This window comes from Emys orbicularis, chromosome 3, assembly GCF_028017835.1.
Source record: "Emys orbicularis isolate rEmyOrb1 chromosome 3, rEmyOrb1.hap1, whole genome shotgun sequence".
Classification (NCBI taxonomy): Eukaryota; Metazoa; Chordata; order Testudines; family Emydidae; genus Emys; species Emys orbicularis.
The window spans coordinates 42945865-43165278 of NC_088685.1; the positions used below are offsets into that span (position 1 = coordinate 42945865).

The window sequence follows — 219414 nt, forward strand, 5'->3', positions numbered from 1 at the left end:
TCCTGGAGGGGCAGGGGGTCTCCGTGCGCTGCCCCCACCCCAAGTGCCGACTCCGCAGGTCCCATTGGCCAGGAACTGTGGCAATGGGAGCTGTGGCGGCGGTGCCTGCGGGTAGGGGCAGCGGTGCACGGAGACCCCCCGCACCCTCCCCCTCGCCTAGAAGCCATTGCCAGAGTGATGTATTGGTCACTTTTGGATGCTGCCTGAAGTAAGCACTGCCCTCCTCACCTCCTCCTGCACCCCAGCCCAGAGCCCGCACCCAAACTCCTTCCCAGAACCTGCACTCCCTCCCGCACCCAAACTCCCTTCCAGAGCCTGAACCCCCTCCCACATCCCAACCTCCTGCCCCAGCCCACACCCCACACCCCAACCTCCTGCCCCAGCCCACACCCTGCACCCCCTCCTGCACCCCAAACTCCTGCTTCAGCCTGGTGGGTGTGAGTGAGGGATGTGGAATAGTGTGAGGGGGGTGGGGCCTCAGAGAAGGGGCAGGATGGGGGTGTGGTTTTGGGCGGGGAAAGGGGCAGAGCAAGGGTGTTTAGGTTTGTGCAATTAGGCAGTTGGCAATCCTATGCCTGGGAGACAGCGGGGGGTGGGGTTCAACAGGAACACAGGAGAGACAAACTTTGTTCTCAGTTCCAGTGCCTTGGCCTCAGCAACAATGATGAGGAAAGTCCAGCTTTGTCACTGTATCTCTGGGCTGGAGGGAGCATGCTCCGTCACTCTGTGGAGATGGCGCATGTGCAGTCTGGTTAGCACTAAGAGCATGTACAAACTAGAGTTTTTTCAGAGGCTTGTAACTTGGCCAAATTGGGGTGGATTTTCACGGGAACATAAAAAAACCACATTCCTGACACAATGGCCAATTTTCAAGTCCCTGCTCGACTTGGGGATGCTAGAGCTTTTTGAAGAAAAAGTCACCAGAATTTTGTAGCATTGGCAAAACAACATATTTTTTTCCTGGCCTTGTTTTTGGAAATGGTTGACCTGTTTTGGCTGAAGAAATAAAAAAACAAAACCAGTCTGAGTGCTGTTTGTATATCAAAAGCAATGTGTGGGAGGTACACTTGCCTAGAACTGCAATTAGCTATGGGCGTGGGGGAGAGACAACATTGATCAAAATTTTGCTTTGTTACTTCACTGAAACTACTTCCCATGTGGCTGAGAGCAACATTTCCCCAATGCTGCTTGATTGATGCCTTCTCTTTCAAGGCCCCGTTCCATTTTCTTGTGCCCCTCACTGCCGCTGCACACCTATATAAGAACTAGACAGAATCTGACCCTTAATAGTAATGGTCTGAGAAAGTCAGTAAACACTTTCTCTGCTCTCTCTCTCAGAAGAGGGCCAATGAAGTCATCTCTGGCATAGTCCCCTGGCTAAGTAACATGCAGGGGATCATGATTCCTGCTGGTTTCCTTTGATTCAGCTTGGTGAATTGGCAAACATCACAATTTTTGACATCTATTATGGTGGCTAAATGCATTCCTGGTCAGTAACCATATTACTGTAGTTGGTTATTCAACTTTTCATTATACCCATAAGTAGATGATCATGAAAATATTTAAGGAGATTGATTTGAAGGAAACTTGGCACACAGCATTTCAAATATTTGAACAATCCAAAAGGTTTTCATGAAAAAGAAACAGAAATATATTGGGCCAAAGGCAGACTGGAATAAGCATCTGCAGCTCCCAGGGCTGAATCTAGGCTAGATTCAGCAATGTAGAACAAAAGCTGCGTAAGTAGAACTGTCCCCCACCAAGGATGAATTTTTCATGACCATTTGCACACAAATATTTTTTCTGTCAGAAAATTTGAATTTGGAAAATTTCTGCAAGCACTAAATGTAAGCTAGTTATATATTGGGTGTAAGTGACAAAGAAAACTTATGCTGATTTGGAATTCAGTGGGTGTGCAAAACAAGTATAAGCTACACACCTGAGAGGTAAAAAAAGGTTGGGTGTGTAAGAAGAAGATTGATGAGCACAACTTATTCATTTTGCACTCCCACTGTATTCCAAATAGGTCCCAGTTATGCTTCTTTGTCTTGTACATCCATTTACACCCATTGTCTAATCAATTTACACCTGAGGGATATCACTACACCACCATTTTGTTCATCATTGTTCTCACCCTGTGGTAGGCAATCTACAGTGTATCATCCACTTTTGGCAATGTGGTCTCACTGACTGGGTTCCAGTTGATTTATATCTAAGGGTACGTCTTCACTACCCGCTGGATCGGTGGGTAGTAATCGATCCCCGAACGTGCTCCCCATCGACTCCAGAACTCCACCAGAGCGAGAGGCGGAAGCGGAGTCGACGGGTGAGCTGCAGCCGTCGATCCCGCACTGTGAGGATGCGAGGTAAGTCGATCTAAGATATGTCGACTTCAACTATGCTATTCTCGTAGCTGAAGTTGTGTACTTAGATCGATTCCTCCCCCCCCCCCCCTCAGTGTAGACCAGCCATCAGTGTATGTGACTTACTATTGTAGAGCACAAAGGCACCAGCTGGAATTGGGCCCCATTGTACTAGGGTCTGTGCAACTATATAGGGCATGGTCCCTGCCTTGCAAAGCTTATTATCTATTTTCAAAAAAAGGCTGTAACAAGTAAAGGAAAGGAGCAATAGGAGGAAAATGGGTAGGGAGGATGAGGGTGACAGTAATAAGATCAACAAAGTGATCTTTGAATAGGTCAACAAAGTGCACAAACTTCTTAGTGCTGAATCATTTTAAAGTCTTATAAAATTACTAGGGCTATCGATTAATCACAGTTAACTCACGCGATCAACTAAAAAAAATTAATCGCGATAAAAAAATGTATTGCGATTAATCACCATTTTAATCGCATTGTTAAACAATAGAATACCAATTGAAATTTATTAAATATTTTTGGATGTTTTTCTACATTTTCAAATATATTGATTTCAGTTATAGCACAGAATACAAAGTTTACACTGCTCACTTTATATTATTATTTTTATTACAAATATTTGCACTGTAAAAAAGAAACAAAAGAAATAGTATTTTTCAGTTCACCTAATACAAGTACTGTAGTGCAATTTCTTTATCGTGAAAGTGCAACTTACAAATGTAGATTTTGTTGTTGTTACATAAATGCACTCAAAAACAAACCAATGCAAAACTTTAGAGCCTGCAAGTCCACTCAATCCTACTTCTCGTTCAGCCAATCGCTAAGACAAACAAGTTTGTTTACATGTACGGGAGATAATGCTGCCCACTTCTTATTTACAATGTCACCAGAAAGTGAGAACAGGCGTTCATATGGGACTTTTGTAGCTGGCATTGCAAGGTATTTATGTGCTAGATATGCTAAACACCCGTATGCCCCTTCATGCTTCGGCCACCATTCCAGAGGACATGCTTCCATGCTGATGACGCTCATTAAAAAAATAATGCGTTAATTAAACTTGTGACTGAACTCCTTGGGGGAGAATTGTATGTCTCTGGCTCTATTTTACCAGCATTCTGCCATATGTTTCATGTCATAGTAGTCTCAGATGATGACTCAGCACATGTTCATTTTAAGAATACTTTGCTGCAGATTTGACAAAACGCAAAGAAGGTACCAATGTGAGATTTCTAAAGATAGCTACAGCACTCGACCCAAGGTTTAAGAATCTGAAGAGCCTTCCAAAATCTTTTCAGGATGGGGTGTGGAGCATGCTTTTAGAAGTCGTAAAAGAACAACATTCTGATGCAGAAACTACAGAACCGGAACCACCAAAAACGAAAATCAACCTTCTGCTTGTGGCATCTGACTCAGATGATAAAAATGAACATGGGTCGGTCTGCACTGCTTTGGATTGTTATTGAGCAGAACTCGTCATCAGCATGCATGCATGTCCTCTGGAATGGTGATTGAAGCATGAAGGGACATATGAATCTTTAGTGCATCTGCCATTTAAATATCTTGCGATGCTGGCTAGAACAGTGCCATGCGAACACCTGTTCTCACTTTCAGGTGACATTGTGAACAAGAAGCAGGCAGCATTATCTCCTGCAAATGCAAACAAACTTGTTTGCCTGAGCAATTGGCTGAACAAAAAATAGGACCGAGTGAACTTGTAGGCGCTAAAATTTTACAGTTTTATTTTTGAATGCAGTTATTTTTTCTACATAATTCTACATTTGTAAGTTCAACTTCCATGATAAAGAGATTGCACTACAGTACTTGTATCAGGTGAATTGAAAAAATCATTCCTTTTGGTTTTTACAATGCAAATATTTACAATAAAAATAAATATAAAGTGAGCGCTGTACACTTTGTATTCTGTGTCATAACTGAAATCAATATATTTGAAAATGTAGAAAACATCCAAAAAGATTTAAGTAAATGGTATTCTATTATTGTTTAACAGTGCGTTAATCACAATTAATTTTTTTAATCTCTTGACAGCCCTAAAAATTACCATCAAACAATCTCCTAGGAAAACATCACCACCTGTGCTCCCTGAACTTTTCTCTCTGTCCTCTAACAAGAAAAAGGAATCCTGAGTTCACTTTACATATCCTGTTTATATTTGTTGTATGTAGTTTAAGAAAATTCAGAATTACTGAATGGGCATGGTACCAACTGGCAGCACCCTCAAAAGGAGACCGCTAAAGTTCATGTTAAATTTAACTACTCACAACCAAGTCTCAATAAATATACTGTGTTTATTTCTGAGGCCTGTTCTGGAGAAAGTAACTTCATTAAATAATATATTGCACAAAACTGCTCATAATTATAAATAATTATAATATAGTCATAACTAATGTGTGTGTCATGTTAATTATAAGAAAATATAACATTCCTTCATTTATCTTGTAATTTTTATGTTCATACATGTACATAACATATAAAGGGACACCAAAGGGACAAAGGTCAAATTTGGAACGACATGTTTGGAAACAAAATATGCTATTGCACCAGACAAATAGAAATGTCTTCATAATATTTTCAGACTTCACATGGAAATAGTTTTTGAACAAATAAACATTCCCTAGCTGTGTTTTTAAGTGTAGAATTGTGAATTCTATCAGAAAGTTAAACTGATTAGTCTATTCTTGTTGCTCAGGCTGAGGAAAAATATATGAAATACACATAAAATTAGTTCCCCACCCCCCAAACTTTTAATAAGCTAAGGTGTTGTTTGTCACATAGGGAAGGAAATTTTATACTGATGCCATATTAACTATGAGCATTTCAAAATCATGAATCAGGCCCTAAATCATCATGAAATTAGTTTAAGAATCACTACATTTAAAATAAAATATTTTGGGTCTTTTTATTTGCCTTGTGGTTATTTAGCTTCTGGGATCCCATTTTCAAGCTCTTCTCTGCAACCACAAGAGCTAAAAATCTACTTTCTTTAAAAGAAAGCTGAGAGTCTCACCTCTTCACAAGCTCTCAGGAGCTGGGGCTTTCTGAAATGCACTGGGTATTGCAAGAGAATTGACAGTACTGTAGGGCCAGATTTGGTTCAGGATTGAATCTGGTTTCTGCCTTCATAAACCCTTGCACTGCATCCTAGTGGCAGAAATAAATTATATGCCTGTTTGTTTGTTTGTGTGTAGGGGATTATTGCAGCAGAAAAAGTTGGCATAACTGGCATGGTAAGAGGGGCCAGGATGGCTGCGGGATTTGCTGAGTCAGTACATTCCCCCAGTGGAAGAGTGTCTTTGGAGCATCGGTTCTAACAAAAAATCCCAAGAGAGAGCAGCAGCAGTACAACTGCCTGCCGTTCCTTGGTGTAGATCTTCCACTAGGGAGCAGAGGGCCAGGGATAATTTCCCTTCATAGATTTCACTTTAGCACTTTCTTTAACGTGATGGTGTCGCTTCAATACACGGCATTAAAATGAAATAGGCTTCAGGTTCAAAGTCTGGACCTGGAGATGAACTCTTCCAAAGTTTGGGAGTGTCTTGTGGCTGGAGATTTAGTGATCTATCATAGGCACACAGGCTACAACATTTGTATCTGAACTTCCTTTAAGTTTGAGACTATTCAGAACCAGGGCTTGGGTTTATCTGTAACTGATCTATTTGTAAACAGGTACATTGGTAACTTCTAGATTGCCTGAATGAAGTTTAAGCAATATCAGTCAGAACAATCCCACTGATAAAATTATAAAATAATTAAATGGACAGGATTATGGAAAGAGTGGCACTGCCCTACTTGGGCAAATTCTTCCTACTTAATAAACAGAAATCTATATCTAAAGTTTGAAGAAAACAAATTGCTTTGCTAAAGATTATGAGAACTAATTTTGCGTCTTGTTATTGCATGTTAGGAAAAGAAAGGATCAGTGTATGAGGGAATATCCTCGGGCCTGAGTCTTCCTTTCCTTTTACTATTATGTTTTACAGTAGCATCTAGAGACCTTCACCAAGATAAGGACCCTGTTGTGTTCCAAAGAGCTTACAAACTATAGCCAAGAGACACACAAGAACTACTATTACCTTCATTTTGCAGATGAGGAACTATGACAAAATGAGTTTAAGTGACTTGCTCAAGGTCACACCAGAAGTTTGTGGCAGAGCCTGAAAATAAACCTAGATATCCTGAGTCCCAGTCTAGTGCCTAAGACTATTCTTTTTCTCTGGATGGGGTAAACTGGTGTAAGTTAGAGGGTTCTCTCACTCTTTTTCTGGTATATGCAGTGTTATAGCCATGTCAGTCTCAGGATATTAGAGAGACAAAGTGGGTGAGGTAATATCTTTTATTGGGCCAACTTCTGTTTGTGAGAGAGAAAAGCTTTCAGGCTTACACAGAGCTCTACTTCAGGTCTGTGTAAGCTCGAAAGCTTGTCTCTCTCACCCCAGAAGTTGGTCCTTCTCCGTCTATTTGATGACGACTTCTGGGTAATGGCCTTTGCTTAGCTCACAAGCACAGAGCCACAATTTTTTTTCTTAAATAGTTTTAATCAAATTGAAACAATTATAAGAATACTTATTTTCAAAACCATATAAAGGTCAGGTGTGCTTTCTGTATAAATATAATTATGGGTTTCTATGTTGTGCTATAATATGGGTTTTTATGTTTCATCAAGTGAAACAATGTGCCCTCAGGATTAAAAGACTCAACAGAGTAACATTTTTATTACTTATTAGATTCAAGGGATCATTGGATGTTAAGGTTTAAAGCTATTCATGTTCATACAGAAGAAAGGAAGGAACATGGCAGTGCTATAAGATAGAATCTAGTTTTAAAATTTCCTGAAGGAGAATCACTGGTCCACAGAGTTAGTGTTTCTAAAATGTGTGTAATATGATAAGGAGTGTTCTCTCTTTATTTCCCTGCTTAACTCCTCATGCCATCACTGGACTGGTGTGGGTGGAAGAGCTTCCACGGTCAGTGCTCTTCAGGTTCTGTGCAGAGGTCATTTCAGAAGTGTGGTATGGAGCAATCAATATATTTAAAAAGCAGGAACTGGGGTAAAAATTGTGGTAGGCACTTTTCAAAAGTCCAAAGTAAGTTAGAAGCAGAAATCCCATTGAAAGTCAATGAGACTTATTCTTCTAACTCACTAAGGCTTGGTCTACACTTACCCCCCAAGTCGAAGTAAGGTACGCAAATTCAGCTACGTGAATAACGTAGCTGAATTCGACATACCTTACTTCGAACTTACCGCGGTTCAGACGCGGTCCACACGCGGCAGGCAGGCTCCCCCGTCGACTCCGCGGTACTCCTCTCGTCTAGCTGGAGTACCGCAGTCGACGGCGAGCACTTCCTGGTTCGATTTATCGCGTCCACACCAGACGCGATAAATCGAACCCGGAACTTCGATCCCCAGCCGCCGAACTAGCGTGGCAGTGTAGACATACCCTAAGGCTCTTTTGAACAGTCTCCTCTGATTGGGTCATAATATTTACTTATATCACTTTCAGTCCCTCACCCTATTGCTCCTTCCACTTCACAATGTCTCAGATAAATTTTCTGGAGATGGCAATTCTTGTCAGTGATACTGGGCTACATTCACAGACAAAGGAGGTACGTGGCTGTAAAACTGGTGTGATGGAATAGTGCATTAAACCTATTGTTTCCAGATGAATAAATCTAATCTTCTCTGTTTTCTGCCTTCTTTTTTCTGCTTCTCTTTTCCTCTTCTATTCAGTGGGCCAGATTTTCCACTGCCTGGCTCCATGTGTCACCATTTACCCTTGGGTAAAGTAGGTGTATAGTGCTACCAAATCAGAATTCTCTACTTATCAGAGGGAAAGGGGGGACAATAGTACCATGGCCCTGAGCTCAGGCCCTCTCAAAACGTCTGTAACCTCTGTGTAAATAAAGAAATGGGAGGGGTAAGGTCCCAACGCCCATGATATTCCAAGGCCCCAAAGTTCTCTTCGTGGGCCTGATCCACTCACACTTCTGCTAGTGTTTCACACCACCTTGTTCAGGTGTAAACAAGATGCAAGACAGAGGAGAATCAGAATGAGATCATCAGGACCAGCTGTTAGATGCAGCAGGCGGTTCGATGGAGATCGGCAGGACTGGCAGCAATGCATATTAAGAGCTGTGGTGTGGCCAGTGGGTTATCAGCTGCACTTATCCACTGACATGGCACCTTCATACACACACAAAAAAGTTTACTCAGACTTTGCACAGGAGTTGAGATTTGAGTTTTCCAATAACAAGTAAAGCACCTGAAAAAATTGAAAGCCATTTTCCCCCTCCCATGATCTGATAACTCAAAAATGGTCACCTAGGCCTAATCCAAAGCCCACTGAAGTCAGTGAAAGCCTTTCTATTGCCCTCAATAGGCACTGTATCAGCCTCATAGAATTTTATCAATTTGGGGGGTGGGGGGGGAGAATCACATTTGGTCAAATACAAATATGTAAAGGTTCAGCCCCAAAGGTAACTTTATACAATATATAAACACATGAAGAAAATGGCTTGAAATTAAGTGTCCTGTTGCCTCAACCATAAGATATGATAGTAAGCAGGCAACTTATACATTTTTGTTCCTTTAAAAAAATGAGTCACCTTTTCCCCTCTAGAGAAGGACTGTGTGAAAGGTCTTGTTATTGTTGTACAATCATAAAATATGCTGTCTCAGCCTGAAGAAACTGAAGCTCTGGCAAGAATGTTTATAACCATGACAATCTAAACAGTTAAGAGCTGTGAATTGTGTGGGTTTTATCATAAGGATACCGAGCATGTCCTAGCTAGTGAAGATGGTGATAAAATCATCACAACTCAGGAGATTTAATAAACCCTGCGGGAGTTTGCTTTTACCTCATATTACCTCAAGAAAAAAATGGTAAATTTTACTTCTCTTACACACTTAATATGTTGTTGAAAAATATGTACTTTAAAAATATATTATGGAATGTATTCTCCAGTTGCTGTGGAAAAGCCAGGGGGAGGGGGTGTGTGGGAACAGAGCAGAAAATCCACTCGTTGTTACCTCCATCTCATAGGGGTTTCTGGCAGTTTTCTCCTCAAGAGGCATGGGGGTTGGGATGGGGTGTTGTGCCAGGCACAGAGTGGGAAGGGGTAAGGTGTGTCTCAACCCTTTGTGTTCTGATGACCCACAAAAAAGGAGATTGGTGGAAGCAGGTACCACTGCTTGAGCAGGCTTCCTCTTTCTGCTGCTGTGTCCACCATTGCCCTGGCACAATAGCTCCAGTAGGAGCTGAGGCTGCCATTGACTAAGTTCTCTGAACTCAGGCAGTAAGAGCAACAGTGGGGGCTTTACTGTGGCAGAATTAAATCCTAATGGGGTATCCATGATGCTGTTGTCACACAAGTATAGTGACACAGACAGCAGCTGGATCCCAGTTCCTGCCACATAAACCCTGCTGAGACCGGTCTCTGCCAAGAAGATAGAAGGGCCTATGCGGGGAACACCTTCTCCTTCTGCACTTCATCCCTCCCAGTTTTTCATGGACAGAGTCAAGGAGCTCACCCTGTCTGGTTGGTCACAGGAGAGGTAATTACATTGATTCAGTTGTTACTTTTACAAAGGTCAGGGTTTAGCAAAGTGGAGTGCTGTTGACCTACAGGTTTGCTGACAGAATAGAGAGCATTTCACCCTAGGTCACTTGCTCAAAGCCAGCTCAGGCTGGTACTGAGCATAACTCAATACCATCTGATAGATATTTGATGGCCCATGTGAAGAGAGTTTCTGCTATTGTCATACTGGCACTAACTGGTGCTGTTATTGGCAGTTTCAGCAGAGAAACCAAAGTTTGAGTGGGCAGATCTAAAATTAACATGGCACACATTAAATGGATTAAAAACTGAATAACTGATAGGTCTTAAAATGTAAATAGGGAACCATTATTGAGTGGGTGCGTTTTCAGTGGACTCTATATGCTATTTAAGATTTTATCAATGACCTACAAGAAAACATAAAGTCGTCACTGATAAAGTTTGCAAACGACACAATTGGCGGGAGTGGTAAATAATGAAGAGAACAGGCCATTGATACAGAGCGATCTGGATCACTTGGTAAACTGGATGCAGGCAAACAATATGTGTTTTAATATGGCTAAATGTAAATATATATACCCAGAAACAAAGAACATAGGCCATACTTACAGGATGGACACTCTATTCTGGGAAGCAATGACTTTGAAAAAGATTTTGGGGTATGTGATGGATAATTAGCTTAAACATGAGCTCTCGCTGTGATGCTGTGGCCAAAAGAGCTAATGTGATCTGGGAGGCATAAAGAGGGGAGTCTTGAGTAGGAGTAGAGAGGTTGTTTTATCTCTGTAGAATCTAGCCAGTGATGTGACCGCTGCTGGAATACTATGTCCAGTTCTGGTATCCATAATTCAAGAAAGATGTTGATAAATTGGAGAGATTTCAGAGAAAAGCCACAAGAATGATTAAAGGATTGGAAAACATACCTTCGCATGATAGACTCAATGAGCTCAATCTATTTAGCTTAACAAAGAGAAGGTTAAGGGGTGACTTGATCACTGTTTATAGGTATCTACATAGATTGAACATCTCATAATTAAATATTTGTTCCCTATCAGAGAACGGTATAGCACAATATGATGCTAGTTGTGGAAGCTGAAGCTAGACAAATTCAGACTGGAAATAAGGCATACTTTTTTTTAGCAGTTTTGAGTAATTAATCATTGGAACAATTTTCCAAGGGTCATGGTGGATTTTTCCATCACTAACCATTTTAAAAATAAGATTGGATGTTTTTCTAAAAGCTATGCTCTAGGAATTATTTTGGGGGAGTTCTATGGCCTGTGTTATACAGGAGGTCAGATGATCACAACGATCCCTTCTGGCCTAGGACTTTGTGAATCTATAAGGAAAGTCTGCAGAAGAGAAGAATGAGGGGGGATTTGATAGCTGCTTTCAACTACCTGAAAGGGGGTTCCAAAGAGTATGGATCTAGACTGTTCTCAGTGGTACCTGATGACAGAACAAGGAGTAATGGTCTCAAGTTGCAGCGGGGGAGGTTTAGGTTGGATATTAGGAAAAACTTTTTCACTAGGAGGGTGGTGAAGCACTTTAATGGGTTACCTAGGGAGGTGGTGGAATCTCCTTCCTTGGAGGTTTTTAAGATCAGGCTTGACAAAGCCCTGGCTGGGATGATTTAGTTGGGAATTGGTCCTGCTTTGAGCATGGGGTTGGACTAGATGACCTCCTGAGGTCCCTTCCAACCCTGTTATTCTGTGATTCTATGAAAGAAGGGGCTTAAGTCACAAAGTTTAGATTTGGATCTGGATTCAGATCTGAACTTTTCCAAAGTTTTCAGAGGAAGCCGTTGAAGTTTATTCATAACAAGTATTCTGGTTCTGGCTGGTCTCTATTAAAAATAGAAACACGTTGTATTATATATGTGTTTACTTGGCATGGTTTACATTAAAAAGATTACTACAAACTTCATGGTCTTAGAAATATATCAAGGAGCACTGTTTTGTCCTAGAGAGCCTAAAATTCTAGGACCTAATTGTGCAACCCTCATGCACAACAGTGAGCACTTATCCCATTAAATCATTAATAAAAAATGGTTCCTCTCTGCTCAGTTCTAGAAAATGAATTAAAAGGCTGTGGTACCAATGATGAAGAGGAGGAAGAAGGGGAACAATTTGATTTCGATAGTGGCGATGAAATACCAGAAGCAGACAGACAAGCACTTGTGCCACCTGCTTCAGACTCTGGGATTAATGCAGAACATGAAGACACTAACTCCACAGGTAAGCCTTTATATGGCTAGTAGGCCAGGGGAGTACTGCTCAAGTAAGGATCAAGCCCCATGTTCCTCAGATGCTTTTCATGCTGATAGAATTGCTGTAGTTCACAAAAATATTTCTATAGACAGAATGTGAAAGTGATTTAATTTATCCCAAATACTTTAGTTCCTTGTGGACTTAACAAGGAGAAAGGGTAGTTATTGTCCCTGACTGGATTCTTATTCCCCTGCTGCACTTAACCTAGGAACTGGTTTCCTCATCCCTGTCTTGTGCAGGCATCTGCTGTGATGGTAGGGTCTTTGTGACAATGATTATCTGTGGATATCTCTAGGGAAGCTTCATAGGGTGTGTCTACACAGTCCGTGGAAGTGAGCCTCCCAATGGGGCTCATACTAGCACTCTAAAAATAGCTGTGCAGACAGTGCTTTGAAGTTGTGGCTCACACTCTGAAGGCTAGAGAGTGGTGTGGGCGTCAGAGCCTGAGCCACTTCAAGGCGCTGTTTACACGACTGTTTTCAGAGCACTAGCGTGAGCCCCATAGCCCAGGTCTAATGACCGGGGCTGTGAAGACGTAACTGTAGTGGCAACTTGGCAGCTGGGGGGCATGCTTCACTCAGCTTGGGCAACCTGGTTGGTGGCATTGAGTGGATGTGCTCTTAAAAATAAATGGAGCATATTTTTGTGCCATACATGAAAACAAACCTTCTTTCTTTGACTATTAGGAGCTGTGGACCTGTGTGTCTGTTAAGAGCATTCACCATGTCCATCCACTCTTAGACATGATCTAACCACCTAGGAGGTGGGAGAACCAGGATCCCATCCTCCCTGCTCCAATCACTCTTTCATTATTTGTCCAAAGTGGAACATCTTCAACAGGAGAGATTGAGGGAGCCCTGCATCAGACTGTCCCATCGCCCCATGGCTAGGGTACTCACCCGAGAGGTGGCAGAGCTCTGTTCAAATCTGTTCTCCTTGTCAGGTGGAGGGGGGATTTGAACCAGGAGTCTCCCCCCATCCCAGGTGAGTACCCTAACCACTGGGCTAAAAGGTACAAGGGACATCCCCGCCCAATTTGTGTCAGTTTGCCATCTATAAATTGGGGATAATAGCATTGTCACAACTCACGGAGTGCTGTGAGAATAAATACTTTAAAGATTCTGAGGTGCTCGGATACTACAGTGGCAGAAGCCATATAAATACTAGAGTTACTATTTAGTGCAATATAAATTTCAGCTTGGAAAAGAGAAGACTAAGGGGGGATATGATAGAGGTCTATAAAATCATAACTGGTGTGGAGAAAGTAAATAAGGAGGTGTTATTTACTCCTTCTCATAACGCAAGAACTTGGGATCACCAAATGAAATTAATAGGCAACAGGTTTAAACAAAAGGAAGTATTTTTTCACACAATGCACTGTCAACCTGTGGAACTCCTTGCCAGAGGATGTTTTGAAGGCCAAGACTATACAGGGTTCAAAAAAGAACTGGATAAATTCATGAAGGATAGGTCCATGAATGGCTATTAGCCAGGATGGGCAGGGATGGTGCCACTAGCCTCTGTTTGCCAGAAGCTGGGAATGGGTAACAGGGGATGGATTAATTGATGATTACCTCTGGAGCACCTGGCATTGACCACTGTCTGGGCTAGATGGACCTGTGGTCTGAACCAGTATGGCTGTTCTTACGTTCTTATGATGTAAACGAAAGCTTATGCTTCTTTTATTTGTCAAGGGGATGACAACATAGGTAGAACTGAGAAAATACAAACAACAGAATCCCGTGCAGATGGCGCTCCAACAAAAGTAAACCCGTATTCAGTCATAAATATTTCACCAATCCAAGAAAAGGATCATTCCTCATCACCAGAACCCAATCCTCAAGATGAAAATGCAAGCCCTAACTTGTCTGGTGTATATTCTGTTCCGGTGCCCTGTGGCTATGCTGTACCATCCAATTTACCACTGATGCTGCCGGCATATTCCAGTCCTGTCATAATACGCAGTGTTTCTGTGGATGAAGAAGGTACAATATCTCTTGAATTTACTTTCTCTCAGGTAGCGACCTAGTTTAATTTCAGTGAACCATATTGCCCTCTCAGTTTTTATGTAGCACTCTTCCTTGAAATCTGTGGGGAACTCTGTAACAATTGAAAATCATCTCCATCACAGAGTACACAGCTGAACTTCGCTCCCAGTCATCTGAGAAGGATTTTTGTTTATTAAAGAGAAAGAAAATCCATGAAGGACTCTGTATTATTAGGAATGGGCCATTTAAGAAAAAACTATTCAAGTGGGATTAGTGCACTTTGAGAGATGCGAGCAAACACACATTTTTTTTTTAAAACAAAAAAACCCTTCTACATAGTTTTTTAAACCAGAGGTTCTCAACTATTAGTCAGTGGAGCAAGGACATGAAATTGGTCTCCCAGGTGAATGCCCTTACCACCAGAGTCATTCTTACTTTCTCTCTGTCAAGTATTTGATACAAAGTGGAATAGTTTCACCTGGAGAGATTGAGACAGACCCATAAAAGATTATTTGATAGGCTAGAGCAAAACGGGAGACCAAAGTTGACATCTCTTCTCCATCTCAGGTAAAGGGGGGGAACTGAACCCTGATCTGCCTCATCCCAGGAGACTGCCCTTACCACTGGACTAAAAGCCATTTTGTGCATTTATGAAGTGTCCAGATTTTAAAAAAGCAGTTCATTTTGGGTTGAATGAAACATTTTGTTTTACTTGAAACAAATTTGTTAATTATTTTTCAATTCACCCACATTTTCCTGAATTTTCAGACTTGGTTTGACCTGAACCAATTTTTTTAAAGATTTTTTTTTGGAACTGCTAGCAAACTGAAAAACCAGTCATTCTTCCAGCTCTGGGTTCTGTTAACAACTCTGCCACTGACTTGCTGTGCCCCTGTGCCTTAGTATCCCCATTGCCAAAATGAATATAATAACACCAAGAAGCTTAATTATTTTTGAGAGGTCTTCATAAACCGCATTGAGATCTGTAGATAAAGGGCATTGTATAAGAGCAGATGATGATTAATAGTAGCAGTACTATTAATTATTTAAGTTAGAAGCTAACATTTGAACTAAAAAAATGTTTTAGTCCTAGCATTCTAGTAACTGCTGTCTTCTACTCTTTTTAGTGGGTATGCAGTCAGTAACTGAAGATGGCAATAGTAATTCCTTGAGCTCAGAGGATCCCCCAAATAGGTAATTGGCAGCATTTATTTATCTCCAAATCCTTAATTCATGAGATGGTTTGTTGGTTACTTTTATATTTTTAGTTTTATTTTTTCTTGCCTGACATTCTCATTGCTGGGTTTTTAACAACTTCAGCTTTCATTGTGCTTTGTGGTGCCAGATCAACTCTGTTTGTGTACTAGCATCAGCACTGGGTGAACTCTTGCATATAAAACCATTACAAGTGGCCCTTTGACATCTGTGAAAGAGAGAGGTTTAATTTTCTGCCTTACAGGGAGACTGCAAACACAAAGAATTTCTTTGGAAAATGAAGAATACGTGATTTATTTATTTAAGCTAATATTGTCAACAATGCGTTGCTAAAGTTAAATTCTTAATTCCATATTAAGTCACTTAGATCTTAAAAACAAAAACATAAAACTTACATATTAAGTCTGAACTAGCCAACAGTTTTCTAGTGCCTTTTAATTTCAGAATGCGAGGAAAAAGATGAGTAGAACTTAGCTACTTATTGACATGGTTTAAAACGAACGTTGCAAGATTTTTAATTCATTTATTTTGTGGGGTTTTTTCAAGTGAAGATAACCAGGTCAGTAAAGAAGAAGATGCTCTAGCCAAATGGGTTGCAGATCCTGCAAACACATCATGGATGGAAAGTAAGTGTCAATCAGTCACAGCAGTGTCACTGTGTCAGTAGGTGACTCAATGTCATCATCAGTCACAGCTTTATGCCTGGGAACATCTGCATTGTCTTTTCCTGCATTTTTCAAACATGTTCCAGAGCTAAATAACAACAGTTAAAAAACACGCTTCTCCATTTTTAGTATAAGGGCCAAATTCTGTTCACAATAAGTGTTTGTTGAAGTAAGTGAAGTCATGTACCAGTAACTGGGGGGATAATTTGGCCCCATCTGATGGATGTATATTGAGGAAGAAATTTGCTTATGACCTAATGATTCCATTAAGTCCTTGGTAGAGTCACTTGAGGCTGAAACTGGCATTATGCAAACAGGTCTATTTGCCACATCTGGCAATTGGATTCATCATGGAGAGGTTGGGAGTGAAGAACTCTGGGCAGGCTAAGTGAATCCCTCTAAATCCTAATGTGGGAAACTGGCTCTTAGCTTGTTGAATGAGTCTGTGTCTCAGGGCAGGAAATTGAAAGAGGCTCTGTAGCTTAAAGAGGCATTCTCCCTGCCTGAGCTGTTATATAGCTCAGCCAGGACAAAGAGATGGTGCCCACTGGTCTGGAAATGTCCCCCACATGGAAATTGGGAGGAGTGGGGAATTACTTCATCACTCCAACTTGTTTCTTAGTTTACCAACATAATCATTAAATTACTTCCAGACAGAGTCTGGGTCTTGAACAGTTATATCAGGGATTCTTGACAATGACACCAGCGCCTGCAGTTTAGCACTCATGACAACCTTACAGTAACAATCCAATTGGCTTGCACAAAGGAGGAGAAAACATTTGGCCGATTAAACAGATTTCAGTCTCAAGCTCCCGAAAGGTTATAAATGATGAGGAAAAAATTGTTTAAAAAATTGTGATAAATACCATGGATAGTGTGTGTGTGCTAGACAGATCTAAAGTCACGCTAAAGGATGATTTTGTGTGGCCTGAGGATGGAGAGACTCTGTCCCAGGAAACCAAGAATCTCTTGATTTTCAGGGCCTGGTGTCCTGCCCAGACTGTTTAATGAAAGACAGTGTTTTGCCCTGATTTTTTTAAACCTTGTAGCCTGGCCCCCTGAAGAAGCCATGGGCCAGCTGAGTCAGTGAAATTCACGGCAGGTTGGGGGAGCACATACATGCCAGGTCTGTCACGTTTGCCACCCTGCTGTGGATGAAGATTGTCAGTGAGCACCCCTCCCGCCAGCCTTCCCCTCAGATGGAGTCAGATTCCAGGCAGTTCTGTAAGTGGTGAGCCTATTGGCGGCCCAGCTGTACACAATTATGTCCGGCAGCTTCTGAGCCAGCTGGATTGTGTCAGGGGGTGGGGTGGGGTTGGAACTAAAAAGAGTAAGAAGGAAGATGTAGGACTGAGCATGAATGAGACAGACAAAGAACTGAATACCGGTGGCACGCGGGGGAGAACATTGTAGTGTGGTGAATGTCAGGGAGAAGTGAAGAAACGGAAGAAATAAAAGCTTAAAAAATAGAGAAAGATGAGTGTGGGCTGCCTTTTCCTTCCTCTCCACTCCCCTTGTCCCACCCCAGACCCCAGCACAATAGACTGTTTTTTCACCTTGTAAAGTCGGATCACCTTATCATCCTAGCTGCAGGGTTGGGTCTGGTGCAGGGATTTGGAATGAGAGTGCTGGGAGAGAGCAAGAAAGGAATCACAGGATATACAGGAGAGCCCCCTGAGTGCACTTTGCAGCTTAACTGAAATTCCTGCCAGACGTGGTGATGGCCACATGAGCCATCACTGTTATGGTTAATAATATCAATAATAATATTATTATTATACTTTATTTATGTTATTTGATTGAATAGAAGTACTGGCAAAATACTGATATTTCTATGTAAACAGAAAATAGGGTATGTCTCTATTATACACATATTTGCTGATAAGACCCAAAATCTTTGTTGGTCTGAGTCAAATCTAAAAAGCTTTTCCCACTGTTTTTCCTTTTTGTTATTAGACCCAGATGAAGTAATTTATGACGATGTGCCAAAAGAAGATTCAGACACTGAACCAGGTTTGAGTTTATGCGGTAACTTTGATGATGATGATTTAATACACTCACAGGTTTTATTTAAATGCACACATACAAATTCCCCTGGATCATATTATAGTTTTATCAGACAGACATATAGGTGTAAGTTTCATACCCCAAACTGCATGTAAATGCCATTCACATTGTGTCACAAATCATCAAGTCCTACGAAGTTCCAAATTAAGGACTACTCCTGTCAAAATTTGCCTCCAAAAGCCTCTTCTGTTACACTGTTCAAAGGCCTGATTCATAGATTCCAAAGTCAGAAGGGACCATTTTGAACATTCAGATCTCTGCCACAGTCACAGTCTCGCCCTTTGGGTATTGTTAATTATTAAAAAACATCTAGAATTATACAGAGAACTGACCTAAAAAAGTATTTTCAAAACCACAAGACTTGGGGATCTTCTTGGGTGAACATCACTGAGCATGCTGAGGTAGAATAGCACCTGATATCTAAATGTAGTGGAGCTTTCTGATGTCTAAAGCTCTAGCTGCTGACTTCCTAGCAAGTCAGTCCACTCAAGGGTGAAGTTAGCCAGCAGCCAAGTCTCAAACAAAATCTGCTCTTTGACCAGGGCCGGCTCCAGGCACCAGCCTGGCAAGCAGGTGCTTGGGGCGGCCGCTCCGGAGAGGGGTGGCACGTCCAGGTATTCGGCGGCAATTCGGCAGACGGTCCCTCCCGCTGGGAGCAAAGGACCTCCTGCCGAATTGCCGCCGCAGATCGCGACCGCGGCTTTTTTTTTTTTTTTTTTGGCTGCTTGGAGTGGCCAAAACCCTGGAGCCGGCCCTGTCTTTGACCAACTGTAACATAACAAATCAGGAGGAGAACTCATGCCAATGAGCAGCTTGCACCCAGTCCACTACTCTACTACTACAGCTTACTGTACATCAGTCAAGGAAGACGTTCAAAGAGGCTGCAACCCACCTATGTATACCTCTGTAGAAACGTTTTATTCTAACTCCAAACTAACCTAACTCCTTTACTGGATGGAGGGACAAGAGTAGACTTTGATGAAATCCTGGCAACATTGGTTTTCACCTTGCAAATTGTGAGTAGTGGAATGCTGGGTGCAGTGTTGTTTAAAGATATTAGATAATGTGATCTGCAAAATCACACCTTTCTCAGGTGCCTTCCTCCTGGGAAACATCCATTTGGACTACATCCCCCATCATACACCAAGACCAGGGATTCCCATGGTGCACAATGGTGGTTCCAAGAGAGAGGAGACCAAGATGTAGTTCAGTCTCTGAGCCCAACCTATAGAAGAGAATGAGGCATGAGGCATCTGAACTACAATTAAATCTGAATCAAAATCTTTGGTTTTAAATCAAAAGTTTTCAGCTGAAAATTTTCAGCTTTCTATTTTTAGCTGAAAAGTCTAAACTTTCCATGGGGAAAAAAACTATATTTTGTGACCACCTGAACTGATAATTTTGCAATTAAGATCTAAGGATTTGTTTGTTTTTAAATTGAGAACAGGTTGGGAATACATATTTATCCTATTGGATGAATTAATTTCTTGAATTTATAAGGAATTTTTAAAGTAATCACACCATGTTTAATGATGAATAGTATTAGGAACTTAGAATGTGTGCTGTTTGTAGTAATGTTTGTACCTTTATAATCCTCAATCTATATGCGTTTTAACAGGAAGACACTGTCCCTGTCTCGTGAATTTCCCAAATCTGAGGCTCCCATTCTGCAATTCAGGCAGATCCATTGCATTCACTGGAGTTTAGCTTGGGGGCAGGGTCTACCAGCACTGCTGTCATTGCGGAATTGGGGCCTATGGCTCCCTCTCATAAGTGCTCTATTGTGCAGATCTCCCCTTGGAGTCAGTGGAAGTTTCACACACAGATTGTTTACAGGACTGGGCCCCAAATCAGAGCTATTTAACTATATATGATCCACAAATTTTAGAGTTCACTTTCATTACAATGATTTTTTTGTTAAATTCTCTGTTTTGCTGGAATGCCACTGAATGGTGCCATGCAAGAAGTGTGTGTTTAAGAACCGAATCTATATTTATGGAAAAAACCCAGCTAGATTCAAAAGTTGAGTTTCAGCATTTCCAGGAGTTCACTTTTTGTTAATACCAAATGCTTTAAGTAATATTAATTAATATTACAAAACTGTTACTTGTCAAATTTTAGTTTTTGAATTTAATAAGTATTGGGCCATTCATATGTGCAAAAAGTCAATTTTTTTTCTCTGAAACAATTTGTCATTTACATATAACCTAAATCTTGTCTCTTTTTTGTAGACTGTTGCATAAATCAAACATTATCTCCAAAGTGCTGGTCAGGTGTGCTGAGATTTACTGCAGAGCAGTTTTTAATACTAAATTATAATCTCCCAGAAAATAGAAATTTATAATACAAGTGCCTACATACCTTAATTGTAATGGTACAGATAATGCCATTTATAACTATGAAAGCAAATACCTGCTTTCTCATGATTATTTGGCAGTAAAATCTTTCCATTTCATTTAGAATCAATGTGTTATGGGTGATGCCTATGCCAGCTAAAACATCAGTCACAGTAAAGATGGAAAGTAGGAGACAGAAATTAATAAAGCAATTAAAAGCGTTTCCCCAAACAATGAAGTCATTTTTAATAACTGATTCAATAAGTAATTGTGCAAACTGTTTTTCATTAATTTTTAGCTGACAGCACTTGAAGTGGCTGCTGATATGAAGCCACTTGGTCAGTGATCGGAAAAAGCTTAATGTTTTGAGCTCTTAATCTAGTTTATACATAAGGTAATGCTCCTTTCTAATTTGAGATGATGCATTCATGACTGCTGAGTATGAATGTAGTTGGGAGGATGAAAATGGGTTATGGAGCATAGTTCTTGCTATACATAGGTCTAATCCATTTTACTTAAAGTGGTAACTTTTTTATTTGTTCCTAGCCAAAATATGTCATCTGTTGTGTGTATTGATCATGAAAAGGTTCCTAAAGTGAGGTGGTATATGTGGTAGCAAGATACATCAAGGGGAGTTTACATATAGAGGGTCAATTCCTGCTCACCATATGCATGGGAGTAATTATGTTGACATCCCACTGAACTTGTGTGTACAATGAGCAGCATTTGCACAAAGATCTACTGTATATAAAATAAAACATATAGAAGCAAATTCTGCCTTAGCACCAGCAAACCAGCACAATAAAGAATAACACATATTTTGGACACCCCTCTTTGAAGAGGCCATCCTCCTAGGGAGCGTGGTGTGGGCACCAGAGCGTTAGCCATACATGCTACTGTGGTGCACCAAAGAGATATCTGCCTGGAAGCTTGAATGCTGAGAAAAGGCTTCCTACTGCTATCTATGCAGTGTAGCAAAGGGCAGACTATAGCCCAGGGATTGGCAACCTTTGGCACGTGGCCTGCCAGGGTAAGCACCCTGGAGGGCTGGGCTGGTTTGTTTACCTGCCGCGTCCGCAGGTTCGGCTGATCGCAGCTCCCACTGGCCACGGTTTGCTGTTCCAGGACAATGGGGGCTGCGGGAAGTGGCGCGGGCCAAGGGATGTGCTGGCCGCCGCTTCCTGCAGCCCCCATTGACCGGGGATGGCAAACCACAGCCAGTAGGAGACGCGATCTGCCGAACCTGCGGACGCGGCAGGTAAACAAACCGGCCCGGCCCGCCAGGGTGCTTACCCTGTCGGGCTGCGGGCCAAAGGTTGCCAATCCCTGCTGTAGACCATAGGGAACAGGCACTTTGGAATTAAAACACATCGAAACTTCTTTGATGCTTAAGTAAAATATTGTATTTTCTTTTGTGTTTTGGTATTAACGCATGCAGAGGAAATGATTTATGATGATGTTGAAAATGGAGATGAAGGTGGAAACAGCTCCCTAGAATACGGATGGAGTTCAAGTGAGTTTGAAAGCTATGAAGAACAAAGTGACTCAGAGTGCAAAGATGGAATTCCCAGCTCCTTTTTGCGAGGCAACCACAAAAGACATGTATGTAACCCACAGCAGTCTTTTTCCTTATTCGGTTTTTCTAATTACCCTGATTGCTCAACATTTACCTTGCCCAGTTGTCCCCATACCCTCTCATGAACCCAACTGCCAAGTACAAAGAGCATCTTTGCAAATGAGCTCTGAACCAGTAAGAGAATGAGGACTGAAGGCAAAACATAAAAGGAAAAAACTGGTGAAAACATAAAGGGAGACAGATCTGCACATAGGCTATGAAAATGGGTTGTTTGTTTCCCATGAGCTGTTCGTGACCTTTTCCACTTCTGCAGCTACTGACATAGTGTAAGTGGCAAATGAGTATAGGAAGTAGTGTGAAGAGTAGAACTGGGTGACCGTCATGGATTTTGAGGCTGTGCAATCCGCATGAATGGGTTTGCAGAATTCACAAAACTAGTCAGTTTGCAAACATTTCTCTGCCCCCTTTGATTTTAACCCTTTATTTTATTGCTCAACTGTGATTCAGCTTTGAAAAAATTATTATTGTAGCTGAAGGGAAGCCTATGCTATGTATTGGGGGATAGAAAGACTCAGTCTCCCTGGTGAGGGTGGATGGTCTGTATACAAGCTGTATAGTGCCTGATTTTCTGGTCTAGTACCTTTGTTCTCCATTGCTCCTGGAGGCAACTATGGACTGGTTCAGTACCTAGAGTACATTAAACTCAGGCTGCTCTAGTTCTTCCAGTTCTACTAGTTTCTGCTAATGATCCTCTAGGCGTCATTTCAGAACTGGGATTTGTTAGGGTGCATGATGCTCCAGCCATCTATGCCAAGGTGGTCAGGACTAGGTATTGCAGATCCAGCTGTTGCAGCAGATTTGCAGAGGAACACAAAAATGGGGAAGGTATCAAGGGCTGAGATGTAGCCTATACACTGAATCTGTATTTGAATTACAAGTTATATCTCTCCTGTCCTCTGTTGTTGTTGTTTTTTTGTTTTGGTCTTTCTTCCTACTCTATCTCCAGGTTTTTTTGCCTTTTATTTAAATAGTTACATTTTCTCTCTGCCCTTACACTGCTCATTTTCTGGCATTTCCTCTTACAGGTATTGCAAACCCAATAATGTAGCAATTTCAAACACAAAATGTTCAAGTGGGTACAAAGTTGGGGGGGGGGGGGGGGAGGAAATTCACCGTGGAGAGAAGACTAAACAGAGAAAATGTTGTTATACAAATTTGATATAAGACCCTATATGGAATAGAATAGAACAGAATTCCACAAGATCCACATTTTGATTTCACAGATTTCTTAACTCACTGCTCTTCATATCCCTGCTCCATCCATTGCCCTATATCCCATCCATGCAGAATCAGGATCAGGAACTAGGGTGGGGAGGAGGAATGACTGAAGAACTGTATCTGCTTAAAAGAGACTAGTTAAGCACTGTTGTTTTCCCCCCTGGCTGAAACAAGCTTAAGCTACTGTACCTGATGCTTGCTGGGATAATTCTGGACCTGACTGAAGAAAGATCTGATTCTCATTCTGAATACATTAGGCAGCAGTTGAGAAATGCTCTGCACATAGTGTGCCTGAAGTGGCAGGATATTTTGTTTCTTCGCTCTTGTTACCTGTGGCGTATTGGTGGGGCTCCAGTGGAACACACTTTTAACCTTGTTTTTTTGTTGTTGTTTTTTTTTGGTGGGGCGGCATGTTTGCAAAATGAAATGCCCTCTTGTTGGTAGATCAAATTCTGCTCTCATTTACATGGGTGTAAGGCAAGAGTGGTACCAACGGTGTTAATTACACCTTGACCTATAAGGGTGTAACTGAGGGCAGAATTTGGCCCTTTGTTTTCAACCTGGTGGACATCTCGTTTCATATTACCTCAATTTGTTGTCAAAAAATGCTACTGATGTCAAAATGCAAAGTTTTATACTGGATATTTTCAGTGAATATTTTTCTTTGTACTTTCACCTGAGGTTCTCAGAGTGCTTCACAAACATTGATTAATAAGTCATACAACAGCCCTTGGCAGGTATTGTCCCTTTAATACAAATTCATGCACAGAGTGATTATATGACTTGCCCAAGGCCTGCAGTGAATCTGGAATAAAGCTGTGAATAGTTCACAGAATTCCTGATTCCCACTCCTGTGCTCTAACTAGTAGATTATACATCTTTCCGTACTGGATTATGCTTAACCAACTCACCAGTGCGATGAACCTCCAATTTCAAAAATATTTGGAAGTTCTGCAGATACTTTGGCCTATTTTGACAGTTTTTCATTCAGTTCACCATTCTTGAGGCTCTTCAGAAATATAGAAGCTAGGATTCATACTTGGCACAATGGAGTGGTGTTCTAGGATAATGCTAATATATTATAATAGCAAGAGATGCACAGTATAACTTTAAATTTAGATGAGTTTAGCACAACTGCTATTCTTTTGGATTGAGGGAAGCTTCCTCTTCCTTCATCATGTTGTCAAAGCACTTGCCAGTGGATCATGAAGGCCTCAGTCTAAGCCTCAGTGGGTATACTCTACATGGGGATAAAAGACCCATGGCATGGCTGTGGCTGGCCCAGGTCAGGGTCACAGAGCTTGGGCTCCACCCTGAGCCTGAATGTCTACACAGGAATTTTTCAGCCACGGAGCCTGAGACCTGCGAGTCCGAGTCAACTGACCCAGGCCAGCCATGAGTTTTCATCCCTGTGTAGACATACTCAGTAAGTGCAGCAATGTGTAGAACACACAAACAAAAAATCCAGCTCCCCTAATTGGTTACATTCTCTCTATTGACAGGACACCGATAGGCAGACAGAATCGCATGCATGATACTTCGCATGTACTTCAGTGTTAAGTTTGCACTACAGCCTTTTTGAAAAGTTTGTATTTTTTTATACACTGTAGCTTTCTCATGACCTAACCCGTTTAAAGGAGCACTATGAGAAAAAGATGAAAGATTTGATGGCAAACACTGTGGGAGCAGTAGAGATTCAGCAACTAAAGCAAAAACATGAGCTGAAGGTAGTGTAGTTAATTTTTGTAACAAGCTACGTGTTAAAATGATTGTTCTTCAAATGCAGACAATGTTATCTTTTCTTTGTTAAACAGCAAGTTGAATATCAAAAATGGAACAGTAACTTATTTAAAATTATTACTAAATGTACTGGATATTGTACAGTTTGTCTTACAAGAACATTGTCAAGGATTTCTATAGTGTTTACTGTCTGGCTGTAGTACTTTTACAAGATCAACTACAACATAGTCTTTCCTTAATGATTGAGGCCCCGATCCTGCTACCTGATCCATGTGTGCAGATCCCTTCTGCCCTTGTGGAGTCTTGTTAAAGTCCATGGGAACTATGTGGGCAGAGGGGTTGTCCCACATGGATCAGATTGCATGATTGGGGACCGTCATGCTTTGTACAGAATGGAACTGAAATGAAGAAGGTTGTTTTTCAATAAGAACTGCTCGTCTACTGAAAGTGCCTTGTCACGGCAAGATACTTTTGTTTATGCCCTGTTTATAATTGACAGTGTCAGCACAATTGTGGGAGTAGTGTTCATTTTTGCTGTGGCTGCAGTCAGGAAAGGGAGAGCAGTTTTTTGAATGGAGATTTACTAGAAAAATTGCATCTCTGGCTAATAATAATTATAACACTTTTTTCACGTGTGCCTAAAATAAAATAATGTAGACCCTGATGGGCTATAATTTAAACATCCTTGCAATACAGTTCTTATTTAAGAATGTAATTAATTATAAATGGAACCAGTGTTCAGATCAGTTTCAGTTTGGGATAGGGTTAGTAGTTTGCATTTGAGGTTGAACTTGGTCCAGGTTTCTGCTTCATGGCAGTGACATTTTGTGATCTATTCTCAGTACATATCTGCCCAGCTGAACCCTTGAATGGTGGAAATCTAGTGGTTCTTGTAAAATTTCCACCATCTTGGATTGCATCCAAAGCAGATTCAGAAAACAGGTCTCATCCAGGTGTAGATGTTATCCAAAAAAAATCAGAGGACAGGAGAGACCAGTGTTCAGATTTGAAGTCCCACCTCAATTAATATATTTTAAAATACCTATAAATATTCATAACACCTGGAGTAGTTTTTTTCATAAGATTATAGTCATTTGACCATAGGTTAGATTTTGGGCCTAAACTACTTGACAATGTTCTTTTAAAAGGTGACATCTTTTAAGACGATTGATGCTACAATAGGTTGAATTCTACTCCTATTATTCACTGAACATGTAGAATATGTTTTTTGCTGTCTTGCAGATGCAAAAGCTGATGAGGGCTGCCAGGGAAGGTACCAAAGATGGCTACGAAAAGACTAAAGCAGCTGTGAAGAAAGGTCGGTCATTCATCAGAACCAAATCCTTTATTACCCACGGTAGGTGTGGATTATTCAAGTTTCTCTATAAAGTTCACTTAGATAATTAAGTTAATTGTCTTAGCATGTTATTTATTACCAGGAGTATCCTGGACCCGTGAGAGCAGAGTTACATTGATAAAACCTGACTCAGCCAGAGTTACATTGATAAAGCATGTCTCAGTCACAATCGGGGCTCTGATAGATCTGTGGTTGTGGAATCTCCAAGAGTTTTAAGATTTTGAAGGCAACCCTGAGGACTTTGGAAATTCACTAGAAACCTGAGTCAGCCATATTATCCTTCAGTCAGCCTTCCACCGCCATGTAAGTGTGCTCCTTTACAATAAGCAGTGTCATAGACTCTGCCTAGTCCAAAGCTCATATGCAGTATGGCAAATGGGACCATGGGAAATGTCAGGGGATAAATGTCCCCCATTGCCTTCCTTCAAATAAACCCCTTGAACGTCAGCCAGCTGCTGAAGAAATCTAAAGAGTCTGCATCCTAAGTATGCTTTCCTGGTTTAGCCCCTCAGTGGAGTGACAGTGATTACTATTAACCAATGAACATTTGCCAAGTGACACTGTATACTTACCACCACGATTTCCTATCCTAAGCATAAAGGGAAACTGTTGTATCTCCATGCCATGGTGTGGAGTATCATTGTGTCAGCCCAGGAAAGAGGAGTCTAAGGACTGCAAGCTGAGTGCTGCCACCTACCATCCTTCAAGAAATGGCAATTGATAGGAAAGGAAGGAGCTTTCGCAGGACACTGCTGATCTGAATAACCCCTGTCCTTGATAACAACAGATACACAGCCCTCCCCACCATCAGCAGCAGAGCACCACAATAGTTTTTAGCCTGGGAAAGTGTCAGGGAGTACAAAGTTCCTTCTCATCCCGAATAAATGCAGGGAGCTAGTCTGTCTCGCCACTCAAAATGCCTGGCAAGGGGATTATTTCAGCCATAAGGCTGTAAGGACTGACACACAGTGCGTATCCCTGGGGTGGACTCAAACTGGTTCCTGAACACAGGAGTTTGAGTACTGGAGAATGGAAGGGGTTTTTACACAACTTTCCTGCTCATAAATTTATCCTCATTCATTAGTGTGGCACAGATGGATTTGGATTTTGACCTTCACCATCAAGTCAGCCAGTCATTGTTTAGTCTGCCATGGAGCTAACATATCTAGTTATTTAGGGGCTATGTAGCACAGAAGAAGGGCATGTACATTTCTGGCTGGATTGAGCTCTCAGCCAGTTTCCTAGTTCATGGGAAACTGGTTTGTTTTACAGACTCTTTCTGAAGAAACACATAGACTTTGCAAGCTAGCAGAACTCCTTTCTTAATTAGCTTTTTTCTAAACCATATCTGCTCATGCTCTTTGCTTCCTAAAGCATTACTTCCCTCATGTCTGTGTGTATTACCAATCACTGTACTGAGTGTTTTCTACATAAAATCAATAGCAATTGTTAAGTCCCTAGTGGACTACATGGAATCTCTGCCTCTCTTCCGTTTCTCTGCTAGAGAAATGTTTGTTTTGGTTGGTTGATTTGCTTGTTTATTACAGGTTTATGTATTTTATTTTTTTGGGTGGGGGGTTAGTTGGGAGTGTCAGTGTGTGAGTGTCATTCTTGCTATGGTGGAAAGTATTTCTTAAGAGAAAGATTTTGCAGCATTTCTTAAAGACGGTCAGATTATGGATCACGTAATCTCCTGTGGAAGTTTGTTCAACAGATGCATCCCTTTGAGCAAGACTGCTTTGTCCCCTGCTGTCATATACTTCATTCTGGGCAGGAAAGAACAAATGGAAGTAAAGCAAAAGACACAGAGGCTGCCATCTGCACTGAGGATGCTGGGGAACTCTCCCACCCTTGCTATACCATTGATGCACCCTTATCATGGTGAAAACATCAGCAGTTATTCTCTGCATAGCTCCCACTGTTTCTGGCACTGAAGGAACTACACCGGTGCTAGAGTAATGATGGCAGAGTTCATTAACATGCTTGGTGTAGACAAGACTGTGGATACCCCAGTATGATGACTGTGCATGGACAATGTGTTTCTGGTTTTCCTACCCAAAGAGAGATAAAAATTGACTTTCTGCTGTATTTCATTATATGTAGATAATAAAGCATCCTGTCTGGAAGAAGAGGAACTAAATTTATTTATTGATGTTGACTGTATGCATACAGAAGCAATTATGACTCCTATGCCTGAAGGATTATCACAGCAACAGGTAGTACTTTGTGTGTGTTTAAATATTATGGAAACGCACAGTAAATGTCTTATAGGATAGGGCATTTGCATGGACAAAAATCTGATTTGTGGTGGGGTAATTGTGCATGTAAATTAAATAGACAATGCTGCATTCATTGTAGCTTGCATGGTTGTTCACCTGGTTTAGAAAATCATGCCCTAAATCCCTTATCCAAGGTCGCACAGGAAATCTGTAGCAGAGCTTGGACTAGAACCAAGGTTTACTGGATTCTAGCCCTTAACCACAAGATCATCCTTTTTCCCGACTTGGCTGCCATTGCCTGTCTGTTATTCTATACTTCAGTCTAGGTTGAGGTAGGTGAAGAACAGAAATCAAATTGACAAGAAAAATCTCCCTTTCGTCCAGAGGGGAAGTTACTAATTTGTATTTAAGAGAATTGGTTTAAATCTAATAATTACTTAAGTTTACTTGAAACTAAATCAGAGTATACAACGTTTGCAAAATGAAACTGTCCTGAGTTTTTATTGGTCAGAATTACCACCTTTGACAAATACACCGTGGGATTTCTAGAAGAAAATGTTGCAGTTGTTAAACATTAAAGGCACTAGAAGCATTTTTAGAGTATAATTATACTCCACCCTCTTCAGAACCCCATTTTCAGGAGACAAGCATTTTGGATGTTTCAGTTCCTGTAACAGGGGCACTTGAAGCAGAGCACAATCTAGAAAGTAGTGACAGAAGATAAGCCTAATATACTGTAAGAAAATTAATGGGCCAATAATATATTCATTCTTCAGATGAACAGTGAAGTACCAGATTGAAAACAACTTCAGTAATGCAAGAAGTAAAGTCTCTTTTACATTGACTTCTCTTTATTCTTAGGCTTTTGGAATCTGATCTCCTGCCTTCTTCCTTACCCCCTTCAGTTCTATACAGTTCCACTTCTGAGTCACATTTCTCTTGGATCCATATCCACACCTTAGGATAGATTGGGAGGTTGAACATAGAGATGGTGTGAATTTAAGTAGCTCCATGGAAATTGGTAGGCATGCATGCAATTGCACTAGACATAAGCTTAGCCAGGGATGCAGAATGATGTCCATGATCTTGCTTTAACATTAAAACTTAAAGTTGAATGTGACATAACTTTGGGTGAAATACAGCAGCAGTCCTTAAACATGTCTATTGGCTTGAGAGATGTTACCATTGCTCCTGGTTCTCCCTTTAAAGTGTAGAAAATATCTCTCAATCCTCGTGAATCTTAAAAAATGTCTTCTGGTTATAATTATTGTTGTTTGAGTAATGTTAAATATTATATAGCCACATGTAATACTAAGTATTATCGATTAAGTATATTTGATGTAATTGGATGACAGCATAACATTTGTTCACCTTTCTTACCTGCAGCAGCTAAAGGAGGGTTTCTGCTATATAGTGGGAAGGTGTCAAAGACAATCCCTATGTACTTGGGATCTGGGTTCAGTGCTCGAGAGACCCCCCCAGTTTGTCCCCAGGTAGTGCACAACTTATTGCTGAAGACCAGCCTTTTGTTAGTTCAAGGTGCAGAGCTCAGGTTGAATCTGGCAAAGGAGATTCATACTGGGATGCAGACTGAGCTGACAGAGAAAATTTGGTGAATGGCTTGAAGAACATGGAAGCAGACAGATAGAAGCAGACAACTATATGATACATGAAGTGATGAGAAATTGACAAGTAGGGAATCCACTGGGCCCCCTCTGTGAGGAGAGGAGAATTAAAACTCCCACTATTCTAGGGACTGCACACTGGTGGACAATGTATAGGGCAGTACTGACATCCAATATAAAGGAAGCCATTCTCTTTCTGACATTCTCCCCTTTTTGACGAGAAGATGAGAAAAGTGTTGGTGCCTGGAGATTATGGTTAGTACGAGTATTGGAAGAAAGTGTGATCCAACAATGACATGATGAATGAACTTTAGGTCCCAGTCTGTGCAAACCTGAAATGACGAGAGGACATATTGTCCTCAAGGGAGTGAATAGTCTCTTAATCAAAAAGAGAAATATTTTGGGAAAAACACTAGAAGCATCTTTTAGTGATGGGGAGCTAGGGCTGGTGTTGTTTGTTGTTTTTTAATGGCTATGGATAAGAATATTAAATTATTTGTGTATTGAGCATAAAAATCCATATGCTTCCCACACACATGCACATTGGTATCATGGTGTTTCTTTTTGAATGAAAAATAAAGTATTGTGTGTGCACTTGGCAATACAGTAAGTATATAGTGTACAATTTGGTCTTTTAGACCAGGGGTTCTCAAACTGGGGGTCGGGACCCCTCCAGGGGTCGTGAGGTTACGATATGGGGGGTCATGAGCTGTCAGCCTCGACACCAATTCCCGCTTTGCCTCCAGCATTTATAATGGTGTTAAATATATTAAAAAGTGTTTTTAATTTATAAAGGTCGCACTCAGAGGCTTGCTATGTGAAAGGGGTCACCAGTACAAAAGTTTGAGAATCACTGTTTTAGACTTTTGTTTATGAATATGCTGCTGTCAACCACAAGGTGGCATAACAGTTTTTGTTTAAATCCAGGTCTTGTTTGAATTCCTCTTTATATACTGTGTCATACTGTGAGCCTGGAAATGTTGGATCATTGAATCAATCATTTTAGTTCTGCAATCATAATCTCTGTTACAAGTTTTATATGTTTAGGAATAAAAAATGCTGGGACATAATTTATTATTTTTCCCACCCATCCATACCAGCAAAAATATGGGTGTAGCAGACTTATAATATTACACCAAGTATATAACAGACCCTTTGTTAGTGTCTCCTGGATATCTATCTGTGTTAGGCATTAATAAGATGTCTATCACAATGATATGTAAGCACTGATATTGTGCATTATATTTTATGTACCGCTGGGTCTGATACATGTCAGAAAATTATTATAGAGGTAAAGTCACAAAACCCAACATGTTTTGGAGAAAAATTCAATGGAAATTAGTCATAGAATCATAGGACTGGAAGGGATCTCGAGAGGTCATCTAGTCCAGTCCCCTGCACTCATGGCAGGACTAAGTATTAATATATATCTATCTATATATATATCATGGAACCTATTACAATCCTGTTACGCTGTATGAGAATAAACAAGAATGTTTTTCCTCATGTAAAGTAACACAGTCAAGGTAATGGGAACAAAGCACTGACCCTGCACCAATACTTTTTCACTGTTATTGTTTATAAGTCCTTATCTTCAGGAGTCTGTCATTGGATTTTTTCCCTCCAAATCAGTGTTAATATGTTATGAAGATGTAAAACAACAAAAACATAACACTTGAAGCCTGATTTTGAAAACTGCCAACTATGTTGCATCTGTATATCAAATAGCTAAGGTTCTATCACCATCTGTGCCCACAGCTAATTGTACCCCAAAAATTGTGGGTGGGAAATAAGAGGGCATATTTTAAAAGTGAACCTTTAAAATGAGACAGTCAGAAAAGAAAACACATATGACTACTGCTATTATAGTATTTCATGCACAATTTAAAACATAATTAGAGTAATAATAAGTTTCATGAATTTCTGAAGAGATATGACATTTATTTTATTATAGTTCCAATGTCAGGAATACTTTAGCTTGACATATAATACAAGGGTTGATTTGTCAATGTAAGAACTTTATGGTTAACGTTTAATATGAGTCTGTGATTTTGCCTAATACTCTTAACTCTGTTTCTATTTTAGAAATAGGGACAACTGGACCAACTGTTTTTTTCCCCCCTGTAAGTTAGTTATTTCAGACTAGTAAACAAAAAAGAAGAATTTAGTAAACAAACTCCACAGTGTCTGTACATCTCTGTCAGTAATAATCATTATTTTCAACAAGTCCCAGAAATGAAGGAAGTATCAACTACTTTAAGTTTGAGAGTTTAACTTTTATCACTTTGAACAGGTTGTGAGAAGATATATTCTGGGCTCTGTGGTTGACAGTGAGAAGAATTATGTGGATGCTCTCAAAAGAATTCTGGAGGTATCTAAATATTGTTTGCTTTTTACTGTTTGGAAAGGAACGAAATCCTCAAAGAATTATTCATGAACTGTACTGTGAATCATATGCATAATGTTAGGGGGGCATCAGATCAAATGTGTTTTCTTTTGACTATAAGGCAGGATTTGGCCTAGGTTTTACTTTTTGATGTTAAACTCTAATTTTTTTTCAGGTTGTTTGAATGAATCTGTTTTCTTTATTCAGCAATATGAGAAGCCTCTCTCAGAAATGGAACCAAAGCTACTGAGTGAAAGAAAACTCAAAATGGTCTTTTATCGTATTAAGGAGATTCTTCAGTGCCATTCAATGTTTCAGATAGCACTGGCCAGCCGTGTCTCTGAATGGGATTCTGTTGAAATGATTGGAGATGTCTTTGTTGCTTCAGTAAGTAAATACATGTGAGAAAAGGCATGAAAAATGTCTATTTTGTTTTTAAATGGTTGATCTGGTGTCTGCTGTAATAGCACATGTACCTATTAGGACAACTACATTGACACCAACACACGTCTTCTGTTTGATTGGCTGCAAGTGAAAGAGCTTTGGCCAATATTTTCAAATGTGTGTGCCTCATGTTAGCCACCTAAATCCGCAAAGGATGGGCGTGGATATGCAGGAAAGTAGCTACCCCAATCCTCAGCCCAACAAGGGACTGAACCAACCTCTGGATTAACGTAGTGGTCTTAGAGACCACTCCACCAATTGGAGTTCAGCGCATGTTAGCGCCACTCCTCTTGCCTCCACTTCCCCTAGACATCCCCTCCTTTGCATAGGAGGGGTAAATGCAGCAATGCATAGTGCTCTAAAGCATCCACGTACATCAGAGGAAGCTTTTCTGGGCAGCTGTCCCTCCTCTTTGTATTGCTAGAATCTGGTCCCATATATTTAATGTGGCTGAGCTGAAGTGGCTACTAGAACCATACGTTTTACAATTCATAAATTTTGCAAACTTACAACTTTAACTCTGCATTCGATACATTTGCATGTTGTAGCTTATCAGGAGTTAACTGGTTAGTTCCAACTATGGGCTCAATAGAAGTTGAAGGTATTTAGCAACTCCTATGCGGAGCATTCAGCTCCTCACAGCACCAGGCATTTAGACATCAAAAATAAAAATGAGCCTGTCTTCAGCTGGATTTCCTGTTGATGACTGAGGTTTGTCTTGTCTGCATTTCAGTTTTCTAAATCCATGGTTCTAGATGCATACAGTGAGTATGTAAATAACTTCAGTACAGCAGTGGGGATTCTCAAGAAAACATGTGCCACGAAGCCTGCCTTTCTAGATTTTTTAAAGGTGAGTTCATTTAAGCTTGAAAGAAAGCTGAAGAAAATGATGTAGCACAAGATGAGTTAGGGAAAAAATTTGGCCCCATGGTGTGTAAATTTAAAGAGAACAAAGTTCACCCACAATTCTAGTGTAGCAGGAGGATGACATGATTTTAGCTCCAAGGGGTATTTTGCCATGCACCTCAGTTTTATTGACATTCAGAATGACTGTTGGGATTCTTTCACGTGGGTTAAACATTAGCTAAGTCACAAGCTGAGGCCTCATCTTTCGACAAAGTTTATGCGTTAGCTACATTATATATAAAAGTCTTAAATTAAAACTCACTCTGAACCTTTCTGGGCATGGTAAAAAATACACAGAGCTAGTAGCTCTCAATCTCCTCATTCACTTCAGTGGGATGTTTGCCTGAGTGAGGACTGCAGATTTGGGACCATAATCTTCAATTCTGGTCAGGCAAAAGTGAAGATTTTAGAGGGCCAAAGCTAGGGGGCACATGAGTGGTTGCAGGTCAGTACTGTAATGATGGGCACCATTATTTGCATTTTGAGCTGTGCAACATTATTTGCATTTTTAAATGTTGATATAATACTTTCCAGAAGCTGGGAATGGGCAACAGGGGGTGGATCACTTGATGATTACCTGTTCTGTTCATTCCCTCTGGGGCACCTGGCATTGGCCGCTATCGGAAGACAGGATACTGGGCTAGATGGACCATTGGACCATACTGACCCAGTATGGCCATTCTTATGATTCTTCCCCACTCCACCCCGCCCTGGTTTTGGACCAAATACACACTGTTCAAAATATTTCCGCATTTTGAAAAAAATGAGAAAAATCTTTAAAAATCATGAAATTTTACTCCTGTTTGTCAACCAGCTGTAATAAGAACCTCCCTAGAAGATTCCAAAGTTCTCCCCTGAGCATGCAGAGAACTAACAAAATGACAAATCTGTTTTTTCCTCCTTTCCCTGGGTGTCCTTTGATGTTGTATAAAGATAACTATGGACTTCGCTTTGTGTTTACATAGCTTTGAGATTGAGAGTTTTCCCTAGACTTTCTTTTTTAAAATACCAAAACGGATGAATAAATATAGATAGTACTGCATCAGCTGGTAGGGTTTTACCCCAGATCCCATGACAGAGAACAGCCATAATAGAAAATAAGGCCACGATCCAACAAAGCAGTTACTTTTACGGTTAAATTTAAGACATGGAACAAGTCAATGGGAACACTTGCATGCTTAAAGTTAAGCTCATGCTTAAATCCATTGTCTAGACAAGTAGAAATGTGCTCAGTTCACACAGAATTTAGTTTCCCATTTCAGCTACTTTTGTACTGTTGGGATTTGTCTCTTCCCTTGTTTTTAAGGAGGAAGTTTTCTTTCTTTTCACTTGCCATTATGACAAATTAAATGGTAAGATTTTTCACAGAGACCTAACTAATATTTCTAAATGAATTTGTGAAATCTTAGTTCTATTCCTGGTACAAAGAAAGTTATTGATATAAAGAAATCCTGGCAAATATTTTAATTTTCTGAAAGACAATAATAGAACTCTACTAACATGAGCAAATGCAGTGACTTTCTCATTTCAGCAATGCCAGGAGTCGAGCCCTGATCGAATTACACTCTATGGTTTAATGATGAAACCCATACAACGCTTTCCACAGTTCATTCTTCTGCTTCAGGTAAACAATACTTACCAGTGAGGCTTAGCTGATAAATGCTTCTTTTGTATTCTCTTAGTACTCACCCTCTTGGGGGATTCTGTGGGATCTATGTTATACTGTAGCAATATATTGAAATGGGAGCCGTTTTTGAGTCTTGGGATCAAACAAGTGAAAAATTAAGTATGCAGTAACGAGAGCTGTGAGGTTCACTGAGTTTTTGTTTGTTTCACATCCGCTCGAAACAATTTTTTTTTTTAATTTTTCAGCGAGCCAAAAGAGTTTAAAAAAAAAATTACCTTGGGTCAAATAAAACATCATCTTCAACCCAAAATGAAACATTTCAGTTTGTTTTTTGAGAGGGTTTTTTTTACCTTCTGAAATTGTTAAGATAAAATTGAGATTAAAAATAAAAACAAAATGTCATTTCAAATCAAAAAGTCAAAATGTTTTGTTTTGAAAATGTCAGAATGAAACTTTTTAGCTTTTTTGGAATCTTTTGTTTTTGTTTTTTCTTCGGCCAAAACAATTTGGCAAAATTGCACACACTCACCAACTGTTTGGGCCAATCCAAATCTTTATTTTTTGGCAAAAAAAATAAATAAAAAGCTTTGTCTGAAAATTTTCATCCAGCTCTAGTAATCTTTTAGTTTGAGTGCCAGGATCTACTGTGGGAAAAAGTTACTAGAGCTTGGTACTTTACCTTTGCATGTCAATAAATATTTCTTTAGGTATCCCTGATTCAAAAACAGTTGTGCCATGTATTTGTGTACAGCTGTTGTCGTTTTAAAGGGAAAAATACACTACATTCAGGTAAGGGCCAATTGTTCTGTGCGGAGTTTGGACACTAGTGGTTCTTCTCTTTAGGAGTCTTTAGGATGTCTGTACAGTGATCAGACATCCTTTTTAAAACAAAAAATGGTTTATTTTGCTGTAGGAACAAAGCATTTAGACAAAAAGGATTTTAAAATAACAGTCTACGTGCATGTCTATTTCACCCAAAGGCTTACCATCCTCTGATGGAACCCTACACAGGCATAACTTCTTCACACCCCCAGCAGTTGCCTCTATCCCTGCTTGTATCCCCTGAACATCTCCACCCTCTTTGAGAAAATATTCCTTCTTAAACTGCTATAGTTCTTTTAATCTTTTGGCTCCCAGGCCTTTTCCTATCCTGGCACTGTCTCTTAAGAAGCCTCAAGTGTTTGCGGGGAAGTGGTTTATCTTGAACCTTTCCATTTTCTTCCTGTTTGTTTTTCCTTACAGCCCCCTAGTAATCTTAACTAATATATTTGTACAGTGGACATCCCAATAACTGACTCAACATATAGTATTATTAAATTATTACAGAGCAGCTCCAATTCCATCCCACTAGCCATGATCAGTTGATTAATTTCTTCTAGGTGTCATGGAGGAAGACTGGTTTGAGGATGGTAGGCCATGTGTAAGTGTGGAATGAAGACTAGAGATGGTTGAGGGAAGGAGTTCACAAGTGGGCAGACAGGCTAGCATCATTGATGCAGCGGAGGAGATGGGGCAATCTGATAAGAAATAATAGTGGGTACATAGGAATGTCTGAGAATTGTCGGCAAAGGGAAACATGCTGTCCAAATGGTTTCAGTGTCTGCCTCAAATATGGAAATGTTTGGAAATTATTTCAAGATCCATGGAGCAGGCACTTTCTTCCACTGTATTTCATACAGCATTAAGCTCATTGTTCTCATTTAGTAAATAATAATAATGATAATGATGAGAGAGAGTTTCAGTATGACTTTACATTAAATTAAAGGTTGGGAAAGTTTTTCAGGCTTATTGGATACAGGTATCTATGTATTATAATGCATGTTGATTTTCAGACTGTTTCTTTAATGTCATTTGTATCTTTCATATTTTTCTTCAATTTGGAATCCCATCTCCTTACCTACTTACTGGAAAATAAGCTTCACAGGCCAACATCTCTTTGAAGAGCAATTAGAATATTCAGCCAACTAAGGATCCAATGTGCTGATGATTCCAAAGTGCTCTATTATTTGCATCAGAAGTCATTAATAGCATTGGGGTTATCCTTGAGTAGTCTTCAGTTTCAGAGCAATGCAATAACTTTAGACAGAAGTTTACAACACTATGTCCCATCTTTAACTTATGCCTCAGAAATCATATCTGTACTCCTTTTTTTAGGATATGTTGAAAAATACTACTAAAGGACATCCTGACAGGCTGCCACTGCAGATGGCTCTTACAGAGCTCGAAACATTGGCAGAGAAATTAAATGAAAGGAAAAGAGATGCAGATCAGCGCTGTGAAATAAAGCAGATCGCAAAAGCCATGAATGAACGTTATCTGAACAAGGTTGGGACAGAATATAATTTATACTGTGGAAGCTCATACATTGCTAATTTCTTATTACCTTCTCCTGAGCAGCTAGTGGAGTGGCTACCTAATCTGCACCCCTTTGTGTGATGGTTCTATTTAAAGCATAGGCGGATTTGGGGGATAGAATGGCTGGAAAATGTAAGGCACCTCTATGATAATATAGGTCTACTGTCCAAAACCACAATGTGCTGTGGGTGCAGGGTTGTGTCCAGTGCTGCAGCCTAGCGGAGGTACTTAGCAGCCCAATGGTGTTCCATGATCTGGTAAAGGGAGAATGCTAACTCCTTATCCCACCTCATACCTTCACATAGATCCTCTGCACAAAGACATCCTAATTTGTCTTCATGGCAGGATCCAGGATTTAGCCCTATAGGCAGTGTAAAGTATTTAATGGTCCATTTTTTCCCTTTAATATTTCAACCCAACAAAGCAGTCCCAGATGCGCTGACTGATGTATCTAATAGTTTCTTGTTTTGCCTGTATTATTCAATTATTTGGATAGTAAAATAGAAATATCCTCACGAGAATGGTGAGATACATTTAAAAGGAATTGAGACAGGAACAACCTTCTTGTCTTACTGTGCAGCATAAATGCCTCTGTTCTTTCTGGGAGATGAGGCATCACATACTTGAATTACTGCTCCTTTATGATTTATTCTCTTTAATACATCTATATAGGATGGTGAGCGCCTAGACCTATTCTGAGAAAAAAGTGCTGACTGCACCTCATATTTTTCTCAAGTGGTGTAGAAAGTCCTCTCGGTTATCTGGAGGGGAAGTAGTCAACCAAAGAATAGGCATTTCTAGGCCTTTTGCATCATTAAGATCAATATTTCAAAAGAAAAAAAGTGGTGAATTTATCAGAGTATTGGGATAAGCCTGGATGTGCTTTATTTACCTGTGTAGCCAAAAGGTTAAAAATTGTGTACTGTACTGACAGCATTGGCAGGGCTGCATCTGGAACACTGGTTTCAGTTCCCAGATGCTCTGGAGGTAGAGGATTGACCTAGGTCTTTTAACCTTTCCTCCTAATTATATATCCTGTACACTGCATGGTAGCTTGTCTAAACAGCAACATGATGATCATTGACATGTAGTTAAAGGAGTAAAACATAGAGACAAATTTTACCTAATAGGCACTGGCTCGTGCTTTGGGGACAGGGGAGAGCGGGGCAGTGTTCCCAATGGGAGTTCCAGGTGACCTTGTGCTATCAGACGTGGTAGCTTTGTGGCATGCAGTGGGAGCCTGTATACTGCCTTATGTGGTTTTCTCAACTGCCAGTCAGCTCTGTAGACCAGTGCATGCAGAGGGAGTAGCCATGACTCTGCCTCCTCCTGCTCCTTCTTGCCCCTTTGGAGTAGTTGACACCTCAGAGCATGTGTGAATTGACTGGAAGGGAGTAGAGAGAAAGGAATTGTAGAAGTCTATGGGCCCAATTCCTATTTTATGCCAGAGGGGTCCTTAAATCCACCTATAAACACTTTTAATACAGTATAGAATAGGGTATCCCATTATATTTGCCTCTGTTTTTGCAGTGGATGTTGGCTATGTCATGTGTATACATTAATATGTTGATCGTTTTAAAACTCCAGTTACTCAGCAGTGGAAACCGATACCTAATACGGACTGATGATATGATAGAAACAGTTTACAACGAGAAAGGAGAAATTGTCAAAACCAAAGAACGACGACTCTTCATGCTGAACGATGTATTGATGTGTGCAACAGTGAGTGCACGGTAAGGCTCACTTCATGCTGTTTGAATGGATCACTTGGAAACATTAACCAGAATGGATTCTTAATGGAAACGTTAACCATAGATACTAGTTTCTGTAAATTTCGATAATGTGCCAATAGCTTTGTTGTTCTTCTCTCCTGATTGTATTTTAAAGAACTAAGATAAACCACTAGAAAAAGGTACAAACAGAAAATTACAGATAGACAGAAGCAATTTGTCCAGTTTCCAGATATTGGTAAGAGTTGGCCTGTAGTGGAGATTAGGTGGCACAGTTGCTTAGTGCACTAACTCCTCACCTCTGAAGACCTGAGTGTTGGCCTGGACTTGGGTAATGGGTGAAAGTGAGTTTATAGGAGCTCAGTCTGGTGTTGATTCTTTGTGTGCACATGCACACACACAAAACTGTAATTTGGTCGAGTTTACTGTTTAAAAATAAAAAAGCTGGGGTGAAATCCTGGAACCATCGCAGTCAATAGCAAAGCTCCCATTAACATCAGTTGTGCCAGGCTTCCACCCCTGAAGCCTAAAACTGAAGGATTAAGACTGAGGTGCTTAGAAAAAGGTATCTTTTGCATAGTGCTTTCTGTCCTATTGCTGGTATAACTGGTGCTATTAGTCTGTTACTTTCATGTGTGCCAAGATCACACACATTTTAATATGTTGGTTGTATTGTAATTTTTTTTCCTTTGTGTATGGGTGCATGCTGACAGAGAACATATAGACAGACCACTAAGTTCTTTCTTTCTTTCTTTCTTTCTTTCTTTCTTTCTTTCTTTCTTTCTTTCTTTCTTTCTTTCTTTCTTTCTTTCTTTCTTAACAAACTAACTAACTAACTAAACTAAAACTAGCAACTTTTCTCAGCCCAATGTGATGTCTTCAGTACACTACTGAAATGTGAATACCTTAAGGTATTCCTTACCTATTTTGTGTAATCTTACTAGTGCTAAGTCTCAAACGATATCAGCAAGTGAAAAGTGACTTTTAATAACACTTTGCTCTTCAGATGTTCACAAGCTGTTTTCCTATTAACCAGGAATTGTGATTCTTCTCCTTTCCCTTTTATTCAGTCCTTCAGTCACACCTGGGTATTTTCTTGTGATTCACTGAGAGAAAATTGCTTTCTTTTGCCTATTTTAGTCCTTCCTGTGACACCTTGTCCTGGATTCTGTGTAATTGTTCCTAAAGTGGCAGAATGCAACCTGTTTTCTTTTCTCATGTGAAAAGTCCATGATTTTGCTGAGTCTCTGGGTTTGCTATTAAGGTGACTGTTACAGTAATCAGACTCAATGCTCCTCTTCCTGTGGGCCTGACCATTACTTAGCACCCTGCTTAGGGGAGCTGTCTAATTTGGTATACGTGTGCCATGGGGATTTGTTAACACAGAAAAAGATGTCTCATTAAAATGTACAGGGTTATTTTTTCTCTAGCAGTTCAGAATTGAACTAGCTCTCTCAAGTTCTCCACCCACACCTTTTCCATAATAATGGATTTATAAAGGCTTTACTCACGTCAACAATAGGGCTTTCCACCTCTGACCACTGTGCATTCCACTTAGAGATGGGCCCAGCTGCAAGCTGTGCATCCAGATCAGGATCCATACTATTCTGTAGCTTTGAGGTGTCCAGATCTGGGGCTTCTTCATAGACTTTAAATCCATAAAGGATCATTATAATACTTGCTCATTTCTTGTAGGGTTAGCAAAGGAACAACATGGCTGATAGTGACCGCTCTCTGTCCCTCTAGCCAATCCCCTCCCATCCATGAAGCCTGATTTCTTGGCGCATCTGCTGATGGGATTCAGCAGGAAAGAGGAGACAAAGATAAATCTCCTTTCTCACAAACACACCCTGCCCATATTTGCTGGGTTTTCTTCCCTCCGTTTATGGAGGCCGAAATGACAGTCCGGCCCATAATTTGGAAAATACGTTATCCTTTTTTTTTTAAGTGACTTGTGGGTCACCCATGATTGCAAGGGGAATCCATATATGGTGGAACCCATTGATAGGGAAGTATTAATTTATTCCAGAGAATATCTTCACGCTAAGCAGAATTGCAGTTTGCACATTCCGATACTTTTAAACAATCTGGGCTTTTGTTTTACTTCACTATGAAGCAGTTTTGCTATCAACAGGCTTCAGTGTATTTATGCATCATAAATGTGAAAACCTTATGTTAAATATATATTAGGGTAGTACTGAATATTTAAAAATGCCAAGCAATGCAAATTAGACATTTGGTTTGGGATTTCATGCCTATGGAATATAGTAGATTTGATAAAGGTGATCACAGATTATAGTTAAAATATTAGAGGAGAGTGACATTTTTAGTTGACATCCTATGGAAAATAAAGGTTTGGTAAAATAAAACATCAGTGAGAACTGGTGGAGCATTGTCAAGGTAAGTGGAAAATTGTAGATACAACAACTGTAGATTTTAAGATGCGTTCTGAACTGCCTAAGTACATATGAAAATTAATTATGCCATGACTTATCTCTGCTCTTTACCCTGCTTCTGACCCATGTAACACACATGTAGAGTGCAGGTGTTTTCATTTTGTGCTTTGCTTTACGTATCTGGTTGTGACTGGCATATTCTGTTTGGAATGGTTAATCATTTACATGAGAGTTCTCTGCATTATGAACAACAGCAAGTCATTTACATGTTACTTTTTCTTCCATCTTCAGAGGAAAGAAAAACCTAAAAGACATAGTATTATGCCACACAAGTGGGGTTGCCAGGCATCCGGTTTTCTACCGGAACGTCTGGTCGAAAAGGGACCCTGGCAGCTCCAGTCGGCACTGCCAACTGGGCTGTTAAAAGTCCGGTCGTCAGTGCAGTGGAGGCCTAGGGCTAAGGCAGGCTTCGTGCTCCTCCCGGAAGTGACTGCCAGGTCCCTGCAGCCCCTGGGCACTGGGGCGGCCAGGGACTGGGAGGCTCCGCGTGCTGCCCCCACCCTGAGTACTGGCTTTTCACCTCCCATTGGCCGGGAACTGTGACCAATGGGAGCTGCAGGGGGTGGTGCCTGCAGGTGCGAAGGCAGCGCGCACCATGTAGAGCTGCCTGGCCGCCCATGCGCCTAGAGGCTGCAGAGATCTGGCGGCCACTTCCTCGGAGCCGCGATAAGCACTGCCGGACCCCCATGCCCCAACCTGCTGGCCCAGCCTCTAGCCCCCTCTCAGACCCCAAACCCCTCAACTCCGGCCCCACCCCCAGTGGGAACCCTCACCCCCAGCCGGAGCTCTCACCCCCCTGCAACCCTGCCCCAGCCCGGAACCCCCTCCTGCACCCTAAATCCCTCTTCCCCAGCTCCACCCCAGAGCCTGTACCCCCAGCCCAGAGCCCATACTCCCTCTCGGACTCCAACCCCATGCCCCAGCCCGGTGAAAGTGAATGAGGGTGGGGAAGAGTGAGCGATGGGGGAGGGGGAAATGGAGTGAGCGGGGGCGGGGCCTCAGAGAAGGGGCGGGGCAGGGATGTTCAGTTTGTGTGATTAGAAAGTTGGAAACCCCCTACACATGAGAGCTGAGGTCAGATGAGAATCTAATACTGTTTGACCAGTGGGAGCATGGCATTCTCACTAGAGGTTAAGTTCACCCATCAAAGTACAAGTCTTCTGAGCTTGAGGGCATGATAGGTAATCCCTTGGGTAATATACTTTAAATAGTTTGTGAGCCCTCTAGTGACCCTCTCTGTCATCTGTGTTCCAAGTGCCCTCAGAGGCTTGCCTGAGCAGCAGTGTGTCTATGTAGCTAGGCCTTGCATGGTATATATAGTTAGTAAACATGGTTACCTGGACCCCACTATGCCCAGTGCAGTTTCTTTATATTATGTTTGTTGTATAAAGAGCAAAAGACACAGCAATGCTGGTCAATGTCATGTGTGTGATCTTTTTAAAATAGTATTGCACGTGTTACAGAGACCTATGCAGATTTTCCAAATCAAAATAGTAAATAAAATGACTACTAGCATGAAAGACCTACAGGTGCTCAAAAACTCAATAATTTATGCATCTTCCAGCTCTTCGTATGAAAGCAGTGGCATCATGGCAACTGGCCTAAGGTATTTATTAAAATGGAGTGTGCCACTTGGACAAGTGGAAGTAATAGAATATGGCAGCAGCGAAGGCCAAGGAGAGAACTGCAGATTCCCACCTCAGCACTCAGCCGAGAATGTCATCGTTAATGTTAAGCCAAGTAAGTGACAGGCACCATTATTGATGGATTTTACATTCTGATTAAGGCCCTGGTTCAGATTTAGATGGGTGATTGAAAGCAAAAAGGAAAGCGTTCTCTGTATGTTTATTCTTGCATTATGTACAATAGTTTTTTAAAAATTCTGAAAATGCATAAAGTTCTAACCAGTTTTGACTTACTATGTGACTCACCTTTATTTATGCCACTCGGTAGTGACAATGATTGGGAAATGCAAGACACCAAACTTTACTGTGTTGATTACTTGTGGGTCCTGTCCTGGGTTGATTACTTATGGGTCCCAGCCCTGAGCTTTGCAACCACAGCGCTGTAAAAAGATCATGGCTGGTGGTGGGGAAGATTCCTCCAGAGGTGATCGTGAAACATTTCTGGCAGGTTTCTTCACAACTAAGTGGCAGTCAGGAGACACCATGTATCCCAAAGAAGTCCCCCTGACCAACACCTCCAAAATAGAGCTTGTTTGGTGAGAGCTTGCCATAGCATTTGGCAGTGGGAGATGAAGAGGTGACATCCCCTCCAGAGATCCTTCCCACAAGGGGAAAACTTTCTGTTTATTCTGGAAAAGGACAGGCTCCCCTCCACAACCCTCCCTGTTCCCCCTTGCCCCCATTACTGCTAGAGCCACACAGATGTTCAGGGCCGCCCAGAGGATTCAGGGGGCCTGGGGCAAAGCAATTTCGGGGGCCCCTTCCATAAAAAAAAGTTGCAATACTATAGTAACATGTATTTGGAAATGTAAAAAATAACCAATGAAATACATGCAAAAATTAATTTTTAATAATTTGAAAATACACGAAATACATTATTTAAAAACATTAAATGCTTTAATGGTATGTATACATTTGCAATTACATAATGGGCTGTTGCTGGGTGATGGTGATGGTTGGTGCCAATGGGCTGTCGCTGCCTGGGGGTGGTGCTGCTGTTGCCCAGGGCTGGGTGGGGAGCTGGGCTCTGGGTTGGGGGGTGCCCGGCTCGGAGCTGAGGGTCTGGGCTGTGGGGGGATGGGGTCAGGGGGTGCCCGGCTCAGAGGGGCTGGGCTTGGAGCTAGGGGTCAGGGCTGTGGGGGGGATGCGGTCGGGGGGGGGTGTCCGGCTCAGAGGGGCTGGGCTCGGAAGTAGGGGTTAGGGCTGTGGGGGGATGGGGTCAGGGGGGTGCCCGGCTCAGAGGGGCTGGGCTCGGAGCTAGGGGTCAGGGCTGTGGGGGGGATCGGGTCAGGGGGGTGTCTGGCTCAGAGGGGCTGGGCTTGGAGCTAGGGGTCAGGGCTGTGGGGGGAATGGGGTCAGAGGGGTGTCCAGCTCCGAGGGGCTGGGCTCGGAGCTGGGGGTCAGGGCTGTGGTGGGATGGGGTCGGGGGGTGCCCGGCTCAGAGGGGCTGGGCTCGGAGCTGAGGGTCAGGGCTGTGGGGGGGATGGAGTCAGGAGGGTGCCCGGCTCAGAGGGGCTGGGCTCGGAGCTGGGGGTCAGGGCTGTGGGGGGGATGGGGTGTCTGGCTCAGAGGGGCTTACCATGCTGCTTACCCCCGCCTCCCCTCTCCCGGAGCCTCAGCGCGCCGCATCCAGGAGCGGCCCTGGACAGTGCTGCAGCGGTGTGGTGGCTCCAGTGGGGCCTGAGCTCCCGCCACTTGGCCGCAGCTCGCAGCCCCGCCCCCTTACCAGGCGGCTCGGAGCGGCGGGAGCTCAGGCCCCGCCTGAACCACGCCGCTACAGCGCTGTCCAGGGCCACTCCTAGACACGGCACGCTGAGGCTCCGGGAGAGGGGGGAAGGGGAAGGCGGAGGCAGGGGGGAGCCTCCGACATTCTCGTGGGGGCCCCTGCGGGGCCCGGGGCCTGGGGCAAATTGCCCCACTCGCCCCCCCTCCAGGCGGCCCTGCAGATGTTATTGTAGGTTTAAGTGTGCACTAACTACTGCATTCTCCATAACCCTAGCAGGAGTGAGAGGGCTGGGGATATACATTGGCCTGCTTGGAGGGGCTTATTTACATGAGTTCCCTGTCTCCCTACCCATTCAAGCAGCCCAGAAATCCTATCTACTGAGCAGGTGCGGATCCCTTCGTCTGTTAGGAACAGAGGAACTGCCATGCCAGATACAACCATTAGTCCATATAGTCTGGTAGCCTGTTGCTGACAGTTGCCAGTGCCAGGTTTTACTGTAGTGGGCATTAATGGGATAACCTGCCTATAGGGGAATCTTCTTCCTTAAAGAAGTGATCTCATGCCCTGAAGTTTAAAAGTTTATTTCCCTTATACACTGTTTAATATACATCCTATTTACATGCTGTGCCAACTGTCCCTAGGATTGGTCAGCCTGATGCACAACATGTAAACGGGTTTCAATCGTTAGTCTTTCTGTATGCGATGAATGATTTTTTTTATCCTGTGTTTTGCTTGGATGCATTTATTTTAAGCTCATCTCTTTTTTGCATTCTAAACCCTTGCTGTTAGCTGGCAGTACTCCCTTCTGAGTTATTCAAGAGCTGTGGTTTAAAGCAGTTTCAGTAGCGAATCAATGCAGTATGTCACGCTGTACTTATTTAATGTCACTCTCTTGGCTTTTGCTTCATGCCATTCACCACATTCACCTGAAAAGAAATATTGTACCTCAGAGCTGTTTGGGATCTATCTTAAATATATAGCACCTTCCTGATCACCAAGGGTAGCAGAGTTCTCTTGCCCCTCCCTCCTAAGTGATTGGGTAAAATTTTCAAATGTGCCTAAGTTACTTAAGAGCCAATGGGACTAAGGCCCAATCCTCAAAGGTATTTTTAGTGGAGTTAAGACCTAAGAGCCTGTGTCACTTTTGAAAATATTGCTCTCTGTGTTACACATAGGGTTGTCAACATTCTAATTGCACAAAACTGAACACCGTGGCCCCACCCTCTGCCCCGCCCCTTCCCCAGACCCCATCTCTGCCCCGCCACCCCGGGTACCTTTTCGACCGGGTGTTCCGATCGAAAACTGGACACCTGGCAACCCTATTTACACCAGCAGGCTCAGGGTCTGTTCTCCTTTGCTGATAATAAGCCTCAGGCTTAGCTTAGCTGGGCATTGATTAAGTAAGTGGCTAAGTTCTGTTCATTTTGTTACCCCATTCTCTCACCCACTGTCCAAAACAGGATAACATTACACAAAAGAGTATGGGAGGTGGCGTAGCTAGAGGAAGGAGATAAAAGAGAAAAGACAGACCAGAAGGATAGTAGATATGCAAAGGAATATATGAGTCTTCAACAGTAGTCATACCCTTCCTTCCCAATTGATGAGCACCCCCCATTAAGCTAATCAAACATAATCAGAAACTATGAAAGAAAAGTGAATGCAACCCCAAAGTCTACGGCATGCCTGTTTATGCACTACCAACCACTCTGAATACAGGCTTATATTGGATTGGACTGAATCTTGCTTAAACCCTGAGGAACTCCCTTCCTATTTCTTGCTAAAGATTAAAGGAACCCAGAAAATATGATCTTGCTACATAGAAAGAAAACTAGCAAAGTTCTTAACATTCATGTGGGTATCATTGCACATATACTGCAGTAGCTATGCAGTTTACTTATGTCACCTCTGTACTTTCAAAATGCTTCAAAGAGATGCTCCGGTGGGGCGCCAAATGCATTTAATAAACTCTGAGAGAAAAAAATTCTTATTCAGACAGTTTGGGGTCCTATGGGTGAAATCCTGGCCCCACTGAAGACAACTGGGAGTTTTGTCATTGACTTCAGTGGAACCATGATTTCACCTCATATTTCCAGTTTCTAAAACTACTAGCAATTAGAGAGAGAAGGAGAGAGACAGAAATTGTGATTAGATTTAAGTGCATTAAGTGCTTGAGGATTAGCTTTGCCTTGTCTTGGAGGACTGAGAAAAGGAGACTTGTAGGTGCAGCCTTGGCAGTGAAGTATTTAGACTCCATAAGACTAATACTCTCATGTTACTGCCTGTCTCAGCAAGGATTTTTGATGAGTTCCAACTGTATCCTTACAAGGATTGTAGGTAATTACATCAGTTTTACCATGGCATTCTTCACCCCCACAAAACCTTTTGTATAAGGGGGCAACTGTCACATCGTATCCCGTTATTATTGGCCTAATTTGTATAGCTCTGTACTCTATTCTCTTTGGGTCATTTTTGTTAATCACTACAGTGAGTCAATGGGATTCTTGTAATGCACTCAGGTTCATAAAAATGCTGGCTAAAATGTCGTTTGTATTTTAAGATTATTGCTTGATCCATCATGACAAAAGACGGAGATAAAAGAGGCAAACATCATCTTGGCCATTGCAGAGAATTGAATAGCCTGCATTTAAATTCATCCTATAAATTATATTGCACTGGTGGAGGGAGTTTGAAAGGTTTTATGAATACATTCAAATCAAGGGCCTGCATTAACTACCATTGTTAGTCTGAAACAAGAGCTGTGTGAACACTTTTTGCACTCGGCAAATTTATGACATTTGTTCTCAAATTTTAATAGTAGCAAAAAGCAGTATTTGAAGTACAAATCTGCTTTTTTCCTTCGCTAGGCACGAAAAATGTGTGTAGTTTGAGCAAAAAGGGAGAGAATTCTTCCCTTAGGACGGAGCTCCTTGCTATGCTGTGGCTTCTGGATTGCATGTTTAGTTGCCTTAGTTTGAGCCCTATTTTCCTGAGTAGCTCTCATTGTTGCGAATGTGGGGAAATATTAGGTCCCCATTGTTTTGCAGAATCCTTCATGCAGGAATCTGCCTGATATGAACTTAGTGCAATATACTATGATTTCCAGCAGCCGCAGCCACTTCCTACATCCTCCAACTATATTTAAAGCAAAATATTTTATGTTTGCAGTTTGAAAATAAATAGGGCTTGATTCTGATGTCATTTACACTGGTGCAAATCAGAAGTAATTCCATTTATCTCATTGGAATTACTCTTGATTTACAATGATGTAACAGATCAGAACCCACACCTGCAGAGTTTCAAATGAAAACATTTATCTTAACTCTGTATGCTAACAGCTGTGTTTCCCCATTGAGTCCTTCCAAGCTAATGTGTTACAGAAGGTTTTCCTACTGAACTGTCTGCAGAATGAGTCTGGATAAGGTTCTTTCTTTAAAACCCCAACTACAAGATCATATAGGCCATCACCTAGTATCTTCATTTCCTTATCCAGTAAACTGTCAGTCCATAAATGAACTGTTCACAATGCTGAAGAAGCTACATTCAGGTGCATGTCTTTGTGCTTGCCGTTTCTAACACAAATATGTAGCAATGTGTCTATGTGTGTATTATTTTTTAAAAATATAAACCAAAACACTCCACTGCACACACTTCTCCTGGAGAGAGGATGAGAGAACAGACGCATGCTAAATGTCGGACACATGCTAAATGACACGTGCTAAATTACTCATTGCACTGCTGAAAGGAGCTCGGATCCTATGGGGGATGAGTGCAGTATAAGAACCTATATAGAATAGAATATTCAGACATGAAAGTGGGAACGTTTTCAGAGTAATCCTGCTTCTTTATTAGCATGAAAAGCAATTTGGATACTCTCCTTCTTCTTGATTTATTGTGTGCCAGAAAAATTATGGTGTTGTTTAACAGGAAGCTTAAAAAAATCATGGATGAGTTATCAGAGAAAGCTTTTGTGTGATATATATGTATTTGATTCATCCCCATAATATTTGCAAGATGTGAGTGTTATGGGTTGTCACCCCTTGGGTGCAATCTGGGGGCTGTGGGAACCGTGGGGCCCCTCTCCAACACACAGCTGGGTTGGCGACATAGCCAGCCTCATCCAGGCCCTGTTATCATCCAACACAACAGCAGGTGGCGCCACTCACCTAAACTGGGCTACCCACATGCAAACAGCAGACCGCAGCCAGTTTCCCAGCTCCCTAGGCACGCACCCCCCGCTGGAGTATAAACCCAAAATTACATAGTCTTGCACTGCACAGGGATCTTAGATAGATTTTAAGTGATGGAAAACAGATCAAAGCAGATTACCTAGTAAAATAAACAAAACCACAAACTAAGCCAAAGGGTAGGTCTACACTTACTTCCTGGTCCGGCGGTAAGCAGTCGATCTTCTGGGATCGATTTATCGCGTCTTGTCTAGACGTGATAAATCGATCCCGGATCGATCCCGGAAGTGCTCGCCGTTGACGCCGGTACTCCAGCTCGGCGAGAGGAGTACGCGGCATCGACGGGGGAGCCTGCCTGCCGCGTCTGGACCCGCGGTAAGTTCGAACTAAGGTACTTCGATTTCAGCTACGTTATTAACGTAGCTGAAGTTGCGTACCTTAGTTCGAAGTGGGGGGTTAGTGTGGACCAGGCCTAAGACACTAGAAAGATAGGTTATGAGCAAATTCTCTCCCTGACTGATGATACAAGCAGGCTTGCAGATTCTTAAGGGACCAGCTGCGCTTGCTTTGTAGCTTGGGATCCCCTCCCCCATTCCAAGTCTTTTTCTTTCGGAGCTTCTCTCAGGTGTTGAGTTGTAATGGAGTGAAGAATAACAGATGATGCCACTCCCTGCCTTATATAGCCTTTCCATATAGCGGGAACCCTTTGTTGCAAACTCAGTTCCCAGACCAGTTTGTGGAAAAATACGGGTACCCAAAATGGAGTCCAGAGTCATGTGGGCTGATCACATGCCCTTGCAGAGTCACAGCCGCCATTAACCATAGGATGTCTGGAGTGTTCTCAGCAAGGTTCACCAGGTGGGGGATAAGCTTTTCCTAAGGCCTATTGTTTTCCGTAATGGCTCATTACCCTGAACGGGCCCTTTACAAGCAGCTATTTAGATTGGCAGCATCTTGCCTAGTGGGCGTCACCCAGATGTGACTCCATGTGAAATACAGATCCATAGTCAATATTCATAACTTCGGATACAAAAATACATGTATACAAATAGGATAATCATATTCAGCAAATCATAACTTTTCCAATGACACCTTACATGACCTGTCTTATTCAAAATGCATCATAATTACCCCATAATCATATCATCATAATATCACTATGAAGAATAGGGGGTTCAGTGTCACAGTGGGCATTATTATAACGTTAGACTTTATATCAAAGGTGAGAAGCAAATGCCATGATTTTGGACCCAGAGAGAACTAGGCAAGGGAAATAAATAATATGGAGAGATCTTAGACTAGGAAATCGCTGAAAATCTCACTAGGCCAGATACTCTTGGCAATGTATCTTTCCCATTCAGTAGGGCCAAATAGTGAACCCTTTTCTCCCACTGGTGAGTAGTTAGGAACAGGACTCACATGGACTTCGGTGAGACTATTCCTGTACATAACTGTTCACTTGTAGGAGTAAAGGATTCGCCATCTCTCCCTAAGTGATTTATCTTCCAGGCAACGTGGTCTGGGGAATGAGCATGAGGTTCAAGAAGTCCTGAATTTTAATATTGGCTGTCACTGACTTGCTTGCGTGACCTTGGGAAGGTTGCGACACTTCTCTGTCTCAGTTTCCCAATCTCTCAAATGCGGATTCTAATACTAATCTGCTTCCCTCACAGCCATGCTGTGAGGATGAGTTGCTTTGAATGTTTTAAGGGCTGCCTACATACTATTTATTTTTTGAATTATTATTCTTTGTTTTAGTATTTTAAGTGTTGTTATACGCTAAACAACTCTCATGCTCTGAATTTCTTTCATATGCTCACTCCTCTTCCTCTTGGATGATCTTTTTGAGTGAATGGATTTGTTTGTGGGTTATTTTCTGCCTTGTTGGTATGCTCCTCTTTCTTGGCTTTTTGAAGAGTTGATCGCACATTTAGGGCCCAGTGGAATGTCGTTTGATTTTAATTTAATAAAAGGGATGCAAGTTAGGTCCAATTCACTCAAAGAAAAGTGTACAGTAAGTTAGAGCAAAAAAAATGCCACCCTGCACTCCCATCATAAACAAGGGGACGGGTCAGAATATGGTGGATATGACTTACTGATTTTTGGTGTTCTCTTGTTGGAGAATGGTTGTCTTTTTCCAAAATAAATAAAATGAATGTCCTGGGCTAAATCCCTTGTATTCACCAAATCCAGACTATTCCCCTCCAAAAGCAATTTAACAAAGGGAGCAAGCTGCTTTAACTTACACATTCTTCCCTTTGCATGTAGAAGCACAAATAATAATGTCAGTGTAGAATCATTGCTCTTTAGGGGGACTTTATGGGCAAGTGTCAAATTTTATGTGGCTGCAGTTTACTTGACCTTTAGCAATTGGGATTCCAAATTGGCATATTGCTTGCTTTTGTGGTGATGGATCTGCTGTGTCACATTTCTACATGGTGCTGCAGAGAGAGAGGCTATTTGGGAGCTTGTTACAGCTTCTCGGGATAGATCTGTGCCAGCCCCAGTGTAAGTTAAAGCAACCTGGGGCAAGAATACCTAGAAGGACTGACTCTAAAGCAAGAAAAGGGGAAGGGATCCAGTGAGTCATAAGGCCTCTTTTGAGTGGGAAGCATGGGGCTGGCAGCTATGGCTTGGTTTGCTGTTGCTGGCCACAATGATCATTAATGATATACAGTATATACTATCACCCAGGCAACAGCACAATTTATTTTTGGCCACGTGGCTAAAAATTAACTAAGATTTAGAAAGAGGGAGGGAGAGATGTCCATCTCTCCTGTGTGTTCCCATACAATGCTGAGTATGTTGTTAGTGCTCAAGAAATAATAATACAATGAGAGAAAGATTCAATATATTGTGTATTATTGGTGGAAGTTTGGTGCTATTTTACTTTCATAGATTCACCTATGGTGGTGAGGACCATGGTTTAACCCCAGTTAAGTTATATATTTTCTCCCTTCATGAGCAAATTTTTGAGGATACATTCATATTCCACCCCCACCTGTTTGTGGTTTAGATCTCTGTGGTTTGTATTTGTTGTTATGTTGAATAACAAGAGCATGTCAAAATGCAGACATGATTCCCTCTACTGAGTTTCCTTCTGCTTTCTGCAGTCAGTTTATGTATGTCTCCAAAGGTTACCATGGAAACAAATGTGGGCGTGAGTTTGACTGGATATACTGGATACTTGTGTTTCTGTTAGTGTCTTGGAGAATATAAAACCCTTGCAGCATTTTCATCGGACGTGACAAGAAGGTTCCTTTCAAAAGCAGAAATAATACTACTCTGAGAGCTGTAGTAGAAATGGCTGATTTTGAACAGTGAGTCTAGAAGGGGAAAAAAATAAAAATGAAAAGATCTGAGCGCCTGTCTTGTCAGCTCCTGAAAGCAGGACATCTGCAATAGAGTGTCCAGCAAAAATGAGGCAAGATGTAAAAAATTGTTTCATATCCCTGGTTAGTGACAAATTTGTAAATTAGTGATGTGGTCTAAATTACTTTCAGTTAAAAGGGAAGGCGCTCCTGGGTCATTCTGCTTTCAGTTCCTCCTCCTTTCCTGAAGAAGGAACAAGGAGCAGCTGAACTACTGAAACAGCAGCTCTTTTCCTTCCTCCTAAGGAAACAGTGTCCTCTGGGTTTTGCTTTGTTCATTGCCACAATTCCAGCTGTTTTGCTCCAGGCCCTACTCAGTGTGTGGCAATACAAACCGGTGCCCACCATTATGGACTGCAATATTGGTGAATTTTGGTCCTAAATTTTCCAGTGTAGATTGAAACTCCCAGTCCTTTACTCTCCCCAATGCACTACTTTCCTTCCTTCGTCTTGGCAGAATGCAGCTTCTCTCTCTGAGAAATGTTTCTAGCATTCCAGATTAAGTGGACTGTTTTATATTCCTTAAACTTCATTCCCAATGCATGAGCTACTTCTCACTTCCTTTTAAAAACCTCTACGTTTCTTTGCTGCTATTACATAATCTCACACACTAGGGACCCAGTGCTGCAAACACTTACTACCTTGCACAGCGTTTGCAGCTGCAAGAAATCCTATTGCTTGTAATGGGGCTGCTCACATGAGTAATGTTACTCGCCTGAGCAAGTGATTTCTGGGTTGGGTGATAATTTTGTATTCACTATCTCCAGTGTTAAGATCTGTCACATCAGGTGCATGCTGAGGCAGCTCTCCAATGTTCACATTTATATTACATGAAAATGAAGGAGTCGCACTGACAGGGGGGTGAAGGTTGATCCAGCGGTCAGGGCATTGGTCTGGGACTTGGGTGGCTCTGGTTCAGTTTCCTAGCTCTGCTACAAACTTCTTGTGGTACCATAGACAAGGCTCTGTGCCTCTTGATAATAGTACTTCCATACCTCATAGGTGTTGTGAGGATATATACATTAAAGATTGTGAGATGCTTGGGGCCATATCAGTACCTTAGATGAAAAGGGTGTCCTGTATGTTAGGAGTTTATTTTCTTGTAGAAGTTAGAGTGGGTAATGCAACTAAATTTTCATGAGAAGGCTCCTCAAGTTGTAGGGTGAGTATTCCTCCTGCCCCAGTTGTTAAAGGGGTTCACCCAACCTCTGCTCAAGAGAGTCACCATTTGGGGGCACTATATGCTTCTGGAATCCCAGGTTTTGTTGGTGGCCAAAAGCACCTAGTATCATTAGCTTCTCTTACTGTGTTTGCATCCTTTTTCTTTCCAAGCCAGCCCTATCTAGACTGGATCCTTCACTGTACTCTATTTGGAGTTGTACTTGAAGACCACTCCAAAGCTGCAGCTTGTGTAGAATATGGCTGCCAAACTGCTTAGCCAGAAAGATGTATTACACATTTTCTAAAATCAGCACTGACTTCCTGAGTTCGCTTGAGTCCAATTCTAGATGTTGATTCTAAACCACATTAAGGTGACCAGATGTCAAAACTGAAATATCGGGACGGGGGGGGGCGGAGCAAAAAAAAAACAAAAAAAAAAACGCCGGAGCGCCCCCCCACCCCCGCCCCTGCTGATGCAATCCCGCGGGATTCGTTCCCAGCAGGCCCCAGCCCCCCCGTCCCGCTCGGGTCCCGCAGGGAACGAACCAGGCTGCCGCTGCCTCCGCCCCAGGGCCGCCCGTGGGATTGCACCAGCTGGGCAGCCAGCCCAGACGCGACTGGCCAGGGGCTGGGTGCAGCGTGCATGCTGGGTCGCCGCAGCAGGCCCGGGCTCGGGGGGTTCGCACCCTGGGCGCCAGAGCCGCAGCCGCCGAGTGCCACGTGCTTGGTCAGCAGCCGCTTCCTCCCGCCGCGGCAGTGGGAGCTGCAGCAGCGGCTGCTCCCGAATCCCACTGGCCACTGACTAGGTGGGGAGAACAGCTGCCGCCTGGCCCCGCGGGCTGCCTCCCTGCTCCTTCTCCAGGTACCGCCCCGCCTGAGTCCTGCCTGCGCTCGGGGCCAGGCCGGACTCACACTCAGCCCGGCCCCGTGCTCTCCTGCGTCTCCCGGGCCTCCCTCCAGCACTTGCGGAGGGAGGAGGAATGGCGTGCTTGGGGAAGCGGCGGGGATTTGGGGAGGGATCCAATGGGGGAAGGAGGGGATGGAGTCGGGGCGGGGGGGGGGCGCGAGCCCCTCCGGGCTCTGCCTGTGCGCGGGAGCCTTTGCTTGTTTGTCCAGTGTCCCGACCTAACATTGGTTGGGACGCGGGACAAACAAGCAAATATCGGGACAGTCCCGATAAAATCGGGATGTCTGGTCACCCTAAACCACATGCACCTATATGGCATGGCTTTGAGTTTTATGGAATTAAAGTGAGTAGAATTTGAATCACAATGGCCCAAATTCATCCCCCGTTTAAATTTACTGAGATCATTAATTTGGCACAATGTGTTAAAGCACAAAGGGCCTTCTATATGATAAGGTAGAAAGTCTAGTTCTATGGCATGAACTTAAAACTGACACCGCATGAGATCGTTTTATAGAGATTTTCTTCTATTTCAGGGTCCTTATGTAGATTGGATCTATATCAGTGGTTCTCAAACTTTTGTACTGGTGACCCCTTTCACATAGCAAGCCTCTGAGTGCAACCCCCCCTTATAAATTAAAAACACTTTTTTATATATTTAACACCATTATAAATGATGGCTGCAAAGCGGGGTTTGGGGTGGAGGCTGACAGCTCGTGACCCCCCATGTAATAAACTTGTCACCCCCTGAGGGGTCTTGACCCCCAGTTTGAGAACCCCCGATCTATATTAACATTTTAGAAGCTTATTTAGATTCTACTTCATAAGTAAACTTTAGGTTTGGGATTGAAAGGGGCTAGTTGTGTAATGTTGTTATAAAATTCCACTTAGCTGGTAAAATGTTGTCTTTAAAACACACAAGTTACAGAGGTATCCATGGGAACAGTAACACTGTGTGTGACTAAACTGAAAGATACACATACAATGACTATTGTTGTGATGGTGCAGATGTAAAGCACTTTGCTTATGTAAGAGAATGTTCAGGAACTTTTTAGTGCAGTGCCTAAAAATAAAAAACTCATTTGCTTTGTCCCTGGCTTTAACATTAATAATGAATTTTCAGAGCCAGGGAATTAGAGACACACAGCTGACTTCAAATGATGCTTTTCCCTATCTGTTTTTGGTGTATTTTAATAGTAGAAAGTGAATGGGGGTGGCTCTTTATGGAATGAGGGGAGGGTGGAAATTTGTTGTTGGCTTTTTAGGTGATTGTCTGTTGTGTTGTTGTATAGCTCATTCCCTTTATAAGTGAAGAACACTCAATACTTGACAATGGGTGCCAGCGTCAGTTTCCAAATGTATAACAACATCCATGCCCATATTACATATTAATTCCTTTCCCTAATCCTAATTATCAGTAGTGGACATAGCTGGCATATTTGAAATCATCATATAAAAGTCTTGTCCTTTTTAGCCATTCTCTTCCAGGTAAATAATTCTACCAGACTTTTACTTTCTTGTGGAGGAGTACCTTTCTTTAATATATGAGGTCTCCCGAATTCCATGCAGCTGCTATATTTATCCTCATGTGTCTTGCTCTCCAAAGTGGAACACTTATAGAAGCATAATCTAGTGCCCAGATATCATGAAGAGGTGTCTGAGGTCCAAAGCCTTGGGGGTTTACCATAACAGTTTCAAGTTTTTCCTTCGTTAATTCCCATCCATTCAGTGCAGTGAACAGACACCTGTCTCTCGCGGCGTAATACTGACTCTTCAGCAAGATCCTAGTTCTACCCAAACATCCTTAAGTGGAGCTGAGGATCTCTAGGCCCCTCTGCCTCCTGCTTAAATCTACCAGTCATTAAAAAAATAACACCAAAAAACCACATTATCTGTGAAAATTGTCACAGGCCATTTTTCATTTAAAAAAAAAAGTTTAGAATGAAAAGTATGAAACATCTGCAATTGTATTCAAGTAGTATGAGCATATTATTGCTGCATCATTCCTGAGATAGATTTTCTTAGCCCAAACTTGAGATCTGAGCATCCCTTAACTAAGTCTAAATCCAGATCTGAATTTGCAGAGCTCCAATGTCTGTCATGAGTTGAACCATAATCCTGGATCCAGAACACCTTTGGAACTTGGTGGGTTGAAATCTGGATTCAAATTTTGTGGCAAGTACTCATCTGTGGATTCACTCACATTCCTTTGGAGTGCAGGAATAGGTATCAGTTCAAATTTAGTATTGTTTTTCCAAAGACAGGAATTTTGTCTATACATCAGAACCCTTTAAAAATACAATTTCTCCCCAGACCTCAGCTGATCTTCTGTGTTCCAAATCAAATTTAAATCTTCCTCACCCTCATAGTGTTGGATTTTTGTAAGTTTCAATATGCTGCAAGCAGATGGCTCAGTGGGAGGAAGCAATAATACGTACACTTGCCCTCACAATCCAAACCACAGCTGGCATGTCAAATTTTTGGCCTGACCGCCTTCGCAGTATCATTTAAAGCTAGCATCACCTTCAAGCTTACAATTGACTTTGTGTTGTATTGCAATAAAATGCTGTAATTGTAGTCAGGAAAATATTCCATCTTAGTTTTGTCTATTGTTTTTAACAGATGAATATTTATCATCAAATCCAGTTTCAGATTGGATTTTTACGGTCTGATTTTGAAGAAACAGTGAGTGCTCTTCACCTCTCTCAAAAAAAAGCCATTTAATATTTATTATAAAATTGAGCTTTTCTTAAGCATTATTTTTCCTTCTTGTGTTTTTACTTCATGTCAGTACATCTGTTTCCAAGGAATTTATATCAATGCCGTATGCTTATGTACTGATTGCATGAAAACAAAAGTAATTAATGTAATCATACTCAAGGAGCAGCTTGTCAGAAATAGTTATTTTGCAATATAAGAGATAACCAGGAATATTTCTACTAACAATCTTTGGTACTAATGTCTGATGTGATACACAAATATTTGTATAAACTCCCCCTCCATTCAGAGAATGCTGAATGTAGCTTTTAGAAATGTGTAAAATGATATGCAGATGGAATTTGATTCCTCTTGATTTTTTTCAAATAAAAATAATAATACATACATTGAACTTTCCTTAAAGTAGCATAAATCTATCAGAAATTACGAAGGGCCAGATTGTGAACCATCCCACTCACATTAGAAGTCAATCGACTATTTATGCAAGTAATTGCTCACTAATGTAAATAAGGATTAGTTCTTCTTAAAGAATCGGGGGGCGGGGGGAGGTGATCTTCTCAGAGCTGTATTATCCAGAAGTCTTGCAATGCCCCAGGATGTAGCATACAGAATTTACTGCACAGTCGCTGCGGGGAGCAGCAAAAAGGGGAGCCAGACAGAGGGGTCCCCAGGGAGCAGCTGGCCTGTCAGTGCACATTAATGTCGCTGCTGCTGTGCTGGCCATCACAGGGAAGGAGCTGCGGCTGATTGCTGTGCTCAGTGGAGGAAACCCTGTGCTGCCTGGTGTCTCAGTATGGTGGGGAGACAAGACATGTTGTGGGGCAGAAGCTGCAGAGTTGTGTGATTGGGAAAGGGTTGCAGTGTCAGGGCCGGCCCTAGACCAAATGGTGCCCCAGGCGAGGAGGATCTTTGGTGCCTCTCCCCCTCCATTTGTTAAACTTTTGAATACCTTATTTTTTATTGCATTAGTAGCCCATTTCACGACTTTTATGCATGATTTGCATGCATGGTTTATTCCTGTCGTATAAGACGATAAATTTGTATGCTAGGATCTGTAAATCTGTATTTATTCATGCCATATATAAGCAAATAAAAAAATTATTTCCTCTAAGCTTATAGAAACATTTTAATTTTAAGAATAACTGAAAGGTACTAACATGAAGAAATTGAACTGTGCACCTATATTGGGTGGGCCAGTATAAATAGTGTTACAGTAGGTGACAGCTTTAGAATGTTTACCCTAGTCCTTTAGTTCAAAAGGTGTCTTTTCTCGCCTTTACCCTCATGAACTGAATCACAGCGTCAGAGAGATCCAAAGACTGGCCAATGGCATTTTCAAGCGATAAAATAGCAAGTGATGCCATCGTCGATGGAAGATATGTTTTAATGAGCCAGAGATTCAAAAAGCTGCGCTCACCACTCGTGACTTGACTGGCAGCTTGAGCAGAATCCTCAAAGTTATAAACACGTTAGGAAAAGTGTCCTTCAGCTCTGCATCACGAATGAATTGGAGAACTTGGAGTGGAGAGTGCTTCCTGTGTTGCAGGATGGGACACATGTTGTCCAATTTGACATAGAGGTTTTTATCATTGACGTCTGAACATTCCCCATGTGTCAGCGTCTGTGAAGGTCCATACAAATATTCAAGAGTGTTTTCCTGTCCACTGGCAGCTTACTAAGGGAGTGATGGGTGGAATAGCCCAATCCCTCAGTATTTTTTCCACCAGTGAGACCTAATATCTGACATACCAATTTTGGCTCATTAAGTTCTTGCTCCACATACATCTCCTGTTTTTAACAAGCATTTTTGCAACACAATCCTGGAATTATATCAACTTGGCCTTTTTGTTTAGACTGATTCAGTTATTCTGTCTCTCTTTCATACCTTTTCCCATCACCATTAGTTATTACAGGTTATTATGACTAAGGCTAGGTTTTAGTCACGGGTATTTTTAGTAAAAGTCATGGACGGGTCATGGGCAGTAAACAAATATTCACGGCCTGTGACCTGTCCATGACTCGTACTATATATTCCTCACTAAATCTTGGGGAGGGGGTGGCTCAGGGTGCCGGGGGTTCTCAGGAGGGGGCAGTCTGGGGGAGGGGCCATGGGTGCTGCGGGGGCTGGGATCCGTGCTGGTGCGGGGGGGAGGGGCAGGTGGCAGCGGGTGGCCCGGGGTTGTTGGCGTTTGGTGGGGCTGGCAGGCTGCCTACCCAGCTCCGCGCCTCCCCGGAAACACCAACATCCCTCAGCTCCTATGCAGAGGTGTTGCCACGCAGCTCTGCGCGCTGCCTCCTCCCTGAGTGCTGGCTCTGCAGCTCCCATTGGCCAGGAACCGTGGCCAGTGGGTGCTACGGGGGTGGTGCCTGCAGGCGGAGGCAGCGCATAGAGCCCCCTAGCCGTGCCTCCCCGTGGGAGACGAGGGATGTTGCTGCTTCTGGGGAGCCCCCTGAGGTACATATGAACTTTTACATACTTTTTGCAGTTAAGATCACAATTTGGGCAAACGGTATAATCCCCAGTTTGAGGAGACATACACATGCTAGCTCTGATCGAGCTAGTGTGCTAAAAAATAGAGTATAGCAGTGGCAGTGTGAGTGGAGGGAGGGGCTACCCATCCTGAGTATATACCCAGTGTCTCTGATGAGCACATAATCATGCAAATAGCCCCTGCTGCTGGGGCTACACTCTATTTTTAGTACTGTAATTAGATGAGAGCAAGTATGAGTGTGTCTCCTCGAGCAGGGAATCACACCTCTAGCTCCAAGTGTAGACATACCCTTAGGGTCAAATCCTGGCCCTGTTGAAGTCAATGGCAAAACTGCCATTAACTTCAATGGGGCCAAGTCGTCACCCTTAATCTGTAGGCAGAGTACAGAGCACTAGGCCAACTTGCCGCTGTAGTCCATAGATTGGAGTACTGGATACAGTCTGCCGCATCCTTTCTCCCCATGCACATCATTGTCCAGAAGAGCCAGGCTGTTTGCAGATCCTTGCCTCTTCTGCGCTCATTGGATACATCTACCCTTTGAGCTGACGGTGTAAATTCCAGCTCAAGGAGATGTACCCACATTAGCTCTGATTGAGCTATTGTGCTAAAAACAGAAGTGTAGCCACAGCAGTGCGAGTGGCGGGAGGGGCTAGCTGCCCCATGTATGATCTTGTCTGAGACCATAGATATGTACTCAGGGTGGCTAGTCCCTCCTGCTGTTCATGCCGCCCTGGCTACACTCTATTTTTAGCATGCTGGCTCGATCCAAGCTAGAGCAGTTATGTCTCCCCAAGCTGGAATTTACATCTCCAGCTTGAAATGTAGACATACCCATTTAGGCCTTGCCTTCAATGGGAAAATAAAGTTGTGCTGGAGAGCACATTAACTACCAAGCGTTAATTAACATGCTGTTAGCCACCTCTTAGTACATAGTATAGGCAAAGCCATTCCTATTTCAAAACTTCTTACCTTGTAGTGGTTAACCCTGTGGGGGATCAAATTCAGAGATAACGTAAATGTTCATGTAAATTACAACCCACTATTTGGGAATAAGATTTTGTTTTGAGGCAGAGGGCAGAGATTGTAACAGGTAAAGCACCTCCTTTGTACTCCCATCGGCATGTAATTTACACCTGCTTACACTGCTTTATGTTCCCGTACACAATATATGCCTACTAAGGACCCATCCAAAGCCAGTACTCCCATTGACTACCAATCTGGCCCTTAATGAAAACTTACACTATCGTTTTCATTTCCTCTGAATGTGGCCCTAGGTGCTTAGGAATAGCAGAAGATGAACAAATATTCTTAAGCTATTATTAGTTTTCCTTACTTATAGCATTTGCGTCTCACTCATACCATTTGCCTATTAGCTTTTTCTTTTTTGTTGTAAAACTTTTGGTCTTTAATGAATGAGCATAAAATGGCTTTCATTTAATTGTTCTGCATTGTGGACTCTCAAACCCCGAGTTAATTGATTTGTTTTGATACTTTTATTACATCCGTTTATTTTGAAGTATTATTAAAAGCCTATAAAACATGCATGATATCGAGAAAATAGACTGAGATGACAATTATTGAGTCAAAATCAAGATCTCTGTCCTTATCTTCAAGGTATTCAATGGTCTGGGGCTAGGATATCTGTAAGATGATCTAAAGCTCCAGGAAGAGGACCTCTGGTCAACAGCTGTGCTCCTCAGGCACAATGGAGCCGTCCACTGCAAGGGTAAAGCTGGTCTGTGTAGGAGACAGAGCTTTATTGGGTGGAGAAAACTCCTGCAGAATCAAAAAAAGCCTCAAACCTCACCCCTTCCCATACCATGTATATGGGGCTGTTCTCTGAGCTTGCCTTCAGTCATAAAATAAAACACATAGTGCTGTAGACATTTAAAAATCAAATAAATAATAAAATGAACAACCCTCACAGAAGAGACTGAACGAAAACCACATTTGGCATATGCTAGTCACATCCCTTAATTGCACTTCTGGAAGGTGTCCATTAGCTACAGTGGTTAGGGTGATATAAGAATATGAATAGGATAGAATAGGATAAAATTATCATGAGGAGAAGAGGCATAGTCCTTTGCAACTCATCAGTTATCTCCTCCCTCATGAAGTTGCAGTAAATGGCATCAGATTTACAAGTGATATAGCTCTGCACACGACAAGAGAAACTGCACAAACTTAGCTTTTATATTTAAAATTTAAATGTTTGCAATTGAATAGCTATACTTATAAGTACTAGCACCAGTGGATTATGGCTACTAGATGTCAACTAATGTATTAACTATACTAAATGTAATTAGGAATATATTGGAAACAAATCTGGTATAGTTAATAAACTAGCTGCTGTAGTGTTTTTTTAAATTACATTTTAAAGTTTTTTATTAAGATATTTACATATATTAGGTGTTTTTAAATGAAGACAAATTATCTTACAAAATATTCGCATATATTATCTATTAACTTGTAAATTATCTTTGTCTGCAACTGCCTCATCAATGATGGGTCAGTGGGCCTAATCTACAGGAAGGTGTCCCTTTTAGCACAAAATTATGTTTTGACTCATTATATAATAAATATACAAACCATGGAGATGGCAGGCCGCTAGTTTGTTTCCTACTAGAGATAGGTGAACCTAAGTGGTTAGGTTTGCATTTGGATTTGAAACTCCCAGAAGTCTGAAGAAATTTGGATCTGGTTTAACCTACTATGTAGATCCAGCTATGAAGTTTAGACTGTATCCAGGTGCAGAATTGAGCTTCAGCAAATTTCATGGGTGTTTGGTTTATGTCCATACCTAGTTAACGGTCAGAGGAGGTTGCAAATACACATGAATGTTTGGGAAATGGAAAAAGTCAAAAATAAGCCAGGTAAGTAAATGTGATCCATCACAAATTCCTTGGCTAAATTACTGACTACCTGGGAGCAGGCTAAAATTCATTTTACACCCTTAGTCTTTGCATTGTAAGCACTGTAGGGGTAGAGGTTGTCTCATTTTGTGCCTTGTACAGTGTTCAGCACATTCTCACTGTTTGGGGTTAGAGTTTGCCAGTCTGTTATTCACATTGCATAATACTTTACTTTGTGAGTAGCCCCAATGAAATCAACAACTGTATAGGAATAAGAATGGCAAACTCTGGCCCTTAATAAAAAATGATGACTGTTACGGACATTGATTAGCCAAAATGTAAGAGAATAGAAAGACAAAAGAAGGGGATGGGGAAAGAACTGTTTAGGAATTTCAAATGCTGCTTTTTCTGGAAGCAGAGTTAGTGGGAGTTGAAATGCACTAATTCAGTTATTTCTCATGTACGAAGCAAATTGTAAAAAGATAACATCAGATATAAATCTTCCTCTTCTCAGTTTCTACTTGGGAATTAATTGTTTGCATTTTATGTAATAAATTAAACTTTCACTTTCTTTCTTACACGCTGAGTTGAATGTGAGGTTAAGAAAGACTACATTGTACTTATCATTAACATGCAGCACAGGAAAAGAACACTGGATGAAAGTTACATCCGTTCTGTAGTTGTATAAATCAAGGTAAACTCAACAGTTCCCTATCTGATGCTCAAAGGCATTTCACAAAAATCTTCTCTAATAAATTAGTTCATGTTACCAGAAAATCATTAAGCAAAAAAATCATTTGAAATGTTTTGGGACTATATAGTGCCTTAGCCTAACACTGAGTTTTCCATCAGTCAAGTGGTGGAATTCATCTTAAAAACTGATTGCACAATAAAGTCTATAGTGATCTACTTGGGGCTTGGTATTTATTTTGGTATTTTTTACCCCTTGGCAATTTTACCACATGTGTGGAGTGGACATTGTGTGCTGCGCGTTGGAGTGCCTAAGTCCCCCTTGTGAATCCCATCCTCGGTGTCTCTGCACATCAGGACACTTGTCTATTTTTTGTGTATGAGAAGGAGCAAGGCTAGCCCTGATTAGCCTGGCCTGTATACAGAATTAAATACCAGCAGCTTGTAGGTTAATATTTCTCACCTTCACCTTTCAGTGATGCTTTCCTTTGGCTGCAGAATTGGATATTTTGTTGTATATAACACATATTTTTATGTATTTCAGACAAACTTTATATGGGACCAGGACAACTGTACCATGATTTGCAGAATCTTTTACATGATTTGAATGTAGTCAGTCAAATTAGTCAACTGATAGGCAGTCTTAAAGGAAACTATCAGGTAACAACCAAAGCCTGACTTATTTTCAAAATACACTTCCAGTACTAAAGCTGTAGAATCAATCAGTCCTTTCTGCGAGCTCTGTACGGCATTCTTTAGTTCTCCCTGGAGAGCGTATAATCATTTTTAAACTCCAGTAATTGATTTACTGTTAAATGTTTAGAGTTATAAATAGATTACAGCTTGCTTTCTAATCTTGTTTTTCTCTGTTGTTTTTATGTGTGGGTGGGTAAAAAAGTGTCTGCATTTGCCCAGTAGCTGCTAAGCTAATATGGGTACAGAATTACATTTCAATTCCTAAGAAAAATGCTTTCTTAGGATTGGGCCATGTAGTGGTGGGAAGATTATTTTACATTGCTGCTTTATCATATCTGGCTAAGGATCCTAACACCCACCCCAAATACCTAGTCCCAGTCTTTTTGTGATGGTACAGTAGTTAAAATTGGTGAATACTACAAATGAATACTCATGAATAATTTTTTTATATTTTTACACTAATTTGCTTAAGCTGTGTTCACACCACATTTGTGTTCTTTTCACCATATATTCCATCAAACAATTGTACTATTGCTAACCCTAAGGGTATGTCTTCACTACTGTCCGGATCGGCGGGCAGCGATCGATCCGATGGGGATTGATTTATCGCATCTAGTCTAGACACAATAAATCGATCCCCGAGCGCTCTCCCATCGACTCCTGTACTCCAGCTCCGCGAGAGGCTCAGGCAGAGTCGACAGGGGAGCGGCAGCAGTCGACTCACCGTAGTGAAGACACCGTGGTAAGTAGATCTAAGTACGTCGACTTCAGCTACTTTATTCACATAGCTGAAGTTGTGTAACTTAGATCGATCCCCACCCTTAGTGTAGACCAGGGCTGAATGTTCCAAAATCATGAGTCAGGCCCCCAAAATCATGAGATTGGCTTAAAAATCATTAAATTTTACAAATAGGGTTTTTTAGTTCACCTTCTGGTTTTTGAGCCTTTAGGATGTATTTGGGGCACATTTTCAAGCTTTTTTTTGCAACCATGGGGGCTAGAAACTTAATTTTTTGGTAAATGAAAGCTGAGATTCTTACATAATCTCTTGTCTCCAGGATCGGAGCATTAAGTAAAACATAAAATATTGCAAGAGTTGTGATAACATTGCAGGTGTTAGCAACACTGCAAATGTACTGTTAGGAATTTTCACTGAAACAATGACAGGTTTCAGAGTAGCAGCCGTGTTAGTCTGTATCCGCAAAAAGAACAGGAGTACTTGTGGCACCTTAGAGACTAACAAATTTATTAGAGCATAAGCTTTCGTGGGCTACAGCCCACTTCTTCGGATGCATAATATATGTTTCACTCTATATGCATCCGAAGAAGTGGGCTGTAGCCCACGAAAGCTTATGCTCTAATAAATTTGTTAGTCTCTAAGGTGCCACAAGTACTCCTGTTCTTTTCACTGAAACAATGATTTTTAAGTGAATATTGCAAAATATTTACAGAAAGCGAATTTCAGGTGCATTATTGTGAATATTCAGACTGGAAACTAGGCAGGAGCATACAATACCATGCCACTTACATAGCCAGTCAAAGAAGCACCAATTTTGAATATTAAATACTTGCAGGTGGTAATGGGTTAACTGTTCATATTTATTTGAAGAATAAGGCCTCTCTCTCTTTGTGATAGAAACTTTATATAAATTTCTTAGCTATTTGAAATTAACCTACTTCAGCGTATGGACCGTTCACCATCATTATTGCTTTGAGTGTATCAGATATACTCCTGCAAGGTGATGGATCACCTGAATTACATGGGATTGTCTCTGCTACCTGACTAGATAACTCCCAACCCCACAGAAAACTTTCAGGATGGTTAAACAAGTACGTCTGGTTTGAATATTTGAGCAAATGTGGTATTTACACAAGGATTTGAACTCTTTCTTTTTCTACAAAAAGTTTACAAAACAAAAATTGGCTCCTATAAATGTTCAGTGAAAGGTAATTAAAGGGTCCTGAATATGGCTGAAGCAAATTTATACTTTTTATTCCATTAGATGTTTGTGAATATGTTCTGCTATATTCACCCAGCTGTACTTGCAATAAACTGTTTGAAAGTCCATCATCAGATGAAACATGTTGACATAAACATTTGTCAAATAATTTTGAATGGCATTAACAAATCTGTGTAAATTATTCATGTGCAATGTGTGCATAGAAAAAAGATTAATGTGTCCATTAATAAATTGTTCATTGTGAATATTTCACCCATGTCTAGTGGCAGAGTTAGCTTAAAGGAGAATGTGTTAGTATTGTACGTGGACACCTTTTCTTTTAATCTTGCAGAACTTGAACCAGTCAGTGGCCCATGACTGGACATCAGGTTTACAAAAACTTGTATTGAAAAAAGAAGATGAAATCAGAGCTGCAGATCGCTGCAGAATTCAGCTGCAGCTTCCAGGGAAGCAGGACAAGTCAGTAGAAATTGTAAATCTAAAACTTTCTAAGTGTGTGTATGCATGAGAAAGGAATAAGAGCTCATCATGTTCCTCAGCATTCCTAGCCCTGGGCATTCCTAGCCCTGTGTCCTGTACTTGTTAGAACAAGAAGTTTCATTTCATTTTTAGAGAGTTTATTGAAAAGTGATTATTATTTCTTTAATGTTTCACAGGTCTGGGCGACCAACTTTCTTTACTGCAGTGTTCAATACATTTACTCCTGCTATCAAGCAGTCTTGGATCACCAATTTACAAATGGCAAAGCTTGCTCTTGGTAAGACTTAGTTGCCTTAAGCTAACTGAAACACTGTATCAAGTTGAGAGAATGTTAACTCTTTCTCTAGATAGTTTTTAGGTTACAATATAACGTGTGTTCGAAGATCAATTTATTTATGGAAAGACTTCCTCTAGATGTTGGAAATCAAGTTACAGTATATAGTAATAAGTGTATATCACTAAAGGTTAAAGATGCTTTTAAAAAGAGAGGGGAAGTTCATAACTTAGAACTGTAATTAGCACAGCATGCTAACAAAGTTTAAGATAATTTTTACCAGTTTGAGATGCTAACTAGTCTGTGTCACAGTGAATGACAACACAACCATGTGCAGAGAGATTGGAAGAGTCATTCCAATCTAAAACTATGTTTTCAGACCAGTTCTCAAAACATTTTCAAAATATTCCTTTCGGGGTGGAATTTCTCATTATTAGTTTTATCCCAAGAAATAAATTGTATTTGGGAAGTTACAACAAAATTGGCGGAACAGTTTTTTTAGTTTTCTAAGCATGAAGAAAACCTTGCAAATAAACTCATAGAAATGTAGGGCTGGAAGGGACCTCAGGATGTCATGTAATCCATCCTCCCCATGCTGAGGCAGGATTATATATATATATATTATGTTCTTTTAAAATAACAGGCACCTGTGCACGTGAACAACTCAAAATTAGATTTGTTTTTAGACATCAAACTTGCGACGTATCTAATCCTCAATGAAGGCAAATGTTTTTTGACATTCCTGAAATAATTAGATTCCCAAGTGTCCTTTTATAAATAATTTAAAAGGCTATGCTAGCATGCACTCTACTACATTGTTGTAACTGTTTTCCATACACTGGCCTACATTTTCAAAAATGTCTAGTGATTTTGGATGCCTGACTTTTGAGGCGCCTTTGGACAGCCTGATTTGCAGAGAACAGGTGCACAGCAGTTCCTGAATGTAAGGAACTTTTGAGTTTTCTCAAAGTAGGCACTCAGAAATTGAGCTATCTAAAATGACTAATTATTTGAAAATGTTTGGATCACTGATTGTAACTCACCAGAGCTATCTCAAGCATAGGTAGGCTTGGCAGAATTAGATTTTTATTTTTTTATCATTTCAATGGAGAATATCAATGTTTATTTTTAAGCATTTTTTATCAATTTAAATTTTCACAGTTGTGTAAATTTATAGGTTTTAAGCATTTTCTTCTATTATTATTGATTTAAATGTTCAGAGTTGTGGGAAATTATGGGGTCAGACAATCGGGAGTGTCAGATAATAGTTTAATGACAGTAGACATTGAGATTCAGAAAGTTAAAGCTTTATAACCATTAAAAAATTTGTCAACATCACATGCAAAATATACAAAGTTAAAAGACTTAAATTGAACTCGAATAAGTTCTCCAGCAACATTTTTCTTACTTTGCCAATCTGTAATTTTGATTATTTTCCATGAAATATTTGTGGTCGATTTGCATGTGTATGGTGAAATTGATGTTTACTGACATTTACCAATAAACATCTAATCCTTCCAAGCCTAAGGCTAAAATAATCATAGAATCATAGGACTGGAAGGGACCTCGACAGGTCATCTAGTCCAGTCCCCTGCACTCATGGCAGGACTAAGTATTGTCTAGATCAGTGGTCACCAACCAGTCGATTGCGATCGACTGGTCAATCCTAAAAAATCTCCCAGTTGATCGCGATCTCCAGTGGCGCAGCGGGGCTGACACTAAAGCAGACTCCCTGCCTACCCCAGCCCCACACTGCTCCCGGAAGCAGCCAGCGCAGCCCCGGGGGCGGAGGGGCAGGGGTCTCCCGCTGTGCGCTGCTCCTGCCTGCAAGCACCACCCCCGCAGCTCCATTGGCTGGGTGAGCTGCGGGGGAGGTGCTTGCAGAGAGGGGCAGTGCGCGGAGCCACGTGCCCCCCTTCCCCCCACAGGCCGCAGGGGCACGTTGGCCCCTTCCTGGAGCAGTGTGGGGCCGGGGTTGGCAGGGAACCTTCCTTAGCCTCGCTGCGCCTGCCGCCGACCGGGAGCCACTGGAGGGAAGTGCTGGCCAGCGGGAGGCCACACCCCAACCCCCAGCCTTGAGCCCCCTCCCAGAGCCAGCACTCTGTACCCCTTCCTGCACCCCAACACTCAGCCCTGACCCCCCTCCCCGAGCCAGCACCATGTACCCTCTCCTGCACCCCAACACTCTGCCCCAACCCGGAGCCCCGTCCTGCATCCAAACTCCCTCCTAAAGCTTGCACCCCTCCCCCCCTCCTGAACCCCTCACCCTCTGCCGCAGGTTTAGCCCAGAGCCCCCTCCCCCCTCCCACACTGCGACCCCCTCGGCACAAGCCCAGAGCCTGCACCCCATCCCGAACCCCAACCCCCTGCCCCAGCCCAGTGAAAGTGAGTGAGGGTGGGGGAGAGCGAGCAACGGAGAGAGAGAGGGATGGAGTGAGTGGGGCGGGGCCTTGGGGAAGGGGTGGGGTAGATCCTGGGTTGCCCTTAGATTCAAAAAAGTGATCTTGGGTGTAAAAAGGTTGGAGACCACTGATCTAGACCATTCCTGACAGGTGTTTATCTAACCTGCTCTTAAAAATTGCCAATGATGGAGATTCCACAACCTCTCTAGGCAATTTATTCCAGTGCTTAACCACCCTGACAGGAAGTTTTTCCTAATGTCCAACCAAAACCTCCTTTGCTTCAATTTAAGCCCATTGCTTCTTGTCCTTTCCTCAGAGGTTAAGAAGAACAGTTCTTTCCCCTCCTCCTTGTAACAACCTTTTATGTACTTGAAAACTGTTAGCATGTCCCCTCTCTTTTCTTCTCTTTTCCAGACTAAACAAACCCAATTTTTTTCAATCTGCCCTCATAGGTCATGTTTCTAGACTTTTAATCATTTTTGTTGCTCTTCTCTGGACTTTCTCCAGTTTGTCCACATCTTTCCTGAAATGTGGCACCCAGAACTGGACACAGTAATCCAGTTGAGGCCTAATCAGTGCGGAGTAGAGCGGAAGTATTACTTCTCATATCTTGCTTACAACACTCCTGCTAATACATCCCAGAAAGATGTTTGCTTTTTTTGTAACAGTGTTACACTGTTGACTCATATTTAGCTTGTGGTCCACTATGACTCCCAGATGATCCCTTTCTGAAGTACTCCTTCCTAGACAGTCATTTCCAATTTTGTATGTGTGCAACTGATTGTTCCTTCCTAAATGGAGTACTTTGCATTTGTCTTTATTCAATTTCACCCTATTTACTTCAGACCATTTCTCCAGCTTGTCCAGATCATTTTGCATTTGAATGGAATGAAATGAAAGAGTGGTAGATAGCTCATTCCAGATTTAAATATTAGTGTGTTATTTTACATCTGTCACATACCCCCCCAAAATACAGATGTAATAACAAATATTATTCTTTCATAAACTGGGGCTGTTTGGGATTAAAAGATTGGTAGAATAGTTTGTTTTATCTGTATTTTTAGCAACTATTAAGTGAAAGCACTGTGGAGTATTTTTACTTTTTGCCATTACAGCAGAGGAGAACCTCCTGGGGTGGTTCTGTGTAGAAGACGATGGGAATCAGATCAAAAAAGAGAAGCATCCTCTCCTTGTTAGACACATGCCAGTAACGGTGGCCAAACAACAGGAATTTAAGGTGAATAGTGTTGGTATCTTAAGTAATACGTGTGAGCTCATGGTATAACATACAATCACATCTTAGGAATACATTTGTTTGGTTTGATTCAGGCTTGCTTCTGCAAGCTTGTGCTAATGTATCCCAGGGTACGTGGTTCTTATGTGAAAATGCAGTTTTACTTTAAAAAGTGATCTAAAAATGGTACTTGTGCTTAATGGACCTTTCCTGAAGTCTGTTCAATCTCATATCTGTTGCTGACTTTAGTGACAAAAATAAACTGAGCACATTTGATTTATAAATAATTGAGATATTAAACATGAACCACCCCATGATGTCATATTTACAGTGTTCCTTTTCAGAGCAGAACCACAATTTATAGTAACCAAAATCCACAGTAAAACCTCCAGTCTCCCATAAAACCATATAGGTTTGGGTCCCATAAAACAGTGTACTCTAGCTATATTGAATAATTTTTGACTCGGAGCCTACTGAATGTTAATCAAATTTAATTTTAAAATGTAAATTGAGACCTAGCTGCTGGGATCATGTGATTACAATAGAATCTCAACCTACTTAAAATAAATAGGAAAGTCTCTAGCCCTCATAGTTGCAAAGAAAAGCTTGGAAGTGTAACTTAGTGTAACACTTGCAGTGACATCTGCCTGAGTCTGCAGAGAGCCTGAAACAATAGGTCTGAGACGTGTCAATTTCTCTATGCATCTCAAAGCGGGAGTTAACTCTAAGACTCACTACTCTAGGGGGCACTACCCATGCCACCATTGACAGGAGGAGAGTGTAGAACTCCCAAGGAGGGAGCCCTCCTACCACCAGCCCTACTGTTCCAAAGAGGAGGGGGCCCTGCTGTCACTCCTGAGAATAGCATGGGGAGGCCTGGCCACTTCTTGGTAGAGCCACCTTGCTACTAACTTGTCTCTCTGCAGTGGGAAGGGCTCTCTCTGGCCCTGATCTTACAATCTTGCCAAATTGGGGGCTAAAGGGCCACTATTTTAATTATGGAAAACTTCGTCAGGTTTGACCAAGTCATGAATAAAGACACAAAGCAGCCCAAGAAATGTCTAAACCTCAAATTCTGTCTCTTTCACCAACAATGGATGTGGCCATCACAGCAACTAGAATACACTTTACTGGGGTTTGCAATTTCAGCAAGTGTCAGCGAGCAATGCGCTGAACTGGATTTGGAGAGCTCTTGTTTTCCTTGATCTCTCAGTGGCCGCCTTCTACTCTTTTAATGGGCCGCCATGCAAACAGATGTTGGTTTGATGGAGAAAGCAGATAATAAAGCTTGCCTTTGAGAAAACTATGCATAAATCCTGACGTGGACACCTAGAATAGGTGACCTTATTTTCAAAAGTGCTGAGCACTCAGCAATAACTATTGACTTCAGGGGGGGTTGCTGGGTGCTCTGCAGTTTTTAAAATCAACTTTTTTTACGTATGTACTTAAGGTAGGATTTTTAGGAGGCTAATTTATGCACCCATTTTTAAAGTCTTTTCCTTACTGAGTAGATAGTGCTGTATATGAATAAATTTTAAAATAGCCTTATTTCTTAGTTTTTAAATTCTCCAATTTTATCTTGATTTTTTTCCTGTAACATTGCAACAGCAATAGCAAACTCCACAACTTTTTCTTTATTAGAGAGAAGAGCATTAGTGAACATTTCAGATGGAGACTATCTACCTAAAAGTATAATTCCTTATTTAATGCCTTCAGAAAATACATTTTTCCTTAATTGAATATGATGTGATGTGTGTAAATGTTAGTTTGTATTAATTAAACACATTTTAAAATGTATATCTAAACTTTAAAGAGCAGTTCCAGTGCTGTTAAACTGAGGATGTAAATCCATTACTCCTCATAAGGGTCCCAATTCTGCAAAGCATTTAGTGTGGTGCTTAAGTGCTTTGCTGAATTAGGATGAATTTAAATGTATGCTTAAAATGCTTAGTTGACATGGGGCCTTAAGAAAGGACAGATGTATCTGCTTCATTGTAAATATGAATCATTTTTCATTCTTTCTTTCAAGATTGAATGTGCTACTTATAATCCTGACCCTTACCTCTGTAGCGAAACTGAGTCAGATTCCTGTTCCATGGAGCATGGTTTTCTGTGGGTAAGTTAAGTCTTCAAACATCAAGTGAGGGGTGGTTTGTTTTGTTTTTTTCAATCTTTCTTACTTATTTTTCTGTAAGAATCCACAATACATGGATTTGATGTGCATGCACATTCTGAATAGCTAAATACTACAAATGAAATCCAGTAGTTTTGTCCCCATAATCTTGTCTGTGTGAAAGAGAGAGAGAGAGCATCCACACGTACAAATTATTTGGTGGCATGGTTTGTTAGAAATTCCCAAGAACTCAGCATAGCCACAAGTGAGCCATGCAGCTGATCTCAAATGAGTTGCAATAAAACCACATATGAGACCACAACATACCATCATCCATTCAATAATTTAGAAAGGTTTTAAAGAGTTTTTAAACATTCCATTGGGACTATTTTTTATATCCTCTAAATGTAAAACTATGCTGGCATAATATTATGAAGCCAATTATAAAGACATTCCTACAAGCCAAAAAGTATAACTAATGGATTTTTTAAAACCTCTACCAATTTTAACAGTTTTTCCGTACATAATCATAGAATCATAGAATATCAGGGTTGGAAGGGACCTCAGGAGGTCATCTAGTCCAACCCCCTGCTCAAAGCAGAACCAACCCCAACTAAATCATCCCAGCTAGGGCTTTGTCAAGCCTGACCTTAAAAACCTCTAAGGAAGGAGATTCCACCACCTCCCTAGGTAACCCATTCCAGTGCTTCACCACTCTCCTAGTGAAGAAGTTTTTCCTAATATCCAACCTAAACCTCCCCCACTGCAACTTGAGACCATTACTCCTTATCCTGTCATCTGGTACCACTGAGAACAGTCTAGATCCATCCTCTTTGGAACCCCCTTTCAGGTAGTCGAAAGCAGCTATCAAATCCCCCCTCATTCTTCTCTTCTGCAGACTAAACAATCCCAGTTCCCTCAGCCTCTCCTCATAAGTCATGTGCTCCAGCCCCCTAATCATTTTTGTTGCCCTCCTCTGAACTCCCTCCAATTTTTCCACATCCTTGTTGTAGTGTGGGGCCCAAAACTGGACACAGTACTCCAGATGAGGCCTCACCAATGTTGAATAGAGGGGAATGATCACATCCCTCGATCTGCTGGCAATGCCCCTACTTATACAGCCCAAAATGCCATTAGCGTTCTTGGCAACAAGGGCACACTGTTGACTTCTCGTCCACTGTAACCCCTAGGTCCTTTTCTGCAGAACTGCTGCCTAGCCATTCGGTCCCTAGTCTGTAGCAGTGCATGGACTCTGTACTTGTCCTTGTTGAACCTCATCAGATTTCTTTTGGCCCAATCCCCTAATTTGTCTAGGTCCCTCTGTATCCTATCCCTACCTTGCAGCATATCTACCACTCCTCCGAGTTTAGTGTCATCTGCAAACTTGCTGAGGGTGCAGTCCATGCCATCCTCCAGATCATTAATGAAGATATTGAACAAAACTGGCCCCAGAAACGACCCTTGGGGCACTCCGCTTGATACCGGCTGCCAACTAGAGATGGAGCCATTGATCACTACCTGTTGAGCCCGACAATCTAGCCAGCTTTCTATCCACCTTATAGTCCATTCATCCAGCCCATACTTCTTTAACTTGCTGGAAAGAATACTGTGGGAGACCGTATCAAAAGCTTTGCTAAAGTCAAGGAATAACACATCCACTGCTTTCCGCTCATCCACAGAGCCAGTTATCTGGACATGTTGTCACTTTTTTAGAGGCTGATATTTTGGCAACTTCCAGTAGTAGAAGCAAAAGGTGGAAATACTATTTTCAAAGGTCTGATTTGAGATGATCTGTGTAACTCACTCATGGCTTTGCTAATTATGAATACAGTCATCACAAACTTATGCCAATAAAATCTTTATACCACACCGGAATGTTCTCTTCTTCTCTTATAAATATTTAAAGTATTCCTATGTACACATTTCTTTCTTTTCCCTAAAGTGGAAGTTCTCCCAGCCTTCCCACCTCCCTAATGCACACTGGTATGAAGTGCAGGGCTGGCAATGTTTGGTCTTTGTGCAGTGAGATATTTAGGGTCCAATACCTCCTGAACCGACAGGGATAGAAATGGATGGTTAATACCATGGGGAGCTGGTAATCCTCTCCATTGGGGTACAGTACTTGTTTCAGGCCCTCAAATTACAGAAAATAATGAGCCTTAAACTTCCAGCTCTAGGGTTTATAGTGAAGCTTTCTAAAACTTATTAGTTACAGAAGCATTATATCACACTAATGTTATGTGTTATATTTGTATTACATTGCTTTATGTATACACACAAGTCTTAAAAGGGTACACAATAACCTTCCTTTAGAAACAGAAAGGTCAGTACTGTGTATACAAGTGTGCTGGGAAAACCAATTTCATGTTCTTTTGCTATATTTTAAACTATATTATGGTTAGTGTTTAATGATTTTCTTGTAACTTTTTTGTGTGCTAACTTAACACATGAAAGCTCCTTTAAGTGCTTAGAAGCTGAGAAGCTGTCTTTAATTAGTTTGCCATGTGTTTATCATGGTTAACTGTGATCTTGCCATGGAAGGATGTTAATCTTTTCCTTTCTCGTCACTCTCTAATTCAGATCGGCAGTTGCACTAATCAAATGGGCCAAATTGCAATTGTTTCATTTCAAAACTCCAGTCCCAAGGTTATCGAGTGCTTCAATGTGGAATCCCGCATTCTCTGCATGGTCTACATTCCAGAGGAAGAGAAACAGAAAGAGTTAAATGTGGCTCCAGAGTCTGAAAATATGGCTACGAAAACCTTACAAGTGCCTACTGTCTGCCTGGGCATGGAGGAAGGAAGGTGATCGTCAATTTCAACATATTGCATATAATTTACTTATTTGTTTGTTTATTACTCTGCAATAAAAGATTATCCAGCCAATGCTACGTGCACCTTAGAAAATCATATTAAAATGACACCTATACTAAACAGACCCATCAGTTGTCCCAAGATCCTATCACATAACCCAGTAACAACATACATGTAATAAAAATTAACCTCCACACACAAAATGTTTAAACTTATCATACATGGGATAAAAACCATAGAGACTAACAAATACCTCTGAAGAAAAAGGATTAATTCCTTTAAATAATGTAATCTCTGTAGGATATAAGTACAGATTTTTGAGGATATTACATCATTCCATCATTTTAATAATCAGCGGGGGTTGAAAATGAGGAAGTGCTGTTAGCAACACGAAAAGCAAGTAATTATTTACCTTTTATAATGCTGCATTTGCAGGATTTGCTAGAAATTTTTCATGCTAATAAGATAAAACATGTTGATGTTGTTTATCATGTATGAACTGAGTCTTCATTAGGTCATCTCTGTACAGTAGTGGCAAACAGAAATAGGTTTATGTGAAGTTGTTGGTATGGTAAGCAAAGGATGGTGGATGTAACTATTGAGAACATAAGTATGAGGATTTGTGTGCTCTTCCTGCCAGTGTAAATAAGTGACTACTCTTTCTATAAAAATAATGCTGTATATTTTCTAAATTTAAAGCAATAAAGCATAATCAGACTAGTTCTCTGCATGTGTAAACTGCTGTTCATGCCAGACCTACCTATTTACCTATCATTTCTGGCATACACATCATGTTAGTGTATAGGTACCATGACAAAGAATTTAAAAGTAAATTGATTTCTGGTACTGAACTATTTTCTTCTTTCCTCTGTCAGGTAGGGCTGGATCCAAAGCTCATTGAAGTCAATGGAAAGACTTCACTGGGCTTTGAATCAGGCCCTGGAGAGGTACAACTCTGGGTCTGTAAGAGGACAGTATCTTGTTAGAAGGAAGGTCTCTCCAGCTGAGGTGAAGTCTCCCTAATGCAAGGAATTTATTGTTTGGGCATAAAATAATAATGAAAATGACTAGATGAACTACATTTTTTAGTGTAATAAAGTACCTTTATTTTTCTCCAGTACTTTTATTACCGTAAAGCCTGTTGTGACCTTAATGAACTGAACAAGACATATTTACATTTTTCTCACGTATTTTTTTTTTGGTAGCATTTCTATTTACAAGAGTCATCAAGGCTCCAAGAAAGTCCGACTTCAGCACTTCTTCACCCCAGAAAAATCAACGGTCATGAGCCTAACGTCTCTGTCGCAGTACTTGTTTGCTGGTCTGGTTAATGGGAACATTGCAATCTACACAAAAGCAGAAGGTAGAGTAATAACATCCTGAGGAACTCCTGTGTCAATATATTTTGGCAGAAGCAGATTTCCACTGGTCTATTTTTCCTTTCCTGAACAGCTTCTGAATTGAAGTTATTACAGTTTGATGCAAACATTTACTTTTGAAATGTTTTCTTTATAGACGTATGGCTTTTGTTCTTTCCAAAGGATGGTGTGTGCTTGGCTGTTAGTCCTGATTTATTATTGTTATATCAGTATTGTTATTATGCACATTATGTTCTCCGTCAGAGTCCCCACTCAGGATCAGGTCCCAGTTGTACTAGCTACTGTAAAACACATATAAAGACAGTTCCCTGCCTAGAGAGCTTACTATAGGTGATAACAATCAAGATACTGTATTTAACACAGTACAGATGCTAATGTCAATCTAGTTCCCAATATCTGAGAAGGGAAATGGTTTCTCTATGCTAGCTCTTTTAGCAAATCCAAATTGAAATGGTGACTAAACTGTGCAGGTGGATGGATAGTTCCTCTCTAGATACATTGCTCATGCATCTCACAAAGAGGCCTCCCTTTCCTATTGCTATCACTTGAGAAGGTTTTAAGGTATGGTTTAATTTGGACAATGGGGAATCCAAAACAAGAGGTGCAAAGGATGCTTTTTTCCCACCAACTACCATGTTCAGCCCAGTGGCCCCCTCCTTGTCTCCCTCACTGAGCTCTCTTTTGGACTTTGCTCCAGGGAGAGCTGCATTAGACCACAGGCCCTTTTAAGAATATTCCCCCAACTGAATGTCAGGCCTGCTCTACGTTACACAGTTAGGTCAGCTTAACTACATTGCTCAGGGCTGTGAAAAATGTCATGCCCTGTGCAACGTTATGAAGCTGACCCTAAGCCCTGGTGTAGACCCTGATAGGTCAATGGAAGAATTCTTCTGTCGACCTAGCAAGTGCCTCTCAGAGAGGTGGATTTACCACAGCAACAGAAGAACATCTTCCACTGTGGTGCTGTAGCTTTTCTACTGCAGGCTTACCCACAGACAGGGAAGAACCTGTCCCTGATGGAGCAATGTTGTGGCCTTGATCATGCTCAGGTGCATCCCACAACATCATTCTGATGGTCCCAATTGCTATATATGGCTGTAGGGCTGGGGACAAGTTGTGAATTGACAGTCTCCCCAGAATGTGCAGGGTTTGAGCAGTGATTTAAAACTAGAGTTGTCCTCACACAGCTTCTTCCAGGAAGGATGCACTCCACCAAAGAAGGGAGTAGAACCCATTTGTAGGCAAGAAGAGATGCAGGGATTCTCTGGGATCCACATCTGCAGAGGCAATTAAGGGAAGGACAATGCCCTTAGTCAGAGACCAGTACTGTACAGTATAAAGAACTTATCTAACAATGATTGTGTTCAAGTTACCTGAACCTTTGACATGGAAAATCTACATGCAGCCATTTCTGACTCATCTTGCAGTGCCTTCTCCTACAGCTTGCCTCACGTCTGTTATTACAGCTCTTCACGCCTAATAAAAATGTTACCAGTCATTTGTTTCCATATTAGCATCAATTTTCCATATAGTTTGCTGCTGTGGTCATGTGTAAGACACAGTGTGCTTATCCAGACACAGTCAGCCCTGAAGGAGTGTTGTTATGAAGCACTGACCTATTTTACCAGACAGACGATTCTGAGCTGTGGAACGAGAGACACGGAGAATGTGGCCTAATAAGTATTTCACGTAATTTATCAGCACAGAATCAAAATGTCACCTTTAGTTCTACACTATGTTTCATTTTCCAGTCACATACATCAGTTCAGTGTGCTAATAATTTGATGTATACAGATTAAGAGAGAAGAGGGCAAGACTGAAAAGTGAAGTATTGGATATTTTCTAGATAAAAGCAGCTTGCTACACTGTAAGACATTCTTACCTGCATGCCTGTATTGAGAGAAAGGCAAATGCTAATCCCAGTGCACATTTTAAGTACCGTAATTGGGCAGTGCGCTGGGGAGTTCCATGGGGTAAGGAAGGAAAAATCTTTCTTCCAGGCTGCATAGCCACTTCGCAGCTGCTTTTGCAGGTTCAATCCTTGTTCCTTCCCACAAAAAACAGAATGGGCAGTGGATGTGTGTAGTCACATATCCACCAGGTCTGCCTCATTCTATTTCCAGCCCCAAAATGAGTCTCACCTGTCCCACTGCTTTCATCTGGTACAGCTTCAAATTGGCCAGTGTGTACAGATGCCCATTTGCATTCCTGCAATCCTGCTCCCCCATTCTTTGCACCTATAGGACTTTTACCCATTGCACTGCAGCCAGAGCACACTATGGCTGTAGGAAGGGGGGCAGGATTTGTCCCAAATTGTTCCTTTAAAGGGAAATTTAAAAGGCATGTTTAGCAAACTGAGGGAATGTGTATGAGGCGGAGGAGGAGGACTGGGGAATTTTCACAGCCAAACTCCCTCACTTGCATATTTCTGTATGGACAACAATGTTTTATGTAACTAGACAACCATTTGTCAAATTGTTTTTACTTCCCCATTGTAAATCAACTAAACAGCAGTAAGTAATAAAGGTAAAGGAACATGGTCTTCTTGAAATCTAATCAATTTCAAAAAGTGAGCTATAAGTAATTTGAGGTACTACCTGTGCCTCAAACTTCTTCTAGTTTATTTTCCTCATGTTCTGTGAAACAGCCACACAGACAAAAGGATATTGTCCTAACAGTCCAGTCCTATTTTACACATGTGAGTAGTGTTACTGGGGAAAAAATGAATCTGCCCATAACAAAGCACTATTATTATAGGCAGTGTGGGTAGCACTGCTTGTTATTAAGGTTGCCTGACACTTCCCATTATAAGACCCTGTTTTCAGTTGCTTATAACTTTGCCAAACTTTAGCTGTTCGGGCTGAAATTTTACATGCTGGGTATCTGACTGAGGCTGATTATTATTTATCTATTTATTTTCTGCCAAAACAGTTCAGACATTACTGAGAACAAGGTTAAGGAAAAATACATCATTTTGCCCAGGCTAAAAATATCTGTGACTCTTTCTTGAAAAGCTTTAGCTCCTCCATACTTTGGAGCAGAGACTTTAAATATGGCCAGAGGGTGGCATTTATGACAGGGATGTGCCTTTTGCCATCCTCGTGAAAATCCACCAAAATTTGACCAAGTTATAAGCCTTTGAAAAATCACAGCTTGCACATGCTTAGTAGAGATTTGGTAGAGCTTATCGGTTCAGTTCCCTTAAGATTCCATTCATGCCTGGGGCTGAGCAGGACTTTCCATCCAATAGCAATTCCCGGCTTCTCTGGGCCATACTAGGTCCAAGTAAAGGCAGTGGAACTGAGAGCAGGAAGCCTGTCTCTCTTGCTCTTTCAATGACCCCGACCCTGCTGGGCCCAGGCAGGCTAGAGGAGGAAGCTACCTGTTAGAATGTAGGTAGCAGCTAGCAGCTAGCAGCGAGCAGCGGTCGGCAAACAGGGCGGCTAACAGGGGAGTTTAAGTGGGAGTGAGTCTCATTGGAGGAGAAGGTACCTGTACTTGCGTCTGTCTTTGTGGTGCTTGTGTGTGTAGAGGCCTGTAGGGGCAGTGTGCTGAGCCCCGAGCCCTGATTAGGGGGCGGAGCCTGGCTGATTAGGGGACCTATAAAAGAGGCCTCCCAGCCAGGCAGCGAGCAGCTAGCAGCGAGCAGCGGTCGGCAAACAGGGGAGTTTAAGTGGGAGTTTACAGGGGGAGGTGGAAGGGGAGGCAGGAGGGCGCGGCAGTCGGTGTGCTTTGTTCCCTCAGAGGCTGCAGGCAGAGACCATAGCGGCCATGAGCCAAGCAGCAGGGGACACAATGCAGATGAAAGCATGTAGCAGCTGCGGTATGTATATAGTCCTAGCAGGTGCAACGGATCAGAGGTATGTTTGTATGAAATGCCGCCTACTTGCTCTGTTAGAAGAAAAGGTTCGGGGGTTGGAGATGCAGGTAGAGACCCTGGTAGAGTTTAGAAGGGGGTTTGAACAGCTAATGGAGCAAAGGCAAGGGGTAATTGAAGGGGAATGCTCGGGGGTGCAGGTGGAAGCGGGGGCTATGGTCTGTGAGGGGGGAACGTCAGGAGGACAACAAGAGCAGTGGAAGCATGTGACCGTGAGAAGCAGGCCAAGGAAAAGGAGGGCTAGTGAGGGGGAAATAGAACTCAGGAACAGGTTTGGGTGTTTGGCTAACGAGGAGGGGACGCAGCAGCTGGTAACTGATGGTGGGAGGCAGAGGAAGAAAAGAAGGGCAGCTAGTCCAATAGACAGGGGGGAGGAGTTGATGGAGACAGCACCAATACTCGGCCCCGGGAGGATACAGGGTGGCAACAGGGGGACTATAAGGGTAAATGGAGACAGACAGGACTTACGGCCGCAGGGAACAGGGGATAGACTGGTAGATTGCGCTGCCCCTAGGCAAAGGCAGGTGTATGTGATTGGGGACTCCTTACTGAGGAGGTTAGACAGGCCTGTGACCAGGGCGGACCCGGAAAACAGAAGGGTGTGCTGTCTGCCGGGCGCTAAGATACGGGATGTGGACCTGCGGTTGAAAAGGATCCTAAAGGGAGCGGGTAAGAACCCCTTGATCGTCCTTCACGTAGGAACGAATGACACGGCTAGGTTCTCGCTAGAGAGAATCAAGGGAGATTATGCGAGGCTGGGGAGGACGCTTAAGGAAGTTGAGGCTCAGATTATCTTCAGTGGGATTCTGCCTGTTCCTAGAGAAGGACAGCAAAGGGCAGACAGAATTGTGAGGATAAATAGCTGGCTGAGGGAGTGGTGCTATAAGGAGGGCTTTGGGATGTATGGCCACTGGGAGGCTTTCGGGGACAGACAGCTGTTCTCGCGGGATGGACTTCACCTGAGTAGGGAAGGAAATAGACTTCTGGGAGGGAGGCTGGCTCATCTCATCAAAAGGGCTTTAAACTAGGAACTTGGGGGAGACGGTTGGGAGATGTCCAGTTAATCTCCACGCCAGATTCCAACACTGAAAATGAGGGCAAAGAGATAAGCGCAAATATAGATAGGGGTAGGGAATTGGACACTAGAAGGAGGGGGCGGATGGACATTAGGGGGTCCGTACCAAAATGCATAACTAAGGAGAAAAAGGACAGACAGCATACGGTAAGATGTTTATACACCAATGCGAGAAGCCTAGGTAACAAAATGGAGGAACTGGAGCTCCTGGTCCAAGAAATGAAACCTGATATCATAGGAATAACCGAAACATGGTGGAACGGTAGTCATGACTGGAGCACAGGTATCGAAGGGTATGTGCTGTTTAGGAATGACCGGAAAAAAGGTAAAGGTGGGGGTGTGGCACTGTATGTGAATAATGAACTAAAATGTAAAGAAATAATAACTGATGGAATGGATAAGACAGAGTCTGTCTGGGCAATGATTACACTGGGTAAAAGAACTACTAGAGCCTCCCCTGAGATACTGCTTGGGGTGTGCTATAGACCGCCGGGATCTAGCCTGGATGCGGACAGAGAACTATTTAATGTTTTTAAGGAAGTAAAAACTAATAAGAGCTGTGTGATCATGGGGGACTTTAACTTCCCAGACATAGATTGGGGAACAAATGCTAGCAACAATAATAGGGCTCAGATGTTCCTAGACGTGCTAGCAGATGAATTCCTTCAGCAAGCAGTAGCTGAACCGACAAGGGGGGATGCCATTTTAGATTTGGTGCTGGTGAGTAGTGAGGACCTAGTTGAGGAAATGATAGTAGGGGACAACCTTGGCTCGAGTGACCATGAGCTAATTCGGTTTAAACTAAATGGAAGGATTAACAGAAATAAAACTGTGACTATGGTCTACGATTTCAAAAAGGCCAACTTTAATAAATTAAGGCAACTACTTAGGGAAATAGATTGGGCTAACATACTTAGAGAGCTAAAGGCAGATGAGGCCTGGGATTATTTCAAGCTGAAGTTGCACACGCTGTCCGAGGCCTGTATCCCGAGAAAGGGGAAACGGTTAGTGGGCAGGAGAATTAGACCTAGCTGGATGAGCGGGCGTCTCAAAGGGGCGATTAAGAAAAAACAGAAAGCGTACAAAGAATGGAAGAGGGGGCTGATCGGTAAGGAAACCTACCTTATTGAGGTCAGAGCATGTAGGGATGCGGTGAGAAAGGCCAAAAGCCGTGTAGAGTTGGACCTCGCGAGGGGAATTAAATCCAATAGTAAGAGGTTTTATAGCCATATAAATAGGAAGAAAACAAAGAAAGAGGAAGTGGGACCGCTGAAGCATGTAAATGGAGTGGAGATTAAGGATACTCTAGGCATGGCACAATATCTAAATGAATATTTTGCGTCGGTATTTAATAAGGCTAATGAAGGGCTTAGGAATAGAGGGAGCGGGATAGAGGGGAATAAAGGAGGGGCGATTGACATTACAGTATCAGAGGTGGAAACCAAACTTGACCAGCTAAATGGGACTAAATCAGGGGGACCAGATGATCTCCATCCTAGAATATTGAAGGAGCTGGCGCGAGAAATTGCAAGCCCCTTGGCGATAATTTTTAATAAATCTGTAAACTCGGGGGTGGTACCGATGGACTGGAAAATAGCTAATGTGGTTCCTATTTTTAAGAAGGGGGAAAAAAGTGACCCGGGTAACTACAGACCTGTTAGTTTAACTTCTGTAGTATGCAAGGTCTTGGAAAAAATTTTGAAGGAAAAAGTAGTTAAGGACCTTGAGGTGAATGGCAATTGGGACAAATTACAACATGGGTTTACGAAAGGCAGATCGTGCCAAACCAACTTGATCTCCTTCTTTGAGAAAGTAACAGACCTTCTAGATAAAGGAAATGCGGTGGATCTAATTTACCTTGATTTTAGTAAAGCGTTTGATACTGTCCCGCACGAGGAATTATTGGTTAAATTGGAAAAGATGGGGATCGATATTAAATTCCAGAGGTGGATAGAAAACTGGTTAAAGGGGAGACTGCAGCGGGTAGTACTGAAAGGGGAACTGTCGGGTTGGACGGAGGTCACCAGTGGGGTTCCTCAAGGTTCGGTTTTGGGTCCGATTTTATTCAATCTATTCGTTACTGACCTCGGAACCGAATGTAGGAGTGGGCTGATAAAGTTTGCGGATGACACGAAGTTGGGAGGTATTGCCAATTCGGAGAAGGATAGGGATATTCTGCAGGGAGACTTGGATGACCTTGTAAATTGGAGTAAAAATAATAGGATGAGATTTAATAGTGAGAAGTGTAAGGTGATGCATTTAGGGATGACTAATAAGAATTTTAGTTATAAGTTAGGGACGCATAGGTTGGAAGTGACGGAGGAGGAGAAGGACCTCGGAGTCCTGGTTGATCGTAGGATGACTATGAGTCGGCAATGCGACGTGGCTGTGAAAAAAGCTAATGCTATTTTGGGATGCGTTAGGCGAGGTATTTCTAGTAGGGACAGGGAGGTGCTGCTTCCGTTATACAAGGCGCTGGTGAGACCTCATTTGGAGTACTGTGTGCAGTTCTGGTCTCCTATGTTTAAAAAGGATGAACTGAAACTGGAACGGGTACAGAGAAGGGCCACTAGGATGATCCGAGGAATGGAAAACCTTTCCTATGAAAGGAGACTCGAGGAGCTCGGTTTGTTTAGCCTAACCAAAAGAAGGCTGAGGGGGGATATGATTGCTCTCTTTAAATATATCAAAGGGATTAATACCAAGGAGGGAGAGGAATTATTTCAGCTGAGTAGTAATGTGGACACGAGAACGAATGGATATAAACTGGCCGTGGGGAAGTTTAGGCTTGAAATTAGAAGAAGGTTTCTAACCGTCAGAGGGGTGAAATTTTGGAACAGCCTTCCGAGGGAAACGGTGGGGGCGAAAGACCTTTCTGGCTTCAAGATTAGGCTTGATAAGTTTATGGAGGGAATGGTTTGAAGGGATTATGTGATTTTAGTCAATTAGTCATTAACGTGCCATCGCGGGTAAAATGAGGGTCCGGCTGTAGACTCTTGCCTGTATGCTCGGGGTACTGCTGATCGCCATATTTGGGGTCGGGAAGGAATTTTCCTCCAGGGTAGATTGGCAGAGGCCCTGGAGGTTTTTCGCCTTCCTCCGCAGCATAGGGCAGGAGTCGCAGGCTGGAAGATTCTGTTGTGGGTGGGTCAGCTTTTGTGGCCTGCATCATGCGGGAGGTCAGACTAGATGACCATATTGGTCCCTTCTGACCTTAAAGTCTATGAGTCTATGAGTCTATGAGTCTAATGTATTTGGGGGAGCCTGGTGGAACAGGAAAAGGATATGGGATTGGAGGCTGGAGGAGGAGGAAAGCGGCGACTGGGAGTTAGGGAGAGATTGGGACTAGCTGGGACTGGGACATGGATCCAGGGAGAGAAATGGGGTTGTAGGGACTGAAAGCCAATGGGTGGAGGAAGGAGACTGAGATCGGATAAGGAGCCTGGGGAGTGGAGATTGGGATTAGCTAGGCAAAGCAACTAAGACTGGGAACCATGGGGTGGGGGGGAGGGAAGACAGATCTGAAGAAGAGCCAGGGTATAGGGGTGAGAACTGGGACTCTCTGGGCACAGAGGTTTGGACAAGGAGTGTGAGGGTGGCGGACAAGAAACCTGGGGAATAAGAGAGAGACCCAGTGGGAACAGGGACTGTATGGGATTAACTGGAGATTTGGGGAGGGGAAAGACAGATCGGACAAGAAGTCAGGAGGGGGGAATTGGAAATGGCTGGGCAAGGGGACTGGGAATGGTGTGGGGGGAAAAGAGGAAACATTTTTCCTCTTTCAGTTGTCATAATTCTACACGTTCATGGTAATAGTAGGTAGTAAAACTATTACAGTGTCTTGATTTTCAAGTTGACAATGTTACTTTGAGTTATTTCGGATATTTGAGATAAATGCACCAGGCACTTAGCAAAGTTTTGCACTTTGCTTTGAAATTCATGCTTACTTGCTTCTCTTTTCTAGTTTTTCTTTTCCTCATTGAATGAAAGGTCAAAATTGTTAATCTCATTTGTATTATTACTTTGTGTATTGGCTTTGTATCATTATTTTTGTTGCAATTGAAAGGACACTGTAAAGTAGCATAGCACCAACCTATGTGTCTTATGACATCTAATGACATGTGCCAGTCAACCATTATCACTTTTTTTTTTTGATAGAATTACAAAATGAGAATTAGTGGATGGAGAAAAAGTGGTAAATGAAATATATTTTTTTATTTTAATAAAGCATTTGGTACAATGTCTCAGTCTTACAATCAGAACTAATCTAAATCCACTTGTGTATAAAAATTCTCAAGTGGATAGGAAAGGGACTGAAGGACCATAAACAAAAATTATAATAAATGGCCAAGTAGGAAGTTGAAGGGAAGGGTGGAATTTGTAGTGGGTTACTGCTGAGATCTGTATTAGGTCAAGTCTTTGACCCCATTCCTGCTGTATGATTTAAACTAATAGGACTCCACAGGATGCAAATGCAAAGGTCACTCATGCAGATCCAGCTGCAGACCTGAGGCCTTGTCCGGGAGGAGTAAAGAACCCATTAAAGAAACAGTGATGATCCTAAACTAAGAGACGCTATAAACACCAGTATAAAAAAATCATACAAAGGAAAGTAGAAGCATGGCCAGAAGATACTATTAAGATCCAACTTGGGGAGGAAAAAAAACAAAAACACCTAATACATTTGTGAGATAATTATGCAAAACACAGATATTCATGGGATGCAGGCAGAAGAAACTTGGAAAGTAGAGATATGGGAGTGGTTGAACAGCCACGCAGATGTGTTAGCTATGAGATATGGTAGCAGAAAAAGGTCAGTGCTCATTTGGCTTGCATTCCCAGAGGCATAGTGTCTCAGGACAGGAAAGTAACACTCAATTTTTATACAATTTAGGTATGTTGCACCTGGAATATTGTGTTCAGTTTCAGGCACTTCATTGCCAGAAAAACATTGACTTAGTGTATGGAATTCAGAGAACAATAGCAGCAATCATCTGGAGACTAGAAATATTAACTTACGTGTAAATAGCGAAAGAGCTTAGCTAAGTAACCACTAAGTAAAACCATGATAACAATCTGCAAACATTTGCAGGGGATTAACACCAAGGAGGATGAGGTATTATCTTGCAGAGTTAAAGGGGAATATAAGAATAATGGGATGAAATTAGGAATGGGACCATTTAAATTCATAACAAACTTCCTGACAGTGAGACCTCTCAGTCTGTGGAATAGTCTCCTAATGGAAGCGATGGGAGCCCCCTTTGTTTATGAAATTTAAACCTGGACTGAACAAAATACTATCAACTATACAAGGGTGATGGACTAGCGGTGGTACTGAAAAAGATAAATACTATTATCCCGGTGTTGGGAGTATGTCCTTTCCCTACAGGAAATACCTTGAATACTGCAAATATTGAGTTAGTTACCTAATCTTATTTACCTACCTAATGCAGGTACTTTCGGTGCCACCTATGTGGAATTAGATAAAGTCTATGACTTTTTATATTAGACTGGAATCCTGCCATTTGATCTGCAATATTGGTTCATATCTGGAAAACATTGTTTACTGTGCTCACATGTGCAGCAGAGGGTTTTCCTCGGCATATGAAGATGCACTCTGTATTCAGAGGAAGGCAGGGATGAGCCCTAAAATAGTTATCCCCAGATGATGGGAAATGTGCTATTATTTGCAAACATCATTTTGCTTTTAAATCCTTTGTCCTATCATCAAGAAATTAAATAAATCACTAGCCACTGTTCATATACCACGTGATATAAAAATGTTTGTGCTCCACTGCACAAATAAACTAACAAACTCTATTCCCAGAGTTGTGCTGGCAGCATTATTGAAATCATCAATGGTGCTGCTGAGTAAGACAGGAAGTTACCAAACAAAAAGATGCATGTTAAGTTCAGCTCAGTTGATGGCACCAGGAGTGGGATGGTGGAATGAATGCAAGCTGTACAAGGACATTTTGACAGGGAAAGTAATTTTTTAAATCATGTTGCATCATACCAAAAACAGAGAATAAAACTAAACTATACAATAGTACAGTTTGCCTCCAGACTATTACATGGGGGGGGGGGGGGGGAAATGTCCCCCCACCCCAAGAATGCTGTTCTGGTCCCTGCTTTTCCATCCCCACCCATCCACTGGGACCCATGTCTCCCTCCGCTGGGAATTTCTCTTCTCTTACCCATGCAATGCATGAATTGGTGATGCCAGGAATTGAGTTCTCAGTGGACTCTGCTGTACAAAAGTAGATTCCCTGTTCACCGGGTCACAGCCCCATTTGGCTCAGCTGCCCCTCCATCAGAACAGAGGGGCGGCTGGGCCAAATTTGAGTGGTGTTATAACCCCATGCGCCAGGTTGCAACCAGCCTTTTGCTCCACCTACCTGATTTACAGGTGCAATTAGGTAGTTAAAGGTGAAGTACTACCACTTGTATCCTCAGTTTATTGCAGCATAAAACTTCAAAAATAATTATTTGTAGGTGCAAATGTAACACTGATAGACCCCGATCATCGGCAGGCGGGATTGAACCTGGGCCCTCTGGAGCTAAATGCATGAGCCTCTACTGCATGAGCTAAAAGTCACATGGCTGTTAGCTGAGGCTATAGAGCAGACTCCTTAATATCTCTCTCTCTAAGTGGTCTCAGTGCCACTAGATGGGACAGAACACCACACCTAGGAGGTGTGTGGATTACACAGAATTAGAGAATGATATTGAAAATCAAGCACATTGCACAAACACATTATAGCATGAAGAACATTGAGGTCCCAATCCGGCATTTTGTGCATACCCAAAATCTCACTGAAATGCTGAGTTTTGGATTTTCACAGAATGTAGACATGGGCCCATTGTGCTATCAGTACCAATAGAAAATGACTTTTGGAAAGTAATTTTTGATCCACATAAATGAAGAGTCTCTGAAGAGAGCGACTACTAAAACCAAAATCTGTTACATCAAGTTGGATTAAAGTTTTTTAAACTTTTTAAAACAAAATTAGTATCTGCAATAGATATCAGCTGGTGATCTTCCTTGCTATTTTAATGCATATATGACATATTACATGTAGTGACTATATATGAGATTTGATCAAAATTAACTATAGAAGGACTTAATTCTGCAATCCCTTATTCACGAGTAGTTGTATTGAAGTCATCATGAGCACTACGGGCATAATCCAGACACTTACTGAAATCAAAGAGAGTCTTTTCATGCCCTTCAGTGAATGAAGTAAGTGGAAAAGACATCCACTGTCTTCAGTTTATATTGAATAAAGCCTTAAATGCCTAACTTTTAAAAATAAATGATGACCCTGAAAGAAATGAGGTAAAAATACGTTGGGAATCATTATACATTTCAGTTATGTTTTACACCAAATTCAGACATGCAGGAAATAAACAGACTATTGCATTTATGTCTGAGAAGAAAGGGTGTTGAATCAATGAGCAAGATAGTCTCTAGTTGAATTTAATATGTGATTCATTTCTGAAAAGTTGACTGTATTTAAAAAAAACAGCTTCTTACTCAGCAGATCTACTCATGGTGCAAATTCAAAGTCTGTGTACTTTAACGGACATAGTAAGACTATGCCATTTTTTACTACTCTTACCCCTGAAGAAGCAAAATAGCTCAGGGACAGAGAACTGGATTCTGTTTTGACTTGCACATAGTCAATGTAAATAGTAAACGGAATTCCAAGTGTAGGGCACTTGTGCACCTTTGTTATCTTCAAATTATGACCTCAATTATACAATTATGCAATCTCCACCGCAGCAGTTAATTTGAGGACAATGTGGTTGAAGTGAGGAAGGCACATAGCCCTAAGTTTTGTTATTACTGGTGGTGATGCCTGAGTCAGAGAGAACACAGATTAGTTTTACCTCACAGGTAGAGTTTGCAGGGCTATTAATTGGAAACACTCTTCTCACTTGCAGACTGAATTCATTTGATATGGAAATCGTTGTGACACAATGAATACGGAACTCAGTGTCTTTTATACGAAGATACTTTTCAGATTAGAACCACATTCTAAGCATGTGTCAAGAACAGTTATATAGTTGCAGATATCAGAGGCAATACAGCACGGGTCAGCACCATTTGGCACGCGGCTCACCAGGGTAAGCACCCTGGCGGGCCAGGCCAGTTTATTTACCTGCTGACGTGGCAGGTTCAGCCGATCACAGCCCCCACTCGCCACGGTTCGCCATCCCGGGCCAATGGGGGCGGCGGGAAGCCGCGGCCAGCACATCCCTCGCCCGCGCCGCTTCTCGCCGCCCCCATTGGCCCGGGACGGCGAGTGGGGGCCGCGATCGGCCGAACCTGCCGCATCAGCAGGTAAATAAACTGGCCCGGCCCGCCAGGGTGCTTACCCTGGCGAGCCGCGTGCCAAACGTTGCCGACCCCTGCAATACAGTTTATGAGTACCACAATTTTGTTTGGGTCCTGATTCAGCAAAGCACTTATGCATGTGTTTACCATTATTACTATTATTGTATTACAGTGGTGTCCAGGAATCCCAGACAAGGATTAGGGCCCCATTGTTCTAAACACTATATAGGCAGGTAGCAAAGAGAGAATCACTGCCCCAACGATCATATAATCTATATAAGAGTTTATGTAAGTATATTCTTAAATTGAGCACATGCTTATGTGTTTTGTTGATGTCAGTAAGTAGGCAATGTTACCGGAGCTCACACAGGCCACAGATAGATATGCAAGTAAGGTGACATTTTCTCAGTGTAACCACACAGATATTAGAAACAAATACATTTTATATATCTTATTAATAAGACAAGGAACATAAAAGACAATAAGAAGAGGTTCTATAAATACATATGAGCAAGAGAAAGATGAAAGAAAGTGAAGGGTCACTACGTGGTGGGGAAGGAGAGCTAGCAATGGACAACACCAAGAAGGCTGAGGTGTTTAATGCCTATTTTGCTTCAGATTTCACTAAAAGACCACTTCTAACACAATTAATATGAACAACGGGGGAAAGAACACAAGCCAGAATAGGGAAAGATCACGTTAAAGAATATTTAAATAAGTTAGATGTATTCAAATTGGCAGAAGCTGATGAATTTAAGGAACTAGCTGAAGCAATCTCAGAACCATTAAGTGATCATTATCAAGAACTCATGGAAAACTGGTGAGGTCCCAGAAGACTGGGAAAGGGTGAACATGTATCTATCTTTAAAAACAAGAACAAAGAGGACCTGGGAAGTTATAGACCAGTGAGCCTAACTTCAATACCTGGAAAGATATTGGAACAAATTATTAAACAATCAGTTTGTAAGCACCTGAAGGATAATAGGGTGAAAAGTAATAGCCAAACAAATCATGCCAAATCAACCTAATTTCCTTTTTTGACAGGGCTCTTGGCCTAGTGAATAGCAAGGAAGCTGTAGACTTGATATATCTTGATGTTGGTAATGCTTTTGACATGGTCCCACATTAAATTCTCACAAGCAAACTAGGGAAATGTGGTCTAAATGAAATTACAATACAAACTTTTTGAAAGGCCATACTCAGAGTAGTTATCCATTGTTTGTTGTCAAACTGGGAGGATATAGCTAGTGGGATCCTGCCTGGGGGTCTCGTAGGTTTGATACTATTCAATATTTTCATTAATAACTTGGATGATGAAGTGGAGAATATCTTTATAAAATTTGTGGATGACCCCAAGCTGGGAGAGATTGCAAGCCCTTTGAAGGACAGGATTAGTATTCAAAATTACCTTATGGGAGAATTGGTCTGAAATCAACAAGATAAATTCAGTAAAGACATGTGCAAAATGCTACATTTAGGAAAGAAAAATCAAATACACAAATACAAAATCGTGAATATCTGGCTAGTACTGCCAAAAGAGATATGAGGGTTATAGTGGGTCACAAATTGAATATGAATCAACAATGTGATGCAGCTGTGAAAAAGGCAAATATCATTCTGGGGTGTATTAACAGGAATCTTATATGTACAACATGAGTGGTCATTGTCCTGCTCTGCGTAGCCCTGGTGAGGCCTTGGCAGGAGCACTGTGTCCAGTTTTGGGCACCACACTTTAAGAAAGATGTGGATAAATTGGAGACAGACCAGAGGAGAGAAAAAAAGACCAATAAAAGGTTTAGAAAACCTGACCTCTGAGAAAATCTTGAGAAAAGAAGACTGGCGGTGGAGGGGATCTGATGATAGTCTTCAAATAAGTCAAGGGTTGTTATAAAGAGGACTGTGATCAATTGTTCTCCATGTCTACTGAAGGAAAGACCAGAAGTAATGGGTTTACTTAGTCCTGTGTCAGTGCAAGGGGCTGGACAAGATGACCTCTCAAGGTCCTTTCCAGCTTTACAATTCTATGGTTCTAAGAGAACATTCTAGATAGTGCAGTATTGTGGGTATTTAATATTGAGTGAGTGTTCACGACAAAAATAAACTAATGTATGTGAAAGCTACTAAAATTATTTAATTCTATATACAATTCAAAATGTAGGTATGCAAGTAGCATGCAAAAAATATTCAAAACAAGATCATGTTGCTAAAAGCAAAATCTCTGACAAAGCAATCTGCTGTGATTTCTTTAATCTTCAATCCCTGCTTCAAAGAGATGTCAAGCAGCAGTCTGACCACACTGATAAGTGGTGGTATGCAGGCTGAAGCAGAAGGATACTGTATTCCTGATATTACAACATGCATTTAGGCATAATCTAATTTTGGTCTGCTATATCCAGTCTGAATCAATTGCAGGATGGTTTGTAACCAGAATGAATTCTCAATAAAACTGAACTATACACAAACGATATGGCACAAAATGAGTCTTTAATCTCTTTTAAAATGCATTTCTGAAAGTTAAGAATCTAGTAGCAGAAAGTCCATCCCATCAAGTTTCTGATAGGCAGATACTTTAACGTGGTAGAAGCTGTAGTAAAACTGTCACTGACTGCTTCATGCATCTGGACTTTGAGCCTTTCTAGCATGAAAGGTAATTCATCCTGTAATAGGCCAGCTATGGTCTCCTCCTTCCTGGAGAGTGACTATAGCTGTGTGAAATTCTCATAAATGAATGCTTTGAGATTTGGACTGCAGTTAGTGGAGAGTAAGATGAGACAAACAGTTGGGTTCTGCGCTGCAAAGCACCACTTTGAAAATGGCAATGTGGTGTTCCATGTTAATAGCATCCAACCGAATCCATATAAAATGTGCTTAAATACCAAATGAATAGTTTTTTTTCTGACTGCCATCTCTGCAAACTCAGCATGGGCTCTGAAAGTCCAACTGTGTTCTTTCCTTCTCATACATCATCACTACTTGTAAAGATACTGCAGGCCAGTTGAATGCTCAGTTACATCTCCGCCTCCCCAGTGTCTTGAAATTGTGCCCTGTGTTACACCTGCACAACCCACTGATTTTACACAGGTCTAACTAAGGCCATAGTTTGGACCAGAGATGTTACACAAGTGTCAACAAGAAACCAAGTTAGCTTGCAGTGTCACTACTTGTATCCTGCATGTAGGGAAATGCTTTCTTGTAACTGATAATTGGTACTCTTGCAAGTTTCAGGTGGATTGCTTGCTAGTCATATAGTAAGTCTCTGTGTTTGTCTGTTACTGATTTTGTTTTATAAGTGCTAATAGCTCAGTCACTGCTGGGTGAGGCATACTGCTTTCCAAACTATTTGTTCTTAAGTGAATTTGAAAATCAAAAATTACATTTTTATTGTGTGTAACATTTCATCTTGCTTCTTTTCTTCTGTAAAGATGGAGCCTGGAATTCAGAACCCCAGAAAGTAGTGAAATTAGGGGTTCTGCCAGTTAGAAGTCTACTCATGATGGAAGATACCATTTGGGCTGCGTCTGGTGGACAAATTTTTATAATCAGTACTGAGACACATACAGTAGAGGTAAATGTTTTTTACAAGTATTATTTGCGTATTGTGCCATGAAACACAATTATTCTTAATAACAATGGATAGACTTTAAGCATTAAAAATTGGTTCAGATAACCTATAAAATCCACTGAATACTCTAAGAAATGTAGTTTTGAGTTGTTTAATTTTGTGTCAGTGAGATTTCACTTTCTCTGCACTTTGAACTTATCTTATATTGGCATTTGTTGCCAATATAAGTTGTATGGATTTTTGGTCTGATTTTTACCCCCCTTAAATTGTCATGTGACTTCTGGAAACTGTAGGGTATTTTGTGTAAGGACTAGCTCTAAAAGCTAGACCCGAGAGAGAGAGAGTGTGCTGGAAATCAGCATGAGTTGTCTACTAATTTGGAGACCAGGACTCTTAGGGTACATATATACAGTAGTTGGGAGGCGTGGTTCCCAGCTTGGGTGGACATATATGTGCTAATGCTAATACTGCTCAAGCTAGAGCACTTAAAATTAGCGGTGTAGCTGCAGCTGTGCAGGTGGTGGCTCGGGCTAACTGCCTGTGTACTATCCTTTAACGAGATGAGATAAGGAGCTTGGCTTGTTTAGTCTAACAAAATGAAGGAGATGGGGAGATATGATTGCTCTCTATAAGTAAATCAGACAGACAAACACCAGGGATGGAGAGGAGTTGTTTTATTTAAGGGCCAATGTTGCCACAAGAACAAATGGATATAAACTGGCCATCAATAAATTTAACCTTGAAATTAAATGAAGGAGTCTAATCATCAGAGGAGTAAAGTTTTGGAACAGCCTCCCAAGGGGAGCAGTGGGGGCAAAAAAACCTAACTTGTTTTAAGACTGAGCTTAAGTTTATGGAAGGGATGGTATGATGAGAGTGCCTACAATGGCATATGGTCTATCTACGACTGCTGATAGCAAATATCTCCAATGGACAGAGATGGGACATTAGATGGGGAGGGCTGTGAGTTACTACAGAGAATTCTTTCCTAGGTGTCTGACTGGGTGATCTTGCCCACATGCTCAGAGTTTAACTGATCACCATATTTTGGGTCAGGAAGGAATTTTTCCCCAGGTCAGCGGGGGGTGGGAGTTCGCTTTCCTCTGCAGCACGGGGCATGGGTCACTTGCTGGTTTGAACAAGAGTAAATGGAAGAGTTGAAGATTTCAGTAACTCAGTCAGAGGTTAGGGATCTATTTCAGGAGTGGGTTGGTGAGGTTCTGTGGCCTGCAACATGCAGTAGGCCAGACGAGATGATCATGACGGTCCCTTCTGGCCTTAAAGTCTTTGAATTTATAAAACACCCTGGATGGCTAGCCCAAGCCACAGCCCTTGCTGCTACGGCACGAATGCTGTCTTTAAGCACTGGCTCAAGCAAAGCTACTGGGCAGACAAACCCTGAAAGACAAGCTTGGTTCCAGGCAACAGTTCTGCTTCTGTGTAGCTAGATGTGGCTTTTTGCCTTGTGGAGATTTCTTAACACACCCATAATCCTCCCTGTTTTCTCTCCTCAGCCACCAGTAAAATCTTCCTGTGTCTGATTGTGGCAGGCCAGTTGAAGCAGTGAATATACTTGGGGGGGCGGGGGGGACTTCCATCACAAGGCTGATTGGCCAAGCACCAATGTGGAGTGATCTCTCCAAGTGATCAGTTCAAATTAGCAACAATAAGTGCAGACTTTTATCTGCCAAAAAGTCCTTGGACACAGTTTCAGCTTTTTTCACATCCTGAGAGCTGTCAAGGGAAAGGAGGGAGTCAGGCATCATGTTCCTCCATATCTTTCTTCCCTTCTCCCTACTGCTCTTTCCTTGTTGCAGGTTTATATCCCCACACACTCTGGGACCCAGCTGTACACTGCCTCAGTAGGCTCATTAACACTCCTCTCACAGAACTGCTTGGGCCAAATTCTCACATGATTTGCATGTAGCCACACTGACATCAGTGATTTCAGTGGAGTTGCATGTGTGTGACCGGGAGGAGAATTCACTCTAGACTGTTCACTTAAGCTAGCTGTTAGACTGCGGGTAGCCCAGTCCCAAAGTGCTGTTCCTCTTCACAGGTACAGTGGCTAGTGCAGGAGCACTTGGCTGAAGGGGAAAGAAGCTTTCACGTTTCTTTTACACTCAGAATAGGGAAAGGAATACTGGAGGATGAATTCCAGTGAATCATGCTGAGTTCTGTAGACACCAGCTCTCTCTTCTTTCAAGACAGATGGAATTTCGAGGGTCCAGGCAGTTATTCAAGATTGCTCTGCCAAAGAGATTTACACCCTGTGCCTGTTCCAGATCTTCCACCACTCTATCAGGGGCATGACTTAGTGGCCTAAACATAGGGGGCTTAAATCCTAACAGGGATAAGTCTTTCCTTCCCCCTGCCAGGAAGATACTTTATGTTCCATGAATTTTACGGCATGGAATTCTTTCAGATGAGAATCTGCGGTGAGAGCCACAGTCTCCTTGCTTGTGTGATTTATTATTAATTTTGTTTCACTGTTGATCATGGTTCTCCTCACTATTGTCTGTTTGGTACGCTTGGTAGCAGGATTCACTGTCAAGGACTTGGGGGGTGATAGTGAGTTTTCTACTTACTTCTTTCTGTGACCACGGTTGCTGGGATGACTTATTTGATCTGAGTGAATGCTCCCACTTTTCAATTTTTTTCTACTTTGCCTTTCTTTTAACATGTTTTTTTGCTTGTGTGCATGGCTCCATGTGGTTATGGGAAAGGTGAATTGGTGGGAGATTGAGATGAGCTACCTATTAGCAAGAACCTTTACAGGGCATAAGCCCTGGGATATCTGAAGCTGTTAAACAGCTTTGGTAAATCCCCTTGTCTCTCACTGAGACATGCCCTGAGTGACTCCCTTCATTGAGAGGGGACATGAAGGAGGAATGAGCATCCTCTACCCTGTAGCAAAGCTTCTGCTTTAGCAGGATAAGGATGAGGCAGCTTGGATGCACTCAGCCGGTAATATCGTTAAAGCATTCCTCCAGGGCAGAGACCAAACTTCCTGGGATAGGAGGCTGTGCATCTGTGCATCACTAGTTCATGTGTAGAAATGATAATGCCAAATCCTCATCCCACACCTCTTCCTGATGAGGCACTGCCTGCCTTTTAGGGATCTTATTTTCATATGTTTCCTCAGCCAGCAATCCATGCCTTTACGGTGTGTGGAACTCCCTCTCCTCTGAAATCTATCTTACTCCACTTCTCCCTGTTTTTTCAAAGCACGCTAAGCCTTCATTTCTAATGCTTTTTTTTTTAATGACCGCTGTTGGCCCTTTATATATTTCTGTTGGCTCTCATTCTCTTTTTTTCTGTATGGATTGGGCTCCCTCAAATTCATTTTGTTTTTATGTAAATAATATGTTTTAATTGTAATGTTTCAGTGTGGTTTTGGAAATGGCACAGTGCCCTGAGCCCCTTGGCCAGGGATACTTTGGAAAGCAAGGAATTGCTGTTGCGTAGTATTAAAGATCCCAATACAAATTTTGCCCAAGTGTAGGCGTTTGCCTTTGCCCTTCCTCACTATTTTCCCTCCCACTAATGCAATATTTAGCATTTTGCGTCCTGTTTCCCTGCAGACCTCCCACCAAAAGGTGGCAGCATTTCAGTATTGCTGTTGTGTCTAGACCCTGATCCTGTGGTTATCTCTGTGCAAACAGATTCATGCAGGATTGGGGCCTCACTTGTAAAATATCTCAGTATTTTATGGGCTGAAAGTCTAATCCTATTTTTCAAGCCTTGGCTAATTATAGACAAACTACTTTAGTTTGAAAGATTTAAGTGGAATGATCTGAAATGTGTTAAACAAACAGAAATTTCCTGTGTTTCTGTTGCCTAAATATTGTAATTTTTTTAAAGTAGCAAAAGTCAATCACTATTTCATGAACAAAGAGACCCATTATGTGGAGCTTGCTATGCTTGAGAAACCATGGTTCAGTTCTTGGCACAGTTATTTAGGCCTGGAATCACAACTGAGTTTGCACTGTGCAAGTGGGCAACCTCTGAAAAGAAAGAATTCAACTGTGCAATACACTGTCAAAACAATAGTGGGCCATGTCAGGCTCCAGTGTTGGAAAGAGCGACTGTGGCATCCAAAATGTGTTTTGCAGCTCTGTTGTTGCTATAGAGTTGGAACAAGAGAGTCTGAGGAAAAAAACCTGGGCTTTGAATGGAAGGCGGAGAGGGAATGCGCTTATGAAAACTCAAGAAGGGGAAATGTAAAATGCTAAATTGAGAACTTGTGATTGTTTACGTAAAGATTGGGGATAGGTCTGGTTTTGTCACTCAGTAGTTGCCCTGCTTGTTCTATGAACTAAATTCTTTAAAGATAAAAATCAACTTCTGTATTTCACATGGGTAATGCAATCAATGTAGATGCCAGCAGCTACTTTCAGTGAAAACATTTATGCACTGGCAAAAAAAATCCACGTTTTTGGTACATTCCTGCTCCTACTCTATATTAGAAGACCATTTGGTTGAGAAGAATGGCTTTTTGTGCATTCCCTATGTGGCTGAGAGCATGGTAAATAGATTTTTTTTTTCTAGATGTCTCAGATAACTGTACAAACAGAAGCACACACTATGTGGTAGTTTAATGAATTAGCTGGTAAATATAGATGAATTAGAGACTCCGATGTGAATTGTTTGCAGTTGTGCTAATAGAATCATCTTCCTGCTCATGGTCAGAGCAGAACACTTCAGAAATGGTTCATTTTTAAATTTTGTATCATTAGTTTAATTACCTGCCTGATCCAAAGCCAGAAGTCTAGAAATGAGCTTTGGGCTTTGGATCAGTCCTTAGGAGGATTTATCAACACACATTTGACATCATAATAATTGTGTGTGATACTATAAAGCAAACCATATTATTTTTGAAGTCATGATTGTCATGAAATTTTTACATGTACTATGGATGTATCAGGAAATTCACTCATAAGGATGAGCAGCTTTCCCAGGGGATCTGCCTGCAATGTGACAAATGAATGTCTCCAACCCTTGCTCTATTAGACAAATTATACATTTGTATTTTTAAATTGTGTATCTTATTTAAGGAAAACTGAGATGAGGTAAGATAGAGAGTTTAAGGAATGGGAAAATGTACAATACCATGCGTCATTAAGTGTCCAGTTTTTCTATGCTACTTGAGTAAAAATGTCACTGTAAAATAGTAGATATAAATTCATACAGCAGAGATGTTCTCCTTGCCTTCTAGAGTGTGGTCACTAGTAAGGCCAAAAGGTAATACAGTTTGACTCACCAGAATTGAGAATGTGAGCATAACTTAACAGCCAAAGAGACACCTTCTCTATTCATTTACTATAATCTGTGTACTTGAGGAATATTACAATTCCTTAAAAAAATACAACCCCCCCCCTCAAAACCCACTAAACAGCAAGCATGAAAATAGGAATAATAAGAGAAGATAGACTGTATTCTCCTCTGTTACACTGATGTGGGTCTGGAGTAATTCAGTTGACATAAGTGGCGTTACATTTGTCAGTTATGTTGTCAAGTAATGTGATAGTGACTGAAAGAAAGGATGACCCATTGGTTAGGACACTAGTAGAGGAGTTGGGAGACCCAGTTTCAATTCCCTGTTCTCCCACAGACTTCCTGAGTGACTCTGGGCAAGTCACTTAGACTATCTGTGGCTCAGTTTCCCATCTGTAAAATGGGGATAATAAAACTTCCCTACCTCACAGGGGTGTTAATGAGGATATTTTAAATTGTGAGATGCCTAGATACTATGGTAATGGGGCCCATAAAAGTACCTAAGATGGACTGAGAGAAGAATTTGGCCTGATGTGAGTGGTCTTTGAGAAAGGTGTGGATTAGATGCTGACACTAAATGACCAGAATGTAATACTATCTGGTTAAGAACCATAAACAGGGAATATTTATTTTTAAAATGTGAGAATAAAATTGAGTGTCTCTCAGTATTGTGAGACATAGAACAGCTCTATACTCTTAAATCCTTGAGGCTGAATCCATGCAGGGGAGGTATTTGTCATTTATGCATTACAGGGATTCTTTATCGTATACGAACAGCTCTGTACATTCCAGTAAGCAGCCTGCTGGCACAACATGTAAAAATAGGGTGACCAGATGACAAGAACAAAATATCGGAACACATGGGGGGGCAGCCACAGGCTCACTCCCCCCCCCCACACACACCCCACTGGAGCCATGGGGGAAGGGGGATACAAAGCCTGAGGAAGCCGCGGGCCGGGGGCGCAAGGCCCTGGCTCCGGCTGCATCCCTGCTGTGGGCCAGGGGCACAGGGCCCCGGCTGCATCCCCGCCGCGGGTCGGGGGCTCATGGCCCCTGCTCCAGCCCTGCTGCAAGCCGCCAGTTGGGGGCACATGGCCCTGGCCCCCACCACAAGCACACGGCCTCGGCTCCCGCCTGCAGCCCTGCCGCGGGCACAGGGCCCCAGCCGCAGCCCCGCTGCTTACCTGGGGGATGGTTCCCGCCCACTGGGAAACACCTGGCAGGTTCCTCTGGGTCCTAAGGTCAGCGGCGGCCAGCAGGGTCTCCACTCCACGTGCTGCGCCTGCCACAAGCACTGGCTCCAGCTGCCATTGGCTGGAAGCCGTGGGGGCGGGACTTACTTGGGGGCATGAGTAGCATGCAGTGCCCCAGGGTCAGGGGCAGCCAGGGGGGGTCTGCACCCTGTCCGCACCCATAGCTCCCATTGGCCGCGATGGAGCCAGTGCTTGTGGTAGGTGCAGCATGCAGAGACCCCCCCTGGCCGCCCCGTGCCTAAGGGCCGCAGGGTCCTGCAGCCCGCCGTTTCCTGAGAGCCACCCCAAATAAGTACTGCTGGGACCCGAGGTGAGTGCTCACCAGTGTACTCCTCCAGCCCTGAGCCAAAATATCGGGACAAATGGTGTACATACATCGGTCGGGACACGGGACAAACAACTAAATATCAGGACAGTCCCAATTTTATCAGGATGTCTGGTCACCCTATGTAAAAAACAACAACAATCTGTTACTTCAAAGATGATTCACTTATAATGGTGAAGAGGAAACAAGTTCCAAATGTTATGGCCAAACTTTGCTTTTACTGATTGAAGGGCTTCAGTTACATATAAGAGTTCTCTCTCATACCTTAAAGACAGGACACAGATAGGGTCCTGCCTCATAATGGAAACCTTGCTGGAGCTAGAGGAGAGTTCTTGTAATTGGTCAGAGTGGTTACTTATTTCAGGAGTAATCACTATGTGACTCCTGATTAAAGTGGCCATGCATAATTTGAACAGTAATTATATACTCTAGTAAACAAATTATCTCAGTTAAACTAGCTCTCCTGCATTCTGATCAATTTAAGAGTGACATGGGCTTTCAGCATACTCCTGTGAACACACTGCGCAGGACCTTGCCTTCAAAGGAAGATGAGAGCACTCACTACTCTGGCAAGAGGCACCCATCATCTTAAAGGACCAGGCTCATAAATTACCAACATTTATAAAGCTCATACCTTAATCAAAAAGAAAGCAATAATACTACATAAGATTTACCTATTAATATATGTAATTGAGCAAGTAATGATGCCTTTAGAGCCTTAAATAATCTACTTTTTAAAGATCAATTTATCCCTAATCTCATTGTCCGTTTTACTGAGTAGAAACAGAATTAAATAAAGACCAGAGAGAAAATCCTTGATAATATTAATAGTATTTTGTCTCTTTGGTAAAGAAACAAAAATGGAGTAATTGAGTTCCCCACTGAACCCTCCCAGGGCTCTAGGATTTTAATCCTGTTTCACCTTCTTCTCCATATTGGGTGTCTCTAAAGCGGGGAGATTCAGAGTGACTTTTCCGCATAATGAAATGACTGGCAATGTTAAATTTGACCCATCTTAATGTGTCCTTTTGTTCAGATATCCTTATCTTAGGGAGGTCAGAATTTTCTCAGTGACAACAAAACCTACAGGGACATTTTGTTACGTATTTTTATGATTAGGTGCTAGGTTATGTTATAGACACCAATCTTACACTAATAAGCTATTCCCTGCTATATATATTTAGGGCCATGAAAGACTGAGGCCATATTTTCAGTGTTGGTGTTTATGTACATCATGATGATATTCAAAACTTAAAATTGTTCTTTCAAAAGAAAGTTAATTGAATGGTTTGTTCAAAGAGAAGTTTAAAATAGGAGAGATTATTCATAGGGACTGTCTTTTAGTTATGTCTTTGTAGAGCACCTAGTGCAGGGGGCCTTAGTTCATGACTAGGGCTCCTAAGCGAATTGGTAATACAAATAAAAATAACTATTAATAATTACAACAATAATGGTTGGATCCCTGGAGAGAGATGCTCATTATGGTCACCATTTGGCAGATTATTAATGCCACTGTGTGAAGTATGAAAGAGATTGAGATGAAGAAATTAGCAAGGGATGTGTGTGGAGACACCTGGGCCCTTCAAAATGACTGGGAGTCTTTTCCCATTTACTGGGTAAAATGGTGGGCAGGCACAGAAACCCAATCCCAAGGGGATTCAAGGCAACTGAAACTACTAGCAGAAAGCAAAATCTCACCCAGGAAAGTTAAAAATGCACCAGAAGTTACTGTGACTGATTCATTCTCACTGCAGTGAAGTTCTGTTCTGCCTTCCAAGTGAGTGTTTCTCTGTACATTCCACCCAAACCCAGGCCATGTTTACACTAGGGAGTCTTACAAAATACCCTACTGGTGGGAGCTCTACTGCAGATTTAATTAACATGATGGCGAAAATAAGTCCAGTCTCAGGAGACTTGTCTGTACTTGTGTTCCCATTGGAGCTACGATACAGATATGCAGAATTCCTGTTAAGTAACAACTGTTATCAAATTCTAAATTCCCAGGATGTAATCAGATGAGCGGCTATAAAACTTTAGTGGCGAGAGCTTGGGATTCCCTCCTTAATAGTTATGCAGTTTTTTCCAAAACAAGTGGCAATGAAAACTAACACCATATATGCAGCAGAGTCAGGACTTGCTCTTAGTGGAGCAAAGGGATCAGGCAACCTGGCACTCTACACAGAGAATAAAGGCACATTTCCTACTCTGAGAAGTTCATAAGTACAAATGAATGCTCTGTCATTGGTGCATCTATTATAGATCCTTTGTCTTCTTTGTCTTTTTTATAGCGCCATTTTGAAGCTCATCAAGAAGAAGGGATGGTGATCTCACACATGGCTGTTGCAGGAGTGGGAATCTGGATTGCCTTCACATCTGGATCTACACTCCGCCTGTTCCACACTGAGACACTGAAACACCTCCAGGACATTAACATTGCCACTCCTGTTCACAATATGTTGTCAGGTAACTACATTCTACACTCACGTTTTTTGTTTTGGCTGAGTCACCCCCTTTTTATTCTGCTACAGTATCTCATAGATGTGGGCCTGAACTAGAACCCTAGTTTCATACTTTTAACTGTATCTAGATGTCAGCTGTGCAGCTTGAGTCTATCTCTCTTGAATAGTTGGGTAGTCTGTATGTCAGATTGTGAGATACTATGAGAGTTAACAGAAAGACAATCTTTTAAGAAACTAAAGAGCAGGATTCATATATTTCAGTTCACTGCTCTTCAGAGCAGGGTATGCAATTAATTCCCTCCATATCTACCATCCCCATTACAAGACATAGAGAAAATAGTAAATCGCATATAGGAGGCCAGTTGGGGGCTCCAGTTTTGTCCTGTTTTGTAGTACTGTGGAAGAATAGATTAACAAGATTTGTTGGGAAGAGCCAATTCAGCTTTTGTAAAGGGAAATCATGCCTCACCAATCTATTAGAATTCTTTGAGGGGAACAACAAACATATGGACAAGATTCAGAGTGGTAGCCGTGTTAATCTGTATCAACAAAAAGAATGAGGAGTACTTGTGGCACCTCCTCGTTCTTCTTTTTTTTTATGGACAACAGTAATCCAGTGGATATAGTGTACTTGGACTTTCAGAAAGCCTTTGACAATGTCCCTCACCAAAGGCTCTTAAGCAAAGTAAACTGTCATGGGATAAGAGGGAAGATCCTCTGTTGGATCAGTAACTGGTTAAAAGACAGGAAACAAAGGGTAGGAATAAAAGGTCAGTTTTCAGAATGGAGAGAAGTAAATAGTGGTGTCCCTCAGGGGTCTGTACTGGGACCAGTCCTGTTAATCATATTCATAAATGATCGGAGGAAAAGGGGTAAGCAGTCAGGTGGCAAAATTTGCAGATGATACAAAACTACTCAAGATAGTTAAGTCCAAAGCAGACTGCAAAGAGTTACAAAGGGATCTCACAAAACAGTGTGATTGGGCAACAGAATGGCAGATGAAATTAAATGTTGATAAATGCAAAGTAATTCACATTGGAAAACATAATCCCAAATATACATAAAAATGATGGGGTCTAAATAAGCTATTGCCACTTAAGAAAGAAACCATGGAGTCATTGTGTATAGTTTTCTGAAAACATCTATTCATTGTGCAGCAGCAGTCAAAATAAAACTAGCAGAATGTTAGGAACTATTAAGAAAGAGATATATAATAAGACAGAAAATATCATAATGCCTCTATATAAATCCATAGTACACCCATACCTTGAATGATGCATGCAGTTCTGGTTACCCCAAAAAAGATATATTAGAATCCGGGGTGCTGAGAGCCATTGAAACAAACCCCGTATGTGATGGAAACCACTTCAAGCCAGGGAATGCTGCTGCATCCCCAGCAACCCTAGCTCCACCTATGATTTGAATTGGAAAAGGTATAGAAAGGGACAACAAAAATGATTAGCAGTATGGAGTAGCTTCCATATGAGGAGATATTAAAAAGACTGGGACTTTTCAGCTTGGATAAGAGACCACTAAGAGAGGATATGCAGCAGTGCAAGTACGGTGGTACGGTACCCCGTACCAGCAAGATATTTATAGCTGGTATGGGGTACCGGAAAGACACTCCTCTGGAGTGGCTGTAACAACCTCAGCCCCGCCCCGCCCCCCTGCCCTTCCATGGAGCTGCGTCTCCTCCGTCCGTACAGCAGCAGCCCCGCCAGAGGACAGGGCTGGGTGGGCGGGGATGGGGGCGGTACAGCCACCAGAGGAGCTGCCAGCGTTCTGCTCCTTTCCCCGCTGTGGTTCCCAGTGACTGTCATAGGCAGGATATCAGGCTAGGATTTGCAATATCATAGAACTGGAAGGGACCTTTGAGGTTTCTAGTCCAGTCCCCTGCACTTATGGCAGTACTAGGTATTATCTAGACCATCCCTGACAGGTGTTTGTCTAACCTGCTCTTAAAAATCTTCAATGATGGAGATTCCACAACCTCCCTAGGCAATTTATTCCAGTGCTTAACCACCCGGACAGTTAGGAAGTTGTTCCTAATGTCCAAACTAAACCTCCCTTGCTGCAATTTAAGCCCATTGCTTCTTGTCCTAGCCTCAGAGGTTAAGAAGAACAATTTTTCTCCCTCCTTCTTGTAACAACCTTTTATGCCCAATGAACAGCTAGGGATTCCCCTGATGTAAGGGAATCCCAGGGTGGCATAAAGCCACTGGCTGCCAGGTGCCTGGCACAGGGGCTGTTACAAATTGGCAGGCTAGCACAGCCCCAAGTCTGCTCAAATATATACCAGGAACAGAACAGCCCTCACTTGCCCTGGGAATTGAGGGACTACAATGGTGAGTGGCTTACAGACAACTTCGACCCACCACACAGGGTTCCTGTGCTGAGCTTGACTGCACTTGAGAATCAGGATTAATTTTCTTGTTAGAACTGAATAGTTGATAGCACAATAAATTATACTATTACATATATCACTGTACATTCAATCTTTTCCTATAATAGGATATAAATAATAAAATCAATGCTGAAATAGCCCACCTGATAAATTCTCAAAATAGAATAGCTTTGCCCATATTTCAAAAGGGTACATGTAAAAGTATATGTAGTCACATGCACAAGTTACACACAGGCATCCTAATTTGTGTGTGTCCATTGCACTATATCTGGGCCTCGAGTGACTGAAAGCAAAAATGCATTTTTGCATGCATTTCTTTCCAAATTTGGGCAATTAGTTAGAGATTACTTTTCCTAATACTTTTTGGTTATAACTTGATGGTGTCCCACTGCACACCGTGAAATGCAAAAGCAGCATTGCACAGAGAACATCTACTCTTTATTTAACAGGTTGCTAGAATTACAGCTAATCCTTAATCATAATTTCATTAAAGGTAGCTATTCTCTTTTCTTACAATGACATCGACATCTAATCCTATTCCGAAAATAATTATTTGTAATATAACGATTGTTTTTTTGCTGTAACAATTAAAGTGGCAACCCAGTTTAGTTTTTTTAAAACACACATGTAATTGTTTTACTACAGAAAATAAAAGATTGAAGACCTTACTCCAAATGTTCTTTTGTTTATGTAGGTTTCTTTCTATTACCCTATGGGATTAAGTTAATGTGTTAAAGCATGTGCTCACATTCACAGCTACCAACAGTAAAGTTTGTAGACGATAGCAAAATAATAGTTTTAATGCAGAGAATGTATGAGTTAGGAATAAGAAATGTGACCTCTGTATTGACTATAGAAATGCTTCAAAAGGTCTAGGATTCCTGAAAAGAAAGAGGGGAACTGGTTTTGGAAACAGGGTTGGCAATTTAACAGGGAAAAACTAGTTTAGGACAGGGCACTGTAAATAAACTGGGAAAAATAAAATAATTACCAGAATATACTAATGACAATTATTGGGAAATATTTAGCAGTTTGATAATAGTTTTTCAGCATATATAATAGTTAAATAATATTGAAAACTGAAATATGAGTCATGATATGTGAAAGTTCCTTGAGAAAATACTGAACTAAAATGTATAGACATTTCGATGTTCAGTATTATATTACATATATTAATATTACGCCTACTGCGGTTTTACTTTTTATTTGTACAATCCTAAATTAATTTCCAAATCTCCAACCTTATGTAATCACAATTTGAATATATAACTACAATGAAGTGTAATGTGGTGTGCACTAATGAAACAGTTTTTAAAATAGAAAATGCCTTGAACTGGAATTGGGAGTTTTTCCCATGGCAGTAAAAAACATGATTGTATCTGATAAAAAACACCTCTGGTATGCATGACATCTCTTTTTGGAAAGTAAACAGGAGGAGGTTTTGACACAAGGGGTTGGAAGAGACAAGGGGAGTCTTTTGCTGGGAACGTGGAAGGAAGCAAAGGGGAGAGACTTACACTTAGGAAGGACAGTGGGAGCCTCGGAAGTGCCAGGAAAAGGAAAAGCAATGGGAAGGAGGGAAACAATTAGAATAGGGTTGCCAACTTTTTAATTGCACAAAACCGAACACTCTAGTCCCGCCCCTACCCTGAGACCATGCCCCGCCCCTTCCTGAGGCCCCACCCCTGCTCACTAAATTCCCCCTCCCTCGATGCCTCACTCTCCCCCACCCTCACTCACTTTTACTGGGCTGGGGGGGAGGTTGGGGTATGGGAGGGGGGAAGGGCTCTAACAGGGGTGCGGGCTCCAGGGTGGGGCCAAGGATGAGGGGTTTGAGGTGCAGGAGGGGGCTCCAGGCTGAGGGTTGGGGCCAAGGAATTCGGTGTTTGGGATTGGGAGGGGGCTGTGGGCTGCGGCAGGGGGTTGGGGTGTAGGAGGGGGTACAGGCTCTGGGCTGGGGGTGCAGGCTCTGGGGTGGGCCCGGGGATGAGGGGTTTGGAGTGCAGGAGGGAACTCTAGGTTTGAGGGGGCTCAGGGCTGTGGCAGGGGGTTAGGGCTCAGGGTTGGGGTGCGGGCTTACCTCAGTGGCTCCCAGTCAGCGGTGCAGGGGAGCTAAGGCAGGCTCCCTGCCTGTCCTGGCACTGCGCTGCGCCCAGGAAGCGGCCAGCAGGTCCGGCTCCTAGGTGGGGGGGCTAGGAGGCTCCGTATGCTGCTCTTGCCCACAGGCACCATCACCCCAACTCCCATTTGCCGTGGTTCCCGGCCAGTGGGATTGCGGAGCCAGTGCTTGGGGCGGGGACAGCACGCGGTGCCCCGTGCTCCCCCCCACTGCCTAGGAGCCGGACCTGCTGGTGTCTTTTTGACCGCGCATTCCGGTCGAAAACAGGACACCTGGCAACCCTAACTTAGAAAGGATTGTTCAGGAGAGGCTGGACATGAACTGGCCGTGAGGAGGAGGGAGGAAATGGCAGAGCTGGCCATGATGGAAGGGGAAGCGTCTATCAGGAGATTGACATCTCCTCAATTATTCACATTTCATTAAGTGTTTGGAAACAATTATTGGCCAAAGTAGAGTATCAGAATTTAGCCTGCAATCTGGCTGCATGCCTCTCTGCAGTGGAATTTAGGCTCATGCCTGTTTTTCATTTATTTCCAGTCCGTCTCCTTGTCAAAGTTCTCCAAGTCCAAAGTGTTTCAATGGTATTAAAAGATATGGTTTCATTTTTCTTTCCAAATCTCCCTATTTGTACCTAAGGATGATATTCAGATCACTTGCACCCATGTGCCCCAAGTGCAGCTTAGCCCAGCACCGGGGAAGGGGGGAGGGGGGGAGGGGCAGCGTGCTGCTTTGATTTGAACAATGATCAGTTTTTTGGCACTGAAAGTAGTTTTTTCCTTAAACAGAATAGTGTATACAATTTTAGATTTAAAAAATAAATCCCTTTCTTACCTACTTATCATCTCACCCTACCTACTATATATTGCATTAGCTTCAAAATAAAGCTCCACTGTAAATGGTGTCATTAATATCTCTTCATTTTTACAGTGCTCTATTAAGAGTCTATTCTAAATTGTATGTAACTCCCACACTGAAGACTGGTTACTGAATTTTCTTCTTGCTCTGTGTTTAAATGGGCCATTCCATTTAATTTGTCCTATTTGTGCAAAAGGATGAGGATCAGCATAAACAGAAGATTAACACTAAGTTAGTATTTCCTATAGTGGTGCAAAGAAAGTGTTGAATTCCTTGTTGAAAATGTTTGTTCTCTATGAGTGTAATGAAAAAAAAGTCATCTTGAAAATATTTAGTTTAAGCTGTCATTGCCATGGTAATAAAATAGGCTGATGTAATTGATGTAATTGACCAACATTTTCCTGTAAAAGAGTTTTGGCTATTTTTAATATCCTCTAGTGTAATTCTCAAAACTTTAGGGGTTTTTTTTCTTTCAAAAACCTCTCCTGTGAGTCAAAGGTTTTTTTAAGAGTGGAAATTGTGCAGGAAAAATGCTACAATAGCGTCCATTTGAAACATGAAATGCATTCCAGTTATTCAGTAGCAGTTCTTGGATCTCTGAGCATGATCCCACAACATTGTAACCAAAAAGATTAAAAGAGAGAGAAGTAGGTGGTTTGCATAATAAATTTGCTCAGAGCCTTTTACAATTAAAAACGAAAACAGCCAAAGACCACGTCAGACGGTGTGTAATATACTGGGAGCTAAAAAGGAGTGGTGTGAAATGACTGCATGTTTAGAAGTCTTGTATTGTAACGTGTTGTGCTGAGAAATGCTTAGGGGTGTGTGGGCATTTGATTCATGCTGTCCATCCAGGGCTCGGATGTGTGCTGCGAGGGAATGTTTGTATTTTAAATGGAACAACCCAGTTAATTGTATGCAGTTTGACAGAGGCTCATTAACATGCAAAAAGAAGAGTGAGTAAAAGCTCACGGTTTATTGAACTCAGGGATGAGAAGAACAGGGGGAAGAAGTTAGTCTAAAAATCCTCCTAATGTGCCTATGGAAGAGAATGTTTGCTACAGGAAGAATAGACCCAATGTCATGACAAGTCTATCAAGAATCTGGACTCCTTGGATCAGATTCTCAGCACATGAAGGGGCCGTAAAACCAGCTTAACTCGCTCCCTGGGGATTTGCTGTGATTCTGCTCTTCTTTACCTCAGTAGATCCATTGCGGTTAATGGAATTACATTTACTGTAGAATCAGTGTGAGTGAGAGGAAAATTATAATCCTTTTGTCTGTCTCCTACTGCTCCAGGAGGGAAAGGTCACTCTGAATTATATGGCTCTGCTGAAGTAACACAACACAAAGTAATTTAGCATTAGGTTTTCACAATTTTATTGCCATGTGAACCCAGCTTTCAATGTCACGGCCTGCCTTCCCTGCCACAAAGAACGTTACTGTTCTGCCTTGGGAAAGGTAACATTGCAACCTACTGCAGAGTGCACGGTAAGACAAGAGTGAAACGTGGAGGAAATGGCAGAGGAAAGGATTGTCTTCCTAATAACTGCAAGCTGGCAGAATTGAATAATAAAAAAGCAGACATAGCCCATAACAAACATAAACCGATAATATTGTTGTGTTTTTCTCCATCTGATACGTTGTCAGGGAGGCGTCTGATGGCTTCTGGTTGGAGAGGTAGTGCCAGGGGAGAGGAGATCTGTAGTGGAAGGCAGTTACTCCCATGCTCTTGGGAGTTCCTGAATACTGCCATTTATGGGCTGGATGTTGATTGTATTCTGGCCCTTTAGACTACTTACGTGACTCAAAAGGAACAGGAATCGCCCAGCTGAGAGTTCCTCTGGTGCGAGAGAGTTCTCAGTTGGTGTTGAACGAGCACCCCCACGCTTCAGCTCCAGAGGGGAAGTGGCCCGAGCATGCTCCAATCTAACTATGTTCAGTGGGTGCAATGTTTAAACATGTAGTCAGCTGACATAAGTTAGAGCAGCTCCTAGATTACTCTGATTTATCCAGGGCCTCAGTGCAACATAGACTGGTCCTGGGAATCAGGGAACTATAAATGGCCTCCTGATGGATCTCTTTCTCTGCAGCTGGGCCTATGTTTTTAATGCAACGGGATGTATGGGAGTGGATTAGGTTGCAGGAGATGAAACGGGTGAGGGATCTAATGGGGGGCCTGGTGTGAGGAAAAGATGAAGCTGGGAGAACTGTCAGTTTCTAGAATACTGGAAAGTTTAAAAATAGTAATTGTTTTAATCGCAAGATACCAGCAAACACAAGGGGTTAGAACCCAGTATCTTCAGCTCAGTACACCCTGCTACCACTATAGCCAAAGGACCAACCCCTTTAGCTGGTAACAGAAGAGGTCTAGTAGCCATTGTAGAAAGGACACTAGGTGTGGCATGAGCATACACCTCTTGCCAATATGTTATATATGTTGCCTTTGAGGGCAAACTTGTGCCCAATATATTTGGTCCACAGTTCAAATAGGCAACTTTGCAACAACCCCTGTCACAATTCATATAGTCTACTTAAGGCATGTATACTATGCTTCCTTGTTCACAAGGTTTTTTTAAAGTATTACTAATTTATAGTCATACTATACACATGCCACATTTTTATTAACTAGATTGTATTTTTTTCATGATCACACATTTAATTTTTCAGTAAAGAACACTGATATTTAAATATCCTCAAACCAAACAATTTCCCAGGTGTTTTTAAAATTTGTAATGCAGTCTGTCCTTTGAGAGAGATTCTGCTGACCCTGAACTATCTGATTTCTTTGTGCTTATGGATGATGACAAGTTACCTATCTAACAAAGGGGTAGTTTCCGTTCTTTATCCTCTAACATTACGAATGTGTTTCCTGGAAACTGATGAGAAAGAGAGACAAAGAAAAACCATTTTCTCATTTCCTCTCTATAGAAAATAAAGTACACTCATTTGTAGTTAATAAACCCTCACCGCTGTTAAAGGGTTTTTTTATCAAGTTGCCGTCCTACAAAAGAGTAAAAAGAGGGAAAGACGTGAGGGTAGTCTGATACAATAAACAGCACTGTAGGGTTTTTAGGCAGTTTAATTTGCAGGTTGGGCCAGATCCTGCAGCAGAATCTGTGCAGGTGCATCCCTGCATAGAACTGACTGCAGAGGGCTCTGTGTAGGGGCAAAAGTTTCACTTATACATATCCAGTTGCAGGACCAGAGTCAAAAGCTGATACCTGAGGAAGATCTAGATGGAGGCTTGAACCTGGAAAAAACAGAATAAATGAGCCTGCTCAATTAAGCATGTCCATAAGTCTTCCCAGGATCAGGGTCTTATTAAGTTTACTAGTTTAACAATTCCACTAAGTATTAGTCCAATTTCATCTGAAAGGTTTCATTTAAAACAGGAATATTAATATTTAGCTTTTATATTTATCACCTTTTCTTGAAGACTGTAATAGTGAATATCTTGTTGTTGTAGTTGTTTTTAGATAGAACACATTAAATTAATCAGGGGCCATTGCTTGTTTGCATTTGTTTCCCCCGGGATAAAATAAACAAACTTTAAAAGTCATAAATTTGCAAACCATAGCAAGATTACAAATCTTATTTTGCAAACAACAATTAAACCTTTTTATGAGTGGTTTTATTTATCATCACACATTACTATAAGTTATGTCAAAAATACGTATTCACAGGCAGATGTTTCCTGCTTTCCCAAGATTTCAAAGCAAGCACTTTTCCTTTTGACCTCACTTTTAGTGGTTCATGCATAAGGTTGTGTTCTATATATAGGACTCTATTTTGCCTGCAAATCGCATACTATTTTCACATGTGGAAATAATAATGTTACTTCACAGGTGCAAATGACCAGTTGGAATTTGCTTCAAGGCTAAAGTGTGAAGACCGGCATTGAGATTTTTTCCCCAGTGTTGAACACCCTAAAAGGCATTGCCGATATTAGATATATGAAGATCCCATTACTGCAGTGCGTAGATAGATAACACTACCACTGGAGTTTTGCCTGCTTAAGAACAGTAGGATTGGACCCAAAGATGTTCTATATTTAGGAACATTAGCTTGTGTGCATTATGGATGAGCTAAACCACAAAATTTGGCTCTTGAAAACCCCCAAATTCAGAGGTGTTTGGAACCAAGGATTTGGTTCATTTTGGTCTATTAAGATATTTGCTAAATTTGGAAATCTGGAATCAGTTGTGTATTTTGAGATCTTCTCAAGTTCAGAGATAGCTAGAAATGATTTTGGTTTGTGCCCATCCCAAACTAAGCCTAATGAAATTGTGCAATTGTGAAAATCATAATTAGTATATAGAAATATCTGCATAATATCTGAGTATGAAAGGCAACCTGATATTAGAAGATGTGAGTTTGGTTTGGTGGGTACCATGTATAATACTTACTGTTCTTTGCTTAGTAGGTTCTTTGTTTCAACAAGGAAATGTGTTGGTTTATTAATGTGTTTTTATTTGCCTTCACTTTCACAAACAGATCAAGGCTGTAGCCTCTGGCATCATTCTGGGATATGATGATTTTTCCTCTGATAGATGTCTTCCATTCTCCATTTTCATCCAGTTGCAATCACTTTAATGCCATCTACCCTCTGACTGTAAGGGTAGAATTTTCAGTCTCCTTCAAGTCTGTCCCTCTGATCAGCTGTGAAAGGAGCATGCTTGCATACTCCCCGTTGGAAACCTAACACATCTCCTCATTTATATTTCAGTTAAAAATATTAAGCTTTCACAAGACACATAATAATTTACTTGTAGACATAGAACTTTAATTGTATGCTAAGATGACTTCTTATTGTTTGCTATACCAGAGAGAGAGGGAGGGAGAAAGAGAAAAACTAATATTACGGATTTTTTCATTATGCCTGATTTATATTTGTAAGTAGATTTGACTAGTGCTGCTAGATGTTGCTTTATAAAACCATATTGTTTCTCTCACATGCTTTTTGATGACTGTTTTGTCTCTTTTATCCTTACACATTCTAACATCCTTTTTTCTCTCCAGTGCTTTTGCTTTCCAGTGCTCTCTAGGCCTTCAATTAATTAATCAAAATCTTCTGTCCCCTGTTTATTGTTTAATGCAGTGGTTCTGAAACTTTTTTTTTTTTGCAGACCACTTAATGATCTTTCCAAATGTTGTTTGTACTGTTAGCTAACTATGGTAAAGCACTTTGGATAAAAGCGCTATATAAAAAAAACCCTTAATAATAATTAATGTTTTTTTGGTTTTACAAATAAAAGCACACAACTCATATTTTAATACCAGTAGTCTTACCTTTCTAAGGTGATGGATGTGCCCACTCTACCCCGCCACAGCAGCCCCTGAGCTGGGGCTGGGAAGGAGGGCCATCTCTCCCTGGCAGCCGTAGCCCTGGAGCTGGGGAAAGTCGCCTTTTTCTCTGGCTGCCGCAGCCCTGCATGTCCCAAATTCCCCCCACCCCGTCTTCTCACCCCACTGTCCCCTCCCACCTACCCCCTATTCCCCCCAAGGCCACCACCTCACCTTACATGTGCGTTTTCTCCAGGGTCCAGGCACCTAATTAGTGGAGCCATGCCTGCGTGGCTCCACTAATTAGGTGGGTGGCCCTTCATTCTCTCGTGTCTGGCCGCCCAGGCGCAGATCTTAGAGGGAACAATCCGCGGACCACCTGATGGAGCTCGCGGACCACTGGTTTGAGAACCTCTGGTTTAATGAATAAATCTGAAGCCATTTTGCTCTGGCATACATTCTTACTCCAGATAGCTGAAAAATCCATTCTATTACTTTACAAAAGAGATACAAGTTATAAGGACCAGCAAGAAAGGGAACACTGAAGAAATGACACCATAGAGGAAAGTTTTTACATTGTCAAATGTAAAATAATGTAATGTAATTCAATCCTGATATTCTAATTATTATTTTCTATCCCTTTCTATATGTAACCTAGCCTTTTTATTTATTTATTTTATTTTACCACGACTCCACACTGAGCAGAGGTTTTCATTGAACTGTCCACAATGAAGATCTAGTCTTTCTTCCTAAGTGGTTACAGTTAACGTGGAACCTAGCAATATGTATAAATAGTTTACATTATTCCTTTCCATGTGCGTTATTTTACATTTGTCAATGCTGAATTTCATCAGCATCATGCTGTCCATTCACCTAATGTTATTAGGTCTCTTTGGAGTTCTCCACAATCTTTTCTAGTAATGGCCATACTAAAAAATGTCATGTCCTCTGCAGATTTTGCCGTCTCACTCTTCACTGCTATTCCAGAACCTCACTGAATATATAAATCAATACTTAACCTAATATGGAGTTTTGGGGGACCCAGGCCAACACTTTAGTCCATCTCTTTGTTTCTGTCTCTTAGCCAGTTTCTAATTCAGGACATAAAGTCACCTCTTGTCACAGAACTACTTAGTTTCCATTCATGAGGGAGGCTGTTAAAGACTTTTTGAAAGTCCATGTGCATTGAATCAATCAGTTATATTTTTTCCCCCTCAAAGGCTACGAGGATTTTGAGCAATCCTAAAATACACCAAGCTGTTACAGAAAAGTAGAAAAATATGCAGTTATGCTCATGAAATATGGACAGTGTTGAGTCTTGAACACAATGTAACACTGTAGCCTTGTATAATTCTGTTTGTATTATATAGTATTATATATTGTAGTGTTGTTACGAAGAATATGTAAAAGTAACCTGTTTGTAGAAGTAATATATAGCTGCTTTCAGCAGCATTTCAAAAGTAATTTCATTTCATGTGGGTTATATGGCATGCAGGTAAAGTTTCAAGGCCTTGCTTCAGCAAAATATTTAAGCTTCTGCTTAAATGTTTTGCTGAATCAGAGCCCATAACAATGTAATTATGTGCAGTTTACTGTAGGTTACCTTTACAAAATCAAAGGTTATGTCCGTTAAATAATGCAGCTCTCTCTGAATTTCACAGGACAACAACGTGTTTCTGTGACCAGTCTGCTGGTGTGCCATGGATTATTGTTAGTTGGAACAAATCTGGGTATTATAGTAGCACTACCAGTGCCTCGTTTGCAAGGAATTCCAAAAGTAACGGGTGAGTAAAATTTTTCATATATTTTTGTATGATGGTATGCTGAAGACTGGATTTTCAGTACATTATTTAGTCAATAAATCAAGTAAATATGTAAAATTTTGTGTATTGTATAGACATGGTTTGAGCTTTTTTATGAGTATTTGTTGATCCTACTTAGTTTTATAGTATATCTGTAACATATTTCTATTGTCTTCTGTTATTTTTGCTTTATTAAATCAGCATCCATGACTACAACTGTTGTTGTTCTTTTGAGGCAGAGTGGGATGGAGATTAGTTCTTCAAGCCATGTATTATGGAGGGAAGAAACCTCTGTGTCTAAGATTGGAACAGCCTTTCCACTGTAAAGAGAAATGTTGTTCTCCTCTACAGTTTTTTGGAAATGTTATATCAGAAAGCAAATTGGCATGTCGGAGGAGAGTCAAGGGGGTGTTTATTTCCAAATTTGGAGAGAAATGGCATACTGGATTTGGAGAGATGGGTATTGAAAGTTCAGTGTTTTTCCTGATTGGTTATTTTTGTGACATGATCACTCCATAACATTGAGGTCTTGAAGTGTAAACTTTGACTTATTGGTTAGCTTTTGACAACTATAGCATTTGGGGGCCTGCTGAAGTGATAAGGCACCTTATTTTGGTCATTATTCATTTCTGAGATAGAAACATCAGAACTCTGCCAACATTTTGGAAACATTTCAATTCTGCTCTTAACTACCATAATAAAGCAAGGTTCAAAAAGGTGTGCTGGATGTGGCATAGGTGAAGCTACAGTTTGGTTTCAGAACTTCACCTAGAATTTCTGAGTTGTGGAGGGAAGCAGGAAGACCTTATAAGCCAAGCAACTTATATCTAGTTTCCATAATAAACTTTTTAAAACCAAAACTCCTGTAACTTTAGAAAAATAAAAATAAGATTGACTACTATTCAGAAAAATAACAATATGTATCAATAACTTAAGAGAAGACAACATTATGTTTTTAATTGGCAAACCTAAAAAAATTAATGTTTAGGAGAAACTTTAAAAATAGATGGATTGTATGGAAATCATAGTTAAAGTCATAAAAAAAAACCCTTTAACTTTTAACCTCCCGTTTCCACTTTGGTTATTTTGTCTGAACTATAATTCTTAAATTTATTTTGGGATTCAGACTTTTTCTATGGGCCTTAGGAAGTCCAAAGCTCCAGGCATATTAAATTTGGAGAAAATATACGTTTATAGTTTGCAGGTTGAGTATCAGGAATGTGAATCTCAGAGCACCGATTTTTATAATTGCCTCACTTCATGTGTGTCTCTAATAGCAATTGTGATAGTTCATCATTACACCTTTGCATTTACTATATAAGGGCTTGTCTGCACAGTGGGGAAATGCGCTTTACATAGGGTTGCCAGGCGTCTGGTTTTCAACCGAAACGTCTGGTCGAAAAGGGACCCTGGCAGCTCCGGTCAGCACCCATGACTGGGCCATTAAAAGTCCGGTCGGCAGCGCAGCAGGGCTAAGGCAGGCTCCCTGCCTGCCCTGGCTTCGCTCAGTGCCCGGAAGCAGCCAGCATGTCCCTGCGGCCCCTAGGCGCAGGGGCGATCAGGGAAGTTCCGCACGCTGCCCCCGGTGCCAGCTCTGCAGCTTCCCATTGGCTGGGAACCGCAGCCAACGAGAGCTGCAGTGACGAGAGCCGCCTGGCTGCGCCTTCGCCTATGGGCCAGAGCTGGACATGCCAGCCACTTCCAGGAGCAGCGCGGAGCCAGGGCAGGCAGGGAGTCTGCCTTAGCCCCACTGCGCCACTGACTGGGAGCCACCTGAGATAAGCGCTGCCTGGCTGGAGATCACATCGTGAACCCCCTCCCACACTCCAACCCCCTGCCCCAGGTCGGAACACCCTCCTGCATCCTAACTCCCTCCCGGACACTGCACCCCCTCCGGCACCCCACTCCCTGCCCCATTCCAGAGCCCCCTCCCGCACCCTGAACTCCTCATTTCTGGCCCCAGCCCAGAGCCTGCACCCCCAGCTGGAGCCCTCACCCTCTCCTGCACTCCAACCTCCTGCCCCAGCCCAGTGAAAATGAGTGCTGGTGGGGGAGAGCAAGTGACTGAGGAAGGGGGGCTGGAGTGAGAGGGGCGGGGCCTCAGAGAAGGGGTGGGGCAGGGGTGGGGCAAGGGTGTTCAGTTTTGTGCAATTAGAAAGTTGCCAACTCTAGCTTTAGAGGGTGTGATTTCTAAAGCACACCAACATGTTGTGCATTAATTAGTCCATGTGCTGCTGCACATTCAATGTTCCATATTGCGCTTTAACGTAGTGCTGTTTGAAACGGTACTATGTTAAAGCACACTAGGGAGTCTTTACTGCACATCAGTAGCAGAGGTGCTGGAACTATTTGTATAGTGGGGTTGCTGAGAGCCATTGAATCAAACTGTAAACCCTGTATATAATGGAAACCACTTCAAGCCAGGGGTGCAGCAGCACCCCTAGTTCCAGCACCTATGATCAGTAGGGTCTACATGGACCAATTAATGCCCAACACATTAGTGTGCTCTAGAAATCCTCCCCCCATGGAATGTATTACCTCACTGTGTAGACAAGCCCTAAGTGATAGAATTTCATGATCACAGCCTAACAATATGTCAAACATGGGAGATAATGCGAAACTTTTTGATGCACGTCTGGTAACTCACAGTATGCAAGTCGCACCAATAGCATGCACATAGGACACCTGTTCTGTTTTCAGCTTGCATCAGGTGAACACATGGTGATGGTTTGGAGTGAACTGAGGTAGTAGTGTTCTCGGGGGTATCCCATGGTCCTTTGCTTCATGGCTGAGCAATGTGCATCATGAGATTGTTTTTGCTGTGAATTGTCGGATACAAAGTGGAAGCCAGGCAGGTTCAAATTTTTTAAAAGCCCGTGTTTCCACTGTCTCTGTTCCATGCTTCCTTTCTGGGCATGCTAGTGCCTTTTTCCAATTGCTGTCTGCCAGCATGGACCCAAAGATGCATTATGCTCGCAAATGCAAGTACATGGAGGCTATTTGGGCTGTGTTACAGCATTAAAAGCCAGCTGCATTTGGCATTGGACTTTTCCTGCTGCACCACTGAGCAGATGGTGCAGGTCCATGAGGATATTTAATGCCAGCATTGGCAGCTCCCCCAGCTGCAGGAGAACACAGTGAAGCTGTTGCAGCAGGATGAGGGCACTGACACTGAGCAGTTGAAGCTAGAGAACCACTTCCTGCATCAGCTACATAGACTGCAGCACCGTTTCTGGGCCCAGCAAATCAGCGTGGATTGGTGGGAGAGGATCATTCTGCAGACCTGGGACGACCAGCAGTGGTGAGAGAACTTCAGGATGGGGAGAGCTGTGAAGAACTGATGCCGGAGCTAGAGTGACAGTGTACCAACATGTGCTGCCTCACACCCATAGAGGAGCTGGTTGCCATTGTGATCTGAAAGTTGGACATCCCATAACGTTACCAGTTTGTAACCAACCAGTTTGGCATGGGGAGATCAACTGTTGGGGCCATTCTCATGCAGCTCTGCTATGTCGTTGATAAGGTGCTGTCTAACTGGGTCACAAAGTTGGATAATGCTCAGGAGATTATTGATGGGTTTGCAACATGGGAGTCCCTATGCTGAATATGGGACCCCCACCAGGGTGCAGATTTTATATTTTTCTCTGCTGCTCCAAGGGCTGGTTGACCGCTGTGCAAGTGTACAGACATGAAGGGTGGCCCGAAAGGGTCCATGATATGAGGATCTTTCGGAACTCAGTTCTATTTACATTAACGGAGAAAGGACTATTTGCCCCCAGGAGCACTGTGAACATTAATGGTGTGAAGATTGATCAGGTTATTCTGGGAGATCCAGCTTACCCTCTGGTGTCCTGGCTAATGAAGCCGCACACAGGCCACTTGGACAGAAAGAAAGAACATTTCAGCTCTCACCTGAGTAGTTGCAGAATGGTGGTCGAGCATGCATCTGGCTGTTTGAAAGGCAGATTGTGCTGCTTATGGAATTGTTTGGAAGCATCAGATAAAAAATCCCAACTATTATAGCTAGGTGCTGTGTTCTGCACAGTATTTGAGAGACCGAGCGGGAAAGCGTTAGTGATGGGTGGGAGACTGAGGTACAGAGACTTGCTCGGTGGTTTGAGCAGCTAGTAAAGCATCCCGTAGAGAATGTTAACCTCTGGGGGAATATTGTCAGGGATGCCTATTGTTCATGTTTTGAGTCTCATGCTTGTACATGTGTAACTGGACATCCAGCTGCTAATCCATGGAGACGGGGTTGGGATAGTCTGTGAGCATTGCAGTAGTGTTTATGGGGTGGTGGAAGTGAGGCATTGCCCATATACCTTTGTAAAACTGAATGAATTATTTTAGTTTTATTTAGTGAATTGTATGTGTTACTTGCAGTGAGGAGTCATAATGGACCAAAATGGATTTTAAATGGTTTTTATTACGAAACAACAATAACAAAGCCAAAAATCAAGTTTTCATTGAACTGGTGGATAAATAATCATACGACTCCCTTTAAATAAAACATCAGTGAGAACCAAACTGAAAGTGCAACAATGCAAAGAGTTTAGAAATAACAAGGTCTTAAAGTTACAGGTGCATATAGGGACCCTGTGCTTCTTCATGTACACGGAGGTACTGCGGTTGAGTACCATGGCTCAAAATTGTCAAGTGCATTGGAGGGTCAAAAGTGCTGGGCTCCCAGAAGCCAATGTTCTCAGTGAGCAGATGTTGTGCCTGAGAGAGGAATGGTCTCTAGTACATGCACTGAGTGGGAGCGGAGGAGAGGAGTTGCTTCTAGTTCCAGTCGTCAGTATTGTCCAGAGACTGAAGGATGCAGCTGGGTCCTGGTTTATGGAATTGCAGGACCTGCTGACGTAGCAGGAGCATGTTTTGTAGGAGAGGCCTCTGGCTCAGGATAGTGTCCATGAGTTGTCTCTGCATCTCCCTGTCTTTTTCCATACTGTCCCTGGTCATGGCAATGCCGTTCTTGTCCCCTGCCACACTTCTCTTGGCCACTGTCACACCCTGCTGGGAGAGCTCCATTTCTTTCTCTCTCAGGGTCCTCACGTACTGCCTCCACCTCTCAGCCACTGTGGTTTTCCTCTAAGAGTCTGCCATACGTTCTCCAAACATCTCCTCCCAAATCTGCCTGTTTCACCCCCTCAGGTTGGCCAGCCTCTCAGCAGTAGATGGAGGTCCTGTCCCTGATAGTCTGGCTGTTGCAAGCACTGTGGCTGTGGGAGTATGAACAAAAACCTGTGGCTTATTGTTCCTATTCCAGACAAGCCATTATAGTATTTTTTTAGTATGCATATGTGACTTCACCTCCCTGAGACTCTCCCAGTCTTGGGGGATCCCCAGAGATGGTTAGTGGTCTGTCGTACAGTGACCAGATACCCTGATATTAGGGGCTTTGTCTTATATATGCAACTATACCCGCCCCTGAAAAAAAAGTGTCCCAATTGTTCATACTTGCTATGTGGTCACTCTGTGTGTGAGGAGGCACTTTGAGATATCTGCATTGAGATATCTGTCTGCTGTATGTGCTATTTGCCATTGTGCCTTAGCAAGTTGGGGTGTAGAATGGGTTGGAATTATGCTGCTGTTTTTGTTTTGCAGTTTTGTTTGTGTATTTGAGGCACTTCTGTGGGGTCAGAGGGATTGGGCAATAGTGGGGACCAAACCGGATAGAGATTCACATTATACTGTCCTGATTCATAATAATGTCACATTGGGGTGGGTGACACAAAGGCAGAGAATGGTCTTATTCAAAAAGGCAAAGGGCAAACCAATGAGAGATACTCTGTGAAGTTATTCTCCAGGATGATCCCCCCAGAAGTGCTGCAGGAGTGGAAGGGGCTTGCGAGCTATAACGGGGTGTGAAAGCTGTTCCCTATAATGTGCAAACCAAAACTGAGCAATTCCTCGCTCTTAAGTTCTGCTTTATGTCCCCTGCAGAGAAAAACAGATAAATTCCTGCAATGATTGTCAGCTAGAATGCGTGTTACAGGACATTTAAACGTCAGTAGGAAACAGTACTGTTTGTACCTTTACTGGTCATGCAGTATCCATGTCTACCTCATGTAAACGATGAACACTAGCCAAACTTCTTTTCCTGTAACCAATGTCTCAATAAACTGTTGCATTTTTCACAACTGAATGTTGTTGTTATTTGAATGTGCCACAGGAGAGGAGTGGGCTAGAGGTGGATTCTGCAGCATGCTCCCAGTGCCATTTTGGGCTAGCGAACAGGATGGGGGGGGGGGGGACAGGTGTGGGGGGGGGGGTTGCCAAGCAGGACAGAGGAGGGAAGGGGAAAGGAAAATAGGCAGATGGACAAGTGGCCCTGAAAATGGTCAAAAGTTGTGGCTTTAACATGAGACAGAGGCTGATTATAAAATGGTGGCTGCTCCACCCAGGCAAACATGTATGTGGGGGGCAAATGGGCAGCATGAACTGATGGAAAGAGGGTGGAAGGTGGGGTCTGGATACCTGGAAGGGCTCCTAACTCACATCCGCTACAATGGCTGCAGCCATGGGGCATCCAGAACAGAAGGTAGAATGATAGTATAGAATAATAAAATAAATAATAATAAATTGTAAAGATAGGTACTTACATGGTGAAGTTCCCTTCAGGAGATCTGCCTCTTCAGTCCCAGCCTGGGTTTCTGGCTAGGACTCAAACTCTGCCTATGCAGGACAGTAGTCAGAATACACTGCAGCAGGGCATGACTGCGGCTGGTTTTCCAGCTGATCTGCATCAGGGTTCTGGGTCTCAGAAAGATCCTGGTTCTCAGGGGACAGCTCCTCTCCAGCATCTTTCCACTCAAGCTCTACTGGACCTTGCTGGTCATCCTCGAGGTGGGGGAGATTCCTGGGAACTTGACACCAGAGCATGGGAAGGCACACAGGGGAACAGATAGATCAGTAATTGTCAACCCACAAGGCACAGTGGGATGACCATTGGAGGCATGGAGAAAGTGGTGTGCAGCAATTGCGTCCACATGAACAATATATACCACACTAATTCAATTTGCAGCAAACCCAGCGTTAGTAGCAAATTTTGAGTTAGTGCATGGTGATGGTCTGCATCATGTGTATGCAACCATTTTCAAACGGAATCAGCTTGGTTTGATCTGCTTTAAAAGCCTTGTGTAGACAAGCCCTTAGATGATGTGTTTCTCTTTACAGCTTACTGATATGAGATACATCCACCTGTGTCTATTTGGAACCTTGATATACTATATATGCATTTGTCACAGATTCACATAATCTGTCTATTTTTGGGTATCTCACAACTTTCTCTCATTCCAAATTATGCCTGGTTCTTCCTGAGGCCAATGATCTTGTCTGACATACAGGCACATCTCATGACCACATCCCCCCACCCAGGTGGGAGTATGTATGGCAGAATGTTGCATCTTTTCTCCACTCTGTAGAAAGATCCACATATTTTCAAGTTATTAAAGATCATCTGAATTTAGCCCTTGCAATTTGCTTTTGGTGCCATCTTTTGACTGACAGTTTAAATCCTTTTTTTCTCCTCCAATGTCCCACAGCCTAAATCCTTTTTAAAAAAAATTAAATTGAGATTGCTCATTCACCATTTGTCCTATGAATGCACCACTGCAACTAGAGATCAGCACTTCAGGGCAAATCCTACCCCCTCCTCTGTGGGTGTGGAGTGCCCTCCTGCACTGGAATTGATGTGTTTATACTATTCAAGAGGGGAGGAGTAGGATTAACTGAAAACCTTTCATTTTGTTGGGGAGTCTTGGAGAAAGCATGTAATGTTAAGGTAGTGACAAAGCCAGTTAAAACAAGTCAGCTGAGGATTTCTTTACTCTTGCTGTTGTGAAAACAGAGTACAAAAGTATGAACTAAATGTCAACTTACTCTGCATGTCCTGCTTTTAGCAGATTTCTGTTCCAGCCCTTATGCATCTTTAATGTACTGTAGATTTTTTTGTAAATTATTCCATGTTTCATTTCAGTAAATATATGAAGAAACTGTTACGTTCTGTGTTTCTTTTGACAGGGTTATGCAAGTCTAATTGAAATGATTTGTTGTGAGAATGAACTAGTTGTGGTGTAAAATAGTGATCCAAAATGAGTGAGATTAATATTACATAACCTTTTCGTTTTTCTTTGGCTTCAGGAAGGGGAATGGTATCCTATCATGCACATAATGGCCCAGTCAAATTCCTTGTAATGGTTACAGCTGTAAACAAGAAAAACAAAAGCAAATCAAGAAACAGTCTGCCTCCTAACTCCGAATCTAAAGAAGATGACCAAAAAAATGTCCAGCACAATGACAGACCAAGCTCTTCCCTAAGTAACACTCATGACACGGCAGTGTGGCTAGGTGGTTCAGTAGGATCCATTGCACAAAGAAGTGACATGTCTTCATCTTCTGGGTCCCTAACATTGTCTCATGGGTCAAATTCCCTAGAACGTAGGCCGGAGGACAGCACCATTTATGAGCTCTTGAAGGATCAAAACATCTCACTTAAAAATAAAAGACAGCGATCCAGGAAAATGAAAGCAAGTTCAGTATTAGTCATCTCTGGAGGACAAGGACATAGAAGGGTGAACAAGAAGTCCAAGCAGCAGCGACAGGATGAACTGGTATCTTCTGTGATGGTTTGGCAGATTCCACTATTAAACATCTAAGTGACTAAAACCATGTTAAATGGTGACTTTTTACAAAGTCATTTGATTTCATTCCTAAACTCTACATTTGTTATGATGCTTTGTCTTTTAAAGGGATTTCTGATGTAATCTTACTACAGTGAATACCAAGGACCAAACCCTGCAGCCATTACTCATGTGAGCAGTCCTGTTGAAGTCAATTGGATTGATCACCTGGGTAAGGGCTGCAAGATAGATTCCTAACCTATTTAGAACATCCTACCTTATTACAATATTGAAAATATTTAGCTGCTGCTGAGGGCTCTGCTACTTAAAATATTGGGGATATATCAGACCCTTTTAAATGGTTTTAGAATCTCCACTTTATTTATATTCAAGTTTATATCTGTCATTATTATGATTCGTAGCACTTAGGAGAGGCAGGGAAGATATACCATTTCACATGCTGTTTTTTGCTTTCATAAGTCAGCACTTTTTTCAAAAGTGATTCTTGCATGTACTGTACATTTTAACAAAGTAGCAAATATTTTGAGCAATAAATATACTAATAAAGGATAACAGGTTAATTCAGTAATCACTATATAATATAATTCAACAAGAAAGTGTATGGGTTCGACCAAAAAAATTAACAGTCAGATAGGCTAATTGTTTTTGTATCTTTCAAAGCAAAAATACATTGTTAATTTCTAATGCTCAATATTATTAAAAAACAATGCTGGAGGGGAAAAAAAGTGTGTCAACAGCATTGGAAGATGTGATATCTATCTATATTGTTTACCTTTTCTCTTTAGTGGAGGCCCTTGCACATGATGATTTGGGACAAATAGAAAATACAATACAGGTTGAAGATACAAAATAGATGTGCATTCTAACTAACTTCTTGGTGCCAGCGTTGGCAGTGCATTCTGTTTCTGGCAGTGGGGTGTACTTCTAGCATCACGGGTATGTAGAAAATCTGTGTGCCATTTTTAACAATACATAAATTTTCATTCTGTGATAGCAGTGAAGCAATTAAAACATAAAGAGGTACATGGTTACACAGTGAATAAATGCAGGGAATTAATACTGAGTATAAGACCATCTGAATATATCAATATCTACAGGAAGCGCACATAGTAATGCAGGCATTCATCTGAAATCAATTAATGTGCACTTTAGGCGTGACTACAGGCTAAAATCCACTACGTAATGTCGGTACATAGAAGTGTGCTCTAGTGCTCATCTGCAAGCAGCAGGGACATGGCCATCTCTCAGCAGTAGTCACCCCTCCTAAGCCTGCCAGAATTTCAGATAAATAGCTTCTTTTCCTAAAATGAATACCGTACTGTAAAGACAGAGCCAGATTCTCTGCTGCACCCAGTCTTTGCTGATGGTCACGGGGCAAGGAAGGTTCAAATGGATTAACTGGGGGTTTCTCTAGACTACATCAGCTGGTAACTAACCCTAAGAGACTGTCCACCAGCTGAGAATGTCTGGATCTTTGGCCACCTGCCCATCCACCTTTCTGGCATATCCTGTCTCACCCCCCTTCCATGTCCAGGGCCAGCATGGAAAAGAACTATTCTGGGGGAATTCTCAACTAGAAAGATCCAGGCATTTTCCAGCCAGTTTATGCCACTCCGGTAGTGCTAAGGGGCCAAACTGCAAGAGGGAACCTGGCCATATATTCTCATTTAACAAGTAGAATTGTATGTTGCCTCATTAAGTTAGCGTGCAGTGGGAATTTTATTAGAATTTAGGGTGCTATAGGTCAAATTACTTTATGGGAGGGAGTAGCCACCTCATTGGGTGTGAGAATGAAACAAAGCCTCCAGTTCAGAAAAGGACTGTACTGAAGCATGTTTGTCTTGAATATGGATGCTTTCCTGAACTAGGGTCTAACTAGGGGATAGCCTGAGTACTAGAAAACATAAAAGAGGCCAGGTAAATCTATGCCTATCAAGCTTCATTTGGATGTGGTAAACTCTACAGTGCATGACCATCAACAGAATGTAAGAGCATAGAATATGAGCAAAACATTTCCTAAAGCAGAATAAATGCCAAATGTTTGCATTAGCTAGAGTCAAGTAAACAACATAAGGTTTTGATTACCTAAATGAAGTGCATATACTTTGGGACTATTTTTATTCCAGCTTGGAAAAAAGGTTTCCACATATTTCAAATGACGTCCGTCACCTCTGATATAAACTGCTTAATCTCACCAAGCAGTCAGATCTGTGTGGGCAGACCCTTGTGGCAGCGCAGAATCCCACTGACTTCAGTGGAATTCTCCACAAGCATAAAAATCCACCTGTGCAGATCTGACTGCAGGGTCAGGGCCTAAATTCTTATTCTATGCCCATTGCCACGGTATCTGATTGTTTCATTGGGTGTTGTCCCTTGCTTACTTTATTAAAGTATTAAATTTTGATTAAAATTTAACTTCAGGATAAAAAACAAATGTTGACTGGCTTTTATTCATAAACTATATGTAACCCTTGTCCTTCTGCTTCTCTGCAAAGAGAAGAAACCAGTTCTGATTCCGCACGGTGCCCATGTTTGGAATTCTATTGCCAGGCATGTCTGGCATGAAGGATTGCACCCACAGTTACACAGCTCTTTATTATTGGTAACAGTGAGCTGAGTCCACAAGCCCCCGCCATGTTGAACTGGAATTCCATGCATGGAAGATTTGCAGGATCCGCTACTACAGCTACACAACTATCTATTTTAACATTTTAGGAGACAAACCTCCTTATATTCTAGCCAAAATATACTTTTCTTTTGTTTATAAACAGTAGAAACACAGCACAGTCATGCTCCTATGAAAGTCAATGGGAGTTTTGCTACTGACTTCAATAGTAACAGGACTGGGCCCATGATTTATCTTTCTTTAATTATAACTTTTTGCAACTAAGCACTATATAAGCATTACTAGGATATGAGGCAAAGAGAAGCTTTAGAGCATGTTATAAAACTATACATCAAAGTTCTAGCCAGTGATCAAACTCAATGTCCAATGTTTGCTTTGTGATATACTGCTAACTTGTATTACATTAACACCAAAAGCAAGCCAAAGGTACTTTTACAGTCGATAAGAAAACTTGATAGATACATTTGACTGTGTTGCTAGGTAGGTCAGATTTGGCTTCTAATGTCACTTTAAGATGTGGAAAAAACTTAAGAGGAAAGGGGAAATAGTGTAACCACTACAATACGTTACATGTTATGTTTTTAACAAATAATATCTATGTTATAGTGTGAGCCATAACTGTGTATTTGTGTCCAAAGTAAACTCAGCAAAATGTTTGTTTAAAAAAAAACTGTGAATAAAAAAATTAAACTTCAAAAATATATTTCTTTGTTAATCATTTTACCAATGGAAAACCTGAGGGCTACAATTTGTGGTGTACAGAAATATCTATCAAGAATGTGCATTCTTTTCAAATGGATATGTGGAGGGGAAAGTAAGACATATACCTAAGAGACCAAAGAGATATATTTTTGAATTTATTCCAGCTCTAGGGACCTAGTCACCACCAAATACACTTTCTGTGGGTGCCAGATACTGAAGGCACCATGGGCTTTCAAAACTTGGCACAGTGTGTCTGGACCCTAATGCTGATCCACAGTAAAATTTCCACCACACTGTCCCCATGGAATAAAATGTCCAAGTCTGCAGAGCATTCATGACAATGCATAAAAAGTGAAATCCATTAATGAGGGAAATGAGCATGGGGAGGGAGTCAATTCATGTTAACACAGGAAATGAGTTTTCAGAGGCTGCCTGATAATTCTATTGCAGTTAATCAGCCCTAAATGGTAAATAGAGGCGTTCATGATCAGGGATGGATTAACGCATGGGCTTTAGGGGCTGCAGCCCAGGGCCCCAGGCTAAGGGGTGCCCCGGCACAGGAGAGCTCAGGCAGGCTGCTTGCATGACGTGGCCCCATGCCGCTCCCGGAAGCGGCCAGCTGCTGGCACGTCTCTGTGGCCCCTGGCGGGGGGGCGGCTCCACGTGCTGCTCCCACCCCCAGTACAGTCCCCGCAGCTCCCCCATTGGCCAGGAACCGGCCAGTGGGAACTGCGGGGGCAGTGTTTGCGGTCATGGGAAGCACACGGAGACACGTTGTTCCCCTCCCCTCAGGGGCATGCAGGGGAGGGCGAGTGGCTCTCTCTCTGTCAAAAATGGCATTACCTGTTTCTGAATCACTGATAGTTAAGAATGAAATTATCTTGAAAGCAAATGGGTCAATATCCTAACAGATAAAGCACAAGATAGGGTGTTGGTGTCTACTACAGACCACCAAATCACACTAGGGAACAGGATGACCTATCTATAAAGTGTAGGGGAAAAAAGCTCTGTGATCATGGGGAACATCGGTTTGGGTGACCTATGCTGGAGACCTCTTGCTGCTGTTACTAAAACATCCTTGGACTTTCTAAATATTATAGATGATGAATTCCTAGCTCAGAAAGTTGCATCCAACACAGGGGTATTCGATATTAGCTCTTGCCTTGACAGATAAAAAGGAACTGATCACAGAACTAAAAGTTAATGATCATTTAGGTACAAGTGAACATGGCTTGATCACATTTATAATATGAAAACACAGTCAAGTCCAGACCAGTAATATATATACCTGGTGCTTTAAAAGGGCCAATTTCACAAAGCTGAAAACAATTATGAGCCAAAACACCTGAGAGGAAGACTTTAATCAGAAAAATGTGAGTAATAACTGGACATTGGTTAAGAACATTTTATTAGATGCTGTGATAGACTGCTGGGCAACAGCAACTGTAGCAGCATTCTGATCACTGGACCACCAATTAAATCAGCCCACAGTTAACCAGAGGGCCAAAGCTGTGCCTGACTGATAGATTGGGGATAGGCTGAAGAGATACAAGGCTAACTAATCCATTACCCCAGAAAGTTGAAAGGCACAGGGAAGAAGTGCTTGGGGGAGGCAGGCTTTTGTGAGTCAGAGCCAGAGCCAGAACCAGGAGAGATTTCTCAGGGAGAAGATATGGGCTGTCTCCCCCCTCCTTGGCAGAGTGAGATAGGAAGTGTATGCTATTGTAAATACTGAGCAGCACAAGTTTGTAAGGGTAGTGGGGAGAACAGTATAAATAAATTACATAAGGTGTTTGACAAGGAGAAGGTCTCTGCGGGGTCTGAGGCTAGAAAAGAGACAGGAGTTGGATGCAGCCCTGTCACAGATGCCCTAAAAGTCACAATCCAGAAAGAAGGCCATAGTGGTTTAAAAACTGGCCTTGTTTAGAGAGGAAGTGACGGCATCTATAAAAAACCCACCATAACAAATGGAAGAAAGGGGAAGTTGATAATAATGAATATAAATCAGAAGTTAGGAATTGTAGAACATTGATAAGGGAAGCAAAGGAACATCTGGAGCAATCTCTCTGACGAGCAGAGTTAAGGACAATAAGTAAGCATTTTTAAGTATATTAGGAACAAACACACAAACCAAAAATCCTAACAATGGCATTGGTCCATTACTAAATAGAAATTGTAGAATTATCAATAATAATGCAGAAAAGGTATAAGTGTTCAATAAATATTTGTGTATTTGTGGGAAAAAGATGATGTGATATGACTTTCCACTGTACTAGTATCTCAGGAGGCTGTTAAACAGCAACTAATAAAGTTAAACATTTTTAAATCAGCAAGTCTGGATAACTTGCATCCAAGAGTTTGAAAAGAGCTGCCAGAGCTCATTAGACTGTTGATTTTCAATAAATCTTGGAAGACTGGGGAAGTTCCAGAAGACTGGAAAAAAGCTAGTGCTGTGCCAATATTTTAAAAGGGTAAATGGGGTGACCTGGTTAATTATAGGTCTGTTAGCCTGATGTTGATCCCAGACAAGATAATGAAGCGGCTGATATGGGATTTGTTAATAAAGAATTATAGGAGGATAATATAATAATTACATATCAACATGGGTGTATGGAAAATAGCTCTTGACAAACTAACCTGATATCTTTTTTGATGAGTTTACAAGTTTGGTTGATAAAGGTAATAATGTTGGTGTAATATACTTGGACTTTTGTAAGGCATTTGACTTGGTGCCATGCGACATTTTGATTAAAAAGCTAGAACAATATAAAATTAACATGGCACACATTATATGGATTAAAAGTTGGCTAACTGATCAATCTTAAAATGTAATTGTAAATGGGGAATCATCACTGAATGGTTGTTTCTAGTGGGATCCTGCAGAGATCATTTCTTGGCCCTATGCTAGTTAACATTTTAACAATGATCTGGAAGAAAACATAAAATTATCAATGGTAAAGTTTGCAGATGACACAAAAATTGGAGAGTGGTAAATAATGAGGACAGGTCACTGATTCAGAGCAATTTGGATTGCTTGGTAAACTGGGTGCAAGCGAACAATATGCATTTTAATACAGTTAAATGTACCTATCTAGGAACAGAGAATGTAGGCAATACTTATAGAATGGGGGACTCTATCCTGGAAAGCAGTGACTCTGAAAAAGATTTGAGGGTTATGGTGGATAATCAGATGAACATGAGCTCCTAGTGCAACATCATGGCCAAAGAGGTTAATGTGATCTTTGAATACATAGGCAGGGGAATCTTGAGTAAGAGCAGAGAGGTTATTTTACCTATGTGTTGGCACTGGTGCAACCACTGCTGGAATGCTGTGTCGAGTTTTGGTATTCACAATTCAAGAAGGATGTTGATAAATTAGACAGGGTTCAGAGAAGCACCAGGAGAATAATTAAAGGATTATAAAACATGCTTTGTAGTTGTAGACTCAAGGAGCTCATTCTATTTAACTTAACAAAGAGAAGGTTATGGGGTGATTTGATCAGTCTACAAGTACCTACATGGGGAACAAATGATTGATAATGGACTCTTCAATCTAACAGACAAAGATATAATACGATCCAATGGCTGGAAGTTGAACAAATTCAGACTGGAAATGCATACATTTTTGACAGTGAGGAATAATTTACCAAGGGTTGTGGTCGATTCTCCATCACTTTTATGATGGAGTCAATTCTCCATCAATTTTAAAACCAAGATTGGATGTTTTTCTAAAAGATATGCTCTAGGAATTGTTTTGGGGAAGTTCTATGGCCTGTGTTATACAGGAGGTCAGACTAGATTATCACAATGGTCCCTTCTGGCCTTGGAATCTATAAATAAACCTGAGGCACTGTTAAGTGCCTTGGCCAGACTCCATGAGCTGCTCTGTAAAGGAGCTTAGGCATACGTGGCATGACCTTCAAAAGGTGTATATAAAGAGAACCCATTCCTCCAGCAAAAGGTACCTTGATTGCAGAGCTGCAGGACTACACTCCTATGGAATGTGGCCTCTGATATCCCAGAGGTAATTATGACCTTTTTTAATACATCTGCTAGCCCTAAAGATGAGGAAGAAGACATTAAGGTAAACTCAAACCTTTGAGGTGAAGAGAATTGTGAGATAATTCATTAGGGGGGCAGAATTTTAAGATATTTAGACTACTAGACACCTCTTGGGATTTTCAAACATGCCTAGGTGCCTAACTCCCATTTGGGTCTGCATCTTTAAGTGCATAAATACCTTTTAAAATCTGCCCCAAGGTGTTTAAATCCTTCTCAAGATACAACTTAGTTATAGGGTTAAATAACTTTCACTCCGTCTTTCAGAGAACTGTCACTGCAGATCCTGACTCTAGGAGTCCTATGCCTTTGCACCTTGAGTATCCGAGCCATCTTAAATGTCAGTAAACGTGGGGTGAATGCACATTGACGCACAGATCCAAACTTCCCAGTGGTAGTTGTAAAAGACCTTACCATTGATTCCCACTGTTCCCATTTTTCTGCCTGCAGTGCAGGTCACAGGACAGTCCTTATAATCCAACTCAGATGCCTTTTTAAGGTAATTTTTTCATGTTTTCTTTCTAAAAAGACTTTTGCACAGGCTGGTGTGTACCATTGAGGATGATTCCTTATCATGGACTGACCAAGACTGGTAAGTACAACAACTTTGCCATTAACACTCTTGGGGGCAGATTCCGAAACCCTTACTTCCAATAAAGAGCAATTTACACCATGAGTTCTGCCACCGAAATAACGAGGAGTCCAATGGCACCTTAAAGACTAACAGATTTATTTGGGCATAAGTTTTCATGGGTAAAAAAACCACTCATAAGCAACAAAGCTTATGCCCAAATAAATCTGTTAGTCCTTAAGGTGGCACCGGACTCCTCGTTGTTTTTGTGGATACAAACTAACACGGCTACCTCCTGATACTTGCCACTGAAATGAGTCTGAGTAAGGATCTCTCAGTCTGGCCCTTGGTGATTACCTACCAAGCTATTCATGAAGAGGAAGTTTCATTAATTAACTTTTTAAGAGAAGCATATTCAGCACCAGGTTGGTTTTCTTGGAGAAGGAAATTATAGTTATGGATTTTTGTAGGAGAAATTAGTAGAAAAAGGATTCCAGGGACAGTTATGATTGGCGAGCAATTTTGGATGGATAATTCCATATTGAAAAGTGGGAAAGAGGAAAAAAGGAGGGAGGTGGTTATTTTTAATTTTTCAAATAAGCTTTGGAATGATTTGAAAATAAAAGTTGGCAGGTTGGGTTTGAGTTTTATTTTATCTGATTCAATCAACTGTAGAAAATAATACCCTCCACTTGTCTTTCGCCTGGCAATTTATATCTCAAAGGTTTTAATTGTATTAATTAAAATATGTTCTACCTGTTTTATTTTTTAGGTTAATGAAGGGTGGTAATTATATAATCCAACATGACATTCCAGTTTCATGTCATGCATGTTTTTCTTAAATCAATATTAATGTCCATGTCTGTAGCATTCTATGGTCTCGGCTTCACAAAAAATATGAAACCCAACATTGGAAAAAATCTTTCTTGAGCTACATTTCCCCTCCATCTGCTGTAGCTAGATCTGTCACAAGATGCTAACCCTAATACCCACAACACTAGCCCTTGTCTTTTCATTCTGCTAATTTAGGTCTGTCACATGGCTGCATGAAATTCAGTAAACCAGAAGGCTAAAAAGCAGATCAGCTGAGGTGGGTATGAAGTGTAGACTTCTGAAAATATAACCCCGTCACCTACCTATATGATCTGTCTAGAAGATGTGTGAGTTTTGCAAAGAGATTTAAGATTTTAATTTAGGTTGGCATCTTTAGCTGTGCAACAGAAATATAACAAGCTGATTCTTTGTGTCTGGCAACATTGCACTTGTGATGGTTAGTAATGGAAAAAAGCATGGTAAACCCTGGATGGTGTTGTGTTAAAACACCTTGGAGCTTTTCAGACAAGGGTCTACAGCAGGGGTGGGCAAACTATGGCCTGGGGGCCACATCTGGCCCTCCACATGTTTTAATCCGGTCCTGAAGCTTCTGCCAGGAAGTGGGGTCCAGGGCTTGCCCCGCTCCGGCGCTCCAGCCGGGGAGCAGGGTCAGGGTCTTGCCCCACTCCACATGGTTCCCGGAAGCAGTGGCATGTCCCCCCTCCGGCTCCTACGCATAGGGACAGCCAGGGGGCTCCACATGCTGCCCCCATCCCAAGCGCTGCCCCAGCAGCTCCCTTGGCTGGGAACTGCAGCCAATGGGAGCTGCAGGGGCGGCACCTGTGCACAGGGCAGCGCGCAGAGCCACCTGGCCGCACCTCCACGTAGGAGCCGGAGGGGGGACATGCCGCTGTTTCTGGGAGCTGCTTGAGGTAAGCGCTGCCTGGAGCCTGACCCCCTCTCGCACCCCAACCCCCTACCCCAGCCCTGATTCCCCTTCCGCCCTCTGAACCCCTCGATCCCAGAGCAGAGTACCCTCTTGCACCCCCAACCCCTCATCATCAACCCCACCCCAGAGCCCACACCCCCAGCTGGAGCCCTCCCGCCCCCCAACCCCCAATTTTGTGAGCATTCACGGCCCGCCATACAATTTCCATACCCAGATGCGGCCCTCAGGCCAAAAAGTTTGCCCACCCCTGGTCTACAGCTTTCAAATTGGAAGAAGAAAAGAAAGAGTAAGGAATTGTTTATTTTAACTTGCACTTTGGCTCCTGGCACTGGAGCAGACACCTCAGAGGCCAGCATTGTCAAATCTTGTCACCATTATCCTGCACCTACTCCTATATGTATGTACAAGGAAAATGTGTTTGATTCACCTCTGTCAGTTCAAGAATTATGAAGCATGAAGAGGGACAAAATGCTGACATGTTAATGTAGGTTGTACATTTAGGTACCTGAAATACAAAAGAGCAGCCTACAACTGCTGTAAGTCTGTCTGATAAGCGGTAAATGTGTAATATTTAGATACACCAGCTAACAATTGTGCTTAGCAGCAGTTTTGTATAAATTCTCTTGCCCATTTGTTACACAGGTGTTAACTTGTATCTCCCAGGAAACACACGTTTGAGAATTTTACCTCACAAATAGAGGAGATAATACCTATTAAGCTGGATCCTGGCACAGGGGGCTTATAAGGCTGAGAGGAGGCTTTTGGTGAGAAACTGCCTTAGGCTTGGTCTATACTTACCCCCCAATTCGAACTAAGGTACGCAACTTCAGCTACGTGAATAACGTAGCTGAAGTTCGAAGTACCTTAGTTCGAACTTACCTCGGTCCACACGCGGCAGGCAGGCTCCCCCGTTGACGCCGCGGTTCCCCCGTCGACGCCGCGGTACTCCTCTCGTCTAGCTGGAGTACCGCAGTCGACGGCGATCACTTCCTGGTTCGACTTATCGCGTCCAGACAAGATGCGATAAGTCGAACCCAGAACTTCGATTCCCAGCCGCCGAACTAGCGGCTGGGTGTAGACATACCCTTAAACAAGGATTGTAGCCTGTAAAGTTTTAGTCACTAGGATGTGTGTGGTACTTTTATTTTATTTCTGTTTCTATTCTATTTCCTTGCTTCGTATCACTTGAATCTCTGTTCTTTATTAATAAGCTCATTCTTGGGTTTACTATGAATTCCTCGCAGTGCAATATATTAAAGCATGCATCCTCAGCTGAGCTAACAGGCTGGCGTGAGCACTGTCTCTCTGACACACTGTTTAGCAGCAGCAAATCTGTCTCTCGCTGAGGCCAAGGGGTTAACAAGGTGACTCACAGTTCTGGATGTCCTGAGAAAGCACCACAAGGCGGACACAGTTTCTCCCATTTCTCACCTGAAATGTGTCTTTATGCTAGGGACGTGTCTGATAATAAGGGTTTTCTGAGCCCATTGTATTCACTCATTTATTTTTCAGGGCTTGATCTGGCTATGTACAGAGGCCCAGATCTTCACAAATATTTAGGTATGTAACTCCCAGTAATGTCAACAGGAGTTAGGTTGCATAAATACTTGTGAGCATCTGGGACTGAGTGCCTCTGGGAGATGTTATGTGGGAGTTTAAGATTTCAAGTTACTCACCTAGTACCTTGCAGAACTGGGCCCAAAGTAACTTGGTTCCCCTGCATATGATCCTCATGCAGAGGTGCCAGATTTTGCACTGCTCCATGTGTGACATGAGCATAAATATCAGCTTATGATCAATACAAGCAGTGGTGGACATAGGCATGAAAGGGTGCATGCTGGAGGGTCTCAGGGTAGATGGGTGAGTGTTTGGAAGGTGGTAGTCTGTCTGGGATCACAGGCATCAACTTTCTGATTTCCCCGGGGGTGCTTGACCCCCGTGTCACCCCAGGCCCACCCCTTCCTCCAAGACTCCACCACTGCCCCACCTCTACCCATCCCTGCTCTGAAATATCAACTGCTGTTTGGGCAAATAACCTTAATCGGTGCTAATATGTTGGAAAAGTGCAGCTGCAATGCAGTAGCTTCTCAGCAGCAGCTGGAAACCCTCATGGCCTCAGTGGTAGGCTTCCAATACATTTATCAATCTACTGTATTATCCTCAGTTTCCTTCTGGTGCAAGGATGCTGATTCTGGAAGTGTGTTAATAAACTGGTTGCCCAAGGTCTCCAACATTACCGCCAGTTCTATTGAAAATAAAAGGTTGGTTAGTGGATCAGCCTGTCCCTCTGAGGTAACCTTCCACAAGGCAGAACTGGGACCTGTTACCTAATTCACATAGGGTATGTCTACACTACGGAATTACTCTGAATTTACAGAATTCAATTTTTGGCAACCGATTGTATAAAGTCGAGTGCATGTGGCCACACTAAGCACATTAATTTGGCGGTGTGCGTCCATGTACCGAGGCTAGCGTCGACTTCCGGAGTGTTGCACTGTGGGTAGCTATCCCATAGCTATCCCATAGTTTCCGCAGTCTCCCCCACCCATTGGAATTCTGGGTTGAGATCCCAATGCCTGATGGGGTCAAAAATTTGTCACGGGTGGTTATGGGTAAATGTCGTCAGTCAATCCTCCCTCCGTGAAAGCACCGGCAGACAATCATTTCGCGCCCTTTTCCCTGGATTGCCCGGGCAGACACCATACCACGGCAACCATGGAGCCCGTTCAGCCTTTTTTCACTGTCACTGTATGTCTACTGGATACTGCTGACAGACGCGGTACTGCAGCGCTACACAGCAGCATCCCCTTGCCTTTGCAAGTTAGCAAAGACGGTTACCAGTCATACTGTACCGTCTGCTGCTGTCATGGGTGCTCCTGGCCGGCCTCGGTGAGGACAAAAATGGGTATGACTCCCCAGGTCATTCTCTTCTTTAAGTTTTGTCTGGAGAGTCAGTCCTGCCTAGAATATCAGGCAAGCCTACTAAAGAACCAGAGAGGCAAATGGCCGCTCCGGGTCAGAGCCCCAGACATCCCGCAGAAATTATGAGCTGCATGCCATTCTAGGGGGTGCCCCTACAACAAGCCCACCTGTTGCTTCCCTCCTCCCCCACCCCTCCCGGGCTACCTTGGCAGTTATCCACCCTTTTGTGTGATGAAGTAATAAAGAATGCGTGAATTTGAAACAACACTGACTTTATTGCCTCTGCAAGCAGAGATCAAAGGGGGGAGGGGAGGGCGGTTGGCTTACAGCGAAGTCGAGTGAACTACCATTCTGCACTTGCTCAGCCTATAGCTGAAAATGGGAATCTGTGATAAGCACTAGGATAGAAGCACAGGCAGGACTGAATCTCCATTTGTGTGTCGGCCTTTGGTTGATACTGGTAAAATACAAAATGTCCCAGGATATGTATGTTGGGGGACAGTTCTAAACGGCAGCTTTATTTTTTTATTTGCAGCAAAAAGTATCTGATTGTGAGCTCTGGGAGCAAGGGGTAGGCTGGGGTGCTGCCGACTGGGAGAGCAGCGTGAGGCAGAAGCCTCCAGCTGGCATGATATTCCAGGCAGGACTGAATCTCCATTACACAAAACTTAAAGAAGAGAATGACCTGAAGTCATTCCCTTTTTTGTCCATGTGCCCCCGACCGACCTCACCAAGGCCAGCCAGGAGCACCCATGCCTGCCCAGGCGCCCCCGACCGACCTCACTGAGGCCAGCCAGGAGCACCCACGGGACGACGATGAGGGTTACCAGTCATACTGCACCGTCTGCCATCCGCAAGGCAAGGCAAGGCAAGAGGATGCTGCTGTGTAGCGCTGCAGCACCACGTCTGCCAGCAGCATCCAGTAGACATACGTTGACAGTGAAAAAAGGCGAGAAACGATTTTTTTCCCTTTGCTTTCACGGGGGGGCTGACAACATATACCCTGAACCACCCGAGACAATGTTTTTGACCCTTCAGGCATTGGGAGCTCAACCCAGAATTCAAATGGTTTTCGGAGAGTGCGGGAACTGTGGGATAGCTACAGTCGTCAGTCGCCCCTCCCTCCATGAGCGTCCATTTGATTCTTTGGCTTTCTGGTACGCTTGTCTCAGCTCCTTAAGTTTCACGCAGCACTGTGTTGAGTCCCTGTTGTGGCCTCTGTCCATCATGCCCTTGGAGATTTTTTCAAATGTTTTGGCATTTCGTCTTTTGGAACGGAGTTCTGATAGAACAGATTCATCTCCCCATACAGAGATCAGATTCAGTATTTCCCGTTTGGTCCATGCTGGAGCTCTTTTCTGATTCCGGGACTGCATGGTCACCTGTGCTGATCAGCGCTCCATGCTGGGCAAACAGGAAATGAAATTCAAAAGTTTGCGGGGCTTTTCCTGTCTACCTGGCCAGTGCATCTGAGTTCAGATTGCTGTCCAGAGCGGTTACAATGGTGCACTGTGGGATAGCTCCCGGAGGCCAATACTGTCGAATTACGGCCACACTAACCCTAATTCGAAATGGCAATGTCGATTTCGGCGCTACTCCCCTCGTCGGAGAGGAGTACAGAAATAAATTTTAAGAGCCCTTTATGTCGAAGTAAATGGCTTCGTTGTGTGGACGGGTGCAGGGTTAATTTGATTTAATGCTACTAAATTCGAACTAAACTCGTAGTGTAGACCAGGCCATAGGGTGATATTCTCCCCTGTGCAGAGGGGCAGCACAAAGTCTATGCACCTCTTAAGTCTGTGTGAATCACAGCTCAGACCTATGTGTGCAGTAACACACTGGAACATGGTGTAACTGTTGTACCTGAAGAGAAGCTCAGTGAACACAGCATTGCTTAAAATCATCATGTACGTGACAAGCATGAGCCAGAGGGATCTTACGTGATCTGGTTGGTACAGTCACACAACTTGTAGTGGGAAGGGGAGTCAAGCATATATATCTAGGGGAGACAACACTCCATATATGAAAAGTGTGGTAAGGTTTATAAAAAAATAAAATAACTCCCAAGTGTCTGAGTTTTTGCATTAGTTATTGGGTTTCAGTCTGAACGTGAGATATACACCATTGAACAATATCAGGAAGGAGATTAGTTCATGATGTCAAGTGACAAGAGTTATTTTTGGCAGACTTTTATGCATTTGCTTATGTTATATGGAAGCATCTTTCAGTGAGCTGGGAATAAATTGCAACACAAATAATGTAAAGGATCTGGATTAGACAAAAACCAGGAAATTAAAAATTTGGCTCAAAACTTTAACCATATCCACATCCTATTATATTAAGTTATTGCAGGGGACTTTCAATGGCATATTATTATTTATTTTAATGGCATCAAAAAGTGTGCTTGGTGTCTCCTAGTTCAGATGAAAGGTAAGATCCCTGCCTACAAGTAACAGTCCAGTCCAGCAAAGCACTTAAGTACATGCATAACTTTAAACACAGACAGGAGCAGTGCCATTGATTTCAAGGGCTTAAAGTCATACACATATGTAAGTGCTTTTCTGGAGTAGGGCCTAATATCAGATATGACACAATAAAGGTTGTAAAAGACAGTGGGTAGTGGAGAGGTAGGGAAGATGGGGCAACATCACTAAGGGTATGTCTACACTACGAGGGTATTTCGATTTCACTTAAATCGAATATGTGGAATCGATATTGCAAAGTCGAACTTGTGTGTCCACACTAAGGACAGTAATTCGACTTTGTGAGTCCACACTAACGGGGAAAGCGTCGACATTGGAAGCGGTGCACTGTGGGCAGCTATCCCACAGTTCCTGCAGTCCCCGCTGCCCATTGGAATTCTGGGTCGAGCCGCCAATGCCTTCTGGGTAAAAAAAAAGGGTCGAGGGTGCTTTTGGGTAATTGTCGTCATCCGTCTGTCACTACCGCCCTCCCTCCCTCCCTGAAAGCGCCGGCGGGAAATCAGTTCGCGCACTTTTCGGGTCAGTGACAGCACGGACGCCACAGCACTGCGAGCATGGATCCCGCTGCGACCATCGCTGCAGTTGTGGCACTTGTCAACGCCTCGCAGGTTATCATCCACCTTTCCCAGAGGCAGATGCAGATAAACCAGGCGAGGAGGCTACGGCACCGCGGTGAGGGCCTGAACTCTGAGAGGGGCACAGACCTCTCAGAAAGCACGGGACCCAGCTCCGAGGACATCACGGTGACAATGGGTCATGTGGATGTTGTCGAACGGCGATTCTGGGCACGGGAAACAAGCACGGACTGGTGGGACCTCATAGTGCTGCAGGTCTGGGACGAATCCCAGTGGCTGCAAAACTTTCGCATGCGGAAGGGGACTTTCATGGAACTTTGCGAGTTGCTGTCCCCTGCCCTGAAGCGCAATGACACCTGGATGCGAGCAGCCCTGACTGTCCAGAAGCGAGTGGCCATAGCCCTCTGGAAGCTTGCAACGCCGGACAGCTACCGGTCTGTCGCGAACCAGTTTGGCGTGGGCAAATCTACCGTGGGGGTTGTTGTGATGCAAGTAGCCAACGCAATCGTCAAGGTACTGCTCTCAAAGGTAGTGACCCTGGGAAACGTGGAGGTCATCATAGATGGCTTCGCCGCGATGGGATTCCCAAACTGCGGTGGGACTATAGATGGAACTCACATCCCTATCCTGGGACCGGACCACCAGGCCAGCCAGTACATCAACCGAAAGGGCTACTTTTCAATGGTGCTGCAAGCACTGGTGGACCACAGGGGACGTTTTACCAACATCAACGTTGGATGGCCGGGCAAGGTTCATGACGCTCGCGTCTTCAGGAACTCTGGTCTGTTTAGATGGCTGCAGGAAGGTATTTACTTCCCGGACCACAAAATAACTCTTGGGGATGTGGAGATGCCTACAGTGATCCTTGGGGACCCAGCCTACCCGCTAATGCCCTGGCTCATGAAGCCCTACACTGGCGCCCTGGACACTGAAAAAGAACTCTTCAACTACCAGCTGAGCAAGTGCAGAATGGTGGTGGAGTGTGCTTTTGGACGTCTCAAGGGGAGATGGAGAAGCTTACTGACTCGCTGTGATCTCAGCGAAACCAATATCCCCATTGTTATAGCTGCTTGCTGTGTGCTCCACAATCTGTGTGAGAGCAAGGGGGAGACCTTTATGGCGGGGTGGGAGGTTGAGGCAAATAGCCTGGCATCTGATTACGCCCAGCCAGACAGCCGGGCGATTAGAAGAGCCCAGCGGGACGCGCTGTGCATCCGGGAGGCTTTGAAAGCCAGGTTCCACAGTGAGCAGGGTAACCAGTGACTTTTAAGTTTCTGTACAGAGAAGCTGAACCTGCCCCCGTTTCTTTACCCAGTTAAGGATGACTATCCTCTCCAGTTACAGACCCCCTCCACCCCCTTCCAAAAAAATAAAATCAATTTTACTTTTGTTATTGAACACCGTTGTCTTTAGTACTGTTTTCGCGGGAATCTTTGAAACCGGGGACGCAGAGTGTGGTGGGGAGCGGGTGTAGTGTACTGATGCAAATGATCCTTCTAAACTCCAGGAATGACAGGATTCACAGTGGCGGACTGGTTGTTTCAACGGAGCCTGCCAGCCCTCCTGAGTGGGACTGCGTGTATGTGGGGGCTATGTGACTTTATGGCAGGGGGAGGAGGGTTACAGATCCCCTGCTGCGTGCCTCTGTGATCCAGGACAAGGACCGCTGCATACGATCTGTAACTGCCCTCCCCCGCCACAAAGTCACAGAGCAACTAACCCCTCCCTCCCCGCCCCCCACAGAACATGAAAACCACCTCCCAGACTGACCAGGGTAACTAGTCACTGCACTGTGTATGTGCCCTGCTGCTGGACCTGCCCCCGCCTCTGTACCCTGCTAAAGGTGACTGTCCTGTCCAATTACCAAGCCCCTTCCCCCCCTTCAGACAGACTCTCCCTTAAAAGAGCCAGACTGAAACAGTAATGAACAGAAACATATTTTTTATTAACAACCAGACAGGAAACTGGGGGGTGAAAGTTGGACGGGGGCTTGGGTGAAGCGGGCAGGAAAGGACTTTTCAAATTTTGGGGAATGACAGCCTTCTGGTGCTTGAGCAGTCTGCAGGGGTGGAGTGAGAGTTTTCACGGACTCTGCCGCCCCTCCTTCTTTGGACTTTGGGCGAGGGGGGTATGGGACTTGGTGGCGGGGGAGGGCGGTTACTGATAGACTGCAGCGGGGCTCTGTCCTCCTGCCTCCGTTCCTGCAGAACATCAACAAGGTGCCGGAGCGTGTCCGTTTGCTCCCTCAGAAGTCCAAGCAGCGTTTGAGTCGCCTGCTGGTCTTCCTGCCGCCACCTCTCCTCACGTTCCATGTGTGTCCGGTGCATTTGGGACAAATTCTCCCTCCACTGGTTCTGTTGTGCTGCCTGGGCTCGGGAGCAGCCCATTAGTTCTGAGAACATGTCCTCTCGCGTCTTCTTCTTCCTCCGCCTAATGTGCGCTAGCCTCTGGGAGTGTGATGCCAGGGTGGGTTGGGAGACAGTCGCAGATGTGGCTGTGGGAATGAGGAAAAGGCAGTGAATTCCTCCGAAACATAAATGTAGTTGTGAATCAAGAACATAGTCTTTCTCTGTGAACAAGACCATGAACCACACCTATCACATGCGCACTCAGGACAAGGTTGAATTTTCGAACCTCGCCTTCAGTGCCTGGGCTTTTGCACTGCCGATCTGGGAAGCGGGGCAGGACACGGTACTCTCTGTAGCAGGCAAACATGGTAAGCCGTAGACTTGTGGCTGCTTAAAACTTTAGGAGTACCACTGGCCTCCTTTCACATTGAAAGCACTGCCAGTCTGTGCTGCCAGCAATCGGCCAAGCAGGAACTCTGGCCCTGTCCCACCCCCTCGCGGATGTGCCAGGGAAAGATCCCTGGATGCTGGCCCTCTCCCGCCCCCACCGCGTGGCTGTAAACCAGCGGTCACAGTTCTGTAAAGGAACTTGTTGCAAGCAGTCCCAATACTAACAGTCCCCTACCTAATTCAAAGCAGGTTGTCATGAGCGACATTACTCTCATGAGGATCCCGGACACCGAGATCCAACAGATGCTTCGAGAAAGCCTGCAGAGACCGGGTCCCTATGCCGCCATGCTATGCAAGGCACTGATACCAGAGTACCTGCTTGTCTCCTGGCGCGGGAACGTCTCGTACTTCGGTGGACCAAGTAAAGCCGCTCTCCCCAGGAACCTGATGAACAGGCTATCCCTTTACCTGCAGGAGAGCTTTGTGGAGATGTCCGTGGAGGATTACTCCTCTATCCCAGGACATATAGACAGTATTCTAATATAGCTGCAGTAGCAGGGACTAAAGAGTGGAGCAGCTTGGGCAGCACAATCATGCACAACCGGACACTGTTTGATTTTTTTAAATAGTTGTTACTGATTACTTAAGCGCCCAGGGGGAAGAAATCATGATTCACAGATTGTTCTTAGTCTTAATATTCAAGTTTTGTAAAAAATAAAGGTTTATATGTTTAAAGCACTTACCGCTTGATCCTTCCCCTGAATCTGTGTCCGGGTTAGATGCTGGGGACGGTTGGTAGGGGATCTCTGTAAGGGTGATGAAGAGCTCCTGGCTGTCGGGGAAATCAGCTTGGTAAGCGCTGTCGACTGCCTCGTCCTCCTCATCTCCTTCCTCATCTTCCCCGTCCGCTAACATGTCCGAGGAACCGGCCGTGGACAATATCCCATCCTCAGAGTCCACGGTCAGTGGTGGGGTAGTGGTGGCGGCCGCACCAAGGATGGAATGCAGTGCCTCGTAGAAACGGGATGTGTGGGGCTGGGATCCGGAGCGTCCGTTTGCCTCTTTGGTCTTCTGGTAGCCTTGTCTCAGCTCCTTGATTTTCACGTGGCACTGCGTTGCATCCCGGCTGTATCCTCTCTCTGCCATGGCTTTCGAGATCTTCTCATAGATCTTTGCGTTCCGTCTTTTGGAGCGCAGCTCGGAAAGCACGGACTCATCGCCCCACACAGCGATGAGATCCAAGACTTCCCGATCAGTCCATGCTGGGGCCCTCTTTCTATTCTGGGATTGCACGGCCATCTCTGCTGGAGAGCTCTGCATCGTTGCCAGTGCTGCTGAGCTCGCCACGCTGTCCAAACAGGTTTCAGAGTAGCAGCCGTGTTAGTCTGTATCCGCAAAAATAACAGGAGTACTTGTGGCACCTTAGAGACTAACAAATTTGTTAGTCTCTAAGGTGCCACAAGTACTCCTGTTATTTTTGCTGTCCAAACAGGAAATGAGATTCAAACTGCCCAGACAGGAAAAGGAATTCAAATTTTCCCGGGGCTTTTCCTGTGTGGCTGGTCAGAGCATCCGAGCTCGGACTGCTGTCCAGAGCGTCAACAGAGTGGTGCACTGTGGGATAGCTTCCGGAGCTATTACCGTCGATTTCCATCCACACCAAGCCTAATTCGATATGGCCATGTCGAATTTAGCGCTACTCCCCTCATTGGGGAGGAGTACAGAAGTCGAATTTAAGAGCCCTCTATGTCGAACTAAATAGCCTCGTGGTGTGGACGGGTGCAGGGTTAATTCGATTTAACAGCGCTAAATTCAACATAAACGCCTAGTGTAGACCAGGCCTAAGAGGTTATTACTACTGAGCCACCATATTGTGCAGCATGATGGAGCTAAAAAAATTATATCAGTAGATAGAATGAATAAGTAGCTATCACGGAGGAAGTGAGTCTTCAGGAGGGATTTAAGAGAGGGGAATATAGTAGCTTTGAAAAGCAGCTCCGGAAGGGCCTTCCAGGGGAAAGGAACAGCATCATAGGCTGTCATGGGAGAAGCAGACAAACCAGGGTAGTGTCACTTGTGGAGCTGAGTGGGTGAGAAGCAAAGTAATAAGAGAAAAGGCCGGCAGGATACATGATGATAATGGTATTATTCTAAAATATCTAGATATCATTAATGGATCAGCAGGTTTCTGAAAACAAAATCATTGTAGTCTTGCATGTAGCACTGTGCACTGTCTTGATAGGAGTCACGTTAGCTCTTGCAGTAGGGTGCCATCTAGGTAAGTAACATTCACTTCATTAGGAGGAGGCTGAGGCTCAATGTCTAAGGCCTGGTCTACACTACCCGCCGGAATCGGCGGGTAGAAATGGACCTCTCGGGGATCGATTTATCGCGTCCCGTCAGGACGCGACAATCGATCCCCGAATCGACGCTCTTACTCCACCAGCGAAGGTGGTAGTAAGAGCCGTCGACGGGAAGCCGCGGAGGTGGATTTTGCCGCCGTCCTCACAGCGGGGTAAGTCGGCTGCGATACGCCGAATTCAGCTACGCTATTCGCGTAGCTGAATTTGCGTATCTTAAATCAACCCCCCCCCTGTAGTGTAGATGTAGCCTAAGTACTTCAATGTGGATTTTAGTAGGAAACGGGAAAAAGTTAGAGATGAGCCAGATCTGAAGCTCTGATTACTAGTTTCAACTTTGGAGACTTGGATAAAATTGGACCCAGATCCAAATCAGAGCAAAATCAAAAACACCAGGCTTTTGCCAAGCTCTTACGTAAATACATTCTCAACTGGTGTAAGTCGGAGTAGCCTAAAAGATCTTGAAGACTTTCGTTTTTGTTTTTTGTAGAAAGTGGGGAATGGTACCACAGAGATGGCTGTCCTCCCTACCAACCTGGGAGTGGGTAGATCTAGAGACACTATCTGGCACAAATTTAAGACATTTCTCCAATTCTGTAGACACCTTGGGCTCGTAGACACAACCAACGCACCCAAAGTATGTATCCTCCTATTTTTATATAACATACAGGTCAGGATATAGACAAAATGTTGACATTAAAAGAAATGAAAAATGGAGGTGACTAAACAGGGGCATGTGGAGAATCCATTTTGCACTTTGATTTCAGGAAGCCATTTTCTCTCCCCATTGATATATTCACAGAGTGCTAAATCCCATATTTTATCCACAAAGCTATCTGTTGTGTCATGTAATCTCAAACATCATCTTTCATAGAATGTATCATCCAGAGATCAAGGCTATGTAAATAGATTAGGCCCTTTGTTAATTCTCTCATCACCCCCACTTATCTTCTCATTGACTCTGTCACTTTCAGATAAATGGGAGATCACTTACATGTCTTTCAGAAGAAGTTTTGCAAGTAGCATATTTGTGTGCTGAATATCTAACCTAAAGTTTTAAGGGAAGTTTGCAGGACAGGTTGCCTGTATAAAATTTTATTTTTTATACTTCAGGGTAATATAGTTGGGAAAATGTGAGGATCCATAGTAGTATATTTGTATAAATACTGGAGGATCCATACAATTCCTCTAATAGGGCAAGTCTACACTAAAAAAATTAAGTCAATCTAAGTTATGTCAACATTCGGCCACCACAGTAATGAAATTGCTTTTGCAAGTCCATACTACGCTTCTTGTGTCAACGGTGTGCGTCCTCACTAGGAGCATGTGCACGGATTTAACTGTCAGTGTGGGGCATTGTGGGACAGCTTTTGAAAGGCAGCAACAGTAAATGTAAGCAACACAGTCTACCATCACACTATGTTGAGCTAACTACATTGACCTAAGTGCTACTCCTCTCATGAAGGTGGAGTTATTAAGTCGGTGTGGTGGGCAAGTTACATCGGTGGGAGATGCGTTTTAGTGTAGATGCTAACAGGTTGACTTAAGCTGCCTTTTGTCAACCTAACTCTGTAGTGTAGTCCAGAGCTAACTATTTTTGGATAAATGCAGTCCAAACTTATTGGAAGCACAACTTGGCCATGAAGCAAGGTCACTCAACACTTCCAGGATCAGCATCCTTGCACCAGAAGGAAACTGAGGATAATACAGTAGTTTGATAAATGCATCCAAAGCCTACCATTGGGCCATGAGGGTGTCCAGCTGCTGCTGAGAAGCTACTGCGGCATTGCAGAGGCACTTTTCCAACCTGATCTAATTCTTAGCACCCATTAAGGTTACATACCGAAAGAGCGGTTGACACTTGAATCATTCCACTCTGCAGCAACAGGTTAGTTTGTTTTCTGACCACTAATGAGAACAAATATGTGCAGGGCAGAGGTCACTTGTAACCATTAGATTTTAAATGTCAGTTGGCCACAATGCCGGGGTTAGAGGCCACTGAAGATGAATGAGCCATGATTTATCAGGAGGGACATTGGAAATGTAAGCAAAAGCCTAATCGCTCTCTAGGAAAGCAGACCTGGCCAGCGGAGCCGCTGAACAAAGGCGCATAAAGAAGATAAATATGCCGAAGCAAGGGGCTGCAGCGCGGGGTCCCGAGCGCCGCTCTTTGTGTGTGCACAGTGCGTGTAGGTGGGCTCACACAAAGGAACTCCCAGCCAAACCTCTGACCCTCCCGCGAAGCGAGCGATCATGCCGGCTGGTGGCCGTTCAGCCATTTGCATGGCGCGCATCACACCCGGCGCTCCCGCCCCGCGCACACACTCCCGAACTCGGGCAGTGCCGCGCGCGCAGGCAGCTCCAGCCGGGCGCAGCCGTGCAGATCCCCGCTGTGTGCACACGGGGACGGAGCGGCAGCGGCACCTAACCCACCGGCGCTGCCACAGAGCCGCTCCCCGCCCTGCCAGCGGCCAGCTCCAGAGCAAAGGAACCGCAGCAGAGAGCGGGCTGCCGTATATATTCCCCAGGCATTTGCAAATTCGATCCCCGCCCCCCGCAGCCGTGGCCGGAGCAGGACACCGCAGGGAGGGCGAAGGGATGCCTCCTGGCACGGCCTGGCACTCGGCTGGCCCGCAGCGTTGTCTGGCTCACTAAAGCGAGGAGAGGTGGAGGTGCGGTTGGGACTGACTCGCGCAGGGCCTCAGGAAGCGCCTTATCCCGCCGCTCAGGGCTGAAACTGACCAGATTCGCGGCGGCAGCTGGGGCCGGATCGAGGCAGGGGGCCCCCCAAGGCACTGGACACGCGGAACCAACCCTCCCGAAGAGCTGAGGCGCTAACGTGCCACTGTCCCCGCTGCCCAGAGGTAAGCGCTTGGCTAGCCCTGTGTTGCACAGCCCCACTATGCAAAGGTGTCCCGTTCCCAGTCCATGGCAGCTGCCCCGTTCAGGTGTAGAGCCCAAGCGGTCCTTGCTGGCGAGTCAAACCTAATGGTTGTAATAAGGAATGAAAATGCATTCCCGTGGGGATGGGTTTGGCAGCTCCTGGGCCCTTTTGCTCTCCCCGCTCCAGCGGATTTCTTGAGGCTGGATGGAGAACTTAATTCCCCACGAAATATTAATGATGCACTTGCTCTAAGGATCTCAAGTAGGAGTAAATTGTTCACCCAGTGGGAATCAAACCATGTTCTCTGTCTGCTGTGCAGGATCCTCTGAGACTTTTTATTACAAAAACCCATCACCATGCAACAGTTAATTAAGAAACAACCTTGTGAATTTGTTCCTAAATTTGTTTTTTTTTAAAACACCCGACAACAAGGTAAATGTGTTTATTAATGGAGATTTGGAACTCTGTCAGTTTTAATCATGCTTTTCTCTTCTGTCAATCCTGATTAATCCAGTTCACTGCCTACCCTGTATAGTACGGCCGCAGCAGCACTGAGCATGCTCCCGTATGGAGAGGCATATTTTCTTGTCTCTTCTCCTTCTCTCACCTAGTAAGCCACATTAAGATCCGTTCCCCCCACCTCCCACACACCCACTTTTCCTTTTTGCCTTTACTCCTGCTGACCTATTAGAAATCTGAATGACTCAGCACCTTTACAGTCATGTTTAAGCCTGTTTAACAGCAGCATAATAGTAGATGGCATCATTCATTTTTATTGAACACTTGCCCAGCCTACTAAAATCACATGAATGGTACAAGCCTTCAGTATGCATACACATATTACTTAACATCATGGCAGGTAACGCCTCAGGAAGAATTCTACAGAATTTAATAGAGTTGAAACCAATAGGGTTTTATAAATCTTACTCTAAAAACCTATAGAACAGAACAAAAAGCAATACACTTTATTAAACTATAAATTAAATTAATATTAGGAGTTCTTAAAACTACAGAAAGGGTTATGATTTTAACTTAATTCAGGAGGGCTTTTCCACAGTGGCATGCAAAGGCAATAATATAGATCAATGTGTATATCCTTTTCTCTGTCTCATCTGTCTACAAAGCTAAAGAACTCTTGCTATTTCACAAATTGACAATGTCCCAAAAGAAATAAGTGAAATATTTACTGTGAGTAACACAATCTTCATTGGCATTTATTAAGACATATTTATTCCATGGTTTAGGTGGCCAGCATATCCCTCTTCCTGCCAGTAAAATTCTTCCAGTTCTTCCCTTGTCTTCTCTGTGCCCCTCAGATAGCATTTATTCATTCTTTAATTAGGAAATCCTAATGCATGTCAATGGGGCCCTCCAGCTATCCAATACTAATGGTGTCCTATGATGGGAAGCCCTCATAAGACCAAGGGTATTGGGACCCCATCTTGCCAGCCCTTTCTGATGTAAGTAAATGTTCCTGCTGTGAATAGTGCCACTGAAGGCAATGATTATACTCATGAGTTAATGGGTATGGTTGGTGGAACTGGGTCTTGGCATTGTGAAAAGATGGGTTCCTTTAACAAACGCTTTTCTTCTGCAAGTGTATTATTCACATGACTTTCCCATATAAAAACAACAACAAAAACCAAACAAAAAATAGCCATTTTTTCTATAACCCAAAACCCTTTAAGCTTTTAATGTAGATAGATTTAAAACTTGCATAAACATTAGGTCACAAGTATTTGGCAGGCATATTTAATGAAAGCCATTAACAATCCCTATAATAAAGTAAGATTATAGTGTTTAGAACTGTCCTAGGTTTACAGAGAAAGGGATCCAGTTAAAGTAGAGAGCCCAAATCCATGAAAGCTGCTGAGCATGCTCAGTGGAGTATCTAACATTTTGGTCCTGTTGCATTCAGAAAGAAGGTGGGTGAGGTAATCTTTTGTTGGGCCAACTTCTGTTGTTGAGAGAGACAAGATTTCAGGCTTTCACAGAGCTCTTCTTCAGGTCTGGGAAAGGTACTTAGAGCATCACAGCTAAATACAAGGGGGAACAGATTGTTTAGCATAAGGAGTTAACACATAAGAGACCTTTCAAGGTGAACTGGGCAGTTAACACCTCTGCAGTCACAGGACAAAGGAGGATTAGTGGGTTATAGATCATTGTAATGAGTCTTAAATCCAGTGTCTTTATTGAGTCCATGATTTTTAGTGTCTAACAAAGTTATGAATTTAAGCTCCCAGGCTTGTCTTTTGCAATAGGGCATTTCATTAGTGGTAGCTGCCTCCTAAGAATTGGGGTAAGAGGCCAAGACTGGGGCCAGTCCTACGCCCCTAGAAGTCAGTAGATTTTTTTTTTTCATGTAGAGCACCATCAAGCTAATTTTTTTCTTATGATATTGAATCAGAAACTGATTCATGCTGTCATGTCATTTATGCCTATGGAGATTCTGCAGCAGTGCAATCAAGGAAGCTATTTCTTTTCAATGAACAGAAATGTATATACCTAGATCCATCAGCTAATTTTTCATTTTATTTAGTCTGATTAGCCATATTGGAACATTACAGTTCCTATGTCTTTTTTTTTTTTTATAGTACCATCAACAGCTATGTTTAGGGTTCCCTGCATCAATTTTTATCACAATTTGTTCTTGTCAGAGAACAAACATCCCTAATTCTCTTTTTTGAAAAATAATTATTTTCACAGTCCATGGTGCATTTTTTTCTGAGATCTGATAGTTAGAAACAGAAAATCAAAATGCCAGTTCAAGAATGACTTACAAACAGTATAATGACAAGACTAGCATTTAGCTTTGGCACAAGCAGAGCAACAGGTGTGGGGAAGAGGCTAACATTAGAAATGTAAATGCCGCTTTTCGTCACTTTAAGGTGCATGAAAAAATTGTGAAAATGTTTTTAATAACTTAAGTCGAAGAAAATTTGCAACATATAAGGCAACGTCTGCCCTTGCACAACTCCCATTGACGTGCATATCTGAGAGCAGAATTTGGTTCTAGTGCTTAATTTAAAGAGACAATAGCAAGAGGCAAATTTTCACTGTTGGCCTAGTTGTGTCACATGTACATAAAATTCTCTCTCCTATATATGGGATTACAATTAAGCATTTTCGTATCTACCAGATGTCTCATTGTGACTGACCAATTCAAAATAGACTTTTTATGCCCTGATCCCACAAAGACATAAGCAAATGTGTAACTTTACACATGTAAGTAGTTCAGTTCTATTGAAATTAATAGGACTGTGCATGTGTGCAAAGTTATACATGTGTTTATCTTTGCAGGATTGGATCCTTAGTAATTTTTTTGTAGACATAATGGATGATCCTGCAGTCCTTTCTCAGGCCTGACTCAGGAATGGTCCTTGGATATTATGGGTAGTTTTGCCTTTGTAAGGACTACAGGATGGGGCCAGTATAATATGGTAATAACCAAACAATTATTGTAGAAAAGTGTTGTCCAAATATCTTATACAACATACACATAACTTTATACATTATATATTCAAAATTGTCATACCCTAATGATCACAATTAAGTTTATAACATATATCTATTGCCCATCAGTACAAAGCACATAACCAATACTGCACAAACTGCAAAAAAACTGCTATAGAGTTACAAATTTTGCCTCTGTGAGAAACAAAAGGACAGTCATGTGTTAGTTTTTTGGGTGTGACATTCCACAAGCTAGTAGTTTAGCCAAAGGGACAGCATCTGTCAAGCCTTTCACAAAGAAACATGCCACATACAGCAACTTCCCCTCATATATACACACATACTTTGTACAAGCAATTTCTATTCTGTTATGTTGACTCACACATATGACACTCACAATTTGTTCCAAACCTACCAGAATGTTCACACTTTGGTCCAGTGGTTCTCAACCTTTACAGACTACTGTACCCCTTTTAGGTGTGATGTGTCTTGCATACCCCAAGTTTCACCTCACTTAAAAACAACTTGCTTACAAAATCAGACACAAAAATACAAGTGTGCCAGCACACTATTACTGAAAAATTGTGTACTTCCTCATTTTTACCATCTAATTATAATATAAATCAATTGGAATATAAATATTGTACTTAATTTCAGCATATAGTATATAGAACAATATAAAACAAGTCATTGTCTGTATGAAATTTTAGTTTGTGCCAACTTCGCTAGTGCTTTTTATGTAGCCTGTTGTAAAACTAGGCAAATATCTAGATGAGTTGATGTACCCCCTGGAAGACCTCTGTGTACCCCAGGGGTATGTGTCCCCCTGGTTAAGAACCACTGCTTTAGTTCCACAGCCAGACAGAATTCTTCACTAGGGTGTTATGGAAACTCACTAGATACACGAATCATTTGGGATATTCTACCAAAGTCAGACTACCTCTCAGAGGGGACTGTCTAAAAGCCATAACTTCCTCTGCTTTAAGGAAGTGATAAGAGTGGGAAAGGGGAGTGACTGCTATGTACCCACAGTCTATGTATAATGTGTGTTGATATGTGTTTGGGTCCAAACCAGGGACAATTCCAGGGTAGCTCTGATTGACATTAAATCCCTTGAAAATATATTGAATACAAGATCACCAAGATAATGAATCTTAACAACAACTAGCTCTTACATGGCACTTCATCAGTAGATGTCAAAGTGCTTTACAACAGAGGTCAGTGTCATTATCTCCATTTTTACAGCTGGAGAAACTGAGGCAGAAAGAGGGGCAGCCCAAGGTCACCAGGCAGGCCAGAGCCAGGAATAGTACCCATGTTTCCTGAGTCACTGTCTAGATAACCCCTGGACTAGATTTGACAGAAAGTTCATTTGCTCAGTTAGGAATCAAGAAAGATGGCCTGTACACCACTAGATAAAGAGAGAACTTTTTCAGTTAGTTCATCCAGAAGTGAATTACGGAGTGAAATTCTATGGCCTGTGTCATGCAGGGATCAGATTAGATGATCACAGTGGTCTCTTCTGACCTTTAAACCTATATATTTATGAGTCTTCGGTGCTGTCAATCTGGCCCCTTGCATGAAAATTGAGTGATTTTTTTTTTTAATCAGGCAAGCAGTTAAATAGCAGTAAATCATAATCTAAACAGGGATTAAAATCATTTAAAAAGAAAAATAAGAGGCAATATAGACAAAATACCCTTTTCTTGACCATCCATATTCAGCATATGGAATTCCCATTAAAGTCAGTGGGAATGATCCTCATCAAGGCCCAGCTCCTCAAAGGTATTTCTGCATCTAACTCTAGGTACCTAAATACCTTTGAGAAGCTGGGCCCAAGTACTCACAGGATCAGACCCTGTAAATATTAGCATTTTCATGGAAGACTCTGTTTTCCACCTCAGCCCAGCCTACGACTGCCTTCTTAGTATGTGGTAAACTTTCACTGTAATGCAAACAACATAGATTTCAATACAATGTTTATGATGTTTTTTCCCCACTCCTGCAGTTGTGTTGGCCAGATGGACTAGGCTCATATTTTGTTAAATCTCACTTATATAGTTGCTGTTGAATACAGTCCCATCTCCTGTTGAGAGCAGAGCTGACAGCCTGCAGGTTTCTCTGACACCATTGAATTTGGCCACCAAACTGCCTCTGGCTTCACCATGTGTTGCTGTTATGAGGTCAACAAATGTGATTTTTCCCCCCCATCCTAGCCCAAGATGTGATGGGCCAGACCCTCAGCTGGTGTAAATCAGCATAACTCCACTGAAGTCAATGGAGTGATGCCAATTTACTACAGCTCTGGATCTGTCCCAGTGTCTTCAGAACACACTTCCTGCAGCTGGGGAGTGCAGTGGACAAGAACAATAAACTGTTAAGCTGCTCTGGCACTATTTTTTCTTAAAAGTTGCATACACATTAGGCACGTTGTTGTTTTTACCACCTGTGAGTTTGGCCCAAGGAAACCGAAGAGCATTTTGGAAAAGCACAATGCTGCGAAGTCAGCAGAAAGAAAAATCCAAACAAAGCAAATGACCCAATAGTGTCTGGAACATTAAAGAATTACAAAAATAACACACCTCCCCCACCCCCAATCAGTAAGACACTTTTATGGCTGTTGGGAATGTAATTGAAGTGCTATATCAGAAGCAAATTATTAGTTTAATTTAGGTTTGTACATTAAGGAATTTTATATATATATATATATAAATAAAAATGGGAAACATAAATGGGAAATACTATATATATATATATATATATATATATATATATATATATATATATATATATATATATATATATAGTATTTCCCATTTATGTCTTTTAAAAAATGTTGACTTTTCCTGTATATTTTTTGTTTGTTTAATACAGTGATACTCAGACCTCAGTGGTTCAAGAGCCAAATTAGTGATCAACATTATCCAAAAGAGCGACAATAGTATGAATTTATATATATAATTTTCACAGCAAAATTACTGACCAAGTATTATTATTTTATCAACTACAATTGGTTAATAACATAGTAAAAGCATACTGCTTGGTTAATAACTTAGACTGGTTAATAATTAAATCACACAGTGTTTTAATATCGTTTGCTGCAAAGAGCCACCAGAGACACATTAAAGAGCCACTGGCAGCTCGCGAGCCGTAGTCTGAGTATTACTGGTTTAGTACATATATAACAAAATAAAGTGATGCCCTATGTTCATAAGGCAAGAAAAAATGGACAGATTGTAGCATTTCATATTGGTAAATTTCCTTATTTTTATTGTTTATTATTGTTACTTATTGTTTGTATTGCAGTAGGACCCATAGGACTCAATTAGGATCAGAACACTATTGTGCTAGACACTGAACAAAAACATAAGAAGTCATGATCTTTGGCCTAGATATGAGGCACATAGTAGTGCAAAATGTACTACATGCTGGGAGACTATGTATATTCCCATGCATAGAATACCTTCCCAAAGCAAGATATTAAATACAGATCTAGAATTTCTAAAGCTCAGGATGACGAGTAAACTCTGGGGTTCTGTTAGTCATAAGTTTTTTCTATAAATTGTAATTAATTTTCCAAGTGTGAGATTTGTCCCTTAGGCCCAGATTCACCTCTGAACTAGAACTAAGGCTAACACAGGGATTGAGAGCAGTTGGCTTTGAGGGGCTAGTTAGGCACCCAATGCAATTAGGCCAGCTTAATTTGCACCCCTTTTGCAATGGCTCCTATAAATGCCCTAACCACTGCCCAATGTACCTATGACCCACCTCAGAATGTGTCCTGCACTAATGCCTCCTGTGGAGGTGAGTTGAGGCAACACACTGAAACAACTGAAGACAGTCGTAAGTTTTTCAAAGTTTTTCTTGTGCCTTATTAAGGGCACAAGAGCAACCTATCCCACTGCGTAGGAAAGATAGGAAGTATGGCAAGAGACCACCCTGGCTTAACCAGGAGATCTTCAATGATCTGAAACTCAAAAAAGAGTCCTACAAAAAGTGGAAACTATGTCCAATTACAAAGAATGAATATAAACAAATAACACAAGTATGTAGGGACAAAATTAGAAAGGCCAAGGCACACAACAAGATCAAACTAGCTAAAGACATAAAGGGTAACAAGAAAACATTCTCCAAATCCATTAGAAACAAGAGGAAAACCAAGGATAGGGTAGGCCCGTTACTCAATAAGGGGGAAAAACAATCACAGAAAATGTGGAAATGGCAGAGGTGCTTAATGCTTCTTTGTTTCGGTTTTCACCAAGAAGGTTGGTGGTGATTGGACGGCTAACATAGTGAATGCCAGTGAAAATTAGTTAGGATCAGCTGACTGAGGAGATATCTGAGCCATTAGCAATTATCTTTGAAAAGTCGTGGAAGACGGGAGACATTCCAGAAGACTGGAAAAGGGCAAATATAGTGTCAATCTATAAAAAAGGAAATAAGGACAACCCGGGGAATTACAGACCAGTCAGCTTAACTTCTGTACCCGGAAAGATAATGGAGCAAATAATAAAGCAATCTGTTTGCAAACATCCAGAAGATAATAAGGTGATAAGTAACAGTCAGCATGGATTTGTCAAGAACAAATCATGTCAAACCAACCTGATAGCTTTCTTTGATAGGGTAACAAGCTTTGTGGATAGGGGGGAAGCGGTAGACGTGGTATATCTTGACTTTAGTAAAGCTTTTGATACTGTCTCGCATGACCTTCTCATAAACAAACAAGGGAAATACAACCTAGATGGAGCTACTATAAGGTGGGTGCATAACTGCTTGGAAAACCATTCCCAGAGAGTAGTTATCAGTGGTTCACAGTCATGCTGGAAGGGCATAACGAGTGGGGTCCCGCAGGGATCAGTTCTGGGTCTGGTTCTGTTCAATATCTTCATCAATGATTTAGATAATGGCATAGAGAGTACACTTATAAAGTTTGCAGATGATACCAAGCTGTGGGGGGTTGCAAGTGCTTAGGAGGATCGGATTATAATTCAAAATGATCTGGAGAAATTGTCTGAAGTAAATAGGATGAAATTCAATAAGGACAAATGCAAAATACTCCACTTAGGAAGGAATAATCAGTTGCACATGTACAAAATGGGAAATGGCTGCCTAGGCAGGAGTACTGCAGAAAGGGATCTGGGGGTCATAGTGGACCACAAGCTAAATATGAGTCGACAGTGTAACATTGTTGCAAAAAAAGCGAACATCATTCTGGGATGTATTGGCAGGACTGTTGTAAGCAAGACACGAGAAGTAATTCTTCTGCTCTACTCTGCCATGATTAGGCCTCAACTGGAGTATTGTGTCCAGTTCTGGGTGCCACATTTCAGGAAAGATGTGGACAAATTGGAGAAAGTCCAGAGAAGAGCAACAAAAATGATTAAAGGTTTAGAAAACATGATGTATGAGGGCAGATTGAAAAAATTGGGTTTGTTTAGACTGGAAAATAGAAGACTGAGAGGGGACATGATAACAGTGTTCAAGTACATAAAAGGTTGTTACAAGGGGGGAGGGAGAAAATTTTTTCTTCTTAACTGCTGAGGATAGGACAAGAAGCAATGGGCTTAAATTGCAGCAAGGGAGGTTTATGTTGGACATTAGGAAAAACTTCCTAACTGTCAGGTTGGTTAAGCACTGGAATAAATTGCTTAGGGAGGTTGTGGAATCTCCATCATTGGCAATTTTTAAGAGCAGGTTAGATAAACACCTGTCAGGAATGGTCTAGATCAGTGCCACTGGGAGCTGCGGGCGGCTGTGCCTGTGGATGGTCAATGTAAACAAACTATCTTGCGGCCCACCAGCGGATTACCCTGACGGGCCGCAGGTTGCCCATCACTGGTCTAGATAATACTTAGTCCTGCCATGATTGCAGGAGACTGGACTAGATGACCTCTCGAGGTCCGTTCCAGTTCTATGATTCTATGATTGCTGGTATAGCTGCTCTGGGACACCTGTAGTGAGCTTCCTTGAGAGGCTCATGTCCTCTTTGTGGCTCCTTTACCACCACAAAGGGCCACAGCCCAACTAATTCTCCCCTCTCTGTGCAGCGTTAATGCTGGGCACTTATTTATTTTTATTTATTCATTTATTTAAACAACAATAAAAAAATCCGCAAATAAAAGATCAAGGTACCCTAAGAATTAGACTTATACCACTTAAAAAAAATCACTCATCAGGAAAAAAAAATCTTATACAGGTAACAAGTTAGCTCATTCATTAAATCAAAGAATAAAAAAACCACTTTCACTCACCACCCCCATAGCTTACTCTTCAGTCTTCCCCAAAACTTTATTTACTGAACGCCTTTGTTTTTCCGTTTTCCATCTAAATCAGTACAACTTTCTTCAGAGCTAAAATTCTTGGAGGGGAAATATCTGTAGAAATCTGGAATTATTATGTAAACCTAATTAGAACCCACAGACTATTTTAACTGCAGCTAAGATAGCTTGGAAACCTTGTGTTTGAAAAATATTTATGTAAAAATAGCACAGAAGGAACCCATGATCTCAGAGAAGGAGACAGAAGATACAAGACTCTAGGTCTCTGTGATTTCTGTCCTGGTTTGGCATCCCTTATTTTGTGTGCCCAGAAATCAGAGCCAATTAGTGTCTCATTTAAAAAAAAACAAGTTCCTTTTCTGAGTTCCAGAGTTTGGCTGGGAAGATTATTGCTGTTTCACTATCCCCTTCTTCAAAAGCTTTTGTATTAGGAACAAAATCTTTCCTTTTAGCCTATGTTCCTGTTCGTAAGGCTGGGAAGCACCAGATTTTGTAGGTTTTCTGGAGAAATATCTTCTAGTTTCTTAGCACCTGCCCAGATTGTCTCTTTGGTATGCATTTCTGTGACAGTAAATATCATAGTTCTTCCTGTGCTTTGTCAGAGTTCTTAGATTCTGCTCACCTTTTTAATCTGTACTCTTTCTATAGGTATGTCAAAGGCAAAATCTTGCCTGAACAGTAACTATGGAACACACTTCTCTAGATCACTGGCTTATCTGCTATATTAGGGCGTAGAGGGCCTACTTTTTCAAGAATGCAATAAGGTTGCTTGCTCCTGCAGTCCTAGGAAGCACAACCAATCCCGGCTCTTACTTGATTTTCCAGAATCTCTATTAATTTTTTGTTTGAAGCTGCAAGAAATCTGCTGATTTGCTGGATTTCTCTTTCACACATTTTAGTGAAAAATTCTTCTCTTGCTGTATTGTGGTCTTAACTTTATCAAAATGGCTCTCTTAGACCTTGTCTATACTGTGAAATTTTACTCTGTCTGAACACATTTGCAAGCAATTGTGTTGGGCGTTAACACTGTTTAATAGACAGTGTTGACTAGAACTTTATGTACTCAGTTTCATGTCAGCTGTGATTAAAACTCCAAAGTTGAATGTTCCATCACAGTTAGCTGATATGTACACCGTAGACTGTTCTGATCTACATAGATTCATAGAGTTTAAGATCAGACGGAATTGCTAGCTCATTTAGTCTGATAGCACAGGTCATTAAATTTCATCATTACCCCTGGATTGAGTCTAATAGCTTGTGTCTGCCTAAATCATGCATTCCAAAAAAGGATCTGTCTTGATTTGAAGACATCAAGAGATGGAGAAGTCACCACTTCTCTTGGTAATTTGTTCCCTCACTGTTAGAATGTTGTGCCTAGTTTCTCATTTGAATTTGTTTCAGCTTCCAGCCATTGGTTCTTGTTAGGCCCAGATTAAAAAGCCCCTTCATGCCCAATATTTTCTACTCATTAAAGTACTTGTACAAGGTAATCAAGTCACCTCTGTCTTCTTTTTGCTAAACTGAAGAGATTGAGCACTAAGTCTATCCCTGAAAAGCATTTTCTCCAGCACCTCGAATCATTTTTGTGGCTCTTTTCTGAACCCTCTTCAATTTTTCAATTCCCTTTTTTAAAATGCAGACACCAAAACTGGATGCAGTAGCCCATTATCAGTCTAACCAATGCTGTGTACAGAGGTAAAATCACCTCCATACTCCTACTCACTTTATCCTGTTTATACGTCCATAGCTCACATTAGCCCTTTTTGCCACAGCATTGCACTGGGTGCTCATGTTGAGTTGCTTATCCAGTATGATCCTATAATGTCACTATAGTGCATCCAGCTTTGTATCATCTGACATGATTTTTGGTATCCATGTACAGACATGGTTAAAGAGCAATAGTGGCCAGACTTAAATTTATCTATGTGTGACCATATCGTACATGTAGAACTGCGAGACAGGTACTCCTGGAGCTTGCAAAGATTTCAGATAAGAGGCTTTAACAGATTCAGTGTCCTTTTGCTCTGCCTTCGTACTCTGCTCTGTATTACTTTTGTGACACAAATGGCAGCTCCAGGGTTTTCTCATCTTGTTTCTGCATATGTTCTTTGTGTTAGACATTTTTTCTTTTAAATTATATTGAGACAGTATTTGCATTTAAAATTGTTAGCTTTTCAGTTGTGTAGGTGTATTATTTCCTTTATGGTGTGAGAGCTCTTAAGGGTACGTCTTCACTTACATCCGGGTCCGGATGTAAGCAATCGGTTTTCTGAGTTCGATTTATCGCGTCTGGTTAAGACGCGATAAATCGATCCCGGATCGATCCCGGAAGTGCCCCGGATCGATCCCGGAAGTGCTCGCCTTCGACGCTGGTACTCCAGCTCGGCGAGCGGAGTACGCAGCATCGACGGGGGAGCCTTCCTGCCGCGTCTGGACCGCGGTAACTTCGGACTAAGGTACTTCGAATTCAGCTACGTTATTAACGTAGCTGAATTTGCGTACCTTAGTCCGAAGTGGGGGGGTTAGTGTAGACCAGCCCTAAGAGAGCTTCCTTCCTACGCACTTTTTGAAAAGTTTATATGGAAAGGAACTCAATAAAATATCTTCCTTGTAAGAATTTTCATCCCTATTAATACCATATTTAGGAAAGCCTGTATTTTTTTTATGGCCACTATGACTAGTCTATTTTTTTTTCATAATGCAGCCATATTAGTGATTCTGTAGTTAAGGTTGTTGACAATATTTCTATTATAAGACCAGTTTTTGCCATAACCCCTTCCCTTTTCTCTTGAATTTCTGAGGAAGCGCTCCTAACTGTATGAAATTGATCTTGCGGGGTCTTCTAGTCAGAGGAGAATTTTTTATGAAAGTTTATTTTCTTTATTAAGGTTGTATGGAAAAAGTGAATTGTTAGATGAAAGAATGCATTTCTATTAAGAGCTCTGAAAATATAAAACTGGGAGAGGTCATGAAGAAGCTTTATAAGCAACTTGAGAGAGGATACAATCCTGTGAACTCTATGAAACACATCCTGTAGTAAGGGCAAGGTAGTGAATTTCCATTATAAGCCAAATTTTGAGCACCCTCAATTTTCAGAAAAAAGCTCCTTTCGTCCTGAAATTTCTCATGGGTCTGTCACTAGAGGAGAAATTGTTTGTTTGTTTTTTTCCAAAAGTTTGAGGTTAATCAAACAAACAATTGTTTAGGATATGCAACTTAAAAACCATAGTCATTTTTCTTTTTTTGTTTGTTTGTTTTTGTTAGCCCCTAACATTTATGTCCACTCAGTTTGAAGTGGTTTGCATCGACAACATCAAGTTTGTTTTATACAATAGCCCTCAATAAGCACAAATGCATAGGACTACTTTTAATAAGTCTGAATGGAAAATTCAGGAGTTATAAATTAGAGGTTAGAGTTGAACATCTGGAAGCAAAACAGAGAGGTTTGCAAATATTATAATTTCTCTGAGAGGACTCGTAGAAGTTAGTAATAATATGGAGCGTATCTGCAGAGCTTGTTAGTTTCATGAGAAGCAGATCATGGAACCTACAAGCCTGACTACTGTAGTTAGCATAGCTCACAAGTTCCATGAAAAACTGGACAGTTGTACAATGGCCAAGCACCCTTTAGCTCTCCCTATTGTCACACTGGCCTTCATTAGCTTTCCTGCAAAACAGCTTGGGGAAGGAGATCGGCAAACCTCTTTGCCCTAGATCAGCCTGTCAAGCAGTCACTTTGCTCCTGACTCACCCTTCTCTTAGATTAGAATTAGGTTCCTTCTCTCCAAAGAGTCCCTATATTGGCTATCCCCAATTTAACAGTCTCCTTAATTAAATATGAGAGACAGATTCTCGCCTCCAGTTCAGGACACTTCGGGTTGTTCAGGTGGCCCAAACTATCTAACTGAAAATTCCCCCAGCCTAGGACAGCATTCAGCTGGTGTAAAGCTGGCATAGCAAGATGTTATGCCAATCACTCACTGTTACCCATCCTGGCATTAAAGACATGTTGGGGAGGGTAGACAGCATGTACACTCTGCCAATTCTCTGTATTGTCCATTGTGGACCACAGCCAGCCAATGTAAAATAGAGCAGTTTAACAAGCTGAAATGCTGCTCTAATTTATTCTGGGGTATGGGCTGAAGCTGATTCAGGTTGTGACTCAGAAAACTGTAACCTGCTCCCTGGCATAGAGTGGATCTTGATGTAGGAGATAATCTGATTCAAAGTTTATTGGCACAGCTCGAAAAGTAGAGAAAACAAAAGGTAATTGGAAACATTCATCTAGTTGGATGCTATGAAAGAACAGCTACATGGGTTCAACGCAAAGAAATATTACCTATAAAATGTTGTTAAAACATCTCTCTCTTAGAACAAGGCCTCTCCCTCTATCAAAAAACCGCCTCTTGCAGTCTAAGACTAGGTCTACACTACGGGGGAGGGGAGGGGTCGACCTAAGATACGCAACTTCAGCTACGCGAATAGCGTAGCTGAAGTTGCATATTTTAGGTCGACTTACCTGGCTGTGAGGACGGCGGTGAGTCGACCGCTGCCGCTCCCCCGTCGACTCCGCTTCCGCCTCTTGCTGCGGTGGATTTCCGGAGTCGACGGCAGAGCGATTGGGGATCAATTTTATCGCGTCTACACTAGACGCGATAAATCAATCCCCGATAGATCGATGTGCCCTTAGTGTTGCTTTAATCAAGCTATCTTATATCTGTTTGCTAGACTGATGGGTACACATCCAGGATGTCGCAAGTGTATCACTGCCAAGCATGTAGATGCAGCTCATGGTTGTTGGCAGTTACGGTGTCTATTAACATGCTGTCATTACATCACCCTAGGCCAAACCCAAGCTAATAAATACTGTCTTGAGTCCATTTAATATAATTCCTATATTAGAGGCCCCAGCCTACTACTCCTGTATCCGCCCATAGATACCAAAATACTTTAAACAGCTTTCTTCCTTTCCCAGCACCTATCCCATTTTAAAGCTTTGACCAAACTAATCGAAAAGTGCTAAAAACACATTTGTTTTCTTTTAAAAGTTGACAAAATTATGAATTCAGCTGTCTTCTATTATTTCCATAATTCTTGATGATTTTGTTGCAATGAAAAACCCCCTTCATCAGTTACAATTTGACATAAAAAGTTGGATTTCAAAGCTACATGCTGGAAGACAAGGATGGAATACAGTTTTACATTCCATCAGCCACTTTTCAGCTTTCTCTTGTTCTATGCTCGACCTATGATTTTGGAATCCCTCATGCTGGCTAAGAGAAAAGTTCCATAGCTTCTCTGAATTGTTTTCCAAATTTATCTTTGTGTGATTCCAATTTTGTTGTTAATTAGACCAGATTTCCACTGCAACAGCCATCATCAGCCTAATCTGCCAAGTCCCTCCTTTGTTATGTAAAATGTATTCTATGATTGATTAAATCCTCCTTATGCTCAGTACAAATTTCAGTATACTGATAATCATTTGATTAAAATAAATCTAGAGACAATTTTTCCGAAAGTTTCACCGAGTGTCATTGGGAAGCTGGGGCATCAATCCTTTCAATATGGTGACTGAAGATTTTTTTTTTAAAACTCTCATAATGTTTGCTAGGACTGTGTTAGGTTAACCTTTCTTAACAAGGTTTCAATGGTGAGCTAAACATCCCAGCTAAACGTGTGAATATGTGAAAGTCTTAGGGCTCATCTTTTTCATTCATTTTTTCATTTTTTAATTGTCTCAGCAAGTGACGTTAGGCTTGTCATAATTTTCTCTGAATGGCATCTTCTACAACTTGGACACAATATTTGGTTGTTTTCTTTTCAGATGTAGAATGAGTTGTATTAAGCAGGAACACATTTTTCCATATGTAGATGTTTGTAACCATTATCTGGTCACTTCTCAAATTCAACCCATAATCTTGCATCAAAGTCATTATTAATTCTTTTAGTTCTTCCTTTAACTTCCCCTCTCTTTCTGTACTTGCAACATCTAGTAGTAGACCTGTGACTGTAAAGCTGTCTGAAGGAGTCTGTTGTGATGAATCTAAGCAGTAATAGTATGAGGAATCTGCTAATGGTCAATCTTTGACTGCTTTTTCCATGATGGCAGATGTAGGTCAAGAGGATAGGAAGTTAGGAGGAGTGGATCACAAAAACAGGGAGTCTGGGCTCCTAAGCGGATTGTGATATTGAAGGCAATTGGTAGAGTGTGTACTGGGACCCAGCAAGGTGTTAAGGCCATTGCATCCTTAGCAACTCAGGAACCTACTATGCATGCCCAAGCCAAGATGCACAAGGGCTGGTGTCCCAGAGCCCTGCAGGGACCTATAAAGGGGCAGTATTGACAATGCATATCCAGGGCAAAATGCTCCACTCATTTATTTAGAGCGTTCATTGTACTTCATTGACAATTACATTGTTAGCATAAAAAAAAATCTCAAAACCTTCTCACATTCAAGACTATCCTTTTCAGAGTTTTTTAACAGCATAATCTGTATGATCTTTGCCATTTTGGGGGCGTAACATGATTTAGCATCGTGGCTATGTTGGGATGGGTTAGAACGCAAAACAACTACCTAGTGAATTTAATATTGTGAAGAATGAAGAGTATATAGAAGCATGTTATCAAATGCCCTTCCCACAATGAATTACAAACGTGTAAACATGTCTTACATTTATTCACCAATGTCACTTCTCCAGTGTGGAGAAAACCTGAGGAGAAACAGCAGCAGCCCAAGTCCACTGGAGACTGTTGCTGCTCCCCAGATTTCTCAATGGATGAAGAGGATCAGAGCAAATCTGCATTTGCACTCCCAGTTACAAAGATGTGTAATGGATCAGCTGCTGCTTAGGGAAGTGAAGGGAAACATCTAGTGTGTTGCTGAGCAGACAGGGAAAAGAAAAGACCTGCTTCTTTCCAGTGGGATTTAGGGATCAGCAGAAGCAGGCCCTCTGTTTCTCCTCTTCTTTAATTAAAACTACAGAGAAGATGAGTTGCTTATATGAACTTCAGAAGGCAATAAAGTCCAGTCTACCTGGTTCAACTCTGGACTTTAAGAAATCCGCAAACTACGTTCATAAGATGGGTCAGTTCAGCTCCAGACTTCAAAATATCCATACTAGAAATGCAGAGATTCTGAAATCTGTAAATTCCATCAAAATGTACAAGTTACATTAAAACCTTGTGGAGTTCTCACAGCTTCAAATATTCATAGCAAATAATTCCAATATTAATCTCCCATCCTTCAAAGAAGCCTTCAATGGCAATACAAATCCTTGGTGAGGACAGAATAAAATGAAAGCCCAGTCCTTCAAGCCCTTATAAACAGGATAGTTTTTTATTAACACATATCTCATTAAAATAAATGAGACTAGTCATGTAAACAAGGATTATCCATGCCAGCCTGGGTTTGCCAGCTGCAGCTTCACATTTGGAGTTTCTAGGCAAAGTGGTGTTTGAGTTATGACATTTTCAAGAAAGAAAATCAAAGTAAGTTAGGCTTGTCTAACATTAAAATAGTTTTCAAACACATGTTTCCAAAATGCCTTGTTTGAGTTACCTCAAATTTTACTAAACCCATAAATAAATAATCCTTACTGGCAGGAAACCATATGGGACATTTTGGGCAGAAATGAGTGTGTATGAGGAAAGTAGAAAGTGGTCACGTAGAAATTTATAATGAATAGATAGTTACAAACTATGGAGTCAGTACTGCAGCTCCCTATAATATGAAATTAAACACAGACAATTTATTGACAATATGATAATTATCAGTGATTGGAACTTAAACAAAACCTAGGAAAATCCTTTTTTAAAAATGTCTCAGTTAAGCTGTAACTAAAATTCTACATTTATGTAACAAAGATTTAAAAAAAATCTCTTTGGTTGTGGTTTGGAAATCTAATCTAACTTTCAACCATGGCCCACAGACTTCCAGTTTCCCAGTGAAAACTTCATGTACTGACCTATATACTGTGAACCTACTCATTTCTTATTCTTATGAGCAAGAAGCCTAAACCCTCTCAGGATGCTTCATGTAGCCACATATGGGACTACACAGCAACCTACATCAGTCAGTGACACATTTGTCAGTTTACTTTTTGTTTGTTTGTTTTTTCATAACTGTATCAAGCAATTCTCTAGTACATATTTTGCAACAATTGTGGTTTGCATTAACCTCATTTTAGTCAATTTCATAATCAAATTTCAGGATGCACTATCCACCATTAAAGGAAACTCAATTATACTAGTACAAAACTCCTCTGGAATAAACTCTAATAACAACCACAAACTGAAAATTATTTTGTTTTACACTGATCAACTTTTTTACATTTTCTTTTAAACAGGAACAAGAAATGCATTGGATCCCGTAAGAAACAGTGAACTGAAGAAACCTTCTTGAATCTCAAGGAGCCTATAATTTCCAAAGAAATCTTGACTGGTTTAAAAACTGTTCAGAACTGCAATTGGTTTCTGCCATTAAAATAGTTGCTTAAGGTGAATAAATTATGGACATAACTATATTTAAGACTCTAATCTTAAAGGATCACATTTCCTCAACACAGTCTATTGAACAAACAACACAAAAGGATGCCACCCAGCACAACAGCTTCAGGGGTTGGGGCAATAATTGCAGAATGTAATCACACATCAGCATGTTTAGTTGACCCTGTTGCTGCAAATTTCAGAGCAGAAAGTCCAAGGAAAATGTTTAGCTCCTCTTTGAGCTGAAATAAAACAGTGCAATTAGTCAGACTGATCTTGGGAGATGCATGTAGGCTGATATGAACATCTAGGTAAATTAAAACTGTTAAAACTGAATGATCTCTGACTTGTTAAAGAACATGTGTCGCTTACTCTGAAGAAAAAAAATAGGAAAAAGGCTCATAGAAAATTAAATCAAACTCCCCCAAGGTACAGGAAGTGAGATACTTTATTGATCTGTGAATGCCACTTAAGGAAAGTCTGAGCAATCAAGGTGTAGCAAACACAGTATTGTTACAGATATCTATACAATGTTGAAATTAGTCAAGTTCAAAAGTTCAGCAGTGAGTGGCTGCAGGGACAGCTGCCACCACACCCCTTTCTGCTGTCAGCATGTGAGAGTAGTCCAGGCTTGGAAACAAGGCTGAAATTGATCATGTGCCAAGAAGGAGAGTTGAGCAAGAAAAACCCACAGTAACGTTCAACCTTAAACCACAAAGGAAAAAAAGGAAAAAGGGACAGGGGGAGAAGAGGAAGGCGAAGGGGTGGCTAACTGTGCTGCTGAGCTGGGAGAGAGAGAGAGTGTGTGTGTGTGTGTGTGTGTGTGTGGGAGGGGGGAGGGGGGGGGAGAGGTTAGCCAGGTCCAGCCTCTGCTAGAGCCATGGAGAACTCAGTCCTATCCTGTGTCCTTTATCCAGGTGATGGGAATATCAGTGAGGCAAAGACCTGTCCAAAAAGGCTCTGCGGAGAAGCGGAGCAGCAGCTAGGGCCCCCGGCAAAAGCTCTGGGGGAAGCAGAGCGCAGCAACGGCAGCCAGCAGCAGCCCGGCTCCATGGAAGGGAGCGCATCAGCGGGGGAAGAGGAGAGCGGGGGTGGGGAAAGCGCCGCGCTCCCTTTGCAAGCCCCCTGTGGTTTCAGCTCCTCCTTGTGCTTCAGCTCGCCCGGGGCGGGGGACAAAGCCCCGCAGCAGGATCCCGGAGCAGCCTCCTCCTGCAGCCGGGTGGTGAAGAGCCAGTGGGAGATTAACAACGCTGCGTCCGAGGAGGAGGGGGAGGCGGGAGGAGCCGACATCGCCCGGCCGCCGCCTGGCACTTACTGTCCCCAGGCTGGAGCGCAGCCCAGCAGCCCGCAGCAGCCGGTCTCAGAGGAGCCGGACCTGGTGATCGAAGTGTCCGGCCAGCGGATCCGAGCCCACAAGTCGGTGCTGGCAGCCAAAAGCGACTATTTCCGTGCACGCTCGTCCCGGGACATCCTGCGGGTGAAGGGGGTTAGCTACGGGGCTCTGCGTCTGCTCATCGACTACGTCTACACGGCCCGCATGGGCGAGGTGCGCCATGACAACCTGGCCGAGGTGGTGAGCGGCGCCCGCGTGCTGCAGATGCCCTGCGCCCTGCACTGCGCAGCTGAGGCCATGCGGGCCCAGCTGCGCCTCGACAACTGCTACCAGCTGCTGTGCCTGGCCAAGAAGCAGCGGCTGGCGGAGCTGCGGGAGGCCACCTACCGCTTCATGAGCGACCACTACCTGCAGGTGCTGCGGGAGCCCGCCGTCTACGGGCGCCTGAGCGGCGCGGAGCGGGACCTCATCCTGCAGCGCCGCCTGGAGGCCGGCAAGCGGTGCCTGCTGGTGGCTGAGGTCAGCGATGCCTTCGAGAGGCTGAGCGTGGGCAGCAGGCCACAGAGCCGGGAGAGCAGCCGGCCGCAGAGCCCCTCCTCCGTGGTGTCGCTGGAGGAGAGCAGCTACCTGATCTACTGCTACCAGGAGGCAGCCAAGGAGTGGAGGGTGCTGACCCGCCTGCCTGAGGAGGCCAATGCCAAGGGCTGCGCCATGTGCGTCCTCTACAACTACCTCTTCTTGGCTGGGGGCATCGCGGCGGCGCCGGGCGAGCAGCGCGCCCGCCTCTCCGACAAGGTCTTCTGCTACAACCCACTCACAGACACGTGGAGCCAGGTGCGGCCGCTGGGCCAGCCCCGCTCACAGCTCAAGCTGCTGGCCTTGGATGGCTACCTCTACGCTGTGGGGGGCGAATGCCTCTTCACGGTGGAGAGGTATGACCCCCGGGCCGACCGCTGGAGCCCGGTGGCGCCGTTGCTCAAGGGCGCCTTTGCCGTGGCGCATGAAGCCACCACCTGCAACGGGGAGATCTATGTGTCGGGTGGCTCCCTCTTCTACCGCCTGCTCAAGTACGACCCCCGGCGGGACGAGTGGCAGGAGTGCCCCTACAACAGTAGCCGCCGCCGCTCCGCTGACATGGTGGCCTTCAAGAGCTTCATCTACCGCTTCGACCTGAGCGGCAGCCGCGGCGAGCAGGGCCAAGCCGGCGGGGTCGAGGTCTTCCGCTACAACACCGTGGCCAAGCGCTGGAGCCAGTGCGCCTCCCTGAGGCCCAGCAGCGGCCCCCTGCAGCCCTTCCGCTGCGCCGCCCTGGGCAGCACCATCTACTGTGTCAACCGGGCCGGCACCCTACGCTTCAACCTGGCCCAGGACGGCGAGGTGGAGGCTGACGGGGGGCTGCCAGGCAGCTTCGATGCGGAGCTGCTCAAGGCCCCCTTCGAGGCCAAAGGTGTCCTCCTGCCCTTCGTGCTCACCCTGCCGGAGAAGCCAGACAAAGCTGGGGAGCCAGAGAGCCCCCTGGTGCTCTGAGTGGGCCTGGCGTGAGGGCAGCCAGATCAACTACGGGAAGGGGCTGCGATTGGTTTCTGCATTGCGCCACCATCAGCTGGTCTGGGGCCCCTCCACCTCTGCACGGCAAACATCTAGCCAGGGGCCTACTCCAGCTGGCAGGATTAGAGGGAGCTGGGCCTGCCCCTAGCTCAGCGGCCTGCCCGACAGCCACAGCCCCTGACTAGGGGCATCTTCAGAAGGTATGCATGAATTAGAGGGCTGGTGTGCCTCTCTTGAAATGTTGATCTAGGGCCGCTGCTGGTTATAACCACTGTAATCTTTACTTTGCTTCATGCGGGAAGAATTCACTCCTTGGCGCTGGTGAGCAGCCAAGCAAATTAAAGAAAAGCTGCTAAAATAGGATAATCTTTGGGATAATGTGGGCCAGTTCCCAATCTGGAGAAGACCTTTCCTCCTGGAGTTATATAAATCCCTGAAAACAGAAGCTTATAATGGAATATTTAATAATAGTGTTGCTCTTGTATATATACACAAGAGGGGCTGCTTCTTCTGCCGTTCATTTTCTTTTCTTTTTTGGATATCAGTTGTGAATACTGCTGGCTACATAAAGGAATTCAGTTTACTTTTGATGCTAAACTCAACAGTGCATATGTTAGAGAAGTGTAAGGAGATCATCTGAATTGCATCCTTTCATTTTTGGTTCAATAGATTCTTTAAGGAAGACATGGCACTGTAGCCCCAAGGATCTGCAACCACAACGAATGATTTAACAGAGACCATATTTAAAGTTTTTAAGCAACACAAATGCCTGCCACATGTTCATATTTGGAATACAGGGGAAAAGTCAATTTACCATAGCACAGCAGAATTGTGGCTGAAAGAAGTGATAATTTCTGTAAAAGACAATGCTTTACTTTATCAGAAGTTTTAAATTATAGTAAACAGGAAGCAAAGCTGTTCAGTTCATGGCAGATTGACATGACTGTGGATGACACTGAGTTTTGGGGAAAACACTTTGTATTTCACTGCTCTTTAATTAACTGCAAATCAATGAAAATGAACCTAAACCAAATGTGAATTCTTTAAAACTGATTGCATTCAGTTTACATATTACATTTTATGTCCAGTAGCCTGTGGTAAGAGACTATTCCAGCATAGAACAAGGCTATCACAGGAGAACAAGAAAAACAAGAGTTTGCTACACAGGCTGATTATACGTATGTACTAGCGTAATGTTGAGATTTCCCTATCTTTTAATTGAGAGACTGATTTATTTATTTGAGGTAAATGAGTGTTGTAATTAATAATTCACTTGTCAATTATAGTTCATACTGATACCATATACTTTTGTTTGGATTCTGAATCTTTTGAGAATAATTGTTTATGGAGCAGCATATAGGGAGGAGAAAAATTATATAATGGGAAGTTGAAGCATACTTTTTATCATGTTATTCAGAAAAAAAAGTGTAGACCTTCTGGACAGGCATGCTGTATTAAAAAGTGTACTTGCATTTATTTTATACATTTTATATGTAGACATCCAATAGAAGGATACAGCAAATCTGTTTAGCTTTACAGTAATTAATGAGAAACCATTTTCTTAAAATAGACCCAGTGTTTTTGCTGTTGTTAATTCAGCCTGGAATTGTCACTTGATTATGGAAAAGAATTGTTTATGAGTATTCAGTATTCTAGAAAGACATAGCAACTTCACATCAAAGAACTGCAGTAGAAGAATCCTTATGTTTTATTAAAATATTTTATTTTAGCAGGGTACTAACAGTAGAATTCTTATATCTCATTGCTAGTTCTAATGAAAGGCAGCAGATTCTACCATGAGAGATCATTTTGACAGATAGAAGACTCGGAGTTTATCTTTATGGTTTATTTGATGTTTTATACAGTTGATCTGATTAGAATACTATTTAGAAACCAGTGGTGCAATCATGAAGCCTTTAGTCAAATTATCTCCCCAATGAAGTCACTGTAAGTGTTGCCTGAACAAGGACTTTATGACTGGACTATATACATGTTAGCCTAGTTAGCATGCTAGTTGGTTGAATGGGATTTAACACTGCAGTCAGAATTTGTTGTGCATACAAGTGAAAGATAGATATTGATCTTTTACTTGCCGATACACTTAACAGATTAGTTAATTCCTCAGCTGGACAAATACAATTTTGCATTTTTCTCCTAATTATATTATTGCCTTCTAAGTATAAGAAGAGCTGTGAGGCTAAAGAAAAAATGATTTGTGTGCATTAGAATTATTTTTCATATAATTGTAGCACAGGTAATGCTTACAGTTCAGTAACTGCAAACACTTCTGCACATGCTTAAAGCTAAGCAGTGTGCAAGTATTGCTGGATCAGAGCCTGAACCAATATAAGGACCAGATGCACATATTGAAATGTCAGTTTTATCTCATAGTACAATTATACAATTGTTTATGTATTTGAATACCTTATCTAGTACAGTATTTATGCTACATTTCTAGTGAGGAAGCTAATCAGGTTTGTAATTTTTTTCCCCTTTGCATTTTAATTTGGTGGTATTTTATGAAAATGCTGCCTGATTAGTTTTGGGAAATCACTGTGACCTTAAATTTATAAAGATATTCCACAAACATCTAGCAAAGATTTGAAATGTGCCTTTATGATAATTAAGATATTTGTTGCTGTCTATAACTAGAAAACATATTTGCAAATACACTTTACAACAAAACCAACCAAAAATAAATAAACAAGATTAAATCAAAAGTGCTACAAACACCATGAAGACATTTTCGCTATTTCATTCAGACTAGGAATGATAGTATTGGGCCAAAATGTGCTCTCACTATTTACCCTGTGAAAAACAATCTGGTTTTAATTAGTAGTAGTCAGTCAAATAGAATTTTCTTTATACCCTAGTTGCATAATCACAGCCAGATGATTGAGTTTTCTGGTAACGTAAAGACATTTCTAGCTGGTTTCCTATTCTCTGCCCCATGTTTCCTAAGTAGGTCTCCTGTGACTTTTTCCCCATTATATCTTCAGTACTAAATTAAGTTATGAATGTACCAAGTGAAATGAAGATGCAAGCCTTACTAGCAAAGTTAGCAACAGACAGAGAGCCAAGCAATGACATGAGAAAGAACCTTAATTCCTGCAACACTGTCTATAAAACTCCTGTTTAGACCTTGAAACCAATTCAAAGGAATAATTGTCAAAAGAATATCCCTATTTGCTCAACACAAGAATTGCTAAACAATATGGGAATGATGGTAATCATAGCTGTTTAATGAATAAAACTGTTGTGCAGTAGCTAATGTGAATTCCATGCACAATGAAATCCCTTGTAAATAGCTGATAGAATTTCAACTGCTAAAAGAATAAATTATTCACACGTAAGCTGTACCTCTCCTATGCTGTTTGGTTAGGTATCAAAATGATTGCTCTCTGTACCTTTGGTTATCTATTGTTCATGAGTAGCTTATTGCTTTTCATGCTTTAACAGCATTGATTCCAGTGACTGCTCCACAGATTCTTTCCATTTTGCAAGCACAGAGCTTAAACTCGGCATTGGGTTGATTTGCTTTGTGTCTCTATAGTGACACCTAGCATTTGTTACTTGAACAAACACCAGAAGTTCTATAGTGAGTTACTTTTTTCTTAGTTTGAGTTTTTCTCAATGACATTGATTTTGGTACAGTTACAAAAGCATAAGAAAAGAAGAGAAACTCTTACTTATATCGTATCCTAATGGTACCATTAAAGTAACTGTAGTGAGTCATTTAATGAATCTGTCTGTAAGGGATAATATCCTGCCTTTGTTCTGTGCACTGAACTCACAGTGGATTGAAAGGCCTTTTATGTGTGGTGTGATAGCAGAATGTAGACCTAAGTAATTTCTAAGAAAAGTACCTTTTAATCTAAGGCTGGGCAGATCCTGCTGGAGGGTGGTGAAGCACTGGAATGGGTTACCTAGGGAGGTGGTGGAATCTCCATCCTTAGAGGTTTTTAAGGTCAGGCTTGACAAAGCCCTGGCTGGGATGATTTAGTTGGGGATTGGTCCTGCTTTGAGCAGGGGGTTGGACTAGATGACCTCCTGAGGTCCCTTCCAACGCTGATATTCTATGATTCTGTGAATACCCAAAGGTAGGAGACTAGGGTAGTATGTACACCTAGAGGGCCAGATTCTGCTCTCAGTTAAATCGGTGTAAATATGGAATAATTCCACTAATTTACACCAGTACAACTGAGAACAGAATTTGGCCCACAAACTCTTTGAGTCAAATTCTGCCCTCAGAAATGTCCAATCCCACTGATGTCACACCATTCATTTTGGCCTAAGAAAAGTATTGTAGTAGGAGCCGCTGGAGTAAATTTACCAGAATTAGGAATCAGTATTTTAGAGGCTCGCTCAGTTTCACAAGTTACCAGCATTTATCCAGCAGATAGGAGAAAATGTGAATTTGTCTCCTGCTCTATTTATTTATTTTTAACTACCATATATTTAGCCAAAGCAAACAAAATAATGGTTGAGGGAGGATAATGGGGGAGCCAAAAGTAGTATTTTAGCCAGTGTGGAATACATGGCCAGTTGTCTTAAAATATTTTAGTAAACACATTTCCCTATTTATATTTTTTCCGTAACTGGAGCACATTTCAAACAAATACAGTATTTTTCAGTGAGCTAGTTTATTGCAGCAACCTCATGCTTTGCTCTTAAGCGTTAATGTTAGTGGTGAATAAACCCTAGACAAATTTGTGAAACTATAAAATGACCACATTGATACTGTCATTTATCACAGACTAACTAATGCAAATGCTTCAGACACTGTGCACAATTCAGGTGAATTACATTTGTAACTGATGTATTTATTAACAGTTCAGTTTTAAATATCTAGGCAAAAATCACTGTAAAGCTTTTTATGTACTCTAATTTATGCTGTAATGGAATAAATACATGCAAAAGCTCCCCTTAGGGCTCTGCAGGTAGTCAGTGTCCTTTCTTTATTCTTTATTAAATTTCTTTATTTTATATATAGTAATCTATATTGTTTACAATAAGTAAACAGTGTTGTGTACATTCTGAACATACAGCAGGGGATTGAAGTTCTAAGTACAGTATAATTGGCACATACATTTTAATGGTATTCATGCTCGTTACAAAAGTTTGAAAAAAATGCACTGTGCTTTGAAAACAGTTGCTAGTCCAGCTGAAAGAGCACATTTTCTTTTTGTAATGTGTTTGTACTACAAGGTTGAAATCCACTTTGCTATTAAAAAACCCAATTAATTGACTGCTGTGTAGGTGCAGGGGTGGTAGGGTGGGGAAGTGATATCACCCCCAAACCTGGAGACAAGTTGTGGGGGCTACAGCACGGTTAATTTCTACTTCCTGTTGCTTCCATAAAGAAGCTAAAATACATTAATTAACTGTATCTAAAGTTACAGTTAAGGTTGCCTGAGCATATTCTGATATTATTTAATATGTCAGATTCCTGATAGTTGGCAAATCTAAGGGAGGCATAGGGCCTGATTCTCCACTTACACCAGTTTATTGCCACTCCTTTGACTTCAATTGAGTTACTGCAGATTGGCACAAGTGTGAGCACCATCAAGCCCCTAGTTCAAATTTACTACTCTGTCTCCAGCTGCTGTTTTTCTTGTGAATAAGTTGGAGTCCAGTTCTTTTGAAGTTAAAACACAGACAGACTGAAAGAGATCTGGGGGCCAAACTCGTAGGCAAGATGAGATGGATTCAAAGTTGGTGTAAATTTAACTCTTCCCCCTGCTACCCTAATGGGCAGACTATACCAATTTAGACCCTTACGTTTACCTAATTAGGGCCAAATTCTGCTGTCAGTTGCACCAGTATAAATATGGAATAACTCAACTGTCCTCACACACACCTTACCACTGTGCAGTTTGCCTTTTCCCTTGCTCCTTGCATTGAATTTGGCCCACTGTTTGCAAGTGTGTTTCATCTGGTGTAACTCACTGAGAGGCCAGAAAAGAAGAATGCAGCAAGAAAAGCACTTAACTGGATAGGGTAAGAATATGTAAGGTTCAGTGGACACCTTCCCCTCCTCCCCCGCAGTTTAAATGTACACCATTTCCAATCCCCTGAGCATATAAATTCCTAGATTTCCACTCACACATCCTGTGTGGGTTTAAATAAGTCTGTTGGAGCCTAATTAGGTATCAGGGACTATAGTGCTGACATCAAGCCTCATCCTAGGAGATGTGCATGCAAATTACATTGAGTTTAGTGAAAATTGTGTTCACCCATCTCCCTGGATGATTAGGCCCATAGGGTAAAATTTCAGCTGTGTCTACAGCAAATTAGTGATGACTGGCTCCAAACATAGTTTGTATCCACATATTCTCATATGAGAAAAGTAAAAGCACTGAAGCTACCTATTACAGCACAAAGGCTATATAGATTAGGGTTTCAAAGTCCTCCTTACTTGTGGGTACGTTCTCTGTGGTATCAAGCACAGTATACTTTTTCAGTCCCCCTCAAATGTTTGGCCTCTATGCTTTCACTGCTTGATGTGACCTTGAGTATCTCAAAGGTTTCCTTGTAAATACACCTGTGTGCCTATGTAATACCGACAGACCCTGGTCATTGGTGAGCAGGATCAAACCTGGGACCTCTGAAGCTTAATACATGATCCTCTACTGGATGAGCTAAAAGCCATATGGCCCTTAGTGAAGGCTGTAGAGCAGGGATCGGCAATTGGCACGCGGCCCGCCAGGGTAAGCACCCTGATGGGCCGGGCCAGTTTTTGTTTACCTGCCGCGTCTGCAAGGTCGGCCGATCACGGCTCCCACTGGCTGCGGTTTGCTGCTCCAGGCCAATGGGGGCGGCGGCCACCACATCCCTCAGCCTGCGCTGCTTCCCGCCGCCCCCATTGGCCTGGAACAGCAAACCGCGGCCAGTGGGAGCCGCGATCAGCCGGACCTGCGGATGCGGCAGGTAAACAAACCGGCCCGGCCCGCCAGGGTACTTACCCTGGTGGGCTGCGTGCCAAAGGTTGCTGATCCCTGCTGTAGAGCAGACTCATTAATCTCTAAGTGGTCTTAGTGCCACTGATGGGACAGAGCATCACACCCAGGAGGTGTGTGGGTTACACCTATAGTGTGTGCTTCTTTGTAGTCGCTTCAAGAGAGAGAAACTTTGCTAAGGGCTTGGCTACACTTGCAAATTACAGCACAATAAAGGAGCCCCGCGCGCCCTAGCTCACTCCCCGTCCACACTAGCAAGGCACGTAGAGCGCTCTGTCTCCATAGCTACAGCGCTGCTGGTACTCCACTTCGGCGAGAGGAATAACGTTTGCTGCGCCTTGGCTACAACGCACAGGCGTCAGTATGAACGAGATGTTGGGTTACTGCGCTCTGATTGGCTTGCAGAAATGTCCCATAATCTCCTTAAGTCAAGTGGCCACTCTTGTCATTGTTTTGAACTCCTGTAGGAATGCGGAAATGCCCTTTCAAAGCTCCGTTTTTGACAGCCGGCATGCAACCCATTAGTGTGGAATGCTGTGTGTGAGATAGAGAGGGGGAGGAGGGGTCTGCTGCTGTCTGAACTTACAAGACAGCATGCTGACATGCTCTCAGCCCCCCAAAACCCACTCTCTCTCCCCCCACATACAGACTGCAGCGCTTTCCCTACTGTGTTCTCCGAAGGCGGGTTTAACTCACAGCGCTCTACATCTGCAGGTGTAGCCATGCCCTTAGAACCCAAATAAGAGGATGTTGATCAGCTTCTTGGCTACAAGTGAAGTAAATTATTACTTATTTCTGACTGCTCTGGGCACATGTCAAGCATATAAGAAGACACAATCCTTTCCCCAAGGAGTTTATAATCTAAGGAGAGACAAAAAGCCTAGTGGGTGGGGAGAAAGGGAGCAACACATTATTATTCTTGATTATTTATTTTGTATTGTGATAAGGTCTACAAGGACCCCATTGTGGTAGGCGCTCTATAAGCACAGAAGTAAAAGGTGGTCCCAACGAGTTTACAGTCTAGTTAATCTGTTGTGTTTACAAATGCATATTATAAATAGGACATGACAATTATATCCATATTAGTCTGTAAGCATGACACTGTCAGCTTGCAGGTTTCTTATAGGAATCATCGAACTAGAAGGGACCTCGAGAGGTCATTTAGTCCAGTCCCCTGCATCCGTGGCAGGACTAATTATCTAGACCATTCCTGACAGGTGTTTGTCTAACCTGCTTTTAAAAGTCTTCAGTGATGGAGATTCCACAACCTCCCTAGGCAATTTATTTCAGTGCTTAACTACGCTGACAGGAAGTTTTTCTAATGTCTAATCATGATAGACTAAAAGGTTTGTACAGTCTAGCACATTGTGGATGGCTACCAGAAACAGTTATTAATATTCTTAGCTTTTCAGAGGAGGATGAAGTAGGTGTGGCTCAGAAGTGACACCTGCTTGCCAGTTAGGAGTGGAATTACAACCTATGGAAGATGCTGAGTTTTAAGTTCATCAAGGTGGTTGTGGTGACAAACAGGCCATGGAAAGGAGGGGGGAAATATATATGTATAATGTTCTTACATCCACCTTCTCCCCATGCAAAAGTTTGCCCTTTGAGTGTGCTAACAGCTACAATTCTGAATGTAGTACCCTAATGGGCTGGCATACCCAGAGATATTTTTAAGATGACGTTTGTCTTTTCCTTTGCAGGTTAGATTATATTTTTGTTTCTGCACAATTCTTTGAGTAGGTCACTGGGAAGGTGAAAGGACTCTGCTGACTCAGTAACATCCTTCAATCACCATAAGAATCCAGTGACTTTCCTTTTCTGCCAGGGACTTCCTCTTTCCCTCGCCTGTTTATACTTCTTTTGTTTTGCAGAAAAGAAAGAAAAGGAATATATGCTAACCTACAAACAACAACAAAACTTTCTAGATGAGATGAAGAAGAGAATTGGTGTATCTTGTCCTCCAGCAGAAGGGTATGCTAAATAAAAACAGGGGCTGTTTACTGTGCTTGCTAGAAAAAAGCATTAAAGGAAATAAAATTGATCATAGTGCAGACTCAGGGCAGTGTCAACTAATGTTTTTTTTGATGATGCTATTTAGTGAACCTATGCTTTTATTCATTAAAAAATGTGGTCACCGAGGGCTTTACAGCGAGGGGCAAGATAACCACAGGTTGGCTGCAGCGACTATGCAGGAAGCTACTGGGGAGGGGAGGAAGGAAGGAAGAACACATGCTCTCATACTATTAGATTCTTTCCCACACACTTTAGAAAGCATTATCTCACTGTTCAAGAGCTTAGTCCGTAGCAGCAGATTATCTATCTGCTCCGGATTTGATTCCCTTTAGCTTTGCAGCCATTTGCACATTTGAAAAGTACGTGCAAAATGTGCAAGTGGAAAATTCTGTTCTGGTAGAGTTTTACACCCAATCTGTACAGGTCACAGGTCAATGACTATTCCAGGTACAGGGGTGGATCAGATATCCCACCCAACCCTCTCTCCCTGATAGAGGAAGAAGGGGAATTGTTTGCTTAGAATTAGAGACACTGAATCTCACATTCAAAACCTACTGAACTTCGGGAGGAGCGGCTATGACAATGAATTTCACAGCTGCCTCCTATCTTTGTCATGGACCACACCAAGACTCTAAGTCCAAACAAATCTGAACATTGTTTATGTGAGGTAGTGAAGGAATGGAGAAGGGTGACAGAGAGAGATCCACATTTTTCAGCTTGAGGACATCTATAGTTACAATGCATGTTTTATCATACAGGCCCATTGAAGTCAGTGGAGCTATGCCAATTTACACCAGCTGAGGCTCAGGAATTTTTGTCTTGTGTTCATTGTATAAATAATGGTGGCAATTATGCTAGGTCAATAAACAGTACATGAACATAAGAACATAAGAACACAAGAAAGGCCGTACCGGGTCAGACCAAATGTCCATCTAGCCCAGTATCCTGTCTACCGACAGTGGCCAATGCCAGGTGCCTCAGAGGGAGTGAACCTAACAGGCAATGATTAAGTGATCTCTCTCCTGCCATCCATCTCCTCCCTCTGACAAACAGAGGCTAGGGACACCATTCCTTACCCGTCCTGGCTAATAGCCATTAATGGACTTAACCACCATGAATTTATCCAGTTCTCTTTTAAACTCTGTTATAGTCCTAGCCTTCACAACCTCCTCAGGTAAGGAGTTCCACAAGTTGACTGTGCGCTGCGTGAAGAAGAACTTCCTTTTATTTGTTTTAAACCTGCTCCCTATTAATTTCATTTGATGACCCCTAGTTCTTGTATTATGGGAATAAGTAAATAACTTTTCCTTATCCACTTTCTCCACATCACTCATGATTTTATATACCTCTATCATATCCCCCCTTAGTCTCCTCTTTTCCAAGCTGAAGAGTCCTAGCCTCTTTAATCTCTCCTCATATGGGACCCGTTCCAAACCCTTAATCATTTTAGTTGCCCTTTTCTGAACCTTTTCTAGTGCCAGTATATCTTTTTTGAGATGAGGAGACCACATCTGTACGCAGTATTCAAGATGAGGGCGTACCATCGATTTATATAAGGGCAATAATATATTCTCAGTCTTATTCTCTATCCCCTTTTTAATTATTCCTAACATCCTGTTTGCTTTTTTGACCGCCTCTGCACACTGCGTGGACATTTTCAGAGAAATACACATTGTAAGTGAGACCCCTATAAAATATCATTTAAAATTCTGAAAACCCTGCAGAGTCATTTCACCAGGAGACACCATGGAAGTGGAGTGATGCTTTATACAAATCCAGACAATCTCATTCAAAAGAAGAATTTCACATCTTCCTGTGAATTGGTCATGCAGTTCTCAGAGGCTCTTATCTATTTTTTAATTAAACTGTGAGGTCTGAGTCAGCATTTAACTTCAATATTTATTGCTCAGCTTAATAATCCATTCTAGAGGTGCTGTGCTTGAATTCCTGCCTCACTTCCATGTCTCCTTCCAAAGCAGTTAAAGTTGTCAGGGTTGTCCTGGCTCTTCACGTCAAGGTGCCACTGGGAAAAGACCTTCTCAATTTAAGTACGCCCTACCTGAGGAGATTTGCTTGAGTTCATCTGTTGCTGCCTTCACAGCTCTTTCTGTTCAGCTCAGTACATCTTTGACTAGTTATGCCCACACTTTGTTGTTTTTCTTTGAAAACTTGCCCCAAACTCTCCGGCCTTAGTGCTAGTTTACCTTGCATAGAGAGGTATATAGAGATCCAGACACACAGAGACCACAGAGCACTTATTTCACACGTCTTGGCTGATATCAATTATAGAATCATAGACGATTAGGGTTGGAAGAGACCTCAGGAGGTCAGCTAGTCCAACCCTCTGCTCAAAGCAGGACTAACACCAACTAAATCATCCCAGCCAGGGCTTTGTCAAGCTGGGCCTTAAAAACCTCTAAGGATGGAGATTCCACTACCTCCCTAGGTAACCCATTCCAGTGCTTCACCACTCTCCTAGTGAAATAGTGTTTCCTATTATCCAACCTAGACCTCCCCCACAGCAACTTGAGACCATTGCTTCTTGTTCTGTCATCTGCCACCACTGAGGACAGCCGAGCTCCATCCTCTTTGGAACCCCCCTTCAGGTAGTTGAAGGCTGCTATCAAATCCCCCCTCACTCTTCTCTTATGCAGACTAAACAAGCCCAGTTCCCTCAGCCTCTCCGCATAAGTCATGTGCCCCATTTTCGTTGACCTCCGCTGGACTCTCTCCAATTTGTCCACACCACTTCTGTAGTGGGGGGACCAAAACTGGATGCAATACTCCAGGTGTGGCCTCACCAGTGTCGAATAGAGGGAAATAATCACTTCCCTCGATCTGCTGGCAATGCTCCTACTAATATAGCCCAATATGCCGTTGGCCTTCTTGGCAACAAGAGCACACTGCTGATTCATATCCAGCTTCTTGTCCACTGTAATCCCCAGGTCCTTTTCTGCAGAACTGCTGCTTAGCCAGTCGGTCCCCAGCCTGTAGAGGTGCATGGGATTCTTTCTTCCTAAGTGCAGGACTCTGCACTTGTCTTTGTTGAACCTCATCAGATTTCTTTTGGCCCAATCCTCCAATTTGTCTAGGTCACTCTGGACCCTATCCCTACCCTCCAGTGTATCTACCTCTCCCCCCAGCTTAGTGTCATCTGCAAACTTGCTGAGGGTGCAATTAATTCCATCATCCAGATCATTAATAAAGATGTTGAACAAAACTGGCCCCAGGACCGACCCCTGGGGCATTCCACTTGATACTGCTGCCAACTAGACATCGAGCCGTTGATCACTACCTGTTGAGCCCAACAATCTAGCCAGCTTTCTCTCCACCTTATACTTTTTTAACTTGCTGGCAAGAATACTGTGGGAGACCATATCAAAAGCTTTGCTAAAGTCAAGATATATCACATCCACTGCTTTCTCCATATCCACAGAGCCAGTTATCTCATCATAGAAGGCAATCAGGTTTGTCAGGCATGACTTGCTCTTGGTGAATCCATGTTGACTGTTCCTGATCACTTTCCTCTCCTCCAGGGATCTGTTACATTGGTAAGAGTCTATGCCATGTCAACAGCAGCTTTCCTTATCATGGATCTGAAAGAAAACATATAAGGCCATATTATTCCCTTTATTGGCATTACCCATCTTGGAGAATGGCAAATCTGTGAGGTTCTCCTGGCATCATTTGTCCCTCAGACCTGAGATCTGAAGAGGCAGAGGGTTCTCTGTGCCTCCATACTGACTCCCAGCTTCCGCTCGTCCCCTCCAACTTCTTGACAATGCAACTTCTGTGGAGAGGGAACCAGGTAATGCTAACACACACATAAAACCTGGAAATAACCCAGGGGTTTCTGGGAGTATACTTTATGCCCATGGCTTTGTTTCTTCTAGCCATTCAGCCTGTACTCACAGAGGGCTTAGAAGGGTTTGGGGGAAAAGCAGAAGAATGAAGCTGAGTTGGCACTCTCTCTCTTTTTCCTTGGGCTGGGTTATGCTGCATACACTTGGAGAAGAAGAGATGGCATATCATTTTTAGTATGAATGTTCATTTTCTGTTAAATACCTACCTTTTACAGTCCTTTTGCAACACCCGGTGTCCGACACAGCTGTAGAGGTACCTATACTTCCATATAACTCACACAGCCAAATGTATTAAACAAACTATATGCTTATGAAGGGTTCTTTAAAGACCACAAATAGTCAGGACCTCAGTTGTATCCCTTCTAAAAAAACCTCTGGTAGCCTTATAACCTTGATATGTGTTTTTTGGAACCATCCTATAAAAGTTACTGGAGTTAAAAACCTGATATATAACTCTACAGGATGGTTTAAAAAATAAGCCAGCAGCCAGCCAACCCGCTATTCTTTATTACATTCAATGGGCCAGATTCCCAGCTGGTAAATCAGAATAGCTCCACTGATGTCGGTGGATTCAGCCCTAAAAATTGTTTAGAATGTTTCCCACACAAAGCTGTTGAAAAAACACAGAACCATATTGGATGGGATCTGAGTTACTACAGAGAATTCTTTCCTGGGTGTCGGGCTGGTGAGTCTTGCCCACATGCTCAGGGTTTAACTGATCGCCATATTTGGGGTCGGGAAGGAATTTTCCTCCACGGCAGATTGGCAGAGCCCCTGGGAGTTTTCGCCTTCCTCTGCAGCGTGGGGCACGGATCACTTGCTGGAGGATTCTCTGCACCTTGAAGTCTTTAAACCACAATTTGAGGACTTCAATGGCTCAGACACAGGTTAGGGGTTTATTATAGGAGTGGGTGGGTGAGATTCTGTAGCCTGCGTTGTGCAGGAGGTCAGACTAGATGATCATAATGGTCCCTTCTGACCTTAAAGTCTATGAGTCTATGAGTCTGTAGGACATCTCAGAAAGATAATCTGAGAGCTGTTGTCTCTAGCAGCCCCTCTCGCCATGCTGGGGCACTGGTTCAATACTGAACCCAGAAGAAAGATGGGCATCTCATGAATCCCCATCACTGCTGTCTCATTGAAAGACTGACCCAGCTAAGCTGTTGATACCTGGTGCAATCTCAGTGCAAAATGGGATGGGTGCTTGGCTCAAGGTTGCTATAAATTCATGAGATTACAACTTTTAAGGGATGGGTTTCCTTCTCCTAAATTTAAATCTTATTTCTTAAGGTGTCACTAATATAATAATGTTAATTCTTGCAATTAGCTTTTATTTAAGTCCATTAAAGGTAGTTTTGATGCCAAGGGCCAGATTCTCAGCTGCATAAATTGAAAATTTATACAAGCTGAAGAGCTGCCCCTCTCCCCCCAACTTTAAATGTTCATTATCAACAGCTGCTTCCATGTGGAACAGGAGTTGACATTGTAAAGACAGCCAAAATTTACTACTTAATTTTCTACCCACCCGTTCATCCAGGACCCTTCTTTCTGTGTAATTCACAACCACAAGTTGTCTGAAAAAAATATGGTATAAAGTGTGTGTGTGTGGGGGGGGGGGGGAGAGTAGAAAAAAAATCACATTGATTTCTTTTATTATGCCCCATTTTTCAGTTTTTCTCCTGAGTCAGATGGATTATGCAAAATCTGGAGCAACAAATATCCATGCTAAGGCATATTCTTTCAGAAGTTATGCAGCAAACAAGCTATTTTTCTGCTGGGATAGAATATAAGCGATACAGAAAAGAACCTATTGATCCAGGGATGTGATTGTAAACAGTGTTTACCATAGACTCATTAGGCCTTCCATTGACCTAATTCTATTCTCATTTACACATATGTAACAATACAAAATCAGGTAACTGAGGACAGCATTTGGTGCAGTATCTTCAGTTTTGAATTTGTAAATAGAAAAGGCCTCTGGTCCTGATTGTGGTTTTCCTAGTGTATTTTATTGAGGAAACAGAGACCTTATTATTTCCCACTCACCCTCTCTGCTATATATTTGTCTTCCTCGTTGGCTCCTTTTTGATCTAGGAAAACTGAAGGAGTTCTCCTTGTCAGGTGCAAAGTACAAAGGTTGGTCCACAGAGCAGTGATTTATGTCAACATTGACACATATCAAACAGAAGTGAAACTGTAAGGGGTCCCTGCTCCTCTGGGTTTCTTGCTGCCATTTGAAAAGGACACTATGTATTTTTAAATAAAATAATATATTCCCTACTTTACTTGGATGATACACCTCTACCCCAATATAACGCGACCCGATATAACACGAATTCGGATATAACGCGGTAAAGTAGTGCTCCAGGGGGGTTGCGCTGCGCACTCCGGCGGATCAAAGTAAGTTCGATATTACGCAGTTTCACCTATAATGCGGTAAGATTTTTTGGCTCCCGAGGACAGCGTTATATCGGGGTAGAGGTGTAATTGTGAGGCAAACCTGTAGCCAGACCAGGGCTACTCAATCAGGTGTCATGACTCCCCCCTCCAACAGAGCCTGCAGTGCCTCAGCCCTCAGGCATGCTGCGGGAGCCTATCCCTGAGCAGGGCCCCGGTCAGATGACCTCCTGGCATAGGCAAGTTAGTCTGTGTAACAGCACTGCGTGGACAGGACCCTCCTGCTGCCTTGCACTGTAACAGACTCCCTAGGCCACTGGTCTCAACCAGGGGTACATCAAGTCATCTAGATTTTTGTCTAGTTTTACAACAAGCTACATAAAAAGCACTAGGGAAATCAGTACAAACTAAAATGTCATACAGATAATGACTTGTTTATACTGCTCTATATACTATACTATACACTGAAATGTAAGTACAATATTTATATTCCAATTGATTTATTTTATAATTATATGGTAAAATGAGAAAGTAAGCCATTTATCATTAATAGTGTGCTGTGACACTTGTATTTTGATGTCTGATTTGTAAGCAAGTAGTTTTTAAGTGAGGTTTAACGTGGGGGTATGCAAGACAAATTAGACTCCTGAAAGGGTACAGTAGTCTGGAAAGGTTGAGAGCCACTGCCCTACGCTTCCAACCTGCCTTTGATCTGGTTCCCATTCTTGCTCCAGCCTTGCTTGAGCCTTGTTACAGCCCACTTCAGCCTTTTCCATCCCCTACTCTGACCTTGCTCCAGCCCTGCATCTGCTCCTACCCTCAGACTAACTTCAACCTGGCTTTGACCTATGACCTGCACCTGGACTTTGACTATGATACTAATTTGACTTGCCTACAGACTCTCACTTCAGTTCTGACTCACAGCTGTCCCTGGACTCCGGTTTCAGCATTGCATTGGCCCAGTCCTGATTCTATGTCTAGCTTCGACCACTGCTCAAACCACCAGGCCTGACAGCCTGAACCAGAGCCTGACAATAGTACTCAATTATTCAAGAGCTATCTTCTGTGTTGCCTATCTAGATTTGGGATAACTAATCTTTCTCTTCCTTCTTTATCCTATTCAGGGCCTTTTTAATGGGTGTAGTACCAGTGACTATGGTACTCATGAATGTTATGCTTCCAAAAGTGCCTCCAAAAATCTCAGGATTCTCAAGATCTTGAGAAATCACATACAAGCTTGATTCTCCAGCCCCAAATCTGAGGTTAGGCAGGTGTGATACCCAGTAATTTTCTATAGACTCTTTGAATTTCCCCTCACTTTCAAATTGTCCACATCAACTCTTATTATTTACAAAGCACAAGCTAAACCAGAATTTTTTAAGAAGAAATATATTACTAATGTTCAATATTGCAAAAAGCACACTAACAAGGGAAGCTCCTCTCACTCTTTAGTGGATTCATGCTGCAAAATATGATGTGTCAAAAAATTCTACTGTTCCACCCACACACACTCCCAATCTCCCAGGAAACAAAAGCTGCATCTATGCTTGGATTTTTGTTGCTAAAATGTTTCCGTATTACTGCCAGTGGTTCACCTACACCAGTTGTGGCAACACTGGTGGCTAGATAGGGCTGCAGGACACTGGTCGCATTTTAAGCACTGTGTTCTCTAACCATGCTCAGAAAAGGTCCACAAGGCAACTGTGCAGAATGTAGGTTGCTTTTGGTCCCTTCTCTACACTAGCACTGATGGAGCAGGATGGACAGTAGCAAAAATTTCCTGGTACAGAGAAAACCAACAGTACCCAGGGTCTTCTGGCAGATGGTCCCATCACTGCTAAGAGAACTAGACCTCCTGTCCCTCATTCTCTTTTTTTTTCAAAATGCGAATGAATTATTAAAACAAACAACAACATGGGTATTGCCATACTGATACCCTGTGGGCTGTAAAACTCAATCAACCAAGCAAGCAATAACAAAGCACTTTTTATGAAAAGGCAGCAGAGATGTGCATAAACCTATCAGCCTATAAACCAAAAAAATTAAGTGATGCTGTCAGTGCAGAAGTGGATTTGAGTGCTATAAGGGGATAACCAAATCTCCTGTTGCAGTAGTGGAAACATTAATAGAACCTAACATCCAAGGGAAGACAACTGTGCTTAGAGGGGACTGTTCCCATTCACAATGTTCAGTTTCTTTCTTCAGTGTTGCTATCTGCTACATCGACTGGCTAATTCTTACAAAGTAAATAAAGCAGAGAAATTAAATGACTTGGTAGACTAGATAAACGCCTTAGGGTCATTGTGTGTTGTACTTCAAAGCTGCATTCAGAAGTCATGTCTGAAAACTGAAACAGCTTGGAGGTCATGTGTTGGTTAGCTATCCCTGGCACTGTTCCCTTAAAATGTTTTGTTACATCAAAACAAGGCAAAACATTTTTCTTCTGTGGTTTCAGATCTGGAAACAACAATAACTGAAATGCATTAAATACAAATCCCTTGGAAATGTTTTTTCTAAAGTTTTGAAGGATTTTTTTTTAATGTTTTCTTTTATCATCGATGTTTGGCTGAAGCAGACTCAAATAGCTCTAGGCAGAGCCAGACAGTCTTAGGCCCTGTCTACACTTAATAAGTTTTGCCAGCATAGCTATGTCAGTTAGGAGTGTGAAAAGACTCACTCCCTTAACCAACAGAGCTATGCCCACGAAAGTCCTGGTGTGGATACAATTATTCTGGCCAAAGAGTCCTTTTGCCAATATAGCTTATTTTGTTCAGGGAACTGGGATTCTGGTAAAAGAACTCTTGTTGGTGTAAGCTAAATCTCCACTAGAAGGGTTTGCTGGTATAGTTACACCAGTATAGCATTGCTGGCAAACCATTTCCAGCATAGACAAGGCCTTAGTCTCTTTTCCAAAGCCACTAAAGTCAACAGAAAGACTCCCACTAACTGCAACAGGCAGGCCTTGGATCAGGACCTTAAAGAGGTCACTTGATGGGGAATTACAAAGGTCCTGATCCTGCATTCCTTATGCACCAAAGCATCCCTTGAAGAGAACAGGAGTTTGGAGTGTTTAGGGATTGTAAGCTTGGCCCCAGGGTGTTGAGTTAAGATAAACTCCTACAGGACCAGTTAAGATGGGTCACTGGAGCTTGCTCCCAGTCATACCTGCTCAATACCTGTGTGTGAGCAGCCCAACGTTCAGACTAGGTGCTGAAGCTTAATTTAGTGCTAGCAAAAGGTATCAGAGTGACAACCCTGAATGGTGCTGTCTTTTATTTGTCCCTAAAATAGGTATAATACAATCAGCGTTAGCATAGGCTGCACCTCACTATGCCACCAAGCTGCTTTACCCTTGATCTTCTAGATGGCCCTCCTCAAGGGGTGAGAGGGTAGTTCATTTTCCAGGTCCATTCAGCCTTGGCCATTCCAAGAATGGTGCTAATGGATTCAGATTGTGGAGGTGGCTGGTTGTGCTACATTTGTTTGGCCTTTCTCTAACTGAATATGTAGAGCCTGAGTCTCTTTCAGGGTATGTCTTCACTGCACAGTTAACCCAGGCTCCTACCTAGGTTTTAGCCCAACCTCCCTCCCCCACCATCCACACAGAAAAACCTCTGAAACAGGTTTGGAGTTGCTTTAAGCCTAGGCTAGCTTACCCGGCTGTGGGTATAGGTTAGCACCCAGATTCCAGTTTATCTCAGACTGGAACCTGCCCACTTTGCACTGAGGATGCAGACAAAATCACTTGAGTGTTGACAGTCCGCCAATGCCTTTCCCACAATCCCCCCAAAGGACAGCCACATTCTCCTACAACTGATGCAACTAACGGGGAAAGAAATCTAGAACAACTCAGCACAAACCACCATGGGCTATGCCCCCAGACACACATAGGCAAGTGCAGAAACAGTGAGGACACAGTAACAGGGGTAGGGCTTTGCTGTGGGGATGCTCAGATCCAAGTGCCAATCATCTGGGTAACTTGTGCAGTGAAGACACACCCTCACTTAATAAGTGTAAACCCAGAGTAACTCCAGTGAAGTCTTTGGTGAAATCAGAGTAAAAGTAGAGCAAGTGAAAGAAGGCTCAGGCTCATATTTAACTTTGTTACACTAAATTTGCACCCTTGTTTTCCCATAGACTACAGAGGAGCTACACAGGTTTTAGGATGGATTAACAGGGTGGGGAATCAGGCCCCTAGTTACTTACTTAACAAATACATTTATTAGCTCCCTTCACTACTGTACTGTTTGCTTGTCCTATTCTCATGCCCCCTCTTCCACTGTGTCTTTCTCAGATGCATTTCTCTTGCTATGGTAGTGTTGCAGTAAATGATATCACTAATCTCTCAGCAGAGATTCTGTACACCAAATGTTTTCTCCTTGCTGACAACTTGCTTGTGAGAGATTTTGTGCTGCAGACCTTGAAAAAAGAGGAAAACCGAAGCGATAAGTGCTCCTTTTCCTCCTTTGTGTGTGTGAAAATGTGTGTGGAATTCCATCTATTCAGCTTGACAAAAGGCTCTTTCTCTTTGGTAGTCCTTGAAGCTGAATTTCCTCACTGTGCTCAATGTTTTTCTCTCTGGATGCCATTCAAGGAACAAATTGGGATAACTAAGTGTCCTCTGCTGTGACCTCAGAGAAGTCATTGCAGCTTACATAAAGTACATTAACTCTTCAAACCCATATTTGATTCATCGGTGATTATTATTCCTTTAACCACATTTAGGCTCCCTCCACCCAGGTCGAATAGCTCTAACCATTGGGAACATCTTTACAGTTATTATTTATACAGTGCCATACATGTACATTATCTTTTTTACAAATAGATAAAAATATTTATTGACTGACATACACTCTGATCCTGTAAACACACCTGCTTAACTTTATGTCCATAAATAGTCCCATTGGGTGAAATCTTGGTCTAAGGGACGTCAATAGCAAAATTCTCTGTACTCCAACAGGGTCAGGATTTCACCAGATGAGTTCAGTGGGATTACTTTCATGTGTAAAGCTAAGTATGGGTATAAGTGTTTGCAGGCTTGGCACCATATTGGCTAACAGTTATTACCTTAGGCTCAGATAGAAAGAAATATCACCGGGAGTCTAGCTAGTTCAAATGACTGGTAATATTTTAAAGACTCTTCTCTTCTGGAGTACTCATTTGGTTCATTAACAGATTAGGAGTGAGTGAATCAGCTTTGTGTCTTTCGTTTGTTTCCTTAGCCCACATCAATCCCCTATCACCTGCACTTACTAACAGGCTGTGGCTCTACAGAAACAAGGCGGAGATGATATTTTGTAGGATGGATGGAAAAAGTGGAAGAACTAGGGAATGCCCTGAATGAGTGAATATGACCAACCTTTGTGATGCAGATTTCCAACATAAGGGTCTTGTTACATTCAAGCCTACTATTGGATTTGCAGGTAGTTGCAGCTGTAGCAACTTTTTACCATCTGTGCCTAATGAGACCGGTGTGACCATTTTTGTAGCTACACAGAGCGTGCTTTTTCCACATCAAGATCAAACTACTGTATTCATTATTCACAAGGCTTCATCTTGAGACCACCTGGGAGCTGAAGCTGATGCAGAATGCAGCTGCCTGCTTGTTCAGTAGAGTTTCACCCTGAGAGCACGTAGCACTAGTGCTCTGTGATCTGCATGGGCTGCGTGTGGGCTTCCAAATGGAGTTCCAGGTATCTGCTGTTGATGTTACAGCAGTTGTGGTCAGCAGTCATACTGAGGATGTCCCCTCCCCGGTTTAAATAGGAGGGAGCTGCCAGCAGAGCATTTCCATGGAGATTCCTCAGGTTTGGAGTTTTCTTTCCCTGCTGGTCCACCGCAACAGAAGAATTGTTTATCTCCAAAATGTGCTATAAAGTCCATCTTCCCCACTACTCCCCAAAGACTTGGGAAGGCAGATAAAGTGAGCACTTTAAACCATATAGGAAATAAATGAACTTATTTTGGAGAAATAATATCTAGAGTAAACCCTCTTATTTTTTATACCACACAGTCATTTTCACATTCGTTTCTTCACAGCAATCAAGATATTGATCATGTTAAGTTTGCTTGCTTAACCATTTATTTGCGTCTCATTCCTATCCATGTAATAATAAGCACAACAGCTTTCCATTATTTGCTTTCCAGGATTTATCTTCTGCTTTATCCACATGGTGGATGTGAATGTCTCTTCTCGCTATGCCATGGCTGGCAGGATACATGTCCTTCATGAGAGCAGGAAGGAATTTGCTCTTCAGAACAGTATTCTCACCTCTAACGCACTTCATGAGGTCTTGATTCTTCTCTTCACCTCTTCTTCCTGGACTGGAATAATGGATGGGTTGGGTAAAAAGTAAGTAACCTGAAATAAACTCTGAAAACTATAGGGATAACCCACACAGGGCAAGAAGGAGAGAAAATTAATGAAGGATCCTGAGTCACAAATCCAATAATGTCCTGAAGGGAAGAGATAGAGGAGAGGTTTGAGGACATTGCTGCAGCACTAGGAGGCATAGATGGCTAACATATCCAACTCTGAAAGGTGATGGCTGGTCTGCGCCAGGTCTTTTTAAGCAGACCCTGGAGTAGGGTTGCCAACCATAAAGTCCCTTGCCCCAAATTAATTTTGCTGGGCTGCCAACATATTCCCAATGCACAGGAAATTATTCCAGTTTCTCCCACCTTAAAACTAACAAAATTATATCAGTTGTGTTATGTCTTTGCACAAAGTCAGATGTACCTTCCAGGAATGACAATGACATGGCAAACTTTGTTGGCTTGGATGAATTAGACCAGTTCTGCCCCTCTTTCCTCTACAGAAAGTAGGTAGCTCTCCTTGGATCAGCTTAGTGCAGCTGGGGAGCCTTCAGACCTGGCTGCTGCAAGTTCCTTGCACTGAGGGGAGTTAAGTGACTGCCAAGGGTGTGCGCTTTTAAAAACTTCTTTATGAGGGGAAAAAGGTGTCCTGAGAGAGTCGTTTTTCTTTTTCAATTGTTTCTGCTTTTTTTTTTTTTTTTTTTTTTGTAACATTAGAAATTCAGGGTCTCTCTTAACTGTAAGACTCTATGGTGATTTGAGAACCAGTTCAGTGGTGAGTTCACATTTGCTAAGAGATTGACCATTAAGGCCTGGAGATTGGAAGGGATTTTTATTCAGATGCTTACAACATATTTTAAAATATGTTACCTACAGTAACATAAGTAATGAAACATTTTGGATAATGGAAGTCATTATGGTAGAGATTCATCTTCACTCTATCTTCAGTTAAAGTTTGATGCTCAGAATAAACATTCCTTTGAGACCTCCCACAGGTCCATTTATGACTGTACTATGGTTCAAAACAAGCAGTAACTGCCAACCCATCCCCTGCCTTCCAGGACTTATTTTTACATCACACAGAAGCATACCATTCTCATTCTGTTTTAAAAACCATTTGTAAGCCTAGGATCCAGAAGTCTTCAAGGGATGGACCTTTCTGCTCCCTCTCTTGAGGAAAAAGGGAAAAGCAAGCTTCATTTACATCTTGTTTACCAATAATTCCACTTACTGAGTGGTGTTGTTTTGGTTTAAGTTTTCCTGTGTAATGTGTACTAATGAAAGGGCATAGGAACTGTGTAGGATAAACCTTGGGTGAGGGGTCACCAAGACTTTTCTTGATATGGGCTTTGATTGGGTAACAAAACTTAGGCCCTGCAATGGGAGGGGAAAGGGGCTTTGTTTTAGAAATCAAAAATTCTAACCCAGACAGCAGGGGCTCTATCCAAGGGCCCTATTTTGCTTTCTGTTTCCCATTGGGAGATTTTGTGCCTGTGTATTGGAGTCCATGGAGAGGGCCAACCAGACTGACAACAGAGACCTGACTCCATGGCAAGGCCTTTATAGAGCAGCTGGGATGGGGGAGTAGAGCTGGCTCCATGGAGATGCCCAGGTGGATCAGTAGTAAGGGTGGAGCAGTGCTAACTCTCCAGAAAGGCCTGACTGGACTAGAGCAGAGCTGACACCACTGAGAGGCATGACTGGACAGTGGTAGCACAGCAGAGCTGACTTTGTGGTGAGGACGGACTGGATTGACCGTGGAAGTAGATTGCAGCTGACCTGACTCCATGGTGAAGTTGGATCAAACCAGCACTGCCAAGAGTGAGCTGATTTCATAGCACCCTTCCCCATCCAGTTGGTGAAGTGACAGGGCCGGCTCTGGCTTTTTTGCCGCCCCAGGCAAAAAAGCCTCCGGCCGCCCCCGCCCCCTACGGGGGGGGGGGGGCGGAGCCCGGGGGGGGGCGAGCCCCGGCGGGGGCTCCGCTCTCCCCCCGGCGGCCGGGGGGAGGGCACCGGAGGGGAGGGCGGCCGGAGCCCTGGGAGGAGGGCAGCGAGCCCCGGCGGGGGCTCAGCTCCCCCCCCCCCCGGCGGCCAGAGCGCCGGGGGCAGGGCGGCGAGCCCCGGTGGGGGCAGGGCGGCGAGCCCCGACGGGGGCTCCGCTCTCCCCCCGGCGGCCGGGGGCAGGGCGCGGGGGGGGAGGGCGGCGAGCCCCGGCGGGGGCTCCGCTCTCCCCCCGGCGGCCGGGGGGAGGGCGCCGGAGGGGAGGGCGGACGGAGCCCTGGGAGGAGGGCGGCGAGCCCCGGCGGGGGCTCGGCTCTCCCCCCCCCCCCCCGGTGGCCAGAGCACCGGGGGCAGGGCGGCGAGAGGGCGGCGAGCCCCGGCTGGGGCTCGGCTCTCCCCCCGGCAGCCAGAGCGCAGGGCGGCGAGCCCCGGCAGGGGCTCACCGCTCTCCCCCCGGCAGCCGGGGGGAGGGCACGGGGAGGAGGAGGGCGGCCAGAGTGCCGGGGGGAGGGCGGCGAGCCCGGCTGTGGCCCCGCTCTCCCCGGCGGCCCGAGCGCCGTGCCGCCCCCCTCCAGGTGCCGCCCCAAGCACCAGCTTGGTTGCCTGGTGCCTGGAGCCGGCCCTGTGAAGTGAGCTGAAATCACAGAATAGGACCAGGTAGCTGCACCTTGGAGTGAGACTGGCTGTGTCCTTTTGCATGACTGGAGTGGCTACCACTGAGACTGAATTGACCTGTGAGCAGGTTTTTTAGTGGGTGGGTTTTGTGATGAGACAGGGTTCTGGACTTCCATCAGCTGGGCACTTACTACTTGAGACTGGGAGGGGTTGACTAACTTCCTGATGTATTTGATTTGGGTTGTTCAATTAATTATATACATATCTCCATACACACACTCTGGTTATTGTATGTTTCTTTTGACTGTTCCCCTTTCTTCCCAAATAAGATTTCTGTGTTTCGTGAGAGAGGAGAAGGTGGTGGTGGTGGTGGTGGTGCTACTTCTGCCTTCCTTCTTATACGTTTGAGCTCAGTAATTAGGGCACTCAGCTGGGTTGTAAGAGACCTGGGTTCATGTCCCTGCCCCAATGACTAATTATTGATACACAGTGGAACAGCTTCACCAGGAGAGATTGAGAAAACATCACCTCAGAATATCCCATAGCCTCTTGGCTGTCTCCAGCAATGCAGGAGGCCCAAACTCAAATCCTTTCTCCACATCAGGCAGAACTGAACCCAGGCTCCAACATCCCTAGTGAGTGCCCTAACGACTAAGATAACCATAACAGTGATGTGGCAGCTCTTCCTGCTCTCTGAATGGTGCCTCGTTTCCCCCCCCCGCCCCCCAAATGGTTTTGGCTGAAACCATTTAGTGACTGTGTCAAATGAATAGTAAATTTGCTGAAAAAATTATTTTTTGGTGAACTGAAACTATTAGCCAAAATATGTGCTCAGCTCTACTCCTGAGTGCTTGTGAGTGGGGAGGAGAGGGGGGGTGGGGGGGAAAGAACTGCCTGTAAAGAATCTTTATTTTATTTCCCAGAGCCACAAATAAGAGTACGCTTCTGGATGAGGGCTCAAGCCACTGTCTTTATTTTTTGAAAAGGAGCCTTTGACACACTGATCTCAGCCCTTGTTGTTACTATTGGCACCTGGCAGAAGGGTTGCATATTTACAGATCAACTTGTGCTCCCCTTTATGCAAAATTGTTCCTGGGTTGTTTTGGACAGGAATTCTGGTATTTCCAAAACACTGGTGATAGTTAGAGGATGCATAGGAGTTAATGTTCTGAACACCATAAAATACAGAGCCACCTGAAAATAATTGGGCCTTTCAGTCTCTGATGACCAAATACAAGTGCAGCTGTAATAATGCAAAAGGAGAAGTTGGCCATTGACCCTGACATTTTCAGTTTTGCTGAGGTGGTTTTGTTGAGGCTGTCAATAACAGGAGTTTAATTTTCAGCCATAGGCATAATGGCTAGCCTGTGATATATACACATCTGTTGTCCTCTCCAAACTCTTACATTTCTGCATGCAAACAGGCATCTGTATTTTCAAACTCAGTAGCAGGATGCATGAATAAACAGTTAGCTGCTCCGTTTATTTATATGCTGTGGGTACCTAGAGGAACAGTTCTATGTCAGGTGTGAGAAAGTGACCTGAGGAAAGCCAAGCAGTCAGGTGATGAGAGAAAAATCTGCTGGAAAGCCTTCCAGAGGTAAAGGAAATCAGCTGAAAAGGAACTGAATTGAAAATGGAAAAGTGGGTAGATGAAAATGCTGGCAGATGAAGTGTAGGAGGCAGTGAAGAAAAGCTACGCAAATACAGGAAGATGGTGTAATGGGTCTCTCTCCGCCCACAGTTGCTGGATTGCAGAGTGGATCTTGCTTGAAAGAACGGGATATAAAAGATAACACGTCCGGGGTGGGGAGGGAACGGGGCTGCCTGGTGACAGCTTGGCGGAGACCAGTCTTGGCTATGTGAGGGCTCTGGCTGCAATAAAGAACTACTGGATTTTAAGCCAATGTAGTCTCTCCTCACTCATTCACATACCCCCGCTGCACCAATACTGAATCCCTAAGAAGCCAAATGAAGAAAAAAACAGTCACTCATTTTCTGTGAAACCTACCATCGAAATAGTGGAAGAAGAGAAAAGAAAAGGAGGTGATAACATAAAAATAGTATTCAGCCTAATTATAGTGTTTTTCATCCATAGATCTCCAAGCACTTTAGAAAGGAGGGTTATCCCTGTTTTACATATAGGGAGATAAATGACTTGCATAAGATCACACAGCAAATGTGGCAGCAAGAAAACCAAGGTTTCCTAACTCCCAGTCTGGTGTCCTAGCCCTTGCATCATGCTGAGTTCACTCTATGCTTCTGGGGTCAAACATACTCTGTATATTGTGCAGAATAGATTCCAAAATGCATTTCATTAATATAGGTAAAAATTATGAACCTGATCCTCCTTTCATTTATGGCTCATTCCTGCTGCTATTGGAGTCAATAGAAAAATTCCCATTGACTTCAGTGGGGCAAGATGAGGTGCATACATTGGTGTAAATCAGGAGTAATTCCACTCAAATAAATGTATTTATTTGTATTGTTAATTCCAAGTGTTCAAAATATATGAGTAAGGCCCTCAGAATCTTGAGCCTTTAGTGTTCCCGTTTTCAGGCTGCTCTTTGCAACAACCAGGTCTAGAAACTCTTTTTTTTTTTAATGAAAACTGAGATTTTCATGTAATCCCACGACTCCAGCACCTGGGGTTTTCAGTAAAGCACCAAATTGTGAAAGACTTATGATAAAATCATGAGATTGGCAACACTGATTTACACTGGGGTAAAATTGTTGTGAGAGGAGAATCAGGACCATGTGATTGCCGAAGAAAGTCTATTTGTGAAGCTGGCTATGCTTCTATTTTTAGCTGGCTATGCTTCTATTTTTAGCACACTAGTGCAATCAGCTGGCTATGCTTCTATTTTTAGCACACTAGTGAAGCTGGCTATGCTTCTATTTTTAGCACACTAGTGCAATCAGCACTAGAGTGGATATGTCTACCTGATCTGGACATTACACTTCCATCTCCAGTGTGGACATACCCTCAGAGAGAGGATGTCAAATCTAAGCCAGAAGGCAGGTATTTGTGTTTTCTCTTATCGTATCTTGACTAGGAGAAAGGTTGAGGTTAGGTCATGTGCTAGCTAAGCCTGTCCTGAAGGGGGCTGCTTTGCTTAGTTAAGACAAGGCCCTAGAGCAGGGGTGGGCAAACTTTTTGGACCAACGGTCACATCTGGGTATGGAAATTGTATGGCGGGCCATGAATGCTCATGAAATTGGGGGTTGGGGTGCGGGCTGCGGCTGGGGGTGCGAGCTCTGGGGTGTGGCCAGAAATGAGGAGTTCAGGGTGCAGGAGGGGGCTCTGGGCTGGGGCAGGGAGGAGGGGGATGAGGGCTCTGGCTGGAGGTGCGGGCTCTGGGGTGGGGTTGGGGATGAGGGGTTGGGGGTGCAGGAGGGTGCTCCAGGCTGGGACCGAGGGGTTCGCTGGGTGGGAGGGGGATCAGGTCTGGGGCAGGGGGTTCGGGTGTGGGAGGGAGTCGGGTGCAGGCTCCGGGTGGTGCTTACCTCAAGCAGCTCCCAGAAGCAGTAGCATGTCCCCCCTCCAGCTCCTACACGGAGACATGGCCAGGCGGCTCTGTGCGCTGTCCTGTCCGCAGGCGCTGCCCCTGCAGCTCCCATTGGTTGTGGTTCCCGGCCAATGGGAGTTGCAGGGCAGCACTTGGGGCGGGGGCAGCATGAGGAGCCGCCTGGCTACCTCCACATGTAGGAGCCAGAGGGGGGACATGCTGCTGCTTTTGGGAGCTGCGTGGAGTGGGGCAAGCCCCTGACCCTGCTCCCCAGCTAGAGTGCCGGAGCGGGGTAAGCCACAGATCCTGCTCCTCAGCGGGAGCTCGAGGGCCGTATGTGGCCCCCGGGCCGTAGTTTGCCCACCCCTGCCCTAGAGCTTAGGGAACAATTAACCAAGGAAAACAATGAAAGAGGCAATCAGAAAAAATTAAAAAGCTGACTAGACAATGAACATCTACATAATTAATAAGGAAAACCAGTAGATTAACTATTTCAGGCTGCCTTAATTGTCTTCCAAGCCTAGGTTTGGCTGGGGTTCCTTTTGCAGCAAGCTTCAGCCACAGGCTGTGAGGGGAAAAGGGGATAGAGTGTACTGTAGAGGGCTTCTGGCCATTCTTCCTGACCTGCAATCTAGATTCCGTGTAGACAAAACAAATAGATGTACTTGTAGTGTCATGACCCACAGGCCTCAAACCCAGTTCTATAGGAGCAGCCATGCTCCAACCCTCCACTTGGCAGCCTCCTGTCTACTGCTTACCCAGTACTGATAAAGTCCAGCATAGGTTGAGGCTCCACCTTGTGGTCCTATTGGCGGAGTTTCAGAACAGCTGATTGGCCCACTAGCCCTAATGAAGCCAGCAGCAAAAACAGGAAGACATGTGAACAACTGGGGTCCACCCTGCTTTGACTGGATGCTTCCTGGTCCCCCTTGACTTCCTGGCATCCCGACCTGGCTTGACTCCTGGTGTCTGACTTGTGGTTCTGATCTCCAGTTAGTCTTCTGCCTCTGACCCCCGGGGATCCTGACCCAGCTGACTCTTGATTCCTGTCTCGTGACTATGGACTCTGCAGTGGCTCTGACCACTACTATGGCTGCCCATGACCTGGCCATGACATGCAGTCTGCCTTAAGGACCATTAAGGTCCTGATGCCCTGGATGTAAAATCCAGGATGCAAATAATTCCCACTGACTTCCATGGCAATTATTGTATCCTGTGGGGATAGACTAGGGCAGCAGATGCCTATGGGCAATATCTAGTGGGGAAGGAGTTTCCCAGTATCATTTCAATGGCAAATAGATTCAGAATGATTAAGGCCTCAATCTTATTTTTGATAAATTACACAGATTGTGCTCTTTATGTCTCTCACTGTGAGGCATTTTCTCCAGCTCTTGAATCATTTTTGTGACTCTTTTCTGCTCCATCTCCAATTTTTCAACATCTTTTTGGAAGTGTGGACCCCAGAACCATATGTGGTATTCCCGTATCAATCTCACCAATGCCACATTCAGAGATAAAAATTGCGTCCTTACTCCTACTCGCTAGTCCCCTGTTTATTCATCCAAGGATCACACTAGCCCTTTTTGCCATAGCATTGTGCTTGGAGCTCATGTTGAGCTACTTCTCCACTATGTATATGTAAATCTAAACTGCAGCTGGGATTATGCCTCTTAGCCCAGGTAGACAAACACATGCTAGCTCTGATAGCAGTGTGTACATTGCGGTATGAGTGGTGGCTCAGGTTAGCTACCCGAGCTCAGACCCAGAGGGTTGGGTGGCTTGTACTTTGGCTGCTAGCCTGTGCTAACACCTGTGCGGCAACATCTATATTGCTTTGTTTAGTGCACTAGCTGGAGCAGAGCTAGCATGTATCTGTCTACCCAAGGCATGATCCCAACTTCATTGTAGACATACTCTATAACTCCTAACTCCTTTTCAGAGCCACTGCTTTCCAGGATACCGTCCCCCAGTTTGGAGGTATGGCATGCGTTCCTTGTTTCTAGATGTATAACTCTGTGTTTGACTGTATGAAAATGAATTTTGTTTGAATGGGCCCAGCTTACCAGGAGATCCAGATCCAAATGCCCTGCCCTTATAGTTATTTACCATTCTGCCAGTCTTTGTCATCTGCAAAATTTGATCAGCAGTGATTTTAAATTTATTTCCATATCGTTGATGAAAATACTGAATAGCATCAGGCTTAGTATCAACCCAATGGAATGCTTTGAGAGCTGTCATTTAATGTGTGCTTTATTGATATTGTATAGTGTGAATATTCTAATCAGAATGTTATGTCGTACTAAGTCAAATGCCTTACAAAAGTCTATTACATCTACACAGTTACTTTTATCAACCAAACTTGTAATCTCATCAAATTAATTAAATCCAATTTTTGCTTTTTCTTGATTGTTGCCCAGCACTGACAGCTAGCTAGTCTGTCTATAGGGTCATCCTGCTTGTCCTTTTTGAATACTGACACATGACACTTCCAATCTTCTGGAATTTCCCTGATATTCTAAGATTTATTAAAATTTATATCAGCAGGCCAGAGATGTGCTCTCCTAACTCTGTCAGGACTCATGAGTGCAAGTTATCCAGATCTGCTGATTACAAAATGTTTATTCCTAGTAGATTAAATTAAATTGTAAATTAAAAATCTGCTTCTCTGAATTGCAGGCATTCAAGATGGAGGATCTTACAGATTGAGGGCTTACTCATTCATGGACAGTTGGCCTTTCTTTGCCCCACCCCCCCACCCCCAGTGAAATGTTTGCTCTTTGTGGGAAATCTAACAATTTCCACTCTCCTCCGCTCATTAGCCAGCTAGTAGGGAGAGGATTACAACTTTTTTCACTGCATGAAGTATTAAGAAGGGACAGAACTGAACTCTCCAGCTACTCTCAGTGCCTCCCTTCGGCTCAAAGGAAATGTATTTTTTTTTTAATCAAGTATCTAAGGGAACAAAGCACAACAGAAGTTCTTACTTTTTGTTTTGTACTTTAAGTATTTAAAACTCTACTTAGAACATCAGTTCTTACTGCTTTTTTCTTGTCCTTACACTTCGTTTCACTCCTAGAAATGCAATTTCTTCTTGTGGATCTAACACCAGCATCAAATTCTTGCTTTGCAGCAGTCTCTGAAATTTTTGATGGTTTGTGGCTCCATCTAGTGGACATAGTGGTTTACTGAAAAGAACAAAAATTAAAACCAAAGCATTATTTCATTTATATTTGCTGAGGACTGAGAAATAGAGGGGATGTGCAGGAGTTGAAATGACAACTTCTGCGTAGAATGTCTGACCTGATAACTGCAAATGGGACAGCAATTGGTTGATTCTGCTCCCAGTCATGCCAATTATGCACAGGTGTATCTCCATTGTTACTCCTGATTCACATTGGTGAAATTGAAAGCAGGAGCAGGCCAGCAGCATTTTGGAAAAAAAACAAGTCTCCAAACATACTGTAAGCGTGTGCATGTTACATTGTTCCTTGTGAACGGATGCATTATTTGGAAATCCGAGAGTCCCACAATGGTAGGTAAATGGTTAATAGATGTACAACCCATAGAAAAGGTACCTGTAAAACAGGAGACTCATGGGGAGACTTTGAATTTACCTAGACTCCATTTATCAAACTTATCAATGCTGTACTTAGCACATCCTGGGTCAGATTCAGACTTGGTATAAGCAGGTAGAACTTAAAGAGAACTGGTGGAATTGTAGCTCCTTCTGAACCAAATATTCACAGTCCTGACTTATATCTTGAACAGACTTAGTTATAACCTCTGAATTCTGTTTCATGAGGTTGTAACCATGTTCAATGAAGACTTATGGTCTGCTGTACTGCATTTTTTTTAAATAGAAAAATAAACTTTGATTTAATTGCTAGACACATCACCTTTCAAGTCACATTTTCCAGATCTTCTGTCTGACGACTGCTCTCTCACACTGGAGCAATTTCAGAGTAACTCCAGGAGGGATGGTGTGGAGGAAGGAAAAAGACAATATGACCCCAATGCTCTAATGGTTCAAAACAGAAATCTTTGGACAGTATAGCTAAACATTTGTAAAAGTAAAGCTGCTCTCAGAAATGCCTTACTAAAGTAGTATTTTTCAAGTTAGTACTTGTAACATTATACTGAAGAGATGTAATCTATATAAATATAAGCCATGTGTTAAGCACTTTCTGATGTATTTATATCCCCATGGCCTAAAATAGAATCACAGAGGGGAAGTAGACTTTGTATTAACTTAAAGTATATGTAAACATCTATACACAACAGGACAAGAAGTTGTTCCATGGTGAGAGCTGTTTTCTTTTAACGGCATACAATATGTATCTACCAAATGATACATGAAATTCACAGAGGAAAAGGTATTGAAAGACTTGAAGAAAAGGGGTAGAATTTTAAAAAACTTTTTGACTGTTGTGCCATGTCTAGGTGCATGATCTCTCTTCACTGTACCATTCCTCCTAGCTTCACTGGGTGTTTCCTTTTCTATTTATAATTTAATTTTGTGCCCAAAATTTAGTAAACTCTTTATAAACAGGTACCCGGAGAAGCTCCCTGCCCTGAAGAGCTTACAGTATAAACAGGCAGTTTGTCTGGATGGAGGAGCAATCGAAAAGCAAGTGATTGTGCAGTGATGTGTATTCTGCCTCTTGTGAATTCTATATAATCCCATTAGAGAGGGTGCTCCTCAAGTACCACAGTGAGCCTCTAGGCCGGGGATTTACTCCTGGATTACACTAGCAATAGCCACAGAGGCTCAGGACTCTGTTTCCCAGATTGCCTAGGGTCCAGAATGGAGATAGAACCAGCTAGCAACACTCCCAGAACCAACCATAAGCCAGAACTCTGAGGCAAAGGGTTTGGTTTTACTCTTGGTTTTGGCTGTGTTTGGAGCAGAGCAAGAAACATCACAGCCAGGGAAGATCCTTCTACCCTCCACATTCTTACCCAAAGGAGACTGAGTCATTTTGGGATTTCTGGGACATTGGACAGTGTCATCTCAGCAGAGACCAGAAACCCAGGAGGCTGAGGAGAGAGTCACAGTCAGGGTACCAAGAACTAGCCTAAGTGCACATTTGAATCCAGACCAGAGAGCCAGAAGGACAATTTTACCATCCACCCATCTTCAGCACTGCACCACCTGTCAAAGATTGAGCCTAAGTTTATGTATTAGTATTAGTTTTAGGCAGAGTTTATGTATTAGTGTTTTTTATTTTATTTTCCTGATCCCTTTTTCCACTGTTTGCTATCCTGAGTTTGCCATACCCATTAAAGGCCCACTTACTGTTTTATTACTCTGGGAATTGTGGTAGCTATTTTGTTTTGCTGTGTTCTGACTGACACTCCTCTGTATGAGATTGGTCTTGAATATTTTCCCAAAGGGCAGGCCCTCTGTGTTCTCTGCACTAGGAAGGGTTTCCTTGGGTGGAGGGACCAGGCACCTTTAGAGGGGAAGCCAGGACCCATACCCCTGAGGAGAAAAGGGGCTGAGTTACACATTCATTTATATTTTCATTTTCTATTTTAACATTTTCTAATTCCCAGGTTCTTTAGTGGCTTCTATTCTCACTTCTGTATCGTGGTGTGTGGCATCTATAGGAGATGTCCCTGTTGACCTTATCAGCTGCAGCACACTAACAACTCCCTCCTTGATATCCTGTTTTGTTTTTTTCTCTGTGTCTGGATAGGCATGGTGGTTGGAAATCCTGGGACAGATCCTTAGCTGTGCTGAGCTTATGCTCATCTGGGTGGAGAGAGCTCTAAGGGTATGTCTACACTACGAAATTAGGTCGAATTTATAGAAGCCGGTTTTATAGAAATCGGTTGTATACAGCCGATTGTGTGTGTCCCCACATAAAATGCTCTAAGTGCTCTAGTCGGTGGACCGCGTCCACAGTACCGAGGCTAGCGTCGACTTCCGGAGCATTGCACTATGGGTAGCTATCCCACAGTTCCCGCAGTCTCCGCAGCCCATTGGAATTCTGGGTTGAGATCCCAATGCCTGAATGATGCAAAACAGTGTCGCGGGGGGTTCTGGGTACATGTCGTCAGGCCCCTCCCCTTCCGTCAGAGCAACGGCAGACAATAGATTCGCGCCTTTTTACCTGGGTTACCTGTGCAGACATCATACCACGGCAAGCATGGAGCCCGCTCAGCTCAGCTCACCGTCACCATATGTCATCTGGGTGCCGGCAGACGTGGTACTGCATTGCTACACAGCAGCAGCTAATTGCCTTTTGGCAGTAGACGGTGCAGTATGACTGGTAGCCTTCATCGGCGATCTGGGTGCTGGCAGACGTGGGGCTGGCAGACGTGGGGCTGCATTGCACACAGCAGCAGCCCCTTGCTTTTTGGTAGAAGATGGTATATTACGACTGGTATCCGTCGTCATCGTACTGCAGTGGCTGTCAATCATGGGCACCTGGGCAGACATGCTCAGTCCTATCGAACTGTCTTGACAATGATGGCTATCAGTCGTAGTATGCTATTTTCTGCCAAGCGCCCAGTATTTTCTGCCAAGCACCCAGAAGATGCCGAGGGCTATCAGCCATGCTGCACCGTCATCTGCCAGCTTAAGATGTAAAAAATAGATTTGTTCTGTATTCATTTGCTTCCCCCTCCCTCCGTGAAATCAACGGCCTGCTAAACCGAGGGTTTTGAGTTCAATCTTTGGGGGGGGCCATTCTGTGTGACAGTTGTTTGTGTTTCTCCCTGATGCACAGCCATCTTTGTTGATTTTAATTCCCTGTACCTGTACGCCATGTTGTCACTCGACCCTCCCTCCCTCCCTCCCCCGGTCCGTCAGATACTAGTTTCGCGCCTTTTTTCAGACCAGACGCCATAGCTTGCACTGGGATCATGGAGCCCGCTCAGATCACTGCGGCAATTATGAGCACTATGAACACCACGCGCATTGTCCTGGAGTATATGCAGAGCCAGGACATGCCAAAGCAAAACCAGGACCAGCCGAGGAGGCGATTGCAGCGCGGCGACGAGAGTGATGAGGAAATTGACATGGACATAGACCTCTCACAAGGCACAGGCCCCAGCAATGTGGAAAACATGGTGTTACTGGGGCAGGTTGATGCCGTGGAACGCCAATTCTGGGCCCAGGAAACAAGCACAGACTGGTGGGACCGCATCGTGCTGCAGGTGTGGGACGATTCCCAGTGGCTGCGAAACTTTCGCATGCGTAAGGGCACTTTCATGGAACTTTGTGACTTGCTTTCCCCTGCCCTGAAGCGCCAGAATACCAGGATGAGAGCAGCCCTCACAGTTGAGAAGCGAGTGGCGATAGCCCTGTGGAAGCTTGCAACGCCAGTCAGCTACCGGTCAGTCGGGAATCAATTTGGAGTGGGCAAATCTACTGTGGGGGCTGCTGTGATCCAAGTTGCCAGGGCAATGAAAGACCTGGTGATATCAAGGGTAGTGACTCTGGGAAACGTGCAGGCCATAGTGGATGGCTTTGCTGCAATGGGATTCCCAAACTGTGGTGGGGCCACAGACGGAACCCATATTCCTATCTTGTCACCAGAGCACCAAGCCACCGAGTACATAAACCGCAAGGGGTACTTTTCAATGCTGCTGCAAGCCATGGTGGATCACAAGGGACGTTTCACCAACATCAACGTGGGATGGCTGGGAAAGGTACATGATGCTCGCGTCTTCAGGCACTCTGCTCTGTTTCGAAAGCTGGAGGAAGGGACTTTCTTCCCGGACCAGAAAATAACCGTTGGGGATGTTGAAATGCCTATCGTGATCCTTGGGGACCCAGCCTACCCCTTAATGCCATGTCTCATGAAGCCGTACACAGGCAGCCTGGACAGTAGTCAGGACCTGTTCAACTACAGGCTGAGCAAGTGCCGAATGGTGGTGGAATGTGCATTTGGACGTTTAAAAGCGCGCTGGAGCAGCTTACTGACTCGCTCAGACCTCAGCGAAAAGAATATCCCCATTGTTATTGCTGCTTGCTGTGCGCTCCACAATATCTGTGAGAGTAAAGGGGAGACATTTATGGCGCGGTGGGAGGTTGAGGCAAATCGCCTGGCCGCTGATTACGCGCAGCCAGACACCAGGGCGGTTAGAAGAGCACAGCAGGGCGCGGTGCGCATCAGAGAAGCTTTGAAAACGAGTTTTGTGACTGGCCAGGCTACGGTGTGAAACTTCTGTTTGTTTCTCCTTGATGAACCCTCCGCCCCCCCCCACCCGGTTCACTCTACTTCCCTGTAAACCAACCACCCCACTCTCCCCTCCCCCCTTCGAGCACCGCTTGCAGAGGCAATAAAGTCATTGTTACTTCACATTCATGCATTCTTTATTAATTCATCACACAACTAGGGGGATAATTGCCAAGGTAGCCCGGGATGGGTGGGGGAGGAGGGAAGGAAAAGGACACACTGCAGTTTAAAACTTTAACTCTTATTGAAGGCCAGCCTTCTCATGCTCGGGCAATCATCTGGGGTGGAGTGACAGGGTGGCCGGAGGCCCCCCCACCGTGTTCTTGGGCGTCTGGGTGAGGAGGCTATGGAACTTGGGGAGGAGGGCTGTTGGTTACACAGGGGCTGTAGCGGCGGTCTCTGCTCCTGCTGCCTTTCCTGCAGCTCAACCATATGCTGGAGCATATCAGTTTGATGCTCCAGCAGCCGGAGCATCGACTCTTGCCTTCTGTCTGCAAGCTGACGCCACATATCATCTTCAGCCCGCCACTTGCTCTGTTCATCCCGCGATTCAGCCCGCCACCTCTCCTCTCGTTCATACTGTGCTTTTCTGTAGTCTGACATTGACTGCCTCCACGCATTCTGCTGTGCTCTCTCAGCGTGGGAGGACATCTGGAGCTCCGTGAACATATCATCCCGCGTCCTCCGTTTTCTCCTTCTAATCTTCACTAGCCTCTGTGAAGGAGAAACATTTGCAGCTGGTGGAGGAGAAGGGAGAGGTGCTTAAAAAAGACACATTTTAGAGAACAATGGGTACACTCTTTCACGTTAAATTTTGCTGTTCACATTACACAGCACATGTGCTTTCGTTACAAGGTCGCATTTTTCCTCTTATATTGAGGGCCTGCCGGTTTGGTGTGAGAGATCACTCACGCAGTGCCAGGCAACAAATTTCGTCTTGCAGGCAGCCATGGTAAGACACAGTCTTTTGGCTTTTTTAACCTTCTTAACATGTGGGAATGGTTTCAAACAGTAGCGCTCTCATTTCCCATACCAAGCACCCGTTGGGTTGGCCATTTAAAACGGGTTTGCAATGTAAAAGGAGGGGCTGCGGTTTCCGGGTTAACATGCAGCACAAACCCAACTAACTCCCCTCCCCCCCCGCCCAATTCTCTGGGATGATCACTTCACCCCTCCCCCCCACCGTGTGGCTAACAGCGGGGAATATTTCTGTTCAGCAGAGCAGGAAGGTGCACCTCTGAATGTCCCCTTAATAAAATCGCCCCATTTCAACCAGGTGACCGTGAATGATATCACTCTCCTGAGGATAACAAAGACCAATAAGGAATGGATGTTGTCTGCATGCCAGCAAACACCGGGACCATACGCTGCCATGCTTTGTTATGCAATGATTCCAGACTACGTGCTACTGGCCTGGCGTGGTAAAGTGTCCTACCATGGCGGACGGGATAAGGCAGCCCTCCCCAGAAACCTTTTGCAAAGGCTTTGGGAGTACATGAAGGAGAGTTTTCTGGAGATGTCCCTGGAGGATTTCTGCTCCATCCCCATACACATTATCAGACTTTTCCAGTAGCTGTACTGGCCGCGATTGCCAGGGCAAATTAATCATTAATCATTAAACACGCTTGCTTTTAAACCATGTGTAATATTTACAAAGGTACACTCACCAGAGGTCCCCTGTGTGCCCTCAGGGTCTGGGAGCACGCCTTGGGTGAGTTCGGGGGTTACTGGTTCCAGGTCCAGGGTGATAAACATATCCTGGCTGTTGGGGAAACCGGTTTCTCCGCTTCCTTGCTGCTGTGAGCTATCTACATTATCTCCATCCTCATCTTCCTCATATCCCGAACCCGCTTCCCTGTGTGTTTCTCCAGTGAGGGAGTCATAGCACACGGTTGGGGTAGTGGTGGCTGCACCCCCTAGAATGGCATGCAGCTCCTCGTAGAAGCGGCATGTTTGTGGCTGTGCCCCGGACCTTCCGTTTGCTTCTCTGGCTTTGTGGTAGGCTTGCCATAGCTCCTGAATTTTCACGCGGCACTGCGGTGCGTCCCTGTTATGGCCTCTGTCCTTCATGGCCTTGGAGACCTTTTCTAACATTTTGCCATTTTGTTTACTGCTGTGGAGTTCAGCTAGCACTGATTCATCTCCCCATATGGCGAGCAGATCCCGTACCTCCCGTTCGGTCCATGATGGAGCTCTTTTGCGATCCTGGGACTCCATCACGGTTACCTGTGCTGATGAGCTCTGCGTGGTCACTTGTGCTCTCCACGCTGAGCAAACAGGAAATGAAATTCAAACGTTCGCGGGGCTTTTCCTGTCTACCTGGTCAGTGCATCTGAGTTGAGAGTGCTGTCCAGAGCGGTCACAATGAAGCACTGTGGGATAGCTCCCGGAGGCCAATAACGTCGAATTCCGTCCACACTACCCCAATTCCGACCCGCTAAGGCCGATTTTATCGCTAATCCCCTCGTCGGAGGTGGAGTAAAGAAACCGGTTTAAAGGGCCCTTTAAGTCGAAAGAAAGGGCTTCGTCGTGTGAACGTGTCCAGGCTTAATTCGATTTAACGCTGCTAAAGTTGACCTAAACTCGTAGTGTAGACCAGGCCTAAGCCACCTTTCTGTGCTCCACAGATCCTGTGTCCATTGGTGTTCAAAATCGCCTCCAGCATAATTTGTTGCAGTTGAGGGCTGCAGTTACATCAGCTGGAGTGGTTCCACAGGGACTGCTTTACTGGCCATGGACTGGCGAGTGCTCTGGTTCTGCTTTCCCCTCCCTTTGAAATGCCCCCTATGCTAAGGAAGTGAGTGGGTGGAATAAAGCCAGGGACTCTGGCCAAGGATTCCCTCCTGTTGAAAATCCTCAGCAGTTGGTCTTAAAATCCCTTTAAGGGTACATGGGCCAATGATCTGGCCCTCTGTCTTCTAGCTTAGGTGTCTCCCTTCCTAATGTACTGGCTCTTGCAAATTCCATTCCAAGGCACCCATCTCTCCCCACTCATTGTATAGGGAGCCGAGGCACCTAACTCAGGCTTTGTGAGTCACAGTGCCTAGCTAGGCGCCTAGCTGGATTTATGATGTAATTGTCATCCCCCATAAGTGCTCAGACATCAAGAGGGCCTCGCTAGGCTCAACACTTTCCCTCTCTACTCCTAGAGTATTTGCATCACTTGGGGAAAACTGCCAGTGCATCAGATCAGGTACAAGTGTAACCAGACAGGCCACTCGAGGGGGGTGAGGATAGGGGAACAGCTGTTCCAAGCATTCAGAGTTTTACATTTTACATAGCTGTGATGTGATCAAGGCCTCAAGACATTTATTATGTTGGAAGGAAGCCTTTTTTGGTTTTGAAGCTTGCTTACTCTGCCTGTCTTATTTAACAGGTATTCTGCTGTAATATCCTGAAGTGTGGTACCTAATTGATACTGCTGTCTTAAGACAATAGAAATACAACATATGAGAATCATACTACCCCTGTTTTTTTGGCACAAAAGTACTTTTAATAGCTACACTCTAGTACAATAACATCAAGCTGTCTGTGTGCATCTGTAGCCCATGGATTCTGCAGTTTAGAATTAAGATAGCTGAGAGGCATTGTTCAAGTCATATTTGCCTGTAGATTGTCCTGCATTGATAAAGTTTGGCTTAAAATGTTGCATTTTTAATTTGAGAAAGGATTTAAGTCAGCATCTAGAACACTACCTTCAATTCCGGGCTAAGTGTCAGGAAAATACAGACAGATTTGGAAGAATATTCAAACAGGCACTACATAAATATTAGGAGGCTGGAGAGGTGACTTATGAGGAAAGAGTAAAAGAATGAAATATGGATAACATCGCTAAGCCACAGGTGGGGGCAAAATTCTACAGTCCATATTTGGGTAAAACTCCCACTGAAATCATTGGTTCTTTGCTTGAAAGGAGACTAAAGACTACAAAGTGGTTGATGGTGGCTGAACATAACCATTTGGGATAGACCCAGAGAGGGAGAATAATTAATAGTTAAATAACAAGGAAAGAAGAATTAGCAAAAGCTTCCTGACATGGATAGCTATAGTAGAACATTGTCGAATAATTGCAAAATGGCAGCTCATTACCTGGGAGCTAGAAAACTAGCCAATTTTTGCCCTGATTTACACCCTGTGCCACTTCAAAGAGTTGACTGAGGTGTGAATTCATGGCCGAATTTGCCTCTATGATTCAAATTTATTTGTGGTGTTGTAACTGTGTTGGTCTCTGGATATTAGAGATGCTTTTGAATCATAGAGAGCAAGATAGGTCAGGTACATTAGAAACTCAATGACAAACACCAAAGTTACAAACTGACCGGTCAACCACACACCTCATTTGGACCTGGAAGTACACTTTCCAGCAGCAGAGACAAAAAGAGAAAATGCTGTGCAGTGCAGAGTTGTGTTAAATGTAAACTACTAAAAAAAGAAAGTTTAAAAAAAGATTTGACAAGGTAAGGAAACTGTTTCTGTGCTTGTTTCATTTAAATTAAGATGGTTAAAAGCAGCATTTTTCTTCTGCATAAAGTTTCAAAGCTGTATTAAGTCAACGTTCAGTTGTGAACTTTTGAAAGATCAACCATAATGTTTTGTTCAGAGTTACAAATACTTCAGAGTTACGAACAACTTCCATTCCTGAGGTGTTTGTAACTCTGAGGTTCTACTGTAATATCTTTTACTGGAGACAAGTTGGTCCAATAAAAGATATTACCTCATCCACATTGTGTCTGTGATTGAAAGGCATTTTAACTAATGGCCTGAAACCAGTTGTATAGTTGTTACCTGTGGAGTCATGTGGGGATCCATGCAGATGGACATGGATGTGATGATATGGATGGAGATTTCAATTTCTGCATGAAGTGGCTGCCTGTGAATTGGAAGAGGACCTGGCCTATGAAGGGAGGTCAGTGAAAAGAAGCTGCAGGATAGGAGGGAGGAGAAGAATCAGAAGTTTGACTCAAAGCCAAAGGCGCTGTGTGGGCCAGGTCAGTGTGAGACTACTGTACCTCCTTGATATGGTAGCATGGAAGTAGAAATGTTATACAGTTAAAATGGGGTAGCTTGTGTGCCAGGGACCTGAGCCCACTTCCTGTCTCATTCTTGGTCTGAACTCAGCTGGCCAGTGGCAATAAGCTACTCTAAAGAACTGCAGCAGTAGCAAAGAGTAGGAGTTAAGTGTTCCAGCTGTTGCCATTCCTAAACTGGTCTAAGGAGTCTGTTCTGGGCTGAAGATCTTGTTCAGATATTAAGAAATCCTGATGAGTTAAACTTTTGCTTCAATCTTATTCCTTCAGACATTTATGGATAGAAATCATTTAGTCCCTTAACCAAAGGTGACTGCAGAATTGCATCATACCCAGTTGTCCTGGAGAGAGCAACCGACTGCTAGCTGCATACTAATAGTTCATTATTCTAGAGCACATTTGTGTATGTCTGTAAGCTCATCCAGTGCTGAAAGTGTGTGAGGTAATTTACTGGAATATCCACATGCTATAAATGACATGCACTGATGTACATGCTAAACAAAACCTGAATGTAGAGCCCTGCACGGAACTGTTTTTTTAAAATTTTGCTCCCGTCCTGCCCCGCAATACCCACTCTGACTCCCACTCACTCCTGCACTGTTTCTTGCATTTTTATCTTCCTCCCGCCTGCCAAAACCTTAGATCTTGCAAATCCTGTAAGAGAGAGAGATTCTGCCATGCTACTAAAAAAATCCCAAAACAAAAACAAAAAACAAAAAACCCACAATTTTTTCAGACACAATTTTTACCATTAAAAGAATAAAACAAATCTTGCTTAAACCATGTAAAAATACTTTAACTCCTGTTATAATAGACATCAAATCTCTTTCTATCCCTCACTTAAATTTAAGTACTAAAACCTTTATTTAAAAAAAAAAGATTTAGTGTTTTTCCACAAATTATTGCGGTCTGTCCTTTTTGCCCACCCTGCCTAAAACAAAGTACATTTTACCCTCTCCTGCTATTATGGAAGTGAGTCTTGTGGGACCTGTGGACTCCCACTCCTGCTGCAGGGCTCCACCTGAATGGACTTGAATAATGGGAATATGCATAAACCTGCATAATGCCTTACAGTATCAGACTAGTCAAAATTCTGACCTTGATTGTCAGACACTTCAGTTTGTGAAGTTATTTGAGTCAAACTACATCTTATTTGAGTCCAGCTTTTCAACTCCCTTGTTAGGATATAGATATTCAGGCCTGTCTGTAAGGGCCTATACTTTAAGAATTTAGGTGTATTCTTATCACTTAGCTAGTTATAGAGGTATAAAAGAAAGAATCAAAATCACTCTCTGTATGTGTAAGGGACAGTCTGAGGCTCTGTTCTTAGGCTAAGTAAGGCCTTTGGCTAAGCAGTAGAGGCAGCCATAAGCTGAGAAGTGAACGGTCACATCCTCACATTCCAAACTAGTTACATGGAAATAAGGTGCTATTGGGCTGTTAGGAATATCAGGACAGAATTGTATTCCTATCACCTCCAGAGAAAGGAAAGAGCCTAGAACATGTAAAAGGAAATTTAGTTTGATAGTTTTCTGTCTGGTAAGAACTCACTTATCAATAGACACAGCTGGAAAACCCTTATGTCTGTATAGATGTAGTTGTGAAATCCTCACTTCTGTATTGTTTTGTATGTGTATTTGCATGGTCTCTGTCTGGTTCTGTAATTGTTTCTGTCTGCTGTATAATTAATTTTGTTGGGTGTAAACCAATTAAGGTGGTGGAATATAATTGGTTAAATAACCATGTTACAGTATGTTAGGATTGGTTAGTTAAATTTCAGTAAAATGATTGGTTAAGGTATAGCTAAGCAGAACTCAAGTTTTACTATATAGTCTGCAGTCAATCAGGAAGAAAGGGGGGAATGGGAACAGGGAATGGGGGTGGGGAAATTGGAATCATGTTTTGCTAAGGGGGGAATGGGAACAGGGAATGGGAACAGGGATGGCTCTGTGGTATCAGAGCTGGGAAGGGGGACACTGAGGAAGGAAACTGGAATCACACTTGCTGGAAGTTCACCCCAATAAACATCGAATTGTTTGCGCCTTTGGACTTCGGGTATTGTTGCTCTCTGTCCACGCGAGAAAGACCAGGGAAGTGAGAGGGTGAAGGAATAAGCCCCCTAACATCCCTCCTCACCCATCTTCAAAACTTATGTCGCTCGGGGGTGTGATATTCCATCCCCTGAGCGACCTAAATTACGCTGGCATAAGCGCTAGTGTGCACAGCTTCTCCTGCTGACATAGCTACAGCTTCTCATTTGGGGTGGATTAATTATGCTGATGGGAGAGCTCTCTCCCATTGGCATAGAGCGGCTACACAAGAGGTCTTACAGCGGCGCAGCTGCATCAGTACAGCTGTGCCGCTGTAAGCTCTCTAGTGTAGACATAGTCTAAGTGGTCTGTGTAGAACCTGCTTGTGTGCACTAAAGGTTGCCTACTGTGCTTTAACATAGTGCTGTTTGAAACTGTACTACATTAAAGTGCACTAGGAAATGTTCAAAGCGGATTATGCATTACAGTATATACTACTGTAATAAGTAATGTATATACATTACTCATTATAATATATACAAAGAGAAAGTACCAATCCCACTCCCTGCATTCAGGTTTTGGATATCTACCTAAAACTCAAATTGCTAAAAATATATCCAGAAAAATGAAATTAATCACCGCTCAAAACAGAAGCCCTAGGTATGTCAGTGGCAGTTTTCCCACCAATTTCAGTGGGTTTTGGATTAGGTCCTTAGAGAGCAAAATGACAATTGAGAGTTTAACATACATTTATCTAAAAACAATTGGCCTATGCTTGTGTATACTGGTGAGTATGTATTACAGGCCCTCCTCTGTGCCCAATTCACAGAGAATATGGGCATCAGACATAAGGAATACACTAGTTATACTTTGCATTTAATTGGTGATCTGGAGGCACTTTACACACACATTAATGAGTTAGGTAAGTATCAGATCTGGAAAAATATATTTGTGAACATTCACTGTGGTCTAAATTGAAATTGACCTTGATAAAATTCTCTAGCCCCTTCTTTTGTCATGACCATTTGTATGAGCATGATTCAATTCACAGAAAGAAAAAGCGTTTTATATATTCAATACACTTTTGTATTTGCACTGGCAGGGCCGGCTCCAGGCACCAGCCCACCAACCATGTGCTTGGGGCGGCGCCTGGAGGGGGGCGGCACGGCGGGGCACTCCGGCCCGAGAGCGGGGCCGCGACTGGGCTCGCCGCCCTCCCCGCGGCGCTCCGGCCGCCAGGGAGAGCGGAGCCGCAGCGGGCTCGCCGCCCTCCCCCGGTGCTCCGGCCGGTCGGGGAGAGCGGGGCCCCGGCCGGGCTCTCCGCCCTGCTCCCGGCGCTCTGGCCGCCGGGGGCTCTCCGCCCTCCCCCCGGCGCTCTGGCCGCCGGGGGGAGAGCGGAGAGCCCCGGCCGGGCTTGCCGCCCTCCTCCCGGCACTCTGGCCGCCGGGGGCTCTCTGGCCGCCGGGGAGAGCGGAGAGCCCCAGCCGGGCTTGCCGCCCTCCCCTGCCGCAATGAGGGGGGGAGGGGGGGCGGCCGCTGGGCGGCAAAAAAGCCAGAGCCGGCCCTGTGCACTGGTAGTGTCCACATTGCCATCCTGAAACACTCTTGTAGAGTGAGGAGGTGAAAAGGAAAGAGGCTAGTTTTCGATGAGGAGGAGAATAGCTGTAAACAAAATAAAAATGAGCAGCAGCAGCAGCAGCAAGGAGGTGGTGGAGCGTGTGTGAGAACTTCCAAAGAGACGGTGACACAGGAGAAAGTTTCACTCTCTGTTCATTTCTTCCTTTTTCCTTATGTGGTGATGAGGAGTGTTTCCCACCGGGATTCCTACCCAGTGCTAATCTGCTTAGGTATTTGTTGTGCACTGCTGTCACCTAAGTCACATGGGGGTGGTTGCTGCTTGCTCTAGATAACCTTTATAAACAGGAACAGTGCCTGACGAAACAGCAGGGAACTGAATGTCTCAGAGGGAGGGTGACAGACACAGCAGGAGGTAATCAGGCCTAAGGAACTTTAGGATACTTAACCTTTCCCTCTCCTCTTTCAAATAAAACAGAGCATTCTCTCTGGCTATCCGCCTGGACCCCGGATTTAATAATACTGAATTGCAGATTGAAGGAGAGGAGAAGAAAAGAGCCTGATGTATTGATTATGTAATGGACTTTGCAGTCACTCTTCCCTGTCACATTCACACCAGTAATTCTAAGCAGCTGTGAAGGAAATCCAAGTGGATTTTCCATGATTTTTCAATGCACAACACCCACTATCATAAAATGGACCCAAAAAACCTTATCCAACGATCACATAAATAATTAGTATTACTGCACAGTTTGAGATGTCTTTTCAAATAGTTCATCCCCCAAATCATAGAAAACTGTCACTATGCTAGGAACATTTGAAGAAATCAAGAGTTAAAAGACAGAATTTTAAAATCCATTTACAAACTGGGAGGATGTGTCACTTCCTTAGGAACAGGAGAGAGGTAAACCAAGGGATATATATAAAGACCTAAAAATCCAGCTGAAGGTGCACCTAGCAGCATTCAGATGCCCAATGATCACCTTGGGATAATTGGTGCAAACACTGTGGGGTGACAGGGACACTTTCTCCTTCCTTGCCAAATTTTTATTATCCTGTTGATATCCCCTACTAAGCCCCTGTGGGGCTAATACGTTCTCTCTCATGGTTTCTTCCCTGTCATAGATCATAGAATCATAGACTTTAAGGTCAGAAGGGACCATTATGATCATCTAGTCTGACCTCCTGCACAACGCAGGCCACAGAATCTCACCCACCCACTCCTGTATCAGACCTGTGTCTGAGCCATTGAAGTCCTCAAATCATGGTTTAAAGACTTCAAGGTGCAGAGAATCTTCCAGCAAGTGACCCGTGCCCCACGCTGCAAAGGAAGGCGAAAACCCCCCAAGGCTTCTGCCAATCTGCCCTGGAGGAAAATTCCTTCCTGACCCCAAATATGGCGATCAGCTAAACCCTGAGTATGTGGGCAAGACTCCTCACCATCCAGATTTTCATGTGTGGTTGCACCACTGCTTAAAGTTACCACTGCTTAAGCATCCCAGAACTAAAAGCCCTTCTACCTAGTAGAAGGTCTTCATAGAGATCAGTCGTGCAAAGGTAATTACAAAGGTCCAGATTTTGCAAGGTACTTAAGCATATTCCCAACTTTAAGCACCGGAATAATCCTATTGTTACCTTGTTGAATGTATGCCAGGGGTCGGCAACCTTTCAGAAGTGGTGTGCCGAGTCTTCATTTATTCACTCTATTTTAAGGTTTCGCGTGTCAGTAATGCATTTTAACATTTTTAGAAGGTCTCTTTCTATAAGTCTATAATATATAACTAAACTATTGTTGTATGTAAAGTAAATAAGGTTTTTAAAATGTTTAAGAAGCTTCATTTAAAATTAAATTAAAATGCAGAGCCCCCCGAATTGGTGGCCAGGACCCAGGCAGTGTGAGTGCCACTGAAAATCAGCTTGCGTGCCGCCTTCGGCATGCGTGCCATAAGTTGCCTACCCCGATGTAGGCTAAAGAAAGTGCATCCTAGGGAAGAAGAGGAATTTCTACGTTTCTGAGGGCCAGGGATCTGGGTGGAAGCAACCTTGAGTTTTCAGAGGAAGCCTGGCATGTTTGAGACAGTAATATCCTTTTGGTATCACATTTGATGATAGCAGTCTGGATTCCTTTTGGATAGCAGGCACTCCCTGTGCTTAAAGTTAATCACTACCATATTACAAATGCTGTTTCCTTGCCATCCCCTTCTGTATCTGCAAATATCCCTATCATGCCACATGCCGCATCCCTCCCCATGAACTTCCCATATAATTTTTCTGCCCCACATCCTGTTCCTAGTGTCGTGTTGATGTACAGTCAGAAGCACAGAAAAGAAGTGAGGTCATAACAGAGGATAGTACTTTTGTAGTGATAACCAGGAGGTGACAGCCAGCAGTATTCTTAAGGCACCTAAGGTTAACATTTAGGCACCACTGATATTCACGAAACCACCACTCAGCTGCCACCTAATCCTGTAGGTGCCAAAGTTTCTGCTGGTGGGCATGTGCAAAGCTGTCTGAGTTCTGACACCAACTGCTTGGTGCCTTAGCTCATGCCTAAGTCCCAGTGGGATTCTCAAACCATGTCCTCCCCCATTTATCTCGCCTACAGGGCCAAATCTAGTAGGCATGCTCACAGCACACCCAACCTTCACAGAAGACAGCTGGGAACAAGCAGGTCAGGAATTTGGGGGACTGGCTAGGTATGCATGTTCCCCAGGATACCCAAAAGCCTAGCAGAAAAGACACTCCCCTGAGATGTGGAAGATCCAGATTTGAATTCTCTCCTTTGGAGCTGGGACTTGAATTCATGGTTCCCACATCCCCAGTGAGTGCCCTAACCCCACCAGGCTAGTGGGTGTTATGGGGTAGAGCTCTCTCAATCTCTCCTGTTGAACCTGTTCCACTTTGTAAAATTAGCTATTCATTGGGGCAGGGACTTGTGCCCTGACCACTAGGCTATAGAGTCTCTTTGCTTTTTCACAGGACAGAACAGGGCTGACCTGACCTAGCTGCCTACCTCCAGGAGATGGTTCTCAGCCAAGAATCCCCAGCAGAGACAGGTGCTTCCCTCAGCCCATCGAGTCAGGTGCTTCAAGCCCTTTGTGGATCTGGGCCTTAAGTCCCACCCCTTTCCTCTGCATTTTACCCCTGGCTGCTTTAGGTGAGTCCCTGCTCAGCTTGCTGGTTTCTGTGAATCCCTTTCTCAGATGCTTAACTCTACCCACACAAGACATGGGGAGCCTACACACTGAACTCGGGACTGTGAATTCCACTGGGCAGCAGGCATGAGCTAAGGCACCAAGCAGCATTTAGGCATTGGACCTCTGGGCATTGGATGCCTATGTCAGCTGTGTAAATCTAGCCCTAACTCTTTCAATGCCTTCTAGCTTATGTACCTTGCTTGTCTGCTGCCTCACATTGGACCTGATTGAATACCCACTGAGGAAAGGGGAGTCTTTCCTCTGCCTTCAACAGGAGTTGGATCAGGCCTGCCTAGCTGCATGTTTTGTCCTTTGGACAATGGTGCTTTGTTGCAGCCCAGAAGCCACAGCCCTGTGGGCATGTTTGCACACAACTGACATCTACTACACCCTGAATAAAGGGTCTGCAGTTGAAGAGATCCTGAGTGTAATCCAAGACAGACAGGGCAGGCTGTACATTCCTATGATCAGTTTTTTAAAGATAGTAAATATACGACAAGGCACTAAAAGCAGAGGGTGCAATCAGAACTTAACAGTACCCCTGAAAACCAACACCCCCACCCAAAAATACAACAGGAGACAAGAGGGAGCCATGGGTGAGCTGTTGCTCTTATATATTACATGTTAATTACTCTAACAGCTGTCTCTGTGCCAACAACCTACATTCATTGCATATGCACTCATACCACCTCATCTGTCTATAGAGATGTAACAGATTTGGTTGAGCTCCCCCTGCTGGACAGTTGCCAAACTGCTGAAAGAGGTTCCTAATGCTGAATCCCACATATTTGCTGGTACTGGGCAGAATATAGACACTGTCCCTGGGACCACACTCCAGGTGCAGACCTCATGTTTGACACCCCTCTTGGCAGTGGGGACCCTGCAGTCCAATTGCCTAGGCCATGAAACTACTGCCATCTTCCCAACCCTCTCCAGCAGCTCTTGCATGTTTCCCAGAATCCCAGCAAAGTTGGGAGTGTTCTGGTTTATAGTTTACCTCTTCAGGGGTATGCAATAGTGAAAACAAACAGACAAACTTTGCAAAACATCATTACTGTTTACTTAGGTAGCACAAGAAATACACAGATCTATACAAAACAATAAACTCACCTATAGGCATTTCCCTGCTTCAGGTTCCTCCCCACTCCAGACAGTTCTTGAGTATAGGATAGGATCCTTCTCTTGCATTTGGTTCGTGGTTTCTCTTCAGAATCACAGTACCTCTCTAGGTCAGCTACTTTCTCTGCCCTTGGTCAGTCCCACAGTTAAACCAGACCCTCCTGCTACAAAAATCCTCCCCAAAGTGTCCTGTCTCAGTGAATCTCTTGAGTTTATGTCTCACCAACAATACCTGGTTCCTTATTCTGCTGCTGGGAATTTTTTTCTTTCTATTTCACTAGTCCCCTGCAGAGAAACTTGGTTGAACTGGTTTCCCTAGCCTTTCCACCTGAAAAAATGACCGTTTAAAGGTCTAATGACCCACCACTGTATCTAGTCTGGGAGAAACAAGCTACAGCCCTGTCAGCAAATGGTGGATTCCACATCCACATCAAAGCATTCCATGATACAGCAATTTCATACTAACAACTTGATAATATCAAGTAGAATTCATAAATTGTACATAGACAAATCCTCCAGATCGTCACAATAACTCTAACTCTCTCTAATTTACTTTGTAATTCATGGCCTACTGTAAAATAATTCTATAGTTTACACATTTCATTCATGGTTGTGATGTCAGAGTAGGGAATTGTGATCTCATTATTTTTAAAATACCAAATAATACAAACTGTCAACTTTAAAATTCAAGGTGCTGGTCAACTATTAGTTTCTATAATGCTCTTTTATACCTATCCCAGCTTTTCAGTTTTTAATTTTTGTTCTTTGGGCTGAATCATAGAAAGAGAGGGAAGAGGAAAATTGCTTCAAATTTAGCTTAAAAAAGATGTAATTTTAATGGTGCTCGTTTGGGGAAAAAAACATGGAAACTGGTGGTGAAATTGCCTGCCATCCATTCTCATCCTGGAGAAGACTATCCCAGCAAAATGAAACTGTTGGCCTTGTAAGGGTTTAATTAGCATTTATCTTCAGCCATTACAGCTGGTCTGGAATCATTTGACAAAATATTTTTCATTGGAAAGTGTCAATTAATTGAAAATGAAACTTCTTGTGGGAAAGACTAGGTTTTGCCAAACTGCTTTTTTAAAAAAAACTTTTGAAAAGCTTTGACATTTTCAAAATGAAAAAAAAATCAATTTTTCTAGTCAAAAAGATTTTGTTTTGAAGTATAAGCTAATTATAATAAAAAAAGGTCAAAATTGAAACCAAATGTTTCAA

At 42.9% G+C, this 219414-nt stretch overlaps 2 protein-coding genes across 2 annotated transcripts; both read left to right on the forward strand.

Annotated features, from left to right (window-relative positions):
* Positions 1 to 13988: 13988 nt before the first annotated feature.
* Positions 13989 to 124620, forward strand: ARHGEF10 (Rho guanine nucleotide exchange factor 10). The gene is made up of 25 exons (XM_065401022.1): positions 13989 to 14205; positions 15336 to 15402; positions 15970 to 16049; positions 18045 to 18101; positions 21930 to 22093; positions 26328 to 26442; positions 28546 to 28658; positions 32580 to 32657; positions 32880 to 33059; positions 33850 to 33966; positions 35554 to 35646; positions 37804 to 37974; positions 39592 to 39737; positions 43755 to 43930; positions 64518 to 64633; positions 66962 to 67089; positions 67287 to 67387; positions 70902 to 71023; positions 73050 to 73136; positions 75714 to 75937; positions 77152 to 77309; positions 94041 to 94183; positions 103324 to 103498; positions 115820 to 115942; positions 124106 to 124620. The coding sequence occupies exons 1-25, from the start codon at positions 14148 to 14150 to the stop codon at positions 124618 to 124620; spliced, it is 3507 nt and encodes a 1168-aa protein (XP_065257094.1). The 5' UTR covers positions 13989 to 14147.
* Positions 124621 to 167383: 42763 nt separating this feature from the next.
* KBTBD11 (kelch repeat and BTB domain containing 11) lies at positions 167384 to 169363 on the forward strand. Its single transcript, XM_065402248.1, has one exon. The coding sequence runs from the start codon at positions 167384 to 167386 to the stop codon at positions 169361 to 169363; it is 1980 nt and encodes a 659-aa protein (XP_065258320.1).
* The last annotated feature ends 50051 nt before the right edge of the window (positions 169364 to 219414 follow it).

Excerpts from the sequence above, each read along its gene's own strand:
- ARHGEF10 (XM_065401022.1), top strand. The coding sequence starts at position 14,148 with ATGCTGCCGGCATATTCCAGTCCTGTCATAATACGCAGTGTTTCTGTG. Across the intron at positions 15,403-15,969 it reads TCAGAGGATCCCCCAAATAG|TGAAGATAACCAGGTCAGTA; the intron begins GTAATTGGCAGC and ends GGTTTTTTCAAG. Across the intron at positions 77,310-94,040 it reads AATCTACACAAAAGCAGAAG|ATGGAGCCTGGAATTCAGAA; the intron begins GTAGAGTAATAA and ends TCTTCTGTAAAG.
- KBTBD11 (XM_065402248.1), top strand. The coding sequence starts at position 167,384 with ATGGAGAACTCAGTCCTATCCTGTGTCCTTTATCCAGGTGATGGGAAT.